The sequence below is a fragment of the Rana temporaria genome, chromosome 11 (assembly GCF_905171775.1).
Source record: "Rana temporaria chromosome 11, aRanTem1.1, whole genome shotgun sequence".
Classification (NCBI taxonomy): domain Eukaryota; kingdom Metazoa; phylum Chordata; class Amphibia; order Anura; family Ranidae; genus Rana; species Rana temporaria.
The window spans coordinates 29,893,452-30,132,668 of NC_053499.1; the positions used below are offsets into that span (position 1 = coordinate 29,893,452).

The following is a 239,217-nucleotide window of genomic DNA, read 5'->3' on the forward strand; positions in this document are numbered from 1 at the left end:
GCAATTTGCATACTCTACGCTGACCACTACGGAACGCCACCTAGCGGCCATCGTAAGAATGCAGCCTGCGATACGACGGCATAAGAGCCTTATGCCAGTCATATCTTAGGCTGCAGTCGGCGTATCGAGCTTTCTGAATACAGAAATGTCGATACGTCGGCGCAACTAAGCAATTGCGCTGCATATCTATGGATACGCAGACGCAATTGCTTACTGAATCTACCCCACTGTCTTTAGTAGATGCTCTGGTGTACAGCCTCTGCATAGTGATTAGTGACGGCTCATAGCTTTTCTCTTGCAGTTTCAAATGTTAAAGTGGAGCTCCACCCATATAAAAGTCAGCAGCTACAAAAAGTGTAGCTGCTGACTTTTAATAATCAGACACTAGCCGGTCCCGCTGTCCAGTCATTTGGGTGCAGGAAGCTTCGCTCCTCTCCCCCTCCTCTCTACAGCACCGGCATTCTGACTGTGGGCACCTGGCTGGCCTGGCGAGAACTGCGCATGCGCGAGCCATGCTGTGAAATGCTGGCAATCTTCTGGGACCAGTGCCGCAGAACCCGGGAGGAAGTGGGAGCTGGATGTCTCTAAAAAAAGGATATCCGCTTACCCCCCTCCCCCCTCAAAAAAATTGATGTTCCAGATATGGCATGTCTGGGGGTCACCTTCACTTAAAGCGGAAGTTCAAGTTTTTGGGTGGAACTCCACTTTAACCACTTACCCCCCGGACCATATTGCTGCCCAAAGACCAGAGTACTTTTTGCGATTCGGGACTGCGTCGCTTTAACAGACAATTGCGCGGTCGTGCAACGTGGCTCCCAAACAAAATTGGCGTCCTTTTTTTCCCACAAATAGAGCTTTCTTTTGGTGGTATTTGATCACCTCTGCGTTTTTTATTTTTTGCGCTATAAACAAAAATAGAACGACAATTTTGAAAAAAATGAATATTTTTTACTTTTTGCTGTAATAAATATCCCCCAAAAATATCTAAAAAAACATTTTTTTTCCTCAGTTTAGGCCGATACGTATTCTTCTACATATTTTTCGTAAAAAAAAATCGCAATAAGCGTTTATTGATTGGTTTGCGCAAAAGTTATAGCGTTTACAAAATAGGGGGTATTTTTATGACATTTTTATTAATATTTTTTTTTACTAGTAATGGCGGCGATCAGCGTTTTTTTTTTCGGTATTGCGACATTATGGCGGACACTTCGGACATTTTTGACACATTTTTGGGACCATTGGCATTTTTATAGCGATCAGTGCTATAAAAATGCATTGATTACTATAAAAATGCCACTGGCAGTGAAGGGGTTAACACTAGGGGGCGGGGAAGGGGTTAAGTATGCCTGGGTGTGTTCTTACTGTGGGGGGGGGGGGTGGCCTTACTAGGGGAAACACTGATCTTCTATTCATACATTGTATGAACAGAAAATCAGCATTTCCCCTGCTGACAGGAACGAGAGCTGTGTGTTTACACACACAGCTCCCGTTCCCCGCTCTGTACCGAGCGATCGCGTGTGCCCGGCGGCAATCGCGCCCGCCGGGCACACGCACGGGAGTCGGGGGCGAGCGGGGCGCGCGCCCCTAGTGGCGGAAAAAAGGCAGGACGTCATATTACGTGGTCTCGCCTAGGAGAGCCACCTTGTGGACGTATTATGACGGTGCGGCGACGGCAAGTGGTTAATGAAAAATAAGTGGTCTGTGGGCTCCTCGTGATGTGCGTCATCCTGGGGAAGGGGTTAAACTCCTGTGATTTTTTTTTTTTTTTTTTTTTTTTTTTTTTTTCAGGTCCAGATTTTTACATTTTTGCACAATGCCTTTAACCACTTAAGCCCCGGACTATTTTGTAGCTAAAGGACCAGGCCACTTTTTGCGATTTGGCACTGTCGCTTTAACTGACAATTGCGCGGTCGTGGAACGTTGCTTCCAAACAAAATTGATGTCCTTTTTTTCCCACAAATGGAGCTTTCTTTTGGTGGTATTTGATCACCTCTGCGGTTTTTATTGTTTGCGCTATAAACAAAAATAGAGCAACAATTTTGAAAAAAATAACTATCTTTTGCTATATTAAATATCCCCAAAAAATATATAAAACATTTTTTTCCTCAGTTTAGACAGATACGTATTCTTCTACATATTTTTGGTAAAAAAAAATTGCAATAAGCGTTTATTGATTGGTTTGCGCAAGTTAGTTTTATGGCATTTTTATAAAAACATTTTTTACTAGTAATGGCGGCGATCAGCGATTTTTATCATGAGTGCGACATTATGGCGGACACATCGGACACTTTTGACAGTATTTTGGGACCATTGTCATTTTTACAGCGATCAGTGCTATAAAAATGCACTAATTACTGTGAAAATGACACTGGCAGTGAATGGGTTAACCTGTAGAGGGTGCTGAAGGGGTTAAGTGTTTCCTAGTGAGTGATTCTAACTGTTAGGGGGTGTGGCTTGGCGTGTGATGTCACAGATTGTCGTTCCCTATGACAGGGAACAGACGATCAGTGACACTCCCACTAGGAAGAACGGGTAAAGGTTTGTTTACACTCACCTCTCTCCGTTCTTCAGCTCTGTGACCCGATCGGATCCCGCAGTCACGGGAGCGCGCTGCCAGCTGGGCTCTAAAAGGCGACGTACCTGCACGTGCTTATGCCCAACCGTGCCGCTCTGCCGATGTATATCGTCGTGCGGCGGTCTTTAAAGCGGGGGTTCACCTGATTTTTTTTTTTCTTTTTTTTTTTTTTAAAGCCAGCAGCTGCTGGCTTTTAAAAATTGAACACTTACCTGTCCAGGTCGCCCGCCGAAGCCGAGCAGTAGCTCGGCCTTCCCCGCCGCCATCCTCGGTGAGGGAATCGGGAAATGAAGCACTGTGGCTTCACTGTCCGGTTCCCTACTGCGCATGTGCGATACGCGCTGCGCCGTTGCCACTGGTCCCCGTTGTGTTCTGGGAGCCGAGTGTTTCCCAGAACACAACGGGGTGGTGACGTGGAGGGGCCGGGCTCCCGCAGGAGTCTATTTCCAGAATTGGTGAAAATACTGGTTTTATACAGTTATCTACACCCCCTCCCCCCTGAAAGGTGTCAAATGTGACACCGGACGGGGGGGAGGGTTCCGAAAAGCGGAAGTTCACTTTTGGGTGAACCTCTGCTTTAAGCGGTTAACTGCTACATTAAACTTTCCAAGAATGTGAAAATCTGCTTTTTAGTGTGTGACTACTGCATGTTATAATTAGACTATCATGGTAATAAAAAAAGGGAGTTGAAAAAGTATTTTTACATGTTAAAATGACACCACTTTATAGGTAAAAGCATGTTCTTCAGACAGAAGTGGCTTTTACCAGCTTTTATAGCAGGTGGCTGTGCACAGTTATGCCTGCTAGGTCTATTTACTGTATGGACGGTAATGGCATCTGCCAAGAACTGATAGTAAGTATTGTACCCAGGGCCGCCATCAGGAATTATGGGGCCCCTTACACAGCTTCAGCCATGGGCTCTCCTGGAGCAGAGAACCGGGGGGGGGGGGGGCTGAGATTGAGAAGTGGGGGGGCCCTTTACAAAAGAAGAAATAAAGAAATATATATATATAAAAAGGGGGGGGGGGTTGCCATCTAGGGCCCTGGGGACCTCTGGGCCCTTTAATAATATATATATATATATATATATATATATATACACATACACACACACACAAATTATTATTATTTTTTTTATAAAAAGAAATTACAAAAAAAAGGGGGTTCCCATCCGGGACCTCTGGGCCCTTTAATAAAAAAAAAAGAAACCTCTGGGCCCTTTAATAAAAAAAATATATATAAACAAAAATAAAAAAAATAAACATTTATATAAAAAAAAAGGGGGTTTGCCACATGGGGCCCTGGGGACCTCTGAGCCCTTTAATAATAATAATATATATATGTGTATGTGTATATATATATATATATATATAATAAAAAAATTGGCCCTTAAATAAAATAAAAATATATTAAAAAATATATATATATTTTATAAAAAAAAAGGGGGGGTTTCCATCCGGGCCCCTTACAGGTGTACTGATTGTACTTGTCCTGCTGCCAATAAAATGAGTTTATTCCTTTTAAAAAGAGGAAAAAAATGCTCTGCTATTGTACTAATGACACTGGCAGGGAAGGGTTGATCAAAGGTTTATCTGCGTTCCTTGGGGGTGCTTTCTAACTGCGGGGGGGTTGCTTTGACTGAGGGGAGACAGATCTGTGTTCCAGCTTAGCAGAAACACCAGATCTCCATCTTCCCCTCTGCCAGAACGATGCTCTGTCCTGTTCACATGGGCAGACCGCCGTTCTGTTTGCTTTGGAAGCGATCAGCGGGTCTCTTTGCCTCTAGTGCTGCATCCACTGAAACAGCTCAAGCATATGGATTAGGACCAGCTTGTCTGTGAATTGGCAAGGCCACATCCAATTTATTCATTTTACATCACAAGCACCTACAAAATGCAGGAGACTGTGCACAAGCCAGGCAGTGCTGTCACTATACCCACAGGTTTAAGCACGTATTACTATATGCGTCTTTGGTCTGGTGGGCCCTGATTCTGGTAACCTGGAGGTTTTGCTTTTAAGTGGATGTTTAATTTAAACTGCACATTTCTGAACACTCAGGCCCGGATTCACATACGGCCGCTCTACGTTGCGCGGGCGTATGGTATTTACGCTACGCCGCCGCAACTTAGAGAGGCAAGTGCTGTATTCACAAAGCACTTGTGTCCTAAGTTACGGCGGCGTAGCGTAAATGGGCCGGCGTAAGCGCGCGTAATTCAAAGTAGGCTGGTTGTATTTAAATGAGGCTTGACCCCATGTAGATGCATGGCCGAACGAACGGCGCATGCGCGCACATGCTCAGTGTCACGTCGTATTTACGCCCAAAGATACGTCAGCTCATTGCCTGTGACGTGAACGTAACTTACACACAGCCCTATTCGCAAACGACGTAAAAAGATACGCTCATTCTGACGTCCATACTTTGCATGGGCTGCGCCACCTAGGGAGCAGCTTTATCTTTACGCCGGCGTACGTCTTCCGTAAACGGCGTAACTAATTGCGATGGGCGTGCGTACGTCCGTGAATCGGTGTATCTTGCTCATTTGCATATTCGATGCGGAAAACAATGGAAGCGCCACCTAGCGGCCAGCCTAAATTTGCACCCTAAGATATGACGGCGTATGAGACTTACACCGCTCGTATCTTAGCCTAATTTAAGCGTATCTGGTTTCCAGAATACGCTTAAATTTACGACGGCGTAGATTCAGGGTTACGACGGCGTATCTACTGATACGCCGGCGTAACTCTGCGTAATTCGGGGCCTCAGTTCTTTCATTTGTCACAATTTTTTACATACATGTTGACTGTATTTGCAATGTTTGTTATGTTTCTTTGCTGTACTACAGATTAACAAGGAGACTACACAGAAAATGTTGAGAACTCTGCAAACATTTAAATCTCTGCTGCTGCAGTCTGGTGAAGAGGTACACGTGCTCCTGTTGCCAAGACCTATATCATCACTCTGCGAATTCAGGTTTGTGTGTAAAAGAAAATAAAATTCCAAAGCCTAATTTGGTGATATTAAAAATATTCATATTTTTTTTGTTTGAATCAAATAAAATAGTTTCAACACAATATAGCTTTGTTCATTGTTTCTTTTTTTATTTTATTTTTTATTCAGTGTGTGTGTTAGCAAGGTTGTTTTAAATGTGCTTTTGAATGCGCCCTCTGCAGCATTCAAAGAGTATACTGCAGGCCAGCATGAAAGTGCGGTGCATTGGATCGATTGGATACAGGGTGAAAGTCAATGTTATGCTAACTCCACACCAGGATGTGGTATGAGCAGTGGAAAGTATACCAGAGGTATGTGGTCTGAGCAGGCTAAGGGGTGTGTGTGTGTGTGTGTGTGTGTGTGTGGAGATCCAGTCTGAGTATGGGGTAATGTGCGGGATGAATGAGGTGTGATCAGCGGGGAAACGCCATACCAAAGCACCCCTCTTGCTCTGCCAGTGACTGATGGTTTGAGTGCTGGTGCCCAGTTGCTGCATCACTCGCTTTGTATTTATAACCTTGCAGCTTTTGTAATCACACATCATTATTGTAGCCAAAATGTTCTTAAAATCTTTTTTCCACTTTGGACATTACGGGTCAGATCCACGTAGCGCGGCGCATGTTTACATCCGGCGTAGCGTATCTCAGATACACTACGCCGCCGTAACGTACAGCGTATTTCCCGTATCCACAAAGAATTTGCGCCGTAAGTTACGGCGGCGTAGTGTAGATGTGTCGGCGTAAGGGCGCGCAATTCAAATTACTAAGTTGTGGGTGTGTTTTATGTTAATACGTCTTGACCCGACGTAAATGACGTCAGTGGGGGTATCCCAGTGCGCATGCTCCAAATTAACCCGCAACAAGCCACCACCGTGAAGGGAGGCTTTACTGTGGTGGTCAGTGACGTGCTCACCCCCTCCTGGAAACTACATCTGTGCGGCAGGACGCTCTCTGCGTGTTAGAGACTTCAAGGAGGTGTGAATTACTGGGCGTGCTGCAATTCATACTGGGAAATGTAGTTCTTACATAAACGAGCGCCGCAAACCAGGAAGTGAATGAGAGAACAGAAACTAGAACGCCGGAGGTGATATAGATGAAGGAATTTAATAGGTTTTTAACAGAATCATTACATTATTCTGTCTGTCTACCTTGCAGACATTAATTTTAGGCAAAACATTTCTTTCCTTTAATGTCATTAAAAACGATTGTGTGTGGGCTCCAGGGCATTTTTCGCAACGTTAAAAATGGCCATTAAAAATTTAGAACATGTTCTAATTTTCGAGTTGTTTTTCACGTTGTTGGTTTTTAACGTAGTAAAAAATGGTCGTGTGTGGGCTTTAACGACGTGAAAAAAACACGCATGCTCAGAAGCAAGTTATGAGACGGGAGCGCTCGTTCTGGTAAAACTAGCGTTCGTAATGGAGATAGCACATTCGTCACGCTGTAACAGACAGAAAAGCACAAAGACTAAAAAAAAGCGAATCGTCTCTCACCAAACTTTTACTAACACGAAATCAGCAAAAGCAGCCCCAAGGGTGACGCCATCGGAATGGTACTTCCCCTTTATAGTGCCGTCATACGTGTTGTACGTCACCACGCTTTGCTCGAGCATTTTTTTTCACGATCGTGTGTAGGCAAGGCAGGCTTAAAAATAATCGGGATGAAAAAAACGTTGTTTTTTTCCAGACCATTAAAAATGGTCGCGTGTACGCGGCATAACAGTTTTTCAGTTCTACTTCAACTATCTCATCATTTTAATCACACTTTTATACAGGGCTGTGGAGTCGGAGTCGAGGAGTCAGAGTCGGGGGAAATTTTGGGTACCTGGAGTCGGAGTTGGCAAACAATGCACCGACTCCGACTCCTACTAAATTTAGATTGGAATTAAAAAAAAAAAAAAGCAAGTTTAAATGTCCCAATTCACAAAAAGTTATAATTAATGACTTCTCTACTGTAAGAATAAAGACCAATGCATGCAGTGCCTCACGTAACCGCAAAACGAACACGTTAAGTGACCGTGAAGAAGCATGCTTTTCATGTGCTTCACTATATGGCACGCAACGCACAATTAGGAGCTGCAATACTTTCCATAGTGTTGTGTTCTGCTTTTACAGGGAACGCATGTTAGAGAACCAGTAAGTGTCCAAATAAATAAATTCCAACAGGAGTTTTATAAAGCACTAAAAGAAGTTGAAAAGTATGATCGCTCATCAAAACTTACTGTTGAAGAAGCCATCCTTGTTTATCCAGAGATCGTTAGTGATGTGGCCAGAATAGTTACTGCAATGCCACCCACCCAAGTCAGTGTCGAAAGATTATTTTCAGCTCTAAAAATAATAAAGTCTGACTTAAAGGGTCACTAAAGGAATTTTTTTTTTTAGCTAAATGGCTTCCTTTACCTTACTGCAGTCCTGGTTTCATGTCCTCATTGTTCGTTTTTGCTTTCATGTTGCTGTAAATCCTCTGTTCTGGACACTTCCTGGTTGCCTGTTTCCTGATAACCACAGTACTGGGAGATTTCTCACGGTGGTCACTAATCAAGGAGCTGTGTGTAAAACGAAACTGGATTGGTGCTGAGGAGTTTTAGACAAAGTATCACTGCTCTCTATTGGCTGACTGCCCTCTAGTGGCTCTCTGTACATCAGAGAACCAGGAAACAACAGCAAAAACGAAACTACACTGCAGGCACATTATATGATTGTTTTTTTATCTATTTTTAATCATTTTTAAAAGGAATCAGTTAACTATTATGTCTCTATGTCCTGTAAACAGTCATTTCAGCTAAAAAAATGTTTTCCTTTAGTGACCCTTTAAGAGCCTCTATGAAAGAGGATCTGGCAGAGGCAATTCTCTTCCTTAGAACTCTACATTGAATTGATTTGCATTTGCTAAGCCTATAACTACATTTCAAGATTAATATAAACCATTTCTAGGTTTTGCAGATTTTGTTTTTGGTTCATTATAGATAAGCTTTGTTTTTGTTCTAAAACAACCAAATAATGTGGTTTGTATTTTTGAACTGGTACAGATCCTGTTCCTGATGTTTATGCCTGCTGCTACTATCCAGCCACTTGATTGTTTTCATTGTGTTTGTCTTTTGCTTAAACTGTGCAATACAGTAGACTGTTGGCTTCCCAGCCAGTAGTCCTGTGGTAGGTTGCGTTTCTTTCACTCAAGGAATGTATAAAATACATTTGCATATTAATACAGAGGAGTCGGAGTCGGGGAGTCGGAGTCGGAGTCGGAAGTACATAAAACTGAGGAGTCGGAACATTTATCTACCGACTCCACAGCCCTGTGTAGATCTACTATAGTCCCATATCTTTGTTCTATTTTCTCTTTTTTTTTCTTTGATGGGGGGAGCCCGCGCTCGCCCCCGCGACAAAAGCTTGGCTCAAGGGATGACTTTCAATAGATCGCAGCGAGGTAGCTGCTCTGCTTTGCACGAAACCCTGACCCAGAATCAGGTCATCTACGAATGATTTAGCACCGGGTTCCCAACGAACATGCGATGCGCTCCGGGAGAGAGGCGGCCCGCTTCCGTCCGCGCGCTGGCCCCCGCCCCGGTATCTTTGTTCTATTTTCATTACCCTGTTCCCCACCCTGATTATACCCCAATACAAAAAGAAAAGGTATCATAGAAATTAAAACGTTGAACATAAATATAATATATATACAGCTCCTTCCCCCTCACGTCAATTGTTCCCTATATATAATATAGGGAGTCTGGATTTTGCGATAGTTGTCCTCCTGCTCCCTTAGCGTAATTGCGAGATTTTCCATTTGTTGAATTTCTGTTATTTTAGTAAACCATTGTGGTCTAGTAGGAGAGACAGTACTTTTCCATAGAGCTGAAATACATGCTTTACCTGTCGTAAGTAGATGTTTCAGCAAATATTTTTTATATTTGTTGGATGATAAAGGGATATCAAACAGCAAAAAGGCAGCAGGATTCTCTCCAAGAGACACATCTGTAATTTCTTTATTTTTTTTCAGATACCATTTGTAAGAAGGGAGTGTCCTTTAATTTATAGAGATTTATTCTCACTTCCTGTGCTGTCTAAAGCCCTGTACACACGATCGGCTTGTCTGATGAAAACGGACCGATGGACCGTTTTCATCGGACAAACCGATCGTGTGTGGGCTTCATCGGTTTGTTTTCCATCGGTGAAAAACAATAGAACATGTTTTAAAATCTTCCTATGGATAAAAAAACTATAGAAAAAAATATCGTCTGTGTTGAACTCCATCGGTCAAAAATCCATGCATGCTCAGATTCAAGTCGACGCATGCTCGGAAGCATTGAACTTCATTTTTCTCAGCACATCGTAGTGTTTTACATCACCGTGTTGGACCCGGTCGGATTTTTGACTGATGATGTGTAGGCAAGACTGATGAAAGTCAGCTTAATCGTATATCCGACGAAAAAATCCATCGGATTAGATTCCATCAGATATCCGATCGTGTGTACAGGGCATAAATCTGAACAGGTGTCAGCCTTTTGCAGTCCCTGTACAGCAAGGCTTGACATTTGGGAGGGAACAGCATCACAAGGAGCTGCTGATAGGAAGCATGCTGATGAGAGGAGAAAGCAAGAGGGAAGAGAGGTAAGGTCATGACTTTGCTGCTTCTCTTTCCACTATCTGGCCACAGACTGGGGCAGGTCCAGGACGAACTAGGCTCATAGGAAGAAAATTGCATGAGGACATCTAGTAGTCCTGCAGCAAAATCTCAATGTTCTTGATTCAAGCTGAATATAGCAGTAAATGCTGGTTTTGTTCTTTTATTTCTTGTTCTATTCATTTATTCTTTTTTTGCTGGAATTCTGCTATAAAGGTGAAGTCCAGCCTGAGCTTTTTAGGCTGGGCTTCTCCTCTGGGTCACAGGAGTGCAATTCGTTTCGCACTCCTGTGACCCGTTTTCAGCGGAGAGCGTTTTGAAGTCAGCTCTCCGCTGACTTCACTGCCATCAGTCGGGGCAGCACGTCATCACGACTTCCAAGTTCTGATCCGCCAGCTACCCTGATTGATGGCAGTCTCAGCGAGCGACTGAGACAGCCTCTCTCCGCCCCTCCACTGCTCGGCGCTCCAATGAGTCAGTCAGTATGGCTCTTCTTTGGGAGGAGTGAGAACCGAGCCATCAGTGGTGTTCAGTGGCTCGGTTCTCAGTGTAGAGATGCCGGGGGAAAGCGGCAACATCAGCCTGATGCTCCATCCACAGAGGTAAGTATGAATAGCAAAAAAATAAAAAAAACTCTCTCTTTTAAAATTTGTTACAAGTAATTTAAAAATAAAAAATTATAAAAATGTCAGTCCTATACGTAATGAAATTCCAGAGCCTAAAGTACAATACAGGATCTGAGATTGATTGAGCCTAGAAGAGTATTGATTTTATTTCTGCCTATATTGGTGCTGTGGTAAAAGTGTGACATTTCTGGGGCCCCTCTCTGGCACTATAACAAGAATAATAATGATGGTGGAGAATGATTGGCGTGGCAAAAGTCTATGGACAGCAAGCTGGATTTTATCTGCATAGTCCTTGTACCCTCCATAAAGGCTTTTAATTACTGTGCCTTGAGTAAGAGGCTTAGCTACAAATAAACCTCAGCAAAAGAAAATTAAAATCTTCCTGTGTTATCTCTGGGACAGGAAGTGATCTAGCTCTGTTGCAGTGATACTTTTTCTTTAGCGGGATTTATTGAAGTTTATCCAAAGATTGCTGCAGCTATTTTGTTTGCGTCTCATCAGAACATACCCCATAAAAAACATTTTGCCTTTACAACTCATTTTTCTTAATGCATTCTATGCATTAAGATAAAAAACCTTCTGTGTGTAGAAGCCTCCCTCAGCCCATTGACCTAGATTAAACCTTGATCTAGGTATTTTTTCATAAATTCTTTAATTTCTTTATCATTTATAAAAAAAAAAATACACACACAGAAACACGAGGCTACCACAGCAATCAGGTGACTTGGAATCAGGAGTTCTGGATCCCAAGCATTAGTACGAGACCCGGGGCTCTGTGAGAGCTTTGTCTCTGTGCTGGCAGCGCGCTTCGCGGCGCACTCTCAGCACAAAGGGAGGTACACTTATATGCGGCCCCATACGCATATGTTATAGCAAAAATTAAAAAATATAGCATAATAAAGCAGCAGAGGTGATCAAATGCCACCAAAAGAAAGCTCTGTTTGTGGGGGGAAAAAAATACATCAATTTTGTTTGGGTACAGCGTCGTACGACCGTGCAATTATCAGTTACGCAGTGCCGTATCACAAGAAATTGGCCTGGTCATGAAGGGGTCATGAGGGTGGAGTAATCTTCTGGAGGTCAAGTGGTTATACGGTATAGCTTTTACACCTATGATAGTTTTATTCTTGAGTACTGTTCATGATATTTTTTTTATTTGCACTAACATAATTTTTCATGGACAAGCTTTCGGGGGATGTCCCCTTCTTCCACCGCTCCTTCCCCGCTCCAAAGATGTGGCTAGCAGGACTTTTTTTACCGCCCTGCTAGTGCAATGCTCCAGTGTGAAAGAGACAATGGAGCAGCTGTTTGAGGGCAGATTGCAGGCGCTATTTCTAACCACTTGAAGACCGCCGCACTACGATATACGTCGACAAAATGGCACGGCTGGGCACAAGGGTGTACATGTACGTCCCCTTTTAGAGCCCAGCCGTGGGTCACGCGGCGCGCTCGCGACCCGGTCCTCTTCTCAGTGACCATCCCCGTGGGAACAGCAGACCCGATCGACACCAGTGTCCTGCGATCGGGTCACAGAGAGGAAGAACGGGGAGAGGTAAATGTAAACAAACCTCTCCCCGTGCTTCCTAGTGTGGCTGTCACTGATCGTCTGTTCCCTGTGTTAGGGAACGACGATCAGTGACGTCACACGCACAGCCACACCTCCCCACAGTAAAAACACTACCTTAGGGCACACTTGACCCCTACAGCGCCCCCTCCTGGTTAACCCCTTCACTGCCAGTGTCATTTTTACAGTAACCAGTGCCTTTTTAAAGCAGTTTGCTGTAAAAATGACAATGGTCCAAAAATAGTGTCAAATGTGTCCGATGTGTCCACCATAATGTCGTTGTCACGAAAAAAAAAACACTGATCGCCGACATTACTAGTAAAAAAAAAAAATTAGAAAAATGCCATAAAACTATCCCCTATTTTGTAAACGCTCTAACTTTTGCACAAGCCAATTAATAAACGCCTATTGTGATTTTTTTTATACCTAAAATATGTAGAACAATACGTATCGGCCTAAATTGAGGAAATTTTTTTTTTTTATACATTTTTTGGGGATATTTATTATAGCAAAAAGTAAAAAATATAGATTTTTCTTTCAAAATTTACGCTCTATTTTTGTTTATAGCGCAAAAAATAAAAACCGCAGAGGTGATCAAATACCACCAAAAGAAAGCTCTATTTGTGGGAAAAAAAGGACGCAAATTTTGATTGAAAAACCACGTCGCACAACAGCGCAATTGTCAGTTAAAGCGACGCAGTGCCGAATCGCAAAAAGGGGCCAGGTCCTTTACCTGCATAATGGTCCGGGTCTTAAGTGGTTAATGCTATAGTGCAGTGTTTTTCAACTCCAGTCCTCAAGGAAAACCAACAGGTCATGTTTTCAGGATTTCCTTTAGATGAAACGGCTGTGGTGATTACTAAGGCAGTGAAACTGATCAAATCACCTGTGCAAAATAATGGAAAGCGTGAAAACATGACCTGTTGGTGTGCCTTGAGGACTGGAGTTGAAAAACACTGCTATAGCGCCTGCAATACGCCCTCAGTGTGAAAGGGGTCTAAGCGCAAATAAAAAAAGTATCACAGACAGTACTCAGTTTTCTCTCTCACAATCGCACTAACACAGCTACCATCACTTCAAGTAATGTGTATTCTTCAAATTGTCCACAAGATGGCGGTGTTTGTCGTTGAGTCCTCCTCAGCTGCAATACCCCTCACAGCCACAGGATGTCTCTAATCCCGATTAGCTGAATACAGTGGAGACGGAGCAGTTTTGTTGGTTCCGTCGGCCATTTTCTCGTGTTATGTGTAGGAGAGTGCGAGGTTGGAGGAGAGAAGGGAGCTATTAGCGCGGTGTTGTGCCGAGAGGAAGGTGCGGGGGATGATGGCTTCCGGGGAGAGCACAGCTGAGCAGGTGAGGAGTGAAGGGAGAGGCGGGGGAGAAGGCCGGGAATAGTACAGAGGAGGGAGGGCGGTGTGTGCTGCATGGAGGGAGGCCGGGGACGGTGTGTGCTGCATGGAGGGAGGCCGGGGACGGTGTGAGGTGGATATATTGGGGGTCCCCCCCCCCCTCAGGCCTGTTCAGTGTTCATCTCCCTCCTGTGTGGGGGAGGGGGGGGGGTGCAGTGAGGTGATATCTCAGTAATGGTGAATGGGAACCTTCATCCTGGATACACATTTTTGTGATGAGTGAAATGCAGCGATTCCTGTGCGTTTCCTGCAATCACACGGCGTCTGTGCAACCGTGTGATTAGCGCAGGAATCGCATCCCTGTGCACATCCCATGTGATGTCTGCGCTGCGATTTCCAATGAACGTTTTTGTTTGGCCAACGTCGCATCTACACCAAAATGGGGCAAGGCCCCCTCCTGTTCCCCCTCCCCCCCACCTTAAAGCGGAGGTTCACACAAAAGTGGACCCCCCCCCCCCGTGTCACATTTGGCACCTTTTGGGGGGTGGGGGGATTGCAGATACCCTGTGGGAGTCACGCCCCTTCCCATCCCCCCCTGCTGTCTTCTGGGAGACGCACAGGTCCCAAAAACCGGCGGGGACCAGTGAGGACACGCAGCGCAACTCGCGGAAGCGCAGTAGGGAACCGGGACGTGAAGCCGCTTCACTTCTTGATTCCCTCACAGAGGGTGGCGGCGGGGGGCAGCTGAGAGACGAGCGATTGGCTTCGGCTGCCGACATCGCGGGCGCCCAGGAAGTGTCCATTTATTAAAAGTCAGCCGCTGCAGTATTTGTAGCTGCTGGCTTTTAATATATTTTTTTTCTAGGCGGTCCTCCGCTTTAATTGCAATTAATGGGCGTTCACACCATGCGATCCGATTCTAGCGCTGCAATTTGCCATCTTTTTCGGGGTGTCAGTAAGATAATATCGATACCTGCAGCAGGTCGCATGAACGCCGTGTGATTGCAGTGCAGGAAATGCACAGGATTTGCTGTGTTTCCAGCATCGCATAAGGCTTGTCTCACACTAACGCGATGCAGGAACCCTGCAAATCCACCGCATCGCACCCGACTCGCACGGCAGCTCGCACTGCCATATGCAAACTGCTGGGGAGTGTCAATATGTTGTTAAAGCGGAGGTTCACCCGTACAATATACTATTTCCCCTTAGATGAATGCTCGTTTTGTCTAGGGGAATCAGCTAGTTGTTTTAAAATATGAGCTGTACTTACCGTTTACGAGATGCATCTTCTCCGCCGCTTCCGGGTATGGGTCTTCGGGAGTGGGCGTTCCTTCTTGATTGACAGTCGCATCCATCGCGTCACAATTTTCCGAAAAGAAGCCGAACGTCTGTGCGCAGGCGCAGTATAGAGCCGCACCGACGTTCGGCTTCTTTCGGCTACGAGTGACGCGATGGATGCGACCGTCGGAAGCCTCTCGGAAGACTGTCAATCAAGAAGGAACGCCCGCTCCCGAAGACCCATACCCGGAAGCGGCGGAGAAGATGCATCTCGAAAACGGGTAAGTACGGATCATATTTTAAAACAAATAGCCGATTCCCCTAGACCGAACGAGCATCCATCTAAGGGGATTGTTTAAAAAAATAGATTAATGGGTGAACTCCCGCTTTAATGACACCCCCATTTTAGCTCTGCGAACTGTCGGTGCACAAATCTGATCGCTTAGGTGTGAACACCCATGCAATCCGATTCTGGGGCGGACCAAAAAAGGGTCCTGTGTGAGTTTAGTCCGTATGCGATTTTAGCCAGCTATCTGTATGGCAGAAATCGCATGTGATTTGCACTGTGGTGCAATTTTGCACCACGCAGCAGTGTGAACCGGCCCTTAAAGCGGTTGTATACCGCGATGATTTTTTTTTTTCCCCACCTGAAAAGCAATAGCCATAATGAGCTAGTATGCACCGCATACTAGCTCATTATGAAATACTTACCTCGGGAACGAGGAGAAGAGAACTTACCTGGTCCACGCCGAGCGAGATGTCATCTTGCTTCGGCGTGTCTTACGGGTATCGCCGCTCCAGCGCTGTGATTGGCTGGAGCGGCGATGCGCGGGAGACTTCAGTCCGGCGGCTGCCGGCCGTTTAGCCGAGCATCCCCGCTGCGCATGCGCCGCTGCAATCGGCGGCGCATTGCGGGGGGAATATCTCCTAAAACATACAGGTTTGGGAGATATTCTTTATACCAACAGGTAAGCCTTATTATAGGCTTACCTGTAGGTAAAAGTAAAAAAAAAACGCCTATACAACCACCTTAATGGGTGTTCCCACCATGCGATCCGATTTTAGCACTGCCTTTTGAGATCTGTTTCAGGGTGTCGGTAAGATATTGACACCCGCAGCAGGTCGCATGGATGCTGCATGATTGCAGTGCAGGAAATGCACAGGATTTGCTGCGTTTCCAGCATCGCATAAGTGTGAAACATGGCTTACAGTCCTGATCCCCAACACACAAACAACCCCACCCCCCCATGACCTGACCTTCTGAATGTGGTCTGTAGGGCACCATGTATAGAGCAGGGGGCCGGACACTAGATGGCACTTTGTGTCCCACAGTAGGAGAGACTAGATAAGGGGTAGACAACCTCGACCCCCCAGCTATGCTGGCACTACAAGTCCCATGAGACATTGCAAGACCCTGACAATCGCAGGCATGACTCTTGGAGCGAGAGGCATGGTGGGATTTGTAGTGTCACAGCTGGAGTGCCAAGGTTTTCTACCCTTGGACTAGAGTATGGATGGCGATCTCTCTGCCCCACAGTACATACAATGTTCCGGCCTGGGGGAGAGAGAGCCACGCTGGAGCCTGGGATCAGGTGAGGGGGGGGGGGGGGGGGTAAAGTTTAAGCCTTGGTTCACACTTATGTGATGCAGGAAATACAGCGCATCCTATGCGTTTCCCACATTGCAATTGCACAGCATCCCTGCGATCGGCTGCGGGTGTCAATGTTATCTTAACGGCACTCCAAAACAGACCTAAAAATGCAGTGCGATTGCCACCCCACACCTATGCGATTCGGGTGCAGGAAAAATAAAGGGTCCGGCACAATCTTGGTGTGGCTGTGATGCGAAAATGTATGGTGGAAAACGCATCACGCAGACATTGCATGTGATGTGCGCAGGAATGCGAATCACATGGTGTCTGATCACACAAGTGTGAACCCAGACTTCCTGCCATGGCCAGTAAAGCTTTTGGCACAATCCACCTCAGCGATCTGAGCCAGGAGTGGGGGTGGGTCCCCTCATAGGGCCACATGTGGCATTGTAAGGGGGTGTGCAAACACGTGGCGATTCTCCTTGTGGGTGGAGTTTCGTTTTTAACGACACTTCTATGTCTTCTGATGGAGGTTAACTTTTACTGCCACCTAGCACTAATGTGGGGGGGGGGGGGGGTTACATTTCATTGGCAGTGATCGCCAGTGGGGTGGGGAGTTTAAGAGCTTAATATTGTGTCCGTTGATATCAATGCTGAGGCTTGTTGTTGCGTCCACTGAAACCAATGCTGGAGCTTATTTTTGCGTCTGCTGACGCCAGTGCTGTGCAGTTGTTATGTCTTCTGACGCCAATGCTGGTGTTCATTTTACTCCAACTTTTTTAGTTTGCATTGTAAGAAGCTGCAAAAAATAGTTGGACCAAATTTTGTGGGTATTAGCCGAGGTTCACACTGGGTACGATTTGAGATGCGATTTCACATGTCAAATCGCATCTCAAATCGGCTGCATTTGTCGGCAATGGCACTGTCCTAATCAGTGCGACGGCGCATCTGCGGCGCTGCACCGATTTCAAAAAGTAGTTCCTGTACTACTTTTTGCGATTTGGGGCCCCGATTTACATTGAACACTGCACAGATGTCTCTAAAATCGCGGTAAAATCGCAATTTTACCGCGATTTTGAATTCGCAGCAGTGTGAACCTAGCCTGAAGGAGAAAAAATTCACTGCTGTGCGTTCTTCTGTATCGGGGAACGGGCTTTAGGCCTGCTTAAAGTTGACGGCCTGTGTTTGTTTAGGCTGGGTTCACATAGATACGGGTCTGGCTTTCATGCAGAGTACAGTGCGCTTTCCATTCAGGGGCATATTTGACACGGAAATCGCACCTGAAGCAGACTTAAAAATGCACACGCGTATGTGTTTGCTGGCTCCATTGGAAGCCAGTCTGGTTCACTTGTTATGGGAATCGGATGTGGTTTAAAACAAATGCGATTCAAATATACGGTATGTGAACCGAGCGTTGAAGCTAATCCCAAAAACCAAATGTACGGTAATATAATGCAGAGTACCAGTCGTCAGATTTCATGGCTGTTTTTTTTTCCGTTCTTTATTACACCTGGTGATCCCTCAGTATATTGCACTTCCTGTTTAATGAGGTGAATAAATGACATTTTTTCTGTGTGACCCTCATCACACTACAACTGTGGTCTATGCAGCTGCCCAATAAATCATAGATAAAAGTGTCAAGCAACAACATATTTTGTCTTTATCACCAAACATCTGTGTGCATGTATATACTATTCATACTCCTTGTTAAAAAATATAAGCAAACCTATTTTGCATAAATCATTTATCAACATATAATAAAATATACTATACTGTGTGTGTTTATATATTACTGTGGCAATTAATATGTGCTTTTTTGCCTTAAAAAAAAAAAAAACATGAAACATTGTGTTTATGTCAACAAATATCCATTCACCTCAATCTCATTGAATAACTTCCTCCCAAGCTGTACTCGGGTGTCTTCAATGCTCCATCACATGCATTAGTGCTCAGACCCCCCCCCCCCCCCCACACCTTTCACAATGTGGATCTATTGCATTAAAAATAGGTCACGTGCACCTTGCCCTTTAACCACTTCCTGTCCAGCGACATGCCTGTGCTTCGTTCCACTTTTGGTGGTTGTACTGTTTTTTTAGAGCTGGTGGTCAGCTCTCTTGTAATAGCAATCAGAGCAGTTGACCAGCCACTTGATTGCTATCGCAAGCAGCAGAAGAGGACCACTCTACCACCACCTTCCACGGCTTGCTCAGGCTCTCCCCCGTGTTACTGGGTAACCCAGGCGACCAGCCAATGTGTCCGCCACCTGGCCGGACAGCAAAAACAAATCCAGGATCGGCTGTTTGTAATAGTAACCTGGAAGCAATAATGTCACTTCCTGGTTTACTCTGAAACAATCGGCACTTTTTAACCACTTCCTTACCGGGCCTATTCTGGCACTTCTACATGAAAAAATCATAATATTTTTGCTAGAAAATTGCTCTGAACCCCCAAACACCATATGTTTTTTTTTTAGCAGACACCCTAGGGAATTAAATGACGGTCATTGCAACTTTTTATCTCGCACAGTATTTGCTCAATAATTTTTCAAACACTTCTTCTTTTTTTTATTTTTTATAAACGGTTTCATGAATTAAAAAATAACAACACATTAAAGTTAGCCCAATTTTTTTGCATAATGTGAAAGATGAAGTTACGCCGAGTAAATGGATACCTAACATGTCACCCTTCAAAACTTCACACGCTCGTGGAATGGCACCAAACTTCCGTACTTCAAAATCCTCATCTGCTTTACATTTTTTTTTACTGGTTACATGTTTTGAGCTACAAAGGAGGTCTAGAATTATTGCTATTGCTCTAATGATCGCGGCGATGCCTCACATGTGTGGTCTGAACACCGTTTTCATGTGTGGGCAGGACTTGCGTATGCATTCACTTCTGCGTGCGAGCACACAGGGACTGGGGCACTATAAAAACTTTTTTTTTTTTTTCATTTTCATTTAAACTTTTTACTTTGATACTTAAAGAAAAAAAAATTGATCACTTTTATTCCTATAACAAGGAATGTAATCATCCCATGTAATAGGAATAAGCATGACAGGTCCTCTTTACAGTGAGATATGGGGTTAATAAGACCCCACATCTCACCTCTAGGCTGGGAAGCCTAAAATAATAATAATAATAATAATAAAAAGATTACCGATTCCTAGCCGAAGCGGCAGCATTTTTTGAATGCAGAGGCTGGGCGTGACATCATAACATCGCGCACGGCCTCCGACGAGCATAGACTCTGGCGACCATCTGGTCCAGTGGAAATCTCTATGGTAGGCATCTGGTGCTGGCGGATCTGTTCTCCGACTCACCGATCGCAGCGATGAGTCGGTAGAAGCACCGGAATGCGTGGGGGGTGTCTTCGCTCGCCACTCGTAAGAACGATCAAGCGGTGGAACTGCCGCTATGACCATTCTCTCGGTGCACAGATGATATCTGAATGATGCCTGTAGCTGCAGGCATCATTCAGATATCCCGGCTCAAAGTCAAGGACGTCCACCCGGCACGAAGTGGTTAAAAAATAAAAGGAAATGGAAAGCATTCAAAAACGTTCTTGGTGTTTTGAATGCTTTTAGGTACAGAATGGGCCCCAGATCGCTCTGTAAAGAGTACCTATTGCTATCACAAAGATGTTTACATTCCTTCTGAAAGCAAATAAAGTGCTAAAAACTTAAAACAAAGAAATAAAGAAACAGTGTAACAGAAATTAATTAAAAAATCTAAAGTGTCTCCTGTGCTCGCACGCAAAGGCAAACGTGTGCGGCGGTCCTGGGAAACGGCAATCGTCCCACGTGTGTGAGGTATCGCTGCAAACGTCTTATCATGGGCAGCAATTCTAGCACCAGACCTCTTCTGTAAATCCTAAATTGGTAACCTGTAAAGGCTTTTAAAGCGTCGCCTATGGATAATAAAATTGACATAATTTATCGCTGCGCAGCATGTTTGGTATCCATTTACTTGCTGTAGCATCTTTAATATTTTTCAAAAGAAAGATTCAAAAGTGAGTTTTTCACACACAAATTGAAAACCGCTGCACAAATGCCATGTGACATAAAAAAATAAACATTCGCAAAAGTCAGCAAACTTATTATTTAGGACCTAGCAAAAACTGATTGTTACATGTAAACAGTCTATTCCCAGGTATCAATCTTTCTTCCAGGAATCCCCTTCAGCGCTCCCTGGGTATTAGGTACTACAATACCAAGTTCTCTCTGCTGGATCCTCACCTCTTGTCTCTTCGTTAGCCCCTCGTCCCCCCCCCCCCCTCTTTCCCTCCTGTGCAGTGGGGCAGTCCATGGGTATCACCGCTGTCTTACCTAAAGCTGCTCATAGACTCTTGAGGGGAGTATCCAGGACCCAGCCGAGAGATTTACTTATCCAGGGATTTCTGAAGGTTTTCCCGGTAGGAAGGTCTCAGATACAGTACTGGCAATACACCCCTTTAAAGGGGAAGGCGCATGTGACATAAATTTATATACAATAGATCCACTTGTGAAAGGTGGTGGGAGACTCTGAGCACTAATGCATGTGATGGAGGATTGAAGACACTGGAGTACACCTTGGGAGGATGTTATTTGATGAGATTGAGGTGAACAGACATTTTGTTTTTTTGGCATATAAGCACTTTGATACATAGAAGTAATATATATGATATATGTTGTAAAGTGTTTTATGCAAAATAAGTTTGTATATATGTGTTTTTTTTGCATGAAGTCGAATAGTATACATGGTGTAAGTTGCAGTTTCCATGAAAATAAACATGGGTATCCCATTAACAAAATGTCTTTGGACAGTGAAAATAACAGCAGCAAGTAGTATGTAGTACTTTTTTTCTCTTGGAATTGGACAGCCTTAAAGGGGTTGTAAAGGTACAATTTCCCCCCCTAAATAGCTTCCTTTACCTTAGTGCAGTCCTCCTTCACTTACCTCAATCTGGGTCATGGATCCAGAAATTAAAAGATTGTGGGGGGGGGGCTGGGGGTGGTTTAGCCTTCCTTACTCTACTGAAAACAAAAGTATTCTTAATTGTGTTGTTGTGTCGGTTTTCCTCTCTCCCTGTTTGGTGACACAATAGTCACTGGGGTAGTAAGGGGTCACAATGCTGTGGTGGTGCAGAGATTAGTGCGCTGCTGGTGCCATTCATTATCCACACCACAACATGACTCTACATTGCATAGTAGTGTGCAGGGTTACAGAAATGTTTTCTGTACCTTTTTGTTTATAGTTGCGTTTGGCCGTCCATTCCAAAGAGAGGAAATGTACTTCTTGTAATGTACAGAATATTGTGCATGAATTTACACTACAGGAGGGGAAGGCCAGACTCCTGCATAGAAGTATAAAGATGACAGAGGTTCTAATCCTTCTCTATACAAACATGAAAGTTGTGTTCTGCTCTGTTTAGCACTCGGCCTCTTGACAACACAGCAGGAGGTGTGGAATGAGATTCATGAATGTAAATATTAGGATGATTTCATACCTGAGCAGAGCGGTAAAGAGGAAGTAACCCTGATGGGTGTTACTTCCTCTTTGTTTCCCTGCAAAGGTAAAGCATAATGGGCTACTATGCATCGCATAGTAGCCCATTATGTGACACTTACCTGCAGGAGAAGCACGCGATGTCCCCGTCTTTCTCGCGAGTAGCGAGCAGCCATTCTTCACCCCTCTTCCTTCCGTGGCTGGAGTCGCATGATGTCACTCCCGCGCATACGCGTGGGAGCCTCTACTCACGGCATGACGCGAATTAGAAAGGGCACGGCGTGCCCTTCCTTACTCTGGCGCATGCGCAGAACAAATCGCTGTATGGCGATTTGCAAATATCTCGTAGACCGTGCAGGTCTGGGAGATATTTCAAGCACCTACAGGTAAGCCTTAATCTAGGTTTACCTGTAGGTTAAAGTGGTTGTAAAGGGTTTATAACCACTTTAACCACTTGTTTACTGGGCACATAAACCCCCTTCGTGCCCAGGCGAAATTTCAGCTTCCGGTACTGCGTCGCTTTAACTGACATTTGCGCGGTCGTGCGACGTGGCTCCCAAACAAAATTTGCGTCCTTTTTTTCCCCACAAATAGAGCTTTATTTTGGTGGTATTTGATCACCTCTGCGGTTTCTATTTTTTGCGCTATAAACAAAAAAAGAGCGACCAATTTAAAAATATATTTATATTTTTTTTACTTGTTGCTATAATAAATATCCCAATTTTTTTTTAAAAAAACTTTTTTTTTTCTCAGTTAAGGCCGATACGTATTTTTCGACGTATTTTTCTAAAAAAAAAATCGCAATAAGCGACTGGTTTGCGCAAAAGTTATAGCGCCTACAAAATGGGGGATAGATTTATGATTTTTTTTGTCAGGGCTGCGATATTGCGGCGGACGTATCGGACACTTTTGACACAATTTTGGGACCATTAACATTTATACAGCAATCAGTGCTATAAAAATGCACTAATTACTGTATAAATGTGACTGGCAGTGAAGGGGTTAACACTAGGGGGTGAGGAAGGGGTTAAATGTATTCCCTCATTGTGTTCTTATTGTGTGGGGGGAGGGGACTGACTGGGGGAGGTGACCGATGCTGTGTCCCTATGTAAAGGGACACAGATCGGTCTCCTCTCTCCCTCACAGGATGTGGAGCTCTGTGTTTACACACAGAGCTCCACGTCCTGCTGTGTCACCGACGATCGCGGGTGTCTGGCGGACATCGTGGCCGCCAGGCACTCGCATCGGCTCCCGAACGATGCGCCGGGCACGTTGTTTTCCCCGCTGCGCGCCCCCAGTGGTGCGCACAGGGAACAACTCAAATTGAGCATTTTTAGTTCCCATTGATGTCTTTTTGCTGAAAAATGAAAATGTTTGCCTGTAAAGTAGCTCATGTTTTTTTGAGTGGCGGGGGTCCAGCTCCAAACAGAATGCTCAGATGTGAACAGGGGCATTCGAAAGCAATGGAATTTGGATTGTTGAGTGCTTTTAGTTTCTAGTTACAAAATGCGTAGGTGTGAGTTCACCTGTTCACATATGTGCGACCGTGGGGTCCAGTGCGTGTCTGTTCAATTGTTCAGATTCATTTTTAGGTCTGAATTCGCACCTGAACTGAACCCAAACATGCACAAGGACCCTTTTCCAATCCCCTCCATGGCTGTCCTGGACCAAACAGCCTTCCTTGGCCAAGCTTTCATGGAATCCTTGGGTTCTTACAGAGGTTTGCAGGAGTTCCTTTTGATCTTTTTCCCCATCTGTAAGGGGGGGGCTGTTTCCAGTGACAAAACATGTTAGAAGGAATGTTCTTCTCAGTGGCCATCACGCTTATGTACTGTGAGCTGTACATATAATAGTTGTACACACAGGGGTTTTGACTTTCCACCCTGTGTCTGCTCTACAGAAGCTGGTCTTGTTTTTGTAGAACGGTCATAATGGAAAACCCAGCATCCGATCAGACAATTGCTGCGGGTGCTCATCACTGTGTTCTGGCAGGGGGGCTATCCTCCTTTCAGAACACAAAGGCACAGGGGGGGAATTCACCACACTTAACATGGCTTGTACAGCTTGGTAAGGTGATCTCTCAGGTTTATTTATTTATTTTTTCAGCCCACTGGGTTGAATGAAACAAAACTTCTAGTGTGTACCTGGCTTTATTAGTAGAGGGGTTCCCTGATCCTGGCAAGTCATTCCAAGGGTTCCCACACGTTACAAATAGCTGAGAAAGGGCGGTCTTAAAGCGGAGGTTCACAGGAATTTTTTTTTTTTTTTTTAAGCCAGCAGCTACAAATACTGCAGCTGCTGATTTAAAAAAAATGGACACTTACCTGTCCATGTCGCCCGCGACACCGAGCTACCACTCGGCTTCCCCCGCAAAATCTATTCTATTATTGCGCAAAATCTTATGCCAGAACTAATACTGTTATTGAAAACCAATTGTTTATATCTGAATGGTGAGATTGTTTATTTCAGTGGTATGATTTTGTATATGAGCAGCATTGGGTATAACATATTATGTGGTCAATAATGTTTTTTTTTATAAATCCCAAATAATTTTTATTAAAAAAAGATTTGTTTTGTTTGTCAATGTGGTCAGGAAATGCAATTGCTTCTAATATATGGTGATGACATTTTGTTAAAATGTATCCATATTATGTAAACTTATTTATTTATGATGTACGTGACCAATGCATGGTGGGAAATCAAATTTCATGTTGTGGGCCGAACTGTTGTCTACTTTGTGAAATGTGATTATACACCCATAAATGTGTTAGTTGGGAAGTGCAAATTTCAGTTGTCTTTTTAGCTATTGTGCTGTTATGAATTTTCTCACGTTTTCTGAAACGATCACAGCTTCTCCAATGAAGGAGCCACTGGGGAAGAATGTGGTGTTTATTATCCTCCCAGGAGGAGGACTAGAAAATGGCTTGTTGATAAAATACAATAAAGTTAATTATAGCAAACAACTTTCCTGTTTATAATGTGGGTAATTTGCTTCTTCCTATGTTTTTTTTAGGGTCGGTAATTTTTCTATACGGCCATCTTTTTTTTTTTTATTTATTTTTTTCAAGTTTTAATCTCCTTGGTTCTATGGTAAACATTTTAATACAGCCACTTGATGCAGTATTTTATATTTTGCTGCTTTATTTGCATTTTAAAGCCCAATTCCAGGAATTGGACAAAAAAAAAAAAAAACACCTGTGTATTGAGCCCTCCTGCATTGCAAGGGTTAAAGCGAAGTTACAGCCATTTGTGTGTAGCTGCTCACTTTTAACCACTTGAGGACCGAGCCTTTTTTGAGATTTGGTGTTTACAAGTGCACTTTCTTTCTTTTTAATAAAAAAAAAAAATATATATATATATATATATATATTAAAAAAAATTGAATTTAAAAAAATAAGACCACAGTTAATATCAGGGGCCTACATATGCTTTCAATTGTGCCTTGCATACCAGAGAGACCTAAAACCAAAGGTGCTGTTTTGCGCAAGTATCAACTTATGCTCAGTAAGTACTCTTTCTGATTAAAGCAACCCATAGGGTGTGCTCACCATAGCAGAAGGTACCTTCAGGCATCTGTTAGTATCTGCAATTAACTATTAGGCGTTTACTGCATGCTTTTAATACAAATTGGTTTTACGTGCGTGCTTTGGTAATTCATAAAAAAAAAATTCTGTTGAATTAATATAAAAAAAAAAAATGTTTTTTTTAACCACTTGCTTACTATGCAGTGGGCACATATACCCCCCTCCTGCCCAGGTGAAATTTCAGCTTCCGGCACTGCGTCGCTTTAACTGACAATTGGCTCCCAAACAAAATTGACGTCCTTTTTTCCCCACAAGTAAAGCTTTCTTTCGGTGGTATTTGATCGCCTGTGCGGTTTTTATTTTTTGCGCTATAAACAAAAAAGTGCGACAATTTTGAAAAAAAAAATACAATATTTTTTACTTGTTGCTATAATAGCCCAATTAAAAAAAAAAGAAAAAAAATTTATCGGCACACTTGCCTGTCCTGGAGTCCAGCGCCGTCCGCAACAGAGGACGAGCGATTGCTCGTCACTCTGCTGCCCCTCACTGCCCGGTTCCCTACGGCGCATGCGCGAGTCGTGCTGCGCCTGCTGATTGGTTTCCGCTGTGCTCTGGGAGCCGAGTGTTCCCAGAACACAACGGGGGGGACGGGAGGTGACATCCTGCCCGCAGTCTACCCCCAGACTGTGTGGCCAGAAGTGGGTGCAAATACCTGTCTTTAGACAGGTATCTGCACCCCCCTCCCCCTTGAAAGGTGTCAAATGTGACACCGGAGGGGGGAGAGTACCGATCAGTGGGAGTTCCACTTTAGGCCCCGGACCATTGTGCTGGCCAAAGACCAGGCCACTTTTTGCGATTTGGCACTGCGTCGCTTTAACTGACAATTGCCCGGTCTTGCCAAGTGGCTCCCAATTAAAATTTACGTATTTTTTTTGTGCCCCCCCCCCCCTCCACAAATACAGCTTTCTTTTGGTGGTATTTGATCACCTCTTCCTCCCTTTTTTTTTTTTTTTTTTGCGCTATAAACAAAAATAGAGCCGCAATGTTAAAAAAATTCAATATTTTTTTACTTTTTGCTATAATATCCCCAAAATAATATATTAAACTTCCCCCCCCCCCCTCAGTTTAGGCCGATACGTATTCTTCTACATATTTTTGTAAAAAAAAAACAATAAGCGTTTATTGATTGGTTTGTGCAAAAGTTATAGCGTCTATACAAAATGGGGGATAGAATTGTGGCATTTTTATTCTTTTTTTTTTTTTTTATCGTGACTGCGACTTTATGGCAGACACATCGGACACTTTTGACACATTTTTGGGGCCCTTGTCATTTTTACAGCGATCAGTGCTATAAAAATGCACTGATTACTGTGGAAAATGACACTGGCAGTGAAGGGGTTAACCACTAGGTGGAGCTGTAGGGGTTAAGTGTGCCCTAGGGAGTGCTTCGTTCTAATTATAGGGGGGGGATAGGCTATGTGTGACACGACAGTGATTACAGCTTCTGATTACAGGCATCTTTGTACACTGTCCTGTCACTAGGAAGACTTGGAAAATGCTTGTTTACATCAGCATTTCCCCGTTCTTCTTCACCGTGAGATGATCACGGGTATCTCCGCAGATATCGAGTCCGTGGGAACCACGGTTGGGCTCGCGGCAGGCGCGCGTCCACAATGCCGCTCCTTAAAGGAGACATATATATATATATATATATATATATATATATATATATATATACACGTCTTTTTGTCTGCCCGTGCCATGCTGCAGATGTATATCTGGATGCGTCGGTTGGCAAGCGGTTAGGCATTTGCAGATAATTTAAGCGATTTGTTTATCGGCATAAATGTAACTTTGCATTCTGATCCTTGACTGTAGTTTTGCTTTGTTTACTTGCATATCAAATGGGCACAACATTTTTTTAGAGCCAATTTAAACTTTTTCTTTCTCCCTTTTTTTATTTTTTTGTAAAGGCTGCAGAATACGTTCCGGAAAAGGTTAAGAAGGCAGAGAAGAAGTTGGAAGATAACCCATATGACCTCGACGCTTGGAGCATTCTCATTCGAGAGGCACAGGTTTAGTGACATAGGATTACATTACATTCTCTCTGTCCCAATAATGGCATAACATTTCTTTTGGTCTGTATACATCTATAATTCTGTAAATGCTGTTTATTCAAATTCTAGAATCAGCCTATAGACAAAGCCCGGAAGACTTATGAGCGCCTAGTGGCCCAGTTCCCAAGTTCTGGCAGATTCTGGAAACTTTACATTGAAGCTGAGGTTAATATTTTTTTTTATTTTTTATATATATATATATTTGTGGGTTTGCAAACACTACATTGCATTGAATATATGGTATTAAGAAGGGACAACACACGTAGAACACATTAAGTTCAATAACTCTTCTTTCCTTGTAAATCAGGTTTAAAGTATTAGCTGCTGACATTGCACGAGTGTTACTACACTGATGATTGTTGCATAGTGATACTGCAACAACATTAAAGCGTTTTAATTGTATGGAGTGCTTTAGACTTTTATTTATTTGTCGTGTCAATTTATTGCCTCCTGTGTCATTTATTATTAGGTCTAATCAAATTTCCACCTAATACATTGCAAAAATATTTTGAATGGTATCCTGGAAAAGTAGTTGTGTTTTTGTAATAAAATATTATGTAATGTTTTCATGTGGGTAGTCTATAATACCATGTATTTCTTTTTAGCATTATGCTGTTTGTTTGCATGCGATATAACCAACATTTCCTCCTGCAGCTTTCATTCCAGCAGTTTATTTACCACCTCCACGGTTGCATAAATTATATTTAAAAGGTTTGTGTTGCACAGCTAAACACACATACAGCCTGTACTCAAGGTAGCTGTTGATGATTAACTGTATTGAATATAAAGTGTTTAGCACAATTTATTAGATGGGTATGAAAGTAGAACTATAAACATTTTTATTTTATTTTGGATAGAGTACAGGAGGGTTATATCTCCTGTCGGATATTTTTTTTCACCATCTGTATCCCATTGGGGAGATTTACCTTCTCTTCCTGTCCCATAGCCAAACGGGAAGTGAGTGGAATTCCTTGGGGACCCCCAGGTCACCGAAACTAGTAGCCATATTGGTACATTTCCCCTCTATTACTTTTTTTTTTTTTGGGGGGGTGGGGGGACAATGCAAAATTTGGGTTTTTCTTTTACTTTCAATGATGATGGTAAACAGGACAAATAGAAATTATGAATTTTCTAAATGGGGACACGGCAATAAAAACTGATAAGTGTTCTAATCCCTCTCCACTCTATTCAAAATTTAAAGAAAGTTTGTTGGCTCGCGCTAAACATTAAAAAAACGATTCAAACAAAAGATACTAAATAGAATGGGGTACTGATGGGAACTGTTATTCCTGCCTTTTATATGAAAGGATGCCAAATTTGGCTTCTGCTGCAATAAGATGAGTTTACTGCATCAGAATAGGTGAAAAGGGAAGCGATCTGCAGATGTGTTAACTGCGCTCTGACAGTACAGATATGAATAGATAATGTCCTTGTTTGTGAAATGTCACACCACTCTTCATTCATAGCTTTCCTTTAAAGGAGTTCATTTATTGTATGGGTTATTTGTACACTTAATAAAGTGAACAGTGTCTTTACATATGGGGGGGTGTCTAAAAGAAATCTGTTGGGTTGTGTACAACCACGCCACATTTCATATAGGTTTTAAAGCTAAAATCCAGGAAATTACCCACTTTGATAAATGTGCAGGCATACTATGGGTTAAGTGAAAGCTATCCTTCTGGAGCCCCATAAAACCATCATGTAAATGAAAGGACAAGTTCACCTTTGTTTTTACCTGCAAAAAAAAAAAAAAAAATGTGCTTTTATTTTCTGTTGCAGGAGCCTGTACAGCATTGTACCAGCGATCAGCTGAGGAGGCGAATGTTGTGGATGCACGTAAACTGACCACGGTGTCAAGGCTCAGCAGCCATGATAAACCGTGGTCAGTTTACAGGGGGGAGGGAAGGATCAGCCGGCTATTTTAGGTGATGCAGGGAGCCAAATTACAAAGCACAAGCACCATGCTGCTGTACATGCTTTAAAGGAACAGGATATCCTCCCCCCCCCCCCGCCTTTTTTTCTTCCCCCAAAATGCTACACATCTGTCATTCCAGCTTGTATCTTAGAAATTTCACAGCTGTGTGTGGAACGCCTAAAACTGGCCATGTACAAAAGTGCATGATTGTTCCCCGACAATAAGATTTTCAAGAGATCTGCAAGTCATCCACTTGTCTGAGTTTGTAGAGCAATCAAGTATTGCAATCCTGTTTCCTCTATATGTTGTATTTCCAGATTGCAGGAAAAAGAGCTCAGGTGACATTTGAATGTATGGGTGCAATGTGCTGGTAGAGTACAGTGGAGATGTTTGCAGAGTTTTGTGCATAAGAGCAGATGCTTGGGTTGGCTATGGAGTTGAGAGAATGGCTTGCGTTTCTGCTGTTATGTATGTAGCCAACTTGTGTAGTTGTAGGCAGGAGATGACTCCTTTGTCTATGGGAACAACAAATCGCTTCTCTTGCAGACCCCTTTTGAGTATTTGTTCTTTTGGGGAGAGGGATGTAGTCTGCAGATTTTATACAATCCGTACTGATTAGACTAAGGCCCCTTTCAGACTGGGGCGGGAGCCGCGGTGGCGGTATAACACCGCTAAAATAGCGGCGCTATACCGCCGGGATTGCCGTGGGAATCAGCCGCTAGCGGTGCGGCATTAACCCCTGCTAGCGGCCGATAAAGGGTTAATACCGACCGCAATCTGCCTCTATACGGTATTGCTGCGGTTTCCCATTGTTTTCAATGGGAAGGAGCGGTATACACGCCGCTCCTCTCACCGCTCCAAAGATGCTGCTGACAGGAGATTTTTTTTTGTCTCCCGCCAGCGCATAGCCTCAGTGTGAAAGCCCTCGGGCTTTCACATTGAGTCTGCAGTGAAGAAGTTTTTCAGGCGGGATAGCGGCGCTATTTTTAGCGCTGTACCGCCTGAAAAACTCCTCAATGTGAAAGGGGCCTAAGATGCACCTTTGCTCTGTGCTGCCCCAACATGTCTGTGGGAAAATTGTCCGATAGACATGCCTACAGATGTTTCCATCAAGGTTAGTTTTTTCTTGTATGTGTGCCATTTGTTGAATACTTCATACACTGAGAACTGAGGGTTGTCACAGCTCTGAGTGAATGACAGCTAAGCCTGTGAGGGAGAGAACAGCTACAGACGGGCACAGCGCTGAATTCACTGAGAGCTCAGTTAAGTATTGGAGAGGATGTGGGGCTGATACTGCCACCTGGATAATTGGAGGGAGATAGAGATATTTTTTACCTTAATCTAAGGATTGCACAAAGGTAAAAAATATCATGCCATTAGAACCGCTTTAAAAGCTTTTTATATATATATATATATATATATATATATATATATATATATATATATATATATATATATATATATATATATATATATATATATATATATATATATATATATATATATATATATATATATAAAATATAACCTTCCAATCTTGTATAGGATGGCCATAGGTAAACGGTTATTTTTTTTTGAAAACTTGAATAAGTTCTCGTACTTTCATTGAATGAGTGGCATTCTCACTGCTAGTAAAAGGGGTCCAAGCACACATACACTATTTTGTCCTAGATTTAATGCTTCACCTGATCAGAAATGTGCAGACTTGTCCAGTCTGTGAAGAATCCTGTAATTTGTGGGCCACAATTGCTTGTATGGCTGACTTGTGTGATTCTGCACAACAGACAGATCTGAATGAATGTGTTGGACAAACCATATCTTGTGACTTGGCTATTATTAGAGGTGTAGTTTCACATTTTGCTAACAGAAAATGTACTACTAATAAAGGCGAACTATAGCCAAAACTATTTCATATAGTTTAGTGGTGGGAAAGCTTATAGGATTGTATTGCTGTCTGTCTTTGTTGGGAAATATAACGAAGGGCACATAGTACATATTTTTAGTAATATAGGGAAGAGTTGGAACATCTGTTTTTTTTATTGCCTTCCCGATGATGCCTGCTTCCCACTTTTTTTTTTTTTTGGGCTGTCACAGATGCAGGAAATACGTAAAAGCCCACCCACCACCAGAAATGCTCACACTTCCCTACAATATACAATATTGTATCTAAAACTCAAAACCTTATTGCTGTATGAAAGACTTTGCCTGCATGCTAAGTTGCTGTTTTCTTAAATTTTTTTTAATTTTATTTTTTTCAATACTTTATTTTTGCCATAAAACACATGGTAAATACAGAGACAATGCTCAAGTGTAGGATTCCAAAAACTTAAAAAAACAACAAGAAAAGGTCCAGTTCACAGAAATGTGTATCCTTGTAATCTCATCAGTTAACTAAAGTGCAGACTGCGAACGGCCAGATCTAGGGAGTGTCCGTATGACAAATTTTTCACCGAAAGAAATCGTGTTTTGATAAGTTGCTGTTTTCAACTGCTGCATGCAGGCAGCGTTTACAAGTGGAGCGCCTGTAAAGCCTCATCTGCAATCCCAATGTGAAAACCTGAGTCCTTTAATGGGAAGGGGGCGCTTTAGGAGCAGTGTATTCACCGCTCCTAAAGCGCTGCAAAGAAGCTGCTTGCAGGACTTTTTTTGACGCCCTGCCAGCAGGCGCCTGAAAAACACCCCAGTGTGAAAGGGGTCTTAAGGGAAATCCACTCTGCACTACAAGTGTACTTGTAAGTGCAGTCGCTGTAGATAAGAGGGGAAGCTCTGCTGATTTTTATCACCCAAACACGTGCAACCAAAAATACTTTTTTTATTTTTTTTCCTTGCATGTCCCCCTCAGATCTACAGCTACTGCACTTGTAGTGCAAAGTGGATTTACCTTTTGTAAATAACACTGTGTGTGTGTGTGTGTGTGTGTGTGTGTGTGTTTCAAGTCCATGCACCCATTCCTGCATGCATAATTTTGGCTGCGTCTGTGCAGCCGCTGCGTCTCAACTATAGACTGCCTATGCGCAGCTTCATGGTGAAAGCAGACGCAGAAAAGAGTGGCTCACACGCCGAATTGTGTCGATGCCTGTTTGAGCCCTATGAGGCTTCAAGGGAGAAATGGGAAATTGTGTAAAGTGGACTAGAGTGGTAATGCAAGATGTACGTTATCCCTCATGGTGCTTTTTTTTAAGTGGTTTTATCAGCATTCTGTATATAAACACTGACAGTTTCTTGTCTTTAGTAGACCCCTATCTTCTCAGATTGTTAAACTGAACTCCAGGCAAACGGCTAACTATGTAAACCTGCGAAAGGATTTGTACATCTTTTCAGCTTTTTTTTTTTTTTTTTTCTGTAATCCTGGAACCTCCTCCAAAACGGCACGGCCAAGCTTGTGACTTCACTACAACCTGATCTGAGTCCTGCCCTAGTCTGGTATTGAACAGTGATGGAGCAGCTGCACTCTGATGTCGTCTTCCTCTGTTCTTTCCTTGTACAAGCTTGTTTTAGTGTTAATGTGCCAATGTTATGCAAAGCAATAAATCATCATTTGGCTCCGGTTGCTGTCTCTACTACTTGCAAACAAAATCCTTTGTTGCATTGGGTAACAGTAGGATACTTTTCAAAACATTGTACTGTAGGTACTTATGCTGTGTATAAATATACATTTTGAGTTTTTGTATTTGCCCATATAAAATTATATAAAAAAATTTTTTTTTTCCATACAAATATTGTGTTCTACAAACACTGTTGTATCTCCATGTTAGGATTTGGCCCACCCCAATTAATTTCCCTGTTACTATGTAAAGTCTAAGGCCCCTTTCACACCAGCGACCTCCTCTATGGAGCGATGTCCGCTTACACCCGCTGCCATCCGATCTGGCCCACTAAAAACGGACAGATGGAGATCTGTTCTCCATCTGTCTGTTGGATTGCAACAGACAAATTCAAGTACTGAAATGTACTTTTTGATCTAAATTTATGAGATGCTGCACCTGTATTTGATCAGCTTCAGTGGAAACCAATGTTATTTTACATGTCATGTGAATTGGCAGTGGTTCAAAACCCATCCAATTCGCATATATGAGGGCTGAACCGTAACAATTTCAAAGTGACTGTCCCAAGGACCGACCGTTTCTTCTCAATAACATCCAGTGCAGGAGGCCAGGTTTAACTTTTTAGCCCTTTGTTAGGATAGACAATCTACAAATCTAGGTAGAAAATGATAATGTGAACTGCCAGCACAGTACAGATGGGATCAATAGGTCCAAGTCCCCTCATAAAATGAGCTAAATCTGGCCACAGATGGATCTTGTTTGTTTTTTCTTTTGTTCAGCTGGGGGCATCCAGATTCGGCCACAAAATTGCCTGTTTCTGGTGTCTGTGGGATCAGTTCCATCTTATCTCCATCTCTCAATTGTGTCTGTCGCCTTCTCCACAGGATTGAGATGGAGGACATTTTGGTGATTCACATTAAAATGGATTGTCTGTTGAATCCCAGGTCCCAAGGCATAGATGCCGATCTCATTTCGTCACCCCCTACTCTCTTTAGGCTGGGTTTACACCTATGCAAATTGAATGCGGGTTCAGCATCCAATTCGCATAACAGGAGATGGTGATCAGCTAAGGAGCCGGTTCACATATCTCCATTGTGGCTGCGGAGTGGCTTGCACAGGAGTACTATGCGTCTTTGGCTCTGTTTCAGGACCGAATTCAGGCAAAAATTTGGCCTTGATTTGTCCCTGAAATGGAGAACAGGGACTCTTCAGACCCCTGCTGCAAACTGCATCCGTCGGAGGTGTGAAGCCAGCCTGAAGTTTGGGAAGTCAGCTTTTTGCATAATCTATCATTGCATTTGGAATGCCTATTTTGAATGCTGCGAGACCACATATATTCATCCTAATGAAGTACTCATAGGAGGCATCTTGTCATTACTCCAGTCTGGTTTAGATCACCATTTGGGTTACAGTACCCTCGAGGGGCAAATGTTTGCCTTGGACATTCTGTTTCAGAAACGGTTGGCCTCTCATTTCCTAGTTGAGGCATTTGTGCAGGTTGTCTTACACACATCTCTTCTGCAGTAATTTCACTTGACTTTATGGTTCTTAAAACCTATAAGAGATTGTTCCTGGCTGTTATTGCTTCTTTCACCTATGTGAGCAAGGTCTCTGAGTTGGCAGGCTTATTCTGTAAAGAGCCTTCCTAGCGTTGCACAAGAAGGTTGTGGTGCTACCTAAAGCTTCTATGGTGTCCCCTTTCCACCTCAGCAAGGACATTGTTCTCCCAAAACCTCTAAATGTAACTTCTCCACTTCTTTTAGGTGCCCTCTTTGTGCATATTAAGGATTTCTGCAGTGGGCTCCCTGCTTCTTATGCCGCCATTGCTAGGTGGATTAGACAAGTCCTTATTCGAGAATATGGTATAAAGCAGGGATATGCAATTAGCGGACCTCCAGCTGTTGCAGAACTAAAATTACCATGAGGCATCGCAAGACTGACAGCAATAAAGGATGACACGCAGAGGCATGATGGGACTTGTAGTTTTGCAACAGCTGGAGGTCTGCTAATTGCATATCCCTGGTATAAAGGCTAGGGATAAATATGTTGTTGTGTCATCGGATTTCTGGCTCTCGGGATCAGTCAGTTGTCTTTCAGATTCATTCAGGTTCCCTACCACCTAGTCTTCTGTTTGAACATTTACATTTTACCAGGCCGCCTCTGATCTGACTTTTTTTAATTTTTTTGGACAACAGGACAGGACACGACACTGGTTGCTAGTTCTCTATGCTCTTCCTGTTGCTGGCTACAAAACTGAGACTAACTACAAGCAGGACGTCGCTGCAGTGTTTTTTTTGTTACCTATTGTCCAATAACCTGAAGGTGGCTGCATTTAACACATGGATAAGGACTGTCCTGTATTCCAAGAGTTTTTTTTACTTGCAAGTCAAAAATATTGTTTTTGGTGAAACAAGCCAACTCTTATTTTTAAAGTGGAGGTCCGCCCACCGCTGCAAAAAATGAAAAGCCAGCAGCTACACATACTGTAGCTGCTGGCTTTTATTAATAGGACACTTACTTGCCCTGGAGTCCAGCGATGTTGGCACCGCAGCTGTTTCCATGAGCTGTCGGGAGCTGCCGGCAAGGAAACCCGGCAGTGCAGCATTACGGCTTGAGGCACTGCTGTGCTCTCCTACTGGCCCAGCAGCAGAGGGAGACGAGCCGCTGATTTAATTCGCTGCAGCCATTCTCCTGAAAGTGGGGACAGGCTACCTTCTCATTTTATGAAAGGTGGGTTTCTTTCATCATAAAGTATTTACTTTAAACCGGGCAATTTGCAATAAAATGTCATTCTTTTTGCATTAAGACATTACTTCTGTAATTTTTTTAACATCATCTTTTCAAATCTTGCTTCAGTAAATTTGGTATCAAGCACACTACAGGCATATTTTCTGCTCAACAGTTCCTCACAAAATCACAAGTTTGGGGTTCTTTCTGCCTGTAAGAGCATATGTCTGTAAACTCCTGAAAAAGCCATAGTGTTGCATGTACATGGATACATTGGCTAACGCGGAGGGGAGTTTCCAGGCAGAAAAAACGTGCTCAAAAGCCTTTAGGGGCAGCTTCTTTGAGATGCGGTGTGCGTGAGCCCTTATATCTTTATTTCAGCTCAGGACTTTACATTTTATGCTTATGATGTGTACGATATGTGCATCCATCTTCTTTGCTTTATAATTTTTAGCTGTAGCTTTTTTGATTTTTACCCCTGTATTTTTGCCACGTTTATTTTAAATGTTGTGAAATGCATTCCCTAGACTGTTTTTAGAATTTAAGGCAACCTGAGATGAGCTTTTTCCCTTTTCAGATTTTTGTTTAGATCTTGCCACTTCTTGTATTTAACAGATTTTCTTTTTTTTTTTTTTTTAAATATGCCACCCATAAAAAAACACACATTAGTGCTATCCTTTGATGCCCTCAGAAGCTGACTGCTGGTCCTTCTCTGATTTGAGTGATGGCCTGCATCATTCAATCTACTTTGTAGAGACCAGGATGTCAGATGCACATCTTGGGGCTTCATCACCACTCATCCAGGGCTCGCAGTACTAGTCTTGGAGGCGCTCACTTGTCCAGGGGGAGGCAAAGCCTGCTGTTGGAGGCAAAGATTAAAGGAACACTAAAGGTACAATTTTTTTTTTTTTTTTTTTTTTTTAAATAACATACATGTTATACTTACCTCCACTGTGCAGATCGTTTTGCACAGAGTGACCCGGATCCGTGTCTTCTGGGGTCCCTCGGCGGCTGTCTCGGCTCCTCCTCGCAAAAGCTTTCCACGTTCATGCGAGCTCCCTCGCATGGTGGAAAGCTTTTGCCATAGCCGCCGACTGTATCACTCGGCCCCGCCCCCCGGCGCGCCGCGTCATCCGCTGTGATTGTCGGCAGCGCCAGCCAATGGCTGCGCTGCTATCAATCCGCCCAGCCTAGCCAATCAACGGCCAGGCTGGGAACCGAGCAGGATGACAAGCACGCGCCCGGGACTTTCGAACGGTGAGGTAAGTAAAACGGGGGCTCGGGGGGGGGGGGGCGTTGCTGTCAGATGTTTTTTTACCTTAATGCATAGGATGCATTAAGGTAAAAAAACTTTTACCTTTACAACTCCTTTAAGGACCTTTGTCACTGGATCAGCCAGAAGACCACAAGATTCCAGGTATGTATAAAGCAAAAAAAAAAAAGTGGGGGAGCTTTGTTTTGCTCTAAATGACATAGAGCAACCATCCTAGGGCTTGTTTATGAGATTTTGTTTGCAGCAAGGCAGGTATCACTTTTTTTTTTTTTTTTCTTAGGCAGACGTGTATTCATTTAAAAAAAAAATAATAATAATTTTATATTCTTTAATTGGCTGATGTTGGTCCTGATGCACAGGATGTGCTGGGACCATCGAGGACCCTGCAGAATTGCAGTGACACACTTGATGGTTGCGCAGAACAAATCCTTATAATCAGAAATATGTGTGGGAAACCATGTGTCTTGTTGCCTGTTCAGAAAGCTAGCCCTGGATAAATGGGGAACCACGGACAATTACAAGTATACATAGCTCATCCACTTCAGTCTTTGTTTTCCACTTTTCATTAAATTGAAATCAAATCGGGACCTCCATTGCAAAAAATAGTTGTTGGTAGTTCTAAAGGAGATTGTAGAGTTAGATTATCCACTTACCCCCCGGACCATATTGCTGCCCAAAGACCAGAGTACTTTTTGCGATTCGGGACTGCGTCGCTTTAACAGACAATTGCGCGGTCGTGCGACGTGGCTCCCAAACAAAATTGGCGTCCTTTTTTTCCCACAAATAGAGCTTTCTTTTGGTGGTATTTGATCACCTCTGCGTTTTTTATTTTTTGCGCTATAAACAAAAATAGAGCGACAATTTTGAAAAAAATGAATATTTTTTACTTTTTGCTGTAATAAATATCCCCCAAAAATATATAAAAAAACATTTTTTTTCCTCAGTTTAGGCCGATACGTATTCTTCTACATATTTTTCGTAAAAAAAAAATCGCAATAAGCGTTTATTGATTGGTTTGCGCAAAAGTTATAGCGTTTACAAAATAGGGGGTATTTTTATGGCATTTTTATTATTTTTTTTTACTAGTAATGGCGGCGATCAGCGATTTTTTTTTTTTTCTCGGTATTGCGACATTATGGCGGACACTTCGGACATTTTTGACACATTTTTGGGACCATTGGCATTTTTATAGCGATCAGTGCTATAAAAATGCATTAGATTACTATAAAAATGCCACTGGCAGTGAAGGGGTTAACACTAGGGGGCGGGGAAGGGGTTAAGTATGCCTGGGTGTGTTCTTACTGTGGGGGGGGGGGGGGGGGGGTGGCCTCACTAGGGGAAACACTGATCCTCGGTTCATACATTGTATGAACAGAAAATCAGCATTTCCCCTGCTGACAGGAACGAGAGCTGTGTGTTTACACACACAGCTCCCGTTCCCCGCTCTGTACCGAGCGATCGCGTGTGCCCGGCGGCGATCGCGCCCGCCGGGCACACGCACGGGAGTCGGGGGCGAGCGGGGGGCGCGCGCCTCTGGCGGCGCGCGTGCGCCCCTAGTGGCGGCTAAAAGGCAGGACGTCATAATACGTGATCTCGCCTAGGAGAGCCACCTTGTGGACGTATTATGACGGTGCGGCGACGGCAAGTGGTTATAAAATGTTTGAGTGCATATACTGTTGTTTGTTCCTAAATCATACAAAACACACTTTGGGATCTATGTATAAAACATTCACTATACCAATGGGACAAGCATCCACATAGAGGAAAAAATCTTAATTTTCTTTTATATATCATTAGTGCCATCTAGTGGCCATTATGCACAGGGACCTATGGTCACTACATGGCAATATGGGGAACTAAACATAGTAAAAAAAATATGGCCCTTTTTTTTTTTTTTTTTCCTTCATTCTGACTGTGCAGATGTTTGTCACATTCGTAAAGCAAACATTTTATACAGACTGTTTTTATGTCTATTTTGATGTAATTATATAATCGTACATCTATTTGTATTCCATCTCAACTCCAAAAACATGCTTACAATGTGAGATTGAGCGGGACATTTTTTTTTTTTGACCGCTTGGCTAATAAGCTAAGGGGATTTTTGATCTTTTTCCAACTGGATATAATGTGTTAGTGAGTATATCATATTTTCCTGCCATATTTTATTGGAGGAGAAGCAATGTTTCCTGTTGTCAGTATATTGAAACAAGTCGGAACACAATCAACTGAATAGTGTTAAGAATTCAGGGGGAACTAGCCTAGCACGCTCAAGACATTTTAGGCCCCTATTCACGCAGACCTGATCAGACCCTCCAGTCTATTCTATGGAGCCATCCGATCCTGTCAGCCAAAAACAGGCGAATGGTGGTCCGGCGGATCGGATGAAATGGACAGGCAGCCCGTTTCCATCCGATTGCCCAATAGAGTAGAGCGGATTTCAATTCACGTAAGCACCTGTATGAAAGGGGCTTTTAAAGATAAAAATACATCCTACAAAAGTGTCTAAACCCCCAAACAAAATGTGATCTATTGAAGCTTCCCAGCCCTTAAAGGCGGTTGCTGCGGTTTTTGTTTTATTTGCTTGTTCTCTATTTTTTGCATGGCGAGCTTGCCATCAACATGCTTCCTGTCCTAAGGTGATGTCCGTTTACTGTATCTGTGAAGGATCGGCTTTGTCACCTAAGGACAAGATGTGTTAACATTACAGGCCTCCTCCCCCTATCTTTGTCATCTGTGTAACCTCTTGGGGGGGGGGGGTTAATGTGTGAGCGAACATTGCAGACTATATACAGCACTTGATTTCTGGCAGAATAGACACTTTTTTTCACTTAACAGATATAACAAAACATTTCAATGGGATATTTAGCAGATGGAGAGAAGATATCGTTGGGTTGTTGGGTATAAAGTTAAAACGCATAGTATTCATTTATTGCTAATTTGATAAACCTATAGCACAGGTCAGGACAGATATTACAAACCCTGTAGCCAATAAAGATTCAATTTAAGCCAATAAAGTTTCTTTAATGGCATCCCCACCCACCTAAAAACGTGGCGCATTTTTGGGTGTGCAAAATCACATGGTGTCATAGCACCACTGCACCTAAGCCGCTTCCATATTCACCTACTTTTCCTTCCATGTTCGCTGGCTTCCGCAATATGAATGGCAAAGCCAGAGACTACGTTACTCCTGCGCATACGCATGGGAGTCACGGTTTATGGCACAGCTTTGAAGGATCGGCATGAGAATGCCGTTCCTTCCGGACTCATGTGCCCAATTTTACTGTACCTAATAGGTAAGCCTTATTATAGACTTGCCTATAGGTAAAAATCATACAAGGGACTTCCACTTTAAGGGGAAAATCCAGTTTATTATCCATACCATTGGTTGGGGGAGGCATAGAATATGTAATAAGGATTGTTCGAACAACGTGTTTCAGTCATATTTCAAATCTATGCAAAGCCAAAAGCCAATACCCTGTTCCACCATTTTTGAATGGAGTAGATTTTTTTTTTTTTTTTAATTACCATATTCGTCTTAATGGGGGACCATATCCATTTGATGTAGACATGACATAAGAAGTGGGAGGAAATCCCTCCAAAGTTCCACCAGAACAAGTGTTCCCACTGGAAGGTTTTTCCTCTGTTGGTCTGGTGACAACTTAAAAGGGTTGCAGAGGCAGAACATTTTTTATCTTGCTGCATTCTATGCATTAGGCTAAAAAAAAGAAAAACCTGTGTGTAGCAGCCCCCCGAATACTTACCAGAGCCCCATCTCTGTCCAGCAATGTACACAAGTGCCTCGGTTGTCCAGAACGCTCCCTCCTGATTGGATGAGACACAGAAGCGGAACACATTGGCTTCCGCTGCTGTCAAGCAAACTCGGCCAATCGGAGAGTGCGGGTGGGGCTGAACCACGCCTCCGTGTCAGAATGGACACACCAAGCTACAGCTCGTCTCAGGTGCCCCATAGCAAGATGCTTGCTGTTGGGGCACTCAACAGGAGGGAGGAGCCAGGAGCACGGAAGAGGCACCTGAGAAGAGGAGAATGCGTGCTGCTCTGTGCAAAACCACTGTACTGGGCAGGTAAGTATAACACGTTTGTCATTTTTTAAAGAAAAAAATACTTTATCACTTTTAAAATGTTCTTCCTTGAAGAAAATCGGGTAAAGTGAAGAGTAAATCTCTGTAACGGGTACATGCAGCAATAAAAATCTTTAGATACTTTGAAACCTTGCTTCAGAAAAGGGTTTGAAATGCTTGTTACCTGTAGATGAGACATAATGCTGGTCTTTCTCCTTGCTCCAGTGCCCTCCTCCACTCCCAGATTGTGGGCAGTCCCTCACCGTCCTTGCATACAATGCAGGGCTGTTGGCTCTGCAATGTGCTTGTTGGCATCATTGTGCAGTTGCAGCCCTGTGTGTATTGGAGGCTTTGGGGCACTGGTTGCACAGTTGGAGGGAGCTTTCCTGAGTAAGGTAAGTGGTGCGCCCTTTTCCTTAATCCCAAGGGATGAAGAACCATTGTAGGGGGGTTGTTTTTTCTCTTCTGTATTTCTTAGTCAGGCTTTAAGTCCATCAAACTCGGTTATTGGGGAATGGGCGTTCTGCTACTATTGTCCCCTTTTTAGTTGGGATGCAGAAGAAAGTGATAGTTTTCTTTTTTACTTGCCGTGTGTGTATGTTTATGTTGTGTGTGTGTGTATTTCGGTCACATTACCAGAATCAGCTGTGCAGTGAATGTCGAAAATTGGTTGCCTTAGTTTGGGTTTCATTACAGATTCATGTTTCAGTGTTCTCATTATTAGTTTATGAAGTTTGAAAAGACATAACGGAACATTATTTTCTGCAAAAACTGTCTGGGGGGAACTTTCTATAAACCTTAACATTTCTTCACACCTTTTTGGTATTTTGTGTACTCTGATGCCCAGATATTCAGTATCACAATAAGTTGTACAGTTTATTTCTATAGATTGTTTCTGTGTTTAACTAGTTCATGTTTGTGTTTTATTAAACTAATTTGAAAACATTTTTCTGTACTTGTTTTCTTGATGTTTGTTGATGTTTTATTGACTGGATATATAACCTTTTTCTCCAGAAACGCAAACATTACCATTCTCTGTTCTAACCCTTTTTTTAATTACCAAGCAATGATGCAATTTTAAAAGTTCACCAGTATTTCTATAATTTTTTTGGACTGCTCTGTTGGCTTCAGTCTTTTGATTCCCAGACCTGGAAAAAAAGTATTTAGATCAGGAAGTTTAGAGGAAAGTCATAAATTCTCTTTTGTTTTTCTATTTTTTTTTTTTTGTTGTATTTAGTAAGACAGTAGAACATACAGAAAGGTTGAACTAGAGTCATAAATTCTTATCTGCAAACTTGTTTGTACTATTGACGTACACGCCTAGATGGCTGCAGCGCCAATCCCAGCTGCATCTGTCCCTCTCTGCTGCAAAGACCAAGAACTCAGTGCTCAAACACTGATTGCTCAGTTCTCGGTCCTCAGCTTGCAGAGAGCTGGGGACTGTCAGTCATAGGCTCTCTACTCTGGCCCTCCAGTACTCAGTGGAGCGCTGGGCTGTGTAGGGGGTCGGGAGTCACTGGCTCAGCCTTTTAGTGGCTCCCTTGGAGGCTGAGCTAGCTGTCGATCAGGGTTTTGTCGCCTGAAAACGGGTCATAGGAGTGCAGAACAAACTGCACTCCTATGATCTACCGGAGACCTATAGCCAATAAAGCTTTGGCGATACTTCTCCTTTTTTTCTTCTTTTTTTTTTTTTTTTTTTAAGTACTGAAACTAGAGAGGCAGCATGGCATCTAGACGACTAACTAGCATTTGTAGAATCAATTGGCAATGAAGGCCTTTATGTCTACGCGGCAGCTTCTTCCTTTTTAATGCCTTCCTGTTTGAAGTCTTCTTCATGCTAATGTTCCCCATTTAAAACAACCCATGCTGGGAATATGTTGACAAATATATGCCATTTGAGGTCCACCATCTGACATTTTGTGCAGCTGTTGGTTCTCAATCCTGGCTGTCTGTGACGGCTCTGGTCAGGAATTGGTGGTTCCTGATTATATGGTCAAGACAGTGTCCCTGTAAATCTTTTTATTTGTACACTACATCATAGTAGTAAAGACTGTCAACTGCAAGATTTGGGACTTTCAGGGCCAATTCACACTGTGTGGTGTCTGGCATTTTACCACATTGTGTCCCATTGTCACTGCACAGTCCATATTCCAATGTGCACGTTTCTGGGATGAGCTCTTAAGGTACTAGTTGCTGTAGTGACCGCCAGCTGGATATTGGCACTTGTATGATATGTAGATGTTCACCAGCAAACCAAGGATACATTTCGTCCAAACTACACGGCACTACACGGTTTTGTGATGTGATCTTTATTTAATCTAAACCATTTGGAAGAAATTGATGATCCTTGGTGTGTGGGCGTATATCTACATACCATTATCACTGCAACACATCTTGGCTGTGCTAATATATAGACATGCTGCATTTTAGCGCAACGCGCTGTGCAGAATTGCATGTAACTGCATCGTGCTGCTTTACAGCAACATGAATGAAGCATACTTTTTTGTACAAATTTTGCACATATTTTTGTTAAATTAAATAGAACTAAGGGCAAAACTTTTTTTTTTTCTTTTCATTTTTAGATTGAGCAAAAGGTGGTTATAACCTCTCAGATTTTTTTTAATTACATTTTTTGCCATCTGTGTCCCGTTGTGGAGGTTTCCCTTCACTTCCTGTCCATAGCTAAACAGCAAGTGAGAGAATCCTGGCAAATTAAGGGAATTCTTTGGGGCCTCCCAGGTAACCAGAACTAGTGTCCTCATTGGAAGATTTCCCCTCTTACTTTTCTGCAGACAACCCACAATTTGGAATTTTCTTTTTTACTTTCAATGATCATGTAAAAATGCCAAATAGAGAGGGTGAATCTTCCTAATGGGCACAGACTTTCTCTCCCCTCTATCTATAACTAAAAAAAAGTTTTGCCTTTAGCTATTCTTTAAGTTAAGTGACAATTTAAAAAGGAGTTGTGTGATGCACTAAATCGCACACCACACCGCCAACCTGCTGCAGTCAGGACAGTGCAGTTTACTCTCCAGCAGCTGTCTATTCAGTTTGAATGGGTAGACAAGTTGTCTCGTTGAAAGTCCTGAATGGTGCAGTTGATGCAATACTTAGCTGTGATAGGCTGGGGTCTTCAGTTGTAAAATTAAAGGATAAGTTCACCTTTCGTAACATGTTACACACATATTCACATATTCAGGGTGTAACATGTTACAAATCGACTGGCCCCTAAACCCCCCCCCCCCCCCATCTGGCAGCTAGCACAATTTAAAAAAAAAAAAATGGCAGGGCTCTGCGTCACTCACTCAGTGCTCTGTGAATAGAAAACTCAAAGGTCCGGCCACCTTTAGGCTCCATGCACACTGAAGCTGCTAAACTGCAGTTTATTGGCTTTTTTTTTTTTTTTTAACCTGTACTCCTGCTTTTTAACCTTCACCCTGAAGGTAACAGTGTTCATCTGTTTAGCATTGAAAATGTGAAAAATTTACAATTAAAAAAATAAATTCAGTGATCTTTTTTTCTTTAGGTTTGTGCATAATTGTCTAACTTTAGTATTAGATAGAGATGTACCCAAACTGAGATCCATTTCAGCATGTTTCCCCACCTCGCCAATAAACCTAAAGGCCCTGTTTCTATGTAGCGAAGAGAACGCTCAGTGATTGAGGAAAATCTCTGCTGCTATTGGCAACCATTTACACATGCCTTAAATTGCTTGTTATCTATCATTCTAGTAACCAGGTGTCGCCATTTATAGATTTTTTATAGATGCTAGGGCTGCAATTAACGATGATTTTCATAATCGATTAGTTGGCCGATTTTGTTTCGATTAATCGGATAATAGCCTTAAAAAAAAAAACTTGCATTTATAATTTTTTTGGGGCCAATTTGTTGTTGGGCAGATTACAAAACACAAATTGCAGCGAAATTACATTACAAGCTTTTCTGCAGCTTCTCCATTGAAGTATATTTAACCAAAAAAGACAAAACTGCACCGTTTTGCGTTGAGTCCTTTCCATTTCCAAATACGCAGCAGCTAAAAAAAAATCATGGATGTGAACGTGTCCCATAGGAAAACATGTAGATGAACTGTAGTGTTTCTGCAAAAAGCACCAAAACACAGAGGTGTGACCCGGGCCTGAGATGTTTAGTAACATAATGGGGTTAAAAAAAACACAGAAGTACAAAAAGAGCAAATAATCGCTACTGTAAGGGGTTAAATTTTTTTTTTACTGTGGGGCAGTGAAAGTAATATTTACAGTAGCGATTTGCTTTTTTGTACTATAAAGGGCTAATTTTAGTTTTTTTAACCCCATTATGTTACTGGCCGATTAATCGATTATGAAATTAATCGATTACAATTTTCATAATCGATTTAGTTGTTTCGGCCCTAAGTACCGTAGATTTTTTTTTTTTTTTTTTTGCATTTGTGTGCATGGCCATGCTAAAAAGATCATTAAACCCAAGAACAATGTATCGCAGCTTACCAGTCCTTTAAAAGTGGTGACTGCATTAGTAGTCTTTTTTCAGGCCGATAACATTTTCGGCACATAAATAAAATAGCTGTAGATCTTGCCATTGTTCTTGTCACTTCCTGTGAGATGATCTGGAAGCAGAAATCCATTGTCTTCTTTAGAATCCATTTAGGGAAACGGGAATGTAGTCATTCTTAGATATTTATAATAAAAAGCCAATGTTGGTCCCAGTATAAACCCTCATTGGTTTGCCATGCCATGCAGAGCAAAGCTGTAAGTTTTGCTGTTTTATTTATTTTTTACTCTTAAAGATGTTCTAGATTTTTTTTGTGTGAAATTTTTGACTTCAAAAAGGTCTACCTGGACCCCTCTGAAATGGGGGGAGGGGCAGCTATGGAAGGCAACCTTGAATTAAACATTCAGGCCCTGGGCTCTGCATTGTGCCACTTTCCAGTCCTTTGTGTACTGTTGGATAGCTACAACGTCCTTTCCAGGATCAGAGCTGTGGCACAGCCTCTGGTGTGACCCCACTCTGAATACCTGAGCAATGGCTACAGTAGGGCAGGCTGAAGCTTTGGGAAGCTACCTCACAAATGATTGGGCACCATTTTTCCCAATTTCCACCACTGCCTTTTTGTGTTTATTCATTGGTAATGGTTCAAGTTCATTCATCCACCTTCCAGTCTAAAATAAGAATCTCTTCTTGCTGCTGTTCCCACTTTGAAAGCAGTTTATGGAATCATTATCGGGTTCCACTTCACTGCCTGCTTTTGATGACTTGCTCATCTATACCTAGCAATGACTTTCTTAAATATCAGCATCTTCAGTTTGTGAGTATGCACAGGTGTGGATGCTTACCGACATGTACACAAGTTTGAGTACTCATTTTGGACCTAGTTGTCCACTGTGGTTCAACATGTCATTTCAAATACACTATACTGGCAGAAGTGTTGAGATGCATGCTTTTACATGCACATGAACGCAGGGCTGGACTGGGACAGAAATTTGGCCCTGGACTTCATCCAGACTGTCCCACTTTGACGGGTCTCTTCCCATGGCTGCCAGACAACTTCCGCACCCCCCCTTGGCCACCTAAGCCCCCTCTCCCCCTTCACGAGCCACTCTATTTATTAGAATAGAACGGCTGGTACTCTTATAGGCAGTACCAGTGGGGGAAGCTAGACATTATTTCACCCAAGGCAAAGAATGAGTTTGGTGCCCCCCCTTATGGGACAAGATTAAGCAGAAGTGAGAAACTCCCAGGCCATAGCTGTTAAGTCAGCTGTCATGCTCCTCTGTCGTCTCCCCCCCCCTGCTCCTTTGTTCCCCCCAGGTGAGCGCTGCGGGGAGGGAGAGACAGGAGCGGAGGGGGGTGGTGGTCCGCTGTCACTGAAGCCGGCCCACTGAGCCATCGCCCACCGGGAAACTCCCTGTAGTCCCAATGGCCAGTCCATCCCTGCACGAATGTTAATGGCATCCCAGTCTTGGTCCGTAGGGTTCAATATTGTGTTGGCCCACCCTTTCCAGCTAGAAGTGCTTCAACTCTTCTGGGAAGATTGTCCACAAGGTTTAGGAGTGTGTCTATGGGAATGTTTGACCATTTTTTCCAGAAGCTTATTTGTGAGGTCAGGCACTGATGTTGGACAAGAAGGGCTGGCTTGCAGTCTTCACTCTAATTGTCCAAAATGTCTTAGTATGCTGACGCCTTCAGAGCTCTCTTCACTGGAACTATGCCCTATTACTGTAGGGTCATCCTCATTGCAGTCTTAAAGCAGAGTGCCACCCAAAAGTGGAAGCGCTGCTTATCTGCTTCCCAGCGCTACATTTTGCACCTTTTTGGGTACAGGTACCCGTCCCCACTTCCGTTAGACTTGGCTGCAGTAAGGTCCCCGGAAGTCGTCGCCCCCCCCCCCCCCGCCATGCCATTCACAAGGCGCAGTACGCTTTGCACACATACACATAGGGAACTGGCTTTGAAGCGCAAGGCAGGCCGTAGATGATACAACTTTTTGTTTTTTCTGCAACCATCCCTCTGAGAAGGGAGCTGGCGGTGTGCTAAAAATGGTAATTGGAGATAGGGTTTATATGGAGGACTTGTGTGACCTTCTGAAACTGGTGGTACAGGAATTACTAAATTCCTTGCTCCTTTTTTAAGAGGCTTAAAGGAATTTTTTTTTTTAGCTAAATAGCTTCCTTTACCTTACTACAGTCCTGGTTTCATATCCTCATTGCTCGTTTTTGCCCTGATGTTGCTGTAATTCCTCTGTTCTGGACACTTCCTGGTTGTCTGTTTCCTGATCACCACAGTACTGGGAGATTTCTCACTGTGGTGACTAATCAAGGAGGTGTGATTACTGTTTGTCAGCACCAATCCAGTTTCGTTTTACTAACCTGATCTGCCCTCTATTGGTTCTCTGGCTCTGTACATCAGAGAACCAGGAAACGGCAAAAACAAAACTAAACTGCAGGCACATTATATGATTGTTATTTATCTATTTTGAATCATTTTTAAAAGGAATCAGTTAACTATTATGTCTCTATACCCTGTAAACAGTAATTTCAGCTAAAAAAAATTTGAATGAGAATAAATGCAGCTACTACATCAATGAGATAGTAAGCTGCAGCATATTGCATTTGTGGTTTTGATTTTACGTACACTTTTAGGATTTCTTCTAGAAATGTAAAAGCTTAGTTATGTCAGCTATAGGTTACTTTATATACAAAATTGTTTAAACAGTTCTACTACTATGGGGGTTTTTGTGCATGCAATTTTTCTTCCTTTTTTTTGAATTTTTTTGCATCTTAGGTTTGTAAAGGAATATGGTCATGCTGACTGCTACACACATTATTGCCTTGAGGCAAATAACTATGCCAAAATCTTGTGGTGTTGCTTGAATCCTTGGGCTTGTTCATTCTATATATGACGGCCTGTGGTTTCTACACAAGAACAATGCACATTTAGTGCTGGCGCCCCATTCAAACCCCAGCGCCGTGGCAATGTGCATTTTCCCCAGAGAACAACTTTGCACACTGCATGTCACTGCTTGTTTATGTACCTTTTTGTGATGCATTGCCCTTTCACCACTGGTATACAACAGACAACACAAAACACTACAGGCTGGTGTGAACAAGCACTTCTAGCTGCTGTTCTGATAGAAGGCTATAAGATTTAAGCTGTGACCATACACTGTAAGACAAGGGGGTCCAAACTTTTTTTTCAAAGAGGGCCAGATTTGATGTAGTGAACATGCGTGAGGGCCGACCATTTTGCTTGACATTCTTTGGACCATTAAAATTTGGTCTAAGTGTGTTCGTTTGAGCAACTAATAGTCTGCACAACAAGAGTTCTTCCGCCTTTGTGGCTGTGTGTGGTGAAGAGATGAGCGTGGGCGTGTTATTTGGATATACCGTATTTATTGGCGTATAACACATACCTTCACTTTAAGAGGGAGGTTTCAGGGAAAAAAACTGTATATATCCAAATTACCAGGGGGGCCGCAATTGGCCCCCGGGATGGACTTTGGACATGCCTGCTGTAAGATTTCTCTAATTGAACTCCGCAGGCTGGACAAGAGAAATCTGAGATTCCCCCCCATTTATGCTCAACAATGTGGGTAGAAGAATATCCACTGCAAGCTATTATATTCTGGCAGCCAGCATTGTCAGAGAATAGGATAATGTGGGATACCAGTGCCAGAGGAAAAAATAAAAATTTGGGCCAATTTTGATAACCTTACCCCACCGATTAATCCTCATGGGTGTAGCCAGTTGTGCATAGTGCCCATAGACTTAAAGCCTAACTCCAGGTTTGATTTAACTTTAACCACTTCAGCCCCGGACCATATTGCTGGTCAATGACCGGGCCACTTTTTGCGATTCGGCACTGCGTCGATTTAAGTGACAATTGCGCGGTCCTGCGACGTGACTCCCAAACAAAATTGGCGTCCTTTTTTTCCGATTAAATATGGTATTTGATCACCTGCGGTTTTTATTTTTAGAGCTATAAACAAAAATAGAGCGACAATTTTGAAAAAAAAAATGAATTTTGCTGTAATAAAATATCCCCAAAAATATATATAAAATTTTGTTTTTTTTTCCTCCGTTTAGGCCGATACGTATTCTTCTACATATTTTTCGTAAAAAAATTGCAATAATCGTTTATTGATTGGTTTGCTCAAAAGTTATAGCGTCTACAAAATAGGGCATAGTTTTATGGCATTTTTATTAATATTTTAATTGTTTTACTAGTAATGGCGACGATCAGCGATTTTTATCCGTACTGCGACCTTATGGCGGACACTTTTGACACATTTTTGGGACCATTGGCATTTTTATAGCGATCAGTGCTATAAAAATGCATTGTTTACTATAAAAATGCCACTGGCAGGGAAGGGGTTAAGTATGTTCTAACTGAAGGGGGGGGTGTGACTCACTTGGGAAAATAACAGATTGCTGTTCATACATTTGGTATGAACAGCGAACAATCATTTCTCCCCCTGACAGGACCGGGAGCTGTGTGTTTACACACACAACTCCCGGTTCTCGCTCTGTAACGAGCGATCGCGGGGGCCCGGCGGTGATCGCGCCTGCCGGGCACGCGCATCGGGACCAGGGGCGAGGGGGGCGCGCCCCTGGCGGCAAGCACGCGCCCCTATTGGCTGCATAGCGAGATGACGTATAGCTACGTGATCTCGCGCAGCCAAACCGACCTGCCGCCGTATAATTTTAATTGTTTGTAAAGGCTTTTTACCTTAATGCATTCTCTGCTATAAGGTAAAATAAAAAAACTTTTAATAGTAGCTCCTACACCCGTCCCAAATACTCACCCGAGCCTGATCTTGATCCAGCACTCTGCACATCTGCAGCAGCAATTCTTCCCTCTTTCTGCTCTAATGGGCTTGGCTGGAAGCAGTGGGAGCAAGGAGGGAGCTGGGCTGAGCCACGCTATGTCCCTGAAAAGATGCCAACAGCCCGGCACCGAGCATGCACCTGTGCCCATAACAAGGGGCTTTCTATGGGGGCACTTGGCAGGAGGGAGGGGCCAGGTGGACTGGTGGGGGACCCCAGAAGAGGAGGATCAGGGCTGCTGTGTGTGTATATATTTTAAAACTAAAGCTTTACAATCGCGTTAAATAGTTTGATCAGCTACTTACAGTAGACGGCACTATGTTCCGAAAGCAGGATGGAGTTTTCCTGCTCCATTCCCATCCCAGAACAAATTCAAGTTGAGCTGAGTATTGTTCAGCCATTCTGAGGAAGCCTTGTATTTTGGTGAGTGCATGGAAGGCTTCCTCTGATTGGCTTAGGTGGAGAGCATGAAGTCATCTTTACACCTCTCCACCTCATCCAGTTAAAGAGAGCCTTGTATTCATTCATTCATTTGGACCAGCTGTGTCCAAACAAAATATATAAAGCTAAATTAAACCTGGAGTTGGGCTTTAAAGCAGAAATAAACCTATCAATTTAACTGTCCCAAAGCATTTATATTTAAAGCATGTTGTGAATGATGACTTTTCAAAATTGCTGGTGTTCTCATCAAATGGCTGGTGTCAAACTGATCATATATTCAGTGCTATAGGAACTGCAGATCAAGCAGAAGCCTTGATGGCAGCTTTATTGGCTGTAAAGGATAGGAGGGTTTAGTTGCGACCTAAAGTGTTTGTTACCCTAAAAAAAAAAAAAAATCCTGTTCCATTTAAAGCATGTTGTATGGTGTATCGCCTAAAATATACCCTTGCTGGTTCTGCCCTCCCACCCTGTAAACTGACCACGGTATATCATGGCTGCTGAGCCCTGACAGCGTGGCCAGTTTACATGCCTTTGTCATCTGCAGCCCTGCTCTGTCCTCTCCTGTGTCCTCCCCTACCTGCCTATCCGCTCTGTCTACTCCATGATCCTCTCCTCCTGCTGCTTTCATAATACAACAAACCTTTTAATGTTTGCTATGTTAAACAATATCCCCAGTGTATTTTTTTTTAAACTGATGCTGTTGAACTTATCAGCGCTCGCGTGACCCGCCGCCTCTTTCCTCCTCTCCTCCTAAATGACATCAGCAGGGGTTTCCCAGCCCTGCCTGCTGGAGCTCTCAGCTCGAGAGAGGCGGCCGGTCACGTGAGTGGCGATTAACGCTATAAAATAAGGTACACAGCGGAAGTTTGAAATAAAAATACACTGGGGACATTGTTTAACATAGTTCTCAGTGTAAGGCCCCATACACACTATTAGATTTTCTTCAGATTTACTAAAAACATTTAGTGCAAGGGCCTGCCTGATTGCATACACATTGAAGCTCTTAATGTTTTACCTCATTACCGGTATATGGTTTTGGTAAATCTGAAGAAAATCTAATAGTGTGTATGGGGTCTTAGAGACAGATGCAGAATTGAACCAATGCTGTATCCAACTCATAGGTGTGCTCAGCCTATTGCATTAGGGTGTGCACATCAAAGCTCAAACACACATGCGTGTGAAATATATGGCAGTGGGCAAGTCAGTAGGGCTTTGTCAGCAGGGCAGAGATTGGTGTCAGTAGTTTATCTTTATTTGTATTATTATTATTATTATTATTATTTTACAATTTTATTTTTATTATTATTTATTTTTTAATAGTCATATTTTTTTTAGGAGCCCTGTTAGGGGGCTTTGGTGAAATATCAGTGGTCTAAACAGACCCCCGATGTCTAACCTTTGAGACAGAAAGGGACTGAGGACAGAGATTCCCCAGTCCCTTTCTCTGCAGCCAGGCAGCAGGGGGAATCTGCACAGTACAGGGTGATTAGGGTGTGCCCAGGCACACCTTACACCCTATGTGCGCACGCCTATGATCCAACTACAGTAAGTATTATTTAAAAAAGAAAAAATGGATTCACGTACATCTTTTAAATTTACAGATTCAAAAACTGACAGGGCTCTTCAGGGAGAAAAACCTCCAGATTCAGTAAGAGGTGTTTGTGCACATGGGTGCTTTTTGGCATAAAAAGAAAATTGCAGGCTTGTTTCCCCACCTTGTGTGTATACAGCTGACCATAGTAATAACTAGGGTTGTCCCGATACCACTTTTTTAAGACCGAGTACAAGTACTCACCGATACCAATTGCTGATAGTCCTGTGACAGTGGCACATGTTTCAGTGTTTTTTTTTTTGTTTTTTTGCAATATTTTTTTTTTTTTTTTTTTTTTTTTTTTTAACAGTGCTTTCTTTTTTTAGCGGGGTTGTGGGTAGTGTCCTTTTTAAATTTTTATTATTTTTTACAATTCATTTTTTTTTTTTATTATTGCAATTTTTTTTTTAGCCCTGTTGGGGGGCTTTGGTGAGATATTGTGGGTCTTAACAGACCCCTGACATCTCACCTTTTGAGACAGAGAAAGGGACTAAGGACACAGATTCCCCAGTCCCTTTCTCAGCAGCCTCAGCTGCACTGAAAATGAATGGACAGGAGACGGAAGCTCTTCTCCATTCATAAACTGAAGCATTGTGAATACCAGTTACGATGTTTCAATTATGTGAATGGACAGAGTCAGTAATCACTCACTCTGTTCATTCAGAAAAGGAGCTGGGGAGAGCAGCACAATAGAAGGGGACACAGAGCACGGACGGGGAGAGCAGCACAATGGAGGGGGACACGGACGACGGCAGCAGTAGGGAGGGGGGGGGGGGCGACTGGAGGCGGAGGATACAGTCAGTGCTGATCGGTGTGGCTTTGGGGGGGGAGTTGCAAGCACTGATCACCGCTGTAAAGATTTCACTAAAGCAGCTGAAAAGGGGGGGGGGGGGGGGGGGGTCCGGGGAGAAGCTGTCAGGCTTTATATAAATCATCTTTACAGGGAGATCAGTGTTTGTAACTCCCCTGGCCGCACGATCATCCCTGACTGTACAGGTATCGGGTGAAGAATCGGAGCATTTGCCCGAGTACTTGTACTCGGGCAAATGCTCAGTACCGATACTAGTATCGGGACACCCCTAGTAATTACTGGCTGCATGTAGCTATGTGTGAGTTTACTCCACTGTTGGTAATCCACACCTTACCTGTGTCCAGGTTTGTACACACTCATGCACTTGTTTACACATACAGCTATTTGTTGTCCTGGCCTGCTGTATGTGGGGCATGGAAGTACACACAGATTACATTGTATGCTAAAAAGGGCCCGTGTTTGTGAGCCCTTACTGTGCTAAGCATTTCCCTTATTGTATTGTCAATGATTGCTCATTAACATCTGTAATTGTTTTATAGCTAAATAACTATAAAATCTTATATGTAGCTGTGCTGCCTAGCAGTGCGTTGCTCAGTCCAGGAACAGAACATTCGTGTTCAATCTCTTCTTAAATTCAGGGCCTTTAGGATGGATTCACACTAGTGGAAATTGGATGCCACTTTCTCCACATCCAGTTCGCATAACAGTAGATTGTGACCGTTTCTCTATAGCAGGGATATGCAATTAGCGGACCTCCAGATGTTGCAAAACTACAATTCCCATTATGCCTCTGCCTCTGGGTGTCATGCTTGTGGCTGTCAGAGTCTTGCTATGTCTCATGGGACTTTTAGTTCTGCAACAGCTGGAGGTCCGCTAATTGCATATCCCTGCTCTATAGAGTCGGTTCACACATCCCTGGAGCAGCTGCGTAGCGAATTGCACAGAGATCCTGTGTGTCTTTAAGTCCAATTCAGGTCTGAATTCAGCCAAGAATTTGGGCCTGAAACGGCATCAGGGACGTATCGGTCCCTTGCTGTCACCTGTATCCTACGGCAGTGTGAACACAGCCTAAGACAGAGATGGAGGGACATTAAAGGAACACTAAAGGTTCGTTTTTTATTAGATCAATTGATTGCTGTAAGCTAGAGCATTTAAATATCACTTACCTCGTTTTTCCTTTTGACCTCCAAAATACAGTAATCCAGGTTTGAAAATGCCATTTCCTGTCACTGCTCTTCTTGCTTTCCACCAGCATCTGAGCTGTTTTGCATGGTGGAAAGCAGAATGTGCTCACCCCCTCCCTATGACTACAGCCCTGCATGAAGATGCTCTCTTATCCCTCACAGGCATGGAGGCTAAGCCTAATGGGAACTGTAGTTCCCATTAGGCCGTGATGTAGCAAGAATGAATGCGCACTGCAAACCAGGAAGTCAGTGAGAATAATGATTCAGGAGTGATGGAGGTGAATAAAACGGCTCGATTTCAACAGGTATCAAACTAGTTATAATGCAAAACATTACTTTTTACTTTATCAGCTACTGTCAGAGTTTAATTTAAGAGGAAAATATTTTTGTCTTTACAACCCCTTTAAACATTATTGTGAAAGGGATATTTCATACTTTTGTTTAATACAGCTTAACAAGTAAAGCACTTAACTGTGGCCCAATAAAATGCTGTATCTGTATGTATGTGTGCTGCGTCGTTTTGATGAATGTTGATAGTAGTGTTCAATTCTTTCTACCGCTGCTCTCTAGGTTTTGTGTTTGGTGATAAAAAGGGTGATTGTAAAGCTAGATACACAAGGTAGGGTTTTTTGTTTCCTTTCTGTTCAGGCCACTGAAAAAACAGTTGTGCATCCCCCCCCCCCCCCCCCAAAATCTGATGATGATGGAAGCCAAACCTGCTGGTATATTGTATTCTGACAGCAGTCTCCGCTCTTAAATTATACTGATTATGTTCTATTTGACAGAAGCTGGATCGGCTTCTGTCAAACAGCGAGGGCTATGAATAAATTGAAATTTGGCCAAATTTCTTAAAGTATAACTAAAGACCAAACTCTCTCCCCCCCCCCCCCTTTCAGATTGAGTAAAGAGATTTATAGATTACCGTTTCTTTGCCACCTGTGTCACATAGGGGAGATTTCCCTTCTCTTGTAGCCAACACAGGAAGTAAGTAATCCTAGTGTGTCACCAGACCTAGTGTCCCCATTGGAGGATTCTCCTCTATTACTGCTTTGGTGTAAATCAAACATTTGTAAATGTTCTACCATTTAATAACTGTAAACCGGACCAATAGAGAGGGAGAATCTCCATAATGGCGGGGAGACGGAAAGTTAAAACCTTTACAGGTGTTCTAATCCCTCTATACTCTATCCAAAACTACTAAAGTTTTGCCTTTAGTTACACTTTAAGAACACAGTCATTTAGAACTTGTATCTGCTCACCCATCATTGATGAGTGGTTTTGATAGTAGAAAAGGTATCTCTCCAAGTCCCTGGGACTTTCTTCTGTCATTTAAGACAGATACACATTTAGTGCTACATAGTTTTAAAAAGCTGGCAACTATGAAGACTAGAGTTAGACATACTAGTTCTGTGTGCAAACATTCTGCCATTTTGTGTTTTTGTAATGATATAACATTAAGTTATCTTCTGTGCTCCTTTTAAAGGGATAGTCACAACTTTATCAAAAGCCCACCACGGATCAGTTATACATCTGACATGAGAACCATGGGGGGGCGCGCTTCTCTTGCTGGCCATGGCTGAGATTTGATCCATCCCTTGGCCACTGTCAGCAGAAGACAAATAAATTATAATACACTGATCTTCCCAGTGAAGAGCAGGGCCAAAGGTCATGTAAAAGCATAAGTCAGCCCATTGGAGTACAGGCTGACTGTGCTCCCAAATAAAAAGTGACCAAATGCAAAGAAGCAAACTGACCATACTGGGTTAGGTGTGCTTCCAGGTCTAGCATGGCCAGTTTAAAACAGGAAAGCAAGGGGAACTGGCAGGATCACCAAGTATTTCACACAAAGGAAGTAATGCCAAGAAAACACCATACTTTTCCATAAAGTAAATTTTACAACAGATGACTATCTGGAATATGAAATGTTGGGGGTAACATACACTTTAAGGATGGGTTCTTGGCAATACCAGAGGTGCACTGAGACTCCAGAGGATTATAGTCGCATTAGCTTTGTGCATGCTTGTAGGTTGGGAGACTGTAAAAGTGCCACAGCAGGTGTGCTGAGTATATCTGTAACATTATGCTGGTCACTTTGGTAGCGCAGTACTTAAAAAAAAAATAAAAAAAAAAATGAATCTTAGTTGTCTCAAAACTGTTGTCCAAACAGCCTAAAAACTTGTATGTGATTAGGCTTTGCTAAGGAGCCATTTTCTGATTTAACGTTATTCAATTAGTCACTGCTCTGGATACACTATAATGTGTATGAGTCATGGAATGGCAGCCTGCTTTAGACCGTAATCAGAGTTCCTAAATGACTGAATGATGTATTACATAGTAATATATTTTGTTTTCCTATTTTTATCCAGCAGCTGGAGCAGCATTGCATGTTTTTGCCCCCCCCCCCCCCCTTTGACCCCTGTTGTAAAAGGTTTGCTGTTTAGAGAGTTCAAGCTAAAATTTACACACATTAATGAATAAGTCAGAACGGAGTTCTTCCCTTATTGGATGGCTTTTTCCCAGGTTGTCAGAGTGACAACACGGCTTCTGCTGTTTTTTGTTCTCTAGATAATGCTGTAGTGCTTTGGGAGGCCTTTGTCGTGTATTGCTTATTTGTAAACTGAAATCAAGTACGTGTAGTAACAAACAAATCTGATATATGGGTTTAAAAACCTGTAAACTGAAAATTGACCCCCTAAAAATATCTTATTTGTACAGGACACAGGCAACATATTCACCATGGGTGTCCCAGTCTCCGGTGGATGGACAGAGGTTACATGACACCACTGGTTGCACACTTTTACACCACTTCTGCATAGGTGCTACTAAGGTGCTTTCTCCGGACAGTTCTACTTCTAGGTATTTTTTTACCCTATCTCCTGCACTCTATGGTGTGAGTACTCCACCAGTAAATACCATCAGTAGCCGGCGAATGGGAGCCAATTGTATGCAGCCAAAAAGGCTTTAATTTGCTGAAGGCCTGCACAGTATTCAAGCTTAGAGACGATAATGTGGCCCTTGCATCAGAGCAGGACCTGGTTTTAATATAGGTCTCGGCATCCAGCTCTAGCTCTATATCAGGCATCCTACCAAAAGCAGAATTTTCTGCATCTATATCACAATTCCTTGAACAGATTGTGGTTTTAATAAAACCATCTTTGCCTAGGGCTCAGAAAGGCCCAACTTTTTTCCCCTCCTATTCCTGTTAGTCAATCTAAGTTGGAGTCTGAGATGCTGGTCCTAGAGGATGCAAAATCAGAAGGGAATGAAGAGGATGTTGGAAGAAGCTGTAGAAGATTTGTCTCTATATTGAAAGGGAGCTTCACACAACATGCTTGCTAAGGTTGATAAACTAATTGCCTTTATCTACAAAAGTTGTGGATTTGAGCAGATTCTTCTGCATCTTGCCGTGCTCCTCCGGGCATGAAGAGACCTACACAGACATATAAAACTTCCCCTGCATGAACAGTTAATAATATGCCCCCCCCCCCAAAAAAAAAACAACATTTTTTGCTGACCTCTTCCAGTGGGAAAAAAAATGACTAAAGATGTTTCTTCTTTCAAAGATTATGCTGATAGAAAATTTGAGACACTCTTTAACCTGGCAGGTCCAGACCTACAAACCGCTTTTGCTGCTATTTGTTTGTCCTAGTCCAGTTAGGTTCTGTTTAACAATGAGCAACCAACATGACCCTGTATTTTAGGACCATGCCATTGTTTAATAATCATAATTGCCACTTTTTATTTCTTCTTTTTTTTTTTTTATTATGTCCTGAACCAGGTCATTGGGTGGTGTTTACTAAAACTGTAGAGTGTAAAATCTGGTGCAACTCTGCATTGAAATCCAATTTGGCTCCCAGGTTTTTTTGTTGGTCAAAGCTTAAGGGCCCTTTCACACGGGCAGACGAACGGTCTGTTTTTTACAAGATCCGCTTTTTCAGACAGAAGAAAACCCTATTTTTCTTTCGTCCGGTGGAACGGATCGGATGAATATGGACTCACGGTCCGTATTCATCCGATTCCCCATAGGGGAGAGCGGAGAAAAAAAAAGGGAGGTCTCTGCACAGTGTGCGGGGACCACCCTGTCTGCCGACAGCTCAGCAGGGATTTACGGATGATCCTCTCTGAGCAGACGGACACACACGGGGCGGATCAATACGGATCCGCTCCGTGTGAAAGAGCCCTTATTGAAAAAGCTGACGTTAGAAGCTGATCGGTTACCATGCGCAGCTGCACCAGATTATTAATGCACCTGTTTTCGCAAATCTCCCCCATTATCAGGTAAATATCCAGAATGACTCATGTTTCCATTTATATGGAATCTTATGGCTAAAGGCGGTCTGTAAGCCTAGGTTCACACTGGCAATGGGAGTGAAATCGCGCAAGTTAATACCTGCATTTCAGTTCCAATTTCAGGGGCAATTTCAGAGACATATGTGTGGGTTTCTGTACAGATGTCAATGGAAATCACACCCCGAAATCGCCAAAAGTAGTACAGAACCTACTTTTGGGAATCTAATCAGGTGCTGCAATTGCCACCAATTTGGCATGCAATTTGACATGTCTAACCGCATGCCAAATAGCATCAATGGCTAAAAGGTGCCTCACACACATACTGTTCCAGGGAAGACTTTTCTATGATGAGGCACTTGATAAATTGATCAAAAAGGTCACAGGTGTGAAGGTTTTCCTTAGTAGAAAGTACCAAAACCTTGGCTCCTCTAAGCACAGAACACTTGTACATTCTAACCAGGCTTAAATTTTAATTCTTAAGTTCAGCCCTCTTCACAGTAAAAGGGTAGCTGTAATCCGTCCTCTTGTGGCGTGTTGTTCTCTGCCAGTCCCTCCTTTCCTTTTGTCCTCAAGGGATCTTGCATGCAAGTACCTAGGATGGACACAAGGGGAGGAAAGGCTGGCTGGGAACAGTGTGCCACAACTAGCACTCTAACAGCTACTTCCATGCTTAGCTCTGCATGTGTCGGTAGAGGCCTATGCAATCTACCCATTGGCTTCATGCAAATTGACAGGTCGATCACAGTGGAACCCAGGTTAAGAAAACCTGCTCTGGACCACAGGTGTCTCAGACCTGAGGGTTCAATTGGTTTCAAAAGGGTACAAGACAGAGTTCAAAGCTCTACCACCTCACCACTTTCTTATTTAAAATCCACAAAAAAAAAACAGTCCAATGTAAGTCAGATATGCAGAATGCCCTGAACCACCTCTTGTCCCAGGGAGTTGTTCCTGTACTGTCACAGGATAGGTTCATGGGATTTTACGCAAACTTGGTCATGATACCAAAGCCCAATGGGGGTTTTTCATCTTTATCTTGGGCTTAAAATACCTTAACAAATTCCAAAATTTTACATTGAATCCTCAAAGTCCATAATTGCCTGTCTGAGACCAGAGGAACACATGACATCCATGGACATCCAAAATGCCTATCTGTACATTCCCATTTACCCACCCAATCAGCGATTTCTATACTTTCTCATGACAGACAACCACTTCTATGTGTGTTGTGCCCTTTCGGCCTATCCTCTACTCCCAGTGTGTTTACAAAGGTCTTGGCAACCTTGCTTGTCCTCAGAACTTGGGGCATTTAAGTGACAGGCTTTTTAGATGTCCTTCTTTTGAAGGATTCATATCCCTTGCAACTCTTAGCAAACGTCCAAAAGCCCATTCAGCTGCTCCTAGGCTGTTGGCTGGGTAACCAATTGAAAAAAATATCTGTTCTTCATTCCATCCTAAAATACATGGGTCTAATCCTGGACATGTCGGAAGCAGAAGTTTCTCTTTCAGAAAAGCAAGGTCTTTCTCTAAAAACCCAAGCTCGATAACTGAGATATGGCAAATTATGTGGGATTTCTTTTATGAGTTCTGGGTCTAATGGTTGCTTACTTTTGAAGCTGTACTTTTTACCCAATTCCATTCAAGATCTCTCACCTAAACACTCTGTCAGCATGGAAAAATTAGAAAACGTTCCCTGGACTTGCATATGCACCTATGCAGCCAAACAATAACTTCCTTGTCCGGGTAGAGCATCTTTCCTCCCTTCTTCTCAGGCTGGGGAGGAGTATCCCAATCTTTGATGGTTCAGGAAACATGATTAAGAGAGGAAATCAAACTCCCTATTAACATCTTGGAGCTCAGATCAGTCAAGTTGTCCCTCTAGCACTAGACCCCCCTTCAAGAGGGTCTCCCAATTCAGGTGTATTTAGACATTGCCACAACAATGGCATATTTATCAACCATAAAGGAGGCACAAAGAGCCTGGCTTCCTTTAAGAAAACAAACCATATTCTCTCATGGACATAAATTCACTGCCCAGCAATTGATGAGGTCCACATCCCAAGAGTGGACAACTGGCAGGCAGATTATCTCAGCCGCCACCTCTTGATCCAAGTGGAACAGTGTTTTCAATCTGATGTGCCAAAAATGGGGAACTCTGTATGTTAACACCCTATTTTCCAGATACAATAACAAAATAGCTATCTAACCAAAACCAGGGATCCTTTATCTCTGGCCTATGGTGCTTTATTTATTATAGTTACATGGTTAATCTGGTTGAAAAAAAGACACAAGTCCTTCCTTCCAGTTCAACTAACATAGAAAAATAAAACCTCCTATATAAACAATCCCATATCCACAGTCGATTTCAGAGGAAGGCACAAAAAAACAATAAAGCATGTTCACATTTTGCTCCAGCGAGGGGGGGGGGAAATATTTCCTGATTCCCCCCCAACAGGCAAACAGATATTCCTTGGATCAACTTTACCTTAAAATATTTGTATCATATCATGTGTGTTTAGGAAAAAATCCAGGCCTTTTTGTTTCATACAATCCACTTGCGCTGACAAGAACCAGCTTTTGAGGAAGTCTATTCCACATTTTCACAGTTCTTCCTATGAAGAAGCCTTTCCGTATTTGCAGATTAAATCTCTTTTCCTCCAGAAGAGTACAAGGGTAAAGAGTGCATCCTTGTTCTCTATAATGATCTTAAAGAGGAAGTAAACCCGGTATTTAATTTTAATCTTTTTTTAAAAAACCTACAAGAGAAAGGCATAATGAGCTAGTATGCATAGCATACTAGCTCATTATGAATGATTTGCCTGAGATTGAAGCCCCCGAACTGCTCCTCGTTCCCCTCCGCCGCCATCTTGCCTCAATGTCCCTTCCGTGTATCGCCGCTCTGGCGCTGTAATAGATCGGAGTGTCGATGATGTCACTCCCGCGCATTGCCCGCGGGATCGGCATAATTCATGCATGATTCCATTCAGGGAGCCGGCCTGCTAGCCCGCCTGCGCCGCTGTCTACAGCGGTGCTAATTTTTGGTTAAATATCTCCTTAACCGTGTAGGTTAAAGAGATATTTCTTGCACCTACAGGTAGGCCTTAATCTAGGCTTGCCTGTAGGTGCAAGTTCTGTGGTTGGGTTTACAACCACTTTAAGGTGAATAACTACACAAGTTCACTATATGGACCACTTATGTATTTATACATGTTGATCATAATCCCCCCTCCAGAAAGAATACATTCAGTTCCTCTAAACCTTCCTCATATCTGAGCTCCTCCATGCCTCTTATCAGTTTGGTTGCCCTTCTCTGCACTTCCTCCAGTTCCCCAATATTATTTTTGTGAACTGGAGCCCAAAACTGAACTGGGTATTCCAGATGAGGTCTTACTAATGATTTGTACATGGGCAAAATGATGTCTCCCTCTCCTCCTTTTTAATACAAGAATAGATTTTGCATTCTGGAAACTGCAGCTTGGCACCCAGATCCTTGTCCACCATTTTTATCCCCCAAGTGCATACATTTTCTACATTAAACTTCATTTGCAACACAGTTCCCCATTTAAACAATGCATTAAGATCAGGTTGTAAGCTGGAGACATCCTGAAAGGACGTTATTCAACTGCATAGCTTGGTATCATATGAAAACAATGAAATGGTACTTTTATTTCCAGACCCTGTATAAGCAAGGGTCTGTAACAACCCTAGACAATTCAGAGTAAGGCTGGGATCACACTACTACACTACTTTCATCCTACTTTGCTCTGCTACATTGGTCCTACATTTATCCTACATCGGTCCTACATCCATCCTACTTTCATGAACAGGATACTACTTTGGTCCGACTTCAATGATATTCAATGGGTTGAAGTAGGATCAATGTAGGACTAAAAGTAGTACAGGGAGCATTTTCAAAGTCTGATCGACTTGTGTAGGACCAGTTAAGACAGCTCTCATAGGGAAACATTGATTTTCACACGTCATGTTACATGAGGCTCCCAATGTAGGACTGTTTGTCGGACAAGTGTGAACCCAGCCTGAGAATCATTAACCACTATTGGTCTTGGTTCAGGCAATCCATGTTTTCCCTGCCTCCACATAATAGAGTGAGAGAAGAAAATGAAGATTTTACTTGCATCACATTGGCCAGGAAAAAGCTGATAACAGACATACTCCGCATTCTAGCAGTTGAGTCCTTGCCTCTTCCGAACAGGTCAGATCTGCTATTTAGCAGAGTAAATTCAGTCCCAGAGATTACGCTGTGCCTTGTATTCTGGCCTTCTTGCAAACAGGTCTTTGGTTGGTGTTTCTAGCGTTAAGTCTCCTTGCAGAATGAACCCTGTGCTTTTCTGGGACCTACATTGTTTCTCTTTTCCCCGCAAAACCACCCAATGAACCAATCCGGAATATTCCCATAGAGATTCTTGGCAGAAAAGTAGCCATCATATCTGTCAGATGTGTTTCTGAACCAGTGACCTTTTCCTGTAAAAAGCTTTTTCTCAAACTTTCATAGCATCAGTGTATTACACCCAAGACCAGCTATTCTTCCAAAGGTGGTTTCACTGTTCCATCTAAATGTAAGATATTGTTTTGTCATCCTGTTGTACTGGGCTCCTAAATATCCATAGGATTTCTCTTTACATTGCCTGGACGTAGTCGGAGCCATTAGAGCAGGGGTAGGAAACCTCGTCACCCCAGCTGTGGTGACACTACAAATCCCATCATACCTCTGCCTCTGGGAGTCATGATTGAGGTATTTCAATGCCTCATAGGATTTCACCACATATGGAATGCCAAGGTTTACATTAAACAAATAGATTTCCTGTTTGTTTTTTCTTTGGGTCCTCACAAGGAGGCAATCCACAAACATACTGAAACAGAATGTAAAAATTTGTAGGGGGCCTTAGTACCCTTTCACATGAGCGGTACAATCTGGCCCACCTGTCCGTTTTCCTAGCAGACCCAATTGGACCCTCCATTCTCCTCTATGGAGCAGCGAATGTAAACAGACTTGTGTCCATTTACACCCACCTACCTCCTATCTGATCTGGCAAAAGCAAACTGAAGGGAATCTGTTCCCCTTCTGGCTGAATCGGAACGGAGGGCAGTCCGGTGTAAAAAATCAGCTGGTCCGCTTATATCTGACTGCCCACAGAGCAGAACAGGCTGTGTTTGCTCTGCATAAGTGGGGTGGACACAGACCTCTCACCTACCTCTCATATACCTGCTCAGCTCAGCAGGGGATCAGCAGTCAGATCCCCTGCTGAAAAAACAGATTGCGCCCATGTGAAGGGGGCCTTGGGGTATTTTATGTCAATGACGGGTGCTTGTATGTGCTGGGATCCCAAATCTGTGAGTGGTAAAATAATTTGTGTAGTAGTGCAGTTTACAGTCTTCTAATAGTAAAATGCACAGTATAAAAAAATGTACGAATAGAAGGCTATAATAGGATGAATTACTTTTTCTTGTCATGGGCATGCAGCAGTGGAGCTTATACAGTTGCAAAATTCTGCAATTGAAAACAAAATGCATAAACAGGATACCATTCACAATATTTTTCTCTCAAATATTTATTTTTAAGTAAACAAAATACTTAATGCAAGACTCATTCAGACCGGATGCATTGGAAATCTGAAAAATGCAAAAAGCACTAAAACTGCATAGGTGTGAATCCAGCCTTAAACATGCTAGAAATGTTGTCTAAAGTTGGATACACACTATACAACTTTTGTTGTTAGATTTACCCTCAGCTATGTAGTGCAAGGCCCTGCCTAATTGCATTCAAATTGAAAGTGTTTAGGTTTGACCTTTTTATATTATATGGTTTTGGTAAATCTAAAGGAGAAAAATCTAGAAAGAAGAAAATAGTGTAGTGTGTATCCAACTTAGTTGCATCCCTACTACAACCTCCTCCCCCTGCACATCATAGCCAATTCATAGGGTGTGATTTACTAAAACTGAAGGGTGCAAAATCTGGTGCAGCTGAGAATAGTAGCCAATAAGCTTTTAACTTCAGCTTGTTTAAGCTTTGACAATAAAACCCGGAAGCTAATTGGTTTCTGTGTGCAGCTGCACCAGATTTTGCACACTCCAGTTTTATTAAATCACCCCCATAGTGTCTAATTCCTGTTTGTGCTGGCCTAGCTCCTCTGCCCATTCCTTTACCCCTCTACATAACCTTTTATGTAGCTGCTGGGGAGGAGCAATTCTATAGTGTATCCTGAGTGACAACTCTGGGGCTGCTGACATCATATCCAAGATGGTGGTACCCAGCAGCCGTTTCTAAAGCCTTATGGATTTCTACACTTTTGTAGGTAGATATCATACATAAAATACACTATATGCACATATAATCTTATAGAAAGGTTTTTGTTAAAAAAGCAATGGTCTGGCAACAGGTTCTCTTTACCTACCATGCATTATAATGCATGGCACTAAGAAGGAGCAGCAGCATTTTTTTTTATGGTTATACTTATAGAAAGGGGTAATAAACACATCAGTCAAATGAGACATTCACTATTGCATTGCTAAATAAATAATTTTTTCAGATCACACAAAACCATGTTGTACTAACTATTTTCTCCCCTTTTCAATTTGTACACAGGTTAAAGCTAAAAATTATGACAAGGTTGAAAAGGTGAGTTTGAACTACTGTTCTCATCACAATCGGTTTCAGACAATGCTAAATAGACACACACATTTACTCACAAAGCGTTTATATATATATATATATATAGCACTTACACCGCTCCATAAATATAAATATGAATCTTTATTGGGTTGTAAAAAGTGTTGGTCCAAGTAAAACGTATTTTTTAAATGGTTTACGTGGAGGAGCTTGTTTACTCCATCACATTGTGGTAAGGTATAGTAAGTAGCACATCATGCATGTGTTCATTGCTGTGCTGTTTGTTTTTGAATGGCATCCCAACACAAGTCCAGAACACAACACTGTTAGGCTGGGTTCACACTATACTAAACGACAGTAGTACGACTTTCATCCTACTTTGCTCTGCGACATCGGTCCTACATTGGTCCTGCATTCCATCGCACTTTCATGAACAGAATACTACTTTGTGATAGTCTGACTTGTTCTTTGACCAATCAAAACAATCCCAGTGTGAGATAAATTCCTTTTACTGCTGCTGTAATCACATGTCGGATGTCAAAAGTCGGATGGTAAGGACAAGGATCCTACTTTGGTCCGACTTCAATGATATTCAATGGGCTGAAGTAGGATCAAAGTCGGACCAAAGTAGTAGAGGGAGCATTTTTAAAGTGGGACCAGTTAAGACGGCTCTCATAGGGAAACATTTATTTTTACACGTCATGCGACATGAGCTCCCAATGTCGGAGCGTTTATCGGAACAGTGTGAACCCGGCCTTACACTGCAATGAACCACAATTCACGAGTGCTACGGTGAACTGCAAAAAATGCAGCAGGATCCTTTTTTCTTGTGATGTGAAGTGTGTTACAACCCATTTACTGTGTTTTATGATGGGAATTGACCCTAAAGGACCTCTCAGATTTTTATTGCTTAAAGCGCCAGAAACAGAACGTTCAAAGTTCACATTTGATTTTATTTAGAATCTTGTATTTTAAAAAGCCAAAGCATTTTTGAGGCTCAAAGCGCTACCAATAACAATACATTAAAAATCTTTTTAAACGAGGTAGCGCTAAAACCACCAATAATAAGACTGACACAGTAATGAATTTCCATCAGTATTCAAATATTAACTGGCTGACAGTTAACATTTGAATTCTGATGGAAACTATGTGTGTTATTTGTAGCCCAGGAGGTAGGAAGTCCATTGAAACCCCAAAATGTATTTTGCCTTTTATGGTACAAGATTCAAAATCCATGTCAAAGGTGTGCTTTTTATGTTCTCTTTCTGATGCATTCTTTTCCTACACACCATTTTTTTCTGAGCTGATAGCCAACTCTTAGCTATCACTCCTAGAAGGCTTCCTTAGGTGAATGGCTCCCTCCTAAATTGGTTTGATTCTTGACTTAAAACAACCATCCACAATACATGATCCCGCACCTCAGACCTACCTCCCAGGAAACAAAGAGCAAGTTTGCTTCATGGGGACAAAGCAACAAAACCTCCATTGCAGACCAGAAGAAGTTTCGGCTTGAATTCTGCTTTAAAGTCTACTACTTAAAATGTACTATATGTAGATTCTCTTCTAATGGTTGGTTTCAATTATATTTTTTGTGGAACTATGCGCAGTAAAATACATATCTTGGCTATTAAAGACTGCTCAAAGAAAACAGCCAAAGATCTATTTAAAAAAAAAATGTAAAATTAAATACATACAGAGTTGTGCTCATAAGTTTACATACCCTGGCAGAATGTATGATTTTGTGACCATTTTTCAGAGAATATGAATGATAACACAACATTTCTTTCACTCATGGTCAATGTTTGGCTGACACCATTTATTATCAATCAACTGTGTTTACCCCTTTTAAATCATATTGACAACAGAAACTACCCAAATGACCCTGATCAAAGTTTACATGCCCTGGTTATTTTGGACTGATAACATGCACACAAGTTTAACACAAAGGGGTTTGAATGGCTATTCAAGGTAACCATCCTCACCTGTGATCTGTTTGCTTGTAATTAGTGTGTGTATAAAAGGTCAATGCATTTCTGGGCTCCTGACAGACCCTTGCATCTTTCATCCAGTGCTGCACTGACTTTTCTGGTTTCTGAGTCATGAGGAAAGCAAAAGAATTGTGAAAGGATCTACAGGAAAAGGTAGTTGAACTGTATAAAACCGGAAAGGGTTATAAAAAGATATCCAAGGAATTGATAATGCCAATCGGCAGTGTCCAAACTCTAAACAAGAAGTGGAAAATTAGGGGTTCTGTCAAAACCAAACCACAGTCAGGTAGACCAACTAATATTTCAGCCACAACTGCCAGGAAAATTGTTCGGGATGCAAAGAAAACCCACAAATAACTTCAGGTTAAATACAGGACTCTATGAAAGCATGTGGTGTGGCTGTTTCAAGATGCACAATAAGGAGAAACTTGAAGAAAGATGGGCTGCATGGTCGTGTCGCCAGAAGGAAGCCATTGCTACTCAATTACCACAAAGTATCCCGCTAACAATATGCCAAACAGCACAGAGACAAGCGTCAAACCTTCTGGCACAAAGTCATTTGGAGTGATGAGACCAAAATTTAGCTTTTCGTCCATAAACATAAATGATACATTTGGAGAGCAGTCAACAAGGCCTATGATGAAAAGTACACCATTCCTACTGTGAATCACGGAGGTGGTTCGCTGATGTTTTGGGGATGTGTGAGTTACACAGGCACAGGAAATTTGGTCAAAATTGTTGGCAAGATGAATGCAGTATGTTATCACAAAATACTGGAGGAACATTTGCATTCATCAGCCAGGAAGCTGTGCATGGGACGTACTTGGACTTTCCAACATGACAATGATCCAAAACACACGGCCAAGTAGACCTGTCATTGGCTACAGCAGAATAAAGTGAAGGTTCTGGAGTGGCCATCTCAGTCTCCTGACCTCAAAATCATTGAGCCACTCTGGGGAGATCTCAAACGTGCAGTTCATGCAAGACAGCCCAAGAATTTACAGAAACGGAATGCTTTTTGCCAAGAGGAATGGGCAGCTTTACTAAAGAGCCTCATCCACAAATACAATGGACTTCAAGCTGTCATTTGATGTTAAAGGGGGCAATATACAGTATTAAGGACTGGAGTATGTAATCTTTTTTGATCAGGGTCATTTCGGTAGATTCTGTTATCATTTATGATTTAAAAAGAGTAAAAACGATTGAGAATAAATGGCTTCAGCCAAACACCAACCATGAGTGAATGGAAAGTTTTTGTGTTCTCATTCATATTCTCAGAAAAATTACCAAGAAATCATAAATTCTGCAAGAGTATGTAAACTTATGAACACAACTGTGTGTGTGTGTGTATGTATATAACGTTGTGTGTGTGTGTGTATACCATAGTGTATATGTATGTGTGTGTTTATATATAGATATACATTTATTATACACACACATTGTTCTTAGGTGAACGGATGACTCCCTCCAAATACCGTCTTACTGAGGACCACTATCTTATGTCTGTCGCTAGCTTTCCAACACAGAGCTCTCACAAATATTTGTGCTTCATTCTGTTAACACTTCATATATGCTACTTAAACTGAATAACACCAATGGCCATCATGTTAGTATAGATTACCTTTTGTTGAATTCTACCTACAGTTATTTCAAAGATGCCTCATGAAGGTCTTACACATAGATCTATGGAAATGTTATGTGTCCTATGTTCGGGAGACCAAAGGGAAGCTTCCAAGTTACAAGTAAGTCCACAAAGGGGGCCAAATCATGGAAACTTGAAGCAAAGAAAAGTGGAGACATGACTAATAGCAACTGCACATTTACAGCAGAGCTGGTGTTAAAATTACATTTTTACATTAATCAATATACAACGCATCTGCAAAAAACAAAACAAAAAAAAAAGGACCTCTCATCCGCTGTTATTAAAAAAGGTCGCTCCCTAGCTCTGTTATGTTATTAAAGCGATCCATAGATGGATTGAAATTCAGCCGGTTCAGCGGGGACCAGATGAATTTCGGTCCATCTATGGACGTTTCTGGTTCTAACGACCGACTGCTCCCAAGCGGGTTTGTTGAAAAATTTTGGTTCGATCAATCAAGCTGCGGCTCTGATCATTGTCTTCTACTGGCAGAAGTGACCCCGCTGTCAGAATACAATGACACAGCAGCGAGGATTCGCACATCCACCTCGCTTGTGTGGATAAGGGAATCCATTCAGTTTTTTTGTTCAGCCCACTATCTGATCGGAAAAAAAAAACTGACTCCTCTATGGACCACTTATGCAAAGATTACATTTTCTCTACCAGCAGCATTGTCGGTATTTCATGTGATCGGGCATTGCAAATAGGCTAATGTTTTAATTCATTGTGACATTGTTTTTCAATACTAAGCAAGAAGCAGACCATGCATAAAAAATACATCTCCCAAAGTACATATATAATTTAAACATACCTATAAGATTATTTACTTTAGCATGGTCTACTTCATGTAAAAGAAGGCTACAGTTTCGCTTCCATTTTCTGAGTGTGAATGAGGAAATAAAGAAGAAAACATATGACCCTATTTTTCTTTTGCCTCAATCTCACTAAATAATATGAATGTATATATAGACTTATTTTATAGGTGCCATTTGTCCAACATTTTTCTTACACAGTTCATGTGCAAATTAGGGGTAGGGACTGTCTGCTTTTAGGGCTGTCCATACATAGGCAAATGTCAAAGAGAACAGTGAGTGGACATCTGCATGTCTTTGAATTCTTCACTGGAAGGCTAGAACTCATCACAAAGTTAGTAGACCATACATGGTGAAAATATTGCTTGCTTTTCTTCATTTAAGAGGGAGCAACCATGTCCACTTGCACAGAGATTTTTTAGCAGGTTGTAATATCTCTCTAGAACAGTGGTCTCCAAACTGTGGCCATGGGACTGGATGCGGTTCTTTGCATTCATTTATCCAGGCCTTGAGGCATTTTTCCTCCTGCCACTGACCCCAACAATGGGGCACTTATTCCTCCCATTGACGCCAACGATGAGGCATAAATCCTTCCACTGACAACAAAAATGGGGCACTATTCTTCCCACTGACACCAAGTATTTCTCCCCCCTAATACGGAAATTAGAGCATCGTTTACTCCCACTGGGCACAGTCTGGCCCCCCTAAAGTCTGAAGGACAGTAAACTGGCCCTTTTCTTTATAAAGTTTGTAGACCCCCTGTTCTAGAATAGCAATTGCTTCTAATTATTTGAAAGGCACTAGAAAGGTGTGCAGTGAATAATAGACACATCATCTTTTTATTACAATAGGGCCAAGCCAAGCCATGTGCAAATTTCTAGCCATTTCTTAAAATGGCCATAGATGGTTCGAATCTCGGTCAATTCCGCAGGCACTGGTCGAGATTCAAACAATCTATGGGCAGCCTGATTGTAACCAGGTTGATCCATCGATCGACTTGGGTACAACCAACATACCGGATACAGGAAAGAAAATCGTATCTTCTGTGACCCGCCTTACTCTTCACTGATTTGCTGCAGATTGGGCTGCCAAAGGTGGTAGCCAAAGCTGGCCATACTACATATTCTATATCTCACTACTAGTGGTGGGCTTGGGCATGTTCGGATTGAACCCGCCAGGAATCTGTCACTGCACACTGACAATCATAGGCAACTGGCAGCTGCACACACGCTGCCTATGATTGGGGATGTGCAGTGCCGGCTTCCTGGCAGTTTCGATCCAAACTTGCCCGAGCCCATCTCTACTAACTACACGTCTTTACCCCTTGGGTAAAATAGATGTGTGTGTGTGTGTGTGTGTGTGTACTAGAGTAACCTATTTTTGGTCCCAAAAATTATATTCAAGTGATTGTTATTGGTTTTGCCTTGGCGCTGTGTCTTTTCCACGTTGGGAACATCCCTTAAATCTATACACATAGTTTTTATTACAGCGTTTTCATGCTTGACAATATCAGGGAATGTTGGCCCCATGCTATTGGTGGCAACCCTAGCATTAGTTGGTGTGCATTTAAGGGTTAGTTCACCATTCACCAAAAGACTGCCTATGCAGATCAGGTGTATCGGTATAAAAAAAAACTGTGCAGCTCTGGCTAAAGTTGAAAAATGCCCCAGCTATAGGTATGCAGCATTTGTATCCCTTATGAAGCCTGACTGGAATACTCCAAGCACAGTGGTTCTAAACTCCTGTCCTCAGGACCCACGAACAGAGCAGGAATATTGAAATAGAACAAGCAGCAAATATGTTTTAAAACATGACCTCACTTATCCCTGTATCCGCAGGAACTGTAAAGAAAGTAACCCTCAAAGTTTACAACATAAGCATTAAAAATGGCAGCTTATCTGCCTTTCCATCAGCTGGCAGGGATGACATTACAGCCTGCCCAGAGTTCTGATGCAAACAAAAAGCAGGTTCTTTAAAGGAGTTGTAAAGGAAAAAATGTGTTTCCCTAAATAGCTTCCTTTTACCTTAGTGCAGTCCTCCTTCACTTACCTCATCCTTCGATTTTGCTTTTAAATGTCCTTATTTCTTCTGAAAAATCCTCACTTCCTGTTCTTCTGTCTGTAACTCAACACCGTAATGCAAGGCTTTCTCCCTGGTGTGGAGAAAGCCTCATTGTGGGGGAGGGGGCGAGCAGGCAAGTCGGGACACTCTCTACTTTGCAGATAAAGGAGCTGTGTGTTAGTGGGCGTCCTGACACTCCTGCTCGCCCCCTCAAGACGCTTTCTCCACACCAGTAAGAAAGTCTCGCATTACGGTGTGTAGTTACAGACAGAAGAACAGGAAGTGAGGATTTCTCAGAAGAAATAAGGACATTGAAAAGCAAAATCGAAGGATGAGGTGAGTGAAGGAGGACTGCACTAAGGTAAAGGAAGCTATTTAGGGAAAAAAATGCTGATTCCATACTGACGGCAGCCCACTTCAGAGTCTCTGATGACATTTTTGAAGATCCATTACTCCAGTGACTGCAGCATTTAAATACTTTAGTGTTCATAACCTGATTCCAGGTTCACTTAAAAAAAAAAAAAAACTCAGATATAATGGCAAAAGCTGCTTCACATAACATTATATAGGAGGTGTTCACTACTGCTAAACAATATTATGCACATTTGTTTTTATAGTGCTGGCTTCAGACTACAGGATGATGAAGCTAGAAAATGCTTTATGTAAGATATGTAAAAATGACATCTGCTCTTTTTTTTTTTTGTATAAATAATGAAGTAAAATACCATTTAAATTTTTTTTTTTTTTTTTTTTAAAGCTGGTTAAAATTGCATGGCCTTCTTGCATCCCATAGTTTTACATGCTGACGTCCTAAGACATCATGCTCACCCAGCCACAGAAAGCATTTTGTTAGGCTGCTGCTAGTGAATAATGTGCAGCTCACTGGATTTCATCAGTTAGAGCAGGCAAATACATACATTTATACATACAGGATGCATGGAGGCGGAGCAGTTCCAAACTATTCTTTTCTACAAAATAGACATGCCATGTTATTTAGTATTTTGCTGAAAATAATGTTAGTTTGTAAAAGTACACCTATCCTTTTAAAGCTCTGATTAGTAGGGCTTTTTGCACTCCATGTTTTTTGTTACCCCTGGAAAATTGGAGCCCTCTAGTGACATTTAATAATCTGTAGACAGAAGCAGGCTTGCTTGACAGTGGGAAAAGTCATGATGACATGCATAGTGCAATAACCTTTTAAAAGGCACGTGTAAAAAAAAACGTTTTTGTTGTTGTGTCAGAGGACATGATGTGTTCTTAGTTCCTGTCTTTCATGTTTTCCTTAAATCTTCTACCCCTCAGGGAGAAAATGGCACAAGCATATGACTTTGCGCTAGATAAAATTGGCATGGAAATAATGTCATATCAGGTAAAATCACTTCATATAATAACATTTCTGTCATGTACTATATTCACCTTAAGTGTGGTCACATTAACAATAATTTTTCTTCATTTTCAGATCTGGGTTGATTACATCAATTTTTTGAAAGGAGTGTAAGTTTTTATGCTAACAATCATTTTTAAGTTTAATAGATCCTTGAACCAACATTCCCAAAATAAAAAGGTTTAACCTAACAATGTCTGTACTGGTTTAAAGCGAAACTCTGAAGACTGGAGTTCCGGATATGGGTGGAATTACTTTTTTAAGGATAAGTTGAACTTTTTTTAACATATTACACCCACATTCAGGGTGTAACATGTAACAGATACACCAGCCTCCGCACCCCCCCCCCCGATTCCCTGTTTTGACAGCGAGCAGGAATCTTCTCCCCCCTGCTTGCTGTCACTCTGACAACGCACAGTGTTCTGTGTACGTGAAAACTACAGATACCAACAGCCTTTACGGCTGTCAGCTTGTATTTCTTAATTAACTACCAGGTCACTGTTGAGCGCTCTAAGTAGTTAATTGAGTCTTCCTGTCAGAGTGTAATGCTTTGCAGGCTCCAAGTAAAAAAATAAAATAAAAATGCAAATTGTATTTACTTGCAAACTTTTTTTATTTTTACAAAGGTGAACTTTTTAAATTAAGTCCAAGAAAGATGTAACACTGCTCAGACTGTGGATAAGCAAATCTTTGCAGGTGCTGGCCCCGGCTCACCACCATCAATGGTCAATGAAGAAAAGAAGAGGTTTGGTCGCACACCACAGAGGGATAACTTTGGTAAAAGATATTATTTATTGTCACCATGCCATAGGAAATTACAGGAGCCTATGTTGACGCATTTCACACGAGTAACTCATGCTTGTTCACAACACAAGCATGAACAAGCACAATTTCCGGCGTGAAACGCGTCAACATAGTCTCCTGTAATTTCCTATGGCATGGTAACAATTAATAATATCTTCTACCAAAGTTATCCCACTGTGGTGTGTGGCCAAAGCCCATTTTTCTTCATTGAACTTTTAAACAGCAGCACATATGCCAGCATTCTTTTAGCAGTAAAGACAACACACTTTATGGCCAAAGGTATGAGGACAACCTCCAAATGATTGAGTTTGGGTGTTTCCAGTGAAGGGTCCTGTTAATGCTATAGCAGACAGTAAAAGATGTTTTAGGCAGGGGTTGAGGTAGCCAGGTAACATCACAACCTGATCTTACAAATGCTATTTTGGTTTAATGGGCACAAATTCCTACAGACACATTCCCACATTTTGTGAAATGCCTTCCCAGCAAAATGAAGGCTGTTATAGCCGGGATTTGGGGACAACTACAGTACATATTAATGCCCATAGTTTTATAATGGAGGAAAAGAAAGCTATTTATAGTAGTGATAGGCGTCCACAAACTTTTGGCCATATCATGTGATAATATATTGCTGTCATAGTATAAATTTAATTATAAGGTTTAATGTGAATGTTGGAGATTAGGTGGAAGAAAATCTGCTGAAATTACTGACACTACTTCCCAAGCAAAAAATTAACCTCCCATAGAAAAGTTTATGTACCATTTGAATATGTGATTAATTCAAGTTTTACTGATATTTGCTCAGCTTTCTAAAGCTTTGATGGAACCCTGCTTGTTCTTTGTCCGCCTCCCACATGCAATGCACCATTATGTGCTTTGTTGGTTCAGTCTGAATATAAATTTTGAGTGATATTTTTCAATACATAGTGAGGTGTTTGGTTTCTTGTTAATCAGGGAAGCTGTGGGATCTTATGCAGAAAACCAAAGAATCACAGCTGTACGCAGGGTCTACCAGCGAGGTTGTGTCAATCCAATGATTAACATCGAACAACTCTGGAGAGATTATAACAAGTATGAAGAGGTAAGCTGTGCAGCCACATCTCAGGGATAGTATTTGTCCGTTTTAAGATGTTGTGCACCTGATGTAATTCTAACACTTTGCTTGCTGTCTTCAGGGTATTAATGTCCATCTTGCAAAGAAAATGATAGAAGATCGGAGTAGAGATTATATGAATGCCAGGAGAGTGGCTAAGGTTAGTCCAGTCTTATCAGTCCCGGCTGACGTATGTATTGCATCAAAACCGCTTCTTCAGTTTGACTGGCATATTAACATTCCATTGGGAAAATGGGGCAGGGATACAGACGTTCCTTTGACAAAGGGGGGGTTTTGCTCTGTCTGATATGTCTGAGTTATCTGCCTGCTTATAAAACCTTTTAGATGTGCACTTTGCATCGCAAGTGAGTCTTGTAATGAGTTGGGTTTGTTTTAGTTCTAGTGATTATGTCATTATTTTAAAAATTAAAATCCAAAGCTTGTCTGCAAAAAAAAGGGGATTACTAAGTACCCTTCCTGCTGCCCACCTGTGTTGTCTGAAAAATCTTCAGCATCTGACGGTTCCACGAGTGTAGAATGCCTGATTTTACATCTACGCTGTGGTTGCTTCTTCGGGCCCTGTCTGTACAGCACCCGGTGTTGATGATGGGGCTGGAGAAAGGCATCCAACACACCCAAAACTGTATTAGGTGTTAAGATATTTCAGCCAAGACAGTGCTAATTGGAGGCATAGGAAAGTCGGGGTTAAAGTGATTGTAAAGTCTTGTGTTTTTTTATTTTTTAAAACAAATCTGTTATACTTGCCTCCTAGTGTGCAGTTTGTTTTGCATAGAGCAGCCTGGATCCTCCTCTTCTCGGGTCCCTCTTTGCTGCTCCCAGCCCCTCCTTCATTTGAATGCCAGCAGCTTGCTACGGGGGGGGGCACCCAAGCCAAGTCGGAGCTCTGTGTATCCATTCAGACACGGAGCCCGACCTGGCCCCACCCCCTCTCTCCCCTGGGTGGCTAACTGACTTTGACAGTCGCGGGAGCCAATGGCGCCACTGCTCTGCCTTAGCCAATTAGGAGGAGTGTCCTGGATGGCTGGCTGAGGGGATCATGGACATTGCTGGAGAGAGAAGGGGCTCAGGTAGGTAATTAGGGGAGAAGGGAGTAGCCGCTTCAGGTGAGAACCCAGATGAATATCCTCCATTGCAGACAACTCAGGTGCAGGCAATGCACTTAGCAAAGCAGGAACAAAGATTGTCTCTGGACAGCCGCACTCTGAACAAATTCAGAACAAATTGTAGCCTTTTATTAAAAGAAGAACAGCACTACAAGACGCAGCAAAATATAATAAAACCTGACTGCTGACGCGTTTTGCACTGAAACTAGTGCTTAGTTTGTTCAGAGTGCGGCTGTCCAGAGACAATCTTTGTTCCTGCTTAGGTAATTAGGGGGAGGCTGCTACACACAGAATGTTTTTTATCTTAAAAAGATAAAAAACTACTGCCTTTACAAATCCTTTAAGTGGTAAGTCTTCTTTTCAGGCACTTTTTTGATTTTTTTTTAATAGGTGCAGAGAGTACCAGTCAGTTTTTACTTTGTTTATGAAAGATCAGATGATGGCTAATCGCTATATGCAGTTTAAAAGCATTTCTATGGATAATGTTTAACATTCAGGATATAGGAGACTGATTGGTATAGTTTTTATTTTATCTTCTTCTAAAAAGGAATACGAGACAGTAATGAAAGGCTTGGATCGCAATGCTCCCTCCGTGCCCCCACAGAACACCCCTCAGGAAGCTCAACAGGTAGAGATGTGGAAAAAATACATACAGTGGGAAAAAAGTAACCCTCTTCGGACAGAAGACCAGACCCTCATAACAAAAAGAGGTATTTTACAAGAAATTATATTTTAAAGTGGATTTAGGATCACTCTGCATCCATTCAGAAATTATCACAAACTTATTTTATTATATAAACTGCTCAACAAACTTCTCATAGGCACTCAATATGATTAGAACACATTGTATATGGTTGTATTAATGTTCATGACAGAGAATTCTACATGCCAACCAGTCAAACTGCAGAGAAAACCATCTAGTGAAAAGGCCTTTTCTTTGGTTGGGCACCAGTCAGCAAGGTTCTTAACCAATATAGAGCCCCCTGAACCAAGGGAACAGCCACTCTCTTGCATGACACTGTTATTTAAAGGTGGGTTTTTAGTGTCCCATTGCAGCACTTAATATGAAGGAGGATAACCTCCTAAATTTCCACCCAATGATTGGAATTAAAGGTAGCTTTATTCGGTTATGGCAGCATAACAAGAGCAGTCCGAATGTAAAAAGTAAAATTGATGTTGTTCACACCAGTGTGGCTTTGAAATTACGCTACTTCAGCAAGATTTCAAAGCCGCAGATCAGTGCTATTTGGATTTCTCATTTAATTGTGTCTTGCAACTTTATTTAAAGTGGTTGTATACCCAAAAACACATTTAAAAAAGAAAATTAAAACCTGCAAGACAAAGGCATAATGAGCTAGTATAACTAGCATACTAGCTCATTATGAATTACTTACCTTAGATCGAAGCCCCCGCAGCGACCCTTGTTCCTCTCCTCTGCCATCGCCATGATACCCGGAGTGACTTGAGGGGATGTCAGCTGCGGCGCTGTGACTGGCCGGAGCGGCGATGATGTCACTCCTGCGCATGCAAGCGGAACCGGCACGATCCCCGTGCATGTGCAACTTTTCCCGGCGCGTTTACATTCAAGACCCACCACGCTCAGTGCGACTGCGCCGTATGACATCAGTGCCTGATTTTCTGCAAATATCTCCTTAACCATTTAGGAGATATTGCAAGCACCTACAGGTAAGTCTTAATGTAGGCTTACCTGTAGGTGCAAGTAGTAACAGAGGGTATACAACCGGGTGAGATTTGTAATGCGATTTGATCTGACAAATCGCATTGGTGTGAATGAGGGCTTAACGTTACTGGTTTATCTAAACTGCTGCTTTGTGCGTCTCATGTTGTATTCTTTACTTTTTTGAGCTATAACACCCTTTATTAAAAAAAAAAACATTATGACCTTTCGGCTGAAGTTTAATGTGTTCTCTTTCAGTCATGTTTGCCTATGAGCAGTGCCTGCTGGTGTTGGGGCATCATCCAGACATTTGGTATGAAGCTGCACAATATCTGGAACAGTCCAGTAAGCTGCTGGCCGAGAAAGGGGTATGTATTTTTATATATTGCATTTAGCTTAGACTGTAAGATAATATTGAAGTGTTTTTGATTTATCGAATTGATTTTTACTTTCATAACAGGATATGAACAATGCTAAGCTGTTCAGCGATGAAGCCGCCAGTATATATGAACGTGCAATTAGCACCCTGCTTAAGAAGAATATGCTGCTGTATTTTGCCTATGCCGACTATGAAGAGGTGTGTTTTTTTTTTTTTTTTTTAATTAAAGCAGAATTGCTACTTAATTCTCCAGTAACTAATAGGGATGGGCTCAAGCATGTTCAGATCGTAGTCCCAAACCACCTGAGCGATCCAGCCAGGTTGCCATCACTGCAAATTGCCAATCATAGGCAGCTGTGGGCCAGGAAATGTATCATTGCCTATGATTGGCGGTGTGCAGTAAGGGGTTCTTGGTGGGATTGGTCAGGTGGGTTGGCACTACAATCCAAACACGCCTGAGCTAAGTCTTATAGCATGTTTCTCATTGAGGGAAGCTGCATGTAGAAAAAGCACTGGAGTGATGGGGATTTTTTTTTTTTTTTTTTTACACTCTGTGTCATTATGTATCGATACACAGCTGTGTATTACTTGAAATCATATACAATTAAAGGGTCACTAAAGGACATTTTTTTTTTGGCTGAAATGACTGTTTACAGGGTATAGAGATATAAAAGTTAACTGATTCCTTTTAAAAATCATTACAAATAGATAAAAAATCAATCATATAATGTGCCTGTAGGTTAGTTTCACTTTTAAACTGTTTTCATGTTCCTGTGAACTAGAGAGACCCACAGAACAAAAACAAACAAATCCAGGGCAGTGTTTTGTTTTTAAAATGAATCTGATTGGTTCTGTTAAGTTTTAGACACACAGTAATGACAGCTTAGACGTACAGTGAAAAGCTCCCAGTACGATGGTTATAAGGAAAAAGACAACCAGGAAGTGTGGAGATCAGAGCAGAATTACAGCAACATCAAAGCAAAAACAAACAATAAGGACATGAAACCAGTACTGCAGTAAGGTAAAGGAAGCTATTTAGCTAAAAAAAAATCCTTTAGTGATCCTTTAAGATTGGGGTATATATTATATAATCCTGGCCTTGCATTATTGTCTGTCTTGTTGTAAAGTCCAAATGTTTTATGTAATTCATCTTTGTATACATTGCAGAGTCGAATGAAATATGATAAGACTCACAGTATATATAAAAGACTTCTTGAAATAGAGGACATTGATCCCACCTTGGTAAGTTTTTCATCATGTTTTTCCATGTTTAATTCTTCTAAAGAAAAACTCTTAAATAATCTTTGTATGCAAACAAAAACATACCATATCTTGATATTAGAAAGACATCAACAATTTCTATGAAAGAACTTATGATTTGAGGGTGTTGACATGCGCATTAGTACCAAAATTTGGCCTATGTGTTTTGTGCTACTGTATGCAGCCACTTCTCATGTCACACTAAGATGGTGAGAAACAGAAATAAGTCTCATGTCACTGAAGCTGAGCTTTTTATCTAACAGGTGTCAAACTGGTAGCCCCCCAGGTGTTGCGGAACTACAAATCTCATGAGGCATTGCAACGCTGACGGTTACAAGGAATGATGGGACTTGTAGTTCCGCAACAGCTGGAAGGCCACCAGTTTGACACCCCTCTAAGCGATGCTGTCATCGGGTCAGATGTGATAGGAGAGGGCCACAGACACCATGGGGTTAATTCTCTTTAGGCTGGTTTCACATGGGATGTCTAAACAGGTCTGCCTGTCCGTTTTTCAGGCAGCCCTTATCGGACCATCTATTGCTCTCTATGGAGTGGCAGGTACACCCCCTTGCATCTGTTTCGATTAAGTACGCCAAAAAAGTGGATCAGATCAGATGACAGGTGAATGGAAATGGACAAGCGGTCCTTTCCATCTGACAACCCCATAGAGAACAGCAGGCATGTGTCCGCTCTGCATAGCGGAGCGGACATGGATCTGTCATCCGCCTGCTCAGTGGGGAGATCCCCCTGCTGAGCAGATGGACTACAGAGAACGACTGTGTGAAACCAGCCTAAAAAGCTGAAACTGTTCACATAGCAAAGTGAATGTGCACTGAGGTTAGTAAATAATGAAAAGCTGTGTTCACTTTGCTTATCCAATCATTTGCAAAGGGAAAAACAGGATCTATTCTTGTACATGATTGGATGATTGAAGTGAGCTCAGTGTCAGTAAACTTGTATCCCTTTTTTTAAAACCGTTAGTTACTGGGATGGGAGGTATGTTGTGACATGAAGAACCCTTCATATTAAAAAAAAAATAAGATATTTCTTTAAATCTTAGTTGCTTATTTAAATAGATTTGCCATTTTTAGCTTTTGTTTTCCACAGTTTCTTCCGTAGAAAATTAGTATAACTGTGTGGTTCCAACACCAGCTTTTACGACATGGGACACTACCAACACTACTAAAGATTGTCTGTCATACAAGATTTTTCCCACATGTCAGGTGGGCACAGGACGACACCTTGCCACAACATACATTGTTAGGCATTTATCTGTCTTTGTAAATTACATCCTCACCAGTACAGCCTTCCTGACATAATGACAGGTTTACATTAGGAGGGTTATTCTGAAGTGTTTTTTATACTCCTTTGTGATAAGTCACCCTTTCTGTCTTCTCCAAAAACAATTTACATTTGCAATTCTTGTTTAAAGTAGATGGCAGTACACTTTTTGCATTGCCATTTGTGACAGGGATATGTTATAAGAAAGTCATCAAAAGGAGAGATATTTTAAATAACATTTAATCTGTGTAATGTCAGTATATGTTCAGCATTCTGATTGTTGGATATGTTTCCTCAGGTTTATATTCAATACATGAAGTTCGCAAGGCGGGCCGAGGGCATCAAAGCTGGGCGGTTGATCTTCAAAAAAGCAAGAGAAGATATTCGGACCCGCCATCATGTATACGTCACAGCAGCCTTAATGGAGTATTACTGTAGTAAGGTGAGAAGATTCAGAGTCCTGTGTCTTGCCATTTCCATGGAAAACCTTAGGAAATAAATTAGGGCTGTGCAAATTAACTTTTAATTAATTGATTAATCTTAAATTTTTTTGATCGATCAAAATCTTTTTGATCGATTAAAATTCTTTTGATTGGTACTCACCTCTCCGCTGGCTTCTGGGCCTTCAGGGAGTTTCGTCAGAGATCCAGTAACGTCACGGACACCGGCGGGGCTTGCCGTGTCCATCTGAAGGGCTCCTTTGCTGTGCCTTCATATCTGCATGCCGGCGGGACCTTACTATCTGCCACACGCAAGGGCTGTTACACTTCCCTCTATCAACCTGGGATTCTACAACCATCCACTGGGAGTTGTGATAGTTCCCTTCATGGGACATCTACATGCCGACGGACTGATGTTAACCCCTCCTCATCTGGATTCAGCAGTGGCACTGTTGTACACATTTTTATACCAGTATCATACTTGGCTACATGTTTTTATGACTGCTTTTGGTACCGTTTGGTATTACTTGCACCATTTTTACAGTTTATGTAGCTACATCGATTTTATCTCCAGTGCAATATTTATTTGGTTACCTACTGAGAGTTGCCTTTGTGTGTTTTTGTTTCCTGCTATCCATTTTTCCAGGGATTGGTAGCTGCACTGGGAATCAGCCTGCAAGGAGATCAGCTAAAAGTAGTTGGATCTGTATGTGCGTTATAATTAATCGAAATTAGTCGATTAATCGATAAAAAACAAAAAAACTATATTAATCCAACAGAAAATTTTTGATCAGTAACAGCCCTAAAATAAATAAAATGTAACGGGTTAAATTTGCAAATATAACACACACCAGGATGAGGATACATAGAAAAAGTGAGTTCTTTTCTACTGCGTAATTTTAAAATTACAGTCACGTGTATTATTTTTGTGTTAAAATTTTGTGAAACAACGTCTTTGGGTTTAGAGGAAAGTATACTTGTAATGTAGAGGGCTTTAGTAATCCAAGCATCAGGTCCAATTTTGTGAGCCACCTGCAGTGGATTTTTGAAAAGGTTGTCTTTTTCTTACTATCATATTATTCACAATGGATCCAGGACCTGACCTAGCATTTCTTATACTGTAGTAATAATGTGGGAAAGAGATGAAAACTAATCACATGGTTTGGTATCATATAGATTAATTTGGGATACCAAAATAAATGTGCATAACACATTATGAAGTTTGAATACGATTACCAAGTTCAGAGGAGAAAAAAAGATTGTACTTTCCCTTAGACCCCTTTCACACCGAGGAGTTTTTCAGGCGGTACAGCGCTAAAAATAGCGCTGCTATACCGCCTGAAAAACTCCTTCACTGCATACTCAATGTGAAAGCGGAGGGCTTTCACACTGAGGCGATGCGCTGGCAGGTGACACCTTCACCCAGTCTTCCTTATGGGTTTGCAGACTCTGGCTGTGTGACTGGCGAGAGCCACGATGGTGCCAACGCCACACATTTGCGCGGGAGCCGTCGTTTACGACACAAACTCTGAAGGGAAGGCCCAAGTGGAAATTTAGGAGATATTTACAGTACCTATAAATAAGCCTTATTATAGGCTTACCTCTAGGTACAAGTCAGAGATGGGAGTTTACTCCCACTTTAAGCAAAAGCTTTTCTTCGTGTAGCATACTGCATTTGTGCGAGGTCAGTGGAGGAAGCTGACATTTGCCATTATTACCCAGTTACAACTAGCTTACACCTTTAGTGCATGTTCAGAAAATGTAAAACAACTCTTTCTTTTATAGGACACATCTGTGGCCTTCAAGATCTTTGAGTTAGGATTGAAGAAATATGGAGACATACCAGAATATGTTCTAGCATATATTGATTACTTATCTCACCTCAATGGTAAGTGTTCTAGGTATTGTTCTATCATAGCTCCCAACTGTCCCTCATTCAGAGGCACCTTCCCCCCTTTTGCCATAACATTCTTCTATCCTTCCTCCAGCTTCCTCAGGTGTTTTTTTTGGTCTAATGTATAGACCTGTTTTTTGTATACAGTATGTACTATTTACTTACCAGAAGTGGTCTACTACACTAAAACCTTTTATTCAGCTTCTAAATATTGCATTTGTTCTTTTGTGGGTTTAATTAATTAGATATTGAGGAATTCCAGATATGGATATTTTATAAATAATCCAGCTTGAATGTAACTATGCATGTACCATACTTGGTTGATACCCATGTGAGCTGGACTGTCGGACATACCCATTATCACTCCCAGAAATAAACATTCAGGGATACTCCTAATATGAGTAGCATTGTACTGCAGGGACAGGCAGTTCTCTAACCGTCCCTTGTTTATGGTGAGAATACACTTGTCTGTAGCCACCTGTAGTCTGTCACCATTACAGTACTAGAAAGAAACCATTGGCTGAATGTATGATGTATTTTTGTTTTCTCAGAGGACAACAACACAAGGGTATTATTTGAACGTGTTTTAACATCAGGGAGTCTGCCACCTGAGAAATCTGGGTATGTAAAATTATATTTTTCTATAGAAGTGTTTGTTCTTATAGTCCTGATGTGTGTCTGTTGCACCATGTACTTGTGTTAAAAAGTGTCCTGTTCTCCTTGTATGTCTTCTTTTTATATGTAATATCTGGTGTTTCCGCCAGTCCCCCTTGCTTTCCTATTTATAGTCCCACACTTGACATGAGTCCACCCATCTTAGCATGGTTGGTTTTGTGGCTGTGCTAGAAGAACAGCCTGCCTGTCCTCCATTGGTCTTGTGCTGAAAAGCACCCCCCTGCACAGCTATTCACTTAGAAGATCAGTATCCCGCTCTTTCTCTATCTCCACCTCTCTAAGCCCCCTTATGCAGCTGAGAGCAGAGGACATGTGATCACTTTTTTTAAATAATAATAAAAAAAAAAATATATATATATATACACACACACACACACACACATATACACACACACACACACACAGTGAGTTGTTTTTCAAGGTAAGGGTTCACTTATACTCTGGCAATCATAAATTTTTAAGCGATAATGTAAAAATAGTGATGCTGCCATTAGTAATCAGCCATGTTTCAAACATTTGTTGTAATGGCAGAAAAAGCAAAGTTTTTATTTGCTGCTACAACAAAGTTACTGTATTTCTTCTGCAATTTTTTTTAAAGATAATCCTCTAGTATTTAAACACGTGATTACTTAATAATTGTGTTTTTAGAAGTATTTTTTAAGCATTTACTGGACACTGGCTAAATGCAAATCGATGCATGCCTTAAAATGTATATTTTTTTGACAAACCCATAAAATATAAAATACTTCTTTGAGTGGCTGATCTGCCACTGTGTAGTTCTCCAATGTACACCATCATTTAGCTTACACACTCACTTACCTCCTTTTCACCACTTTTTCCATTAGATGATGAATGTCAATCTGGTGTTATTTGGGTGACATGTGGCCCAGTTTACTCCTCCTTGGCAGACCTAAGCCAGAATTCTCAAACTTTGCTGTTACACTATGCCCTTTCTTTCTATTACTGTTGGTTTAATAAGTCGATATTTCAAGTGGAATATAATGCAAAATCTATCTACTGTTAAAACTGTACCCCCCATCCCTTCCTAAACCCTATTCTGGATAATCTGTGTAAGAAAGATCTCTATAACTACCAATTTTCAGGCAGATTTGGTCCAGTCTCATGATATTTCCTGTGTCCGCTATCATAGCTGCAGGAGAGAGTGCTCTGACAATGGCTGGTATGCATGGTTGGGAGTGTGACATCGCCCATGGGCTTCAATGGTCCATCTGTTGTTGGTGCTCCTTCCTATTCCCAAACACTCATACCACTGATGCTGCAGCTTTCCCCCACCAGCTCATGACCACTGATTGCTCAGTTCTCTGTCTGCTCTCAGCAGAGAGCGGTCACTGGTCTGCTCATCCAGAACTCACTGGAGTGTCGGGCTGGAGGAGGGGGTGCAGCTGGCTTCGGCTCTCAGCCATGCGCAGAATGCTGGGGCCAGCTATTAGGCATCTGGGTGAATCCCAACAAAATGATTGAGATCCTTTCAGAGCCTGGAGCAGCACTGTGAGGTCAGCCGACAGCAGAATTTAGCCCATTGTCAGCTGATTTTGGGTCACAGGAGAGCAAAGGAAAGTGCACTTATGTGACCCTGAAAAGAAGTATGACCATAAAGCTTTACCCATACTTCTCTTTTAAAATCCTTGCCACTCATCAAGCAGGTGCATATAGTCAGTGTCGTATTGGCTTTGCCAAGAATCAGTTTATTTTGTGTTTTCCTTAGTGAGATCTGGGCTCGATTCTTGGCATTTGAGAGTAACATTGGAGATCTAGCGAGTATTCTGAAAGTAGAGAAGAGGAGATATACTGCATTCAAAGAGGAGTACGAGGGGAAGGAGACGGCTCTACTGGTAGACAGGTACAAGTTCATGGATCTGTACCCGTGTTCTGCAAGCGAACTCAAAGCCTTAGGATATAAGGTATGTCTAAATGAATGCTATATTGTTGATTTCATCTTCAAATCTTTTGCACATTTTTATGCCTGTACTTTTTCTTTTTTTCTGTACAGTACCTGACTCGGTTATTTCTTGCTTTTTCACCTTTTCTTTCCTTTGTTTCTGACTTTCCTTAATTGTTATCACCTCCTCTGTCTCCAAGTTACAAGCTTTTCTTTTCTCCTTTTCTGGTGCTCAAGCTTCATCATTCTCTTTCCTTCCAATCTCTCCATAAACTGAATATTTTTTGGTTCCCCCTTCTTTTATTGCCTCATACTCCTCTATCCTTGAGCTATTTTTTTTTTCTGTAATGACAATATATAACAATTTTTCTAGGATGTCTCCCGTGCCAAATTAGCATCTATGATCCCAGAAACAGTGGTGACTCCTTCCATAGCCCCATCTTCAAAGGATGAGATTGACAGAAAACCTGAATACCCAAAACCAGACACCAGCCAGATGATTCCTTTTCAACCAAGACACATGGCTCGTAAGTCATCACCAACATTTTAATATTTGATTGTGATTACACAAAATCTTTAGAAGCTCCATAGGTTTCTTTAAAGTGCTTCTAAAGGCTCAAAGTTTTTTTACCTTCATGCATTCTACGCATGAAGGTAAAAAACCTTCTGTGTGCAGCAGACCCCCTTATACTTACCTAAACCTGATCTGCCTCCAGCAATGTGCGCAAGATCCTCTGCTCTCTGGGGACTCTCTCTCCTCATTGGCTGAGACAGCAGAGGAAGACATTGGCAGCCAGTGAGCCATTGATGAGAGAGAGAGGGGGTGGGGCCGAGACACAGATCTGTGTGTGAATGGACATACATAGCAGTGGCTCGGGAGCAAGCCTACTTGGGTGCCCCCCATTGCAAGCTGCTTGCTCTGGAGGCACTCAGCAGGAGGGAGGGGCCAGGAGTGCCAGCAGAGGACAAGAGAAGAGGACGATCGGGCTGCTCTGTGCAAAACCACTGCACAGAGCAGGTAAGTATGATATTTTTGTTTGTTTTTGAATTGCCTTTATTTTACTTTAGTCAGCCGAGTAGGTGTGCAATGCACTTTTTACATTGAGAACTGTAAACAAATATCTATGATAGTATATTGTTTAATTATATTACTCCTCAAAAGTGTATCCCACAATACTAAATAACATATATCAACATTGTCACAATAGTAGTGAGGCTATTCACAGGCCTCGCAACTGGAAAACGTAACCGTTCTATGATACACGAGTACAATACAAAGTCACATAGATTATAGCCTAGTAAAAAAATGGCACGATAAAAAAAAAAAAAAAAAAACTCCCCTTCACCAAACCCCATATACATCTGAAATCCTAGAGCACAAACTTTTGTTTCCATAGCTTTATTACAGTTTAGCTCGTATTTACAGTAACCATTACATACATGGATCATTTACAACAATTTAATCTTCGAGATAATCCCACTTGAAAAAAATAAATAACAATTTATAACATGGCTATACATCATACATAACTGTACTCACTCGTTGTATCTTATTTACTGACTGTTACGAAAATCTAATTTTTCAGAATACAAATATTGAAATGGTAAGACTGCTGCAGTCTATCACCCAGGTGTTCAAGGGGTATAAACAAATCATTGATATATCTATGTGCCACTCGGAGGAAAAGTAAATCCATAACTATATACAATGTGTAATACTCTCCCAAGTAGTGGTTTGTCAACACTTTGCACAGTTATCGGATATGAGAAAAAAAAATATTCTGAATGAGGCATCCCAATGCCAGGAGCTATATCACAATTCCTAAACTCTTTGTTGACAGCTCACAGGTTTAAGTGAAGGTCACTTGTTTCCATTATAACTTTTCTTGGTGGTTAAAGTAGATTAATAAAATGATTGTAAAGCCTCTTTTTTTTTTTTTTATTCCAAACATTTCATAATTACCTACACTGTGCAGTTGGTTTTGCACAGACCAACCCTAGAGCCTCCTTTTCTCAGGTCCCTCTTCTGTGCTCATGGCTCCTCCGTCCTGTTCAGTGCCCCCACAGCAAGCAGCTTGCTGTTGGGGCACCCGAGCTGTTTCACCGCCCAGTGTGTCCATTCAGACAGGGAGCCGCAAACCTGGCCCCACCCCTCTTTCCTGATTGGCTGAATGACTTTGATGGCATTAGGAGCTAATCACACTGCACTGCTGTCTCAGCCAATGAAGAGGGGAATTCCGGGTAGCTGAGACATTTATGCAACATCGCTGGATAAAGATTGGCTCAGGTAAGTATTAGGGGGCTGCTGCACACAGAAGTTTTTTTTTTTATCTTTAATGCATAGAATGCAATAAGATAAAAAAAAAACTTCTGCCTTAACAATCCCTTTAAGTAAAAGTAGAGGTATATGGGTGTTGTTCATCTCATATCTCTTTGGTAAGTGAACAGCTCAGGATTCTAGTTATGGTCAGGTGAAATTCTATTTATTTGGTTAGAAAAACAAATAAACTGGAGAGGATCACAACTGAGTGATGCAGAAAGTCTGACCGTTTGGTATCTTGGCTGGTTTAGCAGAGATCGGCCGAGATTCGAACCATGCATGGCCAGGCTGATTGTACCCAAGTTGATAGGTTGATCAACTTGGGTACAACCAGTATGTTGTATTTTTTTTTCATGCGATTATTGCCAGTGGTTATAGCCACTAGCAATAATCACTGTGTGTTCTCCCGGTAGGGTTGCAGGAAAGTAAATTGCACCATCTATGGCCAGCTCGACTGTCCCAAAGGGGGTCGGCTGCAATTGGTTTAGACAATTGCTGTGATGTTATAATGATCCTGATGTACAGTATTTATGTGTAGAAGCATCTGATAATGAAGGTGTTAAAATGCCCAGTAGCATGATCGCTCTCTATTATGTGTTCTGTAGCTCCTGGACTTCACCCAGTGCCTGGAGGAGTGTTCCCAGTGCCTCCTGCTGCTGTGCTATTAATGAAGCTGCTTCCTCCACCCCTGTGTTACCAGGTACATGAGCAATATATTCCTCTCATTTCTATGTCTTTCTCCTTTTGTTTTCCTTTCTAAATAATACTGCCGTGTTCTTTGCTGTGATCCTCCTATCTAATAGATTCTAACAGGAAAAGGGGAAAGGTTTTTAGAGGTATTTTTGTCACATCCCCGGAGACTACTGTCTTCCTGTTAACACCTGTATTTTAGGCAGTTAGGGGGTTAATTGTATATATTTCCAGCAGCATATTCACTTTTCCACAATTATCCTTAAATGTAAGTGACAGCCTTACAGGTCACTATTCTATTACTAGATTGGGAGAAAACACCCGTTACTCCTTGTCAAACACTGCCATCATATACAGCACTATGGGAAAGTAGTTATACCTATTGTATGTTTCACCTTCCTTCAGTTTACTTTGCAAACACAATGCCATCTAATAATAATCTGCCAAAAATGATGAAAACGTGACAATTGTGGCAGTTGGGGATTATTTACGCAGACCTGTGTTGCTTGATATCGATAATACTATTCTGCTTTTTAGAGCATACACCTGTGGCTTTCCTTTGAGTTAGCTGCACTTTTGCCAAAGACTTATATTATACCTTGCAGATGTAGTGCACTTTCTGAAAGCGCACCAAACCTGCAGGTAATAACAGAAGTCTATGACTCAGTGCAGGTAATCTGCAGGTGCATTGCGCTCTATTCTGGTATCGCCGGCTGTCGCTGTCCTAGGCTGAGTGCATTTGGTATCACTCTGTCTATGGTAGGAGGTGGTGCTATACAGGAAGAATCAGCTTATGAGGCTCCATGGCCGCTTGCTTCCTCTACTGCCAGCTTCATTCACAACTCCAATGCTTTGAGATGGCGGATCAGCCACCCATGACCTTGACTTGCCAACCAGTCATCCTAGAGCAGGAGGTTGCCGCCCACATCAGTGGGTCCGTGGGCCACTGGTTGGGCACCACTGATGGTAAACCCGAGCAATAATTCAGTTTTCTGAGTCGCTAACCTAGAACATGTAGCGTGACCCCTTTTTCAGCATTACAGGTCTTTGGTCTGTGCCTCAAAATTATTAAAGCCAGACAGAACCAGAAACTTGGCATTTTGCAAAAGGAAAGCAGCTGCAGCAGCTCCATACTTTTCTTATAACAATCGTACTAAGTCCTAACAGAACCTCTTCTATACCACAACATGACATCAGTCTTCTTTAATGATCCCACCCCCTGATCATCATCAGCACATCATTTTCACACTGTACTGGTGCAGAGAGCAGTGCTGGTATCAGTGGTGCTTTGGGGAGACCCCAGAGCATGGAGTTGTGAGGACAGAATGATCTTAGCTGCCGTTGATGAGTTGTTGTTTCGGTTGAAAGTGGTTGGGAGCTGTCATCCTGATCCACGCTCCACTACTCTATTCAGTGGATGCATCCTTTATCCAGGACACTGGCTGACTAACAAAGCCTGGATTGGGATACCAGGCCTATAGTTGCTTTTATAAAGAGACATTACCAGTGACGGCTCCTTTTATTTCTATCCTAACTTAGGTATATCTACCATTTATTATTCTAAGAAAGAAAATTTAGGCACAAAAAATGACTACTTTTATTTTTATCACAATAGGGTCCCTTTGTACAGGTGGATGAAGTTATGGACATCTTTCGCAGGTCTAAGCTTCCAGAGAGTAAGTATTGGATCGGCCTGCTGAAACTAATTAAAAAAATGTATTTATTTACACCGGCTTAAGCTTAAGGCTGCACTGTAGACATCTGATACCCACATCCTGTCTGATCAGGGCACCCCTAGCTGGACTGTTAAATATACAGTAATCCAAACTGATTTCACTTTAACATATATGCCTCTTCTCTTCCCTTAACCACTTACCCCCCGGACCATATTGCTGGTCAAAGACCAGAGCACTTTTTGCGATTCAGGACTGCGTTGCTTTAACTGACAATTGCGCGGTCATGCGACGTGGCTCCCAAACAAAATTGGCATCCTTTTTTTCCCACAAATATAGCTTTCTTTTGGTGGTATTTGATCACCTCTGCGGTTTTTATTTTTTGCGCTATAAACAAAAATAGAGCGACAATTTTGAAAAAAATGAATATTTTTTACTTTTTGCTGTAATAAATATCCCCCAAAAATATATAAAAAAAATTTTTTTCCTCAGTTTAGGCCGAGACGTATTCTTTCGTAAAATAAAATCGCAATAAGCGTTTATTGATTGGTTTGCGCAAAAGTTATAGCGTTTACAAAATAGGGGGTATTTTTATGTCATTTTTATAAATATTTTTTTTTACTAGTAATGGCGGTGATCAGCGATTTTTTTTCGGTACTGCGACATTATGGCGGACACTTCGGACACTTTTGACACATTTTTGGGACCAGTGGCATTTTTATAGCGATCAGTGCTATAAAAATGCATTGGATTACTATAAAAATGCCACTGGCAGTGAAGGGGTTAACACTAGGGGGCGGGGAAGGGGTTAAGTTTGTCCCTGGGTGTGTTCTTACTGTGGGGGGGGGGGGGGGGCCTCACTTGGGGAAACACTGATCCTCTGTTCATACATTGCATGAACAGAAGATCAGCATTTCCCCCGCTGACAGGACCGAGAGCTGTGTGTTTACACACACAGCTCCCGGTCCCCGCTCTGTAACGAGCGATCGCGTGTGCCCGGCTGCGATCGCGCCCGCCGGGCACGGGAGTCGGGGGCGCGCGCCTCCGGCGGCACGCACTTGCCACTAGTGGCCGCTCTAAGAGCTGACGTTATACTACGTGCTCTCGCCCAGGAGAGCCAACCTGCCGCCGTAGAATGACGGCGGCTGGTCGGCAAGTAGTTAAAAGACCAATAGAGGTTGTCAATATACATCTATCACACATCTTGTGTGATTATGTCCATGGGGCCTGTGCAATGACTGAAGCAACCATTACCATCAAACTTAGGGAAAGGTGGGAGAGGAGGAAAAAGGGGTGAGGGAAGGGGGATGGGCTGTAGGGGGGCCACCCACCAGACTGCATGCAGATAGAGCTGTAAAAAAAGAGAGGCCCTCCCGTTTCAATGTAATATATTATTTTTTGCCTTTCTGTTTATTTCTTCCTTTTCCTGACAAGTAATTTGAATGAGAACCAATGCTCAGCAGATACAAATTATTCCTTATCATTCCTGTGGGGAAGTATGGAGGCTGACCTCTCCCTAGCTGTCATTCTGATCCAGATCGGTACTTTGAGTAGTCACTGACCACAAACAATCACGTAGATGAGTTCTAACATTGGTCTGATTTTCTGCATTGTTCTGGGACAGTGTCTCAAAAGTACCAAGGACAGCCAGTCGCCTAGCATTTTCTGAAGGAAGCCTGAAATGCAGCCCCTTTATTTCCTTTTAATGAGTTATGTAGTGATCTGTAATCCTGATCTGATTCAAGGAACTCTTTCTTTCTAGCTGTTGAAGAAGCCATTCGAGTCATTACTGGGGGCCAGGCGGAACTGCTGCAGGAGACCAACGGACCAGTTGAAGTGAACGCCCTGATCAGTAAATCACTCAAAAGACCCAACGAAGATTCTGACGATGATGAAGAAAAGGGTGCTGTAGTGCCTCCGGTTCATGACATCTACAGAGCCCGGCAGCAGAAGAGGATTCGGTGAAGCCTGGTAAAATTCAGAAAGATGCCTGAAAGAGACAGACTTGTAAACCAATGGTTTTCTCTGCCTCAGACCTTCTGCTTTAAACATTTCATTAACAGCACCCTGGAAATGAGTGGACATCGGTGCCTGTGGAGAGTAAAAAGTAATTCCTGCAGGAAGGACAAAGTCTTCAGTTGTAAATCCTTCATGCTTGTTTTGAGAGAAGACTCAATGAGGCTCAGCATTTTATTTTCAAAAACTGGATGGCTTAAACAGCAAATTTTTTTTTTTGTTTGTTTTTTTTAAACTCGAAACATCAGCGTGATTTCCCAAATGGCCTCAACTTGTTTTATTTGTAGCAGGGTACCAACAGTTTTTTTTTTACATTTGCAGCTCGGACTGTATTACATTCCCGCGCACTAGAGGGCGCCACAGCCTTTTGCCTTGGTTGGGTTTTAATCGAATGAAACGGCTGCTATTTTAAAACCACACTGTAAGATAGAAAGATGAGATATCACTATAATAAAACACTTTGTTCTGTACCACTTGGACCTCTCGAAATTTGTGAATCCCATTGTTCATTTCCACATCTTCTTTGTATTGTTCTAGTGTTGACTGTACTGCGCTGCTGAGGGTCCCGGGGAATTTTGGAAAAGATATAATGGTTTAAAGTGCGAGTCCAGTTTTTTTTAACTGTTATTTGACTGCCTGTCAGTCAGCTGTAGGTTTTTTTTTTTTCTTTTTTCCATACAATAAATAAAAGGAAATTGAATAAAACCGAATGTGAGAGTTGATTTTGTGGAAATGTTGAGGGCATGAAAAGATTTGTTGTTTTGTGCACAGCGCTTTACATGTGGCCCTGTTACAGTGCACAGTACTGGCTGCGCCAAAATATCTTCCGGAAATCAAATACTGCTTCCATCTTTCTTTCCTTAGAAGGAAACTTTCAGAATAGAAACGTGGAAGCTGTCATTGCTCATTTGAGGTTTGAAGGTCATTTACTTAAAAGCGGGGGTTCACCCTAAAAAAAATGTTTTTCTTTTTCTAGCATGCCATCCAGCATACTAGCGCGAGCTACAGTATGCCTTTATTTAATTTTTTGGCGCCGTACTCACAGTTTAATCCCGTAGTTAAGTTTCAGACTCCCCGCGGGGAATGGGCGTTCCTATGCAGAGGGAACGTGATTGACGGCCGGCTATGGTGCGTCACGCTTCCCGAAAATAGCCGAAATAGGACTTGGCTTTTCACGGCGCCTGCGCAGTCAGCTCCGATGTCTGTGCGCAGACGCCGTATAGTGCCATGAGGAGCCGAGTCCTACTCCGGCTATTTTCGGGAAGCGTGACGCGCCATAGCCGGCCGTCAATCACGTTCCCTCTGCATAGGAACGCCCATGCCCCGCTGGGAGTCTGAAACATAACTACGGGATTAAACTGTGAATACGGCGCCAAAAAATAAAATAAAGGCATACTGTAGCTCACGCTAGTATGCTTGATTTCATGGTAGAAACTTGTTTTTTAGGGTGAACCTCCGCTTTAATTCCAACTTCCCTTCTCTTCTTTTCCCAAGTATAACATGATTGGTGAAATACCTTCCCCTCTGTTCCAGTGATATTCCCTGTGCAGCCCAGGGAACACTGTCTTTGCTGGGAAAACGTACCCATTGCATGCAATGGCCCCATCCATATTGAGTTGGCCCTCCCTTTGCAGCTATAACAGCTTCAACTCTTCTGGGAAGGCCATCCACCATGTTTAGGAGTGTGTCTATGGGGCTGTTTGACCATTCTTCCAGAAGTACATTTGTGAGGTCAAGCACCGATGTTGGACAAGAAGGTATATTGGTGTGTTTTTTTTTTTTCAGGGGGTATATTCTATGAGTCATAATGAGTCTTTTGAACATTAAGTGACGGGTACTTTGATGGTGACAGGTATTCGGATACTCTGATGGTGACAGGTACTCGGGTACTCTGATGGGCTGGTGACGGGTACTTTGATGGTGACAGGTACTTGCAAATGCTGCGGATAAAACCCCTGTTTTTAACGCATACTGTTAGACAGGTAATTGGTTGTTCTGCAAGCTGGTCGGTAAGTAGGCTTGGTTTTTCCCTTGGCATTCCCCAGGTTTTGTTGTTACTCGGATACTCTGATGGTGACAGGTACTCGGGTACTTTGATGGGCTGTGACAGGTACTCTTTGTTTTGGGGGGCAATTGGGCACTGTACTGTTGTGTTTTTTTTTTTTTTTTCAAGGTCTCCTCACTGTCCCGGAAACTGCACTACAGCCGTTTGTTGACATTTGTGACCGGCTGTGTTCAAGCGACACGCCTTATCCCTGATCGCCACGCTGCTGCTCAAGGTAAAGTCTGATCACTAAACTCATTCCACTGCATTCTGGAAAGTAACCACAAGATGGCAGAAAAAGCCAATGTATGAAGGGCATGACACTGGTATTCTGAGGAAGAAGACACTACTGTATTGGGAGGGGGGCAGAGGACACTACTTCTCCTCCTCCCCCCCATTACCCAAGGATTCCTTGCTTTCCTCCATGTTGTCCAGGTTGATCTCAACCTCTGAAAGCTTGCCTACCCCTGAGTTACAGGGATGAGGCAAACTATTTAACACTGACAGGGGTGTTTACAATGATCAGCTTTTGTTTATTAATGTAAAACCTTAATCCCAAAAGGAAAAAGAAAGTGCTTAAAGCTCAAACCTCGCAGCTCACAGCCCAAAGCCCACATATATTTTTTTAAACCAGAGTTTAGTGTCACTTCATTAACCACTTTCCGACCACCGAACGCCGATCTACGTCGAGAGAATGGCACAAGCAGGCAAATGTACCTCTACGTCTCTTTTGAATTTGGTATACCCACATAGGATGCATTAAAGGGGTTGTAAAGTAAAAAAATGTATTTTAAATCACAAACATGTTATACTTCCACTGTGCAGTTAGTTTTGCACAGAGTGTCCCCGAACCACGTCTTCTAGGGTCCCTCGGCGGCTGTCTCGGCTCCTCCACCCGAGCTCACATGGTGTTGCGTTCCTGTGGGCGCGCTCCCATGATACAGCCGGCAGCTATCACTGTAATATTCGGCCCCGCCCCCGGCGAGCTGCATCATTGGATGTGATTGACAGCAGCGCGAGCCTATGGCTGCGCTGCTTTAAATCCATCCAGTGTAGCCAATCCACGGCCAGGCTCAGAAACGAGGATGACGGGGGCGAGCGCGGGACTTTTGAGGGCTCAGGTAAGTAAAACGGGGGCTGGGGCGGTATTGTCGGATGTTTTTTCACCTTAATGCATAGGATGCATTAAGGTGAAAAAAACATTTACCTTTACAACCCCTTTAACCACTTAAGGACCGCCTCCTGCACATTTACGTCGGCAGAATGGCACGGCTGGGTACAAGCACGTACATGTACGTCCTCTTTAAGTGCCCAGCCGCTCAATGGGAAGGAGCGGTAAACACCCCGCTCCTATACCGCTCCAAAGATGCGGCTAGCAGGACTTTTGGAGCGGTCCTAGTAGCGCACCGCTTCAGTGTGAAGCATGCACATTGAAGCCTGCAGGGCACGATTTTTTCAGTCGGTGTAGCAGTGCGATTTTTAGCGCTAAACTGCCTGAAAAACATGTCAGTGTGAAAGGGGCCCAAGTCATCCATCAAAACAGGGTCTCTGTTAATGGGTTTATGTAAAAAAAAGTCAAACCCTTGCATGGCTTTAGACAGCTCACAACTGTCTTGCATTTTTTGCACCCCCCCCCCCCCTTTCCCCAGTCACAAATTACTTTTTACTGTCTCCATTAGCCCTTCCAATTATACCTTTAAAAAAAAGGGCACTTTCAACACACCTTAGCATATAAAATATAATTTGACCCAACACCACAGCATCCCTTCCAATGTGCCGGTTTAGATCTATTCTTCTGCATTAGTTGAATGGCAGCCTAAGCAGAACTAGGAGGGATGAAGGTGATCTCCTTCACACTGCTTTCTTCAAAACGTAATGGTGTTAACTGTTCAGCTGCCAGCCAACACTGTTTCCCAGGTGGATTTAGATGGTAGAAATGTTCATTTTGGAATTGCAATCACCTAGTCATGCAGCCAGGTATGCATACCCTCCAAAACGTACTGGATCCCACTGGATTGGCCTAATGCAGGATTGGGCACAGAGATCTTGTGCCAGACAGAGCCTGCATAGTTCTGGTGTTATTGCCATCAGGACAGCCAGAGACCCGGGACACGCTGTGGATGATTTACTTAGGCCGTGTTCACATACTGTATGTGCGGAAGCGGTTTCCAGCCTGGGGTCCGACGCGTTTCTGTTCACCGGTTCTGGTGTGATTTAGGTCTGAATTTTGCTAGAATTCGCACGTGAACCAGACCCAAAAACGCACAGGACCCTTTTGGAATCCCGTCCCGGACATGTGTGAACCAGCTCCATTGAGAGACAGTAACACTCGCATGTCATGCAGATTGATTGCAGTGAAAACTGCATCCAATTGGCACATATGTAAAAACTGGTGCAAAACGTGGTGCAGCTCTGCATAGAAACCAATCCGCCTCCAATTTTTTGGTATTGTCAAAGCTTAACTGAACATGCTGACGTTAGAAGCCGATTGGCTACCATGCACATCTGCACCAAATTTTACACTCAAACCCACAGTGTATCTGTTATGACCAGTGTGTGTAATATATATATATATATATATAAATATATATAATTTTTTTTTGTTTTCTAAAAAAAAAAAAGTACTGGAGGCTCAAACAGTATACAGATAGGAGAAAAGGTGCTTTATTCTGGATGGAATGTAGTGTGAGCACAGATAAGAGGACGGAGCAGTCATGCTTGGGCCCCCCTGACTCCATCAGCCCAGTAACAGCCGTACCCACCACATGTCAGTTTCCAAGATCCTACAGAGCTGAATTTTTATTTTTTCAATTGCAACTTCCATTTAAAAACTTTATAGCAACAATACAAAAACAAACTATATTCTCACAGGCCTCCAGGGTCTCTTCTTTAAATTTAATACTGCCTCAAATAGTTTTTTTTTTTTTTTTAAACACAAATATAAAATTAGTTTTAAATAAACGTTAACATTTCCTGTATAAGCTAGCACTGGAAGAATGACCTTTGCTTTATTAAAAAGGCATGTTTAACTTTTATGTAAAGATTTGAAGTTATGTTAGAGTATTCGAATATACTTTCTACTCCATGGTGCTGCTGCACATGCTCAGTGGATAGGAGGAAACACAAGGACCTCTGCCAACAGCAGAATGATGGCAAGGTCACTCCCTGCTGAAAGAAAGCTTTTCTACGTCTATAAAAGTATGTAATGGTATGTAGGTGCTTTACATCCAACATGAATTGAAAATCCGGTAAATGCCACAAAACATTTTTACTACAGATCTAGTCTAAAAAAAAAAAAAATTAGGACGTCCTTATTAGTATTCATATATGGGATACATTCTTTATCATATTTGTTTTATATATTTTACAGAAGAATAAACGAGGACTTCTGTTTTATAGATATTCTCTGGATTGCTATGTGACTCCTGTTTAGCAACTACTACTCTATAGATATAGAGAAAATTAGTAGGACTTACAGCATGGTCTCATATCCTATACAGGGTTCTATATATATATATATATATATATATATATATATATATATATATATATATATATATATATATATATATATATATATATTAGGGCTGTGCAAATGAACTTTTAATTAATCGATTAATCTTTAATTTTTTTGATCGATTAAAATTCTTTTGATTGGTACTCACCTCTCCGCCGGCTTCTGGGCCTTCAGGGAGTTCCGTTGGAGATCCCGTAACGTCACGGACACCGGCGGGGTTTGCCGTGTCCATCTGAAGGGCTCCTTTGCTGTGCCTTCAAATGTGCATGCCGGCGGGACCTCACTATCTGCCACACGCAAGGGCTGTTACACTTCCCTCTATCAACTTGGGATTCTACAACCATCCACTGGGAGTTGTGATAGTTTCCCTTCATGGGACATCTACATGCCGACGGACTCATGTTAACCTCTCCTCATCTGGATTCAGCAGTGGTATCGTTGTACACATTTTTATACCATTATCATACTTAGCTACATGTTTTTATGACTGCTTTTAGTACCATTTGGTATTACTCGCACCATTTTTACAGTTTATGTAGCTACATCGATTTTATCTCCAGTGCAATATTTATTTGGTTACCTACTTGAAGACTATAAAAGTTTTAATGCTATTCCCATCGAGTGCTGCCTTTGTGTGTTTTTGTATCCTGCTATCCATTTTTCCAGTGGTTGGGAGCTGCACTGGGAATCAGCCTGCAAGGAGATCAGCTAAAAGTAGTTGGATCTGTATGTACGTTATAATTAATCGAAATTAATCGATTAAAAAAAAAAAAACGATTAATCGAACAGAAAATTTTTGATTAGGAACAGCCCTAATATATATATATATATATATATAATATATATATATATATATATATATATATATATATATATATATATTTTCCCTTACAGCTAAGATGCCTATTGAAACAGGGGCAATAAGACACATCACTGCCATATATCTATACTGAAACCGACAGTTCCTCTGTTAGGGATATGCAATTAGCGGAACGCCAGCAGTTTCAGAACTACAAGTCCCATGAGGCATAGCAAGACTGACAAGCCACAAGCATGACACTCAGAAGCATGATGGGACTTGTAGTTTTGCAACAGCTGGAGGTCTGCTAATTGCATATCCCTGCTCTATGTCATAAGACTTTAGCGATGGCCTAAACACAAAAGTAATCTTATTCCCAGAACTGCTACTCTCTAACCAAAACACTAGTGTGAGGCTTGCTATACACACTTGCATGACCATTCTTGCAGTGAAAGTAAATGTACATTCATTTCGTGGCGATGGAGAAAAAAAACAAAAAACAAGACTACAGTATATCCTGTGCTTTTTGACTGTAAAATCAGTAATTTTTAAAACCGAAAATACCAAATTTGTCCACTAGATGGAGCTAAATATTATAGGAAATTCTCATTTTCCTGATAGTGGCCAAATGCAGTATTTTCCAATTAAAAGCAACAATTTAAAATAAAAAAAAGCATAGGATATAGCCTAACATCACTTCTTTTTGCCCCATTCACACATAACATGTACATGCACATTTACTGGGTGAAAGGCTATGCAAATTTTTTCTAAATAAACACTGAAGATTTCTCTCTTTCAGCCTGCGGGCTGAACGAGAAAAAAAAAAAATAGGTTCCTCTATTCATGCTGAACAGTGTGGATAGAGATATCTGCACTGCCAGCTATTGTGTTGTGTAATACCTGAATAGCGACTTCATCTAGTAGGAGGCAGTTACAGTTTTTCACCCAACTCCATGGATTTTTAAATACATTTTTGTTAACTCGGGGGGGGGGGGATGTCAAGGGCTCCCACGGCTAGAATATTGAGCTGTGAAGGGCTACCTTAACAATAGGTTTTGGGCTTCCTTCAGGGATAGAAGCATGGAGGTCTATTTACTAAAGGCACGGTTAAGGACATATTTGCAGAAAACACTGCACCGAAGTCTATGTAGACAACGGCGCAGGCGCACTGAGCGTCCCGGCTTTATGAATGGGATCATGCCGGGATTATTCTGGGCCCGCGCGCATGTGCGGGATCACGCCGGTCCCACGCGCATGCGCGGTAGTGACGTCATCGCCGTTTCGGCCAGTCACAGTGCCGGAGCGGCGATACTCGGAAGAAGCTCCAAGGGGACATGGTGGCAGCGGTGGAGGGGAACGAGGAGCACTTTGATTTCAGGTAAGTGCCACATAATGAGCTAGTATGCTAAGCATGCTAGCTCATTGTGCCTTTCTCTTGCAGGGTTCCCCCCCCCCCCCCGTTTTTTCGGGGGGGGGGGGTTACTTCCTCTTTAAACAAGGCTTTCTTGTTGCCCAATAAGGATATAAACATTCATCCCCTGATCTACATGTTCATGTTTACAGCCAAATCACAAGTTTTGTGACTGCGCCGAAGTTATAATGCCAAAGTGAAGCATGAACACCTGAACTGCACCTGTTTCAAGAGACAAGTTAGCGATGAAAATAAATCTATGATGTGTAGTGGCAATTAGTGATGAGTTAAGGGTCAAAGGCCAAACTCACAGGAAACTTTCACATGATAGCAGGCTGCTGTCTAGGTCATTGTACAGGGTGGGCCATTTATATGGATACACCTTAATAAAATGGGAGTGGTTGGTGATATTAACTTCCTGTTTGTGGCACATTAGTATATGTGAGGGGGGAAACTTTTCAAGATGGGTGGTGACCATGGCGGCCATTTTGAAGTCGGCCAATTTGAATCCAACCATTGTTTTTTCAATAGGAAGAGGGTCATGTGACACATCAAACTTATTGGGAATTTCACAAGAAAAACAATGGTGTGCTTGGTTTTAACGTAACTTTATTCTTTCATGAGTTATTTACAAGTTTCTGACCACTTATAAAATGTGTTCAATGTGCTCTCCAGTGACATGCGGCGAGTGCTACGCTGTGGACTCTTGCTGAATGAAGCTAGGACAGCCACTGGTGTTTCTTCATTAGGCCCCTTTCACACTGGATACGCCTATAGCGGAGCCTTAAAATCACGGTAAAATATCAGTGTTTTACCGCGATTTTAACGCTCCACTATAGGCGTATCCAGTGTGAAAGGGGTCTAATGAAGAAACATCAGTGGCTGTCCTAGCTTCATTCAGCAAGAGCCCACAGCGTAGCACTCGCCGCATGTCACTGGAGAGCACATTGAACACATTTTATAAGTGGTCAGAAACTTGTAAATAACTCATGAAAGAATAAAGTTACGTTAAAACCAAGCACACCATTGTTTTTCTTGTGAAATTCCCAATAAGTTTGGCCGCCATGGTCACCACCCATCTTGAAAAGTTTCCCCCCCTCACATATACTAATGTGCCACAAACAGGAAGTTAATATTACCAACCATTCCCATCTTATTAAGGTGTATCCATATAAATGGCCCACCCTGTAAATGTGGTCATGGCCCCGGGTTATGTGCGGTTGCAGGGTGGGCAATTCACCAGTCCCAGATGATTGGAGCAGCCTGCTATCATATGACAGTTTTCCAGAGATTCAGCCTAGATCTTAGCTCATCACTAGTGGCAATACATAGTCTTCCTGAGAACGGTGGCATCTCTGTCTTTATAAGCATCAGTCAGAATCTCAAATTCCCACTATGGAACTTATGCTTTTCCAGATTTGGCCAATTTAATTCCTCAGTTGGGAAGGTCATCTCTTGTGACTTTTTACAGTAGTGAAATTTCCTGTAGACAGGAATTATTTGGCATTCCTAATATCCTGTCTGAAAGATTAATGCGTTTGCTGTCGGTCGGTATAGAACGTTGCGTCTGAAAGCTATTTAATGTAAAAGCAGAAGGTACGTCTTCTTCACGGTCGATATATTAAGGCTGTGCGTCTTGTTTGTTCAGGACTTTGGTCAGGATTGAGTCATAGTAAGGACTGAACACCATTTTGTTATAGTTGACAAGGCGCGCAAATTTCACAGCCAGTTCTTCTAGTTCTTTCTGTATGGGGCCGAGGCCACCAGGCAGGGCAGGGCTGGATCTCTGGTTAGCGGTGGATAGGTAGCTCAACAAAAATGACTCAATCCTCGATTCTGAAAGAAATAATGATATAATAAGAGGAGGAGGAGGAGGGGACTCGTAGGTCACAAGATGCCAAACACATCTGAAACGCTGATTTATATACCATAGTAACAATTTTTGCTCACGTTTTGTTTAGTTCATTCATTCATGGCCTTGGGCATCCTTTTCTACTCTCCCCTACCCCCCTCCCTCTCCTTCTTTTCTTCCTCTCCCTTCCCCCTCCCTCTTCCCCCTCCCTCTTCCCCCTTCCCCCTCCCTCTTCCCCCTCCCTCTTCCCCTCCCTTTGCTCCCCACCCTCCTCCTTCCCCTTCCTAGCCCTACCCCTTCCCTTCCCTTCCTCAGCCCTCCATCCCCTTCCTTCCTCTTTCCTTCCCCCCCCCCCCCCCCTCCTCTTCCCCCCCCCCCTCCCCCTCCTCTTCCCCCCCCCCCCTTCCCTCCTCTTTCCTCCCCCCCCTTCCCTCCTCTTTCCTCCCCCCCCTTCCCTCCTCTTTCCTTCCCCCCCCTCCCCTCCTCTTTCCTTCCCCCCCCCTCCCCTTCTTTTCTTCCCCCCCTTCCTCTTCCCCCCCATCACTCTCCTTCCCCTCTCTCTGCTCCCCACCCTCCTCCTTCCCCTTCCTAGCCCTACCCCTCCCCCTTCCCTTCCTCTTTCCTTCCCCCTTTCCCCCCCCCCCCCCTTCCCCCCCTTCCCCCCCCTCCCCCCCCCCCTTCCTCTCCCTTCCCCTTCCTCCCCCCCCCCCCCCTTCCTCTTCCCCCCCCCCTTCCTCTCCCCCCCCCCTCCCTCCCCCCCCCCCTCCTCCTCCCCCCCTTCCCCCCCCTTCCTCTTCCCCCCCCCTCTTCCTCTTCCCCCCCCCCCCCTTCCTCTTCCCCCTCCCCTTACCATATGGCTATGCGTGCTAGATCAGGGGTCTCCAAACTTTCTAAACAAAGGGCCAGTTTACTGTCCTTCAGACTTTAGGAGGGCCGAACTTTGGCCAATGGGAGTAGAAAATGTCCTGAAGTCAGTGGGGGAAAAACAAACAATTCCCCATCGATTATGTCAGTGGGGGGGGGGGGGGGGAATCGTGCCCAATCAATGGTGTCAGACTGTCAGTGGAGAGGGGGTGGGGGTAATTATGCTCACGTTTTGTTTAGTTCATTCATTCATGGCCTTGGGCATCCTTTTCTACTCTCCCCTACCCCCCTTCCTCCCCTTCTTTTCTTCCTCTCCCTTCCCCCTCCCTCTTCCCCCTTCCCCCTCCCTCTTCCCCCTCCCTCTTCCCCCTCCCTCTTCCCCCTCCTTCCCATCACTCTCCTTCCCCTCCCTTTGATCCCCACCCTCCTCCTTCCCCTTCCTAGCCCTACCCCTTCCCTTCCTCTTCCCTTCCTCAGCCCTCCATCCCCTTCCTTCCCCCCCCCTTCCCCTCCTCTTTCCTTCCCCCCCCCCTTCCCCTCCTCTTTCCTTCCCCCCCCCTTCCCCTCCTCTTTCCTCCCCCCCCCCTTCCCCTCCTCTTTCCTTCCCCCCCCCCTTCCCCTCCTCTTCCCCCCCCCCCCCTTCCCCCCCTCTTTCCTTCCCCCCCCCCCTTCCCCTCCTCTTTCCTCCCCCCCTCTTCCCCTCCTCTTTCCTCCCCCCCCTTCCCCTCCTCTTTCCTTCCCCCCCCCCCTCCCCTTCTTTTCTTCCCCCCCCTTCCTCTTCCCCCCCATCACTCTCCTTCCCCTCTCTCTGCTCCCCACCCTCCTCCTTCCCCTTCCTAGCCCTACCCCTCCCCCTCCCCTTCCTCTTTCCTTCCCCCTCCTCTTCCCCCCTTCCTCTCCCCCCCCTTCCTCTCCCCCCCCCCCTTACCATATGGCTATGCGTGCTAGATCAGGGGTCTCCAAACTTTCTAAACAAAGGGCCAGTTTACTGTCCTTCAGACTTTAGGAGGGCTGAACTTTGGCCAATGGGAGTAGAAAATGTCCTGAAGTCAGTGGGGGGAAAAACAAACAATTCCCCAACGATGGTGTCAGTGGGGGGGGGGGGGGGGGATTGTGCCCCATCGATTATGTCAGTGGGGGGGGGGGGGGAATCGTGCCCAATCAATGGTGTCAGACTGTCAGTGGAGAGGGGGTGGGGGTAATTATGCCCCATTGTTGGTATCAGTGGATGGAACAGTGCCCCAAGGGCCAGACAAAAACAAGCTGAGGGCCGCAGTTTGGAGACCACTGTGCTAGATTATAGTGAATAATAATTTACAATGTTTTCTGCATAGACCTTCCAAGTTTGCACAGAAGCTTTGCAAGTATTGTACACATACTGAACAGATTCCTTTTTAAAATGATTATTTCCTATGCCATAGTAAGCGCGCCAGGACATGCAAAGCATTCTGTCAGTTCTATAACAATCTAACAAAAGAGATCGTGTATTTATTCTGATGATTGTAAAACCAAACAAATTACCTATTAATTGATAGATCTTATTGGATGGAGATGCGGCAGTCCGAATCTGTCCTTTAAGAGATTCCTCTCTCTCTGGAGAGAAGGTAGTGGATCCATGCTGACTCAGGCATCTGGCCACTTCCACACAGATCTTCTCACTGACTGTGGCGAGAACGTCGTCTGTACTTACACCTCTGGACAGAGAAGAAAATATACTTGTTAAGAATTACCATATTACTGGACATCCTGGACTCACTAGACTTGGCCCAGTCCCCCATGGCCTAGGCCTCCAGCCAGCTGCAGATCCCTAAAGCTGAGTATATGTGTATGAAAATTCAGCTAGTTAAGCGGAAACTAGACAACATTTAGATACTTGTGTACCCCTGTCTATTCAACAGAAGTCCTGCTGGAAAACTAACATTCTATCAGAGCTTGCAGCCAATGCCCGGGGAGATCCCGACATCCTCATCGCATATGTGAATGTGGGGATCAATCAAGCAGCATGTTGAATGAAAAAGTAATGGTCAGTGTATACATTGATTTAACCTTTCACAGTGCCTCCCAGCTCCTATAGTGCCCCCAACGATCTCTCCCAGTGCCCCCAGGCTCCCCAAGAACCATCAGCCTTCACAGTGCCACCCAGCCCTCTCACAGTGCTCTTAAAGTGGCTATAGAGGCTCAAGGTTTTTTACCTTCATACATTCTGGGCTAGAGTCAGCAAGAATTTACGTATCTATTGATATGCCGCGTAAATTCAAAGGTGTATCTTCTTTCTGTATTCAGAAAGCAAGATACGCCAAAATTAGGCTAAGATCCGACTGGCGTAAGTCTCTTGCGCCGTCGTATCTTAGTTGCATATTTACGCTGGCCGCTAGGTGGCGCTTCGTCGATTTCAGCATAGAATATGCAAATGAGCTGGATACGCCAATTCAGAAACGTACGTGCACCCGGCGGATTTTTTTACGTCGTTTGCGCAAGGCTTTTTCCGGCGTAACGTTACTCCTGCTATATGAGGCATAGCCAATGTTAAGTATGGACGTCGGGACAGCGTCGAATTTTGCGTCGTTTGCGTAAGTCGTTCGCGAATAGGGCTTTGTGTAAATTACGTTCACGTCGAAAGCATTGACTATTTGCGACGTGATTAGGAGCATGCTCACTGGGATACGTTCACGGACGGCGCATGCGCCGTTCGTTAGAGACGTCATTTATGTGGGGTCATGTTTTATTTGCATAAAACACGCCCACCTCTTCTCAATTTGAATTTGGCGCGCTTACGCCGACAGATGTACGCTACACCGCCGTAACTTAGGGCGCAGGTTCTTTGTGAATCCAGCCCCAGCCTCACTAAGATACGCTACGCCCGCACAAACTTACGGCGTGCTTTCTGAATCTAGCCCTCTATGTATAAAAAGCCCCCCCCCCCCAGCTCCCCTTAATACTTACCTGAGCCCCCTCCTGATCCAGCAAAGTGCACAAGAGCAGCAGCTCTCCTGGGTTTCTCACTCTTCACTGGCTGAGACAGCCATTGGCTCCCGCTACGGTCAATCACAGCCAATGAGAAGAGGGCAGGGCCGAGCCGTGCGTGTAAATGGACACACAGAGCAGTGGTTTGGGAGCGATCCTGCTCGGATGCCCCCATACCAAGCTGCTTGTTATGGGGCACTCGGCAGGAGTGAGGGGCCATAGAGCTGGTGGTGGACCCAAAAAAAGGGAGGAGGATTGGGGCTGCTCTGTGCAAACCCACTGCACAGAGCAGGTAAGTATGACATGTTTGTTATTTTAAAAAAAAAATCTGCCTTTAATAGCACTTTAAGCCTGCTGCAGAGCCTCCAGCCCTCCACAGTTCCCCCGACCACCTCCAGAAACGCCATCCCCTTTAGGGGGCGCTGAGAAGCACTGTAATAGACCTTTCACACAAATGAGGAAGCTGGCTATGCACTATACAATATCTTTTTGATCTACAATCACCTATGTCATGCAAGGGCCTGCCTGATCTGGTCTTAATTAAATTGATTGTTTAGTTTCATCCTTATATTACGCGGTTATCTGCTCGCTGTCGGTCCTCGGACCCCATCTAGGTGGCAGGCATCGGGTAGCGGTGGGCATCCAGCATTGGCAGGCGTCAGACTCCTGTGTCTTCTCCCCCTCACTTCCGTCGTGCGTCTCCTTCCCTCCTCCTAGGCATCCAATAGGATCGCCTGTCCTTCAGCCAATCAGGTGATGGATTTCAGACCCGCTTCCCCTGGCCGGAAGGAGGATCCGTGTTACAACAGTGAATATTCATTCACTATTGCAACACACCTGGGTGGGCTCCGGACGCAATGCTCTGTCTCCAGAGCCCACTCTTTTTGAAGCCTATCAGAGCCTCTGGGGCAGATTCACAAAGATCTGCCCCGGCGCATCGTATATGAGATACGCTATGCCGCCGTACCTTACCTGGCTTTATTTCGAATCCAGGAAGATTTTGCGCCGTAAATTACGGCGGCGTAGTGTATCTCAAGCGGCGTAACGGCGCGGAATTCAAAATGGCGATTAGGGGGCGTGATTCATTTAAATGAAGCGCGTCCCCGCGCCGAATTAACTGCGCATGCGCCGTCCCTAAATTTCCTGCCGTGCATTGCGCTAAATGACGTCGCAAGGACGTCATTTTTTTTAACTTAGACGTGAATTACGTCCATCCCGATTCACGGACGACTTAGGCAAAAAAAAAAAAATTAAAATTAAAAGCGGGAACGACGGCCATACTTAACATGGCAAGTCTAACTATACGTGACGAAAAAGCAGCTTTAAATATACGCCGGAAAAAGAAATGCGACGGCCGCTCGTACGTTCGTGGATCGTCAGAAATAGCTAATTTGCATACTCGACGCGGAAAACGACGCAAACTCCACCCAGCGGACGCCAAAGTATTGCATCTAAGATCTGAAGGCGTATGAAGCCGTACGCCTGTCGGATCTAACCCAGATGCCGTCGTATCTTGGTTTGAGGATTCAAACTAAAGATACGACGCGGGTAATTTGAAAGTACGCTGGCGTACTCTCACTGTAGATCTGCCCCTCTGGCTCTAATCAGGTAATAAAAAATAAACACGCTGCTGTAATTCATGCGCCCGGCCTCCTGCAAGGCTAGTGGGGCGGAGCCTGTGCACCCTTAAAGGACGGGCCGCCCCTGTTACCTGCCATAGGAATGCCTCTGCAATGCTCATGTCATCAATTTATTGGGATTTTACTAAATAATTTGGATAAGTGTACTTACGGAGTTCCCACTCCCTCTAGCAAAAGCCCAATAAGGCTCTTCATCTGCTCTGTAAAACCTGGAAGGGCCGAGACGATTGGACCAGCAGAGTTCTGTGTTATAAGCAGCAAAGTCCCCAGCAAGGTGAGCTGCAACAATTCCAGCTTCATCTCCTGAAATCGGATCTGGTCCATCACAACAGTCTATGGGGAGGAAACTCCAAACATTAAAGAAAGTAACTAGGGCCTTCCAGAAACATCATCATCAAGAAATAAGATCTTACTTTAGTTTAAAGTGGACCTTTCAGCATTTTTACAAATTATATGAACTTATTCCCGACATAGGAGTATAGTCGCCCACAAAATCTGTACCTAATAACATTCAAAATCAATCCTTGAGCTACAGTGAAAAGAATTTGCCTAGGCGGATAGGATGTCTTCAGTCTGCTGCAGGCAGGAGGTAGCATTTCCTCAATCTCCTCTCCACTGGTGATTGTAGTGAATCACAATGTGAAAAGCTGTAGCATGGGCTGATCTGTGTTTTAATATATGTAATAAAACCCTTTTATACGGTAATACACTAGATCAGTGCGCCCTCCTTTCTTTTTTCTCTGATCTGTGTCAGACATAGGGGCATATGTCTAGTTCTTTTACAGAATGGGTTTCATTTACATGGTGATACGAATGACAGGGCCACTTTAAAGCGGAGCTAAAAATTTAAATTGCTAAAAATGAATTGCTAGTGGGCAGTGTGTATAAAATGCCTGCAGGGCATGCGAAAAATTGAAGTAGAGGGTGCCTGCTTGGCAAAATCAGCAGATTCTGAACACGTTTGATTCTGCAAACATTGGTAAGTAATTTGTACCTCATTGGTCTGAACATACTGTTTGCGACCTGCAGCAGAGGTTAGATTTACAAATTATTGGCCAGTGCTGCCGCTGTTCACATGTATGGCTCATCTGAGCAAATAGATCCTCCAGAGTGTTGCTGTGTCCACTGGTGGCATTTAGCCGCCTCTGAACGCAGCAACCCATCTGCACCCCATCGCTCATGTGAATATAGCCTACTATTTTTAGAACTCTAATAGGTAGATTCAGGTACATGGGTGCAAACTTGCGGCGGTGTAGCTTAGCCTGTTTAGGCTACGCCGCCATAAGTTAGCTAGGCAAGTACATGATTCTCAATGTACTTGCCTGCTAATATACGGCGGCGTAGCCTAAAGCGGGCGGGCGAAAGGGCGCCTAATTCAAATGGGTTGGGGGGGGGGGCGTGTTTAATGGCAATGAGGCTTGACCTCACGTTTTTTTGTCACTGCGCATGCGCCGGGCGACTACATTTCCCAGTGTGCATTGCGGTTACGTACGCCGCACGGGCCTATTGATTTCGACGTGGACGTAAACAACGTAAATCCCAATTCGCGGACAACTTACGCAAACGACGTTAAAATTTCGAACCTCGCGGCGGGAACGGTGCCATTCTTTAACATTGTTATTCCACCTAATAGGTGGAATAACTTTAGGCCTGTAAAGGCCTTACGGAAACGACGTAATTCGACCGCGGCGGCCGGGCGTACGTTCGTGAATCGGCGTACAAACTAATTTACATAATCTACGCCGGCCGCAATGGAAGCACCACCTAGCGGCCATCCGAAAAATTGCAATCTAATATAGGACGGGCGCATGCCGTCCTATCTTAAATATGTTTAAGCGTATCTCTGAGCATACGCTTAAACATACAGCGGTGTAGATTCTGAGTTAGGCCGGCTTATCTACTGATAAGCCGGCCTAACTCTACCTGAATCTACCTATATGAGTCCATTAACACTGGCTTAAAAAAAAAAAAAAAACACGTTTAGCATTTTTGGCCCGGATTCAGAAACAACTTACGACGGCGTATCTCCAGGGTAAGTCATGTTAAGGTATGGACGTTGGAAACGTCGGAACAGTGTTGTATTTTACGTCGTTTGCGCAAGTCGTACGTGAATGGGGATGGGCGTAGGTTACGTTCACGTCGACTAACCATTGAGCCGGCGTATTTTACGGAGAAAATTCAACGTGATACTGAGCATGCGCCGTTCGTTAGGCGCGTCATTTACGTGGGGTCACGATTCATTTCCATACAACACGCCCCCTACCAGCCTACTTTGAATTACGCGGGCTTACGCCGACCCATTTACGATACGCCGCCGCAACTTACGGAGCAAGTGCTTTGTGAATACTGCACTTGCCTGTCTAAGTTGCGGCGAAGTAGCGTAAATAGGATACGCTTCGCCCAACTAAAGATACGCCATTGTATCTGAATCTGGCCCTTTAATTTTTTATGCCACTGGAAGCAGCTAATGTTACCCTATGCGTCCACCATGCATATTAGGTAGTCTAGAGGCATTTTTTAAAGAGGTTGTAAGCCAAAAAAAAAAAAAAAAAAGAAGAGGATCCTGTTCCTTAAAAGCATGTAAAACAGCATAGTGCTTGTGCTGTACAATTCCTCCTTTTCTATGCTGTACAATACCTGGTTGATTCGGCTTGTTCCCATGTCCCCTATGTGAACTGACCACGGTAATCATAGCTGATGATCTGTGATACAGTGGTCAGTTTACGTGCCTCCATCATCCCGATGTGTCCTTCCTCCATGCCTATCATTTCCTAGTGTGCGAGTGATCTCCAACCCTGCCCTCTCCTCCTGCCGCTATTTCATCTGAGTACCATTACTGCCAGCCCCTGTTATAACAAGGAATAATACATAGGGGGTTATTTACTAAAGGAAAATCCACTCTGCACTACAAGTGCACTTGGAAGTGCAGTTGCTGTAGATCCAAAGGGGACATGCAAGGAAAAAAAAAAAAAAACAGCATTTGAGCTTGCACATGATTGATGATAAAATCAGCAGAGCTTCCCCTCATTTCAGATCTACCCTTCAGATTTACAGCGACTGCACTTCCAAGTGCACTGAAAGTGCAAAGTGGATTTGCCTTTTGTAAATAACCCCCATAGTGTCAATGTTTTTTTTTTTTGTTTTTTTTTAAACATGAGGAGCGCCATTCTGCTGTCACATGACCTCCCACCACTCCTCCCACGATCTAAGGACTACAGCGGGAGGGGCTGAGCAGATAGCACAGCAGTCACATGCCCTCCTGGCTGATGTCAGAGGGAAATCTCTGCCCCTCTCGCTGTAGTCCTTAGCAGCATGATTAAAAAAAAAAAACACAACATTAACACCCCTAAATGCCGATGCTCAGCTTTTTTTTCCCCTAAAGTTTGGATGTATAAACACTCTTATAAAAAGGGAACGCTCCCAAATGCTGCTAGAAGCCGCCAAACGCGGGACAAAAAAACGAGGTAACTGGTGTTTTCTTTAAGCCAGTGTGCATAGACCCCAAAAGTACTGAAAACAAGAGGTCAACATCACAGCCATGCAATCAGCTTTTCCAGAAGGAGGTTAGCAATAGCACCCTTTGTATGTTCCCGTCAGCGGATGGGCCTTAACTCCAGAGGCAGTCATGCGGCTACTGTGACAGCCAATCACAGTGATCACATTTGGGAACTCCACCTCCAGGCGTTAGGATCAGATCCGTTTAAAGGGCTGGTGAGAAGCAATGGCAAAGGGTTAAGGATCCCTGGGTAAATATTAGCAGTGAAGGTTGCAACGTCCATTAAAAATACACTATATCACCAAAAGTATTGGGACCCCTGCCTTTACACGCACATGAATTTTAATGGCATCTTAGGTCGTAGGGTTCAATATTGGGTTGGCCCACCCTTTGCAGCTTCAACTCTTCTGGGAAGGCTGTCCACAAGAGATGAAGCTGTTATAGCTGCAAAGGGTGGGCCAACTCAATATTGAACCCTACAGACTAAGGCTGCATTCACACCTGAGTGTCGGTCGTTTTTTTCCGGCGTTTCATGCTTATTTGCGCGTTTGCATACAGCGTTGTCTGACGTTTTTGTACTTCGACGTTTTTTATTTTAGCCAATAGGAAAAATTATCATCTTTTCATCACTTGTTGCTATGTTGGTAGATTTTTTTAATCTTCTGCCTGGGTGAAAAGTTCTATTGATTAAAGCGACAAAACGCCCGTAGCAAACGCTTGTTGTCGCGCAAGTCGCTTGAATCAAGCGTTTCCATTACTTTCTATGGCAAATGGAAACGCTCAAATACGCCCAAACCGCCCAATACGCGCGACAAAAAAGGGTCCGGAACTTGTTTGAGCTACAGGCGTTCGGCGTGGAGATGTGAACCATCTCCATAGAGAATAATGTTATTTTTCCCCTCTAGCGTCTTTGAGCGTCGCGCTTCAGGCGACAAAACGCCTAGGTGTGAATGCAGCCTAAGCCCCCGTTCACACCTAGGCGTATATACGCCTGTAGTGCGACGCCGCTGCAGCCCCGAGACGCCAGAGGGATGATTTAACATGCACCTCTATGGAGATGTTTCACATCTCCACGCTGAACGCTGTACGCCTGCCACCTGAAAAAAAGTCCCGGACCTTTTTTTCAGGCGTCTTTCGGCGTTCGGCATAGGAGATGTGAACCATCTCCATAGAGGGGGTGAAGGCTGCATTCACAATCGCGGCGTTTTGTCGCCGCAAATCGCGGTACAAAACGCCGCTATTTGTCACCGCAATTCGCGGGACAAAACGCAGCGATTTTGTACGCCGAGGTGTGAATGCAGCCTAAGACTGGGATGCCATTAAAGTTCATGTGTGTGTAAAGGCAGGTGTCCCAATACTTTTGGTAGTATAGTGTACCATGTCACCGCGTTATATAGAAATCCTTAAAATCCTTGACTCCTCTTCCCCAAATAGTATGCAATCTGTCTGCAAACATTGGCAAGTTATTTGTACCTCTGGGAAAGGTCTCTGTTCATGATCCCACGTGAGAAGCTTCAGGTAGGCATGATTTAACACAGAGACAGAACAGGAGGATCCAGAAGAAGCTCCATCAGAATCCTTGGAGTACAGGTCATTGGCTGTTTGCTCAAGCCAGCTGGTTACATAACACAGAGAATCTGAAAATAGAAGGGGACAGAACATTACCAACAGCATTTAATAAGACAGGACAAAGATCAGACACTGAAGGGAGTCCAGGTCACCAGCTGTAAAAAAATAGGTCAGGTTCAAAACTGTAGAGCGTAAACTGCACAATCTGTCTTACTCTTGTGAATAGAGTAAGGGAGGGTTATAACCCCTGTCAGTTTTTTTGCTATCTGTGTTCCATTAGGGAGATTTCCCTTCACTTCCTGTCCCATAGCTAAAACAGGAAGCCGACAGCAGACTTTAAAAGCAGGTCACAGAAGTGCAGAACGAACTGTACTCCTCTGATCCATAGAAGTACAGTCAAAATAGCTTTGGTCATACTTCAATTATAATTACCACTAAAAAGAGGTAGCTCCACTTGGCATGTCATTTTTTTGGGGGGGGGTACCTAGTTTTGACAGGTACTCGCTCACACTTTCACTCGTATCGTCTAGGTGATCTGAACCAAAGTCCACTCCCTTCCTGCAGTCTTCTGGGATATGTCACAGGAGATTGCTGGACCATTCTGGAGGAAAAGTGCGACTTGCGCATGCACATTTTATTATATATATTTATAAAAAAATATGCCCCCGCCGCCCTAAAAAATAAAAACACTGGGCCAGATTCATGTAGATCAGCGGATCTTTAGATCCGCCAGATCTACCTGTTTTACGATCCGCCGGTGCAATTTAGCGAGGCTAGTGCATGATTCATAAAGCACTTGCCTCGCAAATTGCACCGTCGGATCCTAACTCCCCCCGGCGGAATGCAAATTCCGCGGCTAGGGGGAGTGTACAATTTAAATCAGGCGCGTTCCTGCGCCGATTTAACTGCGCATGCGCCCACGGCGAAAAAGCCCAGTGCGCATGCTCCAAATGACGTCGCTAGGACGTCATTGTTTTCGGCGGCTAGGTTACTTACGGCCATCCGTATTCCCGACGTACTTACGCAAACGACGTAACAAATTTAAAACTCGGCACGGGAACGTCGGCCATACTTAACATTAGCTACCCCTCATATTAGCAGGGGTAGCTATCCGCCGGAAAAAGCCGAACGCTAACGACGTTGAAAAAGAGCGACGGGCGGGCGTACGGACGTGAATCGGCGGTTCTCCTCATTTGCATATGCGACGTGTAAAAAAAAGCGACGACACCTAGCGGCCGGCGGGAGATTACAGCCTAAGATTCGACTGGTGTAAGTCACTTACACCAGTCGGATCTAAGGGAGATCTATGCGGAACTGATTCTTATGAATCAGTCGCATAGCTCTGACCGTGGGATCTCACAGATACGACGGCGGATCAGGAGATCCGCCGTCGTATCTCTTGATGAATCTGCCCCATTGCAATTATTGTGAAGGGGTGGAGGTCAGTGTTACTACAAAGTTCCCCCTTTTCCTGAGGACTACATATAAAGAAATATGTTCAAGGCCAAGCAGGGCTCCCTTCATCAAGACACTGGTGCTGTTACAATTCAGTTCAAGGTCATATCTTGAAATAGAGTTTCCCTGAAACCTTAAAACGTTGCTCGCTGATGGCGAATTAAACGTTCAGTGATATGAAGTGCTGGCAGCTCCTTAAAAAGCTGTTCCATGATATATCCATATATTACTGCAGTCTCACTCTGAAGATAATGGGCCCATTCTCCCTGGAACATGATCTTTTGTTTTCCATTTCTGGATAAGACTGAAGAGGATTGTTCTATAATTATGCTGTAATTATGAATGAAACAACAACACTGTATAAAGTTCAGATTGTTCCCGTTAAGAACTTCCTGAGGATACTTTTCTTTAATAAAATGGTTGTTCCTTGCGTCAATTATATTATTAAAGAATAAGATCAACAATAACAACAACATAATACAAACGTTACCTTGAAATAGTAAGTTACATAGGTTGAAAAAAAATAAAAAAATTGAATTTTAAACCTCCATATACAGGGCCAGATCCACATACATGTAGAACGGCGCAGCGTATCAGAGATACACTACGCCGGCGTACCTTACCTGGCGCATTTTCGAATCCTCAGCGATTTTGCGCCGTACGTTACGGCGGCGTAGTGTATTTCTGGCGGCGGATTTCAAATTGGGCGGGTTTCATTTAAATGAAGCGCGTCCCCGCGCCGAATGAAATGCGCATGCGTCGTTCCTAAATTTCCCACCGTGCATTGCGCTAAATGACGTCGCAACAACATAATTTTTTTAACTTAGACGTGAGTTACGTACATCCCTATTCACGGACGACTTACGCAAAAAAAAAATTCTAATTTCGACGCGGGAACGACGGCCATACTTAACATGGCAATTCTATGTATACGCCGAAAAGTACCAGCTTTAACTATACGCCGGAAAAAGCCGACGTTAGAAAATGCGACGGCCGCGCGTACGTTCGTGGATCGTTGTAAATCGCTAATTTGCATACCCGACACGGAAAACGCCACCCAGCGGACGCCGAAGTATTGCATCTTAGATCCGAAGACGTACACCTGTCGGATCTAACCCAGAAGCCGTCGTATCTTGTTTTGAGGATTCAAAACAACGATACGACGCGGGAAATTTGAAAGTACGCCGGTGTATCAGTAGATACGCCGGCGTACTTCGTCTGTGGATCTGGCCCACAGAACCTGATCCAGAGTTGGGCAAAAAAAACCGCAAAAAGCACAATCAATTCAAAGAAATTCCATCCTGATCCCTTAGAACGCAATAGGACAGGGGGGTCTCCAAACTGCGGCCCAAGGGCCAGATGTGGCCATTTGGTAGTCTTTATCTGGCCCTTGGGGCACTATTCCTTCCACATATAAAGAACTATTACTCCCACTGACACCAACAATGGGGCAATATTTATTCTATGATGGTATACTATTCCTCCTACTAATAGGGGCACCACTCCTCCTATTGACCACCAACCCTGAGGCCAGATTTATTCTCACTGATGATGGGCCTGACATTTTCTGCCCCTGTTGGCAACAATCCGGCCCCCCTAAAGTCTGAAGGAGAATAAACTGGCCCTTTGTTTGAAAAAGTTTGGAGACCCTTGCAATAAGGTGTTCTCTGGATCAATAAGCTCTGGTGTTATTACTTATACATTTTAAATATCTAGTAATACATTCTGTGCATTTAGGAATGTATTCAACTTCTTTGGCAAAAACAATCAACTGATTTGTCCAGAACTAGTAGTGGAGGGAAACCATTTCACATTTTCACAGCTCATAGGCCCTGTACACACGATCAGTCCAAACCGATGAAAACGGACTGAAGTTCAGTTTCATCGGTTCACCGATGAAGCAGACTGATGGTCTGATGTGCGTACACACCATCAGTTCAAAAACCGATCGAGTCCAACGCGGTGACGTAAAACACAACGACGTGCTGAAAAAAATGAAGTTCAATGCTTCCAAGCATGCGTCGACCTGATTCTGAGCATGCCCGGGTTTGGAACCAATGCTTTTGCGTACTAACCATCGGTTTTGACCTATCGGTCAGGCGTCCATCGGTCCAATTTTAAAGCAAGTTCTCCGTTTCTGGACTGAAGGACTACAGACCGATGGGGCGTACACACAGTCAGTTTGGACCGATGAAACTGAACTTCAGTCCATTTTCATCGGTTTGGACTGATCGTGTGTACGAGGCCTAATGCCGCGTACAGACGGTCGTTTTTTGTGATAAAAAAAAGCGTCGTTTTTCAAAACGTCATTTAAAATGACCGTGTGTGGGGAAAACGTAGTTTTATGTCTTCTGAAAAATGTAAAAAAAAAAAAAAAAATCGAGCATGCTTCCATTTTTTATGTCGTTTTTCAAAACGTCGTTTTTTGTGTCACAAAAAAATGATCGTGTGTAGCTAAAACGACGTTTAAAACTATGTTTTTAAACCCGCGCATGCTCAGAAGCAAGTTAGGACGCAAGTTTTAATGGAACAGAGTGCCGTCGTACGTGCTAAACGTAACTGCGCTTTGCTAGAGCTTTTGAAAAAAACGATGGTGTGTATGCTACGTCGTTTTTGAAAATGAAGTTTAAAAACGTAGTTTTTTTTCATCACAAAAAACAACGTTTTTTTACATCACAAAAAACGACCGCCTGTACGCGGCATTACTGTGAAGAAGTCGGGTTAAGGTTAAACCACCTCTTTTCCTTCTTTTTCTTTTAAATGACCTTCAAGTGAAGAACTCTACACCAAGTTCACTATATGGACCACTTATGCAATTGTACATCATGATGATATCCACCCTAATCACCTCTTCTCCAGGAAGACCAAGCTAATCTTTCCTTCTAGCAGAGTTCCTCCATGCCTCTTATCAGTTGGGTTGCCCTTCCCTGTACTTTCTCCAGTTCCGCAATATCCTTTTTGTGAATTGGTGACCAAAACTGAACTGCGCGGTCCAGATGAGGTCCTACTAATGATTTGTACAGGAGCAGATTATGTATCTCTGGAGTCCATACCTCTTAATGCAAGAAAGCGTTTTGCTAGCGTTGGAAACTGCAGTTTCGCAATGTAAGGCCCCTTTCACATGGCTGTAGCAATCAGGTCCACCTGCCAGTTTTTCAGGTGGACCTGATTGTTCATTCACTGTTCATTCACCCCTATGGACTGGTGGGTGTAAACTGTCTTCTGCCCATTTCCATCCACCTACCTCCAATCTGATCCAGTCAGCTAAAAAATAAATAAATGTAAGGGGATCCATCGTCCTCTATACAGGTCCTTACTCTGCACAGTAACACAATTAGCAAACTCACTGGGAGGGGACAGAACAGAGATGACCTTGGTGTGCTGCTACTCATTTACTGTCCAATCAACATGCTGGGTACTTGCAAAAACCTGTTAAAAGCTTTATTAAAGCGGAGTTCCACCCAAAAAATGGAACTTCCACTTTTTGGAATAAACCATTTGGCACCTTTCAGGGGGGAGGAGGGAGAGGATACCTTTGTAATACAGGTATTTGCTCCCACTTCCAGGTATAGATCACCTTGTGATCGAGGTGACCTACGCCACTCCCGGCGCCTACTCTGTCCTCCCCCCGCTGTCTTCTGGGAGACACACAGGTCCCAGAAGAAAGGAGAAACCAGTGAAGACGCGCATGCGCAGTAGGGAACCAAGAAGTGAGGCCGCAAGGCTTCGCTTCCTAATTCCCTTACCAGGGATGGCTGCGGCAGTTGCAGAGAGCCGAGCGACAGATCGGCTTCGGCTGCCGACAACGCGGGCACCCTGGACAGGTAAGTGTCCACATATTAAAAGTCAGCAGCTGCAGTATTTGTAGCTGCTGGCTTTTAATATATATTTTTTTAGGCGGACCTCCGCTTTAAAGCAACAGCCAACATGTTCATTAAAATCTGTATTTAGCATGGTCACACTGGAATGTGTGGTAAAGGAAACCCCCAGCTATCACCAAGCAAACTCAGGCTCTTTACAAAAACAGAAAAGAAGTTCTGAGATCCTTCCAGCGTCAGGTCACATGACCAATGCCAAGGCACAGGTAACATTGGGGTAGATTCAGGTAGCTGCGCCGACGTACGTTTGAGAGGCAAGTGCTGTATTCACAATGCACTTGCCTCCAAACTTACGGCGGCGTAGCGTAAATGGGGTCGGCGTAAGCGCGCGTCATTCAAATGATGTTGAGGGGGGCGTTTTTTTTAATTAGGCATGCGCCGTTCGTGAAAAAATCCCAGTGCGCATGCTCGAAATTCTGACGCAAATCGTCATTGCTTTCGACGTGAACGTAAATTACGTCCAGCCCTATTTGCGAACGACTTACGCAAACGACGTAATAAATTCAAATTTCGAAGCGGGAACGACGTCCATACTTAACATTGGCTGCACCACCTAATAGCAGGAGCAACGTTACGCCGAAAAAGCCTTACGCAAACGACGTAAAAAACTACCGCCGGGCGCACGTACGTCGGCGCAACTAGGTAATTTGCATACTCTACGCCGAAAACAACGGAAGCGCCCCTAGCGGCCAGCGTTAGAATGCACACAATTATACGCCGCCACATTCAAGTTACGTCGGCGGAGGAAGCCTATTTTTTTCGCGTATCTGCCTTTGAGAATCGGCGTAACGATACGCCGACGCAGATTTGAAATTACGGCGGCGTATCTGAAGATACGCCGCCGTATCTGCTACCTGAATCTACCCCATGGTCACTAGAAAAGGGGAGGAACATGTGACCGGCCACCAGAGAGCCCAGAGATGTCTAAGTATCCATAACCTGAAAAGCAGTGGCTTAATCATAGGGGGTTGCGAGGATAGAGGGGGAGGTGCCTGTGCACCCTTAATGGACGGGCCGCCTCCACTGGAAAAGGCTGCCAACAACATGCTTCACTGAGATACGCAAGTGTTAATGTCACAAAAATGATTTTCTAAAAAGTAAAACATGAAAGAAACAGAGTTCATACCTGGCTGCTTATCGAAGAAGTCCTGGAATTTATTCCTTTCATATTCCACAGATTGCTGCATCAGATGAGGTCGGATGCTGCTGACAGCGAAGTTGGCCATGTCCAATTTCATCAAGTCCAGAACAGCGAAGATTGCTCTGTGGGACAAGATAGACAAAGATTTCAATAAAGCTCCCAGAAAATAATACACAGTTAACATAATATAGGATTATGATTGGAAGGGCAACCTGCCTCTTGTGGCTAGGTTTGTTACGCTGGCCATAGATGATTTGTTTTTTTGCATCCAGCCAGATCCTTCCATATACATAGTCATTGCATTCTGACAGCGGGACTCGTGGTGGTGAAAATACACCGATGAGCAGCTGCAGCCAATTGGCTACATATGCTGATCGACAAACATTTTCCAGTTTGACAGAAGCCAATCTCACCATCAACTTTTGTCAAACAGCCACCCATGATTTAAAATTCGACTGGTCTTTGCTGAACTGACCACATTTCGGTCTGTTTATTGCTAATTTAAAATGAATAATATCAAAATAATAAAAATTCAAGTGATAATAAAAAGATAAATGATTCCAGCTGCAATCATTCAATGGTGAACGGATAACCGGGACTATAAAAATGAAATAATGCTGCGCTAAAACCAACCTTTTATTAGTGCCAATAAAATAAATATATACTCCGTGCTACAATAAATGAATAGCAGCCTGTGGTATTAAAAAATCCAATGTACATATAATAGCTCTGAGACACTAAAAAACAGATAGGTATAAGAACTAATTTCACACAGGATTCACTGATAGTCCGTATTACACAATCAGTCCAGCAAACAGTGGTTTTCTCTGTATTTTGAGTATTGGATGGTGCTTATATATTGTTTTGTTTTTGCATGTGGAAAGAAAAGAAACCGATCATAGCGCAATACTGAATCCACGGAAACATATAAGCTTCTACAATGCAGATGATTCCACTCACATATAGCCGGAAGGTGCACAGTGCATAAAGACACTCAGTCTAATGTGATCAGTATCTCCTCACTCCGCATCTGGAGTACACTACACCGTCGATGTCGTCACTAGGCTCCTCCCTACACGTTACATCACGTGACTTATTCATGAACAAGTGACGTGTGACGCAACGCGTAGGGAGCAGCCTAGCGACGACATTGACGGTGTAGTGTACTTTGTAGGTTGCTTTTCAGGGACAGGGAAGCTGGTCAGAGTTGATGGGAAGATGGATGGAGCCAAATACAGGGCAATCTTAGAAGAAAACCTGTTAGGCCTCATACACACGATAGGTTAACCAAAGGACAACGGTCTGAAGGACCGTTTTCATCGGTCAAAACCGATCGTGTGTGGGCCCCATAGGTTATTTAACCATAGGTTAAAAAAAAGCCAACTTGCTTTAAAATTAACCTATGGATTGGTAACTGATAGGTCAAAACTAGGGATGAGCTCCAGCGTGTTCGCACACTCCACGTGCAGAGGCCGCCAGGAAGTCTGCAAGGCACTGCGCTAATCGCAGCCAGGGAGACATTTCCCGATGCTCGGCTGCAGAGATCGGGAAATGGATTCCTGGCTGTGATTAGTGCAGCGCCGTGCAGACTTCCTGGCGGGCTCTGCACGTGTACTATGCGAACACACCAGAGCTCATCCCTAGTCAAAACCGATCGTTAGCAGGCACGACCATCGGTTAAAAAACCCACACATGCTCAGATTTAAGTTGACGCATGCTTGGAAGCATTGAACTTCGTTTTTTTCAGCACGTCATTGTGTTTTACGTCACCGCGTTCTGACACAATCGGTTATTTAACCTATGGTGTGTAGGCGTGACGGACCATCAGTCAGCTTCATCGGTTAACCTATGACAACGGTCCTTCAGACCGTTGTCCTCTGGTTAACCTATCGTGTGTACGGGGCATTAGAGTCTGCAAAAGACTTGAGACTGGGGCGGAGGTTCACCTTCCAGCAGGACAACGACTCTAAACATACAGCCAGAGCTACAATGGAATGGTTTAGATCAAAGCATATTCACGTGTTAGAATGGCCCAGTCAAAATCCAGACCTAAATCCAATTGAAAATCTGTGGCAAAACTTGAAAATTGCTGTTCACAAACGCTCTCCATCCAATCTGACAGAGCTTGAGCGGTTTTGCAAAGAAGAATGGGCAAAAATGTCCCTCTCTAGATGTGCAAAGCTGGTAGAGACATCCCCAAAAAGACTTGCAGCTGTGATTGCAGTGAAAGGAGGTTCTACAAAGTATTGACTCCGGGGGGCTGAATACAAATGCACGCCACACTTTTCACATATTTGTAAAAAAATGTTGAAAACCATTTATCATTTTCCTTCCACTTCACAATTATGCAACACTTTAGGCCAGATTCACAACAGAGATACGACGGCGTATCTCCTGATACGCCGTCGTATCTCTGTGATCCGCCCGTCCTAACTATGCGGCTGATTCATAGAATCAGTTCCGCATAGATAGCCCTAAGATCCGACAGGTGTAATTGACTTACACTGTCGGATCTTAGGATGCAATTCTAGGCCGGCCGCTAGGTGGCGAGGCCATTGCGGTCGGCGTGGAATATGCAAATGACTAGTTACGGCGATCCACGAACGTCCGCGTTACCCGTCTCTCTAACTTTACGTCGTTTCCGTCGAGATACAGGTCGTAAAATTAGGGCTGAGCCCTAGGTGTTCTAAGCCATGTTAAGTATGGCCGTCGTTCCCGCGTCGAAATTTAAAAAAATCACGTTGTTTGCGTAAGTCGTCCGTGAATGGCGCTGGACGCCATTTACGTTAACGTCTAAACAAATGACGTCCGTGCGACGTCATTTAGCGCAATGCACGTCGGGTAATTTTCCCGACGGAGCATGCGCAGTACGTTCGGCGTGGGAATGCGCCCAATTTAAATGGTGCCCGCCCCATTTGAATTAGGCGGGCTTGCGCCGAGCGGATTTACGTTACACCGCCGCAAGTTTACAGGTAAGAGCTTTGTGAATCAGGCACTTACGCTGTAAACCTGCGGCGGTGTAACGTAAATGGGATACGTTACGCTGCCGTGGAGCAACGTAAATGTATCTGAATCTGGCCCTTTGTGTTGATCTATCACATAAAATCCCAATAAAATACATTTACGTTTTTGGTTGTAACATCACAAAATGTGGAAAATTTCAAAGGGTACGAATACTTTTTCAAGGCACTGTAAATTTACCTCTGCTGAACTACAACCTATAACTCTAAATTCTGTTCACGGGAAACGGATACTGTTCAGCATGCTATGGGCACATGTTATATGGGGACATTAATCCGGCCAGGTTGTTCTGCCAACTCCAGCAAAGGCTTGGATATGAAGTGTAACTATAAAGATTGAATATTTATTTAAAAATGAACTGGCAAACAGTACATATATAAAACCTCTCCCAAATCATGTACATCCCCTGGATGAATCCTTTCATAAGAGGAAGGAAATCAATCACAGAGAGGCTTGTGTGGGTGTCGGCGGAGTCCTGTATTGTGTTCTCTGTCCGTCTGTTCCGCTGCTCTGGCCGAGGTTCCCGATTCTCCAAGCCAGGCACCGTACATTAAACAGCACAATCCTTTAATCTACAGTGATGGATGGAAGATTTGTCTGGAACAGTCAAACAGTTTGGAATACATAAGCTCCGTTTTACCCACGCCTTCCAATAAATCTATGTTTAGCTGCACTGGGAACCGTCTGCCAACACAGAGTAAAAGGCTTTCTTTAATATACAATATACTAGAACCACCTGACACAAATGTCAACACAAAGCATAAGTCACACAGCAAAAAAAAAAAACTATTTGCAGACCTGAAGCATATGAAGTACGTTTTATCACACAATATGCTGCAGTTTAAAGTGGAACTCCAACCAAAAAGTAAGAAGAATGAATAGCTTATCAAACAATAATATAAAAAGAAACTTTTGTTTTGATATCCATTGTCAATCCAGAGATCCCCCTCCCACAGTACTACTTTTTCACCACAAGAGGTCTTCAGCCCTTCCTGAGCCTAGGTTGCCCTGAACACTCTTCAGCCTGTGACTGGACAGTGAAAGGAGAAGCAGCACAGTAATGAGCTTTCTCCTCTTAAAGAGGAAGTAAACCCTCCATAAAGAAACGAAAATAAAAAATAAAAAATACCCTGCAAGACAAAGACATAATGAGCTAGTATGCATAGCAAAGCAGCTCGAAGCCCCCACAGCCATCCTCGTTCGCCTCCTCTGTCGCCGCCATGATACCCAGAGTGACTTCCAGGTATCGCAGTCTCCAGCGCTGTGACTGGCTGGAGCCGCAATGACGTCACTCACGCGCATGCGTGCGGGAGCTGTCCACTAACGCCGTAGACATCGGTGCTGTGTTTTCTGCAAATATCTCCTAAACCAGGGGTGCCCAACCAGTGGCCCGGGGGCCATATGTGGCCCGCGGAGCCCTCTGATGTGGCCCGCGACCTCCTGCTCTGGGATGGCTGGTTGGCAAGCCCAGTCTGCCGACCTGCCATCCCAGAGCATCAGTGTTGTGAATAAAGTCGGCGGTAGAGGAAGCAAGTGGCTTTTCAGAAAGTGCACCACACATGCAGGATATAAATCGACGTCTATGGCAAAGTGCAGCTAACCGCCACACCCACATTGTGGGAAGACCACAGACCATCAGTGTAAAAGCAGCCTTAGGCCCCTTTCACACGATGGGTCCAACCCAATGGAGCGGCAGATGTAAACACTTTTGTCCGTATACACCTGCCTACATCCAATCCGATCTGTTAAAAAAAAAACAGAAGTGGATCCCTCCCCTTCCATCTGATTGGATCAGAGGGCCCATAGAGTAGATTGGACCATGTCTGTTTTGCATATGCAGGACTGGACACAGACCTGCCCACTTAGCTCATTGTGGCCCACAACTGGTTACTAAATCGCTTCAGTGGCCCTCGGCCTTCAAAAGGTTGGGCACCCCTGTCCTAAACGCTCCAAGACACTTGGTTAGAGTGTCTCCGGCGCCCCCGCACCTCTGGCCACATGCGGTACTGCATAGACAAGCAGTGGCTGTGGAATGGATTATCTGAGTTTCCATTATTTCCTATGGGGAAACTCGCTTTGATATGAAAGGGCTTTGGATTACAAGCATTATGCTCGTAATCCAAGGTATTACTGTATATGCAATTCCAGCTGTATATTTAGCTTTTAGACTGAAAGAAGTAAATTTTTCAGATGAATAAATAGCATCTTACAGAGGCCATTACTGTTCTCCAGTGCTTCTACATGTAAATAACAAACTGATCAGTGAGAGCTACAGGAAATTGAATTTTAAAACAGTTGTAAAAATGTTTTAATTAGGCCAGGCACCGACATAAACCTTTGTAGAATAAATCATATGCATTTTTAAAGGACATTTATAGGTAAATAAACTGAAATGAAATGCCACTTTTAATTGGCTATAAACAAGAAGACGTAGAAACTCGATGCAAAGTTATAAGAGAAAGGCGAGTGTCATCATAAAAAAAAAACACACACACACACACACACACACACACACACACACCAAGGATATCAATGTGATCTAGAACTGAAGGATGGAAAGCAGAATGTACCCAGTGAATTACACAATGAATATCAATTGATAAATTTACATTGCATTTCACATTTAGCACAATAAATAAATAATAACCTTGCCAAGAAGTGTGCATTGCAACACACTACAACACGTGGTAATGCATCACTGTAGGTTGCAGTGCACTACAAAAAATAAAAAATAATAATAATGTACATGCCAGGGATCCTTTAACTATGTTATGCTTAACGTGGAATTAAAGTTATTCAAAAAATGAAAAGTAACAAAACATGTCATATCTACCTGCCCTGTGCAATGGTTTTGCACAGAGCAGCCCTGATGCTCCTCTTTTCGGGGACTTTACCGGTGCTCCTGGCTCCTCCCCCCTGCCTAATGTCCACCATGGCAAGCCTCTTGCTATGGGGGCACTCATTTGTGCCCACTCCTCAGCCAGCTCTGTGTGTCTACTTCCCCGCCCATTGCTGGATCAAGATTGGACTCAGGTAAGTATGTAGCGCCGTGCTCCCAATGAGTAGGCGCTATGTGTTAAATTATAGTTGCCTGAGCGGTAGTTTAGCTCAGAAGGATCATGTTAAATTTACAGTTCTGTTTCAGTACAGCTGGGTTGCATGATTTTCCCCTTGACAGTAGGTGTCGCTGTCACTGCAGGTCAAGGTTGGAAAGGCAACAGGCTGGATGCATTGGGTACCTCTTTCCATAAGCAGCCCAGGGGGCGTGGTCAACCCGCTGTGCATTCTAAGGGGGGGTACTTAGGGAACGGACACCGGCTTGGCGGGGTCTTCCGATCCTGACCTGATGGCCCTCCTGGCCTCAGGTGATGCGTGAGCTGTTTTATAGTCTCGGGGGCCGGCTGGTCCGAGGCTTCGTAACAGAGTAGGCTTTTGAGAGGCTAGTGGGTAATTCACAAACCACTTACCTCCAAACTTGCGGGGACAGATGGTAAAACCCCCGGCGGAATTCAAATTTTGCGGCTAGGGGGAGTGTACTATTTAAATCAGGCGCGTCCCCGCGCCAATTTAAATGAGCATGCGCCGTCCGCGAAATTTTCCGGCGTGCATTGCTACCACTGACGTCGCTAGGACGTCAGTCGTTTCGGCGTGAGCGTAACTTGCGGCGCGCGGGTTTCTGAATCGGCGTACGCAAACAACGTAAAAAAAATTCAAAATCGACGCGGGAACGACGGCTATACTTAACATTGGCTGCGCCTCATAGAAGCAGAGGTAAGTATACGCCGGGAAAACCGCTACGGAAACGTCGTAACAACACTGCGTCGGGTCCGCGTACGTTCGTGAATTGGCGTATATCGCTGATTTACATATTATTCAGTGTAAATCAGCGAGAATGCCCCCTGCGGCCATTTTTAAAATGCAGTTAAGATCCGACGGTGTAACACAGTTACACCTGTCGGATCTTAGGCATATCTATGCGTAACTGATTCTATGAATCAGTCGCATAGATACGACCGGCCTAAGTCAGGAGATACACCGTCGTATCTCTCTCTGAATCTGGCCCATGGAGTTTAATTCCGCTTTAAGGCACCAAGTTGGGTCTAGTTTTTAAAGGGCTTCTGGGCAGGTCTGAGGCCATTTATGTACGATTCTGTGCTCTCTAATGCTCCAATGCATCTAAGTGTTGGAATGCTATGTCCTGTCTTTGCCCTCATTGGGAAGATTCACCCCCCTATTTGACCTGGCAACCACTGTCAAAAGAAAGTAATGGGAAATTCATAATTGTCACCAGAACAGGAAAAAAAAAAAAAGGAGAAATCTTCCAATGGGGGATACCCGTTTTACTAACAAATGTTCCCAGGAAGGGATTTACTGCACATCCTGTTGTCTTTGGGGGGTGGGGGGTGATAGGAAATCTCTTAAAAAGGGACATAGAAAAGAAAAAAAAACAAAACAAGGGGCTCTAACCCTTCCCTACTCCACACACACACACAAAAAAAAAAATTATATACATATATAGCTTTAAAAATACTTGAATATACATATTAATCAGCCATTAGGAAATTGGGTAAATGTGTCAGCTGGTTACATTTAGTGATTTCAATTATAAAATCCTGGAAAAAAAATGCATGTACTCCAGAAGATTTTAGCCTTTAGTTCCAGAAGTAGTTAGGTGGGGCTGAACTGGAAATGTTCTGACAGGATCCCAATCAGATCTAGATAAAAGATGTACGCTGCATGCAGTGAAAGATGTTTAACATACCTGAACAAGGGCACAGGCTCTTTAATGTCCCGTAGCTTTCTGACCTCCTCATCTCGAGCCGGGGCACACAATGTTCCCATCATTCTGATAGTAAATTCTGCAAGCTTCGGGATATCCAGAGCCCTGTTCTCTGCCTCCTGCTTAATGAGCTCCAGGTCCAGGACCTCGTTAATCTGATTCCTCAGTCGAGTGTGACCAGGTAACAGGAATGAGAGAAGGGTCTTTAAAAAAAAATATATATATAGAAATACTTGTCACAATACTAGTGGAAGAATTACAACACTTTATATGAACATGTTTTTAATAGCTACTGTGACAGGAAGTCAGGTAAATCTGTGGGTGTTGTCACAGACGGAACATACATTTCTGCCTTGTTTAGACAATACACCAATCGTTATTAGGCGTCGGCTGGAAAATGTAGCCAGGAAGGCTAAGGGCCGTTGGAAAACTTCAGCTGTTCAGAATGAGGGAATTAGAGCCTCTATAAGTAGTCCAAAGGATTACCACTAATTGGCTGCATCATCATGAGTCTGTGTAAGTAAGGAGAGCAGTGCCAGAAGGTCTTCTGTGGAGGTGAGGAGAAGATTGATTTTTCTGTGTGATAAAAATCAAAAGACTATTGTTTTGTGCTGTATGACCAGCAGTGTCTACCCAGCAGTAGGCTGTGTTGGACTTCATAGATAGGTTCCTGTGTGGAAGGTAGACACCCAAAGTGGCTAGGATTTATTTTATGTTTGATTTTGTTTATGCTGTTTGGATGCTTGCAATTGTTTTCCAGCAAGATGGAAAAATAAACCAAAAAAAAAAAAACTTTGTTTTCAACCGTCTTCGACTGCCAGTCTGTATAAATTCAGTGTGTGGTGAACCCATCCAAGGGGTCACACACCCCGCTACCGAGCTAACCCCTCACACTACCAAAGCTCAGAAGCCACAAGATAAAACGAGGAACTAATTGGTTGATATTGACAACAGGAGATTATATATATATATATATATATATATATATATATACATACATACACACACACAAGCCTGAAAACATGACCTTTTGGGGCACCTTGAGGTCTTGAGTTACCAAATTAGGAGTATATCAAGTATTTCTCGTTTACAGAGACATATACACAGTATAATATGATGCACACAAGGAACAGGATTTACTGGGCCTTATTGGTTCTTTAAAGGCTTTGCGGAAACTTTTTTTATTTGGATTCTCGGTTTCTAACTGAACCTTTTTTGTGGGGCTGTTCTACAAGGAAGGTTGTGTGTGTGTGTGTGGGGGGGGGGGGGTTAAATGTATTCATGTGTCTAAATTTTAGCTTAATTGAAAATTAATTAATTGAAAATATTACCTAATGAAAATGTCAAACATAAATACACTTTTCCAAAGCACTGTATGTGTAAATATATATACAGTACAGACCAAAAGTTTGGACACCTTCTCATTCAAAGAGTTTTCTTTATTTTCATGACTATGAAATTGTAGATTCACACTGAAGGCATACAAACTATGAATGTAACACATGTGGAATTATATATAACAAAAAAGTGTGAAACAACTGAAAATATATTTCATATTCTAGGTTCTTCAAAGTAGCCACCTTTTGCAGCAGACACATCTCTAGAACTGTTAAGAGGAGACGGTGTGAATCAGGCCTTCATGGTAGAATATCTGCTAGGAAACCACTGCTAAAGAAAGGCAACAAGCAGAAGAGACTTGTTTGGGCTAAAGAACACAAGGAATGGACATTAGACCAGTGGAAATCTGTGCTTTGGTCTGATGAGTCCAAACTTGAGATCTTTGGTTCCAACCCCCGTGTCTTTGTGCGACGCAGAAAAGGTGAACGGATGGACTCTACATGCCTGGTTCCCACCGTGAAGCATGGAGGAGGAGGTGTGATGGTGTGGGGGTGCTTTGCTGGTGACACTGTTGGGGATTTATTCAAAATTGAAGGCATACTGAACCAGCATGGCTACCACAGCATCTTGCAGCGGCATGCTATTCCATCCGGTTTGCGTTTAGTTGGACCATCATTTATTTTTCAACCGGACAATGACCCCAAACTCACCTCCAGGCTGTGTAAGGGCTATTTGACCAAGAAGGAGAGTGATGGGGTGCTGCGCCAGGTGACTACCTCTTGAAGCTCATCAAGAGAATGCCAAGCAGTAATCAAAGCAAAAGGTGGCTACTTTGAAGAACCTAGAATATGAAATATATTTTCAGTTGTTTCACACTTTTTTGTTATGTATAATTCCACATGTGTTCATTCATAGTTTTGAAGCCTTCAGTGTGAATTACAAATTTCATAGTCATGAAAATAAAGAAAACTCTTTGAATGAGAAGGTGTGTCCAAACTTTTGGTCTGTACTGATATATATATATATATATATATATATATAGTCTGCAAAACACTTGAGACTGGGGCGGAGATTCACCTTCCAAAAGGACAACGACCCCAAACATACAGCCAGAGCTACAATGGAATGGTTTAGATCAAAGCATATTTATGTGTTAGAATGGCCCAGTCAAAGTCCAGACCTAAATCCAATGGAGAATCTGTGGCAAGACTTAAAAATTACTGTTCACAGAAGCTCTCCATCCAATCTGACAGAGCTTGAGCTATTTTGCTAAGAAGAATGGGCAAACATTTCACTCATTTCATATCTTTCATATAGATGTGCAAAGCTGGTAGAGACATCCCCAAAAAAACTTGCGGCTGTAATTGCAGTGAAAGGCGGTTCTACAAAGTATTGACTTGGGGGGCTGAATACAAATGTACACCACACTTTTCACATATTTGTAAAAAAAAAATTTAACCATTTATATAATTTTCCTTCCACTTTACAATTATGTGCCACTTTGTGTTGGTCTATTACACAAAACACATTTACATTTTTGGTTGCAACATGACAAAATGTGGAAAATGTCAAGGCGTATGAATACTTTTCAAGGCACTGTATACACATACATACCGTGTTTCCCCGAAAATAAGCCCGGGTCTTATATTAATTTTGGCAACAAAAGACACAGTAGGGCTTATTTTGGGGGTAGGTCTTATCATGTAATCTTGTAATCCACTCTATTACTGTAGTATATAATGTACAATGTGTGTATTTCTGTAATATAATTGTGCCAAATACCTTCATTATAGCACTCTGCGCTTTTGTGACCTGCCGGAGCTCTCTTCCCTGCATTTATGTTACAGAAACACACACATTGTACATTGTGTACTACTGTAATAGAGTGGGTTATAGGATTTTAAACTAGGGCTTATTTTCGGGGTAGGGCTTATATTGCAGCCCTCCTGGAAAATTACGCTAGGTCTTATTTTAGGGGTAGGTTTTATTTTCAGGGGAACAGGGTATATGCACACATTCACCTCTATAGCTAAATATTTGCATATACACTAATAAGTTTTCTATTTTCATTTATGTTGTTTCCATGTCAAATTAAATTAGACTTGTACAGGTCATTGAAAAACATACAGGTCAGTTTGAAAACAGGTATTACCTCTTTAATTTCTCCCATTAATATTATTGCATGGTCATACACTGGAGGGTCTTCATTGAACTGAGCCTCTAAGCAATCCCAGAATGCTTTGTGCACAATGTCCCGAACTGTTCTTTCCAGGCTGCAAGAAGGGGGGGGGGGGGAAACAAACACAAATTAAAAGGATAAGACCACTAAAATGGTTATCTCAATCATGGTTGGCCTCTGGTTGAACCATTTGGTGACACCAATAAAGAGATCTCAGTTCTGCTCCATACTGCAGTCATTATGCATGCTGATCCCATATTATCGGTTATATAAAATAAATATATAACTTTTGGGCAGAACTGAGAACTCAAGAGGATTGTTTCTGCTCTGAAGGCCAAAAAAGAGGCATACGGAACCACTGGATCAGGTAACTCAAGCCTAGCAGTAGGCTGAAATACAGAGGACATTTTCTAACAGAAGTGTGGGGAACCCCCCCATCTATATCAGTGGTCTCCAAACTGTGGCCCAGGGGGCCAGATGTGGCCCTTTCATTGCTTTTAGTTGGCCCTTGGGGCACCATTTCCATCCAATGATTCCAACAATGGGGCACAATTCCCCCCACAGACACAAATAAAGGAATAAAGGGGCAGAATTTCCCTCAATGACACCAACAATGGGGCACTATTCCCACCAATGTCTAGACCTTTTCAACTCCCAATAACCACAGTCCAGCCCGCTTAACGCTGAAGGACAGTAAACCGGCCCTCTCATTAGAAAGTTTGGAGACCCCTCATCTATACTCACCTATATGGCTGCAGAATTAATCTGCTGCTGTAGATGTCCTGTGCCAGTCCTAAGCTTGAGAACTGAGCGATCACATGACCATTGATTACTCAGTTCTTGGACTTCACTGAGCAGAGAGCAATGACTGTCAGTCACTGGTTGTCTACTCTGCTCCTCAACCACTCACTGGAACGCCAGGCTTTGAGGGGGGCAGCTGGCTCAAGCTCTCATTGTCACATTGAGAGACCGAGCCAACTGCTGGTAAAGCATCTAGGTGCATCCCGACATTATTGTTGGGGTACATCCAGAGACTGGAGCGGTTCTGTGATTCTGGGTCGCTAGAGTGCAAAAGTACATGCACTCCTGTGACCTACAACAGAAGTATAGCCAAGAAAGCTTTGGCCATACCTCTCTTTCATTAAGATGAAATTGCAAAATGGCTTCTATAGCAATGATACATATTTGTAAACAAGACTGGAGATTTTCTATATAAAAAAGGTATCTGTTTAGGAAAATGGTATAGTATACTAGTGTTGCAATGTTACTATATTTTAAAAGATGCCTTTCTTGAAAGAAACACATGGTCTGCCACTGCTGAAACCTGAAAAATGTTTGCAGCGTATGCATTCACTTACACCTGCACTGCCACCTGTAGGTGACAACAGGTATCACAAGTTGTCCATTCAGATACAGTCCTACTATGGGACAAGTTTACCACTTAGCACTTTTACCACTGCCTAGCTTATCCAAATCTTACCTTCCTTGAGGAAGCTTCGTGGCTTTGATCTGAAAGCCTCCATTCACCACAATCTCATGAGCCAAGGCTAGGTTAGAGACACCCTTAGCTGCGTCCATGAGCTCCTCCACCGACACAAAACGAGGGGGGCTAGCTGCAAGATACAAGAAAGTCAATACAATATATAGTAATCAGCGGTTTGCCACAGAAAGGGGAATTTCCTAATGACTTCCTAATGGCATTGATCCATCTGCCCATCTTCCGCTGTACTGCTAGGCTACCTCTGATTTTGTGTCTGCCTGGCAGGAAGCCGTGAATATGGGGCATGCATTATGAAAGGCTTGCACTCGATTATCCATATAAAAAGTCTATGATCAGAAAACGGCTGGTCAACTTTAAGAATCAACATTTGGAACATCTGAGGTCTATAGCTTGATTACACAGAGAAATATGGAGCTCTGTATACACCAGGGGTGAGATGCCGAGTGTGTTCAAGTGCATGCAAATGCAGCAAGGAAGCGTCTGAGAGTATGTTATGAAACATTGCCCCTTTCACACTGACACGTTTTTTCAGGCAGTTTAGCGCTAAAAATAGCGATGCTATACCGCCTGAAAAAAATCGTGCCCTGCAGTCTTTAGTGTGAAAGCCTGAAGGTGTGAAGGCTTTCACACTGAAGCGGTGCGCTAGCAGGACCGCTCCAAAAGTCCTGCTAGCCACATCTTTGGAGCGGTATAGGAGCGGGGTGTTTACTGATCCTATACCGCTCCTTCCCATTGAAATCAATAGGAAACCGCGGTAATACCGCTGGTAATACACCTCTGAAGGAGGGACATTGCGGGCGGTAGTAACTCTTTTTTGGCCGATAGTGGGGGTTAAAACCGCACTGCTAGCGGCCGAATATCGCACCTCCCCTGCCCCATATGAAAGGGGCCTTATACACAGAGACTAGATCTATAGCCTTGAAGACATTCCAGCTGCTGCTGCTGAACTGACAAAATGACACCAGCAGACATGACATGTACAAATAACACATTAAAGCAGCATTAGTCTCAAAACCAAAAATGGCATATATTGCAGCTTACCAGTCGTTAGATGTGGTGGCTGCATTTGTTTTCTTTCTTTTGGGCTCCCCCCCCCCCCTCGGCATTCACCTGCTGATCTGGCCAGTGACACACCTCCTGTATTAAAGTGCCCCTGCTCTGGATGAAGGAGCACAGGGGCATTTTTGGGCAGCTGCACTGTTAATCTGGGGGAATGGGAGTATTAGAGACATTAGAACAGGGTTCCTTCAGAGGTTGCACTAGGGCATGGGTGCTCGACCTTTGGCCCTCCAGCTGTTGTAGAACTACAAGTCCCATGAGGCATTGCAAGGCTGACAGTTCCAAGCATGACTCCCAAAGGCAGAGGCATGATGGGACATGTAGTTCCACAACAGCTGAAGGGCCACAGGTTGAGCACCCATGCACTAGGGGTTACCTGAGCAATGAATATTTTTTTCCTCTACCCACTGACACCAATGCCAACTATCTATAAGGAGGTAATTCTTTCCAATGACCACAAATGTAAGGAGCATTCTTCCCACTGATGTATCATGATCTTTAGATACAGTAACTTTTGGCAGGGGTTCTCTGAGACCGGAAAACTATTTTCAAGGTTTCCTGCGTTGAAAATTTTGAGAAAGGCTGCACTAAAAGATTTAGATACAAAAACTCCAGCTGACACTTTATAAGCAGTTACAACTGTTTTTTTTCTGCTTTTGGGATAAAGGTTTTACATAAATCAATAAAAGCTGATCATTGTGTAGCGCCAGGTTACTTTAGAGTACCGGTGCTATTTAAATTTAGAGATAGATCAGAGTATAGTTAAACTCTGATCTGAATTGTTATGTGCAAAACAGGGTCTCTGTCTCGGTTTGGCTGTGCTGTGGGCTATTCTGTTACACTGGGATGTTCTTCCAACCCCTGTGCGGTAGGTGGCAGCAGTGGAGTCAAGGTTTGGGTGTTCTTCCCCAGCAGCAAATCAAGACGGTTCAGCCTCGCTGTTTATGCTGGGGAGGGGTATTTACGGGGCAGACGCCATTGGTTCTGGGTCTTCTTCAAGGGTGGCACCCACCTTTAGGGCGACCACATCACGGCACCCCGGCGTTATGGCCTACCTGGCCGGGGCGTGCGTGCCACACGGTGTTCCTGGACCATGTTGGGTGCGCGCCGCATCATTCGGGTACAAATGCGCGTGCCCGGCTGCCGCGATGGCCGCCGGGCACCCGCGATTTCCCGGTAACAGAGCAGGACCGTGGATCTGTGTGTGTAAATCTCATATGCGCTACGCCGATGTAACTCTGAGAGGCAAGTGCAGTATTCACAAAGCACTCGCCGCCTACGTTGCGCCAGCGTAACGTAAATTGGCTGGCGTAAGCCCGCCTAATTCAAAGTAGGAAGGTAGTGGGCGTGATACATTTAAATTAACCGTGACCCCATGCAAATGAAGGGCCGAACGATCTGCGCATGCAGGCGTTTTATCTTTACGCCGGACGTACACCTTACGTAAACGGCGTATACTAATGCGACGGGCGCAAGTACGTTCGTGAATCGGCGTATCTCGGTCATTTGCATATTCGACACATAAATCAATGGAAGCGCCCCTTGCGGCCAGCGTAAATATGCGCCCAAGATACGACGGCGTAGGAAACTTACGTCGGTCGTATGAAGCCGAAATTCAGGCATATCTTCTAATAAGAATCAGGCGCATAGATACGAAGGCGCATCTGTGCACTTACGCTGCGTATCTCAAGATACGTCAGCGTAAATGTCTGTGAATCCGGGCCATATAATTTTTTTTTAAAGTAGTCGCCTTGTATAGACTGCCCTACATTACAGCATTGACAGAAGGTGTTCCACTTTAACAGAAATGATGCAGTAGATCTCACCCTGGGCAGGGCTTCCTCGGTGTGGGCTGGGGGTACTTTGTCGAATTCGATTCCCGACACATTCCTCCGAGGACTTTGATTTGTCCCCACGGCTCGTCCTGCTGGCTTCATTAGATGATTCTTCCCCAGACTGTGACATTGTCCTATTAATATTAGAAAAGTACCAATTAGCTTTTTGTACCTAAATTCATGGAACCCCAGGAGAAGGAACACAACAGATGTGTATTACTACACCATCCCAAGTCACCACCACTAAGAATAACTAAAATCAGGGGTGGATTTATTATCAGGTACATTGCCTATAGCATAGCTCCCAACTGTCCGCGATTTCGAGGGACTGTCCCTCTGTCCCTCTTTTTGGTCTGATCTATATAGATGTACCGTATTTATCGGCGTATAGCGCGCACCCCAAACCTAGAAGGGTTATTTTAATAGAAAAAAAAAAGAAATACTTGTAGTTTGAATGCCCCTCGTCGGTGTCTTGCCTGGCGTCCATCGGCGGCCTTGTCCGGTCCGGCGTCCGTCTACGGCCTTGGTGGTGTCCTCCCCGCTTCTCCCGCGCTGTCTCTGAGCGCTGCCGCCGATATATATACCGAGCGCAGTACACCTCGGGTTCATTCGGCTAGGCTTGGCTCCTCTCGCATAAAGGCTAGGAGGCGGGACAGGGCATGACCGCGAGCGGAGCCGAGCATGGCTGAGCTTAGCCGAGTGTACTGCGCTCGGTATATGTCGGCGGCGGCGCTCAGACAGCGCGGATCGGCGTATAACGCGCACCCACGATTTTCCCCTGATTTTAAGGGGAGAAAAGTGCGCGTTATACGCCGATAAATACGGTATACAAAATGTGGCTCCCAGTGCTAAACCTTTCACTGATTTCTAAATTGCTGCATTTGTAAATCCCAAAAGCCAATATAAATGAATAGGAGTGGTAAAAAAAAAAAAAATAAGACACATGGGTTTAACCAATCTTGTTTTTTTGTACAATTCTCCTTTAAGGGGGTGTGGCAAGGGGTGTGTCCTATGCCTACATATTTTTGCTGGTAGGTGTCCCTCATTCTCATCGGAGGTATGCTTATAGACAGCAGAGACAGCTTCTTCCAGTAAAAGTATCAGCCATTAATTTGTTTCCTGTCATCAGTAGAAATAAAGTCATTTTAACCGAACTCCAGGCAAACCATTAAAGACACAGTTGGAATATACTGTATACACGTGTGTTAATTTACCCGTCATAGGATGGGTATAGCCGGTCATCCAGTCCTGTGATTAACTTACATTGTACAGACTGTAAAGCCAGGCTGGTGACCTGACTTCTCTTAAAGTGGAACTTCAGTCATTTTTTCATCTTTTCCATCTATTAAATCTTCTGCCCTTGTTGTTTTAACTTTGGATAGTAAAAAAAAAAAAAATCTGACAGTAAATAGCCCACTTTCTATTTCTTGTCTGGTAAAAAGCCTAGAGTTTGCCAGCAAGGGAGGGAGGGGTGAGTCATAAGAGTGAGCAAGTGAAAAACGTATATAGCGCAGCACGTGCGAACTAAATCGCCTCTGGGCGCTCGTTGTTCCCGTCTCTCTTGATATCAAAAGAGATGAGTTTTTTTTTTTAAGTGTATTTTGTGCGTGTACTCGAGAGAGGAGCCGGACTGCAGGAGTTGGGAGTAGGCAGGCCTCCCCCAGAGGCAATCTGCCATCTTTCTCCATGCCCCGGGTGGCAATGGCGGGTGCGTGAGGGGGTCCTCCCACACAGCCCCGCTCCGCTTTGAAGCCCAACGAGGCAGAGGGACTCCCTATAAGGGAGTGAGAGGATCTAGCCCGCTCAACTAGCCCCGTTAGTCCTTCGCCTCTCTTTTTTTAGAGACCGCGTGGTCAAAGTACGTGCATGTTAACCCAATTTCAAGTGCGTGTAAGTGTGGTGGTTTTTGTGGGAGGGGGTGGGCGTACTAAGCGCAGGCTTACCTCGCATAGCACACCCACTGGGAGCCGGGCTGAGACCACCAAACTCAATTCACATGTAGCTGAGACCGGGATCCGAACCCCTAGCTGCAGAGGTGAATGGCTTGTCAGCGCAGTGCCAATCGCGTTGAGCCACCGCAGCTCCCTAAAAGAGATGAGTTTTGATCTGTCTTCTGAAGGCCAAGTGGTTCTCCTCCAACCAAATGCTGGTTGGTAAAGCGTTCCATAGTCTGGGATGAAAAAAAGAAAGTGGACTGGCATCATCCAAAGAGGAAATGAGAGAGCAAGAGCTGAGGAATCAGGAAGCACGGAGAAGACTTGGCGAATGTCGGGACACAAAAAAACCAAAAAACAACACCTGTAAGGCAATTGTATAATATGCTAATATGCACTGTTTACTAGCACATTATGGAATACTTCACTTATAACAAAGCCCTCCCTCAGCACGCTATCACCACTGAAAAGGCTGACATCTTCCCACTGTCTTTCTTCTGGGGTGCGCATGCTCTGGCTGTGCGATTGGCCGGAAGCCACAATGACGTCAATCCTGCACAAAGCTCTGAAGTTGCGGCAAGGTATGCTGGACCTTCAGAGTGCATGTGGCGGTGATGTCACTAGCTGCATGCTGGGTAAAAATCTCCTAAACGGTGAATGTTTAGAAGATATTCATTTTACCTACAGGCAAGCCTTACCTGTAGGTAAAAATCACAAAGCGGGCTTTACTACCATTTTGAGTGTCCATTCATACACTGTCCTTCAACTTTGGACATCAAAGACGGATGACGAGTCATACCCCATGTTTTCCAATGATATTGATACCCGTTTATATATGAGCGACTTCAAAATAGTCCATGCCCTACTTAGGTCTGAATTTCATGCAACTTGAGGGCCATAGATTTCCAACGTTAGCCCTCACAAGTTGCATGAAAGTCGTACCTGAATGTTTTACATGCAACAGTTGTCCATGATCTTTGGTCAAAGCCAAAGTTGCATACAAGTTATACCCATCCAAAGTTGCGTCGAAGTTGCATCAAAGTTGCAATTGAAAGTCAAGCTACTTTGGAGTCGTACAAGTTTGAATGGAGCCTAATAGGAGGCCCTAAATGATCTAATCATTCTGCAATCAATTTGGAAGACCCTTGCACTACATACTTGTTGGTAGATCTAAGGGAGATTAAACTATCAGATTGTAAATGTGAAAATGCAGTAAATGTAAATATGCGAACCTAACCTAAAACCAGTGGCGGCTGGTGGGTTTTTGTTTTTGGGAGGGGCGCCAAACACCCCCCCACCCCGGTTGGCCGGCGGCACCCCCACCCCCCATGGTCGGTCAAGTCTGGCACTTTCCCCATCTAGGTTGCAGGTGGGCGGGTTGCGGGTGGCGGGCACCGGCTCCTGTTACTTCGCCTGCTCTTCTGCATCACGGAGGCCTCCGCCATGTGTCTTCTCCCTCCTCCTCCAATAGGATCGCCTGACCTTTCAGCCAATTGGGCGACGGGTCTCAAGAGCCGCTTCCGAATTGGCGGCAAGGGGGATCAGTGTGGCGATAGCGAATATTCATTCGCTACTGTCACACAACTGGGTTGGCTCAGAGCACAGTGCCCTGCTCCCCAGGCCCTCTGGCTCTAATCACGTGCTTCCAAAAATATAAAACTTTAAAAAAATATAAAGCTCAAAGCAAATTCTTACAATGTTGTACAAAACTATTATATGTTCTCTGCTATATGTTCTCTTTTAACAACCAATGAAAATGCTAAACCTTACCAAGAAAAGGGGGGGGGGAGGGGTCTGTGACAGTAACGTTACATTTTTAACAATGGGACATATTTTTGGCCAGTTAGAGCCTTGTCACGTCTCCAGACTTCTGTATGGAACTCTAAATTATTACTAATGTCTACAGAACAGAGCAGAATAGGTTTACCTTCCCATAATGCTGGGGTCACATCAGGCTCCAGACAGTCTGAGATGGCCAGAGTCTTGTTCCAGCAGCAGAAAACAGCATTGATGGGTTTGTAATGCATTGCCCATGATATATGTGAAAGGACTGATGAAGTACCTGTGTTCTAAAACATATTCCCATAATGGAACCTCAGTCTTCCTTTGCTGGCTAATGTAAAATCTACATGAAAATAGCACATCTGTCATACATATTTTATCTTATATGAGTTCAGAAGAGATTTACAAACTCCATACAATACAGATAACTGTGCCAAATGGAAAACTACATTTTAATGGTTCATTTAAAAAAAAAGGAAATTGTATTGGTACTTTATATGATTTTTACATCTCATTATGGAGTGCAGTGGCGGATAATAAAAAATGGCAGAATGGGCGATGGCCCGAGGCCCCAGACTTTAGTGGGTCCATTGAGATACAAAAAAATAAAAAATAAATACACACTCAAATGCTGTTCATAGTAATTCAGTTTAAGCTTTGCAGATCTTAAAGCTTTTTTCCTCAGATGGCAGTTAGCAGTCACAGACGTCATGCTCCTCTGAGTAAAGGTTTCCTTTAAGATGACCATGGCCGGTGCTAGACTATTTTCCGCCCTATGCAAGACCAGCCACTTGCACCTCCTCCCCATGATGGTGGGGGGGGGGGGGGGGGCAGTATGAGGGGTGAATGAGGAAATATGGCAGGGTGAGATAATATGGGTGGGTGGGGGGGGGGGGGGGAGGTGAGGCAATATGGCAGGGTGAGACAGTATGGGGGGGTAGGTGAGGCAGTATGAGGGGTGAATGAGGAAATATGGCAGGGTGAGACAGTATGGGGGGGGGGGGGGTAGGCGAGTGAGGCAGTATGAGGGGTGAATGAGGTAATATGGCAGGGTGAGATAGTATGGGTGGGGGGGGGGGGGGGGGTGGTATTTGAGGTAATATGGCAGGGTGAGACAGTATGGGGGGGTAGGTGAGGCAGTATGGGGGGTGAATGAGGTAATATGGGAGGGTGAGGCAGTATGGCAGGTAGATGAGGCAGTATGGGGGGGGGGGTAGGTAAGGTAGTATGGCAGGTTGAGACAGTATGGGGGGGGGGGGCAATATGGCATGGTGGGTGAGGCAGTATGGCGGGGTAGGTGAGGCAGTATGGGGGAGTGGGCGAGGCAGTATGGGGGAGTGGGCGAGGCAGTATGGGGGAGTGGGCGAGGCAGTATGGCAGGATGAGACAGTATGGGGGAGTGGGCGAGGCAGTATGGCGGGATGAGACAGCATGGGGGAGTGGGCGAGGCAGTATGGCGGGATGAGACAGCATGGGGGAGTGGGCGAGGCAGTATGGCGGGATGAGACAGCATGGGGGAGTGGGCGAGGCAGTATGGCGGGATGAGACAGCATGGGGGAGTGGGCGAGGCGGGATGAGACAGCATGGGGGAGTGGGCGAGGCAGTATGGCGGGATGAGACAGCATGGGGGAGTGGGCGAGGCAGTATGGCGGGATGAGACAGTATGGGGGAGTGGGCGAGGTAGTATGGCGGGATGAGACAGTATGGGGGAGTGGGCGAGGCAGTATGGCGGGATGAGACAGTATGGGGGAGTGGGCGAGGCAGTATGGCGGGATGAGACAGTATGGGGGAGTGGGCGAGGCGGGATGAGACAGTATGGGGGAGTGGGCGAGGCAGTATGGCGGGATGAGACAGTATGGGGGAGTGGACGAGGCAGTATGGCGGGATGAGACAGTATGGGGGAGTGGGCGAGGCTGTATGGCGGGGTGAGACAGTATGGGGGAGTGGGCGAGGCAATATGGCGGGATGAGACAGTATGGGGGAGTGGGTGAGGCAATATGGCGGGGTGGGTGAGACAGTATGAGAGGTGGGTGAGGCAGTATGAAATTTTTACAGGTACCAGAAGGATATTCAGCTCACCTGAGTACCTCAGTGCCGCTGGTCAGCCTGGATCATCTGTGAAGAGCCCACCCTGTGTCTCAGTTTCCTGCCTGTGGTGAAGTCACTCCCTGGCCGGGTAGGTCTGATGGAGGAAGTTCTGTCCTTGCCCTCCTGCTTCTCTGAATGTCAAGGCCTGGGGACAGGGCAAGCACGTGATTGGTTGCTAGGACTGCCAATGTCCTAGCAACCAATTATGTGCTTACCTCACTCACAGGCCCTGACAGAGGAGGGGGGGGGGTGGAGTCTGGGGACAACACCGCCGCTGCCACTCAGCCTATATTCTCTGAGAGATCTGATTGCTGAGGCGGAGTGGCTTCAAGAGGCAGCAGGGACTACCTGGGCATTTGGATAGGGTGCTCTAGGGGGGAATTCATTGTTTCATTGTTCAATGAATTCAGCACTGACACAGTGAGGCTGATTGAATAATGGAGTTAAGAGTACTTACACAAGCAATTGTGTGAATATTAATTTGAATTATTCAGTCATGTGCTGATAAAATAATTTGACTATTACTACTGACCCCTGCTTTCTGCTTTACTTACCATTGACCTCTGCGTTACTTACTACTGACTCCTGCACTCTTCATTATATACTACTGACTTCTGCATTACTTACTACTTGTCCCTACAATCTCTGTACAGTGACTTCCTACTAACCTCTATTCTCTGCATTAGTTACTACTGACCCCTGCACTGTGCATTACATACTACTGACTTCTAAACGTTGTGTCATTTACAACATACTACTGACCCCTGCACTCAAATCCCCTCCCTATACCTAACCAGTCAAGGGCGAGTCCCCAGGAGGTTATAGCGCATCATCACAACATCAAGTCTCCCCCGTATGACTGCGTATTGTCATAATTGCCTATTTTTTGCTCTGGCCTACAGCAAAATAGGTTCAAATTTTATTTAACCACACCTCCTTAAGACCTCTAAAGGTGTGCTGTGGTATCTGGCAGCAAGCAGTCAAGTAGCAGATCCTTTAAGTCCTGTAAGGTACGAGGTAGGGCCTCCATGGATTGGAATTTTCCAGCACATCTAACAGATGCTCAATCAGATTCAGTTCTGGAAAATTTGGAGGCCAAGCCAACACCTTAAACTTGTTGTTGTGTTCCCTAAACCATTCTTGAATTTGTAAGACCAGGTCACCTTCTTCCATTAGCTCTGTGGTCCAGTTCTGATGCTCACGTGCCCATTGTAGGTACTTTTGGCTGTGGACATGGGTCAGCATGGGCACCCTGACTGGTCTACATAGCCCCATACAACAAACTGCAATGCACTGTGTGTTCTGACGCCTTTTTGTCGGAAACCAGCATTAACTTTTCTTTTAGCTTTTACTGGATCAGACTACAGCAGTCAGCCTTTGCTCCCCAGGTGAATCAATGAGCCTTGGCCACCCATGACCCTGGTTTTGCTTCTTTAGACCACTTTTGGTAGGTCCTTACCACTGCATGCCTGCAACATGCCACAAGAACTGCAGCTTTATAGCTAGATTCAGGTAGGGTGCCGCATCTTTAAGGCGGCGTAGCGTATCGTATTTACGCTACGCCGCATTAAGTCAGAGAGGCAAGTGCTGTATTCACAAAGCACTTGCCTCCTAACTTACGGCGGCGTAGCGTAAATGGGGCCGGCGTAAGCGCGCCTAATTCAAATGAGGATGGGGGGGCGTGTTTTATGGAAATGATTGGTGACCCAACGTGATTGACGCATGCGCCGTCCGTGTACATATCCCAGTGTGCATTGCTCCAAAGTACGCCGCAAGGACGTATTGGTTTCGACGTGAATGTAAATTACGTCCAGCCCCATTCACGGACGACTTACGCAAACAACGTAAACATTTCAAATTTCGACGTGGGGAACACGGCCATACTTAACATTGACTAGGCCAGCTATTTGTTGGAATAACTTTACGCCGGAAAATGCCTTACGTAAACGGCGTTTCTTTACTGCGAAGGGTGCACGTACGTTCGTGAATCGGCGTATCTAGGCATTTACATATTCTACGCCGAACTCAATGGAAGCGCCACCTAGCGGCCAGCGTAAATATTGCACCCTAAGATACGACGGCGCAGGCCGTCATATCTTAGCTAGGTTTAAGTGTATCTCAGTTTGAGCATACACTTAAACTTACGACGGCTTAGATTCAGAGTTACGCCGGCGTATCTACTGATACGCCGGCGTAACCCTACCTGAATCTGGCTATTAGAGTTACTCTGACCTAGTCGTCTAGACATGACAATTTAGCCCTTGTCAAAGATGCTCAAATCCTTACACTATCCTATTTTTTCTGCTTTCAAACACATCAACTTCAGGGAGAACATGTTCACTTGCTGCCTAATTTATCCCACCCAGTTTCAGATGCCATTGTAATGAGATCATTTATGTTACCTACTTTACCTGTCAGTTATATTGTTAGTGCTGTATACTATACATCAATCAGCCATGTGTTCTGGCAGTGGTACAGGGACTTCCTGTATTCTGTCTGGGAGTGCCAATACAATGTTAATGACACCCCCATTTCAGCTCACATATTGCACTGCCAACTGACAGTTCGGACATGAATCGGATCGCATGGGTATAAACAACCATGCAATCCGATTCTGGTGCAGACCAAAAAAAAGGGTCCTGTTTAGGGTTGCCACCTCATCCCTTTAAACCCGAACACGTATGAATTACACAGGTTCTGAGGCTGATTTAATGCAGATAAGGCACCAAGTGAGTTTAATCACCACCTCAATCAGTGACAGAACCTGCGTGATTAAGCCCCGGTTCACGCTGGTGCGATTTGACATGTCAAATCGGTGGCATTTGCAGGTGATCTGCCAATATGGTTCCGGCTATCCAGATGGTTCCTGTAAGGACTGCTCAGGCGCAATCCTTGCCGTCAGAAATTGTCGAACCTCGGCCGGCATCCAGGGCGACGTGGAATTTGAGGAAAGTGGCCAGTCGGCTCACTCGGCCTCCTGGCTATTTTTTTAACATCCTCCAATCGACGGGGATGTTAACCGGTTAACGCCCGCCCACTGTATATATATGTCCTCTTTTTAAAGATGGATATCTCGGTAACGGCAGCAGCCACAACCGAGGTATCCATCTCTTCTGTGGGCGGGCGTGTAAACGATAACGGCAGTCTCTGCGGCGGATTCGCCGCGAGATCGCAGTTATCGGTGGCGGGAGAGGGCCTCCCCCCCCTCCCGCCGCTCTCCCGCCGCTTACCGGAGCCGTCGGTAGCGGCGGAGGAGATCGGGTGCTGCTGGCTCTTCAGTGAGGACTCGAGTGAGGGCAAGATGGCCCTTACCCGTCCTCATGGCTTTGCTGGGCGGAAGTGACGTCAAAACGTCAGTCCCGCCCAGCGTCTTAAAGAGACAATTTTTTTGAATGACAAAATTTCCATTTTTTTTTTTTTTGCATTTACGTCTAAATATATATCATATTTAAGAGGACCTGTCATGCTTTTTTCTATTACAAGGGATGTTTACATTCCTTGTAATAGGAATAAAAGTGATAAATTTTTTTTTTTTATTTCAGTGTAAAAAAATCTAAAATCAATAAAAATAAATAAGAAAACAAAAAACATTTTTTTAAAGCGCCCCGTCGAGCTCACGCGCAGAAGCGAACGCATAAGCGAGTAGCGCCCGCATATGAAAACGGTGTTCAAACCACACAAGTGAGGTATCGCCGCGATACTCTGTAGCTAAAAAAAATGCAACCTATAGAATTTTTTAAACGTCGCCTATCGAGATTTTTAAGGGTAAAAGTTTGACGCCATGCCACGAGCGGGCGCAATTTTAAAGCGTGACATGTTGGGTATCACTCGGCATAACATTATCTTTCACAATATATAAAAAAATTGGGCCAAATTTATTGTGGTGTTATTTTTTAATTCAAAAAAGTGATTTTTTTCCAAAAAAAGTGTGCTTGTAAGACCGCTGCGCAAATACGGTGTGACAAAAAGTATTGCGATGACCGTCATTTTATTCTCTAGGGTGTTAGAAAAAAATATATACATAATGTTTGGGGGTTTTAAGCAATTTTCTAGCAAAAAAAACTGTTTTAGTCTTGTAAACGCCGAATCTGAAAAACAGGCTCTGGGCTTAAGTGGTTAAGGAATGAGCCTGGATGCCGGCCGAGGTTTCGGAGATTTCCGTCGGCAAGGATTGCGCCTGCGCAGTCCTTACAGGAACCATCTCGATAGGGGAACCTTAACGACAAGTCACAGGCAATGGCACCATCGTAATTGGTGCAATGCCGCATCTGCGGCGCTGCACCAATTTCCAAAAAGTCGTTTCTGTACTGCTTTTCGCGATTTCGGCCAGCGATTTACATTGAGATCTATGCAGAAACCTGCACAAATGTCTCTGTAATCGCGTCTGAAATCGGCCCTGACAGGCGGGAGTGAAATTGCGCGAGTTCAGCTGAACTGGCGCAGCCCAGTGTGAACCAGGGCTAATACGTGTTCGGGTTTAAAGGGATGAGGCGGTAACCCTAATCCTGTGTGAGATTGGTCCGAATGCGATGCGATATCAGACATACTATCTGTATGGGTAAAATCGCATCACACGGACATCGCATGTGATTTGCGGTGCGAATCTCATGCGATATCACAGAGCGCACAAGTGTGAACCGGCACTTAAAGTGACAGTAAACCTGAAGTTAGGCTTTAAAGGCTAGCAGCACACAAATACATAAATATATTATTGTATGTACCTGAAGACACCGTTATTCTGCAATCCTTCTCTCTTCGTCTTCTTCTTTTGTTTACTTCCTGGGGGCCTTTTTTGGGTGTCTACATCCCTGCCTGCACAATGTGTACACCTCCTATTGGTGGAGGCGATACTACTCTCTCATAGGCTCCAGAGTCAGGGGAACTCATAGGGGCGGGGTCAGGATCAGTGCTCAAGAAGGTAATGAGCAGGGAAAAATGCCGGTCCTGGGAGCAGGAAATTAGCTTTGCTCATAGAAGATACTGTGACTTTGCTCTGTTATGCTGCAGGATGGTTTAGGAAGAGATGTTTGGAACACTAAGGAGTAAAGTAGTTGATGTGTAATGCTCTATTTTTATTTTATTTTTGCCTGAAGTTGGGCTGTGAGAAAAAATAATCAAAACGTGCATTAAAGGATGATTGATTGTATGTAATGGCAAGGGGTGCTGGCGTGTGCTACAGTGCCTATTGATGCTGGCTGCAGGGGGATCCATTGTTGCTGGAGAGGATAATGTTTCTGGGGAGGTCTATTGTCTCTGGAAGGGATCTATTTTTGCAGGGGGAGGTCTATTGTTGCTGGAGGGGGATGTTTATTGTTTCTGGGGAGGTCTATTGGTGAAGGGGATCTATTTTTGCAAGGGGGGGTCTACTGTTGCTGGGAGGTCTATTGTTGCTAGTGGGGGTGGGTCTATTTTTGCTAGAGGGGATGGTTATTGTTTGTGGTGAGGGGGATCTATTGTCTTTGGAAGGGATCTAATTTTGCAAGGGGGATGTCTATTGTTGCTACAGTGGATATTTTTTGCTGGGGGGGGGTTATTGTTTTTGGAGAGGTCTATTGTTGTGGCTGGGGAGATATGTTGTCTCTGGGTGGGATCTATTGTTGCTGGGGAGGTATCTATTGTTGCTGGGGTTGGTCTTAACTTGCTGGAGGGGGGGGTGCAGGCCTGGCACCTCCAGCATTGATTGTATGTAAAGGCAAGGGGTGCTGGCTTGTGCTACAGTGCCTATTGATGCTGGCTGCAGGGGGATCCATTGTTGCTGGAGGGGATATTTTTTGCGGGGGGGGGGTTAATGTTTCTGGGGAGGTCTATTGTCTCTGGAAGGGATCTATTTTTGCAGGGGGGATGTCTATTGTTGCTGGAGGTGGATGGTTATTGTTTCTGAGGAGGTCTATTGGTGAAGGGGATCTATTGTCTCTGGAAGGGATCTATTTTTGCAAAGGGGGGGTGTCTACTGCTGTTGCTGGGAGGTCTATTGTTGCTAGTGGGGGTGGGTCTATTTTTGCTAGAGGGGATGGTTATTGTTTCTGGTGAGGGGGATCTATTGTCTTTGGAAGGGATCTAATTTTGCAAGGGGGATGTCTATTGTTGCTACAGAGGAAATTTGTTGCTGGGGGGGGGGTTATTGTTTTTGGAGAGGTCTATTGTTGTGGCTGGGGAGATATGTTGTCTCTGGGTGGGATCTATTGTTGCTGGGGAGGTATCTATTGTTGCTGGGGTTGGTCTTAAGTTGCTGGGGGGGGATGCAGGCCTGGCACCTCCAGCATTGATTGTATGTAATGGCAAGGGGTGCTGGCTTGTGCTACAGTGCCTATTGATGCTGGCTGCAGGGGGATCCATTGTTGCTGGAGGGGATATTTTTTGCGGGGGGGGGTGTAATGTTTCTGAGGAGGTATATTGTCTCTGGAAGGGATCTATTTTTGCAGGGGGGATGTCTATTGTTGCTGGAGGGGGATGTTTATTGTTTCTGGGGAGGTCTATTGGTGAAGGGGATCTATTGTCTCTGGAAGGGATCTATTTTTGCAGAGGGGAGGGGTGTCTACTGTTGCTGGGAGGTCTATTGTTGCTAATGGGGGTGGATCTATTTTTGCTAGAGGGGATGGTTATTGTTTCTGGTGAGGTCTATTGGTGAGGGGGATCTATTGTCTCTGGAAGGGATCTAATTTTGCAACAGAGATGTCTATTGTTGCTACAGGGGATATTTTTTGCTGTGGGGGGGTCATTGTTTTTGGAGAGGTCTATTGTTGTGGCTGGGGAGATATGTTGTCTCTGGGTGGGATCTATTGTTGCTGGGGTTGGTCTTAAGTTGCTGGGGGGGGGGGGGGTATGCAGGCCTGGCACCTCTAGCATTGATTGTATGTAAGGGGTGCTGGCTTGTGCTACAGTGCCTATTGATGCTGGCTGCAGGGGGATCCATTGTTGCTGGAGGGGATATTTTTTGTGGGGGGGGGGGAATGTTTCTTGGGAGGTCTATTGTCTCTGGAAGGGATCTATTTTTGCAGGGGGGATGTCTATTGTTGCTGGAGGGGGATGGTTATTGTTTCTGGGGAGGTCTATTGGTGAAGGGGATCTATTGTCTCTGGAAGGGATCTATTTTTGCAGGGGGGGGTGTCTACTGTTGCTGGGAGGTCTATTGTTGCTAATGGGGGTGGGTCTATTTTTGCTAGAGGGGATGGTTATTGTTTCTGGTGAGGGGGATCTATTGTCTTTGGAAGGGATCTAATTTTGCAAGGGGGATGTCTATTGTTGCTACAGGGGATATTTTTTGCTGGGGGGGGGGGGGGTTATTGATTTTGGAGAGGTCTATTGTTGTGGCTGTGTGGGATCTATTGTTGCTGGGGAGGTATCTATTGTTGCTGGGGGGGTAGTTATTGCTGGGAGAGATCTATTGTAGCTGGCTAAATTTCAAAATGTGCACTGTGCTCAGGGCCGATCCACCCTATAGGCTCGCTATGCAAGCCGCTTAGGGCCCCACAAAGCTGCAGGGGGCCCCCCAAATTACTAGAGGCCCCACCTGGTGAGAAGTCATTTCTTTATCGTACATCACGGCACACAGAGCAGCATAGCCATTACCATGTGGGTTATATGAGGGGGTTATATAGGGAGGGGCTTCCTGTCTGGGAGTGCCAGTGTCCATCCCCTGAAGGTAGACTCTATAACCCACATAGTAATGTCTATGCTGCTCTGTGTCCCGTGATGTACTCCAAGAAAAGGATTTTACAGGTAAGCTGTTTATAAAAATCCACTTTTTTGGCCCCTCACCCCGCTTCTCAATTTGCTGGCTGCATGGGAGAAGAGGTAAGAAGTCAGCACCCCCCCTTCTCACTTTAATGTAAGATGTCAGTTCCGATAGCAGAACACCCCCTCCCCCTGCTTCTCAACTTTAATATTTAATGTGACATGTCACTGTCGGCAGTGCCCCCCCCCCCCCCCCCACTCCTCAACTTTAATGTGACATGTCATTTTGCTTTGGGCCCCAGAGAGGTCGGGATCAGCACTGACTGTGCTACTCAACAGATAAGGAGAAAACTGCAAACACTCCAATCAGACAACTCGAGTGGATAATGGGAATATTAAGTGCAGCGCTAATCCATATTGTGTGTATATATATATATATATATATATATATATATATCATGCCCCAGATGCAGAGGCGTTGCTAGGGGGGTGCGGTCCGCACCGGGTGACACCCGCTAGAGGGGTGACACCATCCCGTTTTTTTTTTTTTGTTTTAGCTGACATGCCCAGCCTGCCCTGTGCCACCCCAAACTTTCCCATGCCACCCCAACTTGCCCTGTGCCACCCCAATCTGCCCCATGCCACCATAACTTGCCCTATACCACCCCAACCTGCCCAATGCCACCCTAACTTGCCCTGTACCACCCCAACCTGCCCAATGCCACCCTAACTTGCCCTGTACCACCCCAACCTTTCCCATGCCATCCCAACTTGCCCTATGCCACCCTAACTTGCCCTATACCACCCCAACCTGCCCTATGCAACCCTAACTTGCCCTATACCACCCCAAACTACCCTATATCACCCCAATATGCTCTATACCACCTTAACCTGTCCTATACCACCCCACTACACCAACCCGCCACTATACCACTCTATACTACCCTAACCTGCCACTATACTGCCCTATACTATCATTTACAGGGGCTGGTTTGGGGTGCACCCCGTGCCCGTGCGCTGCCTGCTTGGTGCTGGGCAGCCTAGACAGAGGGGGGGTGACACCATGTTTTACCGCACCGGGTGACACCAACCCTAGTGACGCCACTGCCCAGATGAAGTTCTATTGAATGAAACCGGTCGGGGAGACTGAACTAGCTCCACATTATTGCACTTTTTGGATGTATTTGTGATCACCTACCTTATCTCGCCTGTTTATATCACTGATGTAAGTGTTCTACCTTTTACACTATGTGGCGCCCTTTTTCTTTTATGAATGGTGGAGTCCATGACTGGGTCCGGTGACAAGGTTGAACGGCAGCTGACTTCATGTTGTTTCCAGAGAGTGACCGCGTTCCCAGTTCCATGCCTGTTTGACGCGGTGCCGGTGGCATTGGGTCCACAGAGTCCGGTAAGAGTATCCAATTTATTTCAGTCGGTGGTGGATTCCCAATCTATGGCGATTTCTTACTGGATGGCGGCCTATCCTTCAGGAGGTCGAATATATCTTCAATTGCAACATTGATTTCTACCGACAAACTTGTGATTTCATTTCACCTGTTTGGACTGTGTTTTTGTTTTTTTTCACCTCATTGGTTATTTATTCCCAATGCCATTTCACATATATGGACTTTTTAGTGATTTTAGTCTATAAATTGTATTTATATTCATTCGTTGCTGTTTGCACCTAGCACTTTATTTTGCACAGTCAATGTGTTATGCTTACTGTTTGCCTATTGTAGTTGGCTGCTGGAGGGTCTATTGATGCCGTCTGTGGGGAGAGCTGTTGTTGCTGCTGCTGGGGTCTAGTGTTACTGGGGGGGGGGGGGGGTTTCTCTTTCGTTCATAGACGGACACGGCCTTCTTTGACATTAGGGTTATGCTTCTTCCTACCAGGAGAACTCTCCTGGTAGGAAGAAGCATAACCCTAATGTCAAAGAAGGCTGTGTCCGTCTATGAACGCAGAGAAATGGATTTTACGGTGAGTACAAAAATCCTATTTTTCTCAAGTCGTCTTCCAGGACGGCACCTTGAGAGTAGACTGGCTCCACCTGACAGGAAACACAATCAGAAAGAGGTTTAAAAGCCCCGCCCCTCCCCGTGCAACTCAGTTATTGATTGTGTTTCCCACCAGCGAAACAGTTTGTTATTTTTTGTCAGACCTAAGGCCTGGGGCTGGTGGTCCCCCTCCGGGTACTGAGCAGTGGGTCCTGGGGGCCGTCCCTGCCTCAGCTTAAAGGTGTAATGCCTGTCCCGGGGGGTTTTCCCCGTGTGATAGGGGGGGGGGAGGAAGATTGCAAACAATACCCCCCTTCTTTCCTTTCTGTAGGAATCCCTGGGATAGTGGCTATTCCAGTACTCCTATGTGGCCATGTTCCCTCTCCTCCAGGACCCCTTACCTGCTGGGCGGGTGTGAGGGCTTCCTCAGCGTGGCTCCGGTGTACTGTCCTCCCGGGGACATTTTCGAATGGAGCCAGCAGTCGACGCCGCGTCACAGGCGGCGCGCGGTGAGGACGAAGTTCCGCTTCCGGTCTTCACCAAAATGGCGGCCGCCAGCGGCGTCGGCTCCTCGCTGTTCTCACTGCAGCAAGGAGGAGAGTGGCGCCTACACGACTTCGCTATGGAGCGCGAGGATCGTTCGCTAGCAGCCGCTGCCGAGGACACCACCAAGGGTGAGTCTGCCTCAGAATGTCAGGGGGGCATATTGGACTGGGTCCTTTCCTTCCCCCCCCCTTCCTCTCACACTTGTATGTATGGACTGTGATATTTTGTTTTCTCTCCCCACAGGGGAGGAGGTTTCTGCCCAGGGGGAAGCTGCTAATCTCTCAAGAGGTGTGGTAACTGTAGCATTAAGCTGGCTGCAGATTACTCCAAACTTCTTTGTGCCAAATGCATACAAAAGCTGGCAGGAAAGGAAACTTCCCTCATTATGAAAGAATTCCTAACTGTCCAATCCCAAATGCTCTCCACATTAAAGGAATTTAAGGACACCTTAAAAAATAGGGATCCTGAGCCCTTAGCAGCCGGCCCCTCTTCCCAAGAGAGCTCATCCACCCCAGTGCCACGAGTTTCCAGGGCCAGGGAGTCTCTCCTATCTGACACCGAAGATTCAGAGGCCCCAGAAGATGGGGTAATTGATAGCCATTCTGAGGATGAGGATGCCAGATCAGACAAATATATTTTTTCTGCAGATGACATGGGGGGTCTGCTGTCTGCTGTCTTTGCCTCTGAAGGGGTCCAGCAGCCAGCAGAGCTGGTGTCGCCTCAGGACAGAATGTACCAGGGTCTAGCTAAACCCCAGCCAAAGGTTATCCCAGTCCATCAGTCACTCAAAGATATAGTTCTGAGGGAATGGGCTGAGCCTGAAAAGAAACTGCTAAGGTACAAGACCTGGAAAAAAGCGCTGTCCCTTTAAGGAGGAGTTAGAAAATACTTTGTTTAAAACTCCTAAACTGGATGCATCTCTAGCCCAACTCTCCAGGCAGTCTGACCTCTCGTTTGAGGATACAGGGAACTTAAAGGATTCCTTAGACAGGCGGGCAGACACCTCCCTTCGCAGGGCCTGGGAGGCTAATGCGGCCGCCCTTGGACCCGCTTTGGCCTCTTCCTGCATCGCTAGGAATGCAGATACCTGGTTAACCAGACTTCTGGAGCATGTACCTCAGACCTCCAAGTTTAAAGAAATTAGAGATTCTCTTACAGTCATAGGCAGTGCGGTTGCCTATCTTGCAGACGCATCGATTGAAACAGTCCGATCCTCTGCTAAGACGGGTGCTCTCGTCAACGCCGCCAGAAGGGCGGTATGGCTCAAGACGTGGGAAGGTGATCTTGCTTCCAAGACCCGTCTATGTGCCCTGCCCTTTGAAGGTACTCTTCTCTTTGGGGCAGGACTTGATCAAGCTCTAACTAGGGCCTCAGAAAAGGGGAAACGGTTCCCCCCAAAACCTAGACCTAATAGGAGAAGATTTTTTCGAGGCCCCCAGAATAAAAACCGACCTTCTGACCGAAGATCGGCCTTTAATAAGCGTTGGATCGCGGGAAAGGATAAGCCTAAAGGGGGTATCCTTTTCCCCGATCCCAAACCCGCAGGTAAGGACTCCAAGTGACTTAAGAGTCGGGGGAAGACTCTCCCAATTTTTTCCAAGCCTGGGAGAGTATAACACGGAGTCCTCACATTTTGCATATAGTGAGGGAAGGTTACAGATTGGAATTCCGCCAACTTCCCCCCCCCAATATTTCTCCTCACTCATCTACCCCAAGATCCCCTCAAGGCAGCTGCCCTTCTGGGAAATGTGACAGATCTAGCTCAGCAGGGAGTCATAATCCCAGTTCCGCCAGGACAACAGGGTCAGGGGGTGTACTCACATATTTTCATGGTGCCCAAACCTTCGGGGAAATTCCGATTGATCATAAATTTAAAACCTTTAAATACCTTTCTCCTCTACAAGAAGTTCCGCATGGAAAACATTTACAGTCTCAAGGGACTGTTGTTAGAAGGAGTCTTTATGGTAACCATAGACTTGAGGGACGCCTACCTCCATGTCCCAATCTTCAGGGACCATCAAAGGTTCCTCCGATTTGCCATTGCCTCCCCTCAGGGGATTCAGCACTGGCAGTTCACCGCACTCCCCTTTGGTCTGGCCTCCAGCCCAAGGGTTTTCACGAAGGTCCTGGCAGAGGTGGTCGCCTTTCTACATCTGAAAGGGATCTCCCTTGTCCCCTACCTGGACAACCTACTGCTTTTTAACCCCAGCCGAGAGCTTCTTCTCTCGAATCTGGCCACCGTCCTGACTACTCTGGAATCTTTGGGATGGATTGTAAACAGAGAAAAATCTTCTCTCCTCCCAGAACAGAGAAAAATGTATCTGGGGTTCCTGATAGATTCCGTAGAGAAAAAGCTGGTCCTTCCAGAGGACAAGATCCGGAGACTCGGGTCAGTGGTCAGGTCCGTCATGGGTTCAATAGAAATTTCCCTCAGGCAGATCATGAGGTTACTGGGACTGATGACCTCATGCATCCCAGTGGTCCCATGGGCCCAGCTTCATTACAGAACCCTGCAGGCCTTCCTGCTCTCCTCCTGGGACGGGAAGGACTCATCCCTAGACTCCAGGGTCAGCATCCCGGAGTCTGTAAAATGCACACTGGGGTGGTGGCTCATTCCTCAGAATTTGGAGGAAGGCCTCCCATGGAACCAGACAAATCCTCTCAGGATAACCACGGATGCCAGCTCCTGGGGGTGGGGAGCCCACATGTCGGGTCTCCAGGCCCAGGGGCCCTGGGATCGACAACAAAGCAGGTCCTCTTCCAACTTCCGCGAATTATTAGCGGTCGGGAAGGCCATGGAGGCATTCGAGGAGAGAATCATGAACCAAGAAATACAGATTCTCTCCGACAACGCAACCACGGTGGCGTTCATAAATCACCAGGGAGGCACCAGGTCCGTTCTCTCCTAAGGCTGTCCTTAGAAATTCTAGGTTGGGCAGAACAGAGAGTCCTCTCCCTTTCAGCAATTCACATCAGGGGAGTCTTAAACCTAGAAGCGGACTTTCTAAGCCGCCAACCCATCCTCCAGGGGGAGTGGGAATTAAATCGAGAAGTCTTCGACTGGGTTCGACATCGTTTCGGCAACCCAGAAATAGACCTCTTCGCGAACAGGAAGAACAGGAAGGTAGAAAGATTCTTCTCCCTCTCCCGGGATCAGGGATCGGAGGGTGTGGACGCGTTGGCCCAGGCCTGGACATTTCATCTGGCCTATGCCTTCCCTCCCCTGAGTCTGATCCCAAGGGTCCTACAGAAACTGAGTCGCTCACGAGGGAAGCTGATCCTGATCGCTCCCCAGTGGCCCAAAAGAGCTTGGTTTCCAATGTTAGAACGTTGGTCAGTTCTTCCCCCCCTTCCTCTTCCGGTCCGAGTGGACCTTCTGCGGCAGTGACCGATCTTTCACCCAGAGCCCGACTTTTTCAGTCTGACGGCCTGGTACTTGAGAGGTGGAACCTGCAGCGGAGAGGATGTTCGGAGAAGGTAATAAATACCCTTTTTGGCTAGTCATAAGGAGGTCACTAGAAAGATCTATGCTAAGACCTGGGGGGTGTTTTCACGCTGGTGTGCAGCCAGGCAAGCCCCACTACCTGAAATATCTGTCATCCTGGAATTTCTCCAGGAAGGAGTTGATCTAGGACTAGCCACAAGAACCTTAAGAGTACAAGTAGCCGCCTTGTCCTACTTTTTAGACAGGAGGCTGGCCCTGGATCCGCTGATCAAGAGGTTCCTGTCGGCTAGGGATAGGTTATCCCCTATTCAGATCTCCAGGGTTCCCCCCTGGGACCTCACCTTGGTACTAGACCATTTATCCAAACCTCCGTTTGAACCGATAGACAGCATTCCGGTTAGGCTGTTGACATTTAAATTCTCCTTTCTTCTGGCTATTACTACGGCCAAAAGAATAGGAGACATGCAGGCGCTCTCAATCAAAGAGCCTTATTTTTGTCTTTTTGAAGACAGGGTAGTCCTAAGTCAGGATCCCCTGTACCTACCTAAGGTGGTAACGAAATTTCATAGGTCACAAGAAATTATTCTTCCTTCATTTTGCGCAAATCCACAGAACGAAAGGGAAAAGACCTTCCACTGTTTGGATGTAAGACGCTGTTTGTTAAGTTATTTGGAAAGGGTGAGCGAGTTCAGACGCTCATCTCACTTGCTAATTAATTTTTCAGGACAGAAAAAGGGTTGCCAAGCATCTAGAGCCTCTATATCTAGGTGGATAAGACAGGCAATTTCATTAGCATACATTAAGGCTGGCAAAACAGTACCTAAAGTCAAGGCACATTCCACGAGATCTATAGCAACCTCCTGGGCAGAGAGAGCAGGAGTTTCAGTGGAACAAATCTGTAGATCAGCAACGTGGTCAAGCCAGAACACCTTTCTCAAACACTACCGTGTGGAACTTCTGTCACCCCAAGACTTGACGTTTGGCAGAAGAATCCTGCAGGCAGTTGTCCCGCCCTAAAGTAGGCCTGAGGGTTACTTGCTTATCTCTCAAGGTGCCGTCCTGGAAGACGACTTGAGAAAATACCAGTTACACTTACGGTAGCTGTTTTTCTGTAAGTCTTACAGGACGGCAGGCCTATTTCCCACCCTGAGGAATTTATATGGTTTGTATTTTTATATACTGGTTCCCGTGCTCTAATGGTGGTTACTTTATCACTAACTGAGTTGCACGGGGAGGGGCGGGGCTTTTAAACCTCTTTCTGATTGTGTTTCCTGTCAGGTGGAGCCAGTCTACTCTCAAGGTGCCGTCCTGTAAGACTTACAGAAAAACAGCTACCGTAAGTGTAACTGGTATTTTGTTGCAGGTGGCCCATTATTGCTGGGGGGGATTTTTGTTGCAAGGGGTCTATTGTTTTTGGCTGCAGGGGATCTATTTTACTGCTTTTCTTGTTAAAGTGAAGTTCCACCCTAAAATAGAACTTCTGCTTTTCGGATTCCCCCCGGTGTCACATTTGGCACCTTTCAGGGGGTAAGAGGGAGCAGATTCATGTATAATGCAGGTATTTGCTCCAACTTCTGGGCTTGGTTAGCCACAGCATTCGCGGATATCTTTGCAATGTCCGCCCGCCGTCTTCTGGGAGACACACAGGTCCCAGAAGACAGCAGGGACCATTCAGATCACGCAGCACGACTCGTACATGCACAGTAGGGAACCAGGAAGTGATTCCCTTACCGAAGCTGGTGGCGGCAGCACCCGAGAGCCAAGGGACAGTTCGGGTGCCGACATTGCGGGCGCCCTGCACAGGTAAGTGTCCATATTTTAAAAGTGCAGTATTTGTAGCTGCGGACTTTTAAACAAAATACGTTTCGGCAGACCTCTGCTTTAACAAAACTACATACATATGACTTTCTATATTACTTCTGGGTATGAATACATGAAGGTACTGTATTCTCTAAAAAGGGGCCGTTAAAGCGGGGGTCCGCCCATCCCTGCAGAAATGAAAAGCCAGCAGCTACACATACTGCAGCCGCTGACTTTTAATAAATGGACACTTACCTGTCCTGGAGTCCAGTCAGATTGGCACTGCAGCCGATGTTTGGGGTGAGTGAGTGAGTGAGTGAAAAACGTATTGAGCGCAACACATGCGAACTGAATCGCCTCTTGGCGCTGTATCCATTCCATGAGTAAAACTTTTTGACCTCAGAAGAGATGGGTTTTAATCTTTCTTCTGAAGGCCAAGTGGCATCAGTGGTTGGGTGCTGCCGCCGCCATTGCAGGTAAGTGAACCCGGCAGTGTAGCCTTACGCTTTAATGCCGGGAACCCTACTGTGCATGCGCAAGGCTCCCCTCCTTTCGCCTACTGGCCCGGCGGCGGGGGAAGGGGAGGGAGCTGAGCTGCTGGTGTAATTTGCTGTAAGGAGATCTCAGGTAGGGTTGTCCCGATACCACTTTTTTAGGACTGAGTACAAGTACCGATACTTTTTTTTATGTACTTGCCGATACCGAATACCGATACTTTTTTTTAAATGTGTCCCCAAATGCAGCCATGTCCCCCGTATAACAGCCATGTCCCCCGTACCTACTGTTAATCACCGCGGCGCGGGGAACATTACAGACAGCGTTCGTTTGAACAGCTGTTTTCCCCGCCGCGCATAGACACTCCCCCTTGCTCGCGATTGGACAGATCCGTCCAAGGGGGAGTGTCTATGCGCGGCAGGGAAAACAGCTATTCAAACGAAAGCTGTCTGTAATGTTCCCCGCGCCGCGGTGATTAACGTGGCGTCGGCGGTTTCGGCGGGGGGGAGGGGGGAAAGTATTCTATTTTAGTATCGGGGGTATTAGCGGGAGTACGAGTACTCCCGCTAATACTCGGTATCGGTCCCGATACCGATACTGGTATTGGGACAACCCTAGTGACAGGTATCCGCTCCCCGCCCCCCCCCCCCCCCGAAAGGTGCCAAATGTGGCACTGGGGGTAGACAAATGAGCAGAAGTTCCACTTTTGGGTGGAACTCCACTTATGGTTAGTTGGCTAGGCAGTGGAACCAAGGAACGGTGCTCAGAGGTAAGGATGAGCTCCGGTGTGTTCGCACACGTGCAGAGCCCGTCAGGAAGTTGGCACCGTGCTGCGCTAATCGCAGGCAGGGAGACATTTCCCGATCTCTGCAGCCGCGCATCGGGACAATGTCTCACTGCCTGTGATTAGCGCAGTGCCAACTTCCTGACGGTCTCTGCACGTGGGCTTTGCGAACACGCCGGAGCTCATCCTTACTTGGAGGTAGTTAGGTAGGGGCAGAGACCAGGGGTAACCCCAAAAGGAGGAGTTCCTGCACCTATTCTCTGAGAAAAAAAGCCCTGGTGGTTGAAAGCATGTTTGCATTTAAAGAGCCAGACCCCCCAATATTTTAGTTCTAGGTGGAGTGCAGCTTCTGAAATGTCTTGGAGACTCCAACATGGTGTCAGTTGGGAGTCTGAGCACGCCCCTTATAATGGTCACAGCAGGCATGCAGACCCAGGAACTCCGCACAGAGGTCCCACCAAGACACAGCCAGGCGCTCCAACTCTCCAGCATCCACCAAACACTGAAATGTCCGACCTTTCTCATGCAAACTAAGTGACGCAATCAATGACGTAGGAGGAAGCGTTACTCACCCAGTGTATGAATGGCAGGAGCCTGATTACAAGACAACACTATAAACGTAGCAGGGTGGTCATCCCTCTATGTACTCGCTCGCTGCGTATTCTGATCTCTCCGGCTGGGTATTGATGCGTGATTGGTAATAATGATGGCACACGAGGAGATCCTGCAAGTCACAGCCTTTAGGGTGCAGCCTATTGAAGGCTGGGCAGACTTTATTATTACGGAAGCTGGTCACAGTGCCACTGGGAGACGCAGTTATTTTGCAAGCAGTGATGACAGAAGCATTTACAGAGGCTGGGCCCTGGAGGGGGCGTGGATGGAGAATGCAACGCTGCCTGTCACTGGCACAGGAAAACCTCTTCTTATTGGTTTATCTGTCGCAGATCTCTACTGGCTGCAGCTGACAGCCTGCTCTGCTCATTGATTCTCTGCAGTCATTGTTTGTGTTCAGACACCATGCTGTCATGTCACAGGGATCCTGCTAGCACACAAATGGCCATGGACGACTACGTCTTAACCAGCTCAGTGCTTGCAACTGTATGTCGTACGTGAGGTCTGATTCACACCTATGGCATTTTTTGTGCTTTTTGCAGATTTGCACTACAGTCCATTTAACCACTTCAGCTCTGAGTCATTTTGCTGGTCAAAGACCGGGCCACTTTTTGCGATTCGGCACTGCGTCGATTTAACTGACAATTGCGCGGTCGTGAGACATGGCTCCCAAACAAAATTGACGTCCTTTTTTGCCCACAAATAGAGCTTTTTTTTGGTGGTATTTGATCACCTATGCGCTTTTAATTTTTCTTCGCTATAAACAAAAATAGAGTGGCAATTTTGAAAAAAAATTCAATATTTTTTACTTTTTGCTATAATAAATATCCACCAAAAAAAAAAAAAAAATACACACACACACACACACACACACACACCTTTTTTTCTCAGAAAATAGGTGCAGGAACTCAACCACGACCCTGTTCATATTTCACAAACAGTAGAAGGGTCTTAAAGGGGCATTAAGTACCAGGATTGCATTCCATACAGTGCAGAATTCAGGGGGTTACATACAGAGTTCAGAGCTGTCGCTTGTAAACACAGAAACCAGACTTCTGTGTTTACAAGTGATTGTGGTGAGCAGGCACCAAAGGGCCTGAGCCAGAGGTGGTGGAACTCAGTTTCCCCAAGTTCCCCCTGAAAAAAAGCCCTGTGTGTGATATATATATATATAATGTTTTTCTCAGTTTAGGCCGATACATATTCTTCTACATATTTTTGGTAAAAAATAATCGCAATAAGCATTTATTGATTGGTTTGCGCAAAAGTTATAGCATCTACAAAATAGGGGATAGTTTTAATAATATTTTTTTTTTTTTTACTAGTAATGGCGGCGATCAGCGATTTTTATCGTGACTGAGATAATATGGCGGACATGTCGGACATTATTGGGACCATTTTGCTATAAAAATGCACTGATTACTGTGAAAATTACACTGGCAGTGAAAGGGTTAACCACTAGGTGGCGCTATAGGGGTTAAGTGTACCCTAGTGAGTGATTCTTACTGATGGGGGGGATGGACTACGTGTGACAAGACAGTGATCACCGTTTCCGATTACAGGAAGCGGTGATCACTGTCATTGTCACTAGGCAGTAGGGATGAGCTCTGGTGTGTTTGCACAGTCCATGTGCAGAGCCCGCCAGTTGCGCTAATCACAGGCAGGGAGACATTTCCTAATCTCTGCAGCCAAGCATCCGGACAGTGTCTCCCTGCCAATGATTAGCGCAGCGCCGTGCGGGCTCTGCACATGGAGTGTGCGAACACACCGGAGCTCATCCCTACTAGGCAGAGCGGGGAGATGCTTGTTTACATCAGCATCTCCCCGTTCTTCCTCACCGTGAGACGATCGCGGGTATCCCCGCGGCAATCGAGTCCGCGGGACCCGCGGTTAGGGTGACCACATTTACAAACTACCATTCAGGGACGAATCACAGCACAGTGATTGGACACAAGAGGCGGGATTTCTGATTTCTCCAATCGCAAGCAGGGGGCGGGACTGTGCTCCTCCAGGCATTTCCGGCCAGGACAAGTACTGTCAGTGAGTAAAGCGGTGATGTGGCATCCTTTTTTGGGGGCATCAGATTGGCATTTTAAGATTTGACCTCCTATTATATGGTTTTGGTAAATCTGAAGACAAAAAATCTGCAGAAAATCTAATCGTGTGTATGGGGCCGTACAAGGGTTAAAGTGATTGTAAAGCCTCAAAAACAGTGGTTCTCAACTCCAGTCCTCAGGACCCACTAACAGGCCAGGTTTGCAAGATAACTCATATACATCACAGGTGATATCATTTGCTGCTCAGTGATTGCAGTATTCTAGTCTGCATCTCCCCCAAGGTAATATTTAAAATCTGGCCTGTAAGGCTGGATTCACACCTATGGCATTTTTAGTGCTTTTTTTCATTTTGCAGATTTGCAATACAGAACGTGTTCCATAGGGAACCATGTAAAATGGACTGTAGTGCAAATCTGCAAAATGCAAAAAGCACTTAAACTGCATAGGTGTGAAATTTATTTATCTATTATCTTTAAAAATCAAACATGTTATACTTGCCTACTCTGTGTAGTGATTTTGCACAGATCAACCCCGATCCTCCTCTTCTCGGGTCCCTCTTCTGTGATCCTGGCTTCTCCATCCTGCCAAATGCCCCCACAGCAAGCAGCTTGCTATGGGGGCAACCGAGCTGAGCCGCTGCTCTGTGTGTCCATTCAGACACAGAGCCACAGTTCAGCCCCCGCCCCCTTTCTCTCCTCATTGGCTCGCTGACTTTGACAGCAGCGGGAGCCAATGGTGCCATGCTGCCATCTCAACCAATGAGGAGGAAGGTAGCCAAGGCACTCCTGCAACATCGCTGGATCGAGATGGGGCTCAGGTAAGTATTAGGGGGCTGCTGCACACTGAGGGTTTTTTATCTTAATGCATAGGATGCATTAAGGTAAAAAAAAAAAACTTCTGACTTTACAATTACTAAAAAGCTGTTCACTTTAATGCATTCTATGCATTGAAACGGAGGTCCACCCTCCGCTTCAAACATTAAAAGCCAGCAGCTGCACATACTGTAGCTGCTGAATTTAACCACTTCCCGCCAGGCCTATAGCAAAATAACGGCCGGGTGGTGGTGCAGTTATCCTGACTGGGCGTCATATGATGTCCAGCAGCATAACAGCCGCCACGAGCCCGTGGGGGCGCGCATCGCCGCAATTGGTGGTGCGGTGTGTCAGTCTGACACACCGCTACACTGATCTCGGTAACCTCAAACGCAGGCTCTTTACCATGTGATCAGTCGTGTCCAATCACGGCTGATCACGATGTAAACAGAAAGAGCCATTGATCGGCTTTTCCTCACTCCTCAAGTAGAGGAGAGCCGATCGGCTGATCTCCTGACAGGGGGGGGGGTCTGTGCTGATTGTTTATCAGCGCAGCCCCCCTCGGATACCTGCCCAGGACCACCAGGATGCCGCTGGGACCACCAGGGATGGGCACTGCTTTACTCACTGACACTCAAGTATGTCCTGGCCTGGAATGCCTGGAGGAGCACAATCCCGCCCCCTGCTTGTGATTGGAGAAATCATAAATCCTGTGCTGTGATTGGTTACAGCACAAGCTGATTTTTAGGAAGGGAGGGTGTCCCAGAATGGTAGTTTGGAAATGTGGTCACCCTAGGCAGCTGCCAATCATTGCCCACCCACAATGCCTACCATTGCCAGTGCAACCAGGGATGCCCATCAGTACCACCTATTAATGTCCAGCAGTGCCGCCTATCAGTGCCACCCATAAGTACTCATCTTTGCAGCCTTTTTGGGGTCATCAGTGTGCCCCACCAGTGCCACCCATGAGCACAGAAAAATTAAAAAATTTAGGGGTGCAAATATCTACATTCGATGGAGCACAAGCCAGCACTTCCATCTTTCTTGCCTAGGCAAGAATGACGCCCCCTCATGCCCAAAGTATCCCAGGATAGCCAAGTTTTGCATCCCAGGAGGATTTGGGGCTATATAGAATATCAATGCCATATGGAGGCCAGCTGCAAGGACTGGAAAGAGACATCTGGCCACCTGATGATGTTGAAAAGAAGATGGTGGTGTGGGACCCAGATGCAGTTGCTTTCAGCAGGTTATAGCTGGGCAGAGCCTGATTTGTAAAGTAGTGGTGAAAGAAAGAGAAAATTGATTTACCAATCATATTTTGCACATTACATCACAGGTGTTTCCTTTGCCTACTCACTTTGTGCTAAAAGATGTCCTCCTTTTTAATTTCAGAAAGTTGGAAGTTGAAGACTGACCCATCACATGATTCACTCCATTCATCTGGTTACCTAACCAAGATCTGACACTAGGGGGCAGAGCAATCTGTCCAACTGCTAGAAAATCTGCAATGTACTGATTATTACTGAGACCTACAGCCACATAAAAATCACCACTTATATAACATTATGCACTATGTATTTAGTCTTTCTGATCCTTTTTTTTTTTTATGAGATATAGGATTTTATGCTAAAAATATTGCAAATCAATTTACAATAGCAATGGGCAGCCTGCTTTAGATTATAGAAGTGGAGGGACACTCCCATCATAGCGTCCAACTTTCCCCGATTTCGACGGTCTATGTCTGATTTGGAGCAATGTCCCTCATTCTTCCTCATTTGTCCCTCATTTTTGTCTGATCTATATAGATGTATATAAAATGCACTTTTTATCTATCAAAAAGTAAAAAGTGTTTTCCAGCAATGTAGAAAAGTGTATAATAATGCATTTGGGTGTTAAAAATACAAATGCAATCTATACACTGGGGAGAGACCCTCTGGGGGAATCTAGGATGGAAAAGGATCCAGGGGATCCAAGTAGATAATAGGCTCAGCAATAGCATGCAATGCAAAGCTGCTGCTAACAAAGCAAACAGAATATTAGCGTGCGTTAAAATGGGGATTAATTCCAGAGATAAAGCGATAATTCTCCTGCTCTACAAGACTCTGGTCTGGCCGTACCTAGAGTATGCCGTCCAGTTCTGGGCACCAGTCCTCAGGAAGGATGTACTGGGAAATGGAGTGAGTACAAAGAAGGGCAACAAAGCTAATAAAGGGTCTGGAGGACATTAGTTATGAGGAAAGGTTGTGAGCACTGAACTTATTCTCTCAGGAGAAGAGATGCTTGAGAGGGGATATGATTTCAATTTACAAATACCGTACTGGTGACCCCACAATAGGGATAACAAGACAAGTGGCCACTCATTGAAATGAGAAGAAAAGAGGTTTAACCTTAAACTACATAGAGGGTTCTTTACTGTAAAAGCGGCAAAGGATGTGGAATTACCTTCCACAAGCGGTGGTCTCAGCGGGGGGCATCAATAGTTTCAAAAACTATTAGATAAGCACCTGAATGACCACAACATACAGGGATTTACAATGTAAAACTGACATATAATCACACACATAGGTTGGCCTTGATGGTCTTTTTTCAACCTCACCTACTATGTAAACCTTTCATCTGATTTCTAAATTGCTGTATTTAATTCCAAAAGCCAAAATAAAGAAATAGCAGTGGTAAAAAAAAGCACTTGTTGGTTTAACCATTTTTTTTTACAATTCTCCTTTAAGGGGGAGTGGCAAGGGGTGTGTCCCATGCCTGCATACTTTTGCCAATAGGTGTCCTTCACCTAATTTGAGTCTTATATTATTGGCTAAAGAGTAGCAATAGTACTGGAGCGCCACACCACTATTCACCTCATATATTTCACTTTTTGGATATAGGCCGCTGCTGTCAAAAAAGATTTGACCACTTCCAATGTAGACAATAGGGTGCAATATGCCATGCGATTTGAAACTGTCAAATCTCATGACAAGTCACACCTGTCTGACCTGGGGCTTATTGTCAAATAAGAACAAAAGATTATCAGGACAGCCACACTCCAATCCAACGTAACTTTAATGTAAAAAAACTGGAAACAGGCACTACAAGTCACAGCAACGGAACCTAGAACAACTGACGCATTTCACACCAACTTCAGTGTTCCCTCATTTCGGGGGCTTATGTCAATCGGGGTGGCTGTGCAGTGTCCGAAACAGATCAGCCTCCCAATTTTTGACTTGCTACAAAAGTACAATGCACAGTCTGGGGGAGAAGAGACTGAGGAAGTGCTTCCGCCTACTTGCAGCAGACTGATGACGTGACATCAGCAAAGGCACATGACTGAAGCTTCAGGATGTGCTTTTTTTATAATAAAAAGGTGAAACGTTCTTTGAAAAATATAAATAAAAAATTAAGCCATATTTGTATATTGTGACATGTCAGGGATGTATTCATGTAGAAAATCTACATTAACCACTTGAGACCCGCGCTATTGACAAAAGACGTCAACAGCGCGGTTCTCAGGTGCCAAGTGGACGTCTTTGGACGTCATTTGAAATGCATTACCCACGCGCGCCACTGGGGGGCGCGCAGCGGGTAATCACTGTGCCGCCGCATCGCTGGGGACCTGATGCGTGTACCTGGCGGCCGCGATGTCCGCCGGGTACACGCGATTGTCGGTGACACAGCCGGTAACAGCAGGGACGTGGAGCTCTGTGTGTAAACACAGAGCTCCACGTGCTGTTAGAGGAGAGAGGAGACCGATCTGTGTCTCTTGTACATAGAGACACAGCATCGGTCACCCCCCTCCCCCCATACAGTTAAAACACACCCAGGCTACACAGTTAACCCCTTCCTCACCCCCTAGTGTTAACCCCTTCCCTGCCAGTCACATTTATACAGTAATTAGGGCATTTTTATAGCACTGATCGCTGTATAAATTTGAATGGTCCCAAATTTGTGTCAACAGTGTCCGATACGTCCGCCGCAATATCGCAGTCCCAATAAAAATCGCAGATCGCCGCCATTACTAGTAAAAAAAAAATTATGAAAAAAAAATCATAATTCTGTTCCCCATTTTGTAGGCGCTATAACTTTTGCGCAAACCAGTCGCTTATTGCGATTTTTTTTTTTTACAAAAATACGTATCTGCCTTAACTGAGAAAAAAACGTTTTTTTAAAAAAAATTGGGGATATTTATTATAGCAACAAGTAAAAAAAATATATATATTTTTTTAAATTGTCGCTCTTTTTTTGTTTATAGCGCAAAAAATAAAAACCGCAGAGGTGATCAAATACCACCAAAATAAAGCTCTATTTGTGGGGAAAAAAGGACGTCAATTTTGTTTGAGAGCCACGTCGCACGACCGTGCAAATGTCAGTTAAAGCGACGCAGTGCCGGAAACTGAAATTTCGCCTGGGAACGAAGGGGGTTTATGTGCCCAGTAAGCAAGTGGTTAAACATGACTTTATACATGACAGTGTAGATTTAAAAAATAAAAATCACTGACCAAATTATGAGACTGTCTCCACCTTTAGCACACACTGAAATCTAATTTACTGTACACATTCCTCTGGCTTGTTTGTGAAGATGAAAGGTCAATCTCTGGTAGGACAGCATTCTTCTCGCCGCACCAGCTGGAGTTATAGAGATTTGTCATAGTCATGGAATCGATCGCTCTGCTCAGTCATAGATCCAGGTGATTTGACTCGGCTTATGACAGCGATTAGACTCCATGGCCCATCTTGCCTTCTTTGTAGGTCTCATCTGACTGCTAACATTTTATTTTTTCTCACTGTATCCCTGCAATGAAGAGTTCTCATTTTAATACGAAGGCCAGTTGTGCATAGACGTAATCAATTAATGTTTATACCAAGGAGCTTGTTGGCAGAAAGATCCAGAGTAAAACGTTCCATGAAGACTTGCCGTAAATATGCAATACAAGCGTAAAATTCTTCTTTGTTGCAATAAATGCATGCGTGTACAGACACGTAAATATGTGCATACTGGTGCTTTTTTGGGGGGGTGGAGGGCAAACAATCCACCGGCCGTGCATCACCCCCTCGTCAGTCGGCCAGGTCACAGACTTGCCCCATCTCATGGGCAGCAGCAACTTCTCTCCAGGCTGCTTGTTTCCCCTACATGCATCTTCTCTCTCCTCCCCTCCATGCGCGAGTCCCTCCTCTTCCTGCCAACCCATATATCCTTTCAGCCATTTGGGTGACAGGTTTTATGACCCGCTTCCCAATTGGCTGGGAGGAGAATCAGTGAATAGTAAATATTGTGCACCTAGAGCCCAACTTTTGTTGAAGCCTATTAGTGGCTCTAATCACTTACTTAACACAACCAACACCCTGCATGTAGATCAGAGGGCTATACGCATGGACAGGAGGGGGTGGGCAGCGCCTGTGCACCTTTAATGGACAAGCCCCCACTGGTTTACAAGCATAAATTTACTGCACTCAAACATAAAAAGTTTGACTTTTCTTTTATAGCTCTGTACATACAAAGCCTCATGCATACCAGATGTTTTTTTTAACTTTTCTAGAATCCTTTCCCCCTGGCAGCAGAGTTTTGGCAGAAATGAGCTTGATATTTGCAAGTTTAGGCTCGAGAGAGAATTATATATATATATATATATATATATATATATATATATATATATATATATATATATATATATATATATATATATAATCTATTTTTTTAAAAAAAAAAGGTGACCCCCCCAAAATAGTGAACAAAATGCACCTAGAGGGCATCAAAAGGCCCTGGCTGGGTGTGTAGCCACAAGATACAATTGACCTTCTGTGATAGGTCGTAGTTGGTAGGAGAATGGAGTCTGAATAGGTGGTGCTCCAGATCACATTCCAGATGACAGCGTGATTGCAGACACCAACTAGGACTTCTATTCATATTTTAACCTTTAAAAGGCTCACCTTTCTGGACTTTAATTGGATGTCACTTGCTTGTTATAAACTCATTCAGCACAACGCTATAGAGGCTTTCGCATGCCAAGTCAATAGTTTCTTCTGGTTCAGGTTGCTCACCTTGTTCTTTTACCTTTTCTTGAACATGGTATTGTAAACCAGGTGGACAACCAAGATTTCAGCAAAATATTCAGAAACAAACTGTTACCAGGCCTAGAAATTTGATCAAGTCAAACTAGCCCAAAATCTTTAACCCTACAATAACAGGGGCAGCAAGATGACTTCGTACAGTGGCTCTCAAGTACCTCCAACAGGCCATGTTTGCAGGTTTTCGTATATCTTGCACAAGTCTTGTTTAAAGTGGGTTGTATTGTGCATAAAGCCATCCATGGGAAAAATCCACCTACTACACTCCTAGCAGATCATTGAGATCTGCTAATCAGGCTAATTTGATCACCCCTAAAATTCAAAAAACAAAATGCGGAGGGAGAACATTGGATGTACAAGGATCAACATTTTGGAATTCCTTACCTCTAAATAAGAGACTTGAGAATGATCTATTAAAGTTTAGGAAGTTTTTAAAAACTTGTTTTCAAGCGTATGGCCCTATTTAGGGTATTGTTTAAGTTTTTAAAATTGTTACGTGGTTTTATGATTGTTACTGTCTACTAGAATGAGATCTTTCTGTATATGGATATGTTGGTTCTATGAGCGCATCGAGGCCTTTGGGTAAAGACTGCGCTTTCAATAAGCATTTTAATAAAGAAGTGCTTTAAATCAGAGTCAATGGTATTTGACAGCTATTTTAGCCAAGAGAAATTCCCAAAATATGGTCCGTTGGGGAACTTTGTACATTAGGTCAGTGGTTCTCAATCCTGTCCATGTAGAATGCCACCACCAATAGTCAGAGAACTTAAAGGTCGGCCCTGGGATGCTCCATACAAACCCATTCTTGAAAGAGTGGGATTTACTACAGAAATCGGTCTAACTAGGTCACCCCTAGTTAGACGAAAGTTTAGACACCTGATGATCACCACAGCTAAAATGCGCTTGATTAACATACAGACACCCTCAATATCAATTTGCCCAACCCTTATTTAGTGGCTATAACAGCCTCCACTTTTCTGGGTAGACTGCATAAGGAGTAGTGTATCTGAAAACTTAAAGAGGAGTTCCACCCAAAAATGGAACTTCCTCTTAACCCACTCCTCGCTCCCTTACATGCCACATTTGGCATGTACTTTTTTTTGGGGGGGGGGGGGGGGAGTGGGGGCTTCAGGAGAAGGGGACTTCCTGTCCCACTTCCGCCGAGGGGCTGCAAAGGCAATACGTCATATCACCTTTTGGCAGCCCCTCCCTGTAGGCGATCGCCTGGGACACGTGACAGGTCCCAGGCGATCGCCTGTCCAATCAAGCCGCGCCGCTCGCGCAGTGGGTGCCCGGCCGTGAAGCTGAAAGCTGTCACGGCCGGGTGCCCACAGTGACAATGAAGAAACCGGCAGGGGATGGGGGGGGGGGGAGGAGCGGACCCCCGGCCGGCACGTCGCTGGAACGCAGGAGCAGGTAAGTGTCAGTTTATTAAAAGCCAGCAGCTACACTTTTTGTAGCTGCTGACTTTTAATAAACTTAAAATATGGGTGGAAAACCCCTTTAACAGTGTTCCATTTAACCATAGCAATTGTAAAAATTAGGCAACGATGTTGGCAAGACCTTTTACAATACGCATTTTAATTCACACAGAAGTTTCTCAGTAGGGTTCTGCCCTACTATGTCAGGCCACTCCAGTTCCTCCAAACAAGGTCTTTATGGACCGGACTCAGCAGCTGTAACAGAAAAAGGTCTTCCCGGATAACTGCCACAAGGTTGGAAGAAAAAAAAAAAAAAAAAAAAGCGCAGACTTAAGTGTGCATTTACCATTTTACACCCTAGAAATGGTTGGAACGTGTATAAGTGCCTTGAAAAAGGTATCCATATCCCTTAATTTTTCATTGTCCTTTTACAAAAAAAAAAAAAAAAAAAAAATCAGATTTTATGCAATAGCCCAGTGGTCTTCAAACTGCTGCCTGGGGGCCAGATTTAGCCCTTTGCTTGCCCTCGTGCACTATTCTTTCCACTGATACAAGACACTATTCTGCCAACTGCCACCAACAATAGGGCACTATTTCTGCCACCAACAATGGGGCACTATTCCCCCAGTGATACCAGCAATGGAGCACCATTCCACCCCCAATACCAAAATGTGTCAATGTTTACTCCCACTGATGGCAGGAAAACTTCCACCCTCGCTGGCCACAGTCCAGCCCACTAAAGTTTGAAGGACAATAAACTGGCCCTTTGCTTAGAAAGTTTGGAGACCCCTGCAATAGACCAACACAAAGGGGCACATAATTGTGAAGTGGAAGGAAAATGATAAATTGGTTTTCAAATATGTGAAAAGTATGGTGTGCATTTGTATTCAGCCCCCCTTGAGCCAATACTTTGTAGAACCCCCTTTCAATGCAATTACAGCTGCAAGTCTTGGGGGATGTCTCTACCAGCTTTGCACAAGTAACATTTTTGCCCATTCTTTGCAAAATAGCTCAAGCTCTGCGAGATTGGATGGAGAGCATCTGGCCGTGAACTTGGTATGCATACAGACGGCAGAACTTTCTCAGCCAACATACACGGAACTACATGGTTTTTCAACTCTTTAGCACCACCCCTTGGGCAACTTCTGCTAATGTGGTCTTATGGTTGGCATTGGTTCGGAGCATACGTGTTTGTACTTTGGATTTTTTATGGACTTGTGTGCACACACATGATTGGATAATCCGACGGCACACATTCGGTGTCGGAAAATTTGAAAGCATGCTATAAAACATTTGTTGTCGGAAAATCTGACAAAAATTGCCCGATGGAGCTTACAAACGGTCTGATTTTCCAACAAAACCCTGCCATCACACATTTGCAGTTGGAAAATTTGATTGTGTGTACGAGGCTTTAGTTTGACCACACAGCACTTTGCTTTTAGACCAAAAAGTAAAATTTTGGTCTCATCTGACCAGAGCACCTCCTTCCACATGTTTGCCGTGTCCGTCACATGGCTTTTCGCAAACTGCAAGTAGAATTTCGCAAACTGCAACAATGGCCTTCTTGCCACTCTTTCATAAATGCCAGATTGGTGGAGTGCACGACTAATAGTTGTCCAGTGAACAGATTCTCCCACCTGAGCTGTAAATCTCTGCAGCCCCTCTGCAATCCGATTCCAGTGCGGGGGAGGGGGGGCTGAGAGTTCAGCCATACAAACTTGCTGAACTCGCATTGCACAGACAATGCATGTGATCGGCACAGCAATGTGGGTGTGAATCGCACGCAATCTTTGCAAATGTGTGAACCCAGGCTTCCACACAACTAGGTGTTTACGTCATTGCCCATTCACTCTTCAGGAACTTTTACGAGCAGTTAAGGACTCATCACTATGTGCGCTAATGTAGTTTACATTTCATCAAATTAAAAAAAGGTTTTTTTATTAATGTGCAAAATAAACAAACATACATATACAATATTAACACTGGACATTTACATGTATATACATTTACAATATATTACGTATACACAGTGCTGACTTTGTCACCAAAGAACTGGATGAAGATATCTGGGTGACTTTTGTAGAACTGACCCAGAATACGCTTTTTTTCTTTAGGTGACAGTTTAGTGTTCTCGTATATAGTTTTCAACAAAGTCCACAGTTCAGTCCGTGTAGTTTTCTTTGTGGCAGAATCAAGTTCGCTTCTCTCCATTCTTTGGCAGAACGCAAAACCTGAAAAGACAAAAAATTACTTTTCAGAAAATATATATATGTCACCAGCAGCTTTAGTGTTACTTTATCTGAATGATCATAATCCTGCATCTCTGCTCTAAAAGCCTTGCTCTAATGCAGTGGTTCTCAACCTGGGGGGGGGGGGGGGTCAAATAACGATTTGCCAGGGGTCACCAAATCCTGGATTGTTCCTGAAGCCTGCGCTGCTCTCCCAGCCACCCAACAGGGCTCTTCCTGAAGCCAGCAGCTGCCCATTCAGTTTATGGTAGAGGCTGGGGGGCAGACTCTAGAGGTCAGCTGACTGGTGAGGAATGTGAAGTGGGAAAGGCTAGAGGAGACCCCATCTCCTGATTTCAGCATAGGTGTCACTGCTACGAGACACCACAAAGCCGGAGACACAGCGAGCAACACTACCTGTGATTATAGTTGACATTATAAGTCAACACTACAGTTCTCAGATCAGCAGATGACCTTGATCAAGAACACCCAAGTGTGTTCTTGATCCAACTCCCCAACAGCAAGAGAAGGAATAAAAAGAATACATGGGAGGAAAAGAGGGGGGTGGAACAAAAAAAAAAAAAAAAAAAAGAGAAAGAATAAGAGAAACACCACATCTGGTGGACCTGTCCCAAAATATGAGAAATATCAAACGATGATCTTCCTGATGATCCGTGGGTTTGTGTGCTACACGGGTCCCGAATGTCAACTAAAGAGTACCTGAAGACATTAATCCCACATTTCTTGAACGCGGCAAAGAACCAAATATCTTGTAACTGGCAAGAACTGGAGAGACCATCATTGAGAAGATGGTGTAACAAGGTAGAATAAAAATTTACAATAAGGAATATCTAAGATTTAGGGATGGAGAAAAATGGGAGGAGTTTGAAGAGAAGTAAAAGGTCTGGAAGTTTCACGATGGAATACGCAGAAATGATGGGCGCCTAATACATATCACTTAACGGTATGAGGTAGCACTCTGGAGAGATGGAGGAGAAAGCCGATGTTAGCGGTGAGGAAAGAGGCGGGGGGGGTTAATCTTTACCGAGATAGAGGTATTAGTATCTTTTTTAAAAAGATGGGCACTAAGCACCCAAAAGATGAATAATGGAAAAAATAAAGAAAATAAAAAAACACACACACGATGCGAAACCATAGCAGAGACGTTATAAGCAAATCATATGTGAGCAAGTCTCGTGTTGGCTGGTGGAGTCTGAAGTGGCAAGAAAAAAAAAAACAAAGACAGCTGGAGAGGGATGGTGGGGAAAAACAAAACCAAGAAATTAGGATCGCAAAAGATAAAAAGGGAAAGAAAGAACAAAGTGGTACATCCTAAAATGTACCATAAAGGGTTTTAATACTGTATAAGTGGAAGGGACTCAGGGAGCACAAAATGTTGGTGTGTTAGGGGCACAAATTACTTGTTTTTCCTTGGGTGCCGACAACCCACACTACGAAAATTTACTGTTGGGGTCCCCACAACTTGGGAAATTTTATCAAGGGGTCACAGCACTAGTAGGGTTGAGACCCAATGCTCCAATGTACTTGAAACTGCTAAAACAGCCACAAAAAAAAAAAAAAAAAACAGAATCTACACATTTAGCCCCGTTTCCCACTGAATAAGACTTTAAAATCATGCCACTTCACTTGAAGTAGTGCAATTTCAAGACTGCATGTCCGTGGGATTTCAGGCACAACTTCATGCAGATGTCTATCCAAGTCGCACCTGAAATAATGCAGGAACTCTTGCACAGATTTGAAGGGTTCCATTGCTGACAATAGGGTGCGACTTGTCATGCTTAAGAGACCAACAAGTAAGAAAAGTATTGAGAGCTGTACATGATTTTGGGGTAGATATAAACTTTTTGTGTGGGCCCAAACCATAGCCCTGTGTAAGCTATGACTCCACTCCTGCAGAGCTTTGCTTTCACTTCCAAATTAACTGATTGGTTGGGGAGCAAAAAGGGATGCATGTTTGAGGTCTGCATTATGGTGAACTTGTTGCTTTATTCTCCATGGACATTAACAGGTTTCCTTTTGCAAGGAAGAATGAAGGCCGATTTTTATAAAAGGAGAACCTATTATCCCAATATACTGGAGGCAACCCTCCTATGCACTGGCCACAGTCTTCATATAAACTGAAGTATTACAAGCCACAAAACTGCACTTGTTCCTAGGCCATTCACAAGCTGCAGTTTCCAAAATTTAATGCCATCCTGAAAACAGTGGTCTCCACGAGGCTAGGAAATGCAGTCATGTATAGGGACCATCCAATCGATCAAAGCACCTTTAAAAGTACCCAAGTGTTAGAAACCATGTGAAAAGTCACACAAAAGCATTTGTCAGAAAAAGGACATTTGTTATATATGCACCTGTGTCTTTGTCTGGGTCTCTTCCCTGCTGAATAGCCACCAGCTTCTCGCTGACCATTTTGTGCAAACTCCCAGGAATCTATATTAAAAAAAAACAAAAAAAAAACGTTATTAGCCTAGAACGGTTGCATTGCTAGACCCACACAGCTCTGGTGTGCCAATTATCAGACTGGCTGTTTAAAACACAAATATCTGGTTCGTGACCAAATAGTAAAAACCAATTGTCCAAGAGGTAGTGACGGACTAATGCAGGGATATGCAATTAGCGGATCTCCAGCTGTTGCAGAACTACAAGTCCCATGAGGCATGGCATAACCGACAGCCACAAGCATGACACCCAGAGGCATGAGGGGACTTCTAGTTTTGCAACAGCTGGAGGTCAACTAATTGCATATCCTTGGACTAATTGAAGGGCTCCTTAAAGCGGGGGTTCACCCAAAAAAAAAAAAATATTTAAATTGCATCTAGCAGATTCAGCATATTAAGGACAATACATTTCGGCAGTTTTTTTTTCTTGGTACATACCTTTATATCCTGATGTTGTCCAGGGCTTCCGGGTTCCGATGACTGCTTGACTGGGCGTTCCTATCCTTCCGTACGATGAGACGTCTTGTGAAAAAGGTGACCTGTCGCACAACGCGCACCAGACGTCGGGAAAGAGCCGAGCTGCGAGTCGGCACTATACGGCGCCTGCGCAGTCAGCTTTACACGGCAGGCGCCGTATAGTGCCGACACTTAGCTCGGGTATTTCCGGAAATCTGGTGACGCGCGTTGTGCGACAGGTCACCTGTTTCACAAGCTGTCAATTATCGAACGGAAGGATAGGAACGCCCAGTCCCGCAATCATCGGAACCCTGAGGCTGGGATATGAACGCCCAGTCCCGGAGCCGTCAGAACGCAGAAGCCCTGGACAAAATCCGGATATAAAGGCAAGTACAGAGCAAAAAAAAAACCTGTCGAAATGAACTTACTATTGTACTTTTTAATGTAAAAAAAAAAAATCGTTTTTAGGGTGAACCTCCACTTTAATGTGTCCAACACATTGCCTGATCAACCAATTGTGCACGTAAAGGCTTGACGACCGAGATTCATCGCCTGCCCAATTCACTGATTCACTTTACTCACGCGCCACAAAGCACTTGGGAACAAGGACATTCTTTAAATTAAGGGCGGCTATAGACTGAGAACATTGCTTTCCTGCAGACAGTGTTGACAGGGAAATCCTTCCTGACGAGTCATTGTATTCTACTGGAGGGGAATCTGTCCCCACCGGGAGAAGACAGTGACTGATGGCAGCTATACTAGCCATAATGGCATACAACACCCAGCAGGCTGGCTGTACCCAAGTTGATCAACTGTCTGCCCATACATGGTTCAAATCTCACCCAGTTTCTACTGAACTGGTAAAATAAAAACCTGAACAGTCTATGACCGGCTCAAATCTTCCTAAATTGAGCCCAGTTAGCTAGGAATTATGCACCACAAACTCTAGACCCTCTTGTAGGGTTTTACCACCGACAACCCCCCCCCCCCCCCAAAAGGCCCTACAGCCTTTGCATATTCTTTTTGAAAAAGAGCAAAAATGGAAATTGAACCAAGTCAAATAACAAAATAAAAAAAACTGTTGGGATGGTTACTGCACTTTGGACATGTGGGCTCATTCTGCGCCACAGTACAAACATATCAACCTAGTTACCTTGAACACATCCTTGTGGTGGTCCAGCAAGAACAGAACCAGCATGTCAGACTTTCCCTTGGACAGATTCTTGTGATCGACAATGGCTCGAGAGAACTTTCTCTTTACAGTCATTCGGTTGTCACACTGAAAAACCCACAAAAATGTACACATACATTTATTAATTCGAGCGGCATGATCAATTGTTTAAGAAAAAAAATTGAGACTTAATTCAACCCCCCCACCCTCACGATCTTAATCCAGCATTTCCATGATTCTGTGCAGCAAGTGCAGAGCCGTTCTCTACACAGAGCTGTCAAATGTTCAACATTCCTCAGCACTGAGATAACTAAACCAGGGGACTCCAAACTTTTCAAACAAAATGTTATTGTCCTTCAGACATTAGGAGGGCCGGAGAGTGGCCAGCAGGGGCAGAAAACATCAAGGGTCTGACATCAGTTAGAATATGGCCTTAGGGTTGGTGTTCAAAGAGGAGGAGTATTGCCCCCATTAGGAGGAGGAATAGTATTTGTCATTGGTAGAAGAAATGGTGCCCCATCGTTTGTGTCAGTGGGAGAAGTAGTGCCCCAGGGGCCATAAAGAGGCTGGCAAAGGGCCGCATCTGGTCCTCAGGCCAGCTTGGAGACCCCCGTTTTAGATGTTTAAAAAGGGATGAACTTCGGTCTGTAAATTAGGTCAGTTTAACCACTTAAAGACCCAGCCTTTTTCTGACACTTGCTTACAAGTTAAAAAAAAAAAAAAGCTAGCAATTACTTCTAGATATATCTATATCCAATACCCTAGAGAATAAATGGCAGTTGCTGCAATATTTTAAGTAACCATTTGCACAGCGATCTTTCAAAACCAATTAAAAAAAAAAAAAAGCCGCCAAATTAAGAGTAAAGTTAACCCATTTTATTTTTTTGTTTTACACAATGTTAAAGATATTACGTAGAGAATCGTGATCTTTATTTTAAGCCAAAAAAAACACTGAATTGTGCAGCTATAATGTTAAGGAGTTGTAAAGGAAAAAAAAAATGTTTGCCTAAAATTTATGTCTGCAAGGTAGACAGACAGAATAGTGTAATGATTCTGTTAAAAAAGTAAATACCTATTAAATTCCTTCATCTATATCACCTCCGGCATTCTAGTTTCTGTTCTCTCATTCACTTCCTGGTTTGCGGCGCTCGTTCATGCAAGAACTACATTTCCCAGTATGAATTGCGGCACGCCCAGTAATTCACACCTCCTTGAAGTTTCTAACACGTAGAGAGCGTCCTGCCACACAGATGTAGTTCCCAGGAGGGGGTGAGCACCTCACTGACCACCGCAGTAAACCCTCCCGTCACGGTGGTCAGTAACAGACATGCAGGAAGTGAACAGAACAGAGAAGAAATAGAGCAACTTCTGAGCAAAAATGAACAATGAGGAAGTGAAGAGGAACATCTGCAGGTAAAGGATGCTTATTATGAAAAAAATAAAAATTCCTTTACAACCCCTTTACTGACAGTTATTTGCAAGAGCATCACCCCTAGGCATAACAATCTTCAGCACTGCTCAGGTTTTAGAATGGACAGAAATTCAAATAGCTTGATTTAAAAATCTGAACATTAGCCTTCTAAACAGTTCTCGTATTTCTATTGCCTTTAGGCTGCATTTATTTTACTTTCAAATGCAAAAAGGAGGATCAAAGTCTACACTCATGCAAGTTTAATTTCAAGATTGTTTTTGTTCAACCCTAGTGACTCCAGGCAGATACAGAAGAGCACATAATAAAGCTAAAGTGCTGAAAAAACAGCGGGAGTACATAAGGAGCCATTTTTTTTGGCAAAAGATTTATTCCTGCCCATCCAAGCTTTGTCTGGCAGGACAGTAGACCTGATCAGCAGTAACACTTGTAGGTCTTGCTCCTCCCCAGTCTAACTGGAAAGTAAAAGGAGGAGCAGACCAATGAGCTCACATCTGTCACTCTGTTCTCTCCTCTTAACAGCATGGACACACACACACACACACACACACACACACACACACACACACACACACACACCTTTGTGTTGGTTTTTCTCCCTTGCCCAAACTGAGCTCTGCTGTACAGGGATTTAAAGTGGTTGTAAACCCACTTGTTGGACTTCTATCTATAGGGAAGCCTAGAAAAAGGCTTAAAAGAGCCCAATACCAAGTCAAAGTTTAGAATATACATGACACTGAATGTTACATTAGAGCTCATGTACGTATAATGCTGCATTCAAGTCTATACGGCAGAATTTTGAATGACTCAAGACAGGTCATTCTGTGTCTGCTGACACTCATCTAGTGAAAGACCCATTCAGAGTGCCCAATCAAAAAAAAGTTAAGATCCATATAACTGCCCATACACCCAATGCTGTATCCTGGCTTAGGGCCAACAAGGCCCAGGCAAGCACGGAAAGAGTCCCTGCCGGCTTGCGCTACACAAGCTTCTTTTAATTTTGAATGTCCCATCATCCTGAACAGAAACCTTCCTCACTGTGCTATACGTTTTCTGCTGCACCATTGGCATGGTCATCTCTTCTTGGTCCTCTCCATAAAATTATCAGAAAATTGTGCTTAAAGTAGAACTATAGGCAACACTTTTCTTTTTGGATAGAGTAAGGAAAGGTTACAGCCCCTGTCAGTTTATGGTTTACTATCCCTGTCCCATTGCAGAGATTTCCCTTCACTTCCTGCCCCATTGTAAAAACAGGAAGTGAGCAAATCTATGCAAATTAAAGGGAATTCAATGCCCCCCAGGCCCTAAGATCTAGTGTCCCTAGGGGTGGGTCTTAAACAGAAAAGGGTGTGGCCTTGACAGGAAGGGGTGGGTCATATTTAAATTAGGGGGTGCATGAGTTTAGTCAGGCCTAGGGCAGCACAAAACGTAAATACACCACAAATCATACAAATGCAGCTGCACTACACACTTTTTATGCAAATCTTTCTGCCAGCAAGATCCTGCATAAACATTTCAGCACCCACATGCATGCATTTTTATCGGCATGATATCGGCTTTAGTTTATGGCTTGTTAGACAAAACGTAAAATGTCAAGCACTTCAGTGATAGTCTGGAAATTATAAAACTAGACGCTAAAAGCAGTCTTCCATAAAATGGCTCAAAAAGTTGGGTGCCTGCTACAATGTCACATTAACTGCTAAAAAAAAATTAAAAAAAAATGCCCACTTTGCATATCCACACATAGCCTGTACCTCATCTTGAAGTCTAAACTCCGAGGGCTCCGCAGCAACGGCCATGAAATAGAGCAGACGCCTGAACTCCTCCCGGCTGTGAGAATCCAGGAGCTTCAAACACAACTGTGAGGCCTCCAGTGCTTGTTCTGTCTTTCCATTAACTAAAAAAAAAAAAAAAAAAAAAAAAAGTACAAAATGAGGTTAAATGAAAGGAAGATCAGAAAAACATGCTCAATAGATAATAAATCAGAAGTGGTGCAAGTGCCTAAAGATGAACTCCAACCTTACCGCCAGACTCCTCTGTATTGAAATGGCTTACTTTATCTAGAGCAGTGGTTCTCAACCTGGGGGTCGGGACCCCCTCAGGGGTCGAATGATGATTTGCCAGGGGTCACCGAATCCTGGGCTGTTCCTGAAGCCCGCACCGCCCTCCCAGCCTCTTCGCAGCCGCCCAAACAGTTCACAGCATGACTGGGGGGCAGAGACTAGAGGTCAGCTGACTGGTGAGTAATGTGAAGTGGGAGGGGCTGGAGGAGACCCTATCTCCTGATTTTGGCAAAGGTGTCACTTCTACGAGACACCACAAAGGGGTTTTAATATTGTACAAGTGGAAAGGAACTCAGGGAGCTGTACATTTTCATGGGTTATGGGTGCAAATTACTTGTCTTGCCTTGGGTGCTGACAACCCACGCTACGAAAATAAATTTACTGTTAGGGGTCCCCACAACCTGGGAAATTTTATGAAGGGGTCACGACACTAGAAAGGTTGAGAATCACTGATCTAGAGCCTACCTCATTTCTTGGCTGGAGGATATCAGCATCTAGTCTTTCCTCAACCTTAGGCAAGTCAGATTTGAGTTTTTCCCTCCACTTCGAGTGGCTGCTGGATTTCCCCATCACAGTGGGTGCCGATGGGGCAACCCCTCCCATGGAGCCATTGTGTTCTGCAGATGAGGAGCCTTCCCGATCAGAACACAATGATTACTGCTAGCTATAGCCAGCAGCAGTAAGCACTGAGACTCGGGTGATCACAGGACCAAGTAAGGGGTTGATCTTATCTGCCTCATGTGCCAATCTGTACCCTTTGCCAGTGCCACCCATCAATGCCCACCACTGCACATCGAAGGAGAAAAATTACCCATTTTGCAAAACAACAAAATATAATTTTTTTTAAAGCAGTCTTTAGAAGAAAAAAAATGTTAAAAATTAAAAACCGCAGAGGTGATCAAATGCCACGAAAAGAAAGCTCTATTTGCGGGGAAAATTATAGTGTATGACCGTGCAATTGTCATTCAAAGTGCATCAGCGCTGAAAATTGGTCTGGGCAGGAGGGGGGGTTTAAGTGCCCAGTGAGTGGTTAATATTCACATCATGTCATAATATTCATCCTTCACAAAAACAGTAATGAGGAATTCTGACACTCAGCATGCTTGTTCCAGGTATTGAAGCCAAACAAGGCAACTAGCATTTTCAGAAGTCAAACCACAAAGTCATCCCCCATACTTGTCCCATGACAGTTAGACTTTGAAGTAAACCAACGCAAAAAAAAAAAGATCATGCACCACCCTGAAAATAACAGTGGCTGGCTGCCTCTGGCATTGATACTGATCTGAACAAACATGCAAGTTGTAAAGTCAGAACAACTGGAAAGCATACGTGATCCAAGCTGTTGACCAATGGGTCAACGGCTTAGATCACCTATGCTTACCAGTATTTGACACCATTGAATTTCCATGGCAGCCAGAAAACCAGTATATTAAACCGGGCAATTGGAGCCTTTAGCCTAAAAGAATCGAAAACATGTATATTTGTTACAAGTCTGACTTTGAACACAGAAAGCCACAACAGCCAGGGAACAAGCATTTTAAAGCAGTGATAGCCAGCTTTTTTAAGTATAGGTAACACAGGTAGGTTATTTTTAACTGAAGGCATGAATGTTAATTAGCTGGTGGCAGTTTCTGAATTTTTCACTTTGCTGTGCATGGAAACCATTCATCAGCTGATCAGTCATCAAAAAATTCAAAAGATGACAGAACAGCATGCCGGGATGAAACATGTTACATCATGTCAAGACATTCAGGACTTTCAATGCTCACCCTTCAGATCTGCTATACAAGGCAGATGCGAACCAAGACCGACAATTCCTCAAAGCAGTTCTTGTTTTTACAAGCAGAAAATCAGGGTGGAGCTTTTTTGTTTCAGTAGGTTGTCACCCTAAAGAGTTGCTTAGTTGAAATCTACATGAGCAGACCGTTAGTTTACAACAGCAAGGACCATCTAAACTAGTAGGGTGGTTAAACCATCATGGCTGACTGCATGTTTTCAATGTGCCCCCCAATCCCAACAGTTCTATATGCAAGAGAATTAGGCCACCACAATGCTAAAAAGCATCCAAGTCCACAGCACACTCAAGTCAGAGACCCACAGATCCTAGCGGGGCCTACCATATTGGGTTCATGAACAATGGCGCACTGTTTCCACACAAGAGGCCATTTTGCCAAGAAGCCTGCTGAGTAATACTCCATGAGACATGGGTATGTCATCAGACAAGACATCTTATGACTATGGGTTAGAGGGAAAAAAAGACAAAAGAAGCTGCCATTACTAAAAAAAAAAATTGTGTCGCCTCACTTCTGGCGTCACCATTTGAGGGGTTGACCTAAAATGGGATCATGCAGACAGCAAAAATGCTCAGCATGGACTTTTAGAAAAAAAAATTAACAGCAGCTCCCATGTTTGTCCTCACAAGTTACAGTAAAACCTTGGTTTGCGAGCATAATTTGTTCCAGAAACATGCTTGTAATCCAAAGCATTTATTTTTTTTTTTTTTTTTTTTTTTTTTTAACAGGGTATAAAAGAATAGAGGCACCTGCAAGTGTAGCAATAAGTTGCTAAATGTTGTACCTTCATTAAATGTAGCCATATAGCTACACTTAGAGGCTCCTCTTATACTCAGTTGTGACATGACGCTACTCATATCAAGACATCGCTTGTATATCAAGGCAAAATTTCGTAAAACATTTTGCTTGTCTTGCAAAACGCTCAAGTTACTCTCAAACCAAGGTTTTACTGTATTTACTTTCAAGCTTGGATCTCCCTGGCTCAATGTTATATAGTGTTCTTGTGGAAGCCGATTGCCTTTGGGGATCTGGAAGGAGATTCTTCCCTGCTGCAACACATTGGACCAAGTTTCATAAAGGTTTTTTGTCTTTTTCTGGATGTGCTCCAGATTTGGGTTTATAAAGAATAAAACATGTTTTTATTCCCGTCTTTTAGTTGGGCAGTATAGAGCTTTTCGCCATTCAACCATACAAGTCAAATCCACTAAAAGTTGCTGTAATAGAGGTGAAAACAGAAGTGGAAATGTACTGAAAGCTGGTTAGCTGAAGTGACAATTACAATCACTGAAGCCATGCAAACACTAGAGTACATAAACTGTTTGCTCAACACCTCTACAGAACTAAAGCACTTAATCTGAGTTAACTGTCTTATCTCACGTTCTCCTGTAACTTATTTAAACAGCTTGTCATTTGCCATTAAATAGTTTGGTAACCATGTTCTGGATAATGTACTTTTAACATGCAAGCCTACACCTCCAGAGAGGTTTTAGAGTTTAACCACTTAAGGACCAGACCAATATGCAGCTAAATGACCCAAGGGGTTTTTACAATTCGGCACTGCGTCACTTTAACAGACAATTGCGCGGTCGTGCGACGTGGCTCCCAAACAAAATTGGCGTCCTTTTTCCCCCACAAATAGAGCTTTCGTTTGGTGGTATTTGATCACCTCTGCGGTTTTTATTTTTTGCACTATAAACAAAAATAGAGCGACAATTTTGAAAAAAAAAAACATTTTTTACTTTTTGCTATAATAAATATCCCCTAAAAACATATAAAAAAAATTCTCCTCAGTTTAGGCCGATACGTATTCTATCTATTTTTGGTAAATTAAAAAAAAAAAAAAAAAAAATTGCAATAATCGCTTATCGATTGGTTTGCGCAAAATTTATAGCGTTTACAAAATAGGGGATAGTTTTATTGCATTTTTATTATTTTTTTTTTTTTTTTCTTTTACTACCAATGGCGGCGATCAGCGATTTTTTTCGTGACTGCGACATTATGGCGGACACTTCGGACAATTTTGACACATTTTTGGGACCATTGTCATTTTCACAGCAAAAAATGCATTTAAATTGCATTGTTTATTGTGAAAATGACAGTTGCAGTTTGGGAGTTAACCACAGGGGGCGCTGTAGGGGTTAGTGTTGACCTAGTGTGTGTTTACAACTGTAGGGGGGTGTGGCTGTAGGACTGACATCGATCGAGTCTCCCTATAAAAAGGGATCACTCGATTGATGCAGCCGCCACAGTGAAGCACGGGGAAGCTGTGTTTACATACGGCTCTCCCCGTTCTTCAGCTCCGGGGAGCGATCGCGACGGAGGCGGCTATAAACGAATAGCCGCGCCGTCGTCCCGGATCACTCCCCGCGGGAATCCGACCACCGCATGAGGCGGGGGGGGTCCCGATCGGACCCCCGACCCACGTCTAGGCAGGGACGTACAGGTACGCCAATGTGCCTGTACGTGCCATTCTGCCGACGTACATCTACATGCGGCGGTCAGGAAGTGGTTAACATGCAAGCCTATACCTCCAGAGAGGTTTCAGAGTTTAAAGGGAATCTTTTTAAAAGCAGGCCTGAAAAATGGCCAAGTCATACAATTGGTGTCTATAGACGCCAATTGTATGGCACGGGAGCAACCCCCGCAAGGTAACCCCCTTGGGAGACAGCTTCCCAGAGGGGGTTAGCTCTTGCAGGGAGGAGCCACGAGAGCCACCGTGGGACTCCAGAAGACGTTTATTACTAAAGTGCCACAAAAGCTTTTACAGAAACTAGTGTTAACCTGAAGCAGCGCAAGCCTATGAAGATTTTTTTTCAACCATGTCCGTCCCAAGGGTTTATTTGAGACATGCCAGCTTTGGACCAACATCTGTGCTAGAGATAATGCATGGCAGTCAAGTCTTCAAAAAAGGACTTGAACCAATGGGACAGCCAGTCCTTACAGTGAATAGATTTTGCCAACTGGGCTCATATGCACGCGATTATCTCACAAGGGAACTTAAAAAGGTGCAAGCTCACTCCAAGGATTTTGTAGTGCAAATACAGTTTCAAGGTCTTGGTTTCTAAAAACGTACCCAAAAGCTCAGCAATGCCCGAGTGAATGTCAAAGAATGGGTTGGTAACAAGAGGAACCCTGTTCTGGTTGTAGTGCTTGCTGATGGTCTCAAACAGCAGCAGTTTCCACGACCTGTCCTTGTCCCGGCATTCAGGGAGGTTACGGCTCACATCCACAACAATCTGGTCTGGGAGGTATTCCAAACAGTCCACTGCAGCTGAAACCCATTCATCGGCCCTGTCGCAGAGAAATAAAAAAAAAAATTATAATTTTAACAGCCGACTGGAATGGTCTTGCTCAAACGTTTTACGCAAACCTGCGTTTTTCCCTATGCACTGTAAAGCAATAAGTTTGCTTTAAAGCAGTCTGCCCCAGTAGCACACATTCTTTGTTGCCTTCTGTAGCTGTTCAGGCATCAGATACAATTACCGTATTTATCGGCGTATACCGCGCACATTTTTGCCCTGAAAATCAGGGCAAAATCGTGGGTGCGCGGTATACGCCGATACCCGCTTTCCCACGCCGAGTTTGAATACTGCGCCGACATATACCGAGCGCAGTACACTCGGGTATAGTCGGGCAGTCTCGGCTCCTTCCGCGCTCACGTCCTGGACGTACAGGACGTCAGCGCGAGAGTTGCAGAGCCTGCCCGACAATACACGTGTACTGCGCTCTGTATATGTCGGCGCAGTATTCAAACTCGGCGCGTGAAACGAGCGGGGAGGACGCCGCAGAAGGACGCCGGACCTGACGAAGAGGACACCTGAAGCCGCAGAAGGACGCCGGACCCGACGAACCCGCCGCGCAAGACACCAAAACTGTAAGTACAAAAAAAAAAAAATTTCCACAGGATTCGGGGCTACTTTAGGGGTGCGCGGTATACGCGGGAGCGCGTTATACCACGATAAATACGGTACTCTGATCAGGGGTGAGACCTTGTGAAAACTCTGGTGAAGTACTTAACTTTGAAAAAGTTAAATTGGTTAGCTCCAATTTCTCCCTTTACGCCTTGCAGAAACTGAGCAAGGTTTTATTTGAGCATTACAGTTCTTTAAGACAGTGTTCCAAGCTTGGATGAGACCAATGTTGAAGATCTGGTTCTGCTACCGTTTTGTCCAGCTTCATTAAAACACTGCCTTAGGCAATTTAAAATAGTGCAGCACTACACCTACATAACAAAACCACACAAGACAATGACTTAAAGGCTACAGAGAAGCCAGTTTAGACATTTTGGGACAGATCTGATTACTTGACCAGTTTGAATTGGCACCAGACCATAGGGTGGCATTTTAACTACATCTAAAAAGAAACACCATTTCCCTTTATCATAGGTTACAAAGCAAAAAAAAAAAAAAAAAAGAAACCTGCCCAGCAATAGCTGCAATTTGCTTACATTTTTTTTAATTATATATAATTATATATAAATATATATATATATATATATATATATATATATATATATATATATATATATATATACACATACATATACCGTTACTGATAAAAATTTGCGTTCGATTAATAGTTTTTTTTTTTATTATAAAAACGCACATTAATTTTTCAGACCACCATATAGTGCTTGCTTAGTTTTACCAGAGAAGCCAGCCGAACACGAGCAGTTGAGGCCCGGCGATGTCAGCGCACCACTCTAGGCTCACCTAGGCTGCCGCCGGGTGGACCAAGATGGCCGCCACTCCAGGAGCCAAGCCGAAGCCACGGCCTTTCCTATGGCTGAAGCAGCAGCGGAGCTCTGTGGACCACGTGGTGTGCCGATCCGCATATGGTGACCCGTTCGAATCACAGATCATTTACGATCTGTTGCCACCACTAGTACCGATCAAAAGAATTTTGATCGATCAAAAAAATTTATCAAGGAATTTTTTATTTCCACAGCCCTAAAATTATATATCTATATCCATCTTTGATCCTATAGTAGAAAAAAAAAGTCACTTACTGAGAGTCACTGAATGCCTTGAGGATTTCTCTATCCAGATAGTGGGAGGTGAGTAGCAGCTCCTCCTTTGTTGGCTGTGTTTTAGACCTGGGAGGAGCGCTCTCCAATAAAGAGTCCAGAATTGGGAGGTCCACTAGCTGCAGTAGTCGGCGAATGGTTTGTTCTTGCCAAACTTCACTGAGAACTAAAAAAAAAAAAAAAAAAAAATAGAAAAGCATGTTTACCGTCAAGCAAATAAAAGTACTTTTAAACACAAGATCAACAATTCAAGTTGACCATTTCTTGCATACAGCTTCCTTTTTTCAGGCCATGTACATTTTGGCAAGTATAAGATAATACCTACAGTGTCCCACAAATCCAGTTTTCCCTGGAAATTTCAGGGCATTAAACTGATCTCAAACATCTTCTGCCGACAACAACCCCATCTAATGAAGGGTTTGGTTCGTAATACAAATCAGAGCAGCCCAGGGTGACAATGTTGCTTTTCCACAGGTACAGTAAAGTGAACACGGCCACCCTAGGACAGAAAGGTGTCAACTACAGTAAAACCTTGGATTGCAAGCATAATTTGTTCCAGAAACAGGCTTGTAATCCAAAGCACTTGTATATCAAAGCGAGTTTCCCCATAAGAAATAATGGAAACTCAAATGATTTGTTCCACAACCATTTATTCATTAGTCCTTCAGTTTATAGTCCATATAAAAAGATTATAGCAATGTGATAAGTTGTGCAACCATAAAATGTCCATCCATAAGGGGATTCGACAAAAAATCCAGCAGGCGCTACAGAGTATAAAAAAAGGAGAGGCACCTCCAAGTGTTGTACCATCATTAAATGTAACCATATTGCTACATTTAGCAACTCGCATGGATAATTAAAAGAGGCACATCCAAGTATGCAAACATCCGGGGTAAAGCTGTCCAGAGACAGTCCCCAGCACCGCCGGCTCTCACCGCTGTCAGTCTGCAATGGTGACCGGGGGACTACCCTGCAGTAGAGCGATCTGAAAGCAAGGCTTGAAGCGCAGCGCGGAAGGGATGAAGTTGATGGCGGCGCGAAAGTTGTCTATGTGGACAGCTTTACCACCCAATACCTGCATACTTAGATGTGCCTGTTTTAATCCTCAACCATGCGAGTTTGCCAAATGTGGCGTCTTCATGAAATGTAACCATGTTGCTACACTAAGTGCCGGTTCACACTACCGCGACTTGGGATCCGACGTGTCGCGGGACATGAGAAATTGAAGTGAATGAAAGCCGTCTTAATGTACACTACTGAAGTCGCTCCGACTTCAGAAAAGGTTCCTTTACTACTTCAAGGCAACTTGTACCCACAGATTTCAATGGAAGTTGCCTTCAAAGTCAGATCAGTCTTAACTGAAGCAACTTTACAGAAAGAGAAAATAGTTTACTCAGGCAAACTCCTCCCTCCCACAGAGCCGATTATTCTGCGATTGGTCACAGCCAAAGTCGCCTGTCCTGGAGGCAACCTTAAGTCGTAAGTTGCTCCAAGGTCGTGCTAAAGACGCCCTGCAAAGTCATGGTGTAAGTTGGGTTGCCTCTGTGTGAACCGGCTCTTAGGAGGTGCCTTTTCTTTTATACTCAGTTGTGACATGAAGTTACCCTTATATGAAGACATTGCTTGTATATCAAGTCACAATTAATTAAAAAAATGTTGCTCATCTTGCAAAACTCTCAAACCAAGGTTTTACTGTAGTAGGATCACTGGGTAAAAAAAATAAAAATAAAAAAATCGTAGTGCAGTCATGGCATCCCAGAATTGATAAGCTGTAATATATACACACACACACACACGTTTATTTTTGAGCTGTGATAAGCTTTAAGACACTTGTCTATGCATGAGTCTGTACAATATACTGCCAAACAATTATACCTTTACTGGGTCTTTAGTACGTTAGAATGTACCAAGTTCAAATAACCCACCATAGAATCACATGCACTGTTAAAGGGTTAGTATAGGAAAATAAATTTTTTCCTTTAAAAATAACAAACGTTATACCTTCCTCCACTGTGTAGTTCGTTTTGCACAGAGTGGCCCCGATCCACGTCTTCTGGGGTCCCTCTGCGGCTGTCTCTGGTCCTCCCCGCAAGAACTGACCAGTCATGCGAGAGAGCTCGCATGGTGGTGAGTAATTCCCAGGTGCGCTCCCGTGATACAGCGAGCGGCCATAGCCGCTTGCTGTATCACTCGGCCCTGCCCCTTGGCGCGCCGCTTAACTGGATGTGATTGACAGCAGCGCCAGCCAATGGCTGCGCTGCTCTCAATCCATCCGCTCTAGCCAATCAGCAGCCAGGCTGAGCGGCGAAGAGGATCTCGGGACCAAGCGCGGGACTTTCAAGGGGTCAGTAAGTATAACGGGGACTGGGGGGGGGGCGGCAGCATCAGATGTTTTTTTCACCTTAATGCATAGATTGCATGAACGTGAAAACATTCATTACTTTACAACTCCTTTAAACTCTGGGATCTATTGGAAAGTCTTGGTGGACTTGGACAGTACATGTAGTGCTGCAGATCAAAATAGAGTGTCTTCTTCCAGTGTGCAGACTACAATCCCCACCATTGTAATACAAGGGAGCTTTTAGATTTCCTTCTACAATCTTGAAGCCAAAAACTGACAGTCAAGTGAAATTACATATAAGCCCTTCCTTTCATAGACTTACTGAGCTCGTCATTATACTTTATAATGAACGTGACAAAAACTGAACAATGCCATAAACTGTGCCTTAGTCAATAGAAGTGTTTGTTACCAGTCTGGCAGCAGATTTGCCCTAGAGGCAAATATTTCAGGTTTCTTAAATTCTTTATTAAGTGGGTACAATATTCCAACTTCATCGGTGGTTTAATTACAAGTAATCAGTCAAAAGCATGGACCTTCGGTATTGATGGGCATCAGGTACTTTTAGAAATTACTCATGGGAGATATTGTAAACACTGAAAAGTGCGTGAAGGTCCTTAATGAAAAAGGTCAGTTTTAGAATTATACATTAAAATATATATAAAAATAAATAAAAAAGGGTTTTAAACCTCATAAAATCTTAAAGCATCTCTCCATAGTGTGTACTTGTCTCAATTAAGAGCAGCAAGTGTAATTTCTGTCCGCTGCTTCGTTCTATTTCGGGGATATGCAATTAGCGGACCTCCAGCTGTTGCAGAACTACAATTCCCATGAGGCATAGCAAGACTGACAGCCACAAGCATGACACCAGAGTCAGAAGCATGATGGGACTTGTAGTTTTGCAACAGCTGGAGGTCCGCTAATTGCATATCCCTGTTCTATTTGCACAAGTCACTTGACAAGTCTCCCCCCCCCCACCCAGGAAAAAAAAAAAATGGAGGAAGCTCTGGCTGATTGACAGCCTCAGCTCTGTTCCTGTTGTCCATCACCTGAGGCCAGTCACTTCACTGGCTATATGCAAGTATTTACAAACCACTTAAGGTACTATAAACCTTCCAACATGCACCAAGTTTTTACCTGCACAAAATGAGCAATTTTAGTTTCATGGTGTCATTTGCTAGCCGGTGCACTGAAACCAAGTAGACTAAATCTCCACATTCTAATATCCAAAGTCATGTTCAAAGAAACATGGCACTGCACAGATTACCTTGTGACCTCTAGTCAAAGAACTGACACTTTTGCAGAAACTATATATCCCACAATCACTGGGATTAGCCAACAGTCATGTGTCATAAACTGCTGTAATTGCATTGCAATAGCTCAATTGCACATTCACATCTATATACATTACCTATACCAGTAAAGACACCCTATGAAGAGAGATTTGTGCGTATCGCTGCCAGCCCTCAGATCAGCCAGCCCTCAACCATGCAATATGTCTGCTTGCCCCATTCTTACTGTAGACGGGTGCGGAGTGTAACAAAGATCGCGGCAACCAAACGTCACTTCCGTTACACATTCTGACGGGTCGCCCAATTTGGCGGAACACAGGCAAGGACCAAATCAAAATGAGATCCAACAGACAAACTGGCAGAGCATTCTGAGAGCTCAGCATAATGCGCTTTTTACATATTAGCACCCCCACATTTGTGATGCAACACATGGATTGGACACTGACCCAGAACAAGCAGCGGCCTTGTCGCTTCACTGCCTTTTTCTACTGTCTGAGTCACGCAACGCTTTGTGAATGGGCAGCTGTCCTCTGGGAGACAGTTCCCAGAAGACAGCGTGCCCCATTTACCAGGAGCCAATGCGAGGAGGAAAATAGAGAAGATCGGACAAGGAAGTGGCAGATTAGGATGATCTGCCTAATGGCCATTTCTGGAAAGTATAAAAAATAAAAATTGTCAAATTTGAGCCTTTGGCTTTTTTTTTTTTTTTTTAAAGGGTGGACCTCTACTCTAAGTCCCTTTGTCCAAAATTTTCTGCAAGAGTTGGGCTTATAGTGTGCCCCAAAGCACCGTTTCAGCATTTAATGCATTCTTACCTTTGGGAGGTAGGTCTATGGGCAGATTCATCTGCGTTGGGTCAGCAGGTGTCAGACTGAGGTTATCCCAGAGATCTTCCAGGCTCTGTGACTGCAGAGGAGCGGACTGGAACCGAGCCTGTTCATGCCTGCCAGTGACAGATTACAGGTTAGTCAACAATACAGCAAGGTCACACGGCATTTATACACAGTCTGGGAGAGAGTTGCTTGAAATGAACAGTAAGTTACAGTATTTATGACAGCTGCTATATTCCAGGCACCAAGTCCATCAGGCTGGGCAATCAAGTCCTACACGGGATTGTTTTATGGTGGATCTAAAAGTCACAGTGAAAGTCTAAAATCTGGTTTTAACAAAATAAAAAAAAAATAAAAAAATCGCAAAGCCCATCTCTGGCCATAAAAATCAGATAAGACGTATTCATGACTTGAGTTAAAGGGGAACTAATGTCCCAGATTTAAAGACTGAGCAGGCAGCCCTTTACTGCAGAAGATATGCAATGTCTCTCCTGCAATAAAAAACCTACGTGCAAGTCTTTGATCTGCACTTGCGCAAATTCCAATTTGCATTCTAGCACAGCGCCTGTTACAACTGAACTCCTATACAGGGGTGACATTCCACATCAGACAATAAAGAGCTGCCGCATGGCACACAAGGACCCAGGTACAAGATACTGGAGTGGGACGGACCATTAAAGTTGGGCATCGGGACTTAGTTCTGCTTTGAAGTGAGCAGTTCAGCATGGCAGCCAGGAAACTAGCATTTTTAAGAGGCCAGCAAACGTAGCCCTCATTTTTCCAGTGTAGGGTTACTTAAAGGGGAAACCACCAATTTATTCGCGCCTTGAGCAAGAACCAGTTATTTGTGTGCTTAGGTTAGCTCTTGAAATGGTTGAGCCATCAAAAGGCTGACGGTCTCACATTTGCAGCACCATGGCAACAGCAGATCAAAAAAAAAAAAAACAATATGGCAGCCCTCTTGACTAAAAAGGAGGGTTTAGTTATATTTTAAGTCCTCTAAAAATACAATAGAAAAATAAAACTACGGCCAGCTATGTTTCAGCTCACAATCTACAAGGGAGGCAGGTGAAATGCTACGGTGATCTGCCACCATTTCCTTCATTAGGAAAAACCCAATACAGCTTCCGAAACAAAGATTAGCCTTCCTGGAAGAATGAAATATTTGACATTTGTTCTGCAAAGCAGGAGATGACCTTTGCATTGCTTTCCTGCATTAGTCTACCTGAGCATTTTTAAAGAAAAAAAAAATCCTTTGGGTAATCTACAATATTTAAATCTCAAAGCTAAAACTTTGGATAGTTGGGAAGGTTCTAATACAGTGGTCAACTTTCTTGATGCAGGGGGCCTCAGGTGACATCACCAAAGGGCCACTCAATGTTCAGCAAATATAATGCTACAGAAAGCCGTCAGACTTCAGCAGGGCAGTCTTTAAAGTTTATTGGACCCTGGGCAAAAAAAAAAAAAAAAAAATCCCCCCCCCCCCCCCCCATGCAATTTTGCTCTCCACCTGCTCAGACTTAAAATCAGTTTACTGTATCAGATGAGGCAGCGATTGGTTGCCAGAGGTTACAGCATATCATTGCCACTTACTGACTGGTTGCTTGAGGTTACAGCACTTTATGGATCACCAATTAGTTGCTAGAGGTTACAGCACAAGATTTCTTGTTGATTGGTTGCTAGAGATTGTACAGTAATACTGCTCACTGGTTGCTAGAGGTTACAGCACATCTCTTCACTGCAGAGGGGCATGATATACATATGAATGGCAAGCATGAGGCAGCTGCTTTGGGCCCCACAACAATGACAGGGCCCAAGGCACTTCAGTCAGTCATTAAGATGAGATTGTGAGACTGGACATTTTCTCATACTGGAATGGGGGGGGGGGGGACCCCACATCTGCAAGGTTCCAAAGGGCTACAAAAACAAGTGAAGGGTTTATATGTGGCCCTCAAATTGAGTACCAAGGATTTAAGAATGGTCATGGAAAGTATTGTGGGCCATGTTCATAGCGAGGAAACGTATCTCCTCGTTTTTTTCTAGTAACCATTGCCATCCCCTCAGTTTGTTCTAGTAACCATTGCCATCCCCTCAGTTTGTTCTAGTAACCATTGCCATCCCCTCAGTTTGTTCTAGTAACCATTGCCATCCCCTCAGTTTGTTCTAGTAACCATTGCCATCCCCTCAGTTTGTTCTAGTAACCATTGCCATCCCCTCAGTTTGTTCTAGTAACCATTGCCATCCCCTCAGTTTGTTCTAGTAACCATTGCCATCCCCTCAGTTTGTTCTAGTAACCATTGCCATCCCCTCAGTTTGTTCTAGTAACCATTGCCATCCCCTCAGTTTGTTCTAGTAACCATTGCCATCCCCTCAGTTTGTTCTAGTAACCATTGCCATCCCCTCAGTTTGTTCTAGTAACCATTGCCATCCCCTCAGTTTGTTCTAGTAACCATTGCCATCCCCTCAGTTTGTTCTAGTAACCATTGCCATCCCCTCAGTTTGTTCTAGTAACCATTGCCATCTCCTCAGTTTGTTCTAGTAACCATTGCCATCTCCTCAGTTTGTTCTAGTAACCATTGCCATCTCCTCAGTTTGTTCTAGTAACCATTGCCATCTCCTCAGTTTGTTCTAGTAACCATTGCCATCTCCTCAGTTTGTTCTAGTAACCATTGCCATCTCCTCAGTTTGTTCTAGTAACCATTGTCATCTCCTCAGTTTGTTCTAGTAACCATTGCCATCTCCTCAGTTTGTTCTAGTAACCATTGCCATCCCCTCAGTTTGTTCTAGTAACCATTGCCATCCCCTCAGTTTGTTCTAGTAACCATTGCCATCCCCTCAGTTTGTTCTAGTAACCATTGTCATCTCCTCAGTTTGTTCTAGTAACCATTGCCATCCCCTCAGTTTGTTCTAGTAACCATTGTCATCTCCTCAGTTTGTTCTAGTAACCATTGCCATCTCCTCAGTTTGTTCTAGTAACCATTGCCATCCCCTCAGTTTGTTCTAGTAACCATTGCCATCTCCTCAGTTTGTTCTAGTAACCATTGCCATCCCCTCAGTTTGTTCTAGTAACCATTGTCATCTCCTCAGTTTGTTCTAGTAACCATTGCCATCTCCTCAGTTTGTTCTAGTAACCATTGCCATCCCCTCAGTTTGTTCTAGTAACCATTGCCATCTCCTCAGTTTGTTCTAGTAACCATTGCCACCAGAACTAAAAGTGAGGGGGGGGGGGGGGGAACACACACACACCACACCTCACAATTTGGGAGTTGCCAGACCAGGGATAAAAAGGGGAAGTCAAATTGGAACATTGTATTGACAAGACATTTTCTGTCGTCGCCTTCACAGGCCAGGAAGTGAAGGCACCTCACCCATTTTGAATAGGGGGCTTGTAGTGTACTTCACATAAGAGCGGCAACAATATCAGAAACCTGTTTGCATACCATCTGATATCACAATGGAATAAAAACAGTGCGTTTTGTTTACACTACACAAAAACCGTACAGCTTGTTACCAAGAATTTAAGCTATTGACAAATTGTCCAACTTAGAGAGGAGCCATCATTCAACATTCCTAGAATTATCCAGTTTGTACAACATGAATTCCAACAAACCTTAGGGCTACAAGCGCCTACCAGTAGAACTGCTTCAACTGGCTAGATCAATACAAGACAGGACAGACCAAAATACAAGTCTAGCTGTGAGCGTCACAGCTCAGAAGTCATGCGGTTTGGTTTATAGCAGTCAAGTGGTAAAAAACATGGTAAAAAGTTCAGGTAAACAGCAAGGTCTTTACACAGAGCAGATATAGGATGCATGCCATTACTTTTATTTAGGGCTAAAACTAGTCCTAAATCGATTAAAATAGCCGTCAATTATTTTCATAATGAATTAGTTGGCCTGCATACAGAATGTGATATTTGTTTACATATCAGAAACTACAGTGCAGCACACATACAGCTCGGTACACCATCTGTACATGTCAGCAAGTGCCTGTGAACATGTAAGGAGCAATGCCTTGCAAAACAGTCCTGGACAGAAGAAAGTGGCGATTTAAAGTGGTTCTAAAAGGCAGAAGTCTTTACCCTAATGCAGGGATATGCAGATAGCGGACCTCCAGCTGTTGCAAAACTACAAGTCCCATCATGCCTCTGGGTGTCATGCTTGTGGCTGTCAGAGTCCTACAATGCCTCATGGGACTTGTAGTTCTGCATCAGCATCATATTCTTATATGAGCCCCATCTCAATCCAGCGGTTCTCCTGGGTCTCATTGGCTCACACCGCAGGGTCAGGGCCACTGGCTCTTGCTGCCATCACAGCCAGTGAGCCAATAAGGAGAGTGAGGGTCTGGGCCAAGCCACGCTCTTGTGTGAAAGGACGATGTCCATTTACAGGAGTATGGCTTTGGAGTGAGCCTGCTAGAGTGCCCCCATAGCAAGAGGCTAGGTATTGGGGGCACACTGCTCCAGTTAGGGACCCAAAATAAAGGATTGGGGATGCCAAGTGCAAAACCAGTCAAGTACTTTGCAATTTAAATATTTGTACTTAAGGGATTCTAAAGGAAATTTTTTTACCTTGTTATAGGGGCACTATGAAGGCAGGAGGAGCCAAAACGTATCGGTGGAGGACCACAGAAGGGGGATCGGGGTTGTTCTGTACCAGATTCAACCCATTTTGTTTAACCATATAGCTGGCTGTTTATATTTACCACTGCATAAGAGCCCATTCACACAGGGGCAAAACGACTTCCAGGGGAACTTTGAGAGGCAACTTGGACACAACTTGAGTACGAATTGCAACGCAACTTGAAGTCGCCTTAAAGAAAAGGGGATGGGGACGAGCAAGCCCCCCCACCCTGAACCGTACCAGGCCGCATGCCCTCAACATGGGAGGGTAGGTGCTTTGGGGCAGGGGGGCGCCCAGCGGACCCCACCCCAAAGCACCTTGTCCCCATGTTGATGGGGACAAGGGCCTCTTCCCGACAACCCTGGCCGTTTGTCTGGGTCTAGCAGGGGGCTTATCGGAATCCGTGAGCCCCTTCAATAAGGGGGCCCCCAGATCCCGGTCCCCCAAGCTAAAGGGGGCTCCCGGATTCCGATAAGCCCCCTGCTCGCAGACCCCAACAACCATGTTGAGGGCATGCGGGCTGGCACGGCTCAGGATGGAGCTCGCTCGTCCCCACACCCTTTACTGACCGGCTGAGGCTGCGTGCTCGGATAAGGGTCTGGTATGGATTTGGGTGGACCCCCCTCCCCATGCCGTTTTTGGTGTAGGGGTTCCCATTGAAATCCAGATTTAAGGGCCTGGTATGCTCTTGGAGGGGGAACCCATGCCTTTTTTTTTTATTTAAAATTTGGCGTGGAGTTCATCCTCATGATTCTTGGGGCGACTTGAAGTTGGACTTAAAGTCAGATCTGTGTGAATGGGCTCTAAAGATATTCAAAACATTTAAGGTTTATGTGATCAAAATAAATGTGCCAACTAATCGTTCATAGCCCTACTTTTATTAGCCTGAACAGTCTCATCTGTGCTCCTCTGATTCCGTTTGACTTTGTTACCAGTAAGCAATTTCTCCCGATTCATGGCCAAGCCTCACCGCCTGCCATACTTCTGTCCAACAAGTGACCTAGATGGCCACAGACATGCTCACCGACTACAAATGGAGGCAGCACTAGGAAAAACATGAAATTAAATCAGAGAAGGACACAGAAGGAACTTCTGGCTCTGTACGAAGAATGGCTGGCCTCTCTATGCCTGCAGGAAAATTTGAATTGTAATTATGACATTTGTGGTAGCAATCACCACCCTCGTAAAGTAAAATATATAATAAAATATCATTATAGAACCGACAGCATCACGTGACTGGCTGACTGCCAATTTACATACAACTCAATGAAAGTTTTGGTTTGAGGTCTGGAGACTGTAGAAAGGTTGCATAGTTTCATAAAACAATTTGGAAATATCTGACATTCCTGGAGGAAAATGTAATTGTTTTAAATATCTGCCTTGATGAGCATCTAAAAGTATGTATAACCAAAACCTTAAGATTGATGGCCTAGAAATGAATTAGCCAGTAAGTTTAGCTGCTCATTTGGGTGTACATTCCAGGTAGAGTCACCCTCACCAAGACATGACAATGGAATATGAATAATCTGAGCTGTCATCAGGAGGGGGGGGGGGGGGGGGTTAATTTATGAAGAGTTTCACTTTCTTTTGCATCTCCAAGAAATCTCCCCCAAACCTGGCCTGATCACCCCAACCTGTACATCAGGGGTAGGCAACCTTGACACTGCACCTGTGGTGAAACCACAGGTCTAAATCATTCCTGGAGGTTTCAGTTCCCAATGGGACTTGTAGTTCTACAATAGCTAGAGTGCCAAGGTTGCCTACCTGTGCTATATAGAAACCCGTCAAACTGCAAACATGCATTTTTAGCTGCATAGTTAATTGGTTTACATACATTTTTATGCAATTTAACAACCTGCTCATATTTTCTCCATTATATACCATTAAAAGGGTCATTCTATGTGTTCTTTCAAGCCAACATCCCATGCTGCACTGGTATCAGTTACATTGACCCAAGCTGTGAACTACAAAAACACATCACATTGTTATAAAAGAGGGAGCTTTATTGTAGTCATGTCAGTGTGACAACATTGCTCACTGTACTAAATCTATGGAGCAACAATGTTTAAAGGGCCGTCACCCCAAGATAGGAAAATTATGGGCAGTACCACCAGGTGGAAATAAATTGCAGCCACTAAATCTAAGGGCTGTACGCTGCAATTTTTTGTTTTTTGGGATTAAAACGCCACTTTGGTAGATAAATCACATTTGATGTACCAAATCCTCCACCAACAGGATTGGCCTCAGGGTAGTCTATAGATACTCATCAATGCAGATGAATTGGAGGTCTGTACCGTGCATTCAAATATATACACACACACACACACACTTAAATGTCTGTTACAGTTCTTGCAAATTAAAAAAAAAAAAAAATATATATATATATTTCAACCACTTTGTTCAGGTTCTATGTGACCAGTATCCAGACAAGCCCCCAGGACCAGGTCCTGAATTTTATTACTAAAAGATGAATACAAAAATTTCTTCTCCCAAATTCAAAGTCACAGAATGGACTATAGTGGAGGAACTGAATACTGAAATATGGCCACATTCAAGTAGGGCAGCAAAGGCTTTGGCAGGGTAAACTACAGAGCTACAATATAGAGCCAGTGATGGTAACCATGTTCTCAAAGCAAAAATGGCCAACTTTACTTTGGAGTATGGAATGGTTAAAACTCAGTCTGGTTTTATTGCTGCTCATGTCCCCACTTGATTCACCCTCTGACCATCACTGTAGGGAGAGAAAGGGATTGAACCGGACAGCTAGTCAAGGGACTAGTGACAATTTTGGATTAGGAGAATAGAGTAATCTTCCTACAGATACACCTGGTACATTGACCTAAAACTGGCCATAAATACATCTCGAACCCCCCCCCCCCCTTAGCCAGTTTTAACCCCTGCTAGTGGCCGAAAAAGGGTTAAAGGCACCCGAAAAGCGCTGCTGCAGCGGCAGAATCGGCCCATTGATTTCAAGTACTTACCATATTTGGTTTTGTTTTAAGATGTTAGGTGAAATCAGTGGAACAACCACCCTGACAGATGTTTAGAATACCCTACCATTTTAAGCAGAACTTTACCCACAACATGAAAAAAATAAATGTTCTTTAGCAAGGAACATACATAGATAATTATGCTACAAAATTGTGCGATGTAAACTGCCTTCAGCATTATTCCAGTTTCTTCTTGCTGGGGGCTGCCATTTTGTTGAAGCCCAGAGCAGCAGTAAATCTAGGCTGTCAGAACATCATCCTCTACATTTTAGAGAAGTGCTGAAAAAACTGAGCATGTGCAGAGCAGGTTGAGAGAATATATAACGATTTTAAATCACCAAAAGCACGTTCAGGGGAACAGAAAAACATGGAATGCGTCTAGTGGTTGAGCGTTAAATGGCCACAAAAAGTCAATATTTCAGACATTGAACTCTTAATATGCAAACATTTGATACATCTAAACCAGGGTTTGACAAATTTGCTTGGAATCTAGGAGCCAGCTAAAAAAAGTTAGGAGCCAGAAAACGCACCCCGTCCCGACGAGCTTGCGCGCAGAAGCGAACACATATGTGAGCAGCGCCCGCATATGTAAACGGTGTTCAAACCACACATGTGAGGTATCGCCGCGATTGGTAGTGCGAGAGCAACAATTCTAGCCCTAGACCTCCTCTAACTCACAACATGCAACCTGTAGATTTTTTAAACGTCGCCTATGAAGATTTTAAAGGGTAAAAGTTTGTCGGCATTCCACGAGCGGACACAATTTTGAAGCGTGACATGTTGGGTATAAATTTACTCGGCGCAACATTATCTTTCATAATATATAAAAAAAAAATGGGGATAATTTTACTGTTGTCTTATTTTTTTTAATTATAAAAAAAACTCTAGGACCCGACTTGTATGCTAGCTATGACCCCGGTTGTGTTCTGCAATTGCACGGATGATTAGCCCCCTATTTTAATATTCTACTGTATCTAGACGGTTGATAATTGACATTGTACTTTATCCTTGCTTGTGGTGCATGTTGCACCGTTTTATACCCCTTTTTTTTTTGTAACACGTTTATATTATGCTCAATAAACGACGTTTTGATTTAAAAAAAAAAATTATAAAAAAAAACTGTCATTTTTTTCCCCAAAAAAAGTGCACTTGCAAGACCGCTGCGCAAATACGGCGTGACAGAAAGTATTGCAACGATCGCCATTTTATTCTCTAGGGCAGGGATAAGCAATTAGCGGACCTCCAGATGTTGCAGAACTACAATTCCCATGAGGCATAGCAAGACTCTGACAGCCACAAGCATGAACCCAGAGGCAGAGGCATGATGGGACTTGTAGTTTTGCAACAGCTGGAGGTCCGCTAATTGCTTATCCCTGCTCTAGGGTGTTAAGATAAAAAAATATATATAATGTTTGGGGGTTCCAATTAGAGGGAAGATGGCAGTGAAAAATTACATTAGAATTGCTGATTAACTTGTAATGCTTAACTTGTAATACCAACGGCCACCACCAGAAGGCGCCAGCTCACATCTGGTGGTAATAAACTTGTAATACCGACGGGTTAACCAACAGATGGCGCCAGCTCACAAAAAAAATAAAAAAAAAATTTTTTTGCCCACCTTCCAAGCCAAGTCGCCAGGACACTATTTCTAGTCGCCATGGCGACCGGGATTTGTCGAGCCCTGATCTAAACGCATGTGCAATACGCAGCTTTAGGCGCTTTAAGCAGCTTTTCTAAATGCTGGAAATTCTGGCAAAAGGGCTAAACAGATGCTTTGTGTGCATGAGCCCTAAAAGGTCCCACAGCCCAATACCACCTTCCTCTCACGTACCTCTGCGGTGTACATCGGCCATTGCCCTTGTCAATCTGCCCAGTTGTACGATGTGGTACATTGAGGAATCTGTACAGGCTGCAGCTGCTGTCTTCAAACAATAAGCGTTTCTTTTCTTTGCCAAACACACAGGTGCTCAATACGAATTCAAACACCTTACAGTCCATAAGAGCCTGGCACACCCGCACGACCTTGGAACGTGGGATGTCGGCATCGCCAAAGTACTTGTGCTGCACCAGATGAGCAAATACAACATCCACAGCGTCTGAGCCGATGAAACAATCCGGGTGGGACTTCAAGTGGTGCCGCCGCTTCTTCACCTCCACCTGAGTGTGCAGAGCGTGGATGATGCTGCTCCAGATGTAGGTGGCTCGGAAAGGTTTGTTATTTAGGTTGGGACCTGGAAAGAAGAAAAGAAAGTCAGTCTGTTGTATTTGTCAGATAAAGTGCCCACATTTTTTGGACTTTTAGTTGGGTTTTTGGTTGAAAAAAAAAAAAAATTCTCAAGTTTCAACCCTTAAAAATGTATAAAGTAATGCATTTAAAAAAACAAAAACAAAAAAAAAAAAACAACTAGTACATGTTGCTTCTTATGCCTCTACAGCACTTGGTGGTTTAAATATTTATTTTACCAATGCAACGTGCCTGATCTAGCATAGTCTTATAGAGACACTATACAATATGGAACAGCACAAAGTTTTCAAACCTACAAAAAGTGTGCAGTTTGCTCAAACTCCAAGCAAGCTGATGGTAACAAGTTTATATTAAAGCCATACAAAAACTCAATGTACTCCTTGGATAGCAGATTGATCTACCAGTTTTGTTTTGGACAGTTGGATAAAATCCATGTATAAAGCCATTTTGGGAAATTTACCCTGGAACCCATAAATTACAAAAAGGTTTAGACACCAAAGGGGGGGGGGGGGGGCACTGATCTGCTAAAACTGGGGAGTGCAAAATCTGGTGCAGCTGTGCATAGAAGCCAATCGGCTTCCAGGTTTATTGCCAAAGCTTAAAGGAGTTGTAAAGGTTTGTTTTTAATTTTCTAAATAGGTTCTTTTAAGCTAGTGCATTGTCGGTTCACTTACCTTTCGCTTCCATTTCCCTTCTAAATGTTTTTTTTTTTTTTCCTTTGTCTGAATTTCTCACTTCCTGTACCTCCTCAGTAAGGTGTTCAGTAATCCGTTCTAAATGACTTTCCACTGCTCAGATGATGGTGGAAAGCTTACTGAGGAGAAACAGGAAGTGAGAAATAAAAAAAAAAAAAAACATTGAAAAAGGGAAATGGAAGGAAAAGGTTAGGCAGCTAAATGCCCAGGCCAGGTTTCGCGATTCGGCACCGAGTCGCTTTAACAGACAATTGCGCGGTCGTGCGATGTGGCTCCCAAACAAAATTGGTGTTCTTTTTTCCCCCCACAAATAGAGCTTTCTTTTGGTGGTATTTGATCACCTCTGCGTTTTTTTGGTAAAATTGTACCTATTTTTTTTTTTTTTTTTAAATGGCAATAAGCGTTTATCGATTGGTTTGCGCAAAATTTATAGCGTTTACAAAATAGGATGGTTTTATTGCATTTTTATAAAAAAAATTTTTACTACTGATGGCGGTGATCAGCGATTTTTTTCGTGACTGCGACATTATGGCGGACACTTCGGACAATTTTGACACATTTTGTCATTTTCACAGCAAAAATTGCATTGTTTATTGTGAAAATGACAGTTGCAGTTTGGGAGTTAACCACAGGGGGCGCTGAAGGGGTCTCGTGGTCCCGGAGCTTCGGACAAGGTCGCCCGTGACCCACGGCTGGGTAGATGTAAACGACGTGCCGGTACGTCGATCTGCCCAGCCGTGCCATTCTGCCGACGTATATCGTCGTGCAGCAGTCGTTAAGTGGTTAAGCTAGTGCATTGTTGGTTCACTTACCTTCCCCCCCTTTTTTTCCCCCCCTTTGTCTGAATTTCTCACTTGTTCCTCCTCAGTAAGCTTGCCCCCATCATCCGAGCCAGTCTGGCTGGGGGTTAGTCAGCGTGCTCGCCCCCTCCCTTGGGACTACATCCCTGCAGGGAGACGCTGTGGTTCCTTTAACCGATTGGCTACCATGGACAGCTGCACAAGATTGAGTGCTCCAGTTTTAGAAAGTCTCCCCATAGGATGGGGCGCACGCACACACACACACACAACTCTTCCCTTTAACGCCCCAAGGAATATAGGCAGTAGCAAGCTGGCAGAGGGAATGCCATGGAAGGTTTCACCAACTAAACATACCTAATGGCTTTTAGTCTAGAAGTCCTCATTATATGCCTTGCTATGAAATTACTAGCGTAACCATTGTACTTCTGAAAACCACAACTATATTTTACCAGTTGACATTTTTACTGGCAGAAATACTAAAGTTCCCTGTTCTTTAGAGAACAGCAGTCAATTCACACACAGCAGTAAATCTCAAAGCGATTACACCGGTATTATGGCCGTGGCACAACTTGTGGTATTTAGGAGACTGAATTAACTACTACAGGCTCAAAAGACTATAAATACTTAAAAAATCCAGGGGACCACCATGAAATGCTCTGCACAGGACAGGCAAGCTGCAGACTCAAGGTATCTATGCAAGAAACGGGCTATATTACTGGATACCTTTCCAGTGGAGTAATGGACCTGTACGTTGGCACACCTCCATTGATACTTCCTCCAGTCCTGTAGCTTAAAGTGGCTGCAAAGTCTAAAGTTTACCTTAATGCATTCTCAGCATGAAGGTAAAAAAAAAAAAAAAAAAACACTTGTGCAGCTCCCCCTGCCTTAAGGCTCCATTCACATCTATGCGACAGCAGCGTAAGGCGTACGCTGCGTATTTTGCCGCGAGTGTATCTTTTTTTTTCAGATTCTTCCCATTGCTGTCAATGGGTGAACGCCAATGTCGCCTGAAAAAGAGGGTCCGGGACTTTTTTTTTCAGGCGACAGGCGTTCGGCGTCTGAGATGTGAACCATCTCCATAGACAGCAATGGGAATTCTCCCCTCTAGCGGCAGAAGCGTCCGGCGTTTTGTCGCATAGATGTGAATGGAGCCTAACTCAACCACTTACCTGAGCCTGATCGATTAAGCAATGCTCCGCTGCGCTCGCATCTTACTGGACACAGCAGCAGGAGCCATTGGTTCCTGCTGCTGTCAAACAAGGGCTGCAACTAACGATTTTCATAATCGATTAGTTGCCCGATTATTGTTTCGATTAATCGTATAATAGCCTTAAAAAAAAAATAATAATAATTGGGACCAATTTGTTGTTGGGCAGATTACAAAACACAAATTGCCACAAAAACACATTACATGCTTTCTGCAGCTTCTCCATTGAAGTATAATGAACCAAAAAAAAAAAAATATAGCACCGTTTTGCCTTAAAAAGTCCTTGCCCTTTCCAAATACACAGGAGCTGAAAAAAAAATCATGGATGTGAGCGTGTCCCATAGGAAAACATGTAAATGAACTGTAGTGCGTTTCTGCAAAAAGCACCAAAAAACACAGAGGTGTGACCCAGGCCTGAGATGTTTAGTAACATAATGGGGTTAAAAAAACAAAAGTACAAAAAGAACAAATAATCGCTACTGTAAGGGGTTCATTTTTTTACTGTGGGACAGTGAAAGTAATATTTACAGTAGCGATTTGCTTTTTTTGTACTATAAAGGGCTAATTTTAGTTTTTTTAACCCCATTATGTTACTGGCCGATTAATCGATTATGAAAATGGTAATCGATTAATTTCATAATCAATTAGTGGACGATTAATCGATTAGTTGTTTTGGCCCTATGTCAAACCCAGCAATGAAGTAGAGAGCAGTGCCAAGCTGCACTCTGGAATCAAACCATATATGCAGATGGCCAACATGTTTCGCACAGTTGTGCTTCATCAGGGCCTTGCACCCATCTTTAGTTTCATGTGGTCTAGTCTGATAAAAATTTGATGAATCATAAGCAGCCCAAGAGGTGCGCCAATGCCGATAGAAAACAGTGTAGCAATCCCGGTGATAGTCAGATACACCAGGCAAGTATGTGCGGATGTTAGATTGTTGCAAGCGACCAATTTTTTTAAATTGGGATATTATAACTAGGGTTGTCCCGATACTAGTATCGGTATCAGGACCGATTCCGAGTATTTTCGGGAGTACTCCCGCAAATACCCCCCGATACCAAAATAGAATACTCCCCCCCCCCCCCCGCTACGCCTTATCCCGCCGCATCCCCGCTTGGTTAATACGGGCGGGGAACATTACAGCATTCATTTGAATAGCTGTAGTCTTTCCCGCCGCGCATAGACACTCCCCCTTGCTCGGGTGAACTGTCCAATCCCGTGCAAGGGGGAGTGTCTATACGCAGCGCGGCGCGAAAGACTACAGCTATTCAAGGCTGTAATGTTCCCCGCCCGTATTAACCAAGCGGGGATGCGGCAGCATATATGGGGGGGGGGACATGGCTGCATATATGGGGGGGGACATGGCTGCATATATGGGGGGGGACATGGCTGCATATATGGGGGGGGACATTTAAAAAAAAAAGTATCAGTATTCGGTATCGGCGAGTACTTGAAAAAAAGTATCGGTACTCAGTCCTAAAAAAAGTGGTATCGGGACAACCCTAATTATAACAAAAAATAAAAAAAAAGTGTTTTCAAAATTCTGTTTTTTTTTTGTTTATAGTGCAAAAAATAAAAAAAAATCGCAGAGATGATCAAATACCAAAAGAAAGCTCCAAATAAAAATATAATTTGGGTACGGTGTTGTATGACCGCGCAATTGTCATTCAAAATGTGTCAGCGCTGAAAGCTGAAAATTGGTCTGGGCACGAAGGGGGTTCAAGTGCCCAGTAATGAAGTGGTTAAGCAAGAAAATTTAAAGGGGTTGTAAAGGTTTATTTTCTATTTTCTAAATAGGTTCCTTTAAGCTAGTGCATTGTTGGTTCACTTACCTTTTCCTTCCATTTCCCTTCTAAATGTTTATCTTTGTCTGAATTTCTCACTTCCTGTTTCTCCTCAGTAAACTTGCCCCCATGTTAGTCAACCAGAACGTCTTACTGAGGAACAGGAAGTGAGAAATTCAGACAAAGAAAAACAAACATTTAAAAAGGGAAATTGAAGGAAAAAGGTAAGTGAACCAACAATGCACAAGCTTAAAAGGAACCCATTTAGAAAATAAAAAAACAAACCTTTATAACCCATTTAAAGTGGTGATCCTCATGCCAATTTTGCATTCATCTGGTAGTTCTCTGGGTACACAAGCATAAAAATGAATGCAAGTTATCAAGTACATAGATAAAATGTCAAAATGCAACTTTTACAAGTTAAATTTGCCATATGTATGGTAAAAAAAAAAGCCCCAACTTTTGGCAAATGCAACGAATGCCAGCAAATGTATGCAACCCAACCACTCAGAATCCTGGATTTCCAATATTGGTAAAATGGTCAGATTCCGAGAGGATGCCGATCAATGTATGGACAATGCCAATGTAGGTCCACGGAATGTTTGCCATCGTTACCTTTATAGGAAACCGAGGTTATACTGGACATAAATATGTAACCATTTGCTACTTTGTAGATGGATGCCAAAAGCGTTAGTCAGCGCTGGATATAAAGCCACTAAAAGCCCAAAGCGGACAGATTTGGTACATTGGACTTCCACATTGAACAAGGTCACATTCAGATCATGCAATAAATACCGGAGCATTCCTCAGTCTTATCTATACGCCTGTAACCTGCCCTCACCCAGCAAACAATCCGCAACAAAGAGCTGAACAAGGTTTCCGGGGCTGACAGATTATCACAGAATCAAATATAAAGATTTATAATGGGAAAATTAACCATCTGTCCCAGTACAAGGCCAATCCATTCATTAGGATGTCCATACACTGGTAGAATTTCATATTAACATTCATATGAAAATGCTCATCAGAACATGCTTCTATAATGTTCTATTCTTGCTTGCCTTCATTGAGTCAACCAGATTAATTCAAAATCTCCTAAAGCAGAGGTCACTCCCACGCATGCACGGGGTGCTTATCCTGGCATACAGGCAGTGTGCCGGAATGTAAACAAAGCTACGCATGTGCAGCTCTGTATATTCTACAGGTGACAAACAGGCAAGTTTTTTTTTTTTTTTAATTGCATGTCTCTTCTGCAATAAAAAGCCTACATAGAAACCTTACCTATGCCCTATGGGAGCAGGAAAGGTTTAGCCTACAGCAGGTAGCCCGGGACTGAAAAGTCTTTGCCTATCCCCATGTGACAACACAGCCAATTCATCTTAGATTGTGATTTCCAGCAAGCAGAGCCCTCCATTTCCTCTTGTAAAGAATCACATAACTATTGTCTGCCTTAAAGCGGAGTTCCACCTAAAAATCGAACTTCCGCTTAACCCACTCCTCGCCCCCTTACATGCCACATTTGGCATGTAATTTTTTTTTTGGGGGGGGGGGGGGGGGAGTGGGGGCTTCAGGAGAAGGGGACTTCCTGTCCCACTTCCTCCGAGGGGCTGGAAAGGCGATTAGCTTAATCGCCTTTTCACAGCCCCTCCCTGTAGGCGAGCGCCTGTCCAATCGGACGGCGCCTCGCCGATCGCGCATGCGCAGTGGGTGCCCGGCCGTGAAGCCGAAAGCTGTCACTGCCGGGTGCCCACACTAAGAATGAAGACGCCGGGCGGCGAGGGGGGGGGCGAGGAGCGGAGCCCCGGCCGGCGCGTCGCTGGAGCCGTGGAGCAGGTAAGTGTCCGTTTATTAAAAGCCAGCAGCTACACTTTTTGTAGCTGCTGACTTTTAATAAACGTAAAAAAAAAAAAAAAGTGGAAAACCCCTTTAAAAAGGTGTTGTAAAGGTTCATCTTTTCACCTTAAAGCGGAGGACCACCCATTTTTTTTTTTTTTTTTTACAAATTTTGCTACAAATACTGCAGCTGCTGACTTTTAAAAATGGACACTTACCTGTCCAGTGCGCCCGCGATGTCAGCAGACGAACCTGAGCAATCGCTTGGTCCTCGGCAGCTTCCGCCGCCATCCTCAGTGAGGGAATCAGGCAGTGAAGCCTTGCGGCTTCACTGCCCGATTCCCTACTGCGCATGCGCGAGTATCGCGGCGCGCCGTCACTGGTCCCCTCTCTCTCCTGGAAAAAAGTGTTTCCCAAAGACAGTGAGGGTGCGACATCACGAGGCTGGAATCCCCACGGGAGTCAGAACCCAGAAGTGGTGCAAATACCTGTCTCAGACAGGCATCTGCACCCCCCTGAAAGGTGCCAAATGCAACACCGGAGGGGGATCCAAAAGGCAGAGGTTAACATTTTGTGTGAACCTCCGCTTTAATGCATCCTATGCATGAAGGTTAAAAAAAAAAAAAACTTGGCAATGACGGGCCCCCCAACCCCCCCCCCCAAACCTTACCTGAGCCCGTTCACCTGCTGCGCTCGCCCGATGTCCCCCTCTCCACTCAGTCTGGCCATTGATTGGCTGGATTGATAGTAGCGCAGCCATTGGCTCGCGCCGCTGTCAATCACATCCAACGATGCGGCATGCCGGGGGCGGGTCGAGTGATGCAGTCTGCGGCTATAGCCACCGGCTGTATCACGGAAGCGCACCCGCAAGAACTAACCCCCATGGAAGAGCGCTCCCATGAAGGGGGGTTAGTTCTTGCCGGGAGGAGCCGAGACAGCCGCCGAGGGACCCCAGAAGACCAGGATCGGGGCCACTGTGTGCAAAACAAGCTGCACAGTTGAAGCACAACATACTCTTTTTTTAAAACAGGAACCTTTAGTGTCCCTTAATGTGCAAACTGCTGGCACTAAATAAATCCTGTATAATAATCATGAGAATTCGTATTGGGGGGGGGGGGGGGGGGGTTAGAGCAGTGGTCTCCAAACTGTGGCCCTGAGGGCCGTATGCGGCCCTTTGCTTGCCTTTACCCGACTCACTGACACCAATGATGGGACACTATTCTCCCCACTGACACCGACTTTTTCTCCCATTAATACCAAAGATCGTGCATGGTTTACTCCCATTGGGCACAGTCCGGCCCCCCTAAAGTCTGAAGGACTGTAAACTGGCCCTTTCTTTAAAACGTTTGGAGACCCCTGGGTTAGAGGAAGAGAGCCATGCCTCCATACCCAGAACTACTGCATGTATTAATGGTTTGAAGTTATAAACTCAGTAATTTGTAAAGCCCCCAGCTTGAAAATATAATAAAGTACCTTAAAAATGATATACAATTTGTATATTACTTATGGTAATTTATCCCTTGCCATCCAGGCAAATTCTGACACTTCTCTCCTACATGTAGAATTATAATTTTTTTGCTAGAAAATTTAGAACTCAAACATATTTTAGCAGACACCCTAAGGAATAAAAATGGTGGTCATTGCAACTTATGTTACACGGTATTTGCGCAGCAATTTTTTTTAAAAACGTTTGGAAAGAAATTCTAAAAAAAAAGAAAAAAAAAATATAAAAAAAAAAATGTTAGCACAATATTTTTGGTATACTATGAAAGATGTTACGCCGAGTAAATATATACCCAACGTCCCTCACTTAAAAAATTGCGCACTTGTGGAATGGTGCCAAACTTCAGTAATTAATATCAATAGGCAACACTTAATTTTTTTGCAGGTTACATGTTTAGAGTTAGAGGAGATCTAGTGCTAGAATTATTGTTCTCGCTTTTTCGCAGCATATGTAACATGTGTGTCTGGCTCTGATACTAGTGTGCCTCACCAGCCACTGACCTCACCGCACATGCCTAAAATATAGTATATTCGCAGTGTACTAGCATTAAGAGCTGTGCGCATTGAGAACGCATACGGACAGTCTAGCCAGTATTGTGCGCTACATTGTCCGACCACCATGTATTTCAGCCTGCGCTTCTCAGGTGCCCGCAAACACAGATTTGATGCCGAGCCAAACCACCCATGTGCACGAGAACCTAACAAATCACACATGAACAAACAAGCAGACCGCACAGAGCACAGCCTAATCCAACCACAAAACATTTCATCTCCACCCAGAATTCTCCTTCTGATCCCACAGAAATTCAGGTATAGAACAATCCGTATACACTCCATGACAGGAAGACACAGCCTGTCCAAAGGAAATGAGCAAATACAACAATTTCAAACCAGACGGCTGAGCTGCCCCGTCCACATTCCCTGTGCTGAGACATCACATACCTTCACATGTAACGCGGCAAAGGACAGCCCGTCCAACTGTCATATGTTATGTGCATTAGCCAACTGTTCTCCGAAAGCACCAGATTCCCACACCACTGACTAATAGGATAATAAGAGACCACACAAACCACAACGTGCCCATAAACAAACTAATAAAAAGAGATGTATACAATGCTGAACACAAAGCAGCATAGGACACTAGTAGAGGTAAAAAACTCAGTTACATAATACACAGGACGACCCCCCCCCCACACACCACGACCCCCCCCCCCCCCACACACACACACACAACGACGACACCACACACAAACAGGACGACGACAACAACCCCCACACACACACACACACCAAACACACACACAGGACAACGACCACACACACAACAAACACACACACAGGACAACGACCACACACACACACACACAGGACAACGACCACACACACACACACACAGGACAACGACCACACACACACACACACGAGGACGACGACACCACCACACACACACACACACACACACACACACAGGACGACGACGACACCCACACACACACACACACACACACACACACACACACACACACACACACACACACACACATAAGACGACGACACCCACCACATACACGACAGCACACCGCATACATACAAACACAGCTATTGACAGAGCGTGTGCGCACACCAAGGATGAGCGCCAGCGTGTTCGCATGGTACACGTGCAGAGCCCGCCAGGAAGTCTGCACGGCGCTGTGCTAATCACAGCCAGGGAGACATTGTCCCGATGCTCGGCTGCAGAGATCGGGAAATGTCTCCCTGGCTGTGATTAGCGCAGCGCCGTGCACACTTCCTGGCGGGCTCTGCACGTGTACCATGCGAAAACGCTGGAGCTCATCCTTAGCGCACACACCCCACACTAAGACAGCGCACATCCAACACAATTAGACAGCACGCACAACATGGTGTGCATACAAGACACAGCCCACATATTATACAGGATATATATAACACCAACAGTCTACACAATACATACAGCGCTATGAAGAGCAATCCTATGGTCAGATCACTTTTCAGAGATTGACAGGCAGTGAGGAGGCATTGCACCACCTCCTCACCACCTGTTTTGCGGGGGTGCATTTGGTGGGCGCTTTGCCTGCCAAAAGCAAGGAGTGCAATTCCTGCTGAGGCTGTGAAGCGAAGCATGTGTGCACCCCCCCCCCCCCCAGCCTCTACAGATAAAGGGGTAGCGGTTGGTGGTGTACAAGTGATTTAATCCCCCCCCCCCCCAAACACTGGTGTGGACAAGCCCTTAGAACTCCCAAAAACCTTCCTAGTAAATGACCCATTATACAAGGCCAGCATTTACACAGGAAACACAATATTTCAATTACTCACATCTCCTTTTATAAATAATAGCCAGTTATAAATTCCAAAGTTCTATGATGGGTCATTTTCTAAACAGCAGTCCTAATGTTTTTCCTAACAGGCCATGTTTTTATGACAACTAAAAAAATAAAATAAAAGCCACAGCAGCTTGTGCATTCCCATAAAAGCAATTTATTGGGGAAAAACAAATCCAATATATGCACAAAGGATTATACACAAGCACACAACAGGTCTAAGGTGCTCAAGTGATCGCAAACAATAGGGAGCAAGGACAACGCGTTACAAGAGCAGTCTCCTCTACAGAGCTCTATGGAGCCAGGACATGCTTTCCTTTCTCAATAAATCATTTTTATGGTAATGCACAAGGCTGGCGCACTTTTGTTTGTTACCAGTTCTGTTAAAGATTTCCCCGGCCTGAAGGGGGCAGCAAGGCTCACATATTACCTGACCTTTGATGTCAGACTTGCTTTTTGGGATGACATATGAAGACTCTCAAAGTCTATAATGGACTGCACCGCTTGGGGTTTCCTTTGTCCTTTAGGCTCAGTTCACACCGAGTGAAACTAATCCTGCGACTTGTAACAAAGTCGCATGACAAGTCAGAACCAACTTATTTCAATAGCACCTGTTTCAATCTATGCGACTTAAACTTGTGTTTCCTGCAATTTTCTATCGACATGCAAGTCGCACTAGTGTGAACCGAGTCTTAACTTTGATGTCAATCTTTGAGTGATGCTTTTGTTTTTAGGACACCCATCAGATGGAATACCTATAATTACCAGGTCGTGGTATTGGGTAACCCTTTAGGTAGACTGGAAACATGACCTGCCAGGGGCACTTTAGGTAGACCAGACCCCGGACCCCTGACCCACTCACCCACTCACCCACTCCCAGACCCACTCACCCACTCCCAGACCCACTCACCCACTCCCAGACCCACTCACCCACTCTCAGACCCTGAGACAGGCATGGCACAGGTAAGAGCTGCAGATCTACTACACCCCCTAGACCACGGTTTCTCAACTCCAATTCTTAAGGTCATGTTTTCAGGATTTCCTTCAGATGAAATTGCTGTGGTGAGTGCCGGCCATCTGAATAGCAGTTGCCTGGCGCTTGGAAGTGCCCATCGGCTTTCCGATTACAGCCTGTTGGCTTCAAAATAGTTAACCAGGGGATGCAGGGGGTGTGCGTTCCCTGGTTAACACTGACACTCGTCTCAGCCAATCAGGTTCACCGGGTCTGGTTACCAGTAACCTGATTGGCTGAAGCGACTTCAAGGGCGGGACTCGGGAGAAGACATCGAGGGAGGATGATATGAAGAAAAGGGGGTGTAGTGGCGCTTGCCAATAGGAAATAAATAAATGGTCAGTATATTAAACACACATAAACGTAAAGGCACATCAACGTAAATGCCTGACCAATGTATCCAATTAAACGTGTTCCACTCCCATTTCCTTATATCCCGCCATACATCAACAACCATGATGCGAGGGATGGATATCGTGAAGATAATGAAGTCCAAAAATAAATAAAATTACTAGAAATTATTATTTCTAGTCATTTATTTTTGGACTTCATTATCTTCTTCATTATCTTCACGATATCCATCCCTCGCATCATGGTTGTTGATGTATGGCGGGATATAAGGAAATGGGAGTGGAACACGTTTAATTGGATACATTGGTCAGGCATTTACGTTGATGTGCCTTTACGTTTATGTGTGTTTATATACTGACCATTTATTTATTTCCTATTGGCAAGCGCCACTACACCCCCTTTTCTTCATATCATCCTCGGTGTGTGAGCACCTTTTAGTTAGTGGCTTCTGCTTTTAATTTTATAATATTTTTTATTATTCAGCTTTTAGTTCCCTTGGTTAGAGTGGTTTTGCGCATTAGTCCCCCCCCCTTTTTACTTAATCGAGGGAGGATGGCTGACCCAAGAAAGGTAAGTGCTGGGGGACAGGGGGCAGCAATCTGGCGGTTTTTGAGGGGGGGGGGGGGGGAATTGGCAGCGTTTGATGGCATGGCACAGTGAGGCTGCAATTGATTTTTCTTTTGTTTGCGCCCCCCCAAAAATGTTGAGCACCAGCCGCCACTGCCCTCCCCCATCTTCAATTTATACCAACAAGCTACACCGATTTTTTTTCCCCATACAAGCTGTGTTTTTGGACATCACACTGACACACCATATCACAGATAAATAAAATGTCAAAGTATTAGAAAAGTAAATGAAAAGAAAAAAAATCACTGCAATGTATACTAAATGGAAAGCAGCAGCTGTCATTTGTAATAGTAATATCATCACACCTATTAGTGCAAAGGTGCTGCAATGTAATGCATGAGCAAGTTACATTAACAAAAGAATATAATGTACCACAAATGGTTCAAAAATGTAACATACGCACATCAGCACATGTACATTCCGTGCACACCTACCTACATGTGCTACAGGGAGAGCTCATTGCAGAGAAAAATCACACATGCAAAGTAATTGGCTCAAAGAACCCAATTAGAGATCACTAATGAAATCATCACCTGCAACCATCAGACATGGGGGGGGGGGCTCTTCACCTGATCACCGACCCTTCATTATACAGAGAAGGAACAGGACAGACCAAACATACCCCTCCAAATGCACCCCCCTTTCCCCACCCCCTCCAAATACAACCCCCCTCTCCCCACCAAATGCACCCCCCTCCAAATACACCCCCCTCTCCCCACCCCCTCCAAATACACCCCCCTTTCCCCACCCCCTCCAAATACAACCCCCCTCTCCCCACCCCCTCCAAATACACCCCCACCCCCCTCCAAATACACCCCCCTCTCCCCACCAAATGCACCCCCCTCCAAATACACCCCCCTCTCCACACACACCCCCCTCTCCCCACCCCCCTCCAAATACACCCCCCTCTCCCCTCCATATACACCCCCCTCTCCCCACCCCTCTCCAAATACACCCCCCCTCTCCAAATACACCCCCCTCTCCCCTCCAAATACACCCCCCTCTCCCCTCCAAATACACCCCCCTCTCCCCTCCAAATACACCCCCCTCTCCCCACCAAATACACCCCCCTCTCCCCACCCCCCTCCAAATACACCCCCCAAACATACCCCTCCAATACAGCACCCCCACAGATAGAACATCCAAGGATACCCCCAATATATTAGGACAGTATATTCCCATCCACAGCACAGGTGATATACACACAGGGGACGTCACCTACAAGTTTCCAATCATCCCCTCCATGTATATCTCCCATCTGTACAGACACCCCGCTCTCCCCCGTGTGTCCGGCTCTATACACGGGATATATCCGGGCAGTACCTGGCGGTAGGCGCACCGGGCTGTACTCCACACACAGACCGAGACTGAGCGCCTTCTCCCGGACTGTGGCCATCCTCCTCTCCCCGAGATCCTGGACTGAGCCTAGGGGCGGGGCTATGCTCCTCTTCTACTACACACGGGCGGGGCCACAACACGTACCGCCCCCAATGTCAGGAGAAGACGAGGAGCTCCGCTAATATGTTTATAGTGTGATCGGATCGGAGCATTTCCGACACCGGGGGGGACCGGACACGGGGTGTTCATTCTACAACAACTCACAGAGCATGGTTATCCCCCCCCATCATGTCCTCAGTCCCATTCCCCACCATACCTTGTATTCCCACTCTCTGACCCTCAATTGTATCATATCCTCAGTCTCTGACCATCTCTTCTATCATGTCTGCACTCTCTGACCATCTCTTCTATCATGTCTGCACTCTCTGACCATCTCTTCTATCATGTCTGCACTCTCTGACCATCTCTTCTATCATGTCTGCACTCTCTGACCATCTCTACTATCATGTCTGCACTCTCTGACCATCTCTTCTATCATGTCTGCAGTCTTTGACCATCTCTACTATCCTGTCCGCAGTCTCTGATCATCTCTTGTACATGTCCGCACTCTCTGACCATCTCTTCTATCATTACTGCAGTCTTTGACCATCTCTACTATCCTGTCTGCAGTCTCTGACCCTCTCTTGTATCATGTCTACAGTCTTTGACCATCTCTTGTATCATGCATGCAGTCTCTATCTTTTGCATTCTGTCTGCAGTCTCTGACCATCTCTTCTATCATGTCTGCACTCTCTGACCATCTCTTCTATCATGTCTGCAGTCTCTATCTTTTGCATTCTGTCTGCAGTCTCTGACATCTCTTCTATCATGTCTGCACTCTCTGACCATCTCTTCTATCATGTCTGCACTCTCTGACCATCTCTTCTATCATGTCTGCAGTCTCTGACCATCTCTTCTATCATGTCTGCACTCTCTGACCATCTCTACTGACATGCCCGCAGTCTCTGACCATCTCTTCTATCATGTCTGCAGTCTCTGACTATCTCTTCTATCATGTTTGCAGTCTCTGACCATCTCTTGTATTATGTCTGCAGTCTCTGACCATCTCTTGTATTATGTCTGCAGTCTCTGACCATCTCTTGTATTATGTCTGCAGTCTCTGGCCGTCTCTTGCATTCTGTCTGCAGTCTCTGACCATCTCTTCTATCATGTCTGCAGTCTTTGACCATCTCTACTATCATGTCTGCAGTCTCTGACCATCTCTTGTATCATGCCTGCAGTCTCTGACCATCTCTTGTATCATGTCTACAGTCTCTGACCATCTCTTGTATCATGCCTGCAGTCTCTATCTTTTGCATTCTGTCTGCAGTCTCTGACCATCTCTTCTATCATGTCTGCACTCTCTGACCATCTCTTCTATCATGTCTGCACTCTCTGACCATCTCTACTGACATGCCCGCAGTCTCTGACCATCTCTTCTATCATGTCTGCAGTCTCTGACTATATCTTCTATCATGTTTGCAGTCTCTGACCATCTCTACTATCATGTCTGCAGTCTCTGACCATCTTGTGTATTATGTTTGCAGTCTCTGACCATCTCTTGTATCATGTCTGCAGTCTCTGATCATCTCTACTATCATGTCGGCAGTCTCTGACCATCTCTTCTATTATGTCTGCAGTCTCTGATCATCTCTACTATCATGTCGGCAGTCTCTGACCATCTCTTCTATTATGTCTGCAGTCTCTGATCATCTCTACTATCATGTCGGCAGTCTCTGACCATCTCTTCTATTATGTCTGCAGTCTCTGACCATCTCTTGTATTATGTCTGCAGTCTCTGACCATCTCTTTTATTATGTCCGCAGTCTCTGACATAGGTGTGCGCACAGGGTGTGCCAAGTGTGCCTGGGCACACCCTAATCACCTGTGCTGGGCAGATTTTCCTTGCTGCTTTGCTGCAGAGAAAGGCACTGAGCGATCTGTCCCCAGTCCCTTCCTCTGTCTCAAAATTTAGCCATTAGGGGTCTGATAAGACCCCTGATATTTTACCAATTGATATTTTAAGCTCCTCGATGAGGACCCCATAAAAAAAATTGTAAAACCTTTGCCCTACAGATACTGTCCATTGCCCTACTGCTAGAGAAAAGAATATATATATATATAAAAACAAACATAAATATATACACACACACATGTGTGTATTTGAGCTTTGGGGTGCACACTCTAATGCAATAGGCTGCACACGCCTATGGTCTCTGACCCTCTCTTGTATCATGCCTGCACTCTCTGACAATATCCTGTTGTGTGTCTAAAGCTGGGTACACACATACAGAAAGATTTAGGCCGGCATATCAGTAGATACGCCGGCCTAAGTCAGAATCTGCGCCGACGCAAATTTAAGCGTATTCTGGTAACCAGATACGCTTAAATTAGGCTAAGATACGAGCGGCGTAAGTCTCTTACACCGTCGTATCTTAAAGTGTAATTTTTAGGCTGGCCGCTAGGTAGCGCTTCCATTGCGTTCCGCGTAGAATATGTAAATCACTAGATACGCCGATTCACGAATGTACGCCCGGCCGACGCAGTAAAGATACGCCGTTTCCGTAAGAGATAGGCCGCCTAAAGATAAACATGCCCACTTTTTGTCACCTACCTCTGACTGCCTTGGATGAGTCACCAATGCCTATATTTTCGTGAATTATTTTGGAAACATGCCCACTAGGTGGCCTAGTCAATGTTAAGTATGGCCGTCGTTCCCACGTCGAAATTTGAAAAATTTACGTCGTTTGCGTAAGTCGTCCCTGAATAGGGCTGGACGTAATTTACGTCCACGTTGAAACCAATAGGTCCTTGCGGCGTACTTTGCCGCAATGCACACTGGGATATGTACACGGACGGCGCTCCTAAAAAACGCCAATCACGTCAGGTCAACCCATATTAACATAAAACACGCCCCCTCAGCCTAATTTGAATTAGGCGCGCTTACGCCCGCCGCATTTACGCTACGCAGCCGTAACTTAGCAGGCAAGTACTTTGTGAATACAGTACTTGCCTTGCTAACTTACGGCGGCGTAGTGTAAAAATGATACGCTACGCCGCCGCAAGGTTGCGCCCGCCTACCTGAATCCAGCTAATACAGTTTTTGTTGAACAAAGAAAAACAAAGAGATTTCTACATCAACACAACGATGTGTGATGTGGGGATCTCTCCCGCTGTGATATTGTACTCTGGCAGGGCACCAGAGACTTTGATACTTCTTTGATACGTTGTTCCCATGTCTGTGTGCATGTAAAAGTCAGCCTGACCTACCATGTGGGATTCGTGGTCCTCCAGCTCTTATGATCACATGACTGTATTACACGATCATTAGTGACAATCACATGGACCTATGGACCTGTGCGTCTGGTCAGACTGACGTCCAGTGGCGTCACTAGGGTTGGTGTCACCCGGTGTGGTAAAACATGGTGTCACCCCCCCTCTGTCTAGGCTGCCCAGCACCAAGCAGGCAGCGCACGGGCACGGGGCGCACCCCAAACCAGCCCCTGTAAATGATAGTATAGGGCAGTATAGTGGCAGGTTAGGGTAGTATAGAGTAGTATAGTGGCAGGTTGGTGTAGTGGGGTGGTATAGGACAGGTTAAGGTGGTATAGGGCATGTTGGGGTGATATAGGGTAGTTTGGGGTGGTATAGGGCAAGTTAGGGTTGCATAGGGCAGGTTGGGGTGGTATAGGGCAAGTTAGGGTGGTACAGGGCAGGTTGGGGTGGTATAGTGCAAGTTAGGGTGGCATAGGGCAAGTTGGGATGGCATGGGAAAGGTTGGGGTGGTACAGGGCAAGTTAGGGTGGCATAGGGCAGGTTGGGGTGGTATAGGGCAAGTTATGGTGGCATAGGGCAGATTGGGGTGGTACAGGGCAAGTTAGGGTGGCACAGGGCAAGTTGGGGTGGCATGGGAAAGTTTGGGGTGGTACAGGGCAGGCTGGGGTGGTACAGGGCAGGCTGTGGTGGCACAGGGCAGGCTGGGGTGGTACAGGGCAGGCTGGGGTGGTATAGGGCTGTTTGGGGTGGTACAGGGCAGGCTGGGGTGGTACAGGGCAGGCTGGGTGATACAGGGCAGGCAGGGGTGTTACAGGGCAGGCTGGGGTGGCACAGAGCAGGCTGGGGTAGTACAGGGCAGGCTGGGATTGCACAGGGCAGGCTGGGCATGTCAGCTAAAAAAAAACAAAAAACAAAACAAAAACGGGATGATGTCACCCCTCTAGCGGGTGTTACCCGGTGCGGACCGCACCCTTCGCACCCCCCTAGCAACGCCTCTGCTGACGTCTACCTGTTACAATGACGGGTGTAGTAGTACAATGTAGGAAAGCCCCCGGAGAGTGTCATCTACACAAGGACATCTCTGAACTGGCTCCCTGACAACACAATGGAATTAAATCCGTGTTGTCCTGATTAAGTAATAATGCCAACATTGTCCTGCTGAAGATCACCTTCCAGCGCTTTACCTGTTATTAAGAACGTTCTGTGACTGAATGAGGAAGGAAGAATCGTATTTTTCTCCATGTCTGTAGCAATAACCCCTTTACCCGTGTAGCGCTACCACTGTAGGAGCCGCTGGTGAATGTTGGTTATCTCCCACCCTGCACAGCCAGGCACATGAATTTTCCATACATTCTGGAGTCACGAAAACAGTCCTTGCAGCTTTGTTTTTTATTTTTATGTTATTTAGGGAGATTGGACTTGGATGGGGAAGGGTTAATATAGGATGCCCATTTGATCAGCAGAACTCTTCAGAGACTCAACCTATATACTGTGGCCCAGATTCACAAAGACTTACGTAAGTCCAAATGGCCGCCGTCGTATCTATGCGCCTGATTCATAGAAACAGTTGCGCATAGATTTGGCCAAGATACGAGCGGCGTAAGTCTCCTACGCCATCGTATCTTGGGGTGCATATTTACGCTGGCCGCTAGGTGGCGCTTCCGTTGATTTCCGCGTCGAATATGTAAATGAGCTAGATACGCCGATTCACGAACGTACGTGCGCCCGTCGCATTTAGTTACGCCGTTTACATAAGACATACGCCGGCGTAAAGATAAAGCAGGTCTCTAGGTGGCGCAGCCCATGCAAAGTATGGACGTCGGAACAAGCGTATCTTTTTACGTCGTTTGCGTAAGTCGTACGCGAATAGGGCTGTGCGTAAGTTACGTTCACGTCGTGGGCAGTGTCGACGTATCTTAGGCATTCTATCCGACGCATGCGCACTGGGATACGTCCACGGACGGCGCATGCGCCGTTCGTTCAAAACGTCAATCACGTCGGGTCACGATTCATTAGCATAAAACACGCCCACCTCTTCACAATTTGAATTAGGCGCGCTTACGCTGGCACATTTACGCTACGCCGCTGTAACTTAGGACGCAAGTGCTTTGTGAATACAGCACTTGCCTCTCTAAGTTGCGGTGGCGTAGCGTAAATACGATACGCCACGCCCGCCCACACTTGCGCCACCCCAAGGTGAATCTAGGCCTGTAGATGCGGTATATACACACTCCTTTTCTCCCTCCAGCACACTTGTTTGTAGAACTACTACTCCCAGGACCAATCAGCACTGTAAGGATGATCTAACACAGATTTGGTTAGATCCTACAGAATGCCCTTTGCAGGCAGGGACCGCGGGCCCCTTTTGGTGTAGCCTAAAAAAATAGAGAGGTCTTTAGTGCTGGCTGTTCTCTGTGGCTTTTGCTCCCAGTACCACCTCTTTAGGCACTGCAGCTACCCCGTTCACTAGCCCTCCTGGCTACTTCTCCACAGTCCTCCCAGACGGACTCTGCATCCATCCCAGACTGCTTGACCGCAGTCCCTTCAGGCATGCCTCTCAGTCCTCTGACTGTATCACTCACCAGCCCACGTGGCTGTCTTCCACCCTGGAGATCTGCCTGGCAGTGTTCTCTTGCTGTCCTCTCCTTGCTCCCATGCCTACTGGTCAGGATCCCTCCGTGTGTCATGAAGAGGGGTCCCTTCCGCACCCGAGCCCACGCCTGAGTTCACACCCCCCCCCCACCAGACTGGGGGGGGGGCTACTCCCAAAGGCCTCTGTCAGCCTAAGGCCCCTTTCACACCAAGGCGTTTTTCAGGCGGTTTAGCGCTAAAAATAGTGCCTAAATACTGCCTGAAAAACTCCTGCCCTGCAGTCTCAGTGTGAAGGCCCGAGGGCTTTCACACTGAAGCGGTGAAGTCCTGCTAGCCGCATCTTTGGAACGGTGAAGGAGCGGTGTGTTTACCGCTCCTCCACCGCTCCTTCCCATTGAAAACAACGGGACACCGCCTCTGCAGAGGCGCATTGCCGGTGGTATTAACCCCTTTTCGGCATAAAAAAAACGATAAAAAAATGGTGTATTACATGCTGTTAATACTCACTCAGCATCAAGTCCGCTGGACCTGCCGATTGCCCCCCTATGGCCAATGGGAGCGCGGGCGCACCTCCGGCAGCGTGTGTGCGCACACAAAATTAAGTTCACGAGCCAACGCACACCTACGGCGATTCGTGGGAACGAGCCAATCTGCAGCAGTATAGTGACAGCCAGGGCCGATCCACCCTATAGGCTCACTATGCAAGCCGCTTAGGGCCTCGCAAAGCTGTGGAGGGCTCCCTATAATTACTAGAGGCATCTGTGTCATGTGACAGCTATAAATCAATTAGGAAAAAGGTATTTAGATGTTTTGTTTTTTTAATTAAAATAATTACAGTGCCATCATCCACATACAGAAATAGAAGGAACAAGGTCAATTAAACAATGTGTGCTTAGTATCACTTTAATCTCCCATAGTGCTTCCCAACTTCCCATAGTAGTCCACAATGCCCACATGCTCCCAAAGGCCCCCAGTCTCCATAGTGCCCCCCCACCTCTTACAAGGCCACCCAGCCTCCCACAGAGCCCTAGTCCCTTCCAGAGCCTTCCAACATTTTAACGCTTGAGTTGCATTACCATAATTTCATTGTGTGAGTATACATTTTATGTTTTACTGTTGGGTTAAGGAAGGTTTTGGATGAATTTACCAGGCCCTGGTCTCAAAAAGGTGAAGAATCACTGCTCTATAGAGCCATACAGACTACTGCAAGGACCCTCTGGGAAAATGTGATTGATAGAGAGTTCGTAAAACAGTAAAAATTAAAACAATTAAAACTTAAAAAAAAAGTCCAAAAAGTTCTATGTAGAACTGTAGCAGCGCTACTTTTAAACCAGCGTTTAAAATTCTTCTATGGATATGGTAAACCAATAGGCATATGATGATAGTGCAGATGGATCACACACAAACTAGTCCTTATATAAGTGCTCCTTTCACCAAGGAGGGTGTTCACCACGTGGGCGGATGTTTACTCCCCTGTTGGGGATGCACTCACCACAAGATTGAAATAAAAGGGCCTGGATTGTATGTCTGTTTATATTCCGGAAGATGCACTCTCCACCAGCAGGTATGTTAAGTTCAAACCGCATACATATAATGGAAAAAGACTCATATAGTGTAATACAGTTTAAAATCATTTATTAAGCCCCAAAACATCCCCTTTATATATTGTGCGTACCACAATTCAAAAGTATTCAAGCATAAAAACGTAATCGGTACTGTGCCTGTAAGCTTCTCCCTGTCAGCCTGTGAAGATGCAGATGTCTGCCAAAAATCTCCTGTTCCTGCTCCTGGGGGCTGTACAGCGTCTCTGGTCATGGAATAAGCGTCACGCCCTGACGCGTTTCGTCATTGGTTAGACTTCAACAGAGGGCGTGACTAAGCCTATTCATGACCAATATAAATACAGAACTGCCGAGCGCCTATTGCGCATTGATTGGTTGGCTCAGGTTACAAGATTTTAAACTGTATTACACTATATGAGTCTTTTTCCATTATATGTATGCGGTTTGAACTTAACATACCTGTTGGTGGAGAGTGCATCTTCCAGCTTCAACTCCTAGTGTGTCTTTTCACTTTGTTTATTGATTTGTGTGACTTTTATCTGCAGTATCAATTTTATTTTATTATCATAGCATTGGTACAGGTACAGTTTATGTCTTTCTTGGTTTCCATACAACGAATGACAGTTTAATTAATGTGCTAAAAATTGATCTGTTGTCCCTATAATATATCGTTCTTGTCATTGTCATCTTCTCTGTTCTATGTAATTACCTGTCTTTTCCATTTAGTGTAAATTACAGCATTGTCGCAAACCTGGCCAGTTCAAACCCAGTATATGATGAAACAATTTATAATTAGAAGTTACCTTCTACGAAAACCGCATGCTAAAACTATAATTAGATCCAAAGATATAGATAGCTGAAGTTATAGTTGAGCTTGGTCCTGTCTCACCTCCTGAGCCACCCAATTGGTTAGTAAGGAGACCAATAAGGAGACGTTGGAGGGGTTGGATGGGACTTCACATTTTAAAGCCAAGATTTGTATAGAACTTCTGCTGACTGAGTCTCCATATTTGCTTGGTTGGGACCTACCTCGAAAATAATACCTACCTTGAAAATAAGACCTAGCGCTATTTTCCAGGAAGGCTGCAATATAAGTCCTACCCCAAATATAAGCCCTAGTTTAAAATGCTTGTAAAATTCTATAATCCACTTTATTACAGTAGTATATAATGTACAATGTGTGTGTTTCTGTAATATAATTGCGGGGAAGAGAGCTCCAGCGGGTCACAGAAGCGCAGAGCGGCGCTATAACGAAGGTATTTGGCACACTTATATTACAGAAACACACACATTGTACATTATCTACTACTGTAATAGAGTGGATTATAGGATTTTACAAGCATTTTAACCACTTCCCATTCCGTGTATATTAATATGACGGCCGCAAGGTGGCTCTGCCATCCTGGGTGGTCATCATATGACGTCCTCGGGCCTCTCGGCCAATAGGGGGCGCACGCGCCGCGTCCCTCGGGTGTCGATGCGCGTGCCTGGCAGCCGTGATGTCCGCCGGCCACCTGTGATCGCCAGTTACACAGCCAAGGACGTAAACACACAGATCCACGTCCTGTCAGGGATAGGAGACCGATGGTGTCTTCCTTGTACATAGGGACACCGATCTGTCACCTCCCCCAGTCAGTCCCCTCCCCCCATAGTTAGAATCACTCCCTAGGGAATGCGTTTAACCCCTTGATCGCTCCCTAGTGTTAACCCCTTCCCTGCCAGTCACATTTACACAGTAATCAGAGCATTTGTATAGCACTGATCGCTTTATAAATGTGAATGGTCCCTAAAATGTGTCAAAAGTGTCCGATTTGTCCGACGCAATGTCGCAAGAGGCGCCAATAGGCTTAAAAAAGGGTGGGCACAGAATGGCTGTGGTTGCATTATTTGCCGCCCCCCAAAAAAAAACACCAGCTGACACTGATTTGTCCCAATTCATGTAACTGTAATGCCCTGTACACACGGTTGGAATTTCCGATGGAAAAAGTCAGATGGGAGCTTTTCATCGGATATTCCGATTGTGTGTATACCCCATCTGAATTTTTCCATCGGAATTCAGACGGATTCAGATTGGAAAATCCGTTCGTCTGTATGGAATTCCGACAGGAAAAAAAGCACGCATGCTCGAAAACAATTCGACACATGCTCGGAAGCAATGAACTTAATTTTTCTTGGCTCGTTGTAGTGTTGTACGTCTTCTTGACGGTCGGAATTTGGTGTGACCGCGTGTATGCAAGCCAAGCTTGAGCGGAATTTCGTCAGAAAAAACATCCGATTTTTTTCCAACGGAAAATCCGTTCGTGTGTACGTGCCATTACTTTTACAAGACAGTTTAGTCTTCATATACTGTACATGTAAAGAACAATTTAAAGTGGAACTAAACCAATCAATTTAACAGTTTTAAAAAAAAAACTTTTACATTCCCAGCATAACATTTCCTTGTGTTTTCAACCAAACCGGCAAACCATCCAGTGGCTGCAGCCATAACTGATCACATGTGCAGCACCATGGCAGTTGCAGATGAAACGGGTAGCTTTCTTGGCTGAAAATAATAGGAGGGCTTAGTTCCACTTTAAAAAAAAAAAGGACAGTTAAAAAAGAAATTAATGTACAGTGGAACCTTGGTTTGAGAGTAACTTGGTTTGAGAGCGTTTGGTTTGCGAGCAACTTTTTAAAAAAAAATTCTGACTCGGTTTGCGAGTGTTGACCTGCAAGACGAGCAGAATTCAAGCTGAGTGGGCCTGCAGTACCTCATTTGGCCTGAGGTACAGGGGCGCAGGACCCGAGCCGAAAATAGGCCTGCAATACCTAATTTGGCCTGAGGTACGGGAGTGCAGGAGCCGATCATTGGCCCGCAGTACCTCATTTGACCTGAGGTACAGGGGCGCAGTAGCCGAGTCGAAGTGTCCTTGGGTCTTTTCGGGCGTTTTTGTCTCTCTCTGGCACCCCCCACCTCTGGCCATATTCGGTATTACATACCATTGACGTCAATACCGAACAAATTATTTTAATTTCCATTGACTTCAATGGGAAAACTCAATATTTGATATGCAAGTACTTTGGATAAGGAGCATACTCCTGGAACGGAATATGCTCGTAATCCGAGGTTCAACTGTACTGGATAAATCATTACCAGTATTAACCACACAGAGTTACTAGAATAGAACAATGTTCACTCTAAAGGCCCGTACACACAATCGGATTTTCCGACAAAAATTGTGTGATGGCAGGGTTTTTGGCGGATAATCCGACCACTTGTACGTTCCATTGGGCAATTGTTGTCGCAATTTCTGACAACAAATGTGGGATAGCACGCTCTCAAATTTTCCGACAACAAATGTGTGCCATCAGATTATCCGATTGTGTGTACACAAGTCCGTCGGACTAAAATTCAAAGTAAAAACACGCATGCTCTGAACCAATGCTAACCATAAGACAACATTAGCAGAAGTTACACAAAGGGTGGCGCTAAAGAGCAGAAAAAACACCTTGTTTCGTGTATGTTGGCTGAAAAAGTTCTGCCATCTGTATACAGAACAAGTTCACGGCTAATGCCCTTCGCACAAAATTCCACGGATTTGTCCGATGGAAATCCGATTGTGTGTACGAGGCTTTACACCCCTTAGACTCTGGGGGCTAGATTCAGATAGGTTAGCGGATCTTTAGATCCGCGTAACCTATCTGATTTACGTTACACCGCCGCTTTTTTTTTTGAAGCAAGTGCTTTTTTCAGAAAGCACTTGCCTCTAAAGTTGCGGCGGCGTATCGTAAATCCCCCGTCGGAATTCAAATTCCGCGGCTAGGGGGCGTGTACTATTCAAATCAGGCGCGTCCCCGCGCCGATCGAACAGCGCATGCTGTATTTGCGAACGACTTACGCAAACAATGTAACAAATTCAAAACTCGGCGCGGGAACGACGGCCATACTTAACATAGGATACGCCACACTTACACCTGCTATAGCAGGGGTAACTTTCCGCCGGAAAAAGCCGAACGCAAACGACGTAAAAAAAAAGCGCCGGGCAGTCGCTCATTTTTGAATCGGCGTAAATGCTCATTTGCATATTCGCCGCGTAAAAGACACGGAAGCGCCACCTAGCAGCCGGCCTGGAATTGCAGCCTAAGATCCGACGGTGTAAGTCACTTACACCGGTCGGATCTTAGGGATATCTATGCGTAACCTGATTCTATGAACCAGGCGCATAGATACGACCGCCGGCCTTAGAGATACGACGGCGTATCAGGAGATACGCCGTCGTATCTCCTATCTGAATCTGGCCCTGAGGCACTTTTTAGGCATTTTAACGCTAAAAATAGCGCCTGTAAAGTGCATGAAAGGCGCCTCTCATGCCTCCCCAGTGTGAAGGCCAGGGTGCTTTCACACTGGGGCGGTGCGCTTGCAGGACGGGATAGTGCCAACACAAAGATTCTTGTTATATTATCAGCGTGTGATAGGTGTGAAGTGAGAGACGGAATCCTCTGTTTTTATTTGCTGGCTATTTAACAAAGTTGACAACAAATGTTTGTCCTTTGCATCTGATCCTCAGGATTCTTTACATAAACTAATTAGGATTGTAGTCTCTGGGCTCCATTTACATTTCTTTAGATGTTTGTATGCACACCATGTTTATAAGGGGCAGATTAGAACACAAGTGAGAGCAAGTCCTTGTGTTAATTGTGGGATATCTATACAATTGGCGGATATCATCCCAGAGGGCACACAGACCATGGGCAGGTAATAACATGTCTGGTTGGTCAGACACAGCCCATGATTTACAAACAATCCAAATGATTTACGTATCACTCATTCAGGCCATGGGGGGGCTTAAAAACGAAAGCCGGTGTTCTGTCGAGAAGTGCTCGCTATCAAGAAGTGCCTGGGATGTACTGGGCATGCGCCGTACGGGACTGCCGATCAGCTGCCCTAACATAACCATGGCGCATGCGCACATCGTAGGAGGTATCTCTCGATGGGAGATACCATTTCATGGGCACAACTGAAATCTATACAAAGAGCGGGGGGAGACTGTAGTTCTCAGATTGTGCCTCGCTGTTGTGGGGCGGCTTTACAGTGTGCTGATGGTCCGGTTTTGTCTGTGTTGCAGGGTGGGTTTGCTGGACGGGTTGCAACACAGACAAAACCAGCCCTTCAACACAGCCACTAGCCGCCCTCCAGCAGCAGCGATGCACAATATGACAACTACGGTCTCCCCCCCGCTGTTTGTATAGGTTTAAATTGAGCCTGTGAAATGCAGCGGCGGTCCGTCCATAGAGGGCGCTGGATCGTCGACCCCTCTGGCTCCGCACCGCCACTGAAAATAAGATACATTCATGCATTGCATGAATGTATTTTATTATTGTCTGCTGCCGCTGGTCTATTCAAGGTGGCCGGACATTGAGCGCCGACCACCTGAATAACGGCAGATGGTTGGCTGTGCGGAAGTGCCTATCAGAGCCAGCGGCTCTGATAGGCTTTCTGTGTACAGCCCTCGTCTCCCGGATGTCTTATCCAGGGAACATACGGGGTGCGTTGCTTGGATAAGACTGACGGCCGTCTCAGCCAATCAGGTTCACCAATTCTGGTTATCGGTAACCTGATTGGCTGACGCGTCACCAAGGCGGGAGAAGAAGACATCAAGGGACGTCGAAGGATTAAGGTAAGTGCATTTTACAGGGCACAGCGGCGTCAATGGGCACAGAGACGACAAAGGGCACAGTGGCTTCAATGGGCACAGTAGTGACAATGGGCACAGTGGCAACAATTAAAGGGCACAGTGACATGCACAGTGGCAACAATGGGCACAGTAGTGACAATGGGCACAGTGGCGACAATTAAAAGGGAACAGTGGTGACAATTGAGGGGCATAGTGGTGACAATTGGCACAGTGGCGACAATTGAGGGGCACAGTGGCTGCGTTTGATGGCATGGCACAGTGGTGACAATTGATGGCACAGTGGCTGTGTTTGATGGCATGGCACAGTGACTGCGTTTGATGGCATGGCACAGTGACTACGTTTGATGGCATGGCACAGCGGCTGCGTTTGATGGCATGGCACAGTGGCTGCGTTTGATGGCATGGCACAGCGGCTGCGCTTGATGGCATGGCACAGTGACTGTGTTTGATGGCATGGCACAGTGGTGCGAATTGATGGCACAGTGACTGAATTTGATGGCATGGCACAGTGGTGATAATTGATGGCACAGTGGTGATAATTGATGGCACAGTGGCTGCGTTTGATGGCATGGCACAGTGACTGCATTTGATGGCATGGCACAGTGGTGCGAATTGATGGCATAGTGACTGCATTTGATGGCATGGCACAGTGGTGATAATTGATGGCACAGTGGCTGCGTTTGATGGCATGGCACAGTGGTGACAATTGATGGCACAGTGGCTGCGTTTGATGGCATGGCACAGTGGTAACAATTGATGCCACAGTGGCTGCATTTGATGGGCGCAGTGAGGCTGCAATTTTTTTTTTTAATTTTTTTTTTACGTTTGCGCCCAGCACTGGTGAAATGGTATCTCCCATCGAGAGATACCTCCTACAATGTGTGCATGTGCCAGTTTCATGGTGCTGCACATGTGATTGGTTATGACACCAGCCGTTTAATGGCTTGACAGTTGGGTTAAGAGCACAAGCAACTGTGGCATGCCTTGAACGTAACTGTTATTGGAAACAGTTAAATCAATGGGTTTAGTGCCACTTTCAGAAATTTTACCTGTATACATGATATGATATACAGCGAGTCTATCCATTAAAACAGGAAACATCGTCCATATACCTTTAATTTCTTTTCCTCTAGATAAACAAGCTGCAGAAAGAGAGCCAAGTTTTTGTAGTCCGCCAACCCCTGGCACCAGACTGTAAGAACCCTTCAGCAGCCCACACCTCCAGTTATGTGATTTATATGAATATTTATGAAAGTTACTCTTTAAATAACAAAAGAACCCATTGGAATGAAAGAGCCAGCTACACAAAAACCTTCTTCTTTGGAAACACTTTCAGCTACACATTGAACAATAGAGGTATTCATGGTACACCAGCAGATACAAAACAAATACACATACATTTTATTTAAAGGGCTGGTCCACCTAGAACCAATTCTTCAATACTACTTTTTTGGAAGATGCTGGATTTTTTGAACTACTATAGTTTTCCCATATTTTCTGGCAATCTATGGGTGAGATTCCTGTGGTGTCCGTTATTACAAGGGCATGCTCTTCCTGTTGGAATATTATCACTTATATAATATCACTTTTGGGTACACTGGCAATTGTTTGCCCCCTGGCTATTCATAACATGGGTGGATCATAGGTGTGTGCAGCCTATTGCATTAGGGTGCATAGCTCAAACACACATGGATCGGTGTGTGTGCGTGTGTGTGTGTATGTGTATATATATTAGGGTTGTCCCGATACCACTTTTTTAGGACTGAGTACGAGTACCGATACTTTTTTTCAAGTACTCGCCGATACCGAATACCGATACTTTTTTTTAAATGTGTCCCCAAATGCAGCCATGTCCCCCCACAAATGCAGCCATGTCCCCCCCCATATCCAGCCATGTCCCCCCATATCCAGCCATGTCCCCCCATATGCAGCCATGTCTCCCCCCATATCCAGCCATGTCCCCCCCATATCCAGCCATGTCCCCCATATGCAGCCATGTCCCCCATATGCAGCCATGTCTCCCCCCATATCCAGCCGTGTCTCCCCCCCATATCCAGCCATGTCCCCCCCCCATGCAGCCATGTCTCCCCCCATATCCAGCCATGTCCCCCATTTGCAGCCATGTCTCCCCCCCATATCCAGCCATGTCTCCCATATCCAGCCATGTCCCCCATATGCAGCCATGTCCCCCTTACCTGCATCCCGCCGCATCCCCACTGCCGCCGACTGGTTAATACGCGCGGGGAACATCACAGCTTTCATTTGAATAGCTGCAATGATTCGCGCCGCGCTGTGTATAGACACTCCCCCTTGCTCGGGATTGGACAGTTCACCCGAGCAAGGGGGAGTGTCTATACGCGGCGGGAAAGACTACAGCTATTCAAATGAATGCTGTAATGTCCCCCGCCCGTATTAACCGTATTAAGTGGCGGCGGCAGCGGGGATGCGGCGTAGCAGCGGGATGCGTCGGCGGCGGGGGGGGGGGCAGTATTCTATTTCGTATCGGGGGTATTTGCGGGAGTACGAGTACTCCCGCAAATACTCGGAATTGGTCCCGATACCGATACTAGTATCGGTATCGGGACAACCCTAATATATATATATATATATAACACACTTTTAAGTACACAATGGGGTTTATTTACTAAAGCTGGAAAGTGTAATATCAGGCTCACTTCTGCATAGAAACCAATGAGCTTCTAACCCCAGCTTGTTCAATTAAGCTTTGGTAATAAAACCTGGAAGCTCATTTGTTTCTATGCAGAAGTGAACCTGATTTTGCACTTTCCAGTTTTAGTAAATAAACCCCATTGTGTACTTAAAAGTCGGGTATGCCTATGTATGTGTGTATATGTATATATGTAGCGCCCCCCCCCCCCCTTTCTAGTTAGTGGGGCGTTACGCTAAAGTTAGTAGGGAGTGGGAGATTTAAGTTGCTCCCACTCACAAATTGTTTAGTTTGTGCTGTTGCCAGTTTGGTGCTGCCTCATGGGTCAGTCTGCGTGCCACTGGTGTGTTATCAACCCTGGGCGACAGTAGGCACTAGAGGGGTTCTGACGGACCTATCTTTCCTCAGCAGCCAATCAGAGGGGTTTTCCCTCTTTGGTCATGCTGGCGGGGGGTATATCTGGGGCGACCGCCATGAGTAGTTCTGTTCTATGCGGGGCCCGAGTCCCAGGTGCGGCATCCACCTTCAGGGTGCACGCATCCATGGGCCCCGCCATCGAGGCCTGCTTGGCCGAAGCTACGCACCAAGCAAAATCTCACCTTGATACTGAGAGGGACCCCAGCGGCTCGCTGGGTCCCAGATCCTAAGCTGGGAGCTGTACGATGGGGGGTCTGCTCGGGAGAACATAGATACAGAGGCTGTCTGCGAAGTCTGGACGTGCCATGGGGGATCCGGTCACCACACCACATGACAGGTATATTTCAGCTGTCTATTGGTGACCCTGAATTGAAATTACTGGGAGGATTTGCTAGTTCTATCATTTAACCATATTTGAATATATACCAGGCCTATGCATGGGGCCCTGCTTTCCTCCCAGTGACTTTATTTGCAAGGGACCTTCTGGCTGCCAGGCTCAAGTTAATCACCTGTCCAGGGGCACTTTACCTACTCCGGCGGGAGTGGCGACGTTTGAACGGTCTATGCTGAGAGCAGGCTTGCTCTTCATGTTCTTGATATCCAAGGCCTGATACTGCAGTTTCTTTCCTCTCTGCTCATCAACCCTTTTCCTACTGTGTGCCATGTTGATGTTGGCTATGTTGGCCTTGGAATAAAGCATTAGAAACTCACACTGTTGTCTGAACATTCGCTCCCTATCCACACTCACAAGTTGTACCCCTAGACAATAGAACTTGGTAACTTTATACGCCGATCCCCAAATTATCCAGCGGCTCCTTCGGGGGTGAGCGCTACACGTATGTGTGTGTGTGTGTGTGTGTGTGTATATATATATATATATATGGAAATAAACAATGTCACTAGGGCAGAGGTTGGTGTCAATAGAGCAGAGGTTGGTGTCAGTAGGGCAGAGGTTGGTGTCAGTAGGGCAGAGGTTGGTGTCAGTAGGGCAGAGGTTGGTGTCAGTAGGGCAGAGGTTGGTGTCGGTAGTTGATTTTTATAATTTTTTTGTTATTACTTTTTACAAATGTATTTTTTATTATTTGTTACAAGAATTTTTTACAATAATTATTTATTATTTAGAGAGACGCTATCTACGCCACCGCGAGTTCTTTTAAACGTTGAATTCTAAACTGCAGTTTTTATGCTTTATATGCACTGGGCCGGATTCATAAAGAGTTACACCGGCGTATCAGTAGATACGCCGACGTAACTCGGAATCTAAGCCCGTCGTAAGTTTAAGGCCTCGTACAGACGAGAGGATTTCCGCTGGAAACGGTCCGCCGGACCGTTTCCAGCGGACATTCCTCCTCCGGATTTTGATCTGATGGCTTGTACACACCATCAGATCAAAATCCGCGCGGAAAACATCCGTGGTCACGTGTCGTGCCGTCGCCGCGATGATGACGTGCGCGACGCTGGAAGGTAAATACTTCCACGCATGCGTCGAATCATTCCGACACATGCGAGGGATGTGGAGCGGACGGACTTATCCGGTGAGTCTATACAGACGACCGGATAAGTCCAAAGGACAGGATTCCAGCGGATAGATTTTGTAGCATGCTACAAAATTTTTATCCGCTGGGAATCCGTCTGCTGGACAAATGTCCGCCGAAAATTGTCCGCTCGGGCCTACACACGACCGGATCTATCCGCTGGAACTGATCCGCGGATAAATCCCAGCGGATAGATCCGGTCTTGTTTACGGGGGGCCTAAGTGTATGCTCAAACTGAGATACATTTAAACCTAGCTAAGATACGACGGCCTGCGCCGTCGTTTCTTAGGGTGCAATTTTTCCGCTGGCCGCTAAGTGGCGCTTCCGTTGATTTCGGCGTAGAATATGTAAATCACTAGATACGCCGATTCACGAACGTACGCCTGCCCGTCGCAGTAAAGATACGCCGTTTCCGTAAGAGATACGCTGCGTAAAGATAAACATGCCCCCTAGGTGGCGTAGCCAATGTTAAGTATGGCCGTCGTTCCCGCGTCGAAATTTGAAAATTTTACATCGTTTGCGCAACTCGTCCGTGAATGGGGCTGGACGTAATTTATGTTCACGTCGAAACCAATGACGTCCTTGCGGCGTACTTTGGAACAATGCACACTGGGAAATTCCACGGACGGTGCATGCGCCGTTCGGGAAAAACGTCAATCACGTCGGGTCACCCAAAATTAACATAAAACACGCCCCCTCATCCTCATTTGAATTAGGCACACTTACGCCGGCCCCATTTACGCTACGCCGCCGTAACTTAGGAGGCAAGTGCTTTGTGAATACAGCACTTGCCTCTCTGACTTACAGCGGCGTATCGTAAATACGATACGCTGCGCCGCCGTAACAATGCGCGCCCCTACCTGAATCAGTGTCTGAATAAAACACCTTCTAAAAGTTTTTTTACATTATTGAAAGCCCCCCCTTTTAATTATTTTGGGAATCTGTTCGGCGGACATGAGGTTCTGATCCAGTCATCTGGAGGAGCTGTTGGAGATAGGTATATTCCTTATACCACTGTTTCCCCTTGGCTCCAGGAGCTGACAGTTTCCTATACTTGTTTGACCTTCCACAACAGAAGGTCCACCGTGTGGGGTAAGAGTACAGCCTTAGACCCCTTTCTCACTGTGGCGGTTTGCAGGCGCTATTGCGCTAAAAATAGCACCTGCAAACCGACCTGAAACAGCCAATGCTGTTTCTATAGAGTGAAAGCTTTCACACTGGAGCAGTGCGCTAGCAGGACCGCTCCAAAAGTCCTGCTAGCCGCATCTTTGGAGCGGTGAAGGAGTGGGGTGTTTACCGCTCCTTCCCATTGAAAGCAATGGGAAACCGCAGCTATACCGCCGGTAATGCGCCTCTGCAGAAGCGCATCGCGGGCGGTATTAACCCTTTTTCTGCCGTTAGGGGGGGTAAAACCGCTCCGCTAGCGGCCGACTACCGCCGCAATTCCAACGGTAAAGCGCCACCGCACCTCCCGCCCCAGTGTGAAAGGGATCTTACTCTATGTTGGTGATTCACCTGGTTAAGGATACCATTTGGAGTGCACAGCACCCAACAATTTATTCAGCATATGTTTCAAGGAATTGGACTTATTAATTTATTTTGCTGACATTTTTTTTGGACTTCACCATCCATCCACTTTTATATTATGTTCACTTAGCGCAACTTACTTTTAGGTAGATTCAGGTAGAGTTAGGTCGACTTATCAGTAGATAAGTCGACCTAACTCAGAATCTACGCCGACTTATGTTTAAGCGTATGCTCAAACAGAGATACACTTAAACATATCTAAGATACGACGGCTTGCGCCGTCCTATCTTAGATTGCAATATTTTGGATGGCCGCTAGGTGGCGCTTCCATTGCGGTCGGCGTCGAATATGTAAATGAGGAGATACGCCGATTCACGAACGTACGCCCGGCCGACGCAGTACTTTTACGCCGTTTGCGTAAGAGATAGGCCGCGTAAAGTTAGAGCTAGGCCCTAGTGGAATAGTAATGTTAAGTATGGCCGCTGTTCCCGCCGCGAAATTCGAAATTTTTACGTCGTTTGCGTAAGTCGTCCGCGAATCGGGATTTACGTCGTTTACGTCCACGTTGAAATCAATAGGCCCGTGCGGCGTACTTAGCCGCAATGCACACTGGGAAATGTAGGCGCCCGGCGCATGCGTAGTTTAAAGAAAACGTAAAAAACGTGAGGTCAAGCCTCATTACCATGAAACACGCCCCCCCCCCCCCCCAACACATTTGAATTAGGCGCTCTTACGCCCGCCGATTTAGGCTACGCCGTCGTGACTTAGCAGGCAAGTACATTGAGAATCATCAATACTTGCCTAGCTTACTTACGGCGGCGTAGCCTAAACACGCTAAGCTACGCCGCCGTAACTATAGGCTCTGCTACCTGAATCTACCTATTTTTATTCTACATTATGGGGTATTGTTTGTAAAATTTTGAGGAAAATAATGAATTTATTCAATTTTGGAATAAGGCTGTAACATGACAAAATGTGGAAAAAGTGAAGCGCTGTGAATACTTTCCGGATGCACTGTAGTATATTAAATATTTTTGTTCTTGAATTTTAATTATCCTTTAAATATAAGTCTGCAGAGTTGCAAGGCAGCTGTAATAAATACTGTGCCAGGTCTCACTTAATTATCTATTATGTCAATTCCTAAAGCTGGGCTGAGCTTTCTCAGTTTAAAGCCATCGTTATCTCTTGTATGAAGTATTCATTGGGGTAGATTCAGGTAGCCTTGCGCATTTTTTGCGTAGGCGCAGGGCACCGTTTTTGCCCTGCGCCCCCGCAAATTTACTGCGCTACCCGCGATTCACGGAAAGCGCGCGCAATTTAAATGATCCCGTAGGGGGCGGGAATCATTTAAATTAGGCGTGTTCCCGCGGCGATCGTAGAGCGCATGCTCCGTCGGGAAACTTTCCCGACGTGCATTGCGGGAAATGACGTCGCAAGGACGTCATTTGCTTCAAAGTGAACGTGAATGGCGTCCAGCGCCATTCACGAATCACTTACGCAAACTACATAAAATTCAAATTTCGCGACGCGGGAACGACGGGTATACGTAACATTGGCTGCCCCTAATAGCAGGGGCAGCCTTACGCGAAAACCGCCGTACGCAAACAACGTAAACTGCGTATGCAGGGCTCGCGTAACGTTGTGAATCGGCGTTAGTATGCAATTTGCATACTATACGCTGAGCACAACGGGAACGCCACCTAGCGGCCATCGCAAGAATGCAGCCTAAGATATGCGGGCATAAGAGCCTTATGCCGCGCATATTTTTTGCTGCGTAACGAGGTTCCTGAATCAGGAGCATTCGTTACGCCGGGGCAAGTAAGCAATTGCGCTGTGTAACTATGGTTACACAGGCGCAATTGCTTCTTGAATCTGGGCCATTGTTTGCAGATTAGTGAAGAGTGACAAGCCATAGAGAATATAGAGGAGAAGCACCAATAAAACAATAGACAGGGAGGGTTTGTACAGTACGTACAGTGCGTTCTTTACACAGAAGTGTCGGCTATCACTCTTCTGTACTCCACAAAAGATTCTTTTGAAAAGTAAATTTACAAGATTTGGAAAGGGGAACTTTCTAGGCAGCCATTGGGTGTTCTCTGGGAGTGAAAATTCGCTGAATAGCCAATACAGGTAACTGCATAGGGAAGTGTATGATGTACTTTGTGTTAAATGTATTCTATTGCGTAGTAGTAGTGTGGTAGAGCCCTCTGCCCAATTATAGATAGATTTTATTTGCTCTATACAGCAACTGTGGCCCTTGCAAACTGTGGCTCTTGCTTGTCTTTTTCTGGCACACTAATGTGAGGCACTCTCATTCCTTCCACTGACGTCAACAACGAGCCACCATTCCTTCCACTGACACCAACAACGAGCCACCATTCCTTCCACTGACGCCAACAACGAGCCACCATTCCTTCCACTGACGCCAACAACGAGCCACCATTCCTTCCACTGACGCCAACAACGAGCCACCATTCCTTCCACTGACACCAACAACGAGCCACCATTCCTTCCACTGACACCAACAACGAGCCACCATTCCTTCCACTGACACCAACAACGAGCCACCATTCCTCCCACCGACACCAACAACGAGTCACCATTCCTTCCACTGACACCAACAACGAGCCACCATTCCTTCCACTGACACCAACAACGAACCACCATTCCTTCCACTGACACCAACAACGAGCCACCATTCCTTCCACTGACACCAACAACAAGCCACCATTCCTTCCACTGACACCAACAATGAGCCACCATTCCTTCCACTGACACCAACAACGAGCCACCATTCCTTCCACTGACACCAACAACGAGCCACCATTCCTTCCACTGACACCAACAACGAGCCACCATTCCTTCCACTGACACAACAACGAGCCACCATTCCTTCCACTGACACCAACAACGAGCCACCATTCCTTCCACTGACACCAACAACGAGCCACCATTCCTTCCACTGACACCAACAACGAGCCACCATTCCTTCCACTGACACCAACAACGAGCCACCATTCCTTCCACTGACACCAACAACGAGCCACCATTCCTTCCACTGACACCAACGAGCCACCATTCCTTCCACTGACACCAACAACGAGCCACCATTCCTTCTACTGATGCCATCACTGGGACACTATTCCTTCCATTGACCCCAATAATGGTACAGTATTTTTTTCCACTGACACGTGCGAATCCAGATAAATTTTGCACAAACCAATCGATAAACGCTTATTGCGATTTTTTTTTTTACCAAAAATAGGTAGAAGAATACGTATCGGCCTAAACTGAGGGAATTTTTTTTTTTTTTTTAATATATTTTTGGGAGATATTTATTACAGCAAAAAGTAAAAAATATTGTTTTTTTTTCAAAATTGTCGCTCTATTTTTGTTTATAGCGCAAAAAATAAAAACCGCAGAGGTGATCAAATACCACCAAAAGAAAGCTCTATTTGTGGGGAAAAAAAAGACGCCAATTTTGTTTGGGAGCCACGTCGCACGGCCGCGCAATTGTCAGTTAAAATGACGCAGTGCCGAATCGCAAAAAGGGGCAAGGTCCTTAACCTGCGTAATGGTCCGGGTCTTAAGTGGTTAAACGCTTAAAAATATATATAACATTTTTGGGGGTTCAAAGTAATTTTCTAGCAAAAAATATATATTTTTTCATGTAAACAAAAAGTGTCACAAAGGGCTTTGTCTTCAAGTGGTTAGAAGAGTGGGTGATGTGTGGCATAAGCTTCTTATGTTGTGCATAAAATACCAGGACAGTTAAAAAAAACAAACAAATGACCCCATTTTGGAAAGTAGACACCCTAAGCTATTTGCCGAGAGGCATGTCGAGTCCATGGAGAATTTTATATTTTTATAGAAGTTGCGGGAACAAGACAATTTTTCACTAAATTATATTCTGCTCAAACATGCCATGGGCATATGTGAAATTACACCCCAAAATACATTCTGCTGCCTCTTCTGAGTATGGGGGTACCACGTGTGGGACTTTTTGGGAGCCTAGCCGTGTACAGGACCCCAAAATCCAATCACCGCCTTTAAGCTTTCTAAGGGCGTAAAATGGTGATTTCACTTCCTCACTACCTATCACAGTTTCGGAGGCCATGAAATGCCCAGATAGCACAAAACCCCCCCAAATGACCCCATTTTGGAAAGAAGACCCTTTAAGCCAGGCATGTCCAAAGTCCGGCCCGGGGGCCAATTGCGGCCCCCTGGTGATTTAATATGGCCCCCCCTGGGGATTTGGATATATATAGCCACAGCAGACTCACATGTGCCCTGGGGGCCACAAAATATATATACTGTATTTATCGGCGCTGCCTCTGAGGGGACAGGACGTGCGCCGTCAGATTACATAAAGAGAATCTCCTGTTTACTCGGCGGCATCTGTAATAGGAAGTCCCGTTTCCTTGGATGCCATTGGATGACTGTTCTGTTTCTCATAGGAGGCGGGACTTTGTATTTAAGAGGTCATGAGTAAACAAGAAATTCTCCTGTTTGTAATCTGACGGCACTTGTCCCTCCCGGTCCCCTCCGAGGCTGCAGATGGGCATCGATCAGGCTGCATTGATAGCAATGGTAAGGCTGCATTCATGGCAATGGTGAGGATTCTCGTTGTGCAGTGTATTAGTGCTCGGGCAAACACACTTAGATCAAATTTTAATGGTTCAGAGAATGTCAGGCAAAATGGTCGGCCCTAGAGCATGTTCTCTTCATCAAATGTGGCCCTCTTTGAAAAAAGTTTGGACACCCCTGCTTTAAGCTATTTGATGAGAGGTATGGTGAGTATTTTGCAGCTCTCAATTGTTTTTGAAAATAAAGAAAGGAAAGGGAAAAAATTTTTTTTTCTTATTTCAATTTTCAAAACTTTGTGACAAAATCTGCAAAATACTCACCATGCTTCTTAGCAAATAGCTTGGGGTATCTATCTTCCAAAATGGGGTCATTTGGGGGGTTTTGTGCTATTTTGGCATTTCATGGCCTCTGAAACTGTTAGGTAGTGAGGAGTGTACCCTTATGCCTCGTACACGTGACCATTTTTCTCGTCAGGAAAAAAAACAATGTTTTTCCCCCCGACGTGATTCCTCTCCAGCCTGACTTACATACACACGTTCATGCAAAAAAACGGCCGACCAAAGCGCGGTGACGTACAAGTATGACGAGACTATAAAAGAGGAAGTTCCTTTCAAATGACGCCACCCTTTGGGCTGCTTACTTTATTCTGAGCATGCACGTTTTTTTTTTCCCCCTCAGAAAAGCATACACACGACCGTTTTTCACGACGAGAAAAAAACTGACGGGAAATACGACGAGAAAAAAAAGAGCTGGTTTCAATTTTTTGCCGGCAGTTTTTTAGTCGAGAAAACTGCTAGGGAGCATACACAGGACCGCTTTTCACGACCAATATAAAAAATGGCAGTTTTCTCGTCATGAAAACCGGTTGTGTGTACGCGGCATGAGAAATCCTGAAGGTGGTGATTGGTTTTCAGGGGTCCTGTACAAAAAGTCTCCCACATGTGGTATCCCCGTATTCAGGAGAAGCAGCAGAATGTATTTTGGCATGTGTGAGCAATATATCATTTCAATGACCAAATACCACCAGATGGCACTGGCGAGCTGCACTAATGGGCCCTGATAGGCGGCACTGATGAGCTGCACTGATAGCCAGAACTTATGGTCACCGATAAGGTGCACTGATAGACAACACTGATGGGTACTGACAGGTGGAACTTATGGGCACTGATAAGGCGGCACTGATGGGCTGCACTGACAGGCAGAACTTATGGGCACTGATAAGGTGGCACCAATGAGGCAGCACGGATAGGCGGCACTGAAGGGGTGCAATGATGGGCACTGATGAGCTGCACTGATGAGGCAGCACTGATGAGCTGCGCTGATAAATGGCAATGAAGAGCTGCACTTATAGGCAGCACTTATGGGCACTAATAAGGCGGCACTGGTGAGGCAGAACTGATAGGCTGCACTGATTTGCGGCACTTATGGGCACTGAGGCAGCACTTAAATGTGGCACAGATGCGCTGCACTGATGAGTTGCACTAATGGGCGGCACTGATAGGTGGCACTGGCACTGATGAGCTGCACTAATGGGTGGGAGCTGATAAGGGGCACTGATAAGCTGCACTGATAATTGGCACTGGTGAGCTGCACTAATGGGCACTGATAGCCCCCCTACCCTCCCCAAGAGTTAACCCACTTCAGCCAGTACACTGAGCTGCACAAGGGGATAGCAACTTATCTGCCCAACTTCCCCATCCCCATGCAGAGCTTACTGTTTAGTGCTTCATACTCCTTGCTCGTAGTGGTGGCGCCTGCACTTCTTTCCCATCGAGCCGTCCCCTGGATGACATCATGCCAGCTGGGACGTTAAGCTGCACCCGACAGGGAAGTGTGTTGGACTCAAGGGGAGGAACGCGTTCAGCCTCAGCGCACTGGTAGCGTGCCGCAAGAGGCTGTTCTGCAAGGCAATGTATGTAGCGGCCGCTGGCCGGCTTACCATCTGTATTGGGCCTTTAATTTAGATCTCTGGTGTCTGCAAGGCAATGTAGTGGGCAGCGGTTGGCGGCTGGTAATTGTGGCTAGAATCAATGTATTGAGCCAATATTATGGTAGGGTTCTGGAGCTGTAGCGCCGATACCCCCTACATTAATCCGGCCCTGAGGTTACCCAATAATGTCAGTATCTTTTCACAGAACCCCAGATGGAAGCACGCTAAATACCAGGATCTCCAGTAGATTTGGCAGAGCGTGGTTGCTGTAGTAAATCTGGGGCTAAATGGAGCGAGGACAGTAAAAACATTGTAATCCCCAGCAGTAAATAAGCAATGAGACAGAGTGGTCCAGGGAAGGAGAGGACTAGGATACCAGGAGAGCCAGTCAGACACCCCTAGGACAAAGGCTGCATTGATGTGTAGGTATCTGAGCTAGTTTCTCCCTCGTTTCTCTCATACAAGTGACATGACGTACACGAGTGTTATTTTTGGAATTTGGTCTAT

General features: G+C 44.4%; 3 protein-coding genes across 5 annotated transcripts; 1 reads left to right on the forward strand and 2 right to left on the reverse strand.

The window, feature by feature from the left end:
• Positions 1-13,578: 13,578 nt before the first annotated feature.
• Positions 13,579-93,096, forward strand: CSTF3 (cleavage stimulation factor subunit 3). 2 transcript variants are annotated; one of them, XM_040328294.1, is made up of 22 exons: positions 13,579-13,726; positions 27,573-27,674; positions 27,786-27,881; positions 65,495-65,527; positions 69,151-69,248; positions 72,636-72,680; positions 73,321-73,387; positions 73,478-73,512; positions 75,158-75,284; positions 75,379-75,456; positions 76,968-77,130; positions 78,357-78,466; positions 78,559-78,675; positions 79,645-79,719; positions 81,317-81,460; positions 83,244-83,346; positions 83,904-83,973; positions 85,754-85,949; positions 86,301-86,454; positions 88,853-88,947; positions 90,553-90,613; positions 92,373-93,096. In XM_040328294.1, exons 1-22 carry the CDS (start codon positions 13,694-13,696, stop codon positions 92,573-92,575), a joined length of 2,205 nt encoding a protein of 734 aa, XP_040184228.1. In that variant the 5' UTR covers positions 13,579-13,693; the 3' UTR covers positions 92,576-93,096. The 2 variants fall into 2 exon arrangements, with proteins under 2 accessions (XP_040184228.1, XP_040184229.1); XM_040328295.1 differs by lacking the exon at positions 72,636-72,680.
• Positions 93,097-101,944: 8,848 nt separating this feature from the next.
• Positions 101,945-158,366, reverse strand: TCP11L1 (t-complex 11 like 1). 2 transcript variants are annotated; one of them, XM_040328297.1, is made up of 10 exons: positions 158,085-158,366; positions 134,961-135,103; positions 132,055-132,187; positions 130,548-130,668; positions 127,040-127,260; positions 119,242-119,378; positions 112,687-112,850; positions 107,869-108,050; positions 104,635-104,807; positions 101,945-102,233 (listed from the first exon to the last, which is right to left on the reverse strand). In XM_040328297.1, exons 2-10 carry the CDS (start codon positions 135,097-135,099, stop codon positions 102,019-102,021), a joined length of 1,485 nt encoding a protein of 494 aa, XP_040184231.1. In that variant the 5' UTR covers positions 135,100-135,103; positions 158,085-158,366; the 3' UTR covers positions 101,945-102,018. The 2 variants fall into 2 exon arrangements, with proteins under 2 accessions (XP_040184231.1, XP_040184232.1); XM_040328298.1 differs by lacking the exon at positions 158,085-158,366 and adding an exon at positions 145,495-145,659.
• Positions 158,367-170,384: 12,018 nt separating this feature from the next.
• Positions 170,385-213,003, reverse strand: DEPDC7 (DEP domain containing 7). Its single transcript, XM_040328299.1, has 9 exons — positions 212,888-213,003; positions 198,997-199,396; positions 189,539-189,666; positions 185,076-185,259; positions 183,141-183,358; positions 177,966-178,108; positions 174,765-174,890; positions 173,069-173,147; positions 170,385-170,699 (listed from the first exon to the last, which is right to left on the reverse strand). The coding sequence occupies exons 1-9, from the start codon at positions 212,958-212,960 to the stop codon at positions 170,485-170,487; spliced, it is 1,566 nt and encodes a 521-aa protein (XP_040184233.1). The 5' UTR covers positions 212,961-213,003; the 3' UTR covers positions 170,385-170,484.
• Positions 213,004-239,217: the final 26,214 nt, after the last annotated feature.

Bases quoted from the DNA above. Each gene is read 5' to 3' on its own strand.
- TCP11L1 (XM_040328297.1), bottom strand. From the start codon at position 135,099: ATGTCACAGTCTGGGGAAGAATCATCTAATGAAGCCAGCAGGACGAGC. The intron at 132,188-134,960 runs GTGAGATCTACT...TGTATCTTGCAG, and splicing joins CCGAGGAAGCCCTGCCCAGG to CTAGCCCCCCTCGTTTTGTG. The intron at 130,669-132,054 runs GTAAGATTTGGA...CCCTTCTTGCAG, and splicing joins ACGAAGCTTCCTCAAGGAAG to CCTGGAAAGAACAGTTCGGG.
- DEPDC7 (XM_040328299.1), bottom strand. From the start codon at position 212,960: ATGGCCACAGTCCGGGAGAAGGCGCTCAGTCTCGGTCTGTGTGTGGAG. The intron at 189,667-198,996 runs GTACGTGAGAGG...TGTCACTGGCAG, and splicing joins GGCCGATGTACACCGCAGAG to GCATGAACAGGCTCGGTTCC. The intron at 173,148-174,764 runs GTAACTAGGTTG...TTTTTAATATAG, and splicing joins ACCACAAGGATGTGTTCAAG to ATTCCTGGGAGTTTGCACAA.
- CSTF3 (XM_040328294.1), top strand. From the start codon at position 13,694: ATGATGGCTTCCGGGGAGAGCACAGCTGAGCAG. The intron at 72,681-73,320 runs GTAAGATATGTA...TCTACCCCTCAG, and splicing joins GAAGCTAGAAAATGCTTTAT to GGAGAAAATGGCACAAGCAT. The intron at 78,467-78,558 runs GTATGTATTTTT...CTTTCATAACAG, and splicing joins AGCTGCTGGCCGAGAAAGGG to GATATGAACAATGCTAAGCT.